This window comes from Asterias amurensis, chromosome 8, assembly GCF_032118995.1.
Source record: "Asterias amurensis chromosome 8, ASM3211899v1".
NCBI classification, from domain to species: Eukaryota; Metazoa; Echinodermata; class Asteroidea; order Forcipulatida; family Asteriidae; genus Asterias; species Asterias amurensis.
The window spans coordinates 22,523,043-22,786,073 of record NC_092655.1 but is presented as its reverse complement, the minus strand read 5'-3'; the positions used below and the strand labels follow the sequence as shown (position 1 = coordinate 22,786,073).

General features: G+C 37.7%; 17 protein-coding genes across 17 annotated transcripts; 7 read left to right on the top strand and 10 right to left on the bottom strand.

The window, feature by feature from the left end:
• Window positions 1-6,650: 6,650 nt before the first annotated feature.
• On the bottom strand, window positions 6,651-19,590 carry LOC139941221 (uncharacterized). The gene is made up of 2 exons (XM_071937682.1): window positions 17,347-19,590; window positions 6,651-6,787 (listed from the first exon to the last, which is right to left on the bottom strand). The coding sequence occupies exon 1, from the start codon at window positions 19,153-19,155 to the stop codon at window positions 17,356-17,358; it is 1,800 nt and encodes a 599-aa protein (XP_071793783.1). The 5' UTR covers window positions 19,156-19,590; the 3' UTR covers window positions 6,651-6,787; window positions 17,347-17,355.
• LOC139941222 (uncharacterized) lies at window positions 12,748-30,528 on the top strand. Its single transcript, XM_071937683.1, has 6 exons — window positions 12,748-12,876; window positions 23,213-23,328; window positions 24,106-24,310; window positions 26,605-26,676; window positions 27,578-27,667; window positions 28,227-30,528. The coding sequence occupies exons 2-6, from the start codon at window positions 23,216-23,218 to the stop codon at window positions 28,293-28,295; spliced, it is 549 nt and encodes a 182-aa protein (XP_071793784.1). The 5' UTR covers window positions 12,748-12,876; window positions 23,213-23,215; the 3' UTR covers window positions 28,296-30,528.
• Window positions 30,529-47,516: 16,988 nt separating this feature from the next.
• Window positions 47,517-53,764, bottom strand: LOC139940968 (uncharacterized). The gene is made up of 4 exons (XM_071937375.1): window positions 53,636-53,764; window positions 50,905-51,016; window positions 50,441-50,608; window positions 47,517-49,155 (listed from the first exon to the last, which is right to left on the bottom strand). Exons 2-4 carry the CDS (start codon window positions 50,993-50,995, stop codon window positions 48,971-48,973), a joined length of 444 nt encoding a protein of 147 aa, XP_071793476.1. The 5' UTR covers window positions 50,996-51,016; window positions 53,636-53,764; the 3' UTR covers window positions 47,517-48,970.
• Window positions 53,765-59,828: 6,064 nt separating this feature from the next.
• LOC139940977 (CD320 antigen-like) lies at window positions 59,829-63,957 on the bottom strand. Its single transcript, XM_071937384.1, has 4 exons — window positions 63,839-63,957; window positions 62,138-62,245; window positions 61,030-61,182; window positions 59,829-60,279 (listed from the first exon to the last, which is right to left on the bottom strand). The coding sequence occupies exons 2-4, from the start codon at window positions 62,223-62,225 to the stop codon at window positions 60,086-60,088; spliced, it is 435 nt and encodes a 144-aa protein (XP_071793485.1). The 5' UTR covers window positions 62,226-62,245; window positions 63,839-63,957; the 3' UTR covers window positions 59,829-60,085.
• Window positions 63,958-69,034: 5,077 nt separating this feature from the next.
• LOC139940772 (low-density lipoprotein receptor-related protein 12-like) lies at window positions 69,035-72,992 on the bottom strand. Its single transcript, XM_071937150.1, has 4 exons — window positions 72,840-72,992; window positions 71,643-71,750; window positions 70,741-70,893; window positions 69,035-70,100 (listed from the first exon to the last, which is right to left on the bottom strand). The coding sequence occupies exons 2-4, from the start codon at window positions 71,728-71,730 to the stop codon at window positions 69,919-69,921; spliced, it is 423 nt and encodes a 140-aa protein (XP_071793251.1). The 5' UTR covers window positions 71,731-71,750; window positions 72,840-72,992; the 3' UTR covers window positions 69,035-69,918.
• Window positions 72,993-78,624: 5,632 nt separating this feature from the next.
• LOC139940734 (low-density lipoprotein receptor-related protein 12-like) lies at window positions 78,625-82,861 on the bottom strand. The gene is made up of 4 exons (XM_071937102.1): window positions 82,738-82,861; window positions 81,233-81,340; window positions 80,341-80,493; window positions 78,625-79,713 (listed from the first exon to the last, which is right to left on the bottom strand). The coding sequence occupies exons 2-4, from the start codon at window positions 81,318-81,320 to the stop codon at window positions 79,532-79,534; spliced, it is 423 nt and encodes a 140-aa protein (XP_071793203.1). The 5' UTR covers window positions 81,321-81,340; window positions 82,738-82,861; the 3' UTR covers window positions 78,625-79,531.
• Window positions 82,862-89,518: 6,657 nt separating this feature from the next.
• LOC139940620 (CD320 antigen-like) lies at window positions 89,519-95,967 on the bottom strand. The gene is made up of 4 exons (XM_071936960.1): window positions 95,793-95,967; window positions 93,782-93,885; window positions 92,730-92,879; window positions 89,519-91,504 (listed from the first exon to the last, which is right to left on the bottom strand). Exons 2-4 carry the CDS (start codon window positions 93,861-93,863, stop codon window positions 91,323-91,325), a joined length of 414 nt encoding a protein of 137 aa, XP_071793061.1. The 5' UTR covers window positions 93,864-93,885; window positions 95,793-95,967; the 3' UTR covers window positions 89,519-91,322.
• Window positions 95,968-101,387: 5,420 nt separating this feature from the next.
• Window positions 101,388-117,574, top strand: LOC139941084 (cytosol aminopeptidase-like). The gene is made up of 13 exons (XM_071937506.1): window positions 101,388-101,503; window positions 104,356-104,480; window positions 106,332-106,386; window positions 107,086-107,263; window positions 108,081-108,186; window positions 108,483-108,644; window positions 109,837-109,992; window positions 110,750-110,963; window positions 112,009-112,114; window positions 113,335-113,414; window positions 114,120-114,232; window positions 114,483-114,613; window positions 115,671-117,574. The coding sequence occupies exons 1-13, from the start codon at window positions 101,396-101,398 to the stop codon at window positions 115,724-115,726; spliced, it is 1,590 nt and encodes a 529-aa protein (XP_071793607.1). The 5' UTR covers window positions 101,388-101,395; the 3' UTR covers window positions 115,727-117,574.
• Window positions 117,575-117,712: 138 nt separating this feature from the next.
• Window positions 117,713-121,366, bottom strand: LOC139941086 (mediator of RNA polymerase II transcription subunit 28-like). Its single transcript, XM_071937509.1, has 4 exons — window positions 121,212-121,366; window positions 119,768-119,834; window positions 119,111-119,223; window positions 117,713-118,556 (listed from the first exon to the last, which is right to left on the bottom strand). Exons 1-4 carry the CDS (start codon window positions 121,269-121,271, stop codon window positions 118,257-118,259), a joined length of 540 nt encoding a protein of 179 aa, XP_071793610.1. The 5' UTR covers window positions 121,272-121,366; the 3' UTR covers window positions 117,713-118,256.
• A 106-nt stretch (window positions 121,367-121,472) lies between these two features.
• Window positions 121,473-131,050, top strand: LOC139940934 (succinate--CoA ligase [ADP/GDP-forming] subunit alpha, mitochondrial-like). The gene is made up of 8 exons (XM_071937337.1): window positions 121,473-121,557; window positions 124,046-124,155; window positions 124,696-124,812; window positions 125,783-125,995; window positions 126,177-126,318; window positions 127,437-127,588; window positions 128,203-128,391; window positions 129,471-131,050. The coding sequence occupies exons 1-8, from the start codon at window positions 121,521-121,523 to the stop codon at window positions 129,495-129,497; spliced, it is 987 nt and encodes a 328-aa protein (XP_071793438.1). The 5' UTR covers window positions 121,473-121,520; the 3' UTR covers window positions 129,498-131,050.
• A 586-nt stretch (window positions 131,051-131,636) lies between these two features.
• On the bottom strand, window positions 131,637-142,457 carry LOC139940912 (uncharacterized). Its single transcript, XM_071937306.1, has 7 exons — window positions 142,256-142,457; window positions 141,111-141,325; window positions 140,384-140,556; window positions 139,226-139,352; window positions 137,696-137,826; window positions 136,860-136,979; window positions 131,637-135,645 (listed from the first exon to the last, which is right to left on the bottom strand). The coding sequence occupies exons 1-7, from the start codon at window positions 142,315-142,317 to the stop codon at window positions 135,448-135,450; spliced, it is 1,026 nt and encodes a 341-aa protein (XP_071793407.1). The 5' UTR covers window positions 142,318-142,457; the 3' UTR covers window positions 131,637-135,447.
• A 164-nt stretch (window positions 142,458-142,621) lies between these two features.
• On the top strand, window positions 142,622-204,668 carry LOC139941083 (RRP12-like protein). Its single transcript, XM_071937505.1, has 27 exons — window positions 142,622-142,893; window positions 144,256-144,452; window positions 145,028-145,111; window positions 146,102-146,178; window positions 147,346-147,568; window positions 148,416-148,554; window positions 150,265-150,392; window positions 150,712-150,902; window positions 151,459-151,570; window positions 152,626-152,796; window positions 153,398-153,576; window positions 154,476-154,597; window positions 156,590-156,817; window positions 158,073-158,221; window positions 158,846-158,998; window positions 159,678-159,836; window positions 160,404-160,593; window positions 161,402-161,509; window positions 194,787-194,944; window positions 196,284-196,375; window positions 196,746-196,922; window positions 197,872-198,074; window positions 198,692-198,909; window positions 199,553-199,625; window positions 200,637-200,716; window positions 201,316-201,398; window positions 202,010-204,668. Exons 1-27 carry the CDS (start codon window positions 142,716-142,718, stop codon window positions 202,101-202,103), a joined length of 3,966 nt encoding a protein of 1,321 aa, XP_071793606.1. The 5' UTR covers window positions 142,622-142,715; the 3' UTR covers window positions 202,104-204,668.
• LOC139941085 (uncharacterized) lies at window positions 168,368-188,822 on the bottom strand. The gene is made up of 2 exons (XM_071937507.1): window positions 188,146-188,822; window positions 168,368-170,467 (listed from the first exon to the last, which is right to left on the bottom strand). Exon 2 carries the CDS (start codon window positions 170,415-170,417, stop codon window positions 168,861-168,863), a length of 1,557 nt encoding a protein of 518 aa, XP_071793608.1. The 5' UTR covers window positions 170,418-170,467; window positions 188,146-188,822; the 3' UTR covers window positions 168,368-168,860.
• A 1,831-nt stretch (window positions 204,669-206,499) lies between the features above and the next one.
• Window positions 206,500-211,043, top strand: LOC139940829 (phospholipase A2 AP-PLA2-I-like). Its single transcript, XM_071937213.1, has 4 exons — window positions 206,500-206,754; window positions 207,945-208,080; window positions 208,705-208,835; window positions 210,177-211,043. Exons 1-4 carry the CDS (start codon window positions 206,712-206,714, stop codon window positions 210,326-210,328), a joined length of 462 nt encoding a protein of 153 aa, XP_071793314.1. The 5' UTR covers window positions 206,500-206,711; the 3' UTR covers window positions 210,329-211,043.
• Window positions 211,044-219,145: 8,102 nt separating this feature from the next.
• Window positions 219,146-233,709, bottom strand: LOC139940617 (endoplasmic reticulum-Golgi intermediate compartment protein 1-like). Its single transcript, XM_071936957.1, has 10 exons — window positions 233,494-233,709; window positions 228,308-228,369; window positions 227,475-227,547; window positions 225,109-225,197; window positions 224,334-224,458; window positions 223,413-223,520; window positions 222,456-222,522; window positions 221,600-221,700; window positions 220,753-220,875; window positions 219,146-220,013 (listed from the first exon to the last, which is right to left on the bottom strand). The coding sequence occupies exons 1-10, from the start codon at window positions 233,511-233,513 to the stop codon at window positions 219,906-219,908; spliced, it is 876 nt and encodes a 291-aa protein (XP_071793058.1). The 5' UTR covers window positions 233,514-233,709; the 3' UTR covers window positions 219,146-219,905.
• Window positions 233,710-236,645: 2,936 nt separating this feature from the next.
• Window positions 236,646-255,916, top strand: LOC139941166 (dual specificity protein phosphatase 1-like). The gene is made up of 3 exons (XM_071937625.1): window positions 236,646-237,288; window positions 253,274-253,738; window positions 254,204-255,916. Exons 1-3 carry the CDS (start codon window positions 236,895-236,897, stop codon window positions 254,674-254,676), a joined length of 1,332 nt encoding a protein of 443 aa, XP_071793726.1. The 5' UTR covers window positions 236,646-236,894; the 3' UTR covers window positions 254,677-255,916.
• Window positions 255,917-258,932: 3,016 nt separating this feature from the next.
• LOC139941095 (uncharacterized) lies at window positions 258,933-262,829 on the top strand. The gene is made up of 3 exons (XM_071937527.1): window positions 258,933-259,041; window positions 261,120-261,669; window positions 262,290-262,829. Exons 2-3 carry the CDS (start codon window positions 261,272-261,274, stop codon window positions 262,810-262,812), a joined length of 921 nt encoding a protein of 306 aa, XP_071793628.1. The 5' UTR covers window positions 258,933-259,041; window positions 261,120-261,271; the 3' UTR covers window positions 262,813-262,829.
• The last annotated feature ends 202 nt before the right edge of the window (window positions 262,830-263,031 follow it).

The following is a 263,031-nucleotide window of genomic DNA, read 5'->3' as shown; positions in this document are numbered from 1 at the left end:
ATATTGCCATTAGATGTATCAGTGATTACCAAACGTATACCTTTCCTTTACATATCCAATGATAATTGTCACTAGACAAATAAACCCAGTCTTTATTGATCGGCCAGTCTAGTGGAACTAATGTGTTTGGAGCGACCTTGCTGGTGATTGGAACGTGTTAAAGCTTGGATGTAGTCGTTGGTTACCATAGCAACTACTGATATCATGAGAATGATTAACCTGCCAATGTGTACGGAGTACAACGCAATGTTCATAGATGAATATGTAAACCTGTCGACTTGTTACCATCGGTTTTCCCCTAATAGTCAAAAGGTTAGAGTATTTATATCCAGGCCGTTTTGAACGACAGGTGTTTTTTGGATGTAGCAAACACCTCAAATTTGTAGCCAATGCCGAAATTAATTTGCTTTCATGAAGTTGTTCATTTGCTGTGGCAATAGGTATTTACACAACCGTGTAGTGCGCCTAGACCTCAGCAAATTGACGCAAAATTTAATGTGTAATATCCATGCAGCCTTCAAGAAAGACTCTGCGAGGGTCGAAACATTAGGCCGTAACATTATGTTTGCATTTAGTATGGTTCTTTTGGTTGGTAAGTTGTTTGCAACAGCTTATTTAGGTGAGAAGAGCTGGAGACCAGTTGGAGTACATGTATAATATAAACAATGGACTGGTTCCCACTGTTTCGGGGCGCAGCTTTACGATTCAGTACTCGGAGTTATTACCAATTGTATACAGACATTTGGTAATGACTACGTGGTAAGACTTTGATATTAAAGACAGTGGATACTATTGGTAATGGGGAGAGGTTGATAGTATAAAACTTTTTCGGAACTGGTTCCCTCTGGAGTAATGTAGTTTTCGAGAAAGAAGTAATTTTCCATGAATTTGATTTCGAGACCTCAAAATTAGATTTTGAGCTCTCGAAATCAAGCATCTGAAAGCAAACAACTTTGGGTGTTTTTTATTTCATTATTATTTAGCAACTTCAACAACAGCTTTCATTTTGAGAAACTTTCACTTCAAGGTACTGTGGTTATGGACAAATTATATATCCTCATCTTACATTTTCAAACAAAGTGCACTAAAAGTTTGGATGATAAACAAGGTTCAAGCTGTCACAATTGTTTCATAATTACTGCACTAGTTACACTATCTAGTCACATCATTCCTACATAAGACACTCAGAGTTATGAAATATTGCAGAGGATTCAAAAAAGATATTGTGATAAAAAAAAAACTTGTTACCCTATTTTGCTTTTTTACATGAAGGCCACATTGCTTTATAAATACTGATTTTCTGTTGTATATCAACCATTTAAACTTATTTCAATTTTATTTTATCAAAAAACCACCAATAAAAACTAGGTATCTACAAATCATGATGTTTGAAGGCACTTAAAGTCAAATCGTATCCACACACACACGCACATAAAATTTACCACAAGCCCAATTATTACACATTTTAAATACAGTAGAAAAAAAAACAAACTATTAGTTAAATTATCTTTTTTTAACACTTCTTTAAATTGCTTAATTCTGATCCATCCCTTGCAGATGAGGACACACACTATCCTGTCTTCTACCCTGGGCCCAATTTCATAAAGCTGTCTAGCAGAAACGTACTGCTTAGCAAATTAAATTCTTTGTTAAGCAGAATTTGTTGGGGCTCCATATGCAGCAGTGTAAACTTGCAGTGTTTTCACTTAGCAGCAATCCTTGGGTGGATTTCACAAAGAGTTAAAGCCAGTGGACACTATTAGTAATTGTCGAAGACTAGCCTTCATAGTTGGTGTATCCCAACATATGCATTAAATAACAAACCTGTGAAACTTTGAGCTCAATCGGTCTTCGGAGTTGCGAGATATTTAAAAAAACACCCTTGTCACATGAAGTTGTGTGCAGTTAGATAATTGATTTCGAGACCTCAAGTTCTAAACTTGAGGTCTCGGAATCAAGTTCGTGAAAAATTACTTCTCTCTTGAAACTGTGGCACTTCAGAGGGAGCTGTTTCTCACAGTATTTTTTACCATCAACCTCTCCCCATTACTCGTCACCAAGAAAGGTTTTATGCTTGTTTTGAGTAATTACCAATAGTGTCAACTGCCTTTAAGACTAGTTTTATCTCGTCCTAACTTAGGACTAGCCATACATTTTTAATATCTCATAGCAACTTAGGACTAGTCCAAACTTTTTGTGAAATCGACCCCTGTAGCTAGTAGGTCTAGTGCTTACAGGCTTTATCAAATTGGGGTCAGGTCACCAAGCATTTTTTTCCGGGAGTTATTCACACCCAGCAAATCTCATCTTGACAATTTAAGTTTTTTTAACGGCTACACATCAAGAAAAATAAAATTTTAATACTCATTAAAAAAGAAGAAATGTTCTTTGATAGATAATTTTTTTGTTTACATTTTTCTATTCTCATTATTATTGAGATATGGACGGATTCTCAATATTTCTGTTTTTGTTTTAGAATTTCAAGTATAAATATTTTTGTCCTGTACTTTTGGAACTGTCTGTTAACTTAATTAATTTATGATATAAACACCTCTTTGTTTTCCCTCAGATGAACAACAAGCACATGTATATGTTTTGTGGTGGATTGATGACTGTTAGTATTTATTTCCTTACATTTTTGTCTACTTGTGTTTCAAGTTTGTGGTTGACCAGAAACTTTTGTGTTTCAAGTTTCTGATAGGACCCACCTGAGATTTGAAATGTTCTTCAGTATATATTTTTTTCAGTTGTAATGGATTTGGTTTTAAATAGTACGTGCATTATATTGTTTTTATCACTGCTGTAGTCAATCCACCACTTATTTGACCCTTGACCTGTACCAAACAAATATTCTTAGGGATAGATCAATAATACTTGTTGTATCACTTCTATATGTTTATGTAACTGTCACATATTAACAAAGACAATTAAAAATACATATCAGCTCCAATAAATCCCCCCAAAAAGTCATTAATGCAGAATACCCATTCTAAAAAGGATGATTTAAAAATTTACAGAGTATTTCAGAGTAAGTGGTAACAGAAAGAATTTTCAAAACTACTCTATCACAACTTGTTTTCAATCATGGTCTTTTAAAACAACAATAATGTGAGTGCACAATTGGTGAAATTATTGTTATGGAGTGTATGTCGCACAAGTAAAAAACTATTATTTATATATAGTTCACATTTTATACATATTTGCGTTTGCTTTAAAATGTTTATAAAATAAGCATTTACACACATTACTTTAACTACCTTTTGTACCTATTCATCTCACCTGAAATTACAATTATTGCCTTTTTCTATTCACAAGTATGTAATCTATTTTTCAAACTTTTTTATTGCAGTCTGGACCAATAAAACTTTGAAAAGTTTTAAGTGGTCGTTGTTATTCTTATGACTTTTTAAAACTTACTAAATGTTTGAAAGAGATGATACAGTAGTCATTTCGAAAAAGTAAGTGCCATTCTAGAGTGTCATGGCCGAGTGTCATGGCCGAGTGTCATGGCCGAGTGTCATGGCCGAGTGTCATGGCCGAGTGTCATGGCCGAGTGTCATGGCCGAGTGGTTAAGAGCATCGAGTTCAAGTTCTGGTGCTAATTCACCGGAGTGTGGGTTCAAATCCCGGTCGTGACACTTGTGTCCTTGAGCAAGATACTTTACTATAATTGCTTCTCTTCACCCAGGGGTATAAATGTGTACCTGCGAGGGTAGAGATTGATATTGTGAATGAAAAGCTTTCGGAGCGCCACGGCAGCTCGGGGCTGTATACTCCCTAATGGGAGCTGAGAAAGATTAAAGGGATGTTTATTGGCCCAATGACCAGGGGACTAATGTAAAGCGCATTGATACAATTTATTGTGAAATGCGCTATATAAGAACTTATTCCCATTCTGCACCAAACAATTTCACAGGCAACAAGTTTCAGGCAATATTCATTAAGAAAAGGCACCCACATTTGAATGTCACATTTTGTTTCAGGGGAATTGAAAACTACACATGTGGTCCTGTGCCTTCACTGCAATAGGTTGCCTCCAAGTTGCCTGCAAAAGTTACCTCATGTGATCTGACCCTATAGCACTCTTTTCAATGAAACGTGTGGATAAATACCCTTTTTCAGACTAAATAAGGATTCTAGTAAATCTCTCTCCTGAGTGAGGAACATTTACTTGAAAATGAAAGTGTCGGGGATACCGTAAAAAACACATTCCAGAAAAGTTTGAATTATGAAATCAAGTTGCTGATTTTTATCTTTGAGCAAAATTGTGTTCACTGTTTTGCAGAAATGTTACAACCTTGGAGTTGTCACATTTTTGTCATTCATATCCCAGATGAGAGAACACAACATACGTTTATGTTTCCAAATGAATATTTCAACCCAATTACTTAACAGGAAAACAAATATTATCAATGATGTATCGTCCCTCCAAAGCTTGAGCTAAGTTATGTCAACACAAAATTAAATATTATGCAATTTGTTCTCTGTGTGGCTAAGAGTCCAAGTTAGTCTCAACCACGCATGTGCAAATTTACAACAATCATATCGGCACAGTTTATTAAATATTAAAAACTCAAATATAATACAGGCTTACTCTTTAGCGACCTTTTTTCAGCAATTCCCCTCCTCACCTCAGTGAAATCATAAATACTTCTAGGCCCCATGGCCCAACCACTCTATGCAAAATTTATTTGTATTGCAGACGATTTCAAACCCCAAAACTTCGTGTGAGTTCGTGCGTTTGGACGGATTTCAAAAGATTTTTTCCCCTCTTTTATTTTCTTTGGCATTGAACTTTTTTGTAAAGGTATTTCCATCAAAAAATCACTTTAGATTCAATATAGTTCAAGGATATGCATTTAAAATAATAATTATTAGTGCTAGTGATTTTAGTGTTGACGGCATTGAACATATAAATTATTAAAAAAGTAACACGGTGGCCTAATTTCAGAGAGAAATGTTGCTGTGAAAACCCCCAATAATTATATATTATATATATACATGTACACAGGGAAATCTGCTTCTTTTTATGACAAGGAAATTGCTTAAAGACATTGGACACTATTGGTAATTGTCAAAGACCAGTCTTCTCATTTGGTGTATCTCAACATATGCATAAGATAACAAACCTGTGAAAATTTGAGCTCAATCGGTCATCGAAGTTGCGAGATAATAACGAAAGAAAAAACACCCTTGTCACACGGAGTGCTTTCAGATGGTTGATTTCGAGAACCTCAGTTCTAAATCTGAGGTCTCGAAATCAAATTCGTGGGAAATTACTTCTTTCTCGAAAACTACTCCATTTCAGAGGGAGCCGTTTCTCACGATGTTTTATACTACCAACCTCTCCCCTTTACTCGTTACCAAGTAAGGTTTTATGCTTACTAATAATTGTTGTAATTACCAATAGTGTCCATTGCCTTTAAAAGGCAGGGTATGCTTTGTTTATTGTGAAAACCAGATATACTTATTTGGTGTATCCCAACATTTGCATTTAGAAACAGGCATGTGGAAATTTGCGAAAGAAAGAAAAACAAAACGTCCTTGTTGCATGTTGTGTGCTTTCAGATGCCTAAGAAAGGCTTCATGCTTGAAGGTTTCCTCATATTGTTCAAGTTTGTTGTTGAAATATTACTACTTGCTCTGAAAGACACATTCAAAGGGGTCGTTTCCTACAATGTTTTATAATATTTAGAGGTAATCAGTGCTCTTCTTACCAAAAGTTTACCCGCCATAAGCAGTTTTTATGAACTTAGTTGCCCAATGGTATAAGGTGCAACTGTATTCAATATAATTCTCCTGCATAAATAGGGGCATCCACGAAGGCGATTTGCCTCCATGCGCGACATGGATAGTCTGGTCTCTTTTTCATAAAGTGACAAGTGTAGGTTTATACAGGCAGGGCATCGGACCGCAGTATGGCAAAGGTGTTCAAAAGATTAAAAAAATTGTAAAGTTGGTGCCATTGAAATGCTTTATAAAAAAAAATAAAAAAAGCAGCATGCATGGACTTTACATCACAAAATTCTTTATCCAAACATAATTGCTAAACTCTTCTTAGGAATCAGCCAGTTATCAAGACAAAATTATCAAATTTGATCATAAGTTTGTTGTCCGATTGATTTTATAATGTAATCAATCATAGTTCACCTCAGATACACAGAGTGAAGTGCTACACTGACATTGGGGTTTACACTGTCTTTTCGACACTTCAAAGTTTAAAAACTGGGTTAACTTTTTTGAATTTCTCTTAGACTGAGGCACTTAATACAAACTTCCCCATACTGTACGTCAGAATGTTTTGGGGTTTCCCCCCCTTTTCCCAGTAAAACAGCTGCGCTGAAAAATGGTTAGTCTGGTATCTTTTTCGTAAAGTGACAAGTGTAGGTTTATGCAGGCAGGGCATCTGACGGCAGTATGGCAAAGGTGTTCAAAAGGTTAAAAACAAATTGTATGAAAATAACGCCCACAAAACCAACAAAAGAGATGCTTTATGCTAAAGTTACCTTTAGTTTTGGTTATTGAATAATATACCTTGCTTTTCTTTCGACAAAGAGTGCCTAATTTTTCCAATTTACCAACTTTGACAAAACCGTGCGAGTTTAATAGTGTACATTCATGTTATCCACAAAACATAATTTACATTAAAAAAACGGCTAACCCTTTCACACGGTGATCACGTAGACCTCTACCACAAGGTTTTGTCAACACGGCTGCACTCGACGGCTGTTGCATGTCTCATTTTCCTTGCTCGGGTTGGTGAAAAGGCGGGAAAAGATGGCGCTCTCTGTAAATCAAAATTAATGGAAAATACGTGGGTTAAGATTAAGATGGAAATTTGCCATGATTTTGTCTTTGAGGTGTCTAACCGACCCTTTCGTTTAGTAATACAGCACAGAGGAATTAAAGTGTAATATAGGGCTAATGCTGGGTCGTCCTTTTGGGTTTTTATTTGAGGGCACTGATCTATCTATTGTTTCTTTTCGTGGGGCATGGGGGGGGGGGGCAACTGGTGGAACACGATCTGTGACCAGCCCCCATCCGATTGGCTTCGCCGTAACAAACGCCGTAAACCAAATATCCTACATTTGTGGGTCTTCAACATCACAACAAGACAAGCTTTGATTGATATTGTATTAGGGAATATGTGCGGCGGGTTTAAGCGTTAATGTAAATAGGTCATTGTATGAATGAATGTACCCAAAAGTGCAAGCTCATCGACGCCGCGAAAACAAGATTTAAAGATTTTGTATCGGTTCAAATTGACTACCACATAGATACAGATAAAATATATCAAGTAACAGAAAACACACAAACACGCGTACCAAACGGTAGCTGAGAGTATGTTCGGCATTTCAAGTGTCGTAAAAACGTCCCTGTGATCCATTCTCTACACTGAACGCAGAATTATGCAGTAGGATAGGGTGATCAATAATGCAATTTCAGCGATGTTGTGATATGCAACTATCACTCAAGCTAACACAAGCTCGCCCCCAACAACATATTTGCATAATGCAAAATTAATAGCTATAGATTCGGTAGATTCGTCATTGAATTGATGTTGATAATAATTCAGAAAAGGGGATTGGCGCATGGTTCAAAACCTATATTAGCTCATAACAACCTCTAAAATTGTCCCATAAAAATAATATTCCAGGGTCCCTGATCGATCAACATCGCATTTAATGATTAATGTGGTATTATGCTCATTAATATGGCATGGCAAACCATTCAGAGGCTCTCGACTATCGTTCTGTGGTTAAGTATTATGATTGGCCTAGATGGACTTTCACCTTCATGTACTTCTCTCAACGTTTAAATAGTGAAAGTGATGTTTTAGCGTTGTTGACTTATTAGTTTGGTTTAGTGTACATGTAGGTTCAAAACGCGATAGAACTTTACATGGGTTCACCTGTTTTTATGTGCTAAAGAGTAATAATGAACTAAAATCTTGTTTTTCTTCATACAGTCCTTGGCTGCAGAACTGCATGTGTTTTTGTAGCAACAACTTCTCGCATCCGATGAAGTACTTGTTGCTAACGAAAGCTCATAATATGTAGTTTTTAAAAAGTGCAAACACTACCTTCCCAAGCACATACATAACATACATTACATGTACATAACTGCCCATTGTGTACATGCATGATGTAGGCAAATTTCAGCTAAGCATCTGGAAATTATTGATCCATTGGTGCCACCAATCACCACAGAGGAAGGGCAAAGGGGTGTGTATTGATTTGTGTCTTTCTGTGTTCTATAGAAAATGGTGGTAGAGGATGCACGGATGCACAGCCTATCAGTTTGTCAGTATAATTGTGCAGTGTATATTCAGTCTGATACTTCACTGGGACAACAAAGGCGATTGCCTTTAAGCTCCCTGTCATTGCCTTGGTGCCCTTGAAATGTTACAGTAGAAATTTACAAATTCCTCATAGGGTGCCCTTTACCAATAAGAAAATGCCTCGGTTCCCTTTCCCTTGCCAGAACGAAGCAAACATAAATGCAGTGGGCCTACAGCAACACTAGTCTTACTTCAACCTTACGATATTCCTCTAGCCACAATCGCAGAGCCCGTGGTAAAAATGTCCGTGAAATAACAATGGCATTTGCAAGACTACGGGATAAATTAAACAACATGGGCGTATCCTAAGTCTATAGTTTCCCTTGATTGGCCGAAGTTATTGCCAACAAATGGGGGGGGGGGGTATTTTGGCCCGCATGGCAAAGTTTTCATTATGCATTGTTTGTTAAATCATGCTTACAAAGCGACGAAGAAAATCTACAACAAGTTCGGTTGCTAAACAATGTTTGCAGCAAATTCCTCATTTTGCAGGAAATGGGTCTATTTAGACACCCATTCGTTCAAGGCTGATCTCATGCATCTGAAAGCACACAAATAATTTGTGCAAAGAGGGTGTATTTTCTTCCATTTTTTTTGCAACTTCGATGACCAATTAAGCCGAAATTTTCACAGTATTGTTATGTTATTCATGTATATTGGGATACAACAAGTGAGAAAACCGGCCTCCTACTACTACCGAACGTGTCCAGTGGCATTATTAAACAGAAATCGCTTGTAGCGATTCATGTTTGTTGTTGGAACGCACGATCCGTACGTAATAAATCATCATCTCTCGCGGATTACGTTATAAGCAACGACATTGACATTATGCTAATCACAGAAACATGGCTCAGAGATGATGACGATGTTCTCATTGGTGCGATGACCCCACCGGGTTACAGTTTCATCAATGTCCCACGGGCTAATGGACGTGGAGGAGGTGTGGGAGCAATGTTTAAATGCCACCTCAAACTTCGTCAACTCGATTCCCGTACCTATGAGACAATAGAGCATTGTATCATTACCGATCATCAAAGGACAATGAACTTAGTTGTGACCTATAGGCCTCCACCATCTAATCAGAACGGCCTTAAAACATCTACGTTCCTGGAGGAATGTGAACTTCTTCTTGATGCACTCAACGAGATTCCAGGAAAATTGCTAATTCTCGGCGATCTGAACATACACTTTGACAGCCCCACTCGCTATGATGTTGCACGCATCATGAACTTGCTCGGGACAGCAGGACTGATCCAGTATGTTTCATCTCCAACTCACAGAGGTGGTCATATTCTTGATGTAGCTATTGCCAGGGAGGATGAAAACCTACTCTGCTCTGTGCAGATTGATCCCTGCCTTCTATCCGATCACTACACAATCAGTTGCAGAATTCAATCAAAGAAACAAACTCTTCAATCCAAACCCACTTTGTTCCGCAAGTTTTGCAATCTAGACCACCAAAGGTTCTCCGCTGATCTCTCTTCTAAGCTAAGTGGGGTTCAAATGACTGACGACTTGAACAAGTTTATATCTGATGCTGATAACATCATCAAATGTGTTCTCGATGAGCATGCTCCAATTTGCTCAAGAAAATCAATGACTCGTCATCGCCCAAAATGGTATACCGATGATGTCGATGCTGCTAGGCGTGAGAAGAGGCGAGCTGAGAGGAAATGGCGGAAAGCCCTTAGACTAAACCCTGCAAGTGACCCACTACCCTATCATGAAGCAAAGACTTTAGTGGCATCGGCTGTATCTGATTCTAAACAGGCCTACTATCATGACATCTTCGAGCGCTCTTCACCGAAGGACATGTTTAAAGCAGTTAACGAACTCTTGAACAAGAACAAACGTGTGCTGCCCAACGCTGAATCATCTGTGGAACTTGCGTCTGCTTTCTGTTCCTTCTTTACTGATAAAGTGAGGAATATAAGGAAGTGCATCGATGATCTCAATGTCCATGCATCTGTTCTTGGTCTAGTTTCCGCTAAACCAAACACCAAGCTTTCATCATTCAATCGGGTAACATTCAGCGACCTTGAAGATATCATTAGGAAACTACCTGATAAAACCTGCTCCCTTGATCCTCTACCGACGTGGCTGTTAAAGAAACACATTCCTGTACTCATGCCCATCATCCTAGAGACCGTCAACTCTTCGCTGGAAAGTGGTACTTTCCCTTCCTGTCTTGGTCAAGCAACGGTTACACCTGTTCTGAAGAAACAATCATTGAACAAAGACAGCCTTTGTAACTACAGGCCAATCTCCAATATTCGCTTTCTCGCTAAGGTCTTGGAGAAAGTTGTTGCTCATCAACTGCACGAGTATATCGATCTGAATCATCTTGATAACCCGAGACAGTCTGCATATAAAAAGAACTACAGCACTGAAACAGCTCTACTATCTCTACAGAATGACATATCACGCGCCTTGGACGACAAGAAAGCTACATTCCTGTTGTCCCTTGACCTATCAGCAGCGTTTGATACACTGGACCATGCCATTCTAACAGAAAGACTTCACACTCATTTTGGACTCTCCGGATTCGCCTTACAGTGGTTCGTGTCCTATCTTCAGAACAGGACATGCTCCGTTGCCATTGACAATTCAGATTCTCCCCAGGTTAAACTTGAGTATGGAGTCCCACAGGGGTCAGTCCTAGGGCCCCTGCTGTTCACTTTGTACCTGCAACCGATTGCCAATATCTTCCAAGAACACAATATTAACTATCACATGTATGCTGACGACATACAAATATATCTCACATGTGATCCAGGCTCTCAAGACTCTATCCAAGGTGCACTCTCCAAGCTGACACATGTGGTCAGAGACATTCAAACCTGGATGACTGTCAATAAACTTAAACTCAACCAAGACAAAACCGAATTCCTGGTAGTCGCATCGCAAGCACATCATCGGAAGCTCACTGATGTCAAGTTGACACTTGGTGATGTTGTTCTTGAACCCTCACAATCCCTTCGGATCCTTGGTGTCATCTTTGATGATCGTCTTCTTCATGATGCTCAGGTGGCAAATATTTCAAGAACTGTTAAATTTCACCTCCGTAACCTGACTTTGATCAGGAAGTACCTTGATGCTAGTTGTACACATGCAGCGATTCGAGCACTAGTTCTTTCAAGGTTGGACTATTGCAATAGCCTTCTCTATGGAACATCAACAAAGAACTTGCACTCACTACAGCTCCTTCAAAATCAAGCCGCCCGTCTCATCTACAAGAAACCGAAATACACACATACATCACCTCTCATCCAGACCCTGCATTGGCTACCAGTTTTGCAACGGATTGAATATAAGAACGCAGTACTCACATATAAATCACTCTCTAACCAAGCTCCAACTTATCTGGGCAACCTTCTCCACACCCGCCAGTCTCTGTATAATTTAAGATCCACTTCAGCTGTTGTATTGAATGCCCCACGATCACGTACCAATGTAGGATCTAAAGCCTTTGCTGCAACTGGGCCAAAATGCTGGAATCGTCTCCCTCAATCTGTTCGTTTAGCCAATTCCCTGAGTTCCTTCAAATCCCAATTAAAAACCCACCTCTATCCTAAGTTACTCTAGATTGTATCATTGTTAATTGCATTGTTTTGTCTGTAAAGCGTGTAGTTTATCTTTTGTTTTTGTTGCCATTGTATTTCGTTAGCGCTTTGTATCGCTTTTGTAAAAAGCGCTTTATAAGTAAGGTTATTATTATTATTAGCAGGCCGTTTCCTAACATTCGCTGGCCGGTACATGCGCCATGTTCCAAAACGTGTGTGTACTTTGCTTTTTAACACCAACGTATTGACATAACGGTCTGGCACTCTCTTGCGAGATAGTACCTGCCAGCGCCAAGTCTTATTGTTCGGGTGATTGGTCATTGTTATTATGACGTCATTGAGTTAATCCCTCGACTGAAAGAGTAGGTGGATGCACACAGGTGTGTGCAGAAAATAAGTCAGCGTTCAATTTGTTCAAAAGGTTTGGACTGAATGCCTAAAAAGAGCACTGTGGTATCTGCTTAAGAGAAAAGGACTATTTTTGGACGGTCTATAATCACATGTGTATATACTGTGCTCTTATCATTTTGACAACCGGCACTTTCATACAATCCACCAATGCTGTGATCTTAGTTTTTATTCTTCATCATTAAACAGAAAAAGAAAAAGAGAAAGAAAAAAAAACAATGAATCTGTTTGTTATTGTTCATCAATTTACACGTGTAATACTAAATAATAAATATAAATAACTAAAATTATGTAAGATTATGTTGAAAGAGCCAGCCTTCTTTCCAAATTAGTCTGGTTCTGTCCATTGACGATGCACTATCATCAGATATAGGCGAAGTGCCAGACTTTCTAAAACATGTGCTTTAGTTTGTACACTCATGACATGACCTTGGCTGGATGTCGGAACTCTGTTATTGTTGATAACTTTCTTATTAATTAAAACACAATTAAAGCACACCAATTTTGCCTCACGACAATGCTGGATGTATAACAGCGAAGTGGTGTTTTCTTCTAAGGGTTGAGGTAAGCAAAGTTATCCAGCAAATAACACTTCTACTCTTTCTCCTTAATTGTTTCCAGCGTATAAAATTATTGTTAGTGTCGGCCCGATTGGATGAAGCTCAGCAGCTATAGTATGCTGCATTGCATGTTCGGCCTTTTTGCACATAGTTTAGAACAGTTGTTGTTCCAATCTTTGTCTATAAATAAGCATGTATGGGAAAAGTGTTTTAGCTGCTTTTGATGCTGTTAGTGCGTGCAATAAACGACATGTGAAGCAAGCGATATTAAAATGTATTAATGGTTTTTATAACAAAAAATCTTATTCTGCGTCAGCATGGTTTGGCCCATTTGGGGTAGTTTTTACACATATTATGTATTTCGTGTCACTTAAAGACACTGAACACCTTTGGTAATTGTCAAAGACCAGTCTTCCCACTTGGTGTATCTCAACATAACATGCATAAAATAACAAATCTGTAAAAACTTAAACTAAATTGGTCGTCGAAGATGCGAGATAATAATGAAAGAAAAAAAACCTTGTCACATGAAATTGTGTGCGGAAAAGTATCCGTATGGCGCCACCACTTTTTCATTCGATATGAAATAATTATATGCCTATAGTATCTTTGTAACCTCAATGAGATATCCCTTTTTGTGAAAAATGAGTGAAAAAGTTGTGGCGCCATGCGGAAAGTTATCCCCAATGATAGTGTTACGTGCCTTTAAAGGCAGTGGACACTATTGGTAATTGTCAAAGACTAGCCTTCACAGTTGGTGTATCTCAACATTTGCATAAAATAACAAACCTGAAATGTTCACATGTTACTTGTCTTGTGTGCATCTACATTTTTATAGAATTAAAGACACTGGACACTATTGGTAACTGTCAAAATCCAGTCTTCTCACTTGGTGTATCTCACATATGCATTAAATTAATAACAAACCTGTGAAAATTTGAGCTCAATCGGTCATCAAAGTTGCGAGATAATAATGAAAGAAAAAACACCCTTGTCACACGAAGTTGTGTGCTTTCTGATGCTTGATTTCGAGACCTCAAATTCTAAACTTGAGGTCTCGAAATCAAATTCGTGGAAAATTACCTCTTTCTCAAAAACTACGTCACTTCAGAGGGAGCTGTTTCTCACAATGTTTTATACCATCAACCTCTCCCCATTACTCGTAATCCAGAAAGGTTTTATGGTGATAAATATTTTGAGTTATTACCAATAGTGTCCACTGCCTTTAACATACAGAAAGTAAAAAAATACACTAATGTATGTGTTGTAAAAAAAAACACCCAGCTTCTTTGAGGGCCAAATCCTTGCTTTTAAGTAAGGCCCAACAAAAAATATTGTTCATGTCCGTATTTATATGACCCCTTGTTGCATCAGTGAGATATAGACAATTGCAGGCACACAATCTGAACATCGAGATAGGATATACCCTCATGGTATTTAGACCCAACAATCAAACAACACCCAACAAACTACGTAGACAAATAAGGGCTTTTTATGTAACGGAAAAGGGGAATCTTGTGCAATTTTGACATTTTTAATATTTAATATGTTGCTGTACAATTGGATTTTAAATTTCATGTATTTTTCATACTTGAATAAACAATTCAATTCAATTCAATTCAATTCAATTCAATTCAAAACCCAATTTCAATCTCAAGGGTTTTATTGCAGCTTGGTATCGATACTCACGAACCCCCCCCCCCCTCCTAAATGGAATGATTTTAATGTCTTAAACACAATCATCGAAACGGTTACTTGCTCGAATATGATGAATAGAAATCACCAAAACTTGTTTGGTTTGTAAAAAGAGTTGTTGTAAAAACGGTAAACTCATTTCCGATTTCACAGACGTTTTGGTATTGTATATAATTTTTTAATTCTCTTTTTTTCCCCCCTTTTTATTTCTAAAATTTATTTATTGATCGAACAATGAACCACAATGGAAACTGACTGGGTAAATATGGGGTCAAATTTGTGTTGAGAAAATAAAAATTTACTAAAACAATTGTAGAACATTTGTTTTGAGCCATACAATTAATATATTTGTGTACAAATTAACCACATTGATAAGTGATTAAGTGAACCGTTTCTCAAAATGCTTTATACTTGATTTGTTTTATAGTTGTCGCAGGCTTCTTATCAATAGTTTGTATTTGGCATACAATTTTAAGTCGGTAACCAAACGTATTATACCTTCCGTTTTAAAGGCAGTGGACACTATTGGTAATTTCTCAAAATAATTATACGCATAAAACCTTTCTTGGTATTAATAGTATAAAACATTGCGAGAAACGGCTCCCTCTGAAGTGACGTAGTTTTTGAGAAAGAAGTAATTTTCCACAAATTTGATTTTGAGATCTCAGAATTACATGCTTCTTCCATTGTTATCTCGCATCTTAGGCGACCAATAAACTCAAATTTTCACAGGTTTGTGTTTATGCATATAAAAATATGTTGAGTGAGATACACAAAGTGAGAAGACTAGTCTTTGACAATTACCAAATGTGTCCACTGTCGAATAAGGACGGTTAATAGGTTCAAGGTGTTTCCCCATATTGTATTTCATTTTTCTTTTTGAAACATAACAGTTGTTTTTATAAGATAGGTCTACGTTATTTTGTGAGTGTTTTGTTTTCCCTCTGCTAATGACCACATCATAATTGGATGTAATTTTACAGACTGGTTGCATGGCGAGTTTATTGACTTGAAACTTTAAGATATGAATAAATGCTTCGACTTTTTCACTAGCAAATTATGAATAAGTTACACTCAAAGTAAAACAACAATACACATTACACCAGAATTTCAATGTAAAGGTTTTATGCTTTTCATGAACTTTGAACAGGGATTGGCGCATTCCAAAAATTGACAATACTTCAGACCAAACAGAATATTTCTATTTGGTGTTTGATAGGTTTACTTTATGACGTTTTTCCCTATAAAGGTTTATCCCGACCCATAACCTAACAACCATTATGTTTGCATAGCAACGTTTACACCTCGATCGTTTCAGCCATGGCCACAGACAAAGGAAATACATTTACCTCGGTTTTTTCCTTTCTATTAGCTTAGAGACGTTCTTTGAGCTACCTCCATGGTGTACCATTCTATAGCTCCATGGTACTACCTCTATGGTGTTACGTTCTACATGATTTGGTATGCTTTTTTTTATAGGAACGTGCAGGACCCAATTTCATAGAGCTGCTAAGCACACAAATTTGCTTAGCATGACACTTCTTCCTTGACAATAACAGGATTTACCAACAAAATTTTCACGTGATTTTCAGGATGAGCAAACAACAGCTAAATACCAGTAACAAGCAATATGCTACAAACGGAAATTATAGGTCGGTAATCCATGAAGAAATTTCATGCTTAGCAAAATTTTGTGCTTAGCAGCTCTATGAAATTGGGCGCTGGTGACAATCAGTCTATTAGACCATGATTAGACTAGCAGGCTTTTTGAAAACGCAGTGATAATGCAGATTACTGTTTCCCGCTTTGAGACCAGACAAGTTACTGTCTACGTCGATTTGAATAATATCAATTACCAGGGAATGCTTCCATCGGGCAGTTTTGCATAATGAATAGCAACAAATTTGTCCTGAACTTATTTTGTGCACACTGAATGCTAACATTGAGTAGCGAATTGTGTTTTTTGAGTAGCATCTGACACATTTTGTATAGCATTTTGCTCCGCTTTATTGTACCCTGATCCATAATTTTTTTCTCATGAATTTTATCTTCACAAACACATTTCAAAATCCACTGTCAAATAAGTCCTTCCAAGTTTAATCAACGGACTATAGAGTCATCAAGGGGAAAAAAAAAAAAAAATGGCTTTCGAGTTCAGAATATGGTCTCCCTAAAGTTCATATTATTTTAACATTTTGTAGCTAACTACTACACAACCAATACACCATCCCTCCAAATAAAAAAGAGTACAGCACTTGAATGTAAATTAAATTGTCGCTTTCAAAGTAAAGTGAATGTCCCCATCATGGATTTGCACAAGAACAACAATATCACAATAAAAGTTGAACTTGTCAGAATCTTTAATTAAAGGGACTGGGCACTATTGGTAATTACTCAAAATAACAGTTAGCATAAAAACAACTTACTTGGTAACAAGCAATATTGAGAGCAGTTGATAGTATAAAACAGTGTGAGAAATGGCTCCCTCTTAAGTATATATTTTTTTAGAAAGAGGTAATTTCTTATTCAAAAATTATAAGAATTGAAGACGTTATTACTATTAGGCATCTGAAAGAACACACATTGTGCAACAAGGGTGGGTTTTCTTTCATCAATCTTTTGCAACTTCGATGACCAATTGAGTGAAAGTTTTCACAGATTTGTTATTTTTATGTTGGGATATACCAAGTGAGAGTATACTGTCTTTTAGACAATTACCAAAGGTGTCCAGTGCATTTAGGGGAGAACACTGTACTTTTACACACACATCCAAACTCACCTGTCAATACTACCGAGGTGTGCTGGATTCAGATGGTGGTATAGATCCAGGTGGGGTCTCTGCCAACACATTCCTTGGGCTACCAACAGGGCTTTTCGGTGAGGAACTACGGTGCATCTTCAGCTCCCGACTGGTCAACGAAAGCTGGAAACTAGACGAGGTACTTTGCGACCTGGTACGCTCAGGATCTGACGAGCTGATGGTAGAGACGAGTGTGGCCTCCTGGGCGACCTCTTCTGGTCCAGTGCGGAGGTCCCAACTTCCACCAGTCTCCTCATCACTGCCTTGAGGTACTGGGGTCAATGGTGGAGGGTAGCGGGACTTGGTGGGGTCGTATTTCATCCTTGGGTCTGGATGGAAACCATCTTGCCGGTAATCGGCTGCTCTGTCCACGTCATTGTCTCTCTTACTGTTGCCAATCTGAAGCCGAAGACCTCCCGATGTGGCAAACAGGACGGGGACCTGGAATGATCGACCTAGAGTTGATGGTCGGCTATTTGATGCATCGCTCGTCCAGGACGTCCGCACGCCTGGTTTGGCCAGCATCTCTTGCTTTCCCATCCCGGAGTTGACTGTGTTGTTTTTGTGGCAAACGGAGCTGACGAACTCTTCCCTGACCTCTGGGAAGCCTACGATGACCACGACGGAGACGATCCACGGATAGCAGAATCGCATCCACGTGAAGGCAGTCTTCAGATCAGATGAGAAAACATTATCAGTTTCACTTGGATAGCTGGAGTTACCGTAAAGGTAGACAGTCTGCAAGGCTAGGTAAGGACCTTGAAACACACACCAAAAGATTACAAGTGCCCCGATGACCTTAGCTCGTCTGAGTTCGCTCCAAAGCTTTGACCGACGACCTAGCCTGTTGGCGTAGTGCAGCTCGGCATTAAAGTTCTGCACTGTTGGCTTCTCGTCTACAGCCACCTTAACGATGACGCCATACATTGAAATGATGATGATCAGCGGGAGAATGTAGCAAAATAATGAAAAAAACACGACGTACACATAACCTGTCCCCGATGAAACTGAGCAGAGGTAGCAGTCTGGGAGGTATTCGGAAGGAATGACCCCAGCTAGGATAAAGAGTGTGAAGAGGGTACCGTGGAGCCATGCATACCCTGTGATGAAGCTGGCTTTGGCCCTGTTCATATTGCTGTAAGTTTCAGGCCATTTCACCGCTAGCAAGCGGTCAAGGGCGAGCAAAGTCAAAGCTAGAATGGATTCTGCGTTGAGTAGGTTTAAAATGAAGGCACTGAACTGGCACATGAAGATTCCAAACGGCCAGCCGCCACTGGAAGCAGCTCCAATGATCAGGCTCATGTTTAGGATACTATCACTGAACTGAACAGCACAGAGGTTGCCCAAGAAGGTATAGATCGCGACAGCTTTCTCTAAGGTTTTGTGTCTGAGAGCAATCAGGCAGCAAACATTTCCTGCTAGAGCAAGAAGAAGAAAAATGACCATAAATACGGCTGCTGCAATCGCAACTCCTGAAGCTGGAACTGGTTCTGACGTTGTCAAAGCAGCTGTTGAGCTACTGGTTACGGTAGAGGTAATCCAACTAGTGGCATTCACAAAACCAGTTGTGGAATTGGATTCGAGGGTTACGTCTGGGGTTAGATACCCTGAACTGTTGTTGAGGTCCATCGAGTTCGTGCTGCCGTTTATCCATGATGCTGCCGTAGAAAGTGTGATATTCTCCCACGCCATCTCGGTCGTAGACTCCATGGTGTCGTTCCACATATCCATTGGGGTACCGGAGGAAACCGTAGAACTGTCAACGGTTCCAAACCCCGAATCTGTCATGATGATACGAATGGAATTCCAAGCGTACAATTCGATATCAATGTATTCACGTTACCTGCTGTGTTTTGGCTCAGCGGCTCGCTATGTCTATACCACCATGACTATAGCGATGAGCAAATAATGGCCACCATTGTCGAACTGGCTGTTGGTGCTGTTGTTAATAATAGGCATTCCTGAATGTGGCTATCACGCAAGGCGCACACAGCCCGGTATTTTGCACTTGCACGACCCACAACAAGTACGGTTAACGATCCATCTTGACTTCACGTCTCACCATGTACAACATCCAGTCGTCCCCTTCCATTCCTGCCGTCAAATGATCTTCATTTCGGCATCAACTTACAAGGATATTGTCATTTATTTACCCACCAACATGTCATTCCTCGCAGATTGGTCTATTGATCGACCTGCAGTGTAATTATAATTGTATGCTCATGTATGTCGTCCACACGGAACCCCTATGCACCTGCAGCTGCAGAGTGGTTTCCTGTGCGTGTACACTGGTGCATAACGACGGTAGTTGCCTGTTGAAGCTAGACGGCTGTTGCATGTGTTGATTTATTGTTGGAGGGCCTGTGTGCCGGAGTGGACAATCACAATTCTTGAAGTTTAATTAATTCACAATGATCGGCAGCATATTGGCCACAGCACCGTATAAGAAAAAGTCATTAATCGAAAAAGGAGAAAAAATCAGAAAAAAAAGACACAAAGAAGAAAACAATATTCTAAAAGCACCAAGGAAGCTGTTATATTAGTTAAACTGGTATGATTGTTTTTTGTTATTGGTTATATTTATGTTCATGCATCTGAAAAAGATCCGGTTGGTTTGAACATTGGGGTAGAATGGGGTTCGAAAGCTAAGGCCATCCTCCCATATACGATTATATAATGATTTAACTTATTAATACGTATTTATATGGAAACGCTAGTTTACAAATTGCGTAGGACATGGTAGGACCTAAATAACTAGTTGATAATTAATATTAATTCCCGAAAACCGACATTGAATGTTTACATATAGCTGCACTTTGTCTCTTTAGATTGGGAGTGTCGTGTTCCTTGAAATCTCCAAAATTGACATAATAATGTTTTAAACAAACAAATGATGACAGTTTGTACCACAGAATAGTAACACTGAAATGTGTGGGAGCAAGTGAGCACGCCCTCTTGTGTTAATATTCGATTTTACGTAATATTACCAATAGTGTCTTGTGCTTATGTTTCGTAATCACTCTTAAGATTAATGGCATTAAAACTATTGATAAAAAGCCTTCAGCAGCTTTCGATAAAGCATTTTGAGAAACATTTTCCTTCGAAGTATAGTGTGGTTATGTACAAATACATAATATCAATTTTGTATGAATTCGAATCTGAGAATGCTTATCAGATTGTGAATTCCTAGCTATTAGGGATTATTCTTTCCGCATGGACATAATACTCGCTCCGGATTTTCAGCGATATCTCAAAAACGTGACCACCTTTTTGGGATGAAATGTTCACATGTTACTTGTCTTGTGTGCATCTACATTTTTTTAAAGGATTTATTTATTTATTCATTTCATTTATTTACCCAGGGTGAGCCAAATCAGTAAAACAAAACTGGTTTCCATTTGGGCCCTGCGAACAAACTAACATGTTAAAAGTAAACATAAAATCACAAGATAAAATTACGATATAAAAATTACGTAAAACATTTAAGAATGTCACGGAAATTTAAAAGCAATATAAACAAAAAATAAGAGTAAAAAAATAGTACAAGAGGATTAAACCAATAGAAGGATTCTAAAAACAAACACTTTGCCTTTACTTCAAGTTGCGCCCAACTTGAACAGCCACAGGCTTAGATTTTGTATAACGTTGGACACATAGTGCCTTTAACACTGGTACAAATTTGTTGACACTTTGTATCTGGCACCTTCGTAACCTTTCACAAAAACCTGTATTCTTATTTTTAGTCATCTAGCACCTTGTTGACTCCGGAGTCCTAAATGAGTTGTGTCTCTTTTCAGTGACAATGAAAAGATCAAGGAACGAAATCACCAAGGTCATCGTCATCATTGGCAAAGACTAGACTTGTTGATTAAAGTCCCAATCCCGTGCCATCGCCAGAAAACTATTTTTTGTGATGCTCTGCATTATCGGGACTGCAATAGCTGCATTTTGACGGCGGATTTGCTTTAGGGACCTCTCGCACGAGAAAGGGGCTTGAATCAAGTCTAGGCAAAGACCTGGTTTCGTGGCCGCCTCATCTTCTGGGGACGCACTCCTGGAGTCGCTGTTCACCTTCAATCGCTGCTCTTCTCAGCTTTCCTACACTTCTAAAGTCCACTTTGTCACAGAAACTTACTTACTTTGTCTAATGACAGCTGTATCGACGCGATAAGTACAAATACACCAAATTACTTTAACAAAATTACGTTAAGTGGCTGAATGCACAAGCCCGTAATAATGTAGTCAATTAGGATAACGGGAAATGCTTTTAAAATGCACCCGTTCCAGGAGTTAATTAAAAGGAATAATCATTCCTTAAATAAACTGGACTCTATTGGTAATTGTCTAAGACCAGTCTTCTCACTTGGTGTATCTCAACATATGCATAAAATAACAAGCCTGTGAAAGTTTGAGCTCAATATTGGTCGTCGAAGTTGCGAGATATCAATGAAAGAAAAAAACACCCTTGACACACGAAATTGTGTGCTTTCAGGTGCTTGATTTCGAGACCTCAAAATCTAAGTCTGACGTCTCGAAGTCAAATTCGTGATGGAAAGTTACTTCTTTTTTGAAAACTACGTTACTTCATGAGGGAGCCGTTTCTCACAATGTTTTATACTATCAACATCTCTCCATCATGTTACCAAGTAAGTTTTTATGCACACTAAATGTTGAGTAATTACCAATGCTGTCCAGTGCCTTTAAAGGAACACTCATCTCTTACGTCCACGTCCGGACACTTTGTAGCGTTGAGAAGCTTTTACATCCACATTTTGTTTAATAACCATTAGTTGTACTTAATAGGCTTGGAAAGCAAACACACTGTGGACAAACCATTATCTACAAGCGATTCTTTGAACAAAACATTACAGAAAGTGGCCGTTATTTTTTGGTACTATACCGAGTTTCTGCACAGTCATTGTTGGATAGACATTGTTCTACTTGATTCACATGGTGTTACCGCAAACCTCTCTTACTTAGACAAAGATCGGTGGAGATTCATTTCGTATTTGTGAGTCGAATAAGCATCATGTATTCAGCATCCAATCCAGTCGGCTCTCAGTGGGATGGTCAGACCAATAACACGGCCACCAGACCTAAACCGAACCCTCAAACCAAGATGGCGGTCAAGACAACTCATGGAGGTACCGAGGAGTTGGACGGGAAGGTCGAGGGTCCACATCCAAACCAGGTCGAGACAGACGCCATTGAGTCAGAACACCCAGACTCGAATCCTGCGATCAATTTAACCCGAGAGTTGCGACCAATCCTGATTACGATGACCGTGTATGGCCTGTACTACCCACCGATCGACGCCTCCAAGTCCCTCCCCGTGAGGTTGCTCGATCCACGGCGACTCTACTGCATCGTCATCAACGTCGTAGCCTGGGCCAACGCTCTTCGTTTCATTCTCCCAATGGCACAGAACATCGGGAATTTAAGCGTTTTCTTGACTATGATCGCCCCTGGAACGTGGCATTTTCAATGTGCCTTTGGGATTTCATGTTGGTTCTACCACTGCACCTTCTCACGGGGACGTTTCCAATCGTTCGTGGCACACCTGCACCGGGTTTACGGCGAGGTTCCTGGCTTGGGGGTCACAGGAGAAAGACGATGGGTGAAACGCGCCGTGTTCATCGCCATACTCATCCCTGTTGTGATAGACTGCTTCGACGGTTTTGTTTTCGTGTTTTTCACTTTCGGACCTATCGATGAAATTCGAAGTGCGATCGATTTTCTGTACGAACCGTTCCCCCCAGAAGGAAGACTGCCGATGGTTTTCGTCTACTTCGCCGGTTCATTTCCCTACATTTTCACAGTTAGTTTATGTTGCCTTTTCTCCAAGTTGATGTCCAGGATGTTCGACAATTTCAACGAGAAACTCCAAAATGGCATCTCTGAAGATGGAAAACTTCAGTTCAGCTTCGAAAAACTAAGATGCGAGCACCAACGCTTAGCGAAGTGAGTCTATGTAGGTCTAAAAGACACTTCTTGTTATATATTTAATATATTTTTATGTACAGTCACATGCAATTGGCCCTTGTGCCACGATTTGTGGTTTTACTAAAATAAAATAATTATAACTGTTGTTTGCTCTTCTTGAATAATGTCAAGAAGAATGCTGTTACATTGATTATTATAATAAACGCAATATAAATACAACAGTCGTCATCTATTCAACCTACATTGGTTTCCAATCCCTCAAAGAATCATCTTCAAAAGTATGATACTGATGTATAACGTGTACCATAAACAAGCTCCTGGATATGTCATGGACATGCTCAAATTGAGATCCCAACAAGACATATTCGTTAGTCTACCTTTTGCTCCCTTTAATTGTGACAAGAACTCGCTATTCAACTTCTGCAGAGAGATATTTCACTGTATGGCCCCAAAATGTGGAATAAGCTTCTTGGGGTCGATTTCACAAAGAGTTGGACTAGTCCTAAACCTAGGACTAGTCTTTTGGGGATTTTAAAAGCTTAAGGCTAGTCCTTACTAACTCGAGATAACACTAGTCTTAACTCTGTAAAAAAAAAAACTCGTAAAAAGGCAAGCTCACTTACCTCGTTCAAGACATTCCTTAAAGCTCACCTGTTCCAGCAGTCTTTACTATTAAACTTTGCCTACTCAGCGCCTTAGAGCAAACTTTTGATTTTGGCGCTTAATAAATGAATTTTGATTGATTTATATATTAAGTTATTATTATTTTAATTTGTTTAATTTTTTTTTTCATAGGGTTGTGGCGACGGGGAATGAAATCTTCTCGCCATTTTTAGGGTTTATCGTTGCGAGCTCTCTGGCCGAGATTGCAACCCTGCTCTACCAGATAACGCGTTACAGCAGCCAACCAGGGGTTGTCATAATCTGCGCAATTTGGTTTTTCATCTGCGGTGGTTCGATCGGGGTGTTGTTCTGGTTCGCTGTACATATTCACGAACAGGTAGGAAAATAATATTTTCATGGATCAAGGAAGAGACCAATTACTCAATTTCAATGAGGGAATCAATGTGTGGTGAAGAGGTTTTCAACTAGTGGTTTAATCCCAACAAGGCCTGGGGTCAATTTCATAGAGCTGCTTAAGCAAAAAATTTGCTTAAGCACGAAAATAGCTCGCTTATTTTACACATGTTACTGGCCAAAATTTCATGCCATATACATTGCTTATGACTAGTATTTAGCTGTTGTTTACTTAGCATAACAATTGAGTGGAGTCTTGGCCGGTAATCTGATTTTACTAAGCAAGGAATTTTTTGCTTAAGCAAAATTTTGTGCTTAAGCAGCTCTATGAAATTGGGCCCTGGTTCTTGATAATTTTACCGAGACGAAGTCGAGGTAAATTATCAAGAACCAGGCCTCAGCGGGTTTAAACTACTAGTTGAAAACGGATTCAACACACTTTGACCTATTCATAAATACCTTTTCGGTCAAAATCATCAACACTTATGGTCAAAAAGTAAAATAAATAAAAAAGTTTCAATGATTTCTTTCATCACAACACCCCTCCAGGTTTTACACCAACGGAGTCAACTTCAACTAGGACTATTTCTTTATATCATTCTTAATGGAATGTGTATTTGTGTTTGTTATCTTGTTATGTTTGTACGTTTGTGCACTGGACACCTTTTGGTAATTGTCAAAGACCAGTCTTCTCACTTGGTGTATCTCAACATATGCACAAAACAACAAACCTGTGAAAATGTGAACTCCATAGGTCGTCGAAGTTGCGAGAGAATAATGGAAGAAAAAACTTGTCGCACTTGTGTGCTTACATAATATGCTTGATTTCGAGATCTCTGCTGAAGCTAGGTCTCGCAATCAATTCAAATATCTGAGTGGTGGGAAATTACATCTTTCTCAAAAACTACGTTACTTCAGAGGGAGCCGTTTCTCACGATGTTTTATACTATCAACAGCTCTCCATTGCTCGTTACCAATAAAGTTGTATTGCTAATAATTGTTCTGAGTAATAACCAATAGTGTCCAGTTCTTTTTATAAGAGAAGAGACAGAGGACATTAAATGAGGATCCCTGGAAAAAATATTTCCTAAAAGCTTTTGTAAAGGTTGGGCCACACGTACCAAACTAGTTATAAAAAACGTCCGAACTCGTCCTTAACAAATCGTAAACTGGTTTGGTCGGCTGGTTAGGACGTCACAGCTTTGGCCGGAAAATTCACATGTTCTCCTAGTCGGTTAAATTCTGGGAATAAGGTTTATCGCGATTAGCAAAATATCAAGAGAGGGCGCTGTTGAACCCACACAAAGGTGTAGGCGTTGCGTGCGCGAGTCGTAGAAACTGCATAGAAACCGCCCCATATTCCTTTCCACATTGCATTGCGTTTCTAAATTGCGATAAACCTTATGAGTTGGGTCCAGAAGCTTTTCCATTTATTTAATATCAAAATATGTAGAATGTTGACAAATTTAGAGACAGAAACAACATTTTTCGTAACGCCCCGTTTAACAGTTTTTATTTTAATTTGTTACCTCAAAATGGTGTCCAACACAAGTAGAAATCATATATAAATCATGATTGGTAGCATACTTCGTCACAGCACCTTGTAAACACTTACATGGTGCTATATAGAAGGAGTAGATCTCATAATTCAAATGTAGTCCAACACTTGCAGCAAAATATTAAGGGAATAAAAGGGTAGCGACGAGTTCTTACACGGCCGTTTTAAGCCGGCAGGGTCGAGTTGCCGTGTGATAAAGGCCCGACCCGAAGGCGAGGGCCTTTAGCGCACGGCAACAACCCTGCAAGGTTTTAAACGGACGTTTACTACTCTTTTATTCCCATTCATAAATGCCCTTTTGTTAAAAAACGTTACAAAAATACAATTACAGACACTTCGACAGTTGAAAATTCGAGGTTTGAATTTTTTTTTCTCAAAAACTTTGTGAAGAGTCTGTTGCGCGTGGGCTGTGTGTACGCACGCGCGCTTAGAAATAGATTACGCGCGCGCTTAGAAGTAGGTTACGCGCTGTTACTAATAGCTATGAATTGCGTTCCGCGTGATAATCTTGCGTGCCTGACACGTGGAAGCCAGCCGGTTATAAACACTGGTCATTATCAACCGTTTAAACACCCCACGTGACGCGCTCTCACCAATAGGAGTAGAGAAACTGTCTGGGGTATTTATGAACGCTGATGATACTATCATCATCATCATGATTTGTTGAATATCCATTTTATCTGACCTTTATTTGGTTTATCATTTTTTAATCATTGCAGGCACATGATGCAGAAAACTACGTTCATGACATTTCTGTTTGGGATCAATCGGAGGAAGGAACCCCAATACAGGTACATGGATTACTAGACTTGTCTCAAGTCCCAATCCCGTGAGAGTCCTTTTTATTTTCAGTCCCATCGCCAAACGTCAGAAAACTGTTGTGCGGCCTGCATCATGTGACCTGTGTCGCGCATTCTCGGGACCACAGCTACATTTTTTTTGCTATTTGGATGAAGGGAGCTCTTGCACGAGAACGGGACTTGAAACAATTATTAGCCTGAACATCTGACGTCACACTTCGAGGCTCGTGAATAACGGGAGTGGCCCCCAGGGGCCAATTTCATAGAGTTGCTTAGCGGCCGATTTTGTGCTTACTGTGTGATTTCCATTTCATATCGCTGCTAACCGTAAGCACACGAAAAAGCATGCTAACCTTCCGGTGCTTACCGCACGAAAGTATGTGGCGTCACAATGCAAAGCAACGGTAAACGTGCAATATGGCCGTCCAATTATTATTCTGCTAACCTGTGAAATACGCCAAGGCTTAAGCTAATTTGTCTGCTTCAGTAAGCACGCAAATTTGCTTACCGTTAGTTAAGCAGCGCCATGAAACTGGGCCCAGCCTGCGCCAATACCTAGTCACAATCTAATTTATTTAGCAGTCAGACTGACTCATTAATGGGTCAGGTATTCTGTAAGGGTCTTGTGTTAGCAATTATGGAATGTGGTATTTCTTAAGTTCTAAAGAATTTGTTTATTTTGTGATTGTGTGCTGTTGTTACCATTTAAAATGGTGCATTTTGCTGTTGTTATTTATTTAATTGTTTCTAGATTCTTTTGTTATGCGCTTGTATTGTGTACATTTATGAAACGGGCGCAAAATAAATTAATCGTTAAAAATAGACAATAATACCTACAAAGAAATAGCTTTTCAAACATTGAATATTTTTCTTAAATTGAAACCGATTACAGGTGATGCTATTTTTTGCCAAACTTCACGGCAAACCAATCACTCTGACCGTCTGGAATTGGGCAGCGATAACAAGAGATTTCGTTCTTACGGTAAGACGAATTAAATGGACATGGTACTTCATGTAGGACCTTAATTCTTGTTTTTTTTTCACTTTTTAGATGAAAAGTACTTTCAAAGAATAAATAAGCTCTGCAAAGGGAACAAATGGGAACAATAATCATCTAGAATCCTCTATAAACTGATGCTCATTGTTTTCAAATCACTCAATGGGTAAGCACCTGCTTACATCATGGATGTGCTCGAAATCTACAACAATCTCGCCATCTTCGATCTGGAAACAAACATCTTCTTCAAGAAGTCAAATATCATCGTATCTGGGGGACAGATCTTCTACTATTGCAGCGTGTCATCTCTGGAATAAACTACCTCTTCATATCAAAACATCCACTTCTATTCACTCGTTCTAAACATCTCTCAAAACACACCTCATGTCTAAAGATCCATTTTATTTTATTCAAACTGTTTTTCTTTTCTTTTTTCTTTGTAATAGCGCCCTAATAGATAATGTGCGCTTTATAAAACTTCTTTATTATTACTATTAAATGTCAGTTGAAAGTAACAATTTACTTTTTCTCCTTTTGGTCCAAGGTATTCGGGATCTTGGTCTCGTACTTCGTCATCGTTGTCCAAACTTTCCCCTCTTATCCCGAACCATAAGGACTTGGGGAGAAATTCCAGGAGTGGACGGGTGGCCTAAACAATCCGGAAAGATTGACTCAACCCAAAACCCTGAAGTAAGCTATCGGATACAAAGGCATGCGCTAAACATCGCACTATGGCCGGCAAAAGTGCGACGTTTAGCACAGGCCTAAGTAACGGCACTTTTATATTTATTTCACTGGAGTGTTTTCTCTAAAGTATAATATCTTAAGGGGAATTCATAGTCATTGATTTCCTAGACTGGACCATGCCATTATATCTAGGGGGGGGGGGGTCGTCAGGCCCCAGAAAATGTGCAGGTTTTCTTTTGAGGGACTGACAAACATGTTCAGTATCAGGTAATCAACCACGAAGGAAACTGACTGCAGGGTGAGTTTTAACTTTGGGTATTAACATTTAGGACAAGTTTACTGGAGCGACCCAAATGCAATTTTATTCCAGTCATATTTTAGTGCGCAAAATTGTACTGACATCAACCTACCAAGATCAGACCCTCTGACTAATTGGAGTCATCTGGCAGCCGGTGCTAGGGTATGCTGTTTTCTATACCCGGTCCCTCTGTCAATAGACTTGTGGAGAAGTCAATGGTCTACTGCGGTGAGATAGTCGAGTTGTGGCGGTGCTCTCGCGAGATCACTGCTCTCGCGCGAAATGCTGGTTGCCGACTTCTACTCACCGTTAACATTGGACCGTAGTCGTGAGAGCAGTAGTCTCATGGGGCCAGCAGTCTCGCGAGAGTTTGTCCACTCCCTGTAAATGTTGAACAGTGAATGTGAGTGGTTTATGCCCGTTGTGATTCCAGAAGCGCAAACTAAACAAACGAATAAATTTTAATTAAATTCAAGAACCAGGTATACATGTACATGTATATAAACACGTAAAAGCTAACCTCACAGCACACACAGAAAATGACTGCAAAGATACCAGAGATGTACAAAAGAAAATATCAATGATTTATTCACCACTTCGGACCAGAAAGGTTGTCTTTACAGTTTTTGACCTTACGCCTAATTTTCTAAACTCAGTTGTTAGTAACGGTTCGTTTCGAAATTCGAAAGTTGTGTTACAGATCGGATTGAATTGGCGCACAAAATGGACCTATAGACTCGAGAGTGTATTGAAAAATCATTTCAAGATTTTACTAGAAATAAGTACATTTTGCATTTATACTGTCGTTCCATTTGGTTGGTAGATTGTTTGCAACAGCTAATGCTGTTTTCTTGTTCGCAATAAAATCTTATTGGGACGATCTAGTAGTCTACATTCGATACAAATAGTCAACGATGCATAGCTGATCTATGAACATGAAGTCTATCTATTTAATGAACAATGTATGCGTGTATCAAACATGATGTCTAAATCAGTAAGTTAACTGTATATCTGTCCTTATTATCGATGAACAATTATTGTAAACATATTTAGGCGAATACTCATGAACTACAGCGATACTTTTCATTAGAAAACGAACAATACATGTTATAAATAGTGTTAAATCTATAATAAGGAAGAAGTGAAAAGTTGATTATATAGTCAGGGGTCGATTTCACAAAGAGTTAGGACTAGTCCTAGGAGATATACAAATTGCATGGTTAGCCCCAAGTTAGGACGAGTAACTGGTCCTAACTCGAGATAAGACTAGTCCTAACTCTTTGTGAAATCCACCCCTGGTATCGAAAGTGATTTTTTTAGTAGGTCTTAGATGATTATACTAAAGACATAAATGCTTAAAGGCAGATCACTGACGTACTTTTACGCCAGTTGGATGATGTAGAAGGAACTTATGATTTCGAGATGGTATAGCGCTCTTGGCTTTTGCATGTTTGCACTTAATGTTAACTCAATCTAATGGCGGTCACTTAGCTCTATATGATTAAGTCTGGTTCCTACTTCCTGCGAATGAGATGCGATGATTAGTGACGCAATAATCAGCGCTGTTTTCCCTCTTGCGACTCAAGAAACTTCGCTTCGCTCAAAGCATTCGGAGGAAGTTTGTATCGGGCTTTAAAGGAAGTTGCCTTGGATCCGTCGAGTTGGTCTTTGAAAGGCGTTTGTAACCGTTTGTTTTAATAATGCATAAAAATATGGTTGGAAAGATGTTTTAAAAGTAGAATACAATGATCCACACAAACATGCCTGGAAGTTGCACGGTTTTCCTTTGACCTCGTCAACTAACACGGTCGGCCATTTATGGAGGTCAAATATTTGACTCACATAAAAAAAAAAAAAAAAAAAAAAAAAAAAAAAACGGTTACAAACGCTTTTTACAGACCAACTCGTCCGATCCAAGGCAACGTGTTCCTTTAATGTCACGAGAGTGGGGGAAAGGGATTTATTTGTTGTTTGGGCAGTTTGCTGGGTCCTCATCGTCGCGTTGAGGGCAGTCGAATTCACCGTCGCATAACTGCTGCGTGGAGATACACATTGAGTCACCCTCCGGGAATCCATCAGCCGTGCTGAATTCAAAACGGTGGAAAACCTCCAAGTCCTTGCCTTTGAAGCCACTGGCGCAGTAATCTAGTGTGGAGAAAAAACAGAAGAAAGGATTATACAAAATAACTGGAATCGAAAACACAATAAATGGGTATAATTGTTTACACCTCATTTAGCCTCTAGTTGGTAAGACGCTGCTCTAGAATTGCAAAGGTGTTTGGTTCGAATTCCACTCGAGAAATATGCCTGTGATTTGTTCCACAGAGTTCGTGCTAGTACTGATTACAGTGCTAACGTACATCGGTGTACATGTATACGGTAAGACCAAACTTAACATCGAGTAGATCTTTTATTGTTGATCAACAAACTGCCCTTGGTGGCATGGACGGCCAATTGAATTTACCAAAGTATGAGTTTGATCGCTAGCTAGCCCAGCATGCACCTCATCTCACGCCTAACACAAAGTAGAAATAAGATTCATGACTTCAGAATGTTCTCTTAATAGTGACAAAGAGAACATTCTACTTAGGTGCAATCTCCTTTTTACAATTATATGATTATATTTTTTCGTTTTTCCAATTTGGGCTCAATTGGTCATCGAAGTTGCGAGAAAATGATGAAAGAAAAAACACCCTTGTCGAACGAATTTGTGTGCTTTCAGATAGGAATAAAAGACTTCTAGCTAGAAGTATTTTATTATTTGAGTGAGAAATTACCTCTTTCTCAAAATTTGTGCTACTTCAGAGGGAGCCGTTTCTCACAATGGTTTATACTATCAACAGCTCTCCATTACTCATTACCAAGTAAGTTTTTAAGATAATATTTGTTTTGAGTAATTACCAAACGTGTACCTTCGCTTTAAGACTTGACCAGCCCCCGTAAACTTGTAACCATTGTGTATGTCTTAAGATTTTAAATAAATAAATAATCGTTTTATCTCTTGATTGTATAAGAATACCAAACCAAGCAGATAAAATTGGTAAAAGATAAAAACCGTGAAGATCACATATTATTTACATAAAAACCTGCACGGTCTTATTATGATGATAGAAGAAAACATCCCTTAAAATATTAATGTCTGAAATGTCATTCGATGAGAAAAAATAATATAATTTCGATTTTGATGTTTATTGCTCAGTGTTCGTTTTACTTGTATTCATTTTTGTTTGCATCGATGTCAAGCAAAATAGCTTATCGGCTTTTTAAATTTTCTCGATAGCCGCTCGATCTCAAACCTTTAACAGGTTTGCCATTATAGGCCTATGTATATGGTGGATTGCATGAATCGCTTACACTGCCAGCAACCGTAGCAAAAAAAAAAACAATTCAGTAATTTTCCTTCAAGAGTTGTAATCGTTATGAATAATTCACTTATACCCTCATGCTCCTTTTTGCAACCCTTCTCATCGGCAAAGTTTGGGCAGTCTTTTACGCTGTCGCACTTGACGTGGTCCTTTGTGTTGAGATAGCACAGTTTGTTGCCATTATCGTCCTGTACCCCGCAAGACGCATAGTCAGAAGTGTCGGTGTATTTGTCGCACAAATCTGTTGATGAACAAGACATTTTGTTAGATTTAACTAAAATGTAGATGTAACACTTAGAATAGAATAGAATAGAATAATGTTTTATTGTCACTTGTAAAAAAACAAATATTAGTACAGTGAAATTCGTTTTGGTTTTGCGTGTCTAAAAATATTATGTTATATACAAATACACTAAAATTTAACCATTTACAAAAATAGATGGAAATATAATATAAACAACTCTGAAAAGTATTACAATATACAGGCGAAATACGAAAGATAAAAATAGTACGATAGAATTAAAATCAGAAACAGACATTCATGATTAAAACCTGTCATTTAGAACACGAACAGCTGTGGGGTAAAAACTCTGCAAAGTACGGTTGGATCCAGATTTAGTTGAACGGAAACGATTCTTAGACCGCATGGGCTGAAAGAGGGAATGTGCTGGGTGAAACTGGTCATCTACTGTAGAGAGGGCTCGTTTTTTAACTCGAGAGAGATACAGTTCATCAAGTGATGGAAGTTGGCAACCTATGATTTTACTAGCGGTGCGAACGATCCGGCTGATACGCTTCCGGTTATCGGCTGTTCCATTGCCCCACCAAACGATCATTGACTGTGTCAAGACACTCTCAATCACCGCTCGGTAGAACTTCAACAGAAGTGGCTGACTGACATGGAAGCTTCTCAGCCGTCTCAAGAAAAATAATCTTTGCTGACCTTTCTTAACAATTGAATCTGCATTACATCCCCATTTCAAATCAGATGATAAATGTACACCTAGAAATTTAAAACATTTCACTATTTCCACTTCAGAACCATTAATGACCAAGGGAGCAATAGCTGCAGGGTTTTTGCGAAAATCAATAACAAATTCCTGTGTACATGTTTGGGGCTACATTTAGGTCCGGGCTACATTTAGGTACATGTTTTGGGCTACATTTAGGTCCGGGCTACATTTAGGTACATGTTTGGGGCTACATTTAGGTCCGGGCTACATTTAGGTACATGTTTTGGGCTACATTTAGGTCCGGCTACATTTAGGTACATGTTTGGGGCTACATTTATGTCAGGCTACATTTAGGTACATGATTTGGGCTACATTTAGGTCAGGCTACATTTAGGTCCGGGCTACATTTAGGTACATGTTTTGGGCTACATTTAGGTCCGGGCTACATTTAGGTACATGATTTGGGCTACATTTAGGTCAGGCTACATTTAGGTACATGTTTTGGGCTACATTTAGGTCCGGGCTACATTTAGGTACATGTTTTGGGCTACATTTAGGTCAGGCTACATTTAGGGCTCGGGCTACATTTAGGTGCCGCACAGACGTACCTTTTATTACAAGGTACTAAGTGACTTTGGACACTTATATTATGCCATGCACTTTCTTTACTTTGTACAAGTCTTTTAACTCCGGAGTTCTAAATGAATTGTGTCTCGTTTCAATATACTGAAACGATATAGAGGTAAGGTGCGAACTGACTCGGCTGACAATGAAAAGACCAAGAACGAAATCACCAAGGTCATCGTCATCATTCGGCAAAGACTAGACTTGATTCAAGTCCCAATCCCGTGCCATCGCCAGAAAACTATTTTTTGTGATGCTCTGCATTATCGGGACCACAATAGCTGCATTTTGACGGCGGATTTGCTTTTAGGGACCTCTCGCACGAGAAAGGGGCTTGAATCAAGTCTAGGCAAAGACCTGGTTTCGTGGCCGCCTCATCCTCCGGGGCCGCACTCCTGGAGTTGCTGTTCACTTTCAATCGCTGCTCTTCTCAGCTTTCCTACACTTCTAAAGTCCACTTTGTCACAGAAACTTACTTACTTTGTCTAATGACACCTGTATCGACGCGATAAGTACAAATACACCAAATTACTTTAACAAAATTACGTTAAGTGGCTGAATGCACAAGCCCGTAATAATGTAGTCAATTAGGATAACGGAAAATGCTCTTAAAATGCACCCGTTCCAGGAGTTAATTAAAAGGAATAATCTTTCCTTAAAGACACTGGACACTATTGGTAATTGTCTAAGACCAGTCTTCTCACTTGGTGTATCTCAACATATGCATAAAATAACAAGCCTGTGAAAATTTGAGCTCAATATTAGTCGTCGAAGTTGCGAGATATCAATGAAAGAAAAAAAAACACCCTTGTCACACGAAATTGTGTGCTTTCAGGTGCTTGATTTCGAGACCTCAAAATCTAAGTCTGACGTCTCGAAGTCAAATTCGTGATGGAAAGTTACTTCTTTCTCGAAAACTACGTTACTTCATGAGGGAGCCGTTTCTCACAATGTTTTATACTATCAACATCTCTCCATCATGTTACCAAGTAAGTTTTTATGCACACTCAATTTTGAGTAATTACCAATGCTGTCCAGTGCCTTTAAAGGATCACTCATCTCTTACGTCCACGTCCGGACACTTTGTAGCGTTGAGAAGCTTTTACATCCACATTTTGTTTAACAACCATTAGTTGTACTTAATAGGCTTGGAAAGCAAACACACTGTGGACAAACCATTATCTACAAGCGATTCTTTGAACAAAACATTACAGAAAGTGGCCGTTATTATTTGGTATTATACCGAGTTTCTGCACAGTCTTTGTTGGATAGACATTGTTCTACTTGATTCACATGGTGTTACCGCAAACCTCTCTTACTTAGACAAAGATCGGTGGAGATTCATTTCGTATTTGTGAGTCGAATAAGCATCATGTATTCAGCATCCAATCCAGTCGGCTCTCAGTGGGATGGTCAGACCAATAACACGGCCACCAGACCTAAACCGAACCCTCAAACCAAGATGGCGGTCAAGACAACTCATGGATGTACCGAGGAGTTGGACGGGAAGGTCGAGGGTCCACATCCAAACCAGGTCGAGACAGACGCCATTGAGTCAGAACACCCAGACTCGAATCCTGCGATCAATTTAACCCGAGAGTTGCGACCCATCCTGATTACGATGACCGTGTATGGCCTGTACTACCCACCGATCGACGCCTCCAAGTCCCTCCCCGTGAGGTTGCTCGATCCACGGCGACTGTATTGCATCTTTATTAACCTCGTAGCCTGGGCCAACGCTCTTCGTTTCATTCTCCCAATGGCACAGAACATCGGGAATTTAAGCGTTTTCTTGACTATGATCGGCCCTGGAACGTGGCATTTTCAATGTGCCTTTGGGATTTCATGTTGGTTCTACCACTGCACCTTCTCACGGGAACGTTTCCAATCGTTCGTGGCACACCTGCACCGGGTTTACGGCGAGGTTCCTGGCTTGGGGGTCACAGGAGAAAGACGATGGGTGAAACGCGCCGTGTTCATCGCCATACTCATCCCTGTTGTGATAGACTGCTTCGACGGTTCTGTTTTGGTCTTTTTCACTTTCGGACCTATCGATGAAATTCGGAGTGCGGTCGAGTTTCTGTACGAACCGTTCCCCCCAGAAGGAAGACTGCCGATGGTTTTCGTCTACTTCGCCGGTTCATTTCCCTACATTTTCACAGTTAGTTTATGTTGCCTTTTCTCCAAGTTGATGTCCAGGATGTTCGACAAGTTCAACGAGAAACTCCAAAATGGCATCTCTGAAGATGGAAAACTCCAGTTCAGCTTCGAAAAACTAAGATGCGAGCACCAACGCTTAGCGAAGTGAGTCTATGTAGGTCTAAAAGACACTTCTTGTTATATATTTAATATATTTTTGAGTACAGTCACATGCAATTGGCCCTTGTGCCACGATTTGTGGTTTTAATAAAATAAAATAATTATAACTGTTGTTTGCTCTTCTTGAAAAGAAGGTTTTATAATGTCAAGAAGAATGCTGTTACATTGATTATTATAATAAACGCAAATATAAATACAACAGTCGTCATCTATTCAACCTACATTAGTTTCCAATCCCTCAAAGAATCATCTTCAAAAGTATGATACTGATGTATAACGTGTACCATAAACAAGCTCCTGGATATGTCATGGACATGCTCAAATTCAGATCCCAACAAAGACATCTTCGTTAGTCTACCTCTTGCTCCCTTTAGTTGTGACAAGAACTCACTATTCAACTTCTGCAGATAGATCTTTCTCTTTATATGGCCCCAAAATGATTAGCCCTGAGTCGATTTCCCAAAAAGTTGGACTAGTCCTAAACTTAGGACTAGTCTTAAGAGATACTAACACTAGTCTTAACTCTTTTTGAAATCCACCCCCTGTAAAAAGGCCAGCACACTTAATGCCTCATTCACTACGCTTTAAAGACACTAGACACTATTGGTAATTGTCAAAGACCAGTCTTCTCACTTGGTGTATCTCAACATATTCATAAAATAACAAACCTGTGAAAATTTGAACTCAATCGAAGTTGCGAGAGAATAATGGAACAAAAAACACTCTTGTCGCAAAAGTTGTGTGCTTTCAGATGCTTGAATTCGAGACCCCAAAATCTAATTCTGAGGTCTCGTGATCAAATTCAAATAATTATTTAAGTGGAAATTACTTCTTTCACGAAAACTACGTTACTTAGCCGTTTCTTACAATGTTTTATACTACCAACAGCTCTCCATTGCTTGTTACCAAGTAAGTTTTTATGATATTAATTATTTTGAGTGATTACCAATAGTGCCATGTGCCTTTAAAGCTGTTCCAGCAGTCTTTGCGCCTTTAGAGCAAACTTTTAATATTGGCGCTTAATAAATTAATTTTGTGGGATTTGGAACTTTGCATGTTGATGGAAAGGTCTGCGGTAACATGTAATGACTATCTCTTAATGACTTGGGTGGTTCTGAAAAGAACCATTGGTTTCAACTCGACGTTTCGATTAGTATGCTCTGATCGTCTTCTGGAGAAAGGGAACATTAATCGACATTAATTTTGATTGATTTATGCTGTGTTACTATATTTCTTTAATATTTGTTTATCATAGAATTGTTGCTACGGGGAATGAAATCTTCTCGCCCTTTTTAGGGTTTGTTGTTGCGAGTTCTCTGGTCGAGATTGCAACCCAGCTTTATCAGATCACTCATTCCAGCAGCTCAGCAGGTGATGTCATACTCAGCGCAGTTTGGTGTGTCTTCTGCAGTGGTTTCGTCGGGGTGCTGTTCTGGTTCGCTGTACAGATTCACGAACAGGTAGGAAATTTAGAATTTCATGGATCAAGGAAGAGACCAATGGGAGAGTTTGGAACGCTAGGTGGCAGCACACTAATACCAGATACATTTCCATTGTTTACGTCTGCGCCATTGATCCTTTGTCTGCGCACATTACCGAGAACAATGGATGTTACCTGGTAAGTCTGCTGCCACCAAGTGTCCCAAAAGTACCCCTTTACTCAATTCAAATGGACAATAAAGTGTTTTAACCAATATTTATATCATAGTGGTTAATTTGATCTTGTTGAATGAATTGATGTGTATATTTAATTTGTATGAAATGAAAATAAACGGGAACCGCCCATCACTTTTAGTTTCTAAAAAAGTTGTGAAGAACTAGGCCTTTTGATGGAAAAATGTGCACAACGGAGTCATCAGAAGTTAGACCCTTTCTTGATACCAGGCTAAGGTTGACTTCCTTTCACCATTCTTTATGGAATGTGTGTATGTGTTTGATTATTTATATCGTTTGATCGTTTAAATGCACTGGGCACCTTTGGTAATTTGGTGTTGTCAAAGACCAGTCTTCTCACTTGGTGTATCTCAACATATGCGTGAAAATAACAAACCTGTGAAAATTTGAGCTCAATTTGGTCGTCGAAGTTTCATCAGAACAATGGAAGAAAAACCACCCTTGTCGCACAAGTTGTGTGCTTTCAGATGCTTGATTTCAAGACATCAGCTCTAATACCCCTTTCTCAAAACCTACGCTACTTCAGATGGAGCCGTTTCTCACAAATCAACAGCTATCTACTGCTCGTAAACAAGTAATTTTTTATGCTGACAATTGTTTTTAAGAACTGTGTCCAGATAAGACTCCAATGGAATCCTTGGAACACAAATCCTAAGCCTATGTAAAGGTTGGATCACACCAAACTAGTTCTTCACCTACACTCTGGAACAACTTACCGCACAACATCAGAACTGCTCCGAACGAGAACATTTTCAAACATCTGCTGAAAACGTACCTGTTTACTCATTAATTTTTGTAAAGCGCTTCGTGACTGATGTTGTGTAAAGCGCTATATAAGTGCTGTTCATTATTATTGCTCTTCACACAAGCTACATATATAACAAGTTATATTGGGTGAGAGTCAATCCGAAGATTTTGCCCGCATTGTCACTTTGATGTGGAAACAGAAGTCCATTTTCTTCTTGATTGCCCATTATACAACGAACTTAGGAATATTATGTTGGCTTATATTATTGATCATTATAAGGCTTTGAAACTCTTGGCAGGGAAGACAGGTTTAAGTTTTTGATGGACACTCCCGATAAAGCTATATTTGCGTTGCCAAGTACGTCTTTTTATTTACTACTCTAAAAGAAAATCAAACTGTGTGATTATTTGTTTTTGTTCAAAGTTAAATTCCTTTCCGTATGACTTATAAATTCAATGTATTATGTTTTTATTAAATTGTTACCATCCCTAGGGTTATGGGGTGTGTTCCAGTTTGGAATAAAACATAATACAATACAATTATTATTATTAAAACGTCTGAACTCGTCATTGTAATAACAAATCGTAAACTGGTTTGGTCTGGTTAGAAAATATAGCTTTGGTCGGAAAATTCCATTAATACATGAGGTAAATTCTGGTAATGAGTTCGTTCAAGAAGCAAATCCATTTTGGCAAGAAAATATGTAGAATTTTGAAGTTATAGAGACAGAAGCAACATGTTTCCATAACGCCCCGTTTAAAGACACTGGACGCTTTTGTTATTTGCAAAAGACCAGTCTTCTTGCTGTATCTCAACATAATATGCATAAAATAACAAACCTGTGGAAATTTGAGCTCAATTGGTCGTCGAAGTTGCGAGATAATAATGACAGAAAAACACCCTTGTCACACGGAGCTGTGCGCTGTCAGATGCTTGATTTTCAATTTTTTTATTCTGAGGTCTCGAAATTAAATTCGTTGAAAATAACTTCTTTCTCGAAAACTATTCTCCACTTCAGAGGAAGCCGTTTCTCACAATGTTTTATCCTATCAACCTCTCCCCATTACTCGTTACCAAGTACGGGTTTTGTGCTAATAACTATTTTGAGTTTTTACCAATAATGTCCACTGCTTTTAAAAGTTGTTGTTTTAATTAATTTGTTACCTCAAAATGGAGTCCAACACACGTAGAAAACATTTATAAAACATGATTGGTAGCATAATGCGCCGTTGTTAACCATTACATGGTGCTGTGTGAAAGGAGTAGGTCTCACAAATCAAACATAATCGAGTCCCGCACTTGCAGGGAACTATTAAATGTTAAAGGAAGGTACTGGACACTATTGGTAATCACTTAAATAATTATTAGCATAAAAACTTACTCGGTAACAAGCAATGGAGAGCTGTTGATAGTATAAAACATTGTGAGAAACGGCTCCTTCTGAAGTTTATAATGTAGTTTTCGAGAAAGAAGTAACTTTCCACTAAAAAATATTTTACTATGTTGATCCTTTCAATTTTAATGCTCGCCATTCTGACACTCTTAAGTTTCATCATACTTATGCTAGAACTGATGCTTTTAAATTTACTGTTTTTAACAGATTTCCTGTCTACTTTGACAATTTACCCTCCCATGTTAGGAACCAACTTTTAATTAGCCTTCCTGGTTTTGTTAGAGGAATCAAAAAGCATTTTAAAGAAATCAGCTGGCAGGTCCACATTTTTTTTTTTTTTATTATTTTATATTTTGTTTAAATTCTTGCTTGTCTTTTATATCTGAGTTGCCTGGCTTGGCTGGTGGGTAATACGTACTCCTCCTGTGGAGGGTGTGTCTTGTTAATTCTCGTTATTGTCTCGAACCAAAAGGTCAGCCACTTTGAAAGTGACTTTTTGTCGCTATTGGCTTTCCCTGCCAGGGTTCTTGTTTTTGGTTTTGTCTGTAGTGTTTTGTGTTCCACCCCCACTGGAAGTGTTTCCTACACAATCCTTATATCTGCCCGCGGCCAGGCCAGGTTTCTCAGTTATTTGCTAGTGGTTTTACATATTATAAAAAAAAAATTATTTCTCTTTTTATAACCATTGTATTTCTTTTTCTTGTAAATCTTTGATGTGCAATTTTTTAATACATGTGTGTGTTTTTTTTTATGTTTGCTGGCAAATAAAATGAAATGAAATGAAATGAAGGGTGTTTTTTCTTCCAACGACGACTAATTGAGTTCAAATTTTCACAGGTTTGTTATTTTATGCATGTTGAGTTACAGCAAGTGATGAAGACTGGTCTTTGACAATTTGTGTCCAGTGTCGCTTTAAAAAGCGTCTTGAACGTTGCTGCTGAGTGACTGATACGCACGCGAAGCCACATCACAGTATCACAATCATGATTTGTTGAAGGGAATCAACGTGGGAGTGATGATTTTACTGAGATGAAGTCGAGGTAAATTATGAAGAACCAGGCCTCTGCGGGTGTAAACCACTAGTTGAAAACCGATTCAACAAACTTTGATTCCCATTCATAAATACCTTTTCGGTAAAAAAAAACAGCAATACTTTTTGGAAAAAAAAGTTAAATAAATGCAAACATTTTAATTGCTCAATGATTTCTTTCGACACAACATCCCTCCAGCTATGAAATGGTAAGGCCTCGGTCCGATCAGGTAAACAACTCCTTATAAAGGAATGCAGCTGTGCGCGTCGCGCGTATCGCGAAATGTGGCACAAGTGTCCCGGCCGTTGCTCTCGACCAATAGGAATGAAGAAACTGTCTTATAAGCACTGGTGCAAGCTCGCGTGTCACGCCCGTGTTTCAACACTTTTTACTGGTCATAAACAAAGGTTTATACACACACACACACGTGACGCGCTCTCCACCAATGGGAATAGCGAAACTGTCTGAGGTATTTATGAAACCCAATAACCTGACCTTCTTCCATTAAAGTCACCTGGAAGTGGTATTTTTTCAAAATAAAGCTTTTGTCACTAATATATGTGTTTTGATGAGTGGAATGTGAATAAACAGTTAACTAAGGTTTAAAAAAATCAGTTCTTATGTTATTTACAAATTTAAGAGTAGACCCCGACCCGAGAGGGCGCTGTTTGTGACGTCAATCGAGGCAGACTTTAATTGTTAATCATTGCAGGCACATGATGCAGAAAACTACGCTCATGATATTTCGTTGCGGGATCAATCGGAGGAAGGAACCCCAATACAGGTACATTTATTACTAGACTGGTCTCAAGTCCTAATCCTGTGAGAGTCCTTTTAAGTTTCAGTTCCATCGCCAAACGTCAGAAAACTTTTGCGCAGCCGGCATGCAACCACAGTAGCTACATTGTTTGCTAGTTGGCGCAATATGCCTAGGGACCTCTTGCAAGAGAACGGGACTTGAATCAAGTTTAATTAATGAATATCTGACGTCACACTTGTGAATAACGAGAGTGGCATCCAGCCTGCGCCTACTTACAATCCAATTTATTGAGAGGTCAGCCTGACTCATTATGGGTCAGGTATGGGTCATAGTTCAAAAGTTGTGACCCGGAGTCAGTGCCAATTCCGACCCGAATGTTTTCAGAGTGAATTGAAAAGCGAGAACTTCTGTAAGGTCTTGTGTTATCAAATTATGGAATGTGGTATTTCTTAACTGCTTTAAAACAATCTGTTTATTTTGTGGTTATTTGCTTTTGTTACCATTTAAAATATTGTCATTTTGCTATTGTTATTTATTTAATTGTTTCTTGATTGTTTTGTTATGCGCTTGTATTGTGTACATTTATGAAATTGTCGCAATATAAAATAATCGTTTAAAATAGACAATAATACCTACAAAGAAATAGCTTTTCAAACATTGAATATTTTTCTCAAATTAAAACTGATTGCAGGTGATGGTGTTCCTGGCCAAACTTCACGGCAAACCAATCACTCTGACCGTCTGGAATTGGGCAGCGATAACGAGAGATTTTGTTCTTACGGTAATAGGACCTTAATTCTTGTTATTTATTTTCTTTTAGATGAAAAGTACTTCGACAGAATAAGTTAGCTGTGTATAGGGAGCACTCGGAACAATATAATCTAGAATCATCTATAAGTTGATGATCATTGTTTCACCTGCATTCTTACATCCTGGACATGCTCAAAATCTACAAACAATCTCGCCATCTTCGATCTGGAAACAAATATCTTCTTCAAGAAGTCAAACATCATCGTATCTGCGGGACATATCGTCTTATATTGCAGCATGTCATCTCTGGAATAAACTACCTCTTCATATCAAAACATCCACTTCTATTCACTCGTTCAAAACATCTCTCAAAACACACCTCATGTCTAAAGATCCGGGTTTTTTTTATTCAAACTGTTTTTCACTCTTTTTTCTTTGTAATAGCGCCCTGATAGACAATGTGCGCTTTATAAAACTTCTATATTATTACTGTTAAATGTCAGAACAATTTATTTTTTCTCCTTTTGGTCCAAGGTATTCGGGATCTTGGTCTCGTACTTCGTCATCGTGTTCCAAACTTTCCCCTCTTAGCCCGAACCATAAGGACTTGGGGGAGAAGTTCCAGGAGTGGACGGGTGGCCTAAACAATCCGGAAAGATTGACTCAACCAAAAACCCTGAAGTAAGCTATCGGATACAAAGGCATGCGCTAAACATCGCACTAAGGCCGGCAAAAGTGCGACGTTTAGCACAGGCCTAAGTAACGGCACTTTTATATTTATTTCACTGGGAGTGTTTTCTTTAAAGTATAATATCTTAAGGGGAGGTCATAGTCATTGGTTTCCTAGACTGGACCATGCCATTATATCTAAGGGGGGGGGGGGGGTCGCCAGGCCCCAGAAATGTGCAGGTTTTCTTTTTAGGGACTGACAAATATTTTCAGTATCAGGTAATCAGCCACGAAGGAAACTGACTGCTTGGTGAGTTTTAACTAGTTGTGAGATAGTAAAGTTGTGGCGGTGCTCTCGCGAGATCACTGCTCTCGCGCGAAATGCTGGTTGCCGACTTCTACTCACCGTTGGAACACGTTGCATTGGATCGGACGAGTTGGTCTATAAAACGCGCTTGTAACAGTTTTTTATAAAATGCATATGGTTGGAAAGATGTTTTAAAAGTAGAATACAATGATCCACACAAGTATGCTTCGAAATTGCGTGGTTTTCCTTTTACTGTGCGAACTAACACGGTCGGCCATTTATTGGAGTCAAATTTGACTCCCATAAATGGCCGAACGTGTTAGTCGACGAGGTAAAAGAAAAACTGTGCAATTTCGAGGCATGTTTGTGTGGATCATTGTATTCTACTTTTAAAAATCATCTTTCCAACCATATGCATTTTATAAAAAACGGTTACAAACGCTTTTCAAACACCAACTCGACCGATCCAAGGCAACGTGTTCCTTTAAAGCCATTATACACTTTCGGAACAGAAAAACAAAATTAAAGTTCACAGATTTACAAATAACTTACAGGGTTTACAGAAGGTGATGGTAAAAGACTTCTCTTGAAATATTATTCCATAAAATGCTTTTCTTTTTGAGAAAACATTTAAACAATATCAATTCTCGACAACGAGAATTACGGATTTATAGTAAACACATGTCATGACACGGCGAAACGTGCGGAAACAAGGGTGGGTTTTCCCGTTTTTTTTTCTCCCGACTCTGTAGACCGATTGAGCCTAAATTCCACAGGTTTGTTATTTTATATATAAGTTGTGATACACGAAGTGTGGGCCTTGGACAACACTGTTTACCGAAAGTGTCAAATGGCTTTAAATTGGACCGTAGTCGTGAGAGCAGTAGTCTCACGGGGCCAGCAGTCTCGTGAGAATACCGCGAGAACCGCGGAATTCGGAATGCTATCACCGCGACAGACATTTAACAATAATAATAATACTAATAATAATAAGACTTGTAATGCACACGTATCCACCCTGCTGGCTGTTCAAGGCGCAGTAAAACCACCAAACAAAACAAAAAACAAAGAAAACAGACACGACAAAGTTAATCCTTGAAAACTTGTGACATAGTGGTACAAAGACAAAATCTAAGATTTAGTGGTAGAGGTTTACAGATGCGTGGGGCAGCTGAAGAAAAAGACCTGTCACCCCATGAGTGTCGAGACTTGGGTTCAATGAGGAGAAGCATAGAACTTGATCGAAGATTCCTTGATGGAGTGTAAACTTGAAGCAGTTCAGATATATAGTGGGGAGCCTTGCCATTTAACGACTGTCCACAAGTCAACTCTTTTAATCGAACTTTGGGTCCAAAAAGTGTTTGAAACCGTTTGTTATGAAATGCATAGGCTATGGTAAGAAAGATGTTTTAAAAGTAGAATATAATGATCCACACAAGTATCACTCACAATTGCACGGTTTTCCTTTTATACGTCGCGAACAAACACGGTCGGCCATTTATGGGAGTAAAAAATTTGACTTCCATAAATGGCCGACCGTGTTAGTCGATGAGGTAAAAAGAAATTCACGCAATTTTGAGGCAAATTTGTGTGGATCATTGTATTCTACTTTTAAAACATCTTTCCAAGCATGTGTATTTCATAACAAACGGTTTCAAACGCTTTTGATAGACCAACTCGTCCAATCCAAGGCAACGTGTTCCTTTAGATATGGAATGTCCTGTGTCCGTCTTATGTACCATAGTTCGGAAACCGTTTCTTATTACAAAAAAAACCAAACAGAAAGTCATGAAAAAAATGTCGCACGCCGTTCTAATACAGTTGCCCGTATATCGACCAACTTATACTGAAACAAAACAACTCAGTCTCCCACTAAAATCAAAGCGCTGACATCTGTATACTATTTTGCTTTTCAAACTTAGGAAGTTTAAGTTATCCTCTAAATCCTTCTCCAGAGAAACACACAAACGCCCGAACAGAGCTGGCTAGACGGGGAAAGAGATCGCAGTTGTGTGGGCACAACAGGGCACTGTCTCACCCAAATACTTTTGTCGAAAATAGGGTTAAATAGAATAAATCATAAGTGTTGCATTTTTGCCTAAGTTTAGCTTGAATCCGAAAAACTCACATGGAGTAAAAGCCTGGCATTAGGCGAAAATTGACTTAGATCAGATACAATAATCACAAGGGCGCCCCCTACTGACACAGAAATCCGTTTGATGTACCCGAATGTACACGATGTACCCGTATTGTTTACAACATAATGTATTTATTTATATTACACTACATGTAATGATATTCTGGCGTGATATAGACTGTGCAAGTCTCGGGAGAAATTGAACTTCCGGGACCATTGTGGTCCCAACCTAATGGAGTTTTACGTTGGGGAGATTTTGTTCTGTCAATAATTTTAGTTTAACATAAGTTATGACTTTAAAAAGTGAATATGTTCTTGGGAATGTAAAAATAAGTAATTAAAAACAGAAAAGTAAAATCAGTTCAACAAATTAACGAAGAAAACTAAAGAAAAAAACTTAAACTCCAGTTTCCGGTTTACTCTAAACAATTAAGAATATTACCCAATTGACGTTCCCATTATCGCTGAACCTATGTGATGATCGCACCAATTGGACGTGATTCACAAACGGGGTTTATTAGAAAAACCATCCAGGTCGATGTCGAACAGCGATCCTCGTCCCGATAAATGTATATTTTTTACGTTGATTTAAACAAAACAATTATTATGTACACGAATTAAAATAATAATTATACAAAAAGTATGTTAAAAATAATAATCTTTAAGAATTTTTTAACAAATAGCAATTTCAATACAATTTGGTTTTGTACAAAAATATACTTTTTTTCGAATTAAGTTCTCGTTTTCGCTACGTGCGAGACTTGCACGGTCTATTTCCCCACTAATTTCCGCTTTATTTTTTTTAAACGTTAAACAATACATTTACTTATAGGTCAGCCCTTTTTGTCGTAAAAAACCTACCCCAAGAGCCAAATATCATGCCTAATAAATAAAGCTAACAACCAACAAGAGTTGACTTAAAGTCACCTGGAAATAGAACAAACAACTTTATATATTTTTTAAACATATAAATCGTGACAAACAATTACTAAAAAAATTGTTTTATTGTTCGTAAGCATAACCTCTTGTGTTTGAAAGAAAAAAAAATATATTTCCAGGTGACTTTAAAGGCAGTGGACACTATTGGTAACTACTCAAAATAATTATTGGCATAAGACCTTACTTGGTGCAAGTAATGGGGAGAGGTTGATGGTACAAAACATTGTGAGAAACAGCTCCCTCTGAAGTGATGTGGTTTTCAAGAAAGAAGTAATTTTCCACAAATTTGATTTCGAGACCTCAGATTTAGAATTTGAGGTCTCGAAATCAACCATCTTAACGTACACAACTTTGTGTGACAAGGGTGTTTTTTCTTTCAATATTATCTCGCAACTTCGATGACCGATTGAGCTAACATTTTCCCAGGTTTGTTATTTTATGCATATGTTGAGATACACCAACTGTGAAGACTATTCTTTGACAATTACCAAAAGTGTCCACCGCCTTTAAATTATTTACATTCCTATGAGGGTGAACATGTTTCTGAATTTTTGCGATATCTCAAAAGCCTTATGACACATGTTATTTCATTTCGGATTAAAACAAACAAAGGTCCAAAAGATGGATAGCTTTGCCTTTTAAGACACTGGACACCTTAGGTAATTGTAAAAGACCAGTCTTCTCACTTGGTGTATCTCAACATATGCACAAATCAACAAACCTGTGAAAATTTGAGCTCAATTGGTTGCGAGATAAAAACACCTTGTCACACTAATTTGTGTGCTTTCAGATGCTTGATTTCGGGACCTCAAAATCTAATTCTGAGGCCTCAAAATCAAATTTGTGGAAAATTAATTATTTCTCGAAAACTACGTTACTTGAGAGGGAGCCGTTTCTCACAATGTTTTATACTATCAACAGCTCACCATTGCTTGTTACCAACTTGGTTTTTATGCCGACAATTATTTTGAGTATTACCAACTGTGTCCACTGTCTTTAAATGTTGAACAGTGAAATGTGAGTGCATGATTTCTGCCCGTTGTGATTCCAGAAGCGCAAACTAAACAAACGAATAAATTTTAATTACATTCACGAACCAGGTACATTACATGGGTACATAAACACGTAAAAGCTAACCTCACAGCACACACAGAAAATGACTGCAAAGATACCAGAGATGTACAAAAGAAAATAGCAATGATTTATTCACCACTTCGGACCAGAAAGGTTGTCCTTACAGTTTTTGACCTTACGCCTAATTTTCTAAACACAGTTGTTAGTAACGGTTCGTTTCGAAATTCGAAAGTTGAGTTATACAGATCGGATTGAATTGGCGCACAAAATGGATCTAAAGACTCGAGAGGTATTGAAAATTTTTAATAGAAATAAGTACATTTTGCATTTATACCGTCGTTCCATTTGGTTGGTAATTTGGTTGCTGGTAATTTGTTTGCAACCACAGCTAATTCTATAATCTCATTAGAAATAAGTCCAGCACAAATGAGTTACCTTTCCATGCTTTAACATTGTAAAACAGATAGGCCTACTTGCTAAGGACTGAACATAGCCGTACAACCTCAATAAACATCTTCTTGGTAAGATCCTGTGAAGATCTCTAGTAGTCTACATTTGATAAAATAGTCTAAGATGCATAGCTGATCTTTTAACATGAAGCCTATCTAGTTTATGAATAATTGTAAGCATTACATGTATCAAACATGATGTTTAAATCAGTAAGTTTACTGTATATCTATCTGTATTATCGATGAACAATTGTAAATATATTTAGGCGAATACTCAGAAACTACAATTTATACTTTGCATTAGAAAAAGAACAATACAGGTTATAAATAGTGTTAAATCTATAGTAAGGAAGAAGTGAAAAGTTTATTACATAGTCTGGTATCGAAAGTGATTTTTTTTTAGTAGGTCTTAGATGATTATACTAAAGACATAAATGCTTAAAGGCAGATCACTGACGTACTTTTACGCCAGTTGGATGATGTAGAAGGAACTTATGATTTCGAGATGGTATAGCGCTCTTGGCTTTTGCATGTTTGCACTTAATGTTAACTCAATCTAATGGCGGTCACTTAGCTCTATTAAGATTAAGTCCGGTTCCTACTTCCTGCGAATGAGATGCGATGATTGGTGACGCAATAATCAGCGCTGTTTTCCTTCTTGCGACTCAAGAAACTTCGCTTCGCTCAAAGCATTCGGAGGAAGTTTGTATCGGGCTTTAAAGAAAGTTGCCTTGGATCCGTCGAGTTGGTCTTTGAAAGGCGTTTGTAACCGTTTGTTTTAAAATGCATAAAAAAAAAAAGTTGGAAAGATGTTTTAAAAGTAGAATACAATGATCCACACAAACATGCCTGGAAGTTGCACGGTTTTCCTTTGACCTCGTCAACTAACACGGGTCAAATATTTGACTCACATAAAATTAATGGCCGACCGTGTTTGTTCGCAAAGTAAAAGGAAAACCATGTTTGTGTGGATCATTGTATTCTACTTTTAAAACATCTTTCTAACCATATGCATTTTATAAAAAACGGTTACAAACGCTTTTTACAGACCAACTCGTCTGATCCAAGGCAACGTGTTCCTTTAATGTGACGACAGTGGGGGGAAAGGGATTTATTTTTTGTTTGGGCAGTTTGCTGGGTCCTCATCGTCGCGTTGAGGGCAGTCGAATTCACCGTCGCATAACTGCTCCGTGGAGATACACATCGAGTCGTTCTCCGGGAATCCATCAGCCGTGCTGAAGTCAGCACAGTGGAAAACCTCCAAGTCCTTGCCGTTGAAGCCACTGGCGCAGTAATCTAGTGTGGAGAAAAAACAGAAGAAAGGATTATACAAAATAACTGGGTATAATTGTTTACACATCATTTAGCCTCTAGTTGATAAGACGCTGCTCTAGAATTGCAAAGGTGTTGGGTTCGAATACCATTCGATAAATATGCCTGTGATTTGTTCCACAGAGTTCGTGCTAGTACTGATTACAGTATACGGTAAGACCAAAATTAACATCGAGCAGATCTTTTATTGTTGATCAACAAACTGCCCTTGGTGGCATGGACGGCAAATTGAATTTACCACAGATCAAGTTTGATCGCTAGCTAGCCCAGCATGCACCTCATTTCACGCCTAACGTGCCCGTACTGGGAAGGTCTATGAAAGACTCGGAAACACAAAGTAGAAATAAGATTCATGACTTCTATATGTTCTCTTTATATTGACAAAGAGAACATTCTCCTTAAGTGCAATCTCCTTTTTACAATTATATGATTATATTTTTTCGTTTTTCCAATTTGGGCTCAATTGGTCATCGAAGTTGCGAGAAAATGATGAAAGAAAAAACACCCTTGTCGAACGAATTTGTGTGCTTTCAGATAGGAATAAAAGACTTCTAGCTAAAAGTATTTTGTTATTTGAGTGATAAATTACCTCTTTCTCAAAATTTGTGCTACTTCAGAGGGAGCCGTTTCTCACAATGGTTTATACTATCAACAGCTCTCCATCACTCATTACCAAGTAAGTTTTTAAGATAATATTTGTTTTGAGTAATTACCAAACGTGTACCTTCCCTTTAAGACTTGACCAGCCCCCGTAAACTTGTAATCATTGTGTATGTCTTAAGATTTTAAATAAATAAATAATCGTTTTATCTCTTGATTGTATAAGAATACCAAACCAAGCAGATAAAATTGGTAAAAGATAAAAACCGTGAAGATCACATATTATTTACATAAAAACCTGCACGGTCTAATGATGATGATAGAAGAAAACATCCCTTAAAATATTAATGTCTGAAATGCCATTCGATGAGAAAAAAATAATATAATTTCGATTTTGATGTTTATTGCTCAGTGTTCGTTTTACTTGTATTCATTTTTGTTTGCATCGATGTCAAGCAAAATAGCTTATCGGCTTTCTATATTTTCTCGATGGCCGCTCGATCTCAAACTTTTACAGGTTTGCCATTATAGGCCTATGTATATGGTGGATTGCATGAATCGCTTACACTGCCAGCAACTGTTTTCTAGCAAAAAAACAATTCAGTAATTTTCCTTCAAGAGTTGTAATCGTTATGAATAATTCACTTACCCTCATGCTCCTTTTTGCAACCCTTCTCATCGGCAAAGTTTGGGCAGTCTTTTACGCTGTCGCACTTGACGTGGTCCTTTGTGTTGAGATAGCACAGTTCGTTGCCATTATCGTCCTGTACCCCGCAAGACGCATAGTCAGAAGTTTCGGTGTATTTTTCGCACAAATCTGTTGATGAACAAGACATATTTTGTTAGATATAACTAAAGTGTAGATGTAACACTTCTGGATAATGATTTAAGGTACTGTAGTGGTCGTCAAAGTTGCGAGATAACAATAGAAGAAAAAACACCCTTGTCACACGAAATTGTATGCTTTCAGATGCTTGATTTCGAGACCTCAAAATCAAATTCTGAGGTCTCAAAATCAAATTCAAATATTTTAGTGGAAATTACTTATTTCTCGAAACATACAAAAAACAATGAAATTAGCCTCAAACTGCAAATATTTGTCTTCAAACTTACCATTGTTCTTTACCGACATGCCTTTCTTCTGCCCTGCGTATACACAGACAACCAACATGGCGCAGATCAGCAACATCCGGGACATCTCCATCTTTGTAGATTAATTAGTAGTCTGTGTAGGTACAGAACATTACGAAATGTTTTAGTTATAATTATTGTTATGATTTATTTGACCAAGACACACAAAACATAATTACGAAGGACCATGAACCAAGTAGGCCCTCAAGAAGATGAATAATAAGACAATAAAATAAGATTTTGTTTTCCTTAAAAGCATTGACTATCGCCATTCACAATATATTATCGTTTTTAATATAAAAAATAACGCCCTTTAAAGGCAGTGGACACTATTGGTAATTACTCAAAATAATTATTAGCATAAAACCTTTCTTGGTGACGAGTAATGGGGAGAGGTTGACGGTATAAAACAATGTGAGAAACGGCTCCGTCTGAAGTGCCATAGTTTTCGAGAAATAAGTACTTTACCACGAATTTGGTTTCGAGACCTCAAGTTTAGAACTTGAGGTCTCGAAATCAACCATCCAAACGCACACAACTTCGTGTGACAAGGGTGTTTTTTTCTTTCATTATTATCTCGCAACTTCGATGACCGATTGAGCTCAAATTTTCACATGTTAGTTATTTTATGCATATGTTAAGATACACCAACTGTGAAGGCTATTCTTTGACAATTACCAATAGTGTCCACTGCCTTTAAGGCAAATCATTTGCAAAAAACACATTTTTAATGTTATAGTAAGACTTTTGACATATGTATATTGTTACAATGTAAATAACACCATTGAGTTTTGCATTACAGTAAAGGTTTTTTTGAAAAAAAGCGGACATAATTTGATGTCGTTTAATTTGGAGTTAAACAAAGAATAATTGACCCGATAGAATTATGATCGTTTCAATATACTCATGGCAGTTGACAACAAACAACGAAATCATGAAACTGGATACTCCCGAAAACAATTGAGTGTTCACCCTTGTTCAATCAGGGTTTGCGCAATGCTATCGAGAAAGTTCAAATGAATGATTCGATACATTAAATATCCCCTCACTCCTAATTATGGCTTTTGCTCCGGCTTGCACCCCAATTGAAAATGTCTGGGTGACGCCACGGGTACAATGGCAGTGCTTTCTTTACACATTGTAAACGTCCACGTTGTGCTTTGTATTTATATTGGGCTACACACCTTGCAGCCCAGTCTATACTACTACCAACGCATGCGTCAAGAAAGCATCCTTTCTTCAAGAAGCTGTTGTTACGTAATCCCCTCAAACCCAGGGGTTGGGAAACGCCCAGGTCATCACCAATGTGGATGCGCGTGCAAAAAACTGTCCATTCGTTGCCGTTCAATCGTTCGAATAGCATGTACAAGCATGGACCAATAATGCTCCATGGTACAAGTAAGGTTGCTTGCTCTCGTTCTTATTGTTAAACATAACTTTACAAAAGAATATGAAATAGTTCGGATACTTGTTGAATTTGTACTAAATCCGTTGGTAGAACTTCACAATTAAATTCATAATTTTGAGTTTCAGTTTGTAACATATTTCGGGTTGCGGCGCAATTTGCACATGTCTGAATAAGGTGAGGAAAGGTTTAGGAGGGGGCGGGGTGTGCAGGGGAAAGAATTGGTTACTTGTTTTTACAAGAAGTACGAAACAACAAAGGCCTGCTAACAAAATAGTATTCATGATTTTAGTTAATGTAACTGAATAAAATATGTGTCTCTGAACAGTCATAATATAGTCTACTGCTGGTTGTACACAAAACTTGCAAATTTAATGGTATTTAAATTGAGGATTTCTTTAATATTATTATCGGTACTTTTGTATACTAAACCCATTGGGGTGGAGGGCAACTCTCGCTACTCTTGGAATTACCCTAAACTTGAAACAAAAACTGGTAAAAGGTACATATATAAATACTTTCAATGTAAATTCTGAATACTCACTGACTGTGAATTCCAAAGTCAGCATTTTTAAATCGAGCGAATTTTTGGTATGAAATAAGGACCACCATGTACCCATCATGACCCCTTTGTTCATGATTTCAACTCTTTGGAACGGAATTTCTTTGTAATAGTTCAGAGTGCTCAAAATCGTGGACAGGTAGAAGGTCAAGGATATCGTTTGACCAAAATGATGGAGACCAGATTAAGTCAGATTACCGGATACGGCATTCTTTCACGATCGAACTTTACAAAAACTAGCATTGGCAGACCCAATTAAAATTCACTCTTTTTCGGTTGCTGTATTTATTAACAGAGTTAAAATATATAGACATTGGCATCATGGCCATGTACAAATGCAAAGCAAATCGGTTTGTAGTTAAGACCACACGAAACATGAACACCAACTTTGCTGAAACTTGGTGGTGTGTTTATTGACGAATTCTTTATTGAGATCGAGAAGGATAAATACATGAATGGTCACATAAAACAATGCAGTGGACGTTCTTATATATTGAAATTGATACTAACAAATATAGAACGAATTCAAATCAAAAGAGTGACAGATCATCAAAAAGTATGTTCATTAGTGACACTTGGTCGGATACCGAATCCGACTGCTATTCCTTTCACTATTTTGTTAAAAACCAAAACCATTAGTGGTTAAATGATACATTTATAGACTAGAAAGCGTGAAGTTAGTAGCAGTGAGATTCAACATTCCAAAAACACGTTATCTATTGATGAGAAAATAAAGCCATACATACCAACAGTCAAGTCGAGACGAAGGTCTTCAAATTGCTACGTCAGCTGGCTCTGTGTGTCTGCAAGTAGACTACCGTACCAGGTGGAAAAGTATACAGCAGTGAATGCCAAATCAAAACCGTGGTAAAATCACCCAGTGTTCCTTCGCCCACACCCTGACCCGAATTTGAATAACAAGAAACCTCGTCAATACTTATTCAGACTCACTTCTATTGTATTTGTGTTTGTCCTTGCATACCGTACCCACGAACAACAATCGCGGACCAGTCATTTTCCAAATCTTTTGTACTGTTGTTCGACACCAAGAGCTTTAACTCGAGGTTCGGGGTATTAGGGTCGTCCTGGTTTTCCTTGCCCCTGCATGAAACAGCCGTTGAATGCATCAGTCTACGGCTATTTTCTTTTCCGATTCAAGAAAGACATAGCATCCTGTTCATGTTTTCAAAATGAATATTGTTCTATTATATAGATCGAAACAACCCATAGAGGTTGTTATGTAATGTTTTGTTTATTTATGAGGGCGATGTTAATATGGAATTTATTATTATAACAAATCAATAATCGTGTATGTGTAAGTTGATTACCTTATTTCTCTCGTGTGTCCTTGTCAATAAAAAAGCTAAAACCAAAATTATCTTTGGCTTACAATTTTGTTATTTTCATGGACCAAAAGTGTAACAATTTCAACCCCCTGTAAGTTTTGTTTTAGTCCTTTATCTATGGTTTTACATGAATATGGCGTCACAAAAAAAACCGTAGTTATTTCTTGACCTTACATTTACAGTAAACTTTACAAAAGATTTCCTCACACCTTTTACGCTGACACACATGGGAAAGCAACAGAGAGTATTGTGACCTTGAACGACACAAACTACTTTGGTTTATTGTTTTGTGTTTGTGTGTGTTTATTATTTCATCAGACACCATTATTTTAGTATGATTTTCAGGTCAAGAATAATCATAAACATTACGTGGGTTTCTGCTGCCGTATTTTTTGCCACTGGTCTCCTTAAAGGCAGTGGACACTATTGGTAATTACTCAAAATAATTGTTAGCATCATAACCTCACTTGGTAACGAGTAATGGGGAGAGGTTGATAGTATAAACATTGTGAGAAACGGCTCCCTCTAAAGAAATGTAGTTTTCGAGAAAGAAGTAATTTTCGACGAATTTGATTTCGAGACCTCAGATTTAGAATTTGAGGTCTCGAAATCAAGCGTCTGAAAGCACACAACTTCGTGTGACAATGTGTTTTTTCTTTCATGATTATCTCGCAACTTCGACGACCAATTGAGCTCAAATTTACACAGGTTTGTTATTTTATTCATATGTTGAGATACACCAAGTGAGAAGACTGGTGTTTGATACTTACCAATGGTGTCTGGGTCCGTATACTTTTGGTAATGACTCTAAAAAGTAATGACAATCCAACTTATATGGTAAGAAGTACAGCATCTTTGGAAAGTACAATGAATTCTGAGAGAATACTTTGAAAAAAATAAACCCTTGAACTCAAGTCCAGTCACAACGGGTCCAGTTAATTATATTTTGGCAATGTGAATTAGTACGAGGTACGAAGTGTTTTGTGAGAAGGTACGAAGTGTCAAAGGTATACCAAGTGTCCTGACATCAATAATGTATCACTTTTTATCCCCCAACATTTGAATATAAGGAACGGTTACCGCGGTAATGCTTCTCAGATTTTACAGAATTCCTATTATATGGATTATTCTTCCTATCTCAAAAAACGAGTCCAGATTTTGAAATGAAATTTTCTTGAGTTAGTTTTACTTGTGTAGGTCTATATTCTATTTATATATGATTGTAACATTCGAACGGTTCCAAAAACCAAAGGTTGTGTGGGTTTTACATTATATTCCCGATAAGTTGGTTTTATTCAAAACTTTTATATATGATGGGTTTTGCTGTTCACATCTGATTTGTATAATGATACACATCCGTGCAGCCACCATTGCTTTTATGCTAATCCCAAAAGTAATCAGAACATACTGATCAAAACGTTGAGTTGTCCACCAACGGTTCTTCTTAAAAACCACCACTATACTCAAAATAGATTTACACATGGTGCTACCGCAAACCATATCTTGTTGACTTTCTGTCTTTAGCATTGCTGCATGAACGGCTTTAATCTTGAAGGATCATCCAATGGTCTCAATACAATCCATACTTCGGCCTAATTTCAATACAACACGGTACCACCAACCTGTCTTAAAAATAAATAAAAAAAGCAAGTCAAGTTTTCGAGGCACTTGGAAAGAAGTGAAATCATTTTGATGTTTTTGGTTTGATGTGTGCATTTTGAAATGAACCATTCCTTGTATAATGACAGTATTGTTTTAACTGTAAAGTCAGAACATGAATTTCCATAGTAAAACTCGTTGTTTGAGTTTCATGAGTTCACCCAATCTTATAAAAACTTTAAAGGCAGTGGACACTATTGGTAATTACTCAAAATAATTGTTAGCATAAAACCTTACTTGGTGTTGAGTAATAGGGAGAGATTGATGGTATAAAACATTGTGAGAAACGGCTCCCTCTGAAGTACCATAGTTTTTGAGAAAGAAGTAATTTTCCACGAATTTGATTTCGAGACCTCAGATTTAGAACTTGAGGTCTCGAAATCAACCATCTAAACGCACACAGTGACACACCTTCATGTGACAAGGGTGTTTTTTCTTTCATTCACATCTCGCAAGTTCGATGACCGATTAAGCTCAATTTTTCACAGGTTCGTTATTTTATATGCATGTTAAGATACACCAACTGTGAAGACTAGTCTCTGACAATTACCAATAGTGTCCACTGCCTTAAAAGGTTTTTTTCAGACATGAAACAGTCAACTATAGTCTACCGGGTATCCTTGCATGTAACAAAAAGCTTATTCATGTGCATGTACATGCGGCGAGTTGTTCTCATTATGACAATGAAGAGACCTTTAGGGTGTCACTCGACAGCTTGGGTGGTGGTTTTGCCGAAAACTAACCGAGCAGTGGGAGCTGATGTCAGCAAAAGCTAACATAATTTTAATATTTCCATTGTCTTCAAGGCACTGTACACTATTGGTAATTACTATTAAACAAAATTAGCATATAAACGAACTTGAACCAGCAAAGAAGGGCTGTGGATCATTGTGAGAACCAGATCCCTTTATTAAAAAGTAACGTAGTTTTTAATAAAGATGTAATTTTTCTCTCAAACCTATTACAGGTCCTAAATTCGTTTATAATGCAACTGAAAGCACACATAACACAGAATTGTGCAGCAAGAGTGTATTTTCGTTCAATATTCTCTTGCAACTTCGATGACAAATTGAGTCCAAACGTTCACCAGATCTGTTATGATGAATATGTTTAATGTATCCACCACATGGACACATAGTCTTTGACAATTACTAAACGTGTACAGTGCCTTTAAATGAACCAAGACACTACATGGACATGCTAACAATACACTTGATAAAATACATCGTTTAGAAATGCAAAACAAACACTCTGAACCTGATGAAAAAGCTTGTCCTGATAATGCGCACCACACAGGGGCATTTTAACCAGAAAGGACACTCACCGCTGGATTTTACAGGGAATGACACGTATAGCCACTCTTAAAATCAATGACACTACACACTTTTAGATAGAAACCTACAGCATCTTTCGATAGTCATAGCATTTTGAGAATCATTTCACTTTGAAGTAATGTGTTTATGTAAAAAAAAAAGTTAGTTTTTATCTGCCAAACTTGAATCTGAGAAGCGTTAGAGATGTAACCCTTCTCAGATTGTGTATTCCTCTTGGGAGTTTTCTCTCGGATTGGACATTGGTCGTTCCAGATTTACAAAGACGGCGATATCTCGAAAACACTACCACCTTTTGAAAAGGAAATTTACTATCGTACATCTACTACATTTATATAGGATTACAAAAATCGAATAAAGGTATATTTTGCTTTAAAAAAGGGGGTTTACGTTAATAATATCTAGATACTGACAAATCAATTAAAGTGGGGATTTGAAGGGCGTAGCAGTTTGGCGCGCCTCCTGTTTATTTTGTTTCTTGGTTCTTTTGTTAGCTAGTGCCTTTTTGTCTAAGTTCATCTCAGCATGCGGTATTTTTCAACGTTTTCTATTCATGTTAACGCCCTCTATTGAAACATTTAATATCATTTTTGTTTTAGGCAGAAGGGTCGAATGGGAGTTGCACTTATTCAAGTCTAATGACGAAGGAACAGCAAGAATGAAATGGGGAAAAGAATTGTTTGAAAAAGACTGGCCTTGGTTATTTTTGGTAAGTCTGTCTTATGGATCGTTATTGTGATTTTGTACAGTTTTAAATAATGTAACACACAGTGACCGAAAGTGGATTATCTGTTTGGTCAGGAGACGTGGTAAAAGCTGTTGCCAAAACTTTCATTACTTTTGTAGTTTAACGATCTAATTTTCTTTAAAAATTTGATACTTGTCTACTAAATACTTTACCCATGCTTTTTATTTTGCAACCTGACTCGGAGCACTTAAAGACAATCAACACTATTGGTAATTGTCAAAGACCAGTTTTCTCACTTGGTGTGTTTCAACATTTGCATAAAATAACAAACCTGTGAAAATTTGAGCTTGATTGGTCGTCGGATTCGCGAGATAACTATGAAAGGAAAAAACCACCCTTATCTCACGAAGTTGTGTGCTTTCAGATGCTTGATTTCGATACCTCAAATTCTAAATCTGAGGTCTCGAAATCAAATTCATGGAAAATTACTTCTTTCTTGAAAATACGTCACTTCAGAGAAGCCGTTTCTCACAATGTTTTATATTATCAACCTCTCCTCATTACTCGTTACCAAGAAAGGTTTTATGCTAATAATTATTTTGAGTAACTACCAATAGTGTCCACTGCCTTTAATAACACATAACAAAACTCTAACAAATATTGATCTATCTAATCTTTGCACTAAGAAATGTTTCTCGAAGATTTAAAATATTCTCACAATGTCAATAAGAGATTTTGGAACGCTAGGTGGCAGCAGACTTGCCAGGTGTAAATTTCCATTGTTTTTTGTTTAGTTCTGAGCATGCGCACTTTACCAAGAACAATGAAGTTACCTGGGCCCAATTTCATAGAGCTGCTTAAGCACAAAATTTTGCTTAAGCAAAAAATTCATTGCTTAGTAAAATCAGATTACCGGCCAAGACTCCACTCAATTGTTATGCTAAGTAAACAACAGCTAAATACTAGTCATAAGCAATGTATATGGCATGACATTTTGGCCAGTAACATGTGTAAAATAAGCGAGCTATTTTCGTGCTTAAGCAATTTTTTTGCTTAAGCAGCTCTATGAAATTGGCCCCAGGTAAGTCTGCTGCCACCTATCATCCCTAAAGTCCCCCATTGGTTACATTCTACTCGTAAGCGAATTGAAAATGACTTCCTTATGAATTATATTAACTTTTTCATACCAGGCCTACAAAAATTAATCGCAAATTAATAGAAACACAAAATATACACAAACAATTTTTGACAACAATCTTCATGTACTTAAAGAATAATTTATTTATCTATTCACATAACCATAATATAACTGGTCACTTAAAAACAAAACAGAATTTAAATATTCTTACGACACGCATAGATAAAAACATAAATAAAATAAAATACTGTGAACCTAGTATCTGCAAAACTAATACCTCGCGAAAAGAAAAGGGATACGAAACCATTTTTCAAAGATACCAGGAAAAAAAATCCAAAGTAAAGCTGTGTTTTGATTAGAGATAATTTTGTGTAATACTGTTTCCTTTAGCATATTATCGACATCAACCAATGGTTGTGTAATATATAACTAAAACCATCAATAGCGGTAAGAAATTACTTTTGATGTACACAGTGAATAGTAGACTGGTTCCCTGTCTTTATCCGCAAGGATTAAAGACTGGTACTTGCTTTTTAGAACCAGTGATTGAATTGGCTACAAATATTTCGTTGGATAAACCTGCAGTGACGTAAGCTTTCTGTGTTTTGATTGGTATCTGAGGTAGACTTGTGGACAAGTCGTTAAATCGGCCCCACGCGCTGAGATAGTGCTCTCGCGAGATCACTGCTCTCGCGCGAACTGATGGCTCCCCGATTCGCCATCAGGCCGCGCGTGAGCAGTGATCTCGCGAGAGCACTATCTCAGCGCGTAGGCCGATTTAACGACTTGTACACAAGTCTATATCAGAGGTAATGTGGTTAAGTTGCACTTTCGGTTGTGTATGCATATATGTAGGTGAAATGTGGTTATGGACGGGGATTGACCTAGGCACGAGGCCACTCTCATGGGTAATTCACGAGCCTGGAAGTGTGACTTCAGATGGCCAGGCTAGGGACCAGTCTACTTTTGATGTGTTACGGGGTTAGTTGTGTGTGACCTCCCATTCGGGGTCATCGTTGAGGGGGTAAACTTTCCTAATAACATGGCGGTCTAGCACTAGGTCTAATGTGGTTCTCGGTGCATCCACGTTCGTCCGATCCATCCACACAGTCTTGTATATTGTCACATTGGTAGCATCCTAAGATACACATACCATCATCGCAGCGGAAGCTCTGAAGAGGCTGGTTGTTTGATGCGGTCTTGCCTTTGAAATCGTTGATGCAGTTTGCTAAATGGTTGGAAAAGAATGAGCACATTATTAGAAAGAAACAGAGACATATATTAAACTGAAAAACAGGCAACTATAAACAACAAGCACTCCAACAAAAACAAACGCAACAACCCTTTGACGTATGACACTGCTCTAGAATTGCAAAGATCGTGGGTTCGAATCCCATCCGAGTAATATGCCTGTGATATTTTTTGTCACAGAACTCGGGTAAGTACTGAGTATACAGTGCTAAACATACATCGGTGTTTATGGGTTAAAAAACAAAAATGATTGTTTTAAGCCGCGATGCAAGTTTAACATATATTTAAAACAACAACCCATTGTTAAATTATGCACGATTTTGAGCAAGGTAGTTGATGATTTTTATGTAATTAATCGTGCTTAGGTAAATCTGTCCCCGAAAATTCTGTTTCCATAATGGGAAATTAACATAGGCTGAAGGAGGATGGTTAAAAGAGGGCGCTATCAGAATAAGTTTGTACAAAATGTTGCCACCTAGCGTTCTAAAAGTTTCCAATGGGCGCCCTCCCTTGGTAACTTTATCACGGACGACCACAAAACCGGTTTCAAACCATGAGTGCGTTTTGGCGACCCCAACCAGAAACATTGGTTATCGGTTGAGCGTTTTTGCGTGTTCGGTTGAGCGCGGTGTCAATGCTGTTCAGACCAACCGCTAACCGACTTGTTGAGTTGGTTGGGATTTGGTTTGGGTCGCCAAAACGCACCCAAGACTAGTAAAACACTAACCTGCATGCTGAATTACGCAATGGTCTTCATCCGAAAAGTCTGGGCAGTCAACAATGGAGTCACATTCGTACCGTGCATACGTGCATACGTCGGTCTGGGTTGCACAAGTGAAGAGCCTCGTGAAACCCCTTGTCCGGAGAGTTGAACATAAATCTGTAAAATAAAAGGAACATTAAAAAATTGGTCAGAAAAAAACCTCGTCTATAATCACAGATTTACACGAAACCTACACGGTCTAATGATGACAATGATGATAGTAGAAAATATCCCTTGAAATATTTTTGTATTACAATTAATGCCATGTTTGATGAGATATAAATAAAACTAAATTCCCGTTTGGAGTTTATCGCTCACTGAGCGTTTTATTCATTCTGTGAATCGATGTCATGCAAAATGATCGGTTTTTCACTATTTTCTCGTAACCCAGATGGCCGACTTGTGATCCACATCAAAAGTTGTGGAGTTGTTGACTTTCAGATCACTTGGAGCATTTTGGTCTAAAAATGCCCCATTTTGATATTGTTGTTCTCCCAAAATGGCGTATAAGGCCAGTTGACTTGTTCAGAGGGCGTTTTTACTTTTGGATGAGCCTAATTCAAAAGCTGAACGGCTTACCTACCAACAATTTAAAGGGAATAGGAAATTGAGTTGCAGAAATGTATTGATTTGTTGTCAATATAATGACATTTTTGCAATGAGTTGCGTGCTATAGACCTTATCGCAAATACCAATGCGCAAGCGCAGACTGTTGAATGAGGTGCATTGTGGGATAGATATGGATCAAATTTGGATACCAGCAAGACCACAATGCACCTAATTCCAAGCTTTACGCGCGCGCCCAGGTATTTGCGAAAAGGTCTATGTGTAGTTATTGCGTTTGATAGCGCCCTCTGTTGAACTAAACTTCCCAACTGTCATGTTTCGAATTTCAGTATGTGGGGTCCAAACTGGACTTTCTCCCAGTTTAGGGTAGCCGCAATCCAAAGTGACTGAAAGGTAAGACCACTCGCGCGAGTCGAGTGCCCCTCGGTGCGTGGTCTCACCTTCAAGTCGCTTGGGATAGCGGGTCTATGAAGCTGTTTTTGGGAGTCATAATTATTATAATTACCTGAATATCCATCGTTGGCGGCATCTGTTGCTACAAACAGCGTTGCGCATATGACAGCGATAGTCAGTGAAGCTGCGATCTTCATCATTTTGGATTTCGGTGGAGTTTCTGTTTGAAAAATAAACAACAAAGAAACACTTAACGTCACACTAGGGATTTTTGAAAGATAAAAACGCAGTCCATATATTTCCCACATAAATTGCAAAAACTCTTACATTGAAAGTTTGTGGTTGAAGGTATCCAAACAGATTGAGACCCACTTCATTACAATCAACACAACAAACGAAACAAACGAACACTATAATAATGATAGTGTATAGATAAACACAAAGAAACCACCAAATAGGCCTAACAAATTATTGACATCTTGATTTGGCATTTGTCTTTGTACTAGTATGGTGAGCTGCGAGATGCCAGTTTGAACCATTGAGAGAAATTAAAGAGTGGAACTGAGGGGGGAAAGGTTACAATTAAGTTCTATGAATCCAACCATGGCGAAATAGAAAGATCATGAATGTTTTGATAATTTCATTTCATTCATTTCATTTTATTGGAATCGCATGATCGCACGAACAAAACTTGCAACTTGTAAATTGTTTCATCCAGTTCTAAAACCATAAGCTATTGTAATGCATTTTCATAAAGGTTAAAATCTTGTCTGACTGAACACATAACATCCATTGTGTATCAATCAAGCTTGCAAAAGGTTATTTGTATATTACTATACCTCATACATATTCATGACAGAGAGTCGAGTTCTCATTGGTCCATTCATCGTCACGTGCAAGGTGTTAATTTTGCTAACTACCCAGTGCGTACGTGAGTATTTACGCAAGTGGTAAATGCGCATGACAAGTAATAGTTCCCCGGGCCGGGAGCTATTCTACTTGTCATGCGCACTACCATTGCGCGACGTCATCCCCGGGCGCTATTGATCGTGGCACCGTTTTGTATACACGCACGAACAGCGCTCTCTAAGCGACATCCAACACATGAACAAACTTATCATGTGCATTTTGTTTCACAGTAATCATTTTCTCGTGCTCAAAACTCATGTTCCGGTAACTGAATATGTATGCAGTATAGTAAAACAAATATAACATGGTTTATTTCGGGTGACTAGGCGATGAGCTCCCCTCGGTATTGGAAGTTGACAAACTAGTTCCCTCGGCTTCGCCTCGGGAACTATAGTTTGTCAACTTCTAACCTCGGGGAGCTAATATCGACTAGTCACCCTCAAACAATGTTATATTTTGTATATTAACACCAGAAGCTGTTTGGTGTTTGCAACTAGAAATGTTTAGAGTGTGCACGAGTTTTAAAAAGATTGTATTGCTTGTCATCAAAGTTGAAATCTTATGGTCACGGTGCATCAAACAAAAGCTTGCAAATGTTTCATTCAATTTTAAAACCAAAAGTTGTTTGGTGTTTGCTTTGTGCATTTTTTAAAGTTTAATGTACACGAGATAATGATTGTTCTTGTAGGCCTTGCAATCCAATGTGGAAGTTTTAAGTTTCTCTGACTACAACTAGAACTTAACTGTGTTTGAAGTGTATTTATTTAGTTCATTTCAAATTCACCCAAACAGTGACATGGATGACAGTTCAACGCCTTTGGCTCACATCGTTCATACACAGGCTAAGGTAAAGTATCAATAGTAATAAATAAATAATATAAATGAACAAACAAACAAGTCTTACCTCTCGTGGTGTATGGTAATGAAGTTAGGTTTGCAGAGTGAAGTTTGGTTTGTTGAGAGTCTCTGTTCGGCTTTGTGTTTTCAGACTTTGTCTCTCAGTTCAGCGAGGTTTAATGATGAGAGAGGAGATACCGTGACTGTATTTATAGAGAAATGTTCCACCCCCCGCCAAAACCAAGTTCCTTTGTAACTCCATAGAACCAGGAACTAAAATACTCATAGGATATTGGGGTAATACTTAACATTACCTCAACACTTCCGGTGTTCAAGCAAGGGGAACAAATTATTCCTCAAGTTACACAGTTTACTAGAACTGCAGTGATCGGGTAATGACAATGGTGACGTCATTTTGTTTGTATAGTCACTGTTGCAGTGGGGGGGGGGGTGTTTATTGAACTGTGTATGGATTTCTTTTTTTCGCGCGTTAACTTTTTTGTAGGTTTGCCTAATTTCGATAATGATACTTAAAATAAGCAGTGATGGTTTTTGGTGGTTTTCAAAACGCTATTTTCTCGACTTTGGAGGATTCTTGGTACTGAGATAACTATTGTAATAAGTACACACAAAAAATCTTCATGTTTCATGCGCCAGCAAACATTTAAAGGCAGTGGACACTATTGGTAATTACTCAAAATAATTACCAGCATTAAGCCTTAATTTGGTAACGAGTAATGGGGAGAGGTTGATAGTATAAAACATTGTGAGAAACGGCTCCCTCTGAAGTTATAGTTTACGAGAAAGAATAATTTTCCAGGAATTTGATTTCGAGACCTCAGATTTAGAATTTGAGGTCTCTAAATCAAGCATCTGAAAGCACACAACTTCGTGTGATAAGGGTGTTTTTTCTTTCATAATTATCTCGCAACTTCGACGACCAATATTGAGCTCAAATTTACACAGGTTTGTTATTTTATGCATATGTTGAGATACACCAACTGTGAAGATTAGTCTTTGACAATTACCAATAGTGTTCAGTGTCTTTAAGAACAACGACAACAACAACAACACACAAAAAGAATCTTTAAGAACATCAAAATACGATAGTTTGAAGAAGAATGCAGAAATGTAAAATATATTGAGGAACTCATGATACAGGAAACAAAATTAGCTTCCAGATAAAAGCGTAAACACCATTCCCCCATACGTTGCTGCAGGCCTATTATTATACATATTGTCTGTAAACTGGCGTAACTAGAAAGAGGGAGGGGACGCGTAGAAACCTTGCCACTCTCCAGTACCCCCAACCTACCCGGATGATCTTGAATAGAAACAATACATTTAATTTGTTTGGTGTTAGCACAAAATCTACAAAATGCATAACCATTAACTGATCATAAGACAGTGGTAGTGGGGGGGGAGCTGATGGTATCGTTGCGTCATCAATCTGTTCATTTAACCAAACGGTTGTAAAGATGAAACAGACAAAAAAAAAAAAAAAAAAAAAAAAAAAACTTGATCTCGCGTTTTAAAGCTGGAAAATCTGCGATTGGAATAATTCGCAAGGTTTATGTTGAATAGAACATCAGGGTGATATAAACTAGCTGGATTTTTTTTTTTGCTCGGGTTATCTGAGATTGTTAAACGAGTTAGTCCACAAGTTATCAAGTATTATAGTTATAGTGTTATTTCAATCAAATCAGAAGTTATAAACCAACCGCATTTTCCGCTAAAAGTGTTGAAGTAAATTAAGATGCCTATTTGGAAACTTTTAGCAACCGCATGAAAACTTTATGCGAAAAGTGCGGTTGGTTTATAACTACAATGAGGGCTTGCGTTTTGTCACAATTCTTTGTGACAATTTTTACAATAACAAGTCGAGTAGGATTTGGAGCTTTGCATGGTTGACATTCGATATAGTTAGGTTCGTGGTAACACCATGTAATGATAATCTTTAAACGAGTTGGGGTGGTTTTGAAAAGAATCGTAGGTTTCAACTCGATGTTTCGATCAGTATATGCTCTGATAGTCTTTTTACAAGTCGGTTATCCCCTGACGTTTGTTACAGTCGGCTTACCCTTATTTCTGTTATTAAAGGAATATACTCATATATCTTATCTCACCAAAAATACCGCAAAACATATCACTTGTTGAATCATAAAGGGTATTGAAATATAAATAAAATATTCTTGAACACCCCACCGCTAAAAAATTAAAAAATTAAAATTAAAACCAACAACGGTAACATTAACTTTTTTAATAATCGTGTGGGAAAAGTATATAAATCAACTCCATTGTAAAAGGTTATATTAATTTGTTGGTCTTAATTGGCCACAAATTACACATAAGGTGTAGCCTACGTTTTCACATTTCGCCAACTTTTTCGGGGGGATTTTTCAGCACCGAAGAATGTGTTTAAACTGTTGCAAACTGTGTCGTAAAAAATGAATCAGAATGAACTTGTTGTATTTCTCCATTTCAGTAGACATGTGTCATGATTACAAACAACTTTTTAAAAGCGTCATGATAAATGTATATCGTTTGACCTATCGTGACGTAAGCAATTGCAAACGTAAACAAACAAACAAACAAACAAACAAACAAACAAACACAAGTAAGTTCAATTTTTTATTAGTTTGTTTAAAGGTCATTTCATTGTAGGTCTACGGCTTTTGTTTCCCAAGGGAAAGAAAGACCCATACACACTCTCTTATAACGATTAGGCCTACATGCCTTATATGGATGTGCGCAAAACGCGGGCTAAACAGAGGATCAAATTGGTTGTTAGTGAGTTTTTTTGTGATGTAGTATTATAAAGTAATGTGTTGTAAATTATCTGTGAAAGACGTACAGTGGGTAAATATGTGTTAGACTCCGCTGTCAAATTATTTGTGAGGAAGAGAGGAAGAAGACTCACAGAAAAAGCAAAAGGGTAATCAAGAAACGAAACAAATTTTTTCACAATGAATCTATAGTAATATAAAACAACATTCTGTAATGGCTATATTACAAACCTTTATAACAATGCACATTGGTATCGGCAAAGTAACAGAAAACTAGTTTATTTTACTTCAAAGAACGCGCACATAAATCGCACAATTATTTTTCATTACTGACAAATTTAAAGATCAATAAAATCTTACTTGGTAAGAAGCGCTGCCGCTGTTGATTGTGTAATATTTGGAGAAACGGAGTGTAGTTTTAGAGAAAGAGATTCAGAAAGATTGTCAATCTGAGAAAGGTTCTGCATGAAACGTTTCTCACATTGTGTATTCCAGTTACTGAACATTCTTTCTGCATGGCATAACCGCCACAGATTTGCGGCGATATCTACAACAAATGTTTCCAAATTTTGAAACGAATTTGTTCACGGGTTATAGTTTAATTGTCAAGTCAAGCTTCAATAGGTCGACCCATCAATCACAGCGTGGGGCCCTTACATCGTAAACAACTTGTCTAGTTATGATCTTTTGTCATGAATGTTCTGGGAAAACCTCACAATATTATAGCCTACACTGTGAGTCCATATTTAAGTTGTTGTTGTTCGGATTGGTTGCAATAAAGTCAATATGGTGCCCCGTTTAATGACGCAGGGAAAAAACATATTGGGAAATTGTGAACTTCTATTTTGGTGAGCTGTTTGTCATGCCATGGAAAGGTTATTTCTGTTGAAAAGCATTTTGTGGATGTCAAGTTTTAAATAAGGCTGTATCGAGACGCAAAGAGTTCGCTTACACTGTGAGTAGGCTGAGCCTATATTTGTTGGAATAGAATGTGCTTGCCAAAGGTTGCGGTTAATGGTGTCCCCGTAAGACGTAGCCTTTCGGGCCTATTTTTTCTGCAAAAAATCTACATCCTCAACATAGAAAAATGCTTGGGGGTGGGGGGGGGGGGCTTGTGGAGACCTGTTTAATAGCAGTTTGAGTTCATGGATGTCAAATCTGAATGAGGCCTACACATTATAAAGACGCAACGCAATTTGTTAATTTCGGTTTGATGTATTTTTAACATAATTATTTGATCTTTGCATGTGCAGTTCATTTTTTTAACTGCAATACATGTTTAAAAAAAAACATTTCTGAATTTATTTTTTGAATTGAATAAAGAGTTGATGGGAACATGTACCCATGTACATGTGCGGTACAAATCATGGGCTATAAAAAAAAAACCTGCAAGAAACGACGCGATGACAGAGTGGTTGCCATGGTTATAGGAAAAGGGGTGAAGCATCGTTTTGAATGAAATATCAGCCCCGAAAACTTAAAACAAAATAATGAAAAATTGGGCATCACAAAATGGTTTAACTTTCAAAATCAGCACACGGATGTTGGGCGGGGGAACACAGAATCTCCCGCCACACCAGATCTGTAAACGGTTGTCGCTTAGGCCAACAGCTGTTGGCTTCACTTCCAAATTAAAAATGTAATTTATACCCCATATCAAATGTGTTAACGAAGTTACTCTTTTGCCGTAGCAAAATTTGGGGAAATGTTGATGGAAAAGTTGAAAGATAAAATTCGTTTTTTTTTTGCATCATCATCATAAAAGGCGTCCTATCAAGTTTTCTTTTCTTCGACTGTCTTTGCTCCCATTCATCTTGAAAGTGAGAGTTTGGAAGTTTGGGGAATTGGTTAAAGAAGTGTTTCTCGATGATTTGATTATTTTCACAATAAGGTTATCTTCCAATTAGCGAATTAGAAATGAGGGTACTAGACCTACCCAAAATAATCACAAGTTTATCCCATACCAAATGTGTTAACGAAATTACTTTTTAATCTTTTGCCACAGCAAATTTGGGGAAATGTTGATGTGTCTTAACTCGGAGCACCTTATCAAGTTTTGTTTTCTTCTACTATCTTTGCTCCCATTTATTTTGAGAGTGAGAGTTTTGAAGTTTTGGGAATAGTTAAAAACGTTAATCTGGTCTAAGAAATGTTTTTCGATGATTTGAAAAATTTCTCACAATATCAGTTGGTTATCTTCCAATGGGAGACTTTCCAACTTGCTAGGTGGCAGCAGAGTCACTGGCTAAATTTCCATTGTTTACGTAGTTCTGAATAGCGCATAATTCTAAGAACAATGGCTTTACCCGGTAAGTCTGCTGCCACCTATCGTCCCAGAAAGTCTCTTATTGGCGAAGTAGAAATGAATGTACTAGACCTACACAAAACAATCACAATGATAGATACACAAATACACACATAATTTTTGACAATAATATTCACGTATTTAAAAATAATTTTTGTATTTATTTACATAACGACACATGACACATTGATAAAACATAAATAAAATAAAATACTGTGAACCTCCATTTACAACTCCAATACCTCCACAAAAATAAAGGAAAACAATAATTGTGTTTTAAAGTTTCCACCGAAAAGCTTTTGATACCTTTTGTATATCAAGTTTTTGGCAATGACATAAATCCCTAATTACTCTGAATGAAGATGTAGTAATATAGTTCACCTGTAAGTTGAAGCTTCATTAATCATACATTTTTGTTGGGAAAAGGTGAAAATCACAGTGCAATGTTTACAGAGCGTCGCGTAAACCCGCTGTACATGCTAAAATCATTTTCACCTCACTGAGACGAACATTATTTTCGTGAAACTGTTTTACTCAGTGCTAAAAAACTACAGCACTTTAGCAAGTAATATTTTAAGGGAAGCTTTCTGCTATCATTTTCTTTAAACCGTGTAAGTTTAATATAAATCTGTGGACACTGTGTTTTGTTGTTTTGAAATTGGTAAAACTAACATTCATGTTGGCAGCGGCAAGGCTGGTGATGAACCACGTTATAAGTGCCCAACTGCATGTTTCTGCATTGAACAAAATCTTAAAGCATTTGACCAAGGTGTCCAGTAAGTGACTTTTGACGTGGCTGGAGCTTTTGACTGAATACAGCAATCTGGACACGTCATAAACATTGCCGAAACACGGCCTAAGATGTACAGGAAAAGACGGTATCTATTGGTCAAACGCAATATAAGCTCATTCACACGGATATAAACAAAGTTATATACCACACATGGGAAACTGACTGGGTAAATTAGATGACTGGTGACGTCAGATGTTCAGGCTACATTTAGTGTTATTTAGTGTAAAGTTTCATTCGGGGTTATCGTTGAGGGGGTAAATCTCCTAATAACATGGCGGTCTAATGTGGTTCTCGGTGCATCCACGTTCGTCCGATCCATCCACACAGTCTTGTGTATTGTCACATTGGTAGCATCCTAAGATACACATACCATCATCGCAGCGGAACATCTCAAGAGGCTGGTTGTTTGATGCGTTCTTGCCATTAAAATCGCTCATGCAGCTTGCTATAAGTGATTGAAATAGAATAAGCACATTATTAGAAAGAAACAGAGACATTATATTAAACTGAAAAACAGGCAACTATAAACAACAAGCACTCCAACAAAAACAACCGCAACAACTTTTTGACACTGCTCTAGAATTGCAAAGATCGTGGGTTCGAATCCCATCCGAGTAATATGCCTGTGATATTTTTTCACAGAACTCGGGTAAGTACTGAGTATACAGTGCTAAGCACACATCGATTGGTTAAAAAACAAAAATTAGTATTTTCTTATCCCCAATGCAAATTTAGCATCTATTTAAAACAACACCCCTTTGGTGAATTATGCACGATTGTGAGCAAGGTAGTTGAGTTTAGTGTAAACATATCGTGCTTGTGTATAATGTAGCCCATAGTTCTGGAGTGTAACACCATCTCTAACACCGGATTCTTAGGTAAATCTGTTCCCCAAAGATTCTGTTCCCTACATGGGAAATTAACATAGGCTGAATGAGGATGGTTACGAGAGGGCGTTATCAGAATAAGTTTGTACAAAAGTTGCCACCTTGCGTTCTAAAAGTCTCCAATCAGCGCCCTCTATTGGTAACTTTATCACGGACGACCAAAAACAGGCTTGAAACCAAGATTAGTAAAACACTTACCTGCATGCTGAACTACGCAATGGTCCTCATCCGAAAAGTCTGGGCAGTCAATAACGGAGTCACATTCGTACCGTGTATGCGTGCATACGTCGGTCTGGGTTGCACAAGTGAAGAGCCTCGTGAAACCCCTTGTCCGGAGAGTTGAACATAAATCTGTAAAATTAAAGGAACATTAAAGAATTGATCAGAAAAAATGACGATGATGATGATGATAGTGGAAAATATCCCTTGAAATATTTCTGTCTTAAAATTAATGTCATTAATGAGAAATAAAAAAACTAAATTCCCGTTTGGAGTTTTCGTTGATTTATTTTGTTGAATCGATGTCATGCAGAATGATCGTTTTTACACCATTTTGTCGTGACCCAGATGGCCGACTTGTGGTGCACATCACAAAGTGTGGTCATGACTTTAAGATGACTTGGAGCATTTTGGTCTAAAAATGCCCCATTTTGCTATAAACAAAATTGAGATAGTGCTGTTCTCCCAAGATGGAGTAAGGCCAGTCGACTTGCTCAGTGAACGTTTTTACTTTTGAATGAGCCTAATTCAAAAGCTGAACGGCTTACATACCAACAATTTAAAGGGAATAGGAAATTGAGTTACAGAAATTTATGGATTAGTTGTCAATAATGAAATTTTTGCAATGAGTTGCGTGCTATGTGTAGTTATTGCGTTTGATAGCACCCTCTGTTGAACTAAACTTCCCAACTTTCATGTTTCGAATTTCAGTATGTGGGGTCCAAACTGGAATTTTCTCCCAGTGTAGGGTAGCCGCAATCCAAAGTGACTGAAAGGTGAGACCACTCGCGCGAGTCGAGTGCCCCTCGGTGCGTGGTCTCACCTTCAAGTCGCTTGGGATAGCGGGTCTATGAAGCTGTTTTGTGGAGTCATATAATTACCTGAATATCCATCGTTGGCGGCATCTGTTGCTACAAACAGCGTTGCGCAAATGACAGCGATAGCCAGTGATGCTGCGATCTTCATCATTTTGGATTTCGGTGGAGTTTCTGTTTGAAAAATAAACAACAAAGAAACACTTGAAAGTGACGTCACACTGAGGATTAAAACGCAGTCCATATATTATTCCCCACATTCAAAATATTTTTGATAATTTTATTGCATTCATTTCATTTTATTGGAATCGCATGATCGCATGAACAAAACTTGCAAATTGCAAATTGTTTCATCCAGTTCTAAAACCAAAAGCTATTGTGTTTGCTTCAGGCAATTTTAGTGTACCCGGGTTAAATATTGTATAAGGCCTTTTCATAAAAGTTAAAATCTTGTCTGACTGAACACATAACATCCATTGTGTATAAATCAAGCTTACGAAAGGTTTTTGTAATTTTAACACCAGAAACTGTTTGGTGTTTGCAACTAGAAATGTTTAGAGTGTGCACGAGTTTTAAAAAGATTGTATTGCTTGTCATCAAAGTTGAAATCTTATGGTCACGGTGTATCAAACAAAAGCTTGCAAATGTTTCTTACAATTTAAAACCGAAAATTGTTGGTGTTTGCTTCAAGTATTTTCTTAGTTTAGTGTACACGAGATAGACCTTGCAGTCCAATTTGGAAGTTTTAAGCTTCTCTGACTACAACAGTAGAACTTAAAGCCATTTGACACTTTCAGAACAGGACAAAAAAGTTCGCAGATTTACAAATAACTTAAGGTAATGATGAAAGACTTCTCTTGAAATATTATTTAATGAAATGCTTTACTTTTTGAGAAAACATTAAAACAATTATCAATTCTCGATATCGAGAATCACGGATTTATTTTGAACACATGACACGGCGAAACGTGCGGAAACAAGGGTGGGTTTACCCGTTATATTCTCCCGACTCCGATGACCGATTGAGCCTAAATTTTCACAGGTTTGTTATTTTTATATATAAGTTGTGATACACGAAGTGTTGGCCTTTAGACAATACTGTTTACCGAAAGTGTCCAATGGCTTTAACAATTGTTCCATTCAAATTCACCTAAACAGAGGCTTAGATGGTTCAACGCCTTTGGCTCCCATCGGTAATTCACAGCCTGAGTTAAAGTACAAATAGTAATAAATAAATAGTATAAATAAATAAACAAGTCTTACCTCTCGTGTTGTATGGTAATGAAGTTAGGTTTGCAGAGTGGAGTTCAAGTTTGCAGAGAGTCTCTGTTCGGCTTTGTGTTTTCAGACGTTGTCTCTCAGTTCAGCGAGGTTTAATGATGAGGTAGAGGATACCATGGCTGTATTTATAGAGAAATGTTCCACCTCTCGCCAAACCAACATCCTTTGTTACTCCATAGAGAACCAGGAACTAATATTACTCATAGGATATTGGGGGTAATACTTAACATTACCTCATCACTTCCGGTGTTCAAGCAAAGGGGAACAAATTATTCCCCAAATCTTCCAGTTTACTAGAAAACTGCAGTGATCGGGTTATGACAACGGTGACGTCATTTTGTTTGTATAGTCACTGTTGTGGTGGGGGATGTTTATTGAACCGTGTGTGGATTTTTTATATAGTTGTGTTTCCACACGTTAACTTTGTAGGTTTTCTTAATATCGATAATAAGCAGCGATGGTTTTTGGTGGTTTACAAAACGAGGCTATTCTCGACTTCGGAGGATTGGTACTGATATAACTATGTTATAAGTATTAAAAAAAAGTTATTTTCTTCATATTTCATTCGCCAGCAAACAACACACAAAAAGGATCTTTAAGAACATTAAAATACGATAGTTTGAAATCCAGCCAGCCAGCCAGCCAGCCAGCCAGCCAGCCAGCCAGAAAACAAACAAACAAATAAACAAACAAACAAACAAATAAATAAACAAATGTGATCTCGCGTTTTTAAGCTGGAAAATCTGCGAATGGAATAATTGGCAAGGTTTATGTTAAAATTTATAAACAATGGAGACATAAACCAGCTTGACAAATTATGCTCGGGTTACTGTTTATCTGAGGTTTAAACGAGTGAGTCCACAACAATAACTTATCAAGTATTAGTTATAGTGTTATTTCAATCAAATCAAGTATAAACCAACCGCATTTTCCGCTAAAAGTTTCGAAATAAAGATGTTTATTTGGAAACTTTTAGCAACCGCATGAAAACTTTAAGCGGAAGATGTCGTTGGTTTATTACTATACAACGCGTGCTTGTCACAATGCTGCGTGATACTTTGATGTTATTACAGGAAAATACTCACAAATCTTAGTCACAAAAAATACCCGAAAACACATCCCTTGTTACTTCTCTGAGTCTTAAAGAGTATTTTAATATTTAAAAAAAAATATATATCAAGTATTCTTGAACACCCCACCAAAAAAAAAAAAAAAAAAAAAAAAAAACGATAACATAAACTCTTTTAATAATCGTGTTGGAAAAGTATACAAATAAATTTCATTTTTTTCAAAGGTTATACTAATTTGTTGGTCTTAATTGGCCACAAATTACACCCACAAAAAAGGTGTACGTTTTCACATCTCGACATCTTTTTTTTTAGGAGGGGGGGGGGGGGTTCAGCACCAACGTATGTGTTTAAACTGTTCCAAGCTGGGTCGTAAAAAAACCGAGAAAAAAAACCCGAGAATTAACTTGTTGCAAAATCTACATTTCAGTAGATATGTGTCATGATAAAAAACAACCTTTAAATAGCACCTTTTGGTATATCGTTCGACCTATCGTGACGTAAGCAATTATACGCGTTATACACAAAAACAACAAAACAGTTCAAATTTGTATTAGTTTTTGGTTCCTGTTAAGAAGGTCATTTCAATTTAGGTTTACGGTTTTTGTTGCCTGGAGTTGACATAAATCAGGTAGACTATTCTTAACTGGTTCCTTATTTGGTTTATTTTGCCAAATGTGTTGACTGCACGGTCATGGTTTTATACACACACACAAAATTACAAAAGAGCGGGAAACGAAGAAAGCGTTGGTCTGGTGTCCTCGATTTTCTTAACACTGTGATGTGGAAAGTATTTCAGGTTTGTTAGTTGGTTGTGGTATTTCTATGAGTCAATGTGTTGTAAATTTCTGCGCATTGTTTAAGTCAATGGGGTGATATTTAAAAGACCCACACTCTCTCAACGATTGCATGGCTTATATGGAAGTTCGCCAAACGCGGGCTAAAAGGAGGATGAATTGGTTGGGGTAAAAAAAAGCGTTTAGTTTTATTTAAAAGTTGCTTTCACAGTGCACGACAAATAACTATGTTTTCAGAAGGGTATAATATATTTAGTTTAATTGAAAAGCAAGTTTAAACCCGAAATCCAACCATTGAAAATTTCCGTGAAAATTGAAAGTGAAAATTACATTTCAAAAGGTGGTTGCGTTTTTGAGGTATCGCCGAAGTCTAGAGCGAACATTTTGTCACTCTAGAAGAATAATCTGTAATGTTATGGTAGCACTTTTCAGTTCAAATTTTGGGGCATAAAAACTGTTAACTTTTTTACAAAACCATATTACTTCAAAGTGAAATGTATCTAAAAATGTTTTTTTTTTTATATTACTAAACGCTGGGTTGTAAGCCAAATAAAGTTTGTATTGCCATTCATTGTGAGAGTGATTTCCAAACGTATACTTTTCCTTTAAAGGGAAGGTACACGTTTGGTAACTACTCAAAACAATTATTAACTTAAAAACTGACTTGGTAATGAGCTTTGGAGAGCTGTTGGTAGTATAAAACATTATGGGAAACGACTCCCTCTGAAGTAACGTAGTTTTTGAGAAAGAGGTAATTTGTCACTAAAATAATAAAAGACTTCTAGCTAGAAGTCCTTTATCCCTATCTGAAAGCACACAAATTCGTCCAACAAGGGTGTTTTTTCTGTCATCATTTTCTCGCAACTTCGATGACCAATTGAGCCCAAACTTTCACAGGCTTGTTATTTTATGCTTATGACGGGATACACCAAGTGAGAAGACTGGTCTTTGACAATTACCAAACGTGTACAGTGCCTTAAAGCCAAATTAATTGTGTGTATTGCCATTAACTTTAAGAGTAATTGCCAAACGTACAACTTTCCTTTAAGTGTTCATTATTTCGAAGAAGGTTACCGTCTCACCCGCAACTTACTTAATAGTATAAATATTTGAGAAAAGGAGAATAATTGACAACGCAACAAATAAACAATAGTCAAATGGAAAAACATTGTTTGGAAGGGAGAGAGGCAGAGGACACACAGAAAAAGCAAGGGGTAATCAAGAAATGAAACAAATATTTCCATTAGTAAAAAAAGTACACGATGAATTTATTTAGTAATATTTAACAACATTCTGTATAAGGCTATACAATATTACAAACCTTTATAACAATGCACCTTGGTATCGGCAAAGTACATAAAACTAGTTTATTTTACTTCCAAGAACGCGCACATAAATCGCACAATAAGTTTCCTTTAAAGGCAGTGGACACTATATTGGTAATTACTCAAAATAATTTTTAGCATAAAACCTTACTTGGTAACGAGTAATGGGGAGAGGTTGATAGTATAAAACATTTCGAGAAAGAAGTAATTTTCCACGAATTTGATTTTGATACCTCACATTTAGAACTTGAGGTATCGAAATCAAGCACCAGAAAGCACACAATTTCCTGTGACAAGGGTGTTTTTCCTTTCATTATTATTTCGCATTTTTGATGACCGATTGAGCTGAAATGTTCACAGGTTTGTTATTTTGTGCATATGTTGAGATACACCAAGTGCAAAGACTGGTCTTTGACAATTACCAATAGTGTCCACTGTCTTTAAAATGGAAGGTTATTACTTACAAATTTAAAGACCAATACCATCTTACTTGGTTGGAAGCGCTGCAGCTGCTCATAGTGTGTAATTTGAGAAAACGATTCCCACCAAAGGGAATGCAGTTTTAAGAGAGTGGATTCAGAAAGATTGTCAATTTGAGAAAGGTTCTGCATGAAACGTTTCTCACATTGTGTATTCCAGTTACTGAGCATTCTTCCTGCGTGGCATAACCGCCACAGATTTGCGGCGATATGGGATTACATCAGTTGCCTTTCAAGTCAAGCTTCAATAGGTAGACCCATCAATCACAGCGTAAGGCCCTTACATCATAAACAACTTTTCTAGATATGATCTTTTGTCACGAATGTTCTGGGAAAACCTCACAATATTATAGCCTACACTGTGAGTCCAGATTTAAGTTGTTGTTGTTCGGATTGGTTGCAATAAAGTCAATGATGCCCCGTTTAATGACGCAGGGGAAAATATATTTGGGAAATTGTGAACTTCTATTTTGGTGAGCTGTTTGTCATGACATGGAAAGGTTATTTCTGTTGAAAAGCAGTTTTTGGATGTCAAGTTTTAAATTAGGCTGTATCGAGACGCAAAGAGTTCGCTTACACTGTGAGTAGGCTATGCTTATAATTGTTGAAATAGAATGTGCTTGCAAAAAGTTGCGGTTAATGGTGTCCCCGTAAGACGCAGCCTTTCGGGCCAATTTTTTTTCTGCAAAAAAAATCTACATCCTTAACATAGAAAAAATTCTTTTCGGGTGGGGGGGGGGGGGGGGGGGGCTTGTGTGGACCTGTTTAATAGCAGTTTGAGTTCATGGATGTCAAATCTGAATGAGGCCTACACATTATAGAGACGCAATGCAATTTGTTAATTTCTGTTTGATGTATTTTTAACAGAACTATTTGGTTTTTGCATGTGCAATCCATTTTGTTTAACTGCAATACATGTTTTAATAAACCATTTTTAAATTTATTTTTTGAATTGAATAAAGAGTTGATGGGCATGTACATGTGCGTTACAAATCATGGGCTATAGAAACACCCTGCATGAAAATGACGCGATGACAGAGTGGTTGCCATGGTTACAAGGAAAGGGGTGAAGTTTCGTATTGAATGAAATATCAGCCCCGAAAACTTAAAATAAAAAAATGAAAACATTGGACATCACAAAATGGTTTAACTTTCAAAATCAGCACACAGGGGTTGGGCGGGGGGGGGGGACACAGAATCTCCCGCCACACCAGATCTGTAAACGGTTGTCGCTTAGGCCAACAGCTGTTGGCTTCACTTTCAAATTAAAAATGTAATTTATATCCCATATCAAATGTGTTAACGAAGTTACTCTTTAATCTTTTGCCATAACAAATTTGGGGAAATTTTGATGGAAAAGTTGAAAGATAAAATTCGTTTTTTTTTTGTATCATCATCCTGAAGGGCGTCCTATTAAGTTTTCTTTTCTTCTGCTGTCTTTGCTCCCATTTATCTTGAAAGTGAGAGTTTGGAAGTTTGGGGAATTGGTAAAAGAACTGTTTCTCGATGATTTGATTATTTTCACAATAAGGTTATCTTCCAATTAGCGAATTAGAAATGAGTGTACTAGACCTACCCAAAATAATCACAAGTTTATCCCATACCAAATGTGTTAACGAAATTACTTTTTAATCTTTTGCCACAGCAAATTTGGGGAAATGTTGATGTGTCTTAACTCGGAGCACCTTATCAAGTTTTGTTTTCTTCTACTATCTTTGCTCCCATTTATTTTGAGAGTGAGAGTTTTGAAGTTTTGGGAATAGTTAAAAATGTTAATCTGGTCTAAGAAATGTTTTTCGATGATTTGAAAAATTTCTCACAATATCAGTTGGTTATCTTCCAATGGGAGACTTTCCAACTTGCTAGGTGGCAGCAGAGTCACTGGCTAAATTTCCATTGTTTACGTAGTTCTGAATAGCGCATAATTCTAAGAACAATGGCTTTACCCGGTAAGTCTGCTGCCACCTATCGTCCCAGAAAGTCTCTTATTGGCGAAGTAGAAATGAATGTACTAGACCTACACAAAACAATCACAATGATAGATACACAAATACACACATAATTTTTGACAATAATATTCACGTATTTAAAAATAATTTTTGTATTTATTTACATAACGACACATGACACATTGATAAAACATAAATAAAATAAAATACTGTGAACCTCCATTTACAACTCCAATACCTCCACAAAAATAAAGGAAAACAATTGTGTTTTAAAGTTTCCACCGAAAAGCTTTTGATACCTTTTGTATATCAAGTTTTTGGCAATGACATAAATCCCTAATTACTCAGAATGAAGATGTAGTAATATAGTTCACCTGTAAGTTGAAGCTTCATTAATCATACATTTTTGTTGGGAAAAGGTGAAAATCAAAGTGCAATGTTTACAGAGAGTCGCGTAAATCCGCTGTACATGCTAAAATCATTTTCACCTCACTGAGACGAACATTATTTTCGTGAAACTGTTTTACTCAGTGCTAAAAAACTACAGCACTTTAGCAAGTAATATTTTAAGGGAAGCTTTCTGCTATCATTATCTTTAAACCGTGTAAGTTCAATGTAAATCTGTGGACACTGTGTTTTTTTTTGTTTTTTTTTAATTGGTAAAACTAACATTAATGTTAGCAGTGGTAAGGCTGGTGATAAACCACGTTAAAAGTGACCAACTGCTTGTTTTTGCATGCATTGGACAAAATCTTGAAGCATTTGACCAAGGTGTCCAGTAAGTGACTTTTGACTTGGCTGGAGCTTTTGACTGAATACAGCAATCTGGACACGTCATAAACATTGCCGAAACACGGCCTAAGATGTACAGGAAAAGACGGTATCTATTGTTGAAACGCAATATAAGCTCATACACACAGATGTAAACAAAGTTATAAACCACACAAGGGAAACTGACTGGGTAAATTAGATGACTGGTGACGTCAGATGTTCAGGCTACATTTAGTGATATTTTGTGTAAAGTTTCATTCGGGTTATCGTTGAGGGGGTAAATCTCCTAATAACATGGCGGTCTAATGTGGTTCTCGGTGCATCCACGTTCGTCCGATCCATCCACACAGTCTTGTGTATTGTCACATTGGTAGCATCCTAAGATACACATACCATCATCGCAGCGGAACATCTCAAGAGGCTGGTTGTTTGATGCGGTCTTGCCATCAAAATCGGTCATGCAGCTTGCTATAAGTGATTGAAATAGAATAAGCACATTATAGAAAGAAACAAAGACATTATATTTAACTGAAAAACAGGAAACTATAAACAACAAGCACTCCAACAAAAACAACCGCAACAACTTTTTGACACTGCTCTAGAACTGCAAAGATCGTGGGTTCGAATCCCATCCGAGTAATATGCCTGGGATATTACAGTACTGAATTTACAGTGCTAAGCACACATCGATTGGTTAAAAAAACAAAAATGAGTATTTTCTTATCCCCGATGCAAATTTAACATCCATTTAAAACAACAACAACCCTTTGTTGAAATACGCACGATTTTGAGCAAGGTAGTTGAGTTTTGTGTAAACATATCGTGCTTGTGTATAATGTAGCCCATAGTTCTGAAGTGTAACACCATCTCTAACATCGAATTCTTAGGTAAATCTGTTCCCCAAAGATTCTGTCCCCCGTAATGGGAAATTAACATAGGCTGAAAGAGGATGGTTCAGAGAGGGCGTTATCAGAATAAGTTTGTACAAATGTTGCCACCTTGCGTTCTAAAAGTCTCCAATCGGCGCCCTCTATTGGTAACTTTATCACGGACGACCAAACACAGGCTTGAAACCAAGACTAGTAAAACACTTACCTGCATGCTGAACTACGCAATGGTCCTCATCCGAAAAGTCTGGGCAGTCAATAACGGAGTCACATTCGTACCGTGTATGCGTGCATACGTCGGTCTGGGTTGCACAAGTGAAGAGCCTTGTGAAACCCTTTGTCCGGAGAGTTGAACATAAATCTGTAAAATTAAAGGAACATTAAAGAATTGATCAGAAAAAATGATGATGATGATGATAGTGGAAAATATCTCTTGAAATATTTCTGTCTTAAAATTAATGTCATTAATGAGAAACAAAAAAAAACTAAATTCCCGTTTGGAGTTTTCGTTGATTTATTTTGTTGAATGCAAAATTAGTGTTTTTACACCATTTTGTCGTGGCCCAGATGGCCGACTTGTGATGCACATCACAAAGTGTGGAGTTGACTTTCAGATGACTTGGAGCATTTTGGTCTAAAAATGCCCCATTTTGCTCAAAAAATGTAAGATATTGTTGTTCTCCCAAGATGGAGTAAGGCCAGTTGACTTGTTCAGTGGGCGTTTTTACTTTTGGATGAGCCTTATTCAAAAGCTGAACGGCTTACCTACTAACAATTTAAAGGGAATAGGAAATTGAGTTACAGAAATGTATTGATTTGTTGTCAATATAATGACATTTTTGCAATGAGTTGCGTGCTATGTGTAGTTATTGCGTTTGATAGCGCCCTCTGTTGAACTAAACTTCCAAACTTTCATGTTTCAAATTTCAGTATGTGGGGTCCAAACTAGAATTTTCTCCAAGTTTAGGGTAGCCGCAATCGAATGTGACTGAAAGGTGAGACCACTCGCGCGAGTCGAGTGCCCCTCGGTGCGTGGTCTCACCTTCAAGTCGCTTAGGATAGCGGGTCTATGAAGCTGTTTTGTGGAGTCATATAATTACCTGAATATCCATCGTTGGCGGCATCTGTTGCTACAAACAGCGTTGCGCAAATGACAGCGATAGCCAGTGATGCTGCGATCTTCATCATTTTGGATTTCGGTGGAGTTTCTGTTTGAAAAATAAACAACAAAGAAACACTTGAAAGTAACATCCAAACGCAGATATATTATTTCCCAAATAAATTGCAAAATCTCTCACATTGAAAGTTTGTGGTTCTAGGTATCCAACAAGAATAAGACCCACTTCAGGAAACACAACAAACGAAGCAAACAAACGAACACTGTAATAATGATAAAAAACTTCTTAATCATGCAACCCGTTGATTTAGTAGTGTATAGATAAACATAAAGAAACCACCAAATAGGCCTAACAAATTATTGACATTTTGATTTGGCATTTGTCTTTGTACTAGTGTGGTGAGCTGCGAGATGCCAGTTTGAACCATTGAGAGAAGTAATTAAAGATTGGAACAGAGAGGGGAAAGATTACAATTGAGTTCTGTGAATCCATCCATGGCGAAATAGAAAGATCATGAATTTGATGATCGCATGAAAAAAAACTTGCTAATTGTTTCATCCAGTTCTAAAACCAAAAGCTATTGGTGTTTGCTTCAGGCCTTTTTAAGTGTACCCGAGTTAAATATTGCATAAGGCCTTTTCATAAAAGTTAAAATATTGTCTGAGTGAACACATAACATCCATTGTGTATAAATCAAGCTTGCAAAAGTTTTTTTTTATTTTAACACCAGAAGCAGTTTGGTGTTTGCAACTAGAATAGTTTATATTGTGCACGAGTTTTAAAAAGATTGTATTGCTTGTCATCAAAGTTGAAATCTTGTCAGATGGTCACTGTATATCAACAAAAGCTTGCAAATGTTTCTTACAATTTTAAAACCGAAAATTGTTTGATATTTGCTTCAGGCATTTTCTTAGTTTAGTGTACACGAGATAGGCCTTGCAATCCAATTTGGAAGTTTTAAGCTACTCTGACTACAACATAGAACTTAAAGCCATTGGACACTTTCGGAACAGGAAATAAAAGTTCGCAGAATTACAAATAATTTACAGGGTTAACAGAAGGTAATGGTGAAAGACGTCTCTTAAAATATTATTCCATGAAATGCTTTACTTTTTAAGAAAACATTAAAACAATTATCAATTCTCGATGTCGAGAATAACGGATTTATTTTGAACACAGGACACGGCGAAACGTGCGGAAACAAGGGTGAGTTTTCCTGCTATTTTCTCCCGACTCCGATGACCGATTGAGCCTAAATTTTCACAGGTTTGTTATTTTATATATCATTTGTGATACACGAAGTGTGGGCCTTTAGACAATACTGTTTACCGAAAGTGTCCAATGGCTTTAACAATTGTTCCATTCAAATTCACCTAAACAGAGGCTTGAATGGTTCAACGCCTTTGGCTCACATCGATAACTCACAGGCTGAGGTAAAGTACAAATAGTAATAAATAAATAATATAAATAAATAAAAAAAGTCTTACCTCTCGTGGTGTATGGTAATGAAGTTAGGTTTGCGGAGTGAAGTTTGGTTTGCAGAGAGTCTCTGTTTGGCTTTGGGTTTTCAGACTTTGTCTCTCAGTTCAGCGAGGGTTAATGATGAGGTAGAGGATACCATGGCTGTATTTATAGAGAAATGTTCCACCTCTCGCCAAACCAACATCCTTTGTTACTCCATAGAGAACCAGGAACTAATATTACTCATAGGATATTGGGGGTAATACTTAACATTACATCATCACTTCCGGTGTTCAAGCAAAGGGGAACAAATTATTCCCCAAATCACCCAGTTTACTAGAAAACTGCAGTGATCGGGTTATGACAAAGGTGACGTCATTTTGTTTGTATAGTCACTGTTGTGGTGGGAGATGTTTATTGAACCGTGTGTGGATTTTTTATATAGTTGTGTTTTCACACGTTAACTTTGTAGGTTTTCTTAATATCGATAATAAGCAGCGATGGTTTTTGGTGATTTTCAAAACGAGGCTATTCTCGACTTTGGAGGATTGGTACTGATATAACTATGTTATAAGTATTAAAAAAAGTAATTTTCTTCATATTTCATTCGCCAGCAAACAACACACAAAAAGGATCTTTAAGAACATTAAAATACGATAGTTTGAAGAAGCATACAGATTAATGTAAAAAGTATTGAGGAACTCGTGGTACAGAAAACAACGGTATAAGTAGGAGAACGAGCTTCCAGATAAAAGCTTAAACACCTCAATACATTTGTGTAGGCCTATATACCTATTGTCTGTAACTACTGACGTTAAACCAGAAATAGGGAGTGGTCACGTAGATACCTTGCCACTATCTTACCCCAACCTCCCCGGATGACCTTGAAGAGAAACAATATAATGATTAATTTTGGTTTGGTGTTAGCACAAAATCTACAAAGTATAACCATTAACTGATCAAAGACGCGGGGGACTGGTGGCGTCGCGTGTCATCAATCTGTTTATTTATTCAAACGGATGTAAGCATTAAATAGACAAACAAACGAACAACAAACAAACAAACAAACATACAAACAAACAAATAAACAAACAAATAAATAAACAAACGTGATCTCGCAATTTCAAGCTGGAAAATCTGCGAGTGGAATAATTGGCAAGCTTTATGTTGAACAATGGAGACATAAACCAGCTTGACAAGTTTTGCTCGGGTTACTGTTTATCTGAGGTTTAAACGAGTGAGTCCACAACAATAACTTATCATGTATTAGTTATAGTATTATTTCAATCAAATAGTCAATCAAGTATAAACCAACCGCATTTTCCGCTAAAAGTTTCGAAATAAAGATGTTTATTTAGAAACTTTTAGCAACCGCATGAAAACTTTAAGCGGAAGATGTCGTTGGTTTATCACTATATACAACGCGTGCTTGTCACAATGCTGCGTGACACTTTGATGCCATTACAGGAAAATACTCACAAATCTTAGTCACAAAAAATACCCCAAAACACATCCCTTGTTACTTCTCTGAGTCTTAAAGAGTATTTTAATATTTAAAAAAATATATATATCAAGTATTATTGAACACCCCACGACCAAAATACAACAACTTAAAGCCATTGGACACTTTCGGTAAACAGCATTGTCCAAGTCCCACACTTCGTGTATCACAACTTATATAAAACAACAAACCTGTGAAAATTTTGGCTCAATCGGTCATCGGAGTCGGGAGAAAAAAACGGGAAAACCCACTCTTGTTTCCGCGCGTTTCGCCGTGTCATGACATGGTGTTTAAAATAAATCCGTAATTCGCGCTAACGAGAATTTATATTACCGTTTTCTCAAAAAGTAAAGCATTTCATGGACTAATATTTCAAGAGAAGTCTTTCACCATTACCTTCTGTAAACCCTGTAAATTATTTGTAAACCTGTGAACTTTTTTTGTTTTTTCTGTACCGAAAGGGTCCAATGGCTTTAAAAAAAAGAAAGAACCCCCACCCTCGATAACATAAACTATTTTAGTAATCGTGTGGGAAAAGTATACAAAAGAATTTCGTTTTTTTTAAGGTTATACTAATAATTGTTGGTCTTAATTGGCCACAAATTACACCCAACAAAAGGTGTTCGTTTTCACATTTCGACATCTTTTTTTTGAGGGGGGGGGGATTTTTCTGCACCAACGTAGGTGTTTAAACTGTTCCAAGCTGGGTCGTATAAAAAAATGTAAAAAAATGAGAATAAACTTGTTGCAAAATCTACATTTCAGTAGATATGTGTCATGATTTAAAACATCCTTTAGATAGCACCTTTTGGTATATCGTTCGACCTATCGTGACGTAAGCAATTATACGCGTTATACACAAAAACAACAAAACAGTTCAAACTTTTATTAGTTTTTGGTTCCTGTTTAGAAGGTCGTTTCATTTTTAGGTCTAAGGCTTTTGTTTTCTGGAGGTGACATAAATCAGGGAGGCCTACGCTACCCTTGACTGGTTTCTTACTTGGTTCTTTTTGCCAAATTGTTAATGTTTGCATGGTCATGGTTTTACACACACACAATAACAAAAGAGCGGGAAACGAAGAAAGCGTTGGTCTGGTGTCCTCGATTTTCTTAACACTGTGATGTGGAAAGTATTTCAGGTTTGTGAGTTGGTTGTGGTATTCCTATGAGTCAATGTGTTGTACATATCTGTGCATTGTTTAAGACAAAAGGGGTGATATTTAAAAGACCCACACTCTCTTGACGATTGCATGCCTTATATGGATTTTCGCCAAACGCGGGCTAAACAGAGGATAAATTGATTGGTTGTTTGTTGTGAAGTAATACAGTATGAGGTAATGTTCGCAAAAAACCGCGGGCTAAATATAGGATGAATTGGTTGTTTGTGAGTTTGTTGTGATGTAGTTATGGTGTAATCCGCTGTAAATATATGTGAATAACGAACAGTCAACTGTTCAAGTAAAGTATTTTGAAGACCCCGCTGGCTGTTTCTTATTACGATTGCCTTATATGGATGTTTAGGTATAACGTATTTCTGCCAAATGAATAAACAAAAACCCTGCCTTATACGTACACGATATATGACTTATTGGCATACCTTTTCTTTTTGGGGTTAAAAAAAGTTGCTTCCACAGTGCACAACAAATAAAAATGTTTTCAATATATTTATTTTTTCTTGAAAAGCAAGTTTAAACAAGAATTCCAAACATTAAAGTTTTCAATTGATATGTGAATGGTTTTAAAGGCACAGTATAACTCTGGTTTTTTAAAACGTTCCGCTGTTTTAGTAATATGTGGCCGACTTTTTGTTTTTCTAGAATGACAAAAAGTACTGAATTGATCTAGTATTAAAAACAACATTCTGTATAAGTCTCTACTGTATAACAACCTTTATAATAATGCGCCTTGGTATCTTAAAATAAGGCAAACAAAAACAGTTGACCATCCCCTCCCTCATACCTCTTTAAGGCTGCATCCTTTTTTTACCATTTGTGTTTTTCCTGTTTTTTTTTTCAAAAAGACAAATTTTCTGTGTTTTTCTCGATTAACTTATTAATCTTTTATGATTTTGAAACTACAAAGTGAGTGGTGACTTTAAAACTCAATGTTGGTGGCCAATTTGAATTAAAATGATTGGTGGCCAGTTTGATAGAAACAACAAATTAAAAATAAAAAGGCCCTCATCCTCCTCTTTTTTTGGAAAAACCCGGACCGTCGATCAAGTGATATTTTCTTTTATTTGGCCTAAAATAGAAACAATTTATATTACTTCCAAGAGCACGCACTGTAATCGCACAATTTTTTTTTCATTTAAAAGGAGGGTAAAGTACTCAAAATTTAGTGACCAATAAAATCTTACTTGGTAGGAAGCGCTACAGCTTTTGACTCTGTAATATTTTGAGAAAAGATTCCCACCGAGGGATGTGGTTTTAAGAGAGGGGATTCAGAAAGATTACCGATCAGAGAAAACGTTCTGCTAAAACGCCTCTGATCGTGTATTCCAGTTCTGCGAGGCATAACCGCTCCAGATTTGCGGCGCGGCACATCGAAATGAACATTTTATACTGCAGGTTTTATTGCGTATAATCGAACGGTTCCCAAAATTAAGGCATCCTTTGCCTTTAAAACAGCAACCCATCCATCACGGCTTGGGCCCTCAAATCGATAACACCTTTTGAGTAATGTTTTTTGTCATTAGTATTTTGGAAACCACAAAACGTTAAGCTTCCACCTGTGAGTACAGATTCATTGTTCGAATTACAATAAGACATTTCTATTGTGCTTGCCCGGTAGTTGCACTCAACGTTTTCTACCTCCCATGTTGGTAGACGTACACAATGCCAATTGAGTTCGTGGAAAAGGTATACAAAATATGAACATTTTACATAAATTCAGAAACATAGGGAAACATCTTGCATGAAATGGGTGGGTGCCTTCGTTAAAAGGGGTGGAGCTTCGTCGTGAAATAGCAGTTCTAAACTTTGAAAACCCCAAAATGGAACATCACAAGATGGGTTTATTCAAAATCAGCACATAATTTCAGCACAAGGTTTATTGTGGTGTTTGTTTTTCGTTCGTCTAGCAATTTAGGATTACCAACCAAACTTCCAAGTGGTTATCACGATTTGCAAACGACATCTGAATACTAGTAACAAGCGGTATACAATGCAACAAATTGGTTGGTAATCCTGTTTTTATAAATTAAAAAAGTCATGCTAAGCAAATATTTGTGCTTAGCAGCTCTTTGAAATTGAGCTCAGGTCTTGTGAAACATACAGTCTTATAAATGTTAGAAGAGGTCCTCAAGTGTAGTCGTTGGAGTTCGAAAAAGTTGCCACCTGTTGTATGCGCTAGGATTTAATTTGTATAGTTCAAGGTCATACATAGACTGCACAAAACCAGATGTTGTATTTGAATTCCTTATAACGGGAACCATCATGGGATTCCAATTATGAATCAGAAAGCACGGTCAGAATGTTTTCCGGGAAACTCGGAAATGACCGGTGAACACCGCTGCTGATACTCAGATAAAAGGTTCACAGTTTTACAAATAACTTACAGGGTTTACAGAAGGTAATGGTGAAAGACTTCCCTTGAAATATTATTCCATGAAATGCTGTACTTTTTGAGAAAATATTAAAACAATATAAGTTCTCGATAGAATTACGGATTTATTTTAAACACACGTCATGACACGGCGATACGTGCGGAAACAAGGGTGGGTTTTCCCGTTATTTTCTCCCGACTCCGATGACTGATTTAGCCTAAATTTTCACAGGCTTGTAATTTTGTATATAAGTTTATATACAAGTTGTGATACAAGTGTGGGCCTTGGATAATACTGTTTACCGAAAGTGTTCAATGGCTTTAACGAAATATTTTACTGCTCCTTTGAGGTAGTTAAACTTGAAAACGAAAATGAAGTCCACAAAAAGACCATATACCCCAAACTTATCCGATTATACTCCTTTAAATCTGATCTCATATAAATGATAAACCAACCGTATATTCTGCTTAAAGTTTCCAAATAAACAACGAAAGCTTGTAACAATACTTGAAGAAAAACGTTAATAACATTAAAGGAACACGGTGCCTTGGATCGGTCGAGTTGGTCTTTGAAAAGCATTTGTAACCGTTTGTTGTAAAATGCATATGATTAGAAAAATGTTTTAAAAGTATAATAATACTGAACTCGACATTGCGTGGTTTTCCCTCTAACTCGTCGGCCATTTATGAGAGTCAAGTTTTTGACTCCCATAAATGGCCGACCGTGTTAGTTTGCACAGTAAAAGGAACCCATGCAATTTCGAGTCATGTTTGTGTGGATCATTATATTCTACTTTTAAAATATATATCTAACCGTATGCATGTTATAACAAACGGTTACAAACGCTTTTCAAAGACCAACTTGTCCGATCCAAGGCAACGTGTTCCTATAAATCCAGTATTTTTAAGTGTGGAATCTAAATTCAAGTATTTGATTAATAATATTTCCACTGAGTCAAAATTGAGGAGGGTAGACAGGGTTGCAATTTAATTCTACATTGATTTGATCACAAATATGTTTATAGAAATATTATTCTAGGCAACGTGTTCCTTTAAATCCAGTATTTTTTGGTGTGAAATCTAAATTAAAGTATTTGATTAATAATATTTCCACTGAGTCAAAATTGAGGAGGGTAGGCAGGGTTGCAATTTAATTCTACATTGATTTGATCACAAATATGTTTATAGAATTAAAATGTAGAAATGAAAATGTATGTCGAGGTGACCGTAAAGCATGTAATGGGTGTGGGCATGGCACCCGTTGCCCCCCCCCCCGATCCGCCCTTTACTTAAAGGCAGTGAACACTATTGGTAATTACTCAAAATAATTATTAGCATAAAAACTTACTTATAATGAGTAATGGGGAGAGGTTGATAATATAAAACATTGTGAGAACGGCTCCCTCTTAAGTGACGTAGTTTTTGAGAAAGAAGTAATTTTCCACGAATTTGATTTCGAGACCTCAAGTTTAGAATTTGAGGTCTCGAAATCAAGCATCTGAAAGCACACAACTTCGTGTGACCAGGGTGTTTTTCGTTCATTGTTATCGCGCAACTTTGATGACCAATTGAGCACAGGTTTGTTATTTTATGCATATAGGGCCTATATGTTGAGATACACCAAGTGTATGAGAAGACTTGTCTTTGACAATTACCAATAGTGTTCAGTGTCTTTAAGCGTGGATTTAGATATAGATTTAGAATTATTCAGTAAAATAGTCAGTTTGGCTTAAAGGAATCAGCTCTCTGGAAGCATAATATTTCGTTTCAAATTTATTCATTTGTTATAAAACATATTCAATAAAACAAAATAAAAGAAAATCAGAAGAAAAGTTATGAATCCCCGTTTTCTTCACCACTTTATTTATACAATTTATCACTGAAACAAGATGGAGGTGATTGCTCGTGGCTAAATAAATAACTAAATAAATACATTATTAAATAATAGAATAAACATGAAGTGGTTTATCTTTGTGCTAAGAAATGTGTGCTAAAACAAACTTAGGAACTCTTTTGCAGGACCCTCTACAAAATGAAACATGATGAATACTAAACAAAATTAGCAAATAATAATTAAGAAGTAATTTTCCACGAATTTGATTTTGAGACCTCAAGTTTAGAATTTGAGGTCTCGAAATCAAGCATCTGAAAGCACACAAGTTCGTATGACAAGGGTGTTTTTTTCTTTCATAGTTATCTTGCAACTCTAATGACCAATCGAGCTCAAACTTTCACAGGTTTGTTATTTTATGCATATGTTGAGATACACCAATTGAGAAGACTGGTCTTTGACAATTACCAATAGTGTCCATTGTCTTCAATATATCATGTTTTCAGAATCGTAAAAAATAATTTCGATTCATTTTTTCATATTTAAAAAGATTTTCATGAACTAAACGGCTCAAAGTGGGAAATTGTTTACAATATCGTAATGCAAACAAATAGTTAGCGGTCTGGCGTTTTGACCGTTTAGCAGAGTCTTTCTCGAAACGGTTATTACTAAAAATATATACTTTTTTTGGTGCATTTTTAATGACATTTTGCCCATTTTGGTTGGTAACCAGTTTGCAACCGCTAATTCTATATTCCCAATAACGTAAACCCCTTAAAATTAAAAACCATTACGCAGAAAAATGTAGCATTCGTATTTTCCTTTCCTAGCTACTCAAAAAGTAATGAAATAGTAACAAAACAAGGGCAGTGTGAAATTCAAATATGGCATGGACAAATTATGAGAAAGTAGAAGTTTGATTCTCATTAATACACTCTGAAAGATGCTTGTTTCCTGTTTGGATAGTTCAATTTGTAGAATTGTGATACATTGGAACTATGTTTCAATGATAGGCCTAGTTCGATTTGTAAAAATGCGATCGTATCACCACATTTCTGATAATATTCAAATACAGGTCAACAAATCTAAGAAGAAAAATAATATCAATATAAACCACAAGGGAAACTGACTGGGTAAATTTTGAAAAATAATAAATTCATAAATTAAATTGTTTTCCTTAATCCCCAAAAGTTTAAAAAGTTGCTCTAATTACAAGGCGGTTTGGATAATTCGATTGTTAGAATGCGATGGTGCCACCAAATTTCTGATATAATAATCATCAGTTTTTGTATTATTATTATAATATACATGTCAAGAAATCTGTGTCAACAAATTATATTAACTCCAGAAATGAATGAAGCTGTTTTCTTAAATCCCCAAATTAGTAAACTGTTAATCTCAATATTTCAAGGAGGTTTGCATAATTCCACTGGTAGAATGCGATCGTGCCACATTGAATAATCATACAGTTAAACAAAATCTTAGAAGAAAACAAATTAACATCATAAAGGAAGTTGTTTGCTTAAGTCTCTGAAGTTGTAAAAAGTTGCTTTAACTACAACTTGTAGTAACAAGGCAGTTTGGATCATTTGATTTGTAGACTGCGATGGTGCCACTCAATTTCCGATATAATAATAATCACAATATACATGTCAAGAAATCTTAACAAATTATATAAAATTCATAAATGAATGACGCTGTTTTCTTACTCCCAAAAGTAGTAAACTGTTTCTCTAATTACAAGGCGGTTTAGGCTCGTTGGGTCCACACCCAATTTCATCCGAAGCATCTAAGCAGTCGACCGTAGTATCACATCGTTGACAGCCTAAGATGCACATACCGTCATTGCACTCAAACTTCTGAAGAGGCTCGCCATTCATGGTCTTCTTATTCAGGAAATCTGCAGTACAACTTTCTGTCGAGGAAACGAAAGAGGTTGTAGAATATTATAGAGATGAGTTAAAATGTCTCGTAGAGCGCCACATATCGGCAGGAGTAGGAAAGGCATGTACACTTATAAACAATGTGTGCAATAGCATCATAGTATTGTTCAAGCATTTGTTGATCCCTGTAGACAATTACAACGATACAGCAACGCAGATATCGCGTGATTTTTTGTTTAATTGATGGAAGAACAGATTTTGAAAATTTTGTCTTGTCCCGATTTGGTAAATCACATACTCTGTTATATGAATAATGACCCATGTTCAGAATGCCTCTTGTAATGGTGTAGTTTTTAAAACAATAGAAAGAGTATTGTTCTTTTGTATCTTGTGTTGTGAATATTTCTTTTCCATATTGTACTTGGTTGTTTTCCACTGTGAGTGTTACTACAGTTCTTTCTATTTTTCGTTTTTCTTTTAAAGCAATCACACAACATCGGTAAACAATATTGTCCAAAGAACCACACTTCGTGTATCACAACTTAGATAAAATAACAAACCTGTGGAAATTTAGGCTCAATCGGTCATCGGAGTCGGGAGAAAATAACGGGAAAACCCACCCTTGTTTCCGCACGTTTCGCCGTGTCATGACATGTGTTTAAAATAAATCCGTAATTCTCGATATCGAGAATTGATATTGTTTAATGTTCTCAGAAAGTAAAGCATTTCATGGAACAATATTTCGAGAGAAGTATTTCACCATTATTACTTTCTGTAAACCCTGTAAGTTGTTTGTAAATCTGTGAACTTGTATTTGTTTTGTGTATCGAAAGTGTCCAATGGCTATAACTGTTGTTTTTAACATCAGGACCATGGTGTTAAACAGTATCTGGACTGATTTTGGTATCCTGGATAAAACAAAAAAAATTATTTCGGTAACTGTGACCTCGTTTAGTCCTTGGCCTCGGGCAAGATACTGCACTGATGGTCATATTGGAAAGTTAACATTTTGAGTCATAATTTCCACATGAATCCAAGACTTATGTAACGGCAGAACACGTTTTGAGATGTGCCCATTTCACAGTGAAATCTCCATAAAATAATATAAGATGCTATTTTTTCTTTCATGGAGCTGTGTACAAATCATGCCAGCAGGAAGTCTAGGCTTGGTTGCTCTTTTGAAAAAAAATGTGATGTCATAGGTCACATCGTCTGTAGGGCAGAAATTAACGTCTCGAACTAAGACTAGCGGCTGACCTTTATGTTGCTCTGCGCAGTGATCCTCGTCCGACATGTCAGCGCAGTCAGGAACGGAGTCGCACTCGTACCTCTTTAGCGTGCAGGAATCCTCTCCGGTTTTACATTGGAAAGAAGGTTGCTCAAATATGTCAAGCACTAGACAGGACCCTGACGATCATAAGAAACAATACAAATACAGTCAAACATCATAAAGAGAGCATGTTGTATAAAGTTTGGTTCTCCAGAAGACGATCAGAGCATACTGACCGAAACGTTGAGTTGAAACCAACGAGTCTTTTCAGAACCACCCCAACTCATTAGAGATAGTCTTTACATGGTGTTACTGCAAACCTTTCCATATCGTCACTTTCCATCATGCAAAGTTTGGTTCTGCTTATAATGAGTCGTGTGGACAGATTGTTTTACCATCCTTTATAATTAACATTCCTGTTTAATAAATTATTTCACTTTCGTAATTTTAAGTATAAGAACTGAGCACCTCGGAAACTTCTTTTGCGCACCTTATTTTCGACAACAAAGTACCAACAAAGCCAACATTTTCAAACTCTATAGTTTGCAATAAAATCTCAATAAATCCAACCTTTGACTAACTTTGGTGGTGACTTTTTCCTGAATAAATCTGATCGAGTTTTTTTTTTACAGTGCTTCGTACAATCGTATGTCGATCGGTAAAATCAAAGTATAAGAACTTTTTGAGCACTTTAGAAACTTGTTTCTTGCACTCTTTTTTCAATCTCTTACGCAACCATGTACCAACATAGCATTATCAAAAAATTCAACTCATCAATTGTACTTCAAGGTTTTTCTTCTTCACAGTATCAACAAATAACAGAAATTATCACACAAGAGGCGATCCGTTTAAAAAATACAACTTGACAGTAAAGAATATCAAGAACTGTATGAAAACAAATGACACTGCAGAGGGATCCATTTTAGAAGCAGGTCTTATAGGCAGTGGTTATTAAGGCATCCACTTGCATCGAGAAAAAGAATAACAATTGTAATTTCTTCCTCTGTGAGAACTGAATTTGAGAAGTGATGGTACTTACATGTCATTGGCTCTGCTGATACCAACAATGGACAGCATAAGACTGCTATAAAGATGATTGCTGTAATTCCTGTAGGCTTCATTTTGACGGACTCAAGGGTAACTCTGGAAGGATATGAAGCAAGTTTCAAAACGTTTTAGAACATGAAATAAAAATGTTGCTACAGCCTTCTGCGTGTCGTACCGCTACAAACAATGGTCCGAAATCAACGCAGTTCGTCTTGAGCAAGTGAAGCAACTGAACCCTTTGTTTAGTCTGAAAGCGGTCAGTGTTTATTAATATCATGGAGGAAGGAAGCATTCCTCCAAGGTGATATATTAAACAATGTGTTTAAACAATGGATCAAGGAATTGGAACAAGGTTCAGTAAACACGCCCGGAATGCTCAAAATTACCTACGTGTATAAATCGCATGTCACATACCGACCTCTTGTTATTAGCAACTATTACCAATTAGTACACAATAGGTCACTTGTGTTGGCACAACACTATTATGTTTACTGATCTATTTTGCAAACACTTGATGTGCTATATTAAAATTGTTCCTTTTTTTGAATACACCATCAAGCAATGATTCCACGACGATGCATACTTAGATAATTACTTCCCAAGCTAAAAACCAAAAAGTACTTGAAGGTTAACGCGGAGGTTGTTCGGTTAATTAGACACACCATTGTTTTAATTAAAATTGTTGAAGTAGACCTCCTCGGGTTTAGGTTTTTAGGCACACTTAAAGGCGCTGGACACCTTTGGGAATTGTCAAAGACCATTCTGATCGCTTGGTGTATCTCAACCACAGATGCACAAAATAACAACATTTGAACTCAAGCGAGAATAAAAACACCCTTGTTACACGACGTTGTGTGCTTTCATGCTTGGTTTCGAGACCTCACGCGTGAGGTCTCGAAATGAAAATCAATTCAATTATTTTACTGATACTTCTTCCACAAAAACTACGTTACTTCAGAGGGAGCGGTTTCTCACAATCTTGTATAACTCTATGACTATACCAACCTCTCCCCATTACTCTTGACCAAGTAAGTTTTTATGCTAACAATTATTTTGAGTAAATACCAAAAGTGTCTAGATGCCTATGGTGACTACAAGAAGGACCTGTCAAAAACCACAAGTCTTCTATCTAAAATCAGACCAACTATAAAGCTTTGAAGCACTCAATCGAATCAATACAACACGGAACAGCTCTACGTGTTTGTTCACAATCCCATAATGCCTAGTTTTAATATAAACGGCTGAACTTAGACTAGACCTCCAAAAAATGTTTCAGCTTACCGACGAGGTAATAACATCAGCAATAGCCCAGAACACATTATTACTCAAAGCCTATCAAGTTTGCATTCCAAAATGGTTTAAATAAATGCGACATAGCAAAAGCATTGCACTAAAATTCAGGATCAAGTCTTACCTCGCTAAAAAAAAAATGGAAAGCTATATAAATTTTGCATTTCAAAACGTTATTAATACAGGCGGCGATAAACTGCTCTCAAATGTTATCTTTTTTCAACAAGTGTACTGTAATTAATTTCATGTAACTGTCTTGAGCGCCTTTGAATTGCTTTTGGCGCTATATAAATGTCTTCTGAGCAAGATTGACTACCATAGCAACAACATTGCATCACTGAAATTCAGATTTAAAATACCTCGCTAAAAATGCAAAACTATCAAGTTTGCATTCCAAAACGTTATCAATACAACAACAACTGCATAAAGTAAGTACATCATGAAATACAGGTTCAAGACTTTCGCTTATCTAATAAAGTTTGCATTCCCTATCTTCATCAACACAACTGCAGAATACACTGCAATACAGGTCAGTGAATGGTGCATAGCAGGGCAAAATGATGCAAAATGTGTCAGTTGCTACTAAAAAAATAGTCATAATTACGCTACTCAATATATCCATTCAGTGTGTACAAAGTATATTCAGTCAAAACATTTTGCTATGTCTAAGTGTTTGATGAAATTGTTCCCTGGCATGCAGGTTCAAAACTTACATGTTAAAACTGACTGAATCTGAAGTTCTCTCTGGTGTTCTACTCGTCTTCGGTTAAAGAGTTCTTCTTTTATTGTTTTTAGTACAGCTTACTTTGGTCATGGAAGGATGCGTTCAGTCCGGGTTGATGAAAAAGCTTTCTCTGCATGAGTTTTACAGAAACGGGGCAACACAGGATGTTTAGGAAGACCAGGGTTTAACCAATTGGTGACGTCATGCATTTCCGGTGATTGTCATAGAGTATTAAGGATTCGTTTTCATTGGTGGATCCGTTATGTTTTCTCAAAATGGTTGTGCAATAACTGAGTATGACTGACAGTTTGGTTTCCATCATTGTTTTTTTGGAACTCGACAAATAATTTGATTCAGAGAAAGAACACGAAATGTCAACTTATACGGAAGTGCGACGAATTTTCCCTGCACCAATTATTATTTGTTTCAAAGAATTTAATAAAAGAAGGATCGCAAAGTATCAAGCTACCACAGTTTTTTTTTTTCTTCAATAGAAATGCAAACGCGAAACAGCAGTTATTGGCCAGAAGATACCCCCTACCCCCACCCGAATTGTTGTTGTTGTACATGGCCTTGTCCGCCTAAAAGTTAATCCTACTGAGTTTCGGTACTCCTTGTAGCATGATATTCAGCAAATTGTTGGATTCTCGCTTGCAACTCCAACAGTCATTAGAAACTGTTATTATTTTCCAATTTATATACCGAGTACAAAGGAGCAATAACTGGAGAAAATCTGCCTTCTAACAAGGCAGAACTTTCATCATTGCTTTTTATATGATATTTACCAACACTTGTTTTATGCCTCTGAAGAAGGTCCAGATTGGATCGAAAGCTAAGGCCATCTACCCTATTCATTATATTTACCAACACATCACAAAGTTCATTTCCCGTGCTAAATTTGACCACAAACACCTTGAACCTAAAGTACTGTTGACGTGGGAGTTAATCCAGGGTTTATCCCGTTGACTTTTGACTTGGGCCGCCTCCTATAGATAGATCATAATCCTTAATTAGTCACACCATTCCACATCCACTGCCTTCCTCTATGGTCATTTCTCATCAAGACCACTACAGGCTTGAGTGAAGTGTCCGATAACTTTAAAGGCACTGGCCACTATTTTTAATTACTCTAAATAATTGTTAAAGCTCCTTTAGATTTAGTATCAAATACAATACCAGGTAATCACATGTCATATAGTTGTAATGTGTGTGTTTTATTGTAGCATAGACAATTTTTATTAACAAAACATCCGGGAACAGCTTTGTGATTGTTAACAATCACTATCTGTAGTTACTCTAAATAACTGCTAGCATAAAAATAACTTGGTAACGAGTAATGGAGAGCTGTTGATAGAATGAGAAATGGCTCCCTCTGAAACGTAGTTTTGTTTTAGAAAAAAAGTAATTTCTCACTACAAATAAAGTCTCCAGGCCTGAAGCCCTTTTTAGGGCTACTTAAAGCACACAAACGTGCAACTAGTCTGTTTTCTTTCATTATTCGCTTGTAACTTTTGTGTTTACTCAAAGCTGCTAAGCAGGAAGTAGTACAGGAACATACAGTTCTCGGCGAAGGGCAAGTCTGTTTCTTAAGCTTGCGAATTATGCTTATTATAAAAAACAAACCAGACACAGATATGCGAAAGCAAATATCTTTTAAAGCAAGAAATTATTACACCTATTAAGCCAGCAACATACTTGAAGCTGCTAGCAGTAAGCACAGGAAGCCGTCGCAATATACACTAGGCATACTGCGGCACTCGATATTTTATAAGCATGCAAATTATGCTAATTAAGCTTTACCAGTTGAATAAGCTGATACAGAAAGGCAACTTGTTTTTCTGCAAACGTGCAAAACGGACCATATCTCCTGCATGTGGCTTTTCTTTTTACAAATCTTGGTAATTAATTGTCACGTCACCATTGTCAAAAGAAATTAAATGAGTTTATGCTAATTTGAAAATACTATTCAACCCGAAAACTGTTGGATTTTCCCCCAAATTATGCAATTTTATTGTGACTTTAGTCACGTAAGATCGAGACTTATTTGAAATGAGTCATCTGGCTGGAAGTTTACCTCAAAATATTATTTTATTGAGTAAAAGTTTACCGCAAACAAACAGCAGTCTATTCCAAAAACGACTCAAATAAAATACTGGTTCCCTCACCACTACAAACAAGCCCGAATCACACAAAGCAAAATTCACAGTATTTATAACAAACATGATGACGTTATTTGACACCAGATCGAGACATATTTTGAATGGGTCGGAGTTTACCTCAAACATAAAACCAGTCATACCCAAATGACTCAAAAGAATTTGGTTCGCTCACCATCTATAAAGTCAGCCCGTATTCTCAGTATTGTAACAAATAATAATACAAATTATGCCATTTATTTTGACTTTTATTAGTGTCACACAGGATCGAGACTTATTTTGATGAGTCAGAGTTCACCTCAAACAAAATAACATTTACGCTTTGCCAATAAAAACTCAAAAGAAATTGGTTCCCTTACTAAGCCAACCAGGGCCCAATTTCATAGAGCTGCTAAGCACTAAAAAATTGCTTAGCATGAAATTTCTTCCTTGGTAAAAACAGGATTACCAACCAAATTTCCATTTGTTGTATGTTGCTTCTTACTGGTATTGCTGCTGTTTGCTTGTCCTGAAAATCACGTGGAAATTTGGTTGGGATTCCTGTTTTTATCAAGGGATAAGAGAAATGTCATGCTGAGCAAATTTGTGTGCTTAGCAGCACTATGAAATTTTCCCCTTTACAGTACAAAGCAAAATTCTCAGTATTAACTAACATTATGCCACATTTGACTCTTTTGTCACACAAGTTCGAGACATATTTTGATAAGGTCAGAGTTTACCTCAAACATAAAACAGTCTTTGCCCAAAAGACTTAAACGAATTTTGTTCGCTCACCATTTATAAAAGCCAACCCGTATTCTCAGTATTATTCCATTTATTTTGACTTTTTGTCACACAGAATCGAGACATATTTTGAATGAAGTCATAGTTTACCTCAAACAAACAAAAATCTTTGCCAAAACGACTCCAAAGAAATCGGTTCGCTTACCATAAGCCAACCCGTACACTACAAAGCAAAATTCCAAAATGCCCTACTTTGACTCTTTATGTCACACATGATCGATCCTTATTTCGATTGGGTCAGAGTTTATCTCAACAAACAACAATCTTAGCCAAAAACGACTCCAAAGAAATCGGTTCGCTTACCATAAGCCAAATTCTCAGTATTAACAAACATTATACCATGTTACATTATACCCGTACACTACAAAGCAAAATTCCAAAATGCCATACTTTGACTCTTTATGTCACACACGAGTGATCCTCATTTTGATTGTGTCAGAGTTTATTTCAAACATACAACAATCTACGTCAAAACGATTCAAGAGAAATTGGTACACCCCTCCCCCCCCCCCATAATAATGAAAGAAAAAAAAACACTTGTCGCATGAAGTTGTGTGCTTTCATATGCTTGATTTCGAGACCTCAAACTCTAAATCTGAGGTCTCGGAAATCAAATCCGTGGAAAATCACTTCTTTCTCGAAAACTACGTTACTTCAGAGGGATTCGTGTCTCAATGTTTTATATTATCAACCTCTCCTCATTACTCGTTACCAAGAAAGGTTTTATGCTAATAATTATTTTGAGTAACTACCAATAGTGTCCACTGCCTTTAAATATCCGAGTAAAAAATCAGCTCTTTCTGAAAAACTGCGTTAGGCCTACTTCAAAACAAAAATTCGTAAATTTACCATTACTACATGTGTGTGTATTAAAGATTTGTATACTGAAATATGTCTGTACCTTCCCGCCCGAGCTCTGTAAAAACATAAAATTCCTCTGTTGGGATTTGAGAATACACGCCCTTGTCAATTTTGTTGTACATGTTGACTATTTTGAGGGTCAACTAACACAGAAAAAGTGACCCGCATGTATTTACCTACGATCTTGTAGACAATCAAGGGCCACAATATTATGATGACCCAATAACAAAGTCATAGATACAAATAGGATTTGAGGCATTGCATGGTGAGGTATCAATATATATTTGGTTTGCGGTCGTGTATATCTTGCCAGGTAGATTTTGTTCTTTTAAAGAACTGTCTTGCTTTACTCTACCATGGAGGTAGAACTACTGCGGAGTATGTTCGAGACTTCTCAGTTCTGAAAAGAACTGTCCTGCTTATTAACTATATATTACCTGGGGATGGTCACAGAAATAGGCTGGGACTACTACTTGAGCTTACACAATCGTAATTAACTGTAATACCGCGGAGTCAGTTCTTGAAATGGTCTCGATGTCATAGATGTTTATGTCGTGGGTGTCGAGCAAATTAATAAGAGTGTGACTAAACTGATGCCTCACATACCAGATCGGTTTATTCCTTAATGATTAACTCTTAATCTTTAATTAATGTAAAGGCTTAATGTAAAGGTTCAAACCTGGTCAGTTATAACTGCCCAACCCTAACCACGTTAAAGGCCGGCAGTAGACACTATTGGTAATTACTCAAAATAATATTAGCATAAAACCTTACTTGGTAACGAGTTATGGGGAGAGGTTGACAGTATAAAACATTGTGAAAACGGCTCCCTCTGAAGTGCCATAATTTTCGAGGAAGAAGTATTAACTTTCCACGAATTTGATTTCGAGACCTCAGATTTAGAATTTGAGGTCTCGAAATCAACCATCTAAAAGCACACAACTTCGCGTGACAAGGGTAAAGATTTTGACTCCATAAAATGGCCGATCCAAGGCAACGTATCCCTTTACCTCCAGGACCTGTTTCAAGACACGATTTAAAACAGAACTTGTATTATGGTATGACCTTTTTTTTATTACCGGGTCTCAGAGGTTAGTATATTTATGTACTAACCTCCAGGACCTGTTTCTTGACATGGAGATGGACATAGGAATGTTAAAACAGAACTTGTGTTAGGCATAACTGTTTTTTAAATTTTGTATTACCAGGTCTTGGAGGTTAATATTCTGTGCACTAACCTCCAAGACCTGTTTCTTCTTGACATGGGATGGATATAAGGATTTTAAAACAAAACTTGTTTAGGACGTGAAAGTTTGTTATTAAATAATTTAATAAAAAACTTTCATGTCTTATTACCAGGTCTAATTAACCCATATAGGAATTTTAAAACAGATAAACTTGTATATGGCCAGAAAGTTTGTTTTTCCAATTAACGGGTCTCAGAGGTTAGTTTGTGCATGGTTTGTGCACTAACCTCCAGGACCTGTTCCTTGACATGGAGGTGGACAGAGGAATTTGAAAACAGAACCTGTAGTGTATTAGGCCTGAAAGTTTTTTTTTTAATTACCAGGTCTCGGAGGTTTGTATATTTATGTACTAACCTCCGGGACCTGTTTCTTGACATAAGGAATGGGTATAGGAACTTAAAAACAGAGCTTGTTTTAGGCATGCTACTTTTTCCAATTACCTGGTTTCGAAGGTTAGTAACCTCCAGAATAGAACCTGTTTCGTGTCTTTCTAGCGCCATAGGGCGCCCTCTGTAGTCCGTGTTGTATTTTCCTGGCTAAACAAGATGGCGGCGCCCGTCGGACAAGTTTGTGGGAGGTTCATTTTTCAAAGACTGTCTAAGATTAAGAATGTCGGGATATGCAGCCAGGCTTTTTGCACAGGACAGGAGAAAGTGAGTCTTTTCAATTGTACACTAAAAGTTTAAGTTTAATTGTATTGTCAGATACATTTTTCGTCTGATTTTCTTATGCTTGTGTTGGGCGCAAACTTCTGTCAATCCTCGCGCAAACTTCAGCCTCCGCCGAGCGCGCAAACTTGATGGCTCGATCTAAATGTGTGCACACTTAGCCTGCGCACCAGATATTCCACGCAAACTTTAAGCCTTGCGCAAATTTTGTGCTGTCAAAAACAGTTTTTTGGACCGGATTTTGCTGCATGCCCAAATAACTTATTAGGGTGTCGAACCACGAATCAAATATTACAGTCATTTGACCAGTTCGGGATCATTGACCGGTTCGGGATCACTTCAACTTTGCAATAACCAAGTAATTATATCACTTCTCATTATTACCAATTTCTGTTGATAATGGTGAAGATTAACACCCATTAAACCAACAAACCTAAAAATAAGGTGCCAAATATCATCAGCAAATAAATTATGACCGTTTTCCTGAAGGTTATCTGCGAAATTGATCATTTTTTTCGTTTAAAAATGTTGGTTGAAAAACACTGTTAAAACCTTTAAAACCTTAAAACCTTCTTACCTTTAGAATTGGAGTGCCGGGGCAAAAAATATTTATGTAAAATGATAAGAATGTGTATAAAAACATTCCTGTTAATACTGTGCAGTCATTTTGTTTTTTTGAGGAGACGAAGTTACCAAAATCTTCTTTGTGGGGGCAATTTACCCTTGACCAGTTCGGGATCACTCAACACCTCATTGCGTCAAATGGTGCTGAAATAACTTACTAAGTAAGGTAAAATCATACTACTGCAGTAGAAAGTTTATTTAGCTGCTTTTGAGAAACATTACTTCAACAAATTCTTGTAGAATTCTTTTTTTTTTAGAAAATTAAACTTGGAGGGGTCAATAATGCTTTTTAGGTTCGCTTCACTTTTTCATTTGCCTTTGCTGTTGTTTTGTGGTTTTGTCGCTGGGATTTTGCGCTGCTATTGAAGACACTTGCATGACATTCGCTAAAGAAAAGGAAGTCCAAGTCCATGCCAACACACCCCTGAGGTTTCGTGTCCTTGAGAGGCAGTTTTATGAATGGGAGTATGGGTTTGCAATAAAGGGCACTCTTCTGATTCAGAATAGATTCAACTGATCCTGAACTGGTCAAACAGGTGACGATACTTTTCTCAAAGCCTCTTCAAAAGAACTAATCTTTTTTTGTCAGTGAATACTTGGTGAGTTTTATGTCATGTTTAGGTAAACTGATAAACTTTTTTGTTTAAGATATCAAAGAGATTGCAACAAAAAACAATGTGAATTCAAAAAGTGATCCAGAACTGGTCAAACGACTGTATTCCTGAAACTTTATATTCCATAATAATATTCCTTGGTCTGGAGAGTTTATTTACAAGTTTTTTTAATTATTAATTAAAAAAACTGAAACTAAACTTAGTTCAAATGGCGATGTCCAGGAACTGGGCATACGCGGCACCCTATGGCCTATCTATATGTGTCATGTTATGCTGTGCAGTTCATGTTGCGCTTGGCGAAATGTAGCACCAAACTTCATCAGCACACACAAATTTGCCAAGCGCAAATTTCACTCCCAATAAAATAGCTTGAATGAAGTTGAAGTATGCGCTGCCCATCTTGAAGATTGCTCGCACGTGCTTCAAGCTAGCGCAGGCAGCTAGTTTGCGCGGGTTGTTCTAAAACCCCCTCGACCCCCACGACCCCCTCGACCACCCGACTTTATTGCAATTGTTTTTTCTGTACACCGAAATTGCTACAGTTCACAACCTCAGCCAATCATGCACACATTTGTATGCTGACGTCGACTACACACCATGCCTCGCACATCTAAACACAGCGTACGAGACAAACCATAAACACGTGGTATGCACGAAGCAAACTGTGCGTGATTGGCTGCTGAGATCGGTCCTGTGGCAATTGTGATGTACAGATAAAAAACCGCGGCATTTCCACGCGTATCTCTTGGCCGATCTGAGCCTGAATAAGATTATTATCCCAACTGGGAACCTGCATTTACCGCCCGAGTACGATTACGGCCAACTCATTACGTGATGATCAGGCAGACTCATTTCCAGCCGATCGCTCCCGTTCTGTGTACTACTACTTGCTCTATGCGCGGAGCTCGAGGTTTTAGACCCGACCGACCAAAATGGCCCACACGTGTTTTGGGGTACCCAATCGGTGTAGAGTAATACAACTGTGTGGCTGATGCAGATAAATAACCGCATGCATTCTCAGACTTGAAATCAAGTCTAGTCGTGGAAGGAAGTTGCGTCGCGGATCACACACACTGTGAATTCTAAATCGTTCATTCTTACTCGGCTGTAAAGCGACATTTTATGAATTCGGAATTTGGACATTCTTGGAACACGGGGCGGATGTCGAGGGGGCGAGGGTCGAGGGGGTTTTAGAACAACCCAGTTTGCGCCCAACACTTGGATTGGAAGTTTGAAGTTGGCCAGGCTGGCTGGACTTCCGAGTCCCTGATGGAGTGTAAAAGTAAAAAAAACAAAAAAAACAGGCATATTACTCAGCTGGGATTCAAACCCACGACCTTTGCCTTCTAGAGCAGGTTCCAATTTCATAAAACCGTTTAGATTTGGAATGTTGGCTGGTAACATGCTGTTTTTGCTTGTAGGCCTAGAGTCAATATTTTCCTGTGCTTACCCCCTATCAGCAAGTTTTTGTGCTTACCAGACCTAGTGTTTACTTACACACCAAAGATTGTATTACAGGCTTTATGAAATTGGGACCTTATTTTTTTCCAATTAGACCACAGGCATATTAGTGATCTCATGTGGTTTTTTATTTTACAGAAGCCTGGATTAGTTTTAGGTGTTTACAGCAAAGAAGACGACAAGGAAGAAGGTTTTATCTTCACAAAAGCTGCCGAAGAAGTCAACAACAGAACATCTGGAAGACTGCAGGATCTCCTCAACATGTAAGAACTTAGCCCCCATTTGGGTCTAATCCACTTTGTATCCCTGGCCCCAGCGCCAACGCAATCATACTCTAGCGTCTTGCTGAGTAAATCAGTCTAGTAACAACCCAGTTGTCTGGATGTAGCATTTGACCATATCGTTGTTGTGAAGTTGAAGAGGGAGGCAAACTGTAAAAGTGAGGATCACAAACTGTGGTTAAAGGTATTGGACACTGTTGGTAATTACTCAAAATAATTCTTAGCATAAAAACATACTTGGTAACGAGCAACGGCGAGCTGTTGATAGAATATAAACGTAGTGAGAACGTAGTTTGTGAGAAAGAGGTAATTTCTCACTCAAATAATAAAATACTTCAGGCCTGAAGCCTTTTATTATGCATCTGAAAGCACACAAATTTGTGCAACAATGGTTTTTATTTCTTCTCATTATTCTCTTGCAACTTCGATGACCAATTGAGCCCAAATGACCAAACATGTCCAGTGCCTTTAAAGGAACACGTTGCCTTGGATCGGACGAGTTGGTCTATGAAAAGCGTTTTAAACCGTTTGTTATAAAATGCATATGGTTGGAAAGATGTTTTTAAAGTAGAATATAATGATCCACACAAGTATCACTCAAAATTGCACGGTTTTCATTTTACGTCGTGAACTAACACGGTCGGCCATTTATGGGAGTCAAAACTTTGACTCCCATAAATGGCCGACCGTGTTTGTCGACGAGGTGAAACGAAAACCACGCAATTTCGAGGCATATTTGTGTAGATCATTGTATTCTACTTTTACAAGATCTTTCTAACCATATCGATTTTACAACAAACGGTTACAGGACGCTTTTCATAGACCAACTCGACCGATCCAAGGCAACGTGTTCCTTTAAAAAGTAATTTTGAGCACTGCTGATTCAACAATCTTCATGTGTCCCTGTGTATTTCTCTCATCTGTGTACATGTAGGTCAGAACTTCTATGGGTTATTTGGGGGTTAGTTCAAGGCACTGTACACGTTTGGTAATTGTCAAAGACAAGTGTTCTCACTTGGTGTATCCCATCATAAGCATAAAATAACAAGCCTGTGAAAATTTGGGCTCAATCGGTCATCGAAGTTGAAATAAAATGATGAAAGAAAAAACACCCTTGTTGGACGAATTTGTGTGCTTTCAGATAGGAATAAAAGACTTCTAGCTAGAAGTATTTTATTATTTTAGTGAGAAATTACCTCTTTCTCAAAAACTATGTTACTTCAAAGTTCACAGATTTACAAATAACCTACAGGGTTTACAGAAGGTAATGGTGAAAGACTTCTCTTGAAATATTATTCCATGAAATGCTTTACTTTTGAGAAAACATTAAAACAATTATCAGTTCTCGATATCATCATTATGAATTTATTTTAAACACATGTCATGATATGGCGAAACGTGCGTAAACAAGGGTGGGTTTTCCCGTTATTTTCTCTCGACTCCAATGACCTATTAAGCCTAAATTTTCACAGGTTTGTTATTTTATGACACACAAAATTTGGGCCTTTGGAAAATACTGTTTACCGAAAGTGTCCAATGGCTTTGAGGGAACAATATATTTATAGATACAGTGTTCAATGACCATCAAGAAATTATGAAATAACAAATGAATTACAAGGAAATTAGAAGAAATGTTCAGATTTAGATGTGGGAGGAAAACCCCTTTGCAATCAGGTAGGGACTGCAAACCCATTCCACATGCAAGGCTCCAGTCTGAGGTGGGATTCGAACCAGTGTTCACAGAGGTGAAAGGCAGGGATAAAAACCACTGAGTCAATCTGATCCCCATTCTATATCTGTACCACAGTACCTTTCAATTTTTTACTCCCACAGTGCTGGGCCAACTATCAAGCAAGGAAAAACCAAGATTCTCTATGACATCAAACAGGTTAGTACTAAAATCAAGTGAATGAAACTTAAGGCTGATTACATTTGATCAGTCAGAACTGACCCAGGCCCGTTTTCACAAAGCACAAAGACTCATCTTAAAGGCATTGGATACGTTTGGTAAATATACCTGTACTTTCACTTTGTGTGTCCCAACATACGCAAAGAATAACAATTCTGTGAAAATTTGGGCTAAACTGGTCATCGAAGTTGCTAGAAAAGAATGAAAGAAAAAACACCCTTGTTGCGCAAATTTGTGTGCCTTTAGATGTCCCAGAAAGGCTTCAGATCTGAAGTCTTTCTTGGATTCAAATATTTTAGTGAGATATTACCTCTTTTTCGAAAACTGTTACTTCAGAGGGAGCCGTTTCTCACAATGTTTACTATTCACCAGCTCTCCATTGCTCGTTACCAAGTCAGTTTTTATGGTAATATATACTTTGAGTAATTACGTATAGTGTGTCAGTGGTGCATTTAAGATGACAATGCTGCTGTCAAGGGGATTTTTTCCCAGAGAAGTATAAACTAGTACTGGAGCACTTAAAATGGCACAAAGGCAATGGCTAAGGGGCATGGATCGGAAGGGGTAACCCTGTTTCAACCCCAGAAGTAAGTGGCAATGTCAATACTTTTGTAGGAGTCCACCGAGGGTTTTACTGATCTTCTATTCCCTTCACCTTTCTCCGTTTCCGACTTCAAGGATGATTTTAGCAGTGTTGCAGTGGTAGGTCTCGGCAAGCAGTCGGCCGGACTTAGTGAATCTGAGCAAATAAATGAAGGAAAAGAAAACATCCGAGCGGCCGTCGCTGCTGGAGCTGCTCAGCTTAGGGAGGAGGGTGTGAGAAACATCAGCGTCGACCCATGCAGCAACGCTCAAGGTATGTCGTCTTAACTTTCTGTTTCTTTCGTTCATCGTTAGTCTTTAGAGTCATGACTAACTCATTTATGCCCCTGTTTCAAAGCTGACCAGTAGGCCTGTATAGTCAATGGTAAAGGCTGGTTTGTAGTTGGTCGCACGATGGTTGCGCGATGGAAGTCTTGACGCCCGATCCTTAAAAACACAGTTTATAGTCATTGCTGAGGAATATTAACTGTGTTTTGTATGTACAGTAGAGATTTCCGACTATAACCCGGCCTTAGGGAAGAGGGGGTAGGGTGCAGTCGACAAAAGTGCCCAATGCAACTGTTGAAGAATAACTAAGAGAGGTTTGCATTAACACCATGTGAAATCTCTTTGAGTAGTGATGGGTCTGAAAGAATCGGTGGTTTAAGGATTTGGGTACCTTTTCAAAATGTAGATTTACATTAAACTTACAGGGTTTGAAGATAACGATAGTGGAAAGCTTCCCTTCAGAAATGAGTAAAACAATGTCATGAAAATATGTTTGTAAATAATGATTAAAATAATTTTTGTCTCACGAGACGAAAATTATTTTCATGACATTGTTTTACTCATTTCCCAAAAACTACAGCACCTCAGCACAGAATATTTTCAGGGAAGCTTTCTACTATTATTATCTTCAAACTGTGGAAGTTTAGTGTAAATCTGTGGACATTGTGTTTTTTGTCCTACAAAAGTTACATGGACCCTTTAACAACTCAAAGTTTCGATCTGGGCCCAATTCTAAAAGCTGTTAATCTAATTAAACAACTTATTTTGACTTTTTGGTTTATGATTTGGTTTTGTTTTCACAGCTGCTGCGGAGGGTGCCAGCCTGACTCTCTTCAATTATGATGAACTGAAAGACCCTACCAAAAGGAAACCACATGTAGAGCTTGGCCTCTATGGCGATCAAGAAAGGTGGGCTAGTCCTAAAAGTAGAAAATTTCTTTTAAAATCCCCCTCCTGCAATCAAACTTTTTTGTGTTACCTTATAGTTCAGTGCAAAAAATAGTCAATGGCCTGACGATGCGACCCCAGCTGAGTCTTTTCTTTAAGGCTAAATGCTTATGTGTGTTGTCTTGTCATTTAGCCTTTGAGAAAGACTAGCTAGGGTCAAAACGTCATGTAATTAACTATTTGTTCGGCATTTATAGCATAGGTTCTTTTGGTTTGTAAGCAGTTTGCAACAGCTAATTCTGTTTCTTAATTAACAGTTCGGTAACGGACCTGTGGAATAAGGGCCTTACATTGGCGAGCAGTCAGAACTTTGCCAGGAGGTTGATGGAGATGCCGGCCAACAAGTGTACTCCGAGAAGGTTTGCAGAGATCACCGGAGAGCAGCTGAGAGTAACCAAGACGGTACTAACCAGGGCCCAGTAAGTTAACTACTACTAGGGGGCTTCTTATATAGCGCTCAAATCCTTCACGCATTGACTCTTGAGGCGCTTAAAGGAACACACTGCCTTGGATCGGTCGAGTTGGTCTTTGAAAAGCGTATGAAATCATTTGTTATGAAATGTACATGGGTAAAAAGATGTTGTAAAAGTAGAATACAATGATCCACACAAACATGCCTCGAAATTGCGTGGTTTTCCTTATACCTCGTCGACTAACACGGTTGGCCATTTTTGGGAGTCAAAATTTTGACTCCCAAAAATGGCCGACCGTGTTGGTTCGCACAGTTAAAGGCAAACCTCGCAATTTCGAGGCAAACTTGTGTGGATCATTGTATCTACTTTTAAAACATCTTTCTAACCATAATGCATTTTATAAAAAAATGGTGACAGACGCTTTTTATAGACCAACTCGTCCGATCCAAGGCAACGTGTTCCTTTAACGTTCAGTATTTTCCTTTAAGGTAATGTGCAGGGCCCCATTTCATAGAGCTGTTTAAGAACAACAAAGTAGCTAAGTGCAAAATAAGTATGCTTACCAGAACAAGGTTACCAGCCAAAACACAATGTCACATACATGTGACATGTACATGTACAATTTATGACTGGTATCCTGCTCCTTTTTGCTCGGCAATAAATTGTTAAGCAACATGTGCTGCCAAAAACAGTTTATGGCCTGACTTTTCGACCCTAGCAGAGTCTTTCTCCAAGACAATATTTGCTGCTCATATGAAAGTGGGCCCAGGCCTGCTAGAGTATCAGTGTATCAAACTGTAGCGTGTTGTGGCAGAGTGGATACATAAGAGCACCGAACTCAAGCTCTGGTGCTTCTGTGCAGCAGAGTGTGGGTTCGAATCCCGACGTGACACTTGTGTCCCTGAGCAAGACACAATTGCTCCTCTCCACCCAGGGGTAAATGGGTACCTGTGAGGGCAGAGATGGTTCTTGTGACTGATTTAGCCGAGTAGCGCATATGAATGTTGCACAGGCTGTATACTCCCCAAGGAGCTGAGATGGCTTAAGGAATGTATTATAAGGCCCAGTGACCAGGGGTAGTAATTTTGGAAGCGCTGCGGGTGTGAAAAGTGCTATATAAAAACTGGTTATTATTATTGTTATTATATTATCAGTCATGAGATGATTATCGTCTTGTTTCCATTTTCTCCTCTTTCAGCACTGTGCACTGGGCATTAGAAAAGAACATGGGTGGGTTCCTGGGTGTCTCTAAAGGTTCAGACCAGGCTCCAATCTTCCTTGAGATGTCATACACCGGCACCAATCCTGAAGTCCAACCTCTCGTCTTGGTTGGCAAGGGAGTCACATTTGACAGGTATGTCTCAATATTCTTTAAAACAAACACACCGATATGTGTAAGCACTGTACACTCAGTTCTTTCCCCGAGTCCTGTGAACAAAAATCACAGGCGTTTTACTCGGGTGGGATTCGATCCCACGACCTTTGTAATTCTAGAGCAGTGTCTTACCAACTAGACCACTGAGATTGCCCGGTAGCTAGAGGCAGTTCAAATCCCACATATTAGCAGCGGATACCACAAAGATTTAATAGATGTAGCGAAACTCAGAAATTCTTTGATGAGACTTCCTTGTAACAGAGGGCGGTTAAGTAAACACATTGTTTGTTTAGAAGTAAACAAAGGGCACATGATCTATACTGTGTCTTTGTCTAACCTCCCCCTCTTGTTTGTATGGCACGAAAAAGCATTGATTACAAAATACTCACATTAATGCTCTGAACGGCTTTAATATACATCATTGAGCTACTCTGCCATCATTACCCTCCTAGATCTATCTCCTCTTCCCAAAACTTCCTCACCACTAACACACCAAGGACTAAATCATATGGCCCTAAGGCTTTTTCATACACCTCGCCAAAGTTGTGGAATGCCCTACTATCTTCACTTAGAACAGCTGCTACCCTGGACAGTTTCAAATTCAACCTCAAAACACATCTATTCCAACTTGCATCCTCTCATTCTTTGCAATGTTCAGTTTTTGTAAAGCGCATCGAGACCTCTTCCAGCTATGTTTTTTTCGCTATATCAGATTGTTCTATTATTGTTATAACAGCGGTGGTATTTCCATCAAACCAGCCAAAGGTATGGATCTCATGCGAGGTGATATGGGCGGGGCAGCTGTGGTTGCCGGGGCGATGGATGCCATAGCGATGCTTCAGCTGCCAATCAATGTGGTTGCTCTGGCGCCGCTCTGTGAGAATCTCATCAATGGATCCGCCATGAAGCCTGGGGATGTTGTCACGGCGATGAATGGGAAGACGATACAGGTACTTTCATAAACCAATACTTGTGTCTTTCAGAATTTAATATCTTTCTCTTTCATCATAAGCTTAAAGGGAAGGTATACGTTTGGTAATCACCCTTAAAATTAACGGCAATAAAAGCCTTTGAAGTAATGTGTTTCTGTAAAAATATACAAGTTAATATGGCCCTTTAAGTCACCTGGAAGTGGTATTTTTTCAAAATAAAGCTTTTGTCACTAATATATGTGTTTTGATGAGTGGAATGTGAATAAACAGTCAACTAAGGTTTTCAAAAATCCGTTCTTATGTTATTTACAAATTTAAGAGTAGACCCCGACCCGAGAGGGCGCTGTTCGTGACGTCAATCGAGGCACACTTTGCCTGTAATGCGTAGAGTAAACACAATTGCAAAGTACATGTACGGACCAAGTCGTGAGTTTGTACGTTTTTGGGGGTTTTTTTTCGGGCAATGCCGACCATGTGTATTGCTGCTGAATGCAGAAAAACACTTTTTGAAATGTACCAACTCATGACTTGGACGTACATGTACTTTGCACGGTGTTTACTATACGCATTGCAGGCAAAGTCTGCCTCGATTTACGTCACAAAAGGGGTAGGCGGAGTCAGCCCCAAAAACAACTTTATATATTTTTTAAACATATAAATCGTGACAAACAATTACTAAAAAAATAGTTTTATTGGTCGTTAGCATATACTCTTATGTTTGAAAGAAAGAAAAAATTCCATTTCCAGGTGACTTTAATTTTAATTTGAGAAGCGTTATCTCATAACGCTTTTCAGATTGTATTCCTACAAAGGATTATTCTTCCTGCGTTAACACAAAATATTTGCTCCCAATTTTCGGCAGATCTCCAAACACTACCACTGTTTGAGTGAAATTTTCAGATATTTTTTTTTTTATCTACATTTATACAGGACTAAAGCAATCAAATGGTTCCAAAAAAACGAAATTATACTTTGTCTTTAAAGTTGGCTCGTAATAATATATTTTTACCTAGATTAGTATATTATTGATTATTATAAAATTCCTTCCGTCCCATATTTCCAGGTCGATAACACAGATGCTGAGGGGAGACTCATCCTCGCTGATGCTCTGAGCTATGCCTGCTCAGAGCTGAATCCAAAGGCAGTCATCAATCTTGCGACCCTAACAGGTGATTCACTACAATTAAATTAAATTAAATTCAATTCTTATATATCAGATCCCAAAAAGGGTAACTAAAATGCTCGCATACAGTAACAACATTGAAACATTAAAAACATTAGAAGTTCTAGAGCTATAGACAATTACAAAAGAAAACCACTAGAAAGATATACTACTATCAACTAGAAGAAAGTGACTGGGCGATACAATTTATAATTAATGACTAAAAGTGAGATTGTGGTGATGGTAATTTAGAGACACGGGATAGTCCTATATTTCAAAAGGGCGAGCATTCACTAAAATACTCGAAAAGACAAATTCAGACGAAGTCTTCTAAGATATAAATAGATCTCTCGCACTTGAACTGATTTGAACACTCCAATCTAAACTGTAGTATAGCACGAGCATGAGATCGTGACATGAACTGATAATTTACAACAAATTTTTGATAGATTTTCCAACATGCTTACGCTTTTCAACATACAGGGCATCTACATGTATAAATGGGAAATAAAAGAATGGTGACTCGGTCGTGGTGACTCGGTCGTGGCCTTGCAATGAAGGACCTCGTCTTTGGCTTGGTCCTTAACCGCCTGACATTGACCCTGCCTGTTTTACTCAAACATTCAATAATAATAATAAGCGTATTTATAACGCGCCTTTTGCCAAAGGATACAAAGCGCCAGGTATTATTACTGCAAGGAGTGGGGCGAATTTTGAGATATAAGACCTAATCCTTAAGCACCATGTAATGGTTTACAAGGTGCTGTGGCGCAATATGCTGCCAATCCAGCCAGGAACACTGGGGCGAACCCCTTATCTTTTTGATAAGTGCACTGGGTTCTTTTACATGCATTTACACAACACATCGGACCAACGGCTTTATGTCCCATCGGAAGGACGAAGCAATGGTTATGTGTCTTGCTTAAGGACACAAGTGTCACGGCTGGGGATTCGAACCCACCCTCTGCTGGTCAGAAACACCAAAGTTTGAATTCGGTGCTCTTAACCGCTCGGCCACAACACTCCCATAATAGGACTCATACCACTCTTTTATTCCCGTATTATCTTTCAAATGCTGGATCGAATCCCGGTTTTGTCATTTGTGTCTATGTTGGACACTTTACTTTGACACTTTACTATGTTGGTTTTTTTAAAGGTTTTTTAAAATTTTATTTTGAATAATTTTTTAGTATCTCAAGTAATGCTTTCTATTTGTTTGTGATGCAGGAGCCATCGGTGTTGCTCTTGGTTCAGCAGCTACGGGAACATTCACAACGTCAGAATCCCTTTGGTCCAGTCTTCATCAGGTGGGTATGATGTGGTTTCTCCATTTTAACCGGAAAAAAAAAAAAATTTAAACCCCAATCACAAAAAGAAAACAAAATTGTTATAACTTTTTAAACACTTTTTAAATATTTTATTACGGAGATCACATTCGTTAGAAAATGAGGATTAAACCGTATGGAAAACACCAAATTGCAAACGAAATAGTCCACACACGGTGTCCACACCTGTAATTTTCTATCTCTTGGCACGCACAGTATTTAGAATGGTTTCAAACAAAAACCTTCCCTTTAAAGACAATGGACACTATTGGTAATTGTCAATGACCAGTCTTCTCACTTGGTGTATCTCAACATATGCATAAAATAACAAACCTTCAAAAATTGGGACTCAATTCGTCGTCGAAGTTGCGAGAGAGTAATGGAAGATGAAACGCCCTGGTTGCACAAGTTGTGTGCTTTCAGATGCTTGCGAAATAAAATTCAAATATTTTAATGAGAAATTACTTCTTTCTCAAAACTACGTTACTTCAGAGGGAGCTGTTTCTCACAATGTTTTATACTATCAGTAGCTCTCCATTGCTCGTTACCAAGTAGGTTTCTATGCTCATAATTATTTTGAGTAATTACCGTTAGTGTCCACTGCCTTTAAGTATTGATGAAAGACTCTGGATGACTTTTTTATCTGATGAAAAAAAATAAAAAAATTCTTTTGATTGTGCTGTACAGGCCGGTATAGAGACTGGGGACAGACTGTGGCGGATGCCAATATTCCAACACTACAGCTCTCAGGTCAACGATTGTCATCTAGCGGACCTCAGCAACGTCGGCAAATATGAAAGGTCAGTAACATGGGTCTGGATTCAGCAGATTAGTTGGCAATACGCCTCTCATATCATTTAGGCATGAGTGCGTCACAATTCTAACCCAAAAGGAGGCTATAGGCGCAGCCACTCGGGGAAACTACTGAGTATACAGTGCTAACACACATCGGTGTATGGGTAAAAACCAAAAATTAATATTCTTTGTCCCCGATGCAAATTTAACATCTATTATATGTTGCTAATGTGTTGTTGTCCTTTGTTGTAATAGGGCTGGTTCAGCCTGCACGGCAGCAGCATTCTTAAAGGAGTTTGTGACTGTCCCTGCCTGGGCCCATTTAGACATAGCTGGTGTGATGGAAAATACAGATGAGATCCCATACCTTGGGAGAGGCATGACAGGTAAGGGAATCTCTCCATTAGGCTTTTGTGGTTAAAGTACAGCCATGTAGGGTGTCATGGCAGAGTAGTTTAGAGCATTAAATTCAAGTTCTGATGGTTAAAGGCAGTGGACACTATTGGTAATTGTCAAAGACTAGCCTTCACAGTTGGTGGATCTCAACATATGCATAAAATAACAAACCTGTGAAAATTTGAGCTCAATCGGTCATCAAAGTTGTGAGATAATAATGAAAGAAGAAAACACCCTTGTCACATGAAGTTGTGTGCGTTTAGATGGTTGATTTCGAGACCTCAAGTTCTAAACTTGAGGTCTCGAAATCAAATTCGTGGAAAATTACTTCTTTCTCCAAAACTATGGCACTTCAGAGGGAGCTGTTTCTCACAATGTTTTATACCACCAACCTCTCCCCATTACTTGTCACCAAGAAAGGTTTTATGCTAATAATTATTTTGAGTAATTACCAATAGTGTCCACTGCCTTTAAGTCATCAGAGTGTGGGTTAGAGTCCCGGTCGTGACACTTGTGTCTTTGGGCAAGATACTTTACTATAATTGCTTCTCTCCACCCAGAAGTATAAAATGGGTACCTGTGAGGGTAGAGGTTGATATTATGTATGAAAAAGCTTTTGGAGTGCTAAGGTTGCCCGGGGTTGTATACTTCCCAGTTGTATACTCCCCAGGAAGCTGAGAAAAATTGAAAAAACAGAAAATTATTAGCCCATTGACCAGTGTGAAGTTATACCACCTGAGCTTTGCCCACTCTCGCGAGATCACTGCTCTCGCGCGAAGCTGCTGGCTGCGGACTACTTATGAGTCTGCACTGCGTGAGAGCAGTAGTCTCACGGGGCCAGCAGTCACGCGAGAACATCGCCAGTATTGTGGGAATCGCGGAGAGAGTCGGACAGTATCACCTTGTCCACAAGTCCAACTTAAACTGGAAGATGCAAAATGTTTTTTTAAGTTTAACTATCGAAACCTCTTCTTTTTTTCCTGTACTGAAGATCCTATTGGATTTGTTGTGATGATTTGGTTTTTTCTTGCTTTCTAATTCTTACAGGTCGTCCGTTGAGAACGATTGTAGAGTTTGCTGAAAGAATGGCCCACCAGTCTTAGATCAAGTTCACCCACCCACACCAATTAAGTGATGAAATAGACTTAGAAAAGCAGCCTTCTCACGGTCTGTCAAATTTGTTTGACTTTAATTCAATATAACATTTATTTCCATCTTGTAAGCTTGATGCGTACATGAAAGAAATGCGAAAAGCCAATATTGTGGAGGACAAGGCTTGTAGTGCAGTGACTTTAGAAGAGGTAAAACACAAGACATATTTAATTACTGAAATAATTAATTAACTAGTTAATTAATTATAACAAGACAAATGATCTGATGGGGGCAATTGGTCGGACGAAAAAATTGAGATAAGAGAAGACTAAAACTGTTTTAACAGATTAAAATCTGCCTGGAGGAAGCAAACTGGGACAATAAACCCACAGGAAAGATCGTGCTACATATTGGGAGATAAGTTACTCTTTAAAGGCAGTGGACACTATTGGTAATTACTCAAAATAATTATTAGCATAAAACCTTACTTGGTAACGAGTAATGGGGAGAGGTGGATAGTATAAAACATTGTGAGAAACGGCTCCCTCTGAAGTGACGTAGTTTTCGAGAAAGAATTAATTTTCACGACTTTGATTTCGGGACCTCAAGTTTAGAACTGGAGATCTCGAAATCAAGCATCTGAAAGCACACAACTTAGTGTTACAAGGGTGTTTTTTATTTCATTCATATCTCGCAACTTCGAAGACCAATCGAGCTCAAATTTTCACAGGTTTGTTATTTTATGCATATGTTGAGATACACCAAGTGAGAAGACTGGTCCTTGACAATTCCCAAGGTGTCCACTGTCTTTAAAAGAGTTGGCTGCTTGCATACTCGATAGTGTATGCTCAGTTTATAATTGAGAAAATAAATAAGCTGTTGCAAACAACTTACCAACCTAAAGGACCGAGGTTATAAACGCATAAAAAAGTTAATGACCTGATGTTATGACCCTAGCCTGCTAGCAGAGTCTTTCTTGAAGGCTAAGTAAAAACAGTCTTCTCCACACCAAAATACGAATGAATACAACGGCGCACAAATGAAATCAGGCCTGTTGAAATGCTGTAACTCGTCACAATAAATCTGGAAGAATTATAAAGAATTTGGAGTTGAACAAAGAAAGCTAGACTAGAGCGGAATTGGAACCAATGTCCACCAGTTTCACATGCCGGTGCTCTACCAGACAAACTAATATGAAATGCACAATGTTTGTGACTGGTTCCCTGCTAATTTCTGCTCAGCGGAACAACATTGCTTAGCACAAATGTTTAGCTCAACAGCTTAACACTTGCTTCAGTTTATTAACTGGTGAACCATCAGTTTTTAAAAACCAACAACAAAACAATATTAGATCAGGAGACAATATAATTTATAGTAGCTTTATTTAATGTTATGTTTATTGAAACAGTTTTACACTTTAGTTTTGTATTCATGTATTATTATCATGATTACTATTTAAAAGATTTGCTACTACCAATAACATGATGATTTCTCAAAGGCATAGAAATTAATCAAAGTTTGCAAGACACGAGTTGTGTTGGCATCGCCCGAATCCCAAAAGGCCACGTTTGGGTTCAAGATAATTATTTGAAATATCTTAAATACCATTTGGAGTGAAATAGTTTTAATACGATATTGATAACAAAAGTAAGGATTATTCAAATTAAATGTACCATTGAAGCTACAATTCCAGCCTAAACAGATCCTCCCCCGTCAATACTGTTCACCCCTGCTGAAGCGCAGACCCCGCAATGGGTGCCACTATTGAAAGGGAGCCCGGGGCTCAATGATGTATGGCCGGGATTGTAGCTGGTGATGCGTGGTTTATTAAATAAACATGAACATTAATCATTAAATTATTTTATTTGCCCTTGTCATTTCAGTTTGTGATCTCCAAACTACCGGGCCCGATTTCAAAGAGCTGCTTTATGGCCCACTTTTGTGTCTGTGTGATTTCCACAAGCACAGAAAAAGGCACATCAACTCTCTTGCTCTTACTGTAAGCAATGCATATAACAACTATGCCAACTTATGGTAATCCCGCAAGCTGGCTGCATAACTTTCTTTTTGTCCTGTTAAAAAAACAGCTTGTGCCCTAGTTAAATTTTTCTGCTCAAATAAGCAAAGAATCATTTTTGCTTAAAGCAGCTCATTGAAATTGGCCTTCGATTTTTTACTAACTGGTCCCACTGACCAATCACTGAAAAAGTTTAGGCCAACCCTGTTGTACTGTCTGTAACCGGGCATTGATACTATGGTATGCCTTGCCCAGAAATGGGCTGTTCAGTTCTCTTTTAACTGAGAGTCGAGCACAGGGGCACGAGGTTTGGGCCGAGTAGAGATACTCGGATGCTTAGATGTTCTGACGATGTATCCAATTTCAGGCCCCAAAATAACCCATGGCACCCAGTGCTTTTGCAGTGATGCCATTTGTAAAGTTCCAATACAAATTGACATTTCCTCATAGGAAAATTACAATGTCCCTTCAATATCGAGGTCCAAGGCCTGCAATTATAGTTCAATCATGCCGCTTGTTCCTCCTCACCTCCGCTCAAAACTACCCCCGATACTCGATGCGGCATGTTCCAAATGCGCCAGGGGACCACTCAGGGGTGCAGGTGGGTGGGTGGTATATCCGGCACCCATACCCCTGGGTCCCATCTGTCTGGGGGATTGTTGCTGTGACTGCTGCTGCTGCTGTTGTTGCTGCTGCTGCTGCGATGCAACAGGCGGGACGTTGTCCGAGTGCTGAAGCATGTTGAGCCATTTCTGAACGTTGGTCTTGTGTTGCTCGACGAGGAGTTCCCTGCGCTGTAGTTCACCCTTCAGCTCGTCAATTTCCTGCCAAGAGGAAACCACAAATAATTGACTGACAGATGTGGGAAAGAGAAGCAAGTGCTAAGCATAATACAATTATGCTTACCAGAAAAAGGTTATCAGCCTAAGTAACAAGGCTAATGTGCCATGAATGATACCCAAGGCCTCAAGTTAACCCACCCACATCAATCGCTGTGGTGCCCTGTTATGGTGCCCTTTGCAAAGTTCCAAAACAAATTTACATTTTCCTCATCGAGAAGCCCCTAACCAGAGCAAAACTGCAGTGTTCATTCAAGAACGAAGTTCAAAGCCTGGATACTCTGTTTATTTTTGCTTACAAACTTCCACTTTGGAGGTGAAGCGACACCATTGATGCACGTTGACATGTTTTGAAGGAATATCGATTCCTACCTTCAGCTTTCCTTAGCTATTTTTCACATTTAATAATTCTTTTCTTGTACCCCTTATAATACCAGGAGTGGCTTTTAGCCTTGTTTGAGGCAAACTTGCATATAAATAATTTCTTTAAAAGGGAAATCAATCGATAGACATCTAGAAACTTTGGGTACCCAAATCACCTCTTTGATGGGAAGTTCCGGCCTTGTGACTGCTAACATCTGCTGCCGCTGCAGGAAATAATTCTCCAGTTCCTTCGCCGTGTCCAAGAATCGCTGAATGGAGTGCTCAACACCTGCAGACCAAAAACAATATTTTTTTTAAATCAAATCTGCTCAGCAAGTCAAGGCAAGTTTTATAACGCAGGGCCCAATTTCATAGAGCTGCTTGAGGGCACGGGACACCTTTGGTAATTGGTAAAGACCAGTACCCTCAATTGATGTATCCAAACATATAATATGCATAAAATAACAACAAAAATATGTCAAAATTTTGACTCAGTTGGTCATCTGAGTTGCAAGAGAATAATGAAAGAAAGAACACCCTTGTTGAACAAATTGATTTTAGTTGCCTAAAAAGGTAATGCAAGATGCAAGTTTTTAAAGTCTTAAGCCCAGTTCATACTTCCTTCAAATGTGATTTGATTTGTGACGTCAAAGGGCTGATTCACAGCGAATGTTGCGCAGGAGTTGAGCACAAGTCAACTGATTCGAATTATTTGTTGGGAAATTTGTATTGCATTTGACGCAGGAAGTTTGAACCAGGCTTCATCCTCAACTAGAGCGAGTCTGCACTTCAAAGAGGGAAGAAGAGAAGAAGAAACAAACTTAATCCCAAACCTGTTCTGATTTCCTGTTGATCCACAGCATTGAGGTGATCCTGAGCAACCAATGCCGAGAAACAACCCTGTTGGTAAATGTAGAAAAAACATTAACCGTGTAAAAAAAAAATTGTTTAGGGAAGAGCTCTCAGAAAAACATTATATTTGACTGTAGACCCAGTAACTGGGGCTGTGTCATAATTATTAACAATTATGACATTAGCATCTTCTAGTACGAAGATCATGCATTTTGTCAAAATTTAAAAAAAAGGCCCCAGTTCTTGGGTCTAATCTGACTGCTATTTTCTAAGGGATAAACAAATCAAAAAGTGTTACAAAGGGGCTCTATTTGTTGTAAAAAACATGTTTAATATTCCTCTTAAGAAATTTGTAGCTAGCTAAACTATGCAAATCAGCATAATGAGGGATTTGAACACAAATTGTGTTAGTTCATATAATTGCTGGAGCCAATCCACTGACCCAGCTACTAAGCAATTACCTAGTAACCGGGGCGCTGTACTACTTTTTTGTAAACATTTTTCAAAAGGAGTACAGCGCCCAAGTCACAGCAAGTTAACTGCCAGGTCTATGCAGCAGCTGTCAAAAAGGGCCCCAATCAACCCTAGCCCCAATAATTAATAAAGTTAATTAAATGTTTACTGTCAGCTACTATCTGACTATGGGTACACTACTAATGGGTAATACTAATCTAAGTCAAAGAGTTCGCTTACAATTTAATAAACCTTTAGCTGGTGCCGGTGTGGTAGGAGAATCTTGTAACCCCGCCCCCCCCTCCAATTCCCAACCTTACGGCATTTAGCAAAATGTGTGTACATAGCGCCCTCTTTTGTGTTGAATAGACCTTATGCACATGACGTCATTTCAGTACGGCGCCCCCGCATTGAGGTCAAAAGGAGGTTGTTCATTGGCCAATCTATGTGCGTTTTGATTGTATCGTCACCGTTTGACCTCAAAGATGGCGGCTGGATGACGCAATGCATAAGGTCTATTCTCCTCTTGATCCTCCAGCCAATGCCATCCCATTAATATAATAATGTTAATCTCCCGTAGGGCCGGAGAGTATCTCTGGCTGGGGACAGATTTGGATAACTTTCCGTATGGCGCCACCACCTTTTCACTCATTTTTACAAAAAGGGATATATCAATCAGGTAAATTAGATACTATATTATTTTATTTCGAATGAAAAAGTGGTGGCGCCATACGGAAACTTTTCCACAGATTTCCCTTCGTTACCAGCAAAATATCCACTACCTTACCAGGTATTTATAATTAAATTTACACTTACAATGTAAGTAATGTAAGTTACATTACAGTTGGTTACACTTTACATACAGATTGAGATTCAATTATTCATTACAAATTATAGTCAGCAGCAAATTGTTGAAATAATCATCATCATTTCGATTGAGAGTAAAATTACAAATCATCCAATCTAACTCACTTGGAATGTAGCCTCCAATTCATCGACTAAATTCTTCTCATTTGATGCAGGAGTGGCCATTTTTGTACTTAGAACAGCCAGCAGCTCGTCGGAAACGAGATTAAACACTGCTTTTTAAAGCTTGATTGCTTGCTTGTTTTCTCTGCTCTTGCTTGTTGTTCTATCTAATAAAACGATTCTGTCGATTGGTGGCGCTGTTTCCATTTCTAATTTAAAAGGATACGAAATACATTTAACACACTATTCTTCGTATCTTTTTAGAGGAGTCTTCGACCCGGTTCTTTTTCACACCAACTCTCAAAAGACATCATGGCTCTCGCTGGAAGGATATTGGCCCGAAATTGGGGTAAAAACATTGTGAAAATTTACTTTATTTTAAAACGTTATTGTATGTAAGACATTCCTCTTGTTTTTCGTTGAGATATTTTACTAGAAATACAAGCTTGCTCATAAAATAAACGAAAAGTTTCTGGTCAGTTTTTTATATTCGTTTACGTTGGCCGTGGTATTGTGTGTGCGTACGTCCGTGTGTGTGGGATGGGCGGGTAACGGTCACTTCGGCACCTTGCAAACTCGGCACCTACAACCTCGGCACCTTGCAAACTCGGCACCCACAAACTCGGCACATGTACAAATACAAACTCGGCACCCAGTTGAAAAAGTTCGATTTTCACACTGCGTGACGGATGTCGGACACTTCGTACCTTTGCAACTTCGTACCCTGGACTGGACACTTTGTACCTTCAGGACACTTCGTACCGTAACCAAATTGGTCACTTCGTACTGTGGATGGGGTACGAAGTGACCATCAGCTGAGTCACATCGTACCCTCAGTCGCGTCACTTCGTACCTTCATTAAAATGTGTATTCCTCAATAATTTAATGTTCGTTGAGATAAAAATTAATAATTACATAATGAATTATAAATTTTGTTTGAATATGTGAATGTCATTTTTAATGTGAAATTAATATTTTGTATAAGTTAATTACCGCCAAGGACAACATCTTCCGCCAATAATTTTTACAAATATTTTAAAGACAAAGTCAAACAATCACGCAATCGTCAATATGGCTCCTTGGTCCCAACAAAAAAACGGAAAAGTTTCCGTATGGCGCCACCACTTTTTCATTCGATATAAAATAATATAGTATCTAATTTACCTCAATGAGATATCTCTTTTTGTAAAAATGAGTGAAAAAGTGGTGGCGCCATACGGAAAGTTATCCAAAAAAACAGTTGGTTTGATTTGCTTTCATTTCATAATCATCCGATCACAAAGCACAAAATAATCATAAACGATGCAGAAATCCAGAATTAGTACGAAGGTAGGAAGTGTCTCGTGAGAAGGTACAAAGTGACTCGTGAGAAGGTACGAGGTGACTTGTAAGAAGGTACGAAGTGTCCAAGGTACGAAGTGTCCAAAGTCACTTTGTACCTTCAAAAGGTACAAAGTGTCCAGGGTACTAAGTGGCAGAGGTACGAAGTGTCCTGACACCTGCGTGACTGGTAGGCCTCATTTTTTATGTAAAAGTTCAGTCCCACCATAACCATTAAAAGCTTGATCCTGTTACAAAGTTATTAATATTAGTAATAACATTACAAATTGGAAAATTATTATTATTGGAATATAATTATCGTAAAATTTAGCGACGTTATAGCATGGGGACGAGATGGAACAAGGAGTGTGCACCAAACGATCTTTTGTGTGTGCACGCCATAGAGCTATCACGCACAGAACTATCACGCACAGAACTGTCGTGGAGCTGTCGGGAAATTAGTCCTCATCACGGCCGGTGCAATTTGACAAAAAAATAGAAAGCCTTCTCTTTGCGTAGTTCCATCCTCCTGATTTTATTGCTTAAAGGAACACGTTGCCTTGGATCGGACGAGTTGGTCAAAACAAAAGCGTTTGTAACCGTTTTTTATAAAAAGCATATGGTTGGAAAGATGTTTTAAAAGTAGAATACAATGATCCACACAAGTTTGCCTCGAAATTGCGTGGTTTTCCTTCTACTGTGCGAACTAACATGGTCGGCCATTTATGGGAGTCAAAATTTTGACCCCCATAAATGGCCGACATGTTAGTCGACAAGGTAAAAGGAAAACCACGCAATTTCGAGGCATGTTTGTGTGGATCATTGTATTCTACTTTTACAACATCTTTCTACCCATATGCATTTTATAAAAAACGGTTACAAACGCTTTTCAAAGACCAACTCGACCGATCCAAGGCAACGTGTTCCTTTAACTACATCATATTCATTTAATAACGCTTTCTGTTTTGTGAAATTTGTTCTTCTTGTAAATTGAAATGTTTTGTCGCAACATTTTTCTTTGTTTAAACATTGGAATTGCTTACATTGCTTTCTTTGTGACAGCTAGGGGGTCCGCACTCAACAAGCTCTGCTTTTTTTTGGGCCCCCTCAATCTCCATATACCATTTTTTTTTTTCTCTGTTATTGTACGATTGCTTTTGCTTGTAAATGTTTGTTTTTAACATATTGTAATTTGCATAATTTTCTTGTAATATATTCACTAACTTGCGTTTTGACAAGTTGATAGTATTAATAATTATTTATTAAAATACTATCAACAGCTGACAGTGTTTCTCCCCACCAAGTAAATTTGTATGTCATTATGTTTCCTTATTAATTATAAAAGAATGTAAATTGTTGGCCCTAATATATTACTTTTTCATCACTTATTAGTGAGAAATTACGGAAAACAAAATGAATGGTAGTTACATTTTCGATAAATCTTGTAGCAGTAGCTCTTGGTACATGAATATTCATAATACTAATGTTTCTTTTAAATACTTGCTTTTCTTTCACAGCTCAAAGCAGCCGTGTAGCCGGAACGAGAAACTGCTACACACACTCTAGAATGAACCTTCAACTTACCAGTGAAACAAGAGTTATATGTCAAGGCATCACTGGCAAGCAGGTAAATATATGAAATCCTGTTCGACAAGTCTGTCGATAATAACAATATTAATCAGAGATTTTAAATTTGAATTGGGATAAAGAATTTTTCACAGGACTTAGGACTTAGGAAAGTACTGAGTATACAGCACTTTATACACACATTAGTGTAAGAGTAAAACTAAAATGAATATTCTTTATCCCGATGCAAATTTAATAACTATTATCGCTAAAAACGTAGTATTCAAACTGCCTCTCGGTACCGGCAATCTTGGTTGTCTAATTGGTAAGACACTGCTCTAGAATTGGGTCGTGGGTTCGAACCCAACCTGAGTAAAATGCCTGTGACTTTTTTTCAGTACTCAGGGGAAAGTACTGAGTATACAGTGCTTCAACACATCGGTGTATATGCGTAAACCAAAATTAAAATTATTAATATTAGTATTAATCCTCAGAGGTTCTTATAATAAAGCGCTTTATCACACCTCTATAGGTCTTTATGTAATCCAAGTCATAGCACTAACACTGATTGGATTATCTACTGCTTTTTTCCTTCCTGCAGGGAGCCTTCCACACTGCACAGGCTTTGGAGTATGGCACCAATATGGTTGGAGGAGTAACACCAGGAAAGGCTGGCCAAACAGCCACAGGTCTACCAGTCTTCAATAACTGCAAAGAGGTCAGCTTAAATTTGTCATTATGTGTCAATTTCTTGTTGTCGGTGGGAGAGCTGTTGCTCTAGTACCTCTCTTGTCCCTAGGCCTGGGCGAATAATTTGAATATCCGGTAAATGGCGAATAGTTTTTTCCTAACCATAACGCGAGGTTATGGTTCCTAACCATAACCATAACCATAATTACAACCAAGAAACCGGATTCCTATTATATAATATTTGAATAGCTGGTTAATTTTGAATACTTGGCCAGCGGTTAACCAAAAAACAAATTTCACTATTTGCCCAGGACTTCTTGTCCCCTATCGATGATCAGGGTCGTGGTTGTGCGAAAAAGGCTCCTACCACCAAAGAGAGCCCGTGTTCACAACACCAGAAGTACTTGGCAAATCTTTGAACCTCGCTGTCGAACCAATATTTTACAACAGTCCTATTTCTCACTTGTTGGGTTTGCTGAACTTGAACTGCACAAAACAATCCTACAAGAGACACTTGAGAATCTTGTTTACCGGGGGATTGCTTTGGGGTTTTAAATTATACATACATGTATATACATTTTGCTTTAAAAACTCACAATTCTTATCATCTGTAGGTAGGATCTGTTTAGCTGTTTTTGTGTTGATGTTAATGGTTTAGCTACTTTCCTCCCTCTATTTTTAGTGTTTCTGGTTGATTGTACTTTTTAGCAGCTTTTGGTTTTACTGATTCTGTCGTGTTTAATCATGGTTTATATTTTGCTATCGTTTTATTGCCATTTTACCTATCTAGGTTTGATTTCTGATTTCTTTCGTTGTCATTTTTATAAATATGTATTTGTAAATATTCTTATCTGTAAAAATTTGTCTGAATTAAGCCTCTGGCTGCGATGAAATATTTATCATTCAACCATTTCAATTCAGTTCAATTATAAGTGAAATTTCAATTCAAATTTGAATTTTAAATCAAATTTGTGTATAATCTGTTTTTCTCCAACCAGGCCAAGGAGGCGACAGACTGCGATGCCACTGTCATCTACGTCCCACCTCCTTTTGCCGCTGCCGCAATCCTGGAGGCCATTGAGGCTGAGATCGGTCTGGTTGTCTGCATTACAGAAGGTATCCCACAGCAAGACATGGTGCGCATCAAACACCGTCTCACTAGGCAAAGCAAAACACGATTGATAGGGCCCAACTGTCCTGGAATTATTAAGGTGAGTTAAGTAAGGATAGTTATAAACTATTATTATGATAATAATAATAAAATCGAAGTCTTATATAGTGCATGTATCTACCAAACAAGGTACTCAAGGCGTTGAGTATATACAAACTTTCAGAAAGATGGTTATTGCAGTGATGAATTGTGAATGTATCCTTTTTCCTTTCTCAACACAGCCTGGTGCATGTAAGATTGGAATTATGCCGGGCCATATTCACAAACCGGGAAAGATCGGCATTGTGTCTAGATCGGGTACACTCACCTACGAAGCAGTTGCTCAGACCACAAATACAGGCCTAGGACAATCTCTGTGTATTGGTAAGTAATGTGGGAAGTACTTATTCAGCAAACCTTCATCTTATGCTGTTGGTCAATATCACTGAGTGCTTTGAATTGTTATTTTGTATTGTATTTCTGCAATCTGAGTTTACTTTAAAGCCATTGGACCCTTTCGGTAAACAGTATTGTCCAAGGCCCACACTTTGTGTTTCACAACTTCTATATAAAATAACAAACCTATGAAAATTTAGGCTCAATCGGTCATCGGAGTCAGGAGAAAATAACGGGAAAACCCACCCTTGTGTCCGCACGTTTCACCGTGTCATGACATGTGTTTAAAACAAATCTGTAATTCTTGATATCGAGAATTTATATTGTTTTACTGTTTTCTCAAAAAGTAAAGCATTTCATGGAATAATATTTCAAGAGAAGTCTTTCACCACTACCTTTTGTAAACCCTGTAAGTTATTTGTAAATCTGTGAACTTTTTTTCTTTTTTTTCTGTACCGAAAGTGTCCAATGGCTTTAAATCCTATCTGCTTAGAATGTGACTTTCAAACATTTCCCTTTCCAGATTATTTATTTATCTTTTGTATGCTATTTTTCTTCATGCATTGTTTTGTTTATATTAAGTAAGGTTCATGCCTATACTGCATATTAGGGTCTTGCCATGGACAATATGCTTTTATATAAAAATGTATTTTTTCTATGTATCTTTTTAGCTGGTTTTCTTGATGCCTTTTGTTTATAGTTGTGCCTTTTTTCTTTTGTTTTTTTTAGGTACTTGCTCCTCGAATTAATTTTTTGTTCATCCAATTTGTTATTTCTTGTTATTGTATTTTATGTTTCCATCTTGTATTAGACCTTTTTAATTTGTGTAACTTTTATATATATATATATATATATAAACAAAATTTTTTTTTTAAGTGTATTGTATTTCTGCGTTTTATGTGATTTTTGTTGACTGTGTAATTGATCTATATTTGCTTTTACTGTAAACTAAATTCAGTTCTTCTTTTGGCCAGACTGGTTGCATGAATATAATCCTTTATTTATTATGAATGATCAATGAGTGAATGAATAAATTGAATTGTCTTTTTTCTAATTTTTATGAAAAAAACGCAACAAACATTTTCTCTTCTGTTTTTCCACCAAAGGAATCGGCGGTGATCCTTTTAATGGAACCAACTTTGTGGACTGCCTGGATGTATTTCTTCAAGACCCTGCGACTGAAGGGATTGTTCTCATCGGAGAGATTGGAGGCGGGGCTGAGGAGAAAGCAGCAGACTTCCTCAAGGCCAATAATATGGCAAGTGTAGATACAATGTTACAGGGATAGGGGTGGATTTCACAAAGAAGTAAGACTAGTTTTATCTCGAGTTAGGACAAGCTACTCGTCTTAACTTAGGACTAGCCATACGTTTTTAATATCTCCTTGGACTAGTCCTAAGTTAGGACTAGTCTTAACTCTTTGTGAAATCGACCCCAGGGCTTACATTTTGGGAGAAAATCAACAAGACTGCAGGGCTTGTAGCTTGAAATTTCTGTAGCTTGGACCAGAATTTATTTTACAAGACCAGCCGTGGATTTCACCAAACTCTTCCTAACTTAGGATTTACCTTAGGACTTAGGACGAGTCCCAGCCTTGCACTGTAGCATGTCAAACTTAAGATTCGTCTTAAGTTAGGACAGTTTACTCGTCCTAACTCGAGATAGAATTAATCCTAGTGTTTTGTGAAATCGGCTACAGAATGAAAATGAGTTGAACAAGTGCTCAGAGAAGATCTATTTGTGTCTATGTGTATTGTGTACTTTGATACTCTTGAAAGAGAATTGAAAGATTATTATCACATTCGCAGTGTTTTTAAAAATGTGACAGCAAAGGGTATTTAGATTTCCCTCTCTGATTTGTGGTTTCTGTAGGGACCCAACCGTAAGCCCGTTGCATCATTCATCGCTGGTCTGACAGCACCACCAGGACGAAGGATGGGTCACGCCGGAGCCATCATAGCAGGAGGAAAAGGAGGAGCTGAACATAAGATAGAAGCTCTGAGGGACGCTGGAGTAGCAGTCACGATGTCACCGGCACAGATGGGTGTCACCATGCTCAAGGTTGGCTTTTTAGGGTCAAGGAGAATTGAACAAATGCTTTAACAAAACAACACCTCGTTTATAGTACACTTTACTGTCACATTACACTCCTCCACGATTTCTTCGTCCCACACTTGACATCACTCGCTTGAATATTCCCCACGCTAACAAAATTCTAGGTCAAAAGGCTTTCATGTGGCTTGTCCGATGATTTGGAACAATCTCCCAACTGCCATTAGGGAATCTAATACTCTGTCTGCTTTTCGTAAAGTCCTTAATACTCGCCTTTTTCCATGTCAATTTCTTTCTAGTGCGCTATGATCTTGATGAAATAGCGCCTTATAAATTTAAACTGTTATGTTATGTTATGTTAATGAGAAAGTTGTAATAAGCTGAGGTTTGCGTACTCTTTTGAGAAGTGTTGGTTCTAGAAGGCACTGGTAGAGTTGTCAACTACCGGTTCTTTTTAGAACCAACACCACTCAAATAGAGATATACACACGGTGCTACCACAAACCTACCCTGCTTATACTTCCCACCATGCAAAGCTTCAAATCCCTCTTAAGAAAGTTGTATGAATGATTCATATGCTGTGACTTAAACTATTTCTACATCCAAAACCATTGATTTTGTGTGTGTTCATGTGTGTTCTTTTGATGTGTTTTGTGAAATACTTTTGTGCGAATTTATTATTGTTCTTTTATACAGAGTGTGTTTTGTTAGCTTTGCAATGTGATGGGTTCAAATTTAAAAAAAAAATAAACCAATAATTAAACTGTATTATTGGTATGTGTTCATTTATGCCCTCTTGATATAGTTTGTAAAATACTTTCTGATTTATATTTATTCAGAAGGGATTGTTGTGTTCTTTGCAGTATAATTGGTTTACATTTCCCCCTAATTAAAATAAATAAATAAAAGAATAAATTTAAAAAATAAAAATAAAATTTCAACTGTATTTTTTAGTGTCAAATTGTCTTTTCAAATTGAAAAGTATACTGTAGAAAACAAGTTAACAGCGTAGTGTAGAAGAATAACAAATCCACAACAAATCACTACCTACAATAAATTAATTTTTTCTTTTCTTTGTTTATTTGTAGGAGATGGAAAAAGCTGGCAAAGTTTGAGGTTCATGTATGTGATTCAATGTCTGCAAGATGAAACCACACTACTACTACAAAAACAAAATAAACAACAAAAACCACCCACTGCAAAACACCCTCAACAAGTCAAAGGAAAATAAACGGACTGAAATTGGCATTTGGGGAAAATTTTCACCGAGGAGAGTTAACGTCTCATGAAAGAGATCAAGTAATGAAGTCATGGCTCAGGCTTGTGCTAAAGCTTTAGGCGCCTGCTTAAACTTGAAGTGCTGACCAAAAGTGTACGTTTTCAAAATACCTGTGCCCAGTTTCATAAAGCTGTTGGGCAGAAAATTCTGCTGAGCAAATTTCTTTGCTAAGCAAGAAATGAGTGGGCTACCAGTCGCAGCATTTGTAACTGTGTGGTATTCTGGATGGTAACCTGTTTTTGCTAAGCAAGATTTTCTTGTGCTTTTGTTTTTTGTGCTTACAGGCTTTGTGAAATTGGGCCCTGGCAAATACTAAGCTGGAGCCTAAGCTATAGTCTAAGCCAAAGTCATGGTTGCCAAAAGGGGCCTAGTCATAAAATTATTAAAACCATTAAGACATGTACATTTACTTGCAGAAGTCATTAAACTTTGGTTATCCCTTCAAGTCAATTCTGAAAATATATATGAGAGGAAAAAAACTCAGCTAAGCTCGCTCGGAACACAAATATATTTTGTGGAGAGTTCAATACCTCGTTGAGCTTCACTATAAGAATGAGATTTTATTTATCTTCTTTTTAAATTGGAAGTTAATACAAAAATCACTTTGATTGTTTGGGGGGAGTGTTTACTAGAATGAAATGTTACATTTTGATTGTTAAAAATGATTAAATTCCGAGGAATTTAAGTATAGGTGAGCTTCCAAACAATGCCACGGCAATAGTAAGTGTGATTATTTTAGAATTCCTGTGATTTTTTACATCGCTCCCTCTACATACCATAAAGTATGTATTGTGCCTACTTTGTATGGCATTGTACAATTGGACTTACTAATCGAATCCATTGTTCTTTGAAATGAGAACTCAAAACTATTTAAACAATGGAAATCTAGATGATTTTTCAGCTGCCACTGAGCATTCGTAAGTCTCCCAATAGAAATGTCTTGAATTCGTGGATGAGGGCATACATTACTTATTGCTGCACAGCCAAAAAGAGAACTTTACTTGATTTCAAAAAGCACCAAGATTCAATATCACACTTTGCTTATCAGTTAAGATTGATTCGCAGTTAATATCAATCTTAGCTCTTTGGGAAATTGATTCGTCAGGTCTTACAAATCACAAGAGAGTTGAAACTGAATTGAATAGGTTAACTTGTAAAAACTTTGCAGGGCTCAAATTTTAGACTGGACCACCAATTCATGTATCCTGCTGAATTTCACTCTTTCAGAAAGCAGCCATAACCAGGTCTCGTGCTTCAACTCGGTCCAAAAGTGAAGCTTTTATTCAGGTAATGATGTACAGTTTCTGCATAAAGCTGTTAGGATTTTAAAACCCTGTGTGGAGATTATATTATATTAAAATAATAAATCATATTGAATAGTTACTATCAGATGTGTGGACAGTTTTCCCGTGTGATTTGTATGCGTGATGTACCTCCATAGAGTTGTGTATGGCGTCGCCCTATATGCAAAATCTGGTCAACTAAAACTAGACCAGGCCTGAGATCTATCAGCAATATGCTTCATGTTCCTTGAACTTGCTTGGACAGCTATAGGGACGGGGTCTTTTCTAACATAGCCAGCAGCTTTGCAACATAGCGCGTGAGCAGTGATCTCGCAAGAGCAGTATTCGATCGCGGAAACCTCAATCGTTAACGTCACCACCATGACTCGACTATAATTCTCACCGCGACAGACTTGTCAACAAGTCTAAGTAATCAGTGGAGACATTGTTTGTGGGAAGAGGACGTGACTAAAGGCCGATCACGATGCAAAGAGAACGCAGTCTATTGGTTGAATGAGCGTGTGCGTATTCTGCGTGGAGCAATTCAACCAATTGAATGCGTTCTTTTTGCGTTGTGAGTGTTGTTTTCGTTAGCGCAGCAGTGTGACTCGGCCGTTACAGAAAAATTATATACCCCCGATAATTGTGAACACAAACACACAGGACACATGAAATAACACATCTCAAATTAATACCTTCTTGCAGAACTTAACTTGTTTTCTTTTCAAAGATAAGGCCATCTTGTACAAATACAAATCTCGTACAGTGAACAATTCGATTACAAAAAAAAATTAAATTGAAAAAAAAAACACTAGTAATTTTTGTCTACAAAATGAAAATGTTTTAAAATCTATGCCTTTTAAAACCTATGCAATTTTATCGGTTAAAATAAATTCACAATATAAATTTTCAACCAACGGTCAAGAAAAGTCAACTAGTCACAGCATTTTTTACAAAACAACTTGTTTAGTATACTAACCATTGTGAATACTCCCAACAAGTACTGATCAACAATTACTAACTAATTAAAATATCAAATAATAATCCACAAGATGATTTTGGGGTTGAACAAAAAAAAATTGACTAGAGTAGGACAAGACCCATCGACCTCCGGATTAATGTGCCGGCGCTCTACCAACTTATTCAGTCAGACGCAATACAACCGTCAACTGCTGTATAGCCAGGCTGCTGCTGCCCAGGTTGTATCGTAAACTTGGATGTGATCCCTGGCTACAGGACAGTTAAGAGTTGTACAACTTCTGACTGGCACTCCCGAACAAAGATATTGACAAAATAGGGAGACTGCCAACAAAGAGCTAGCTAGCTCAGTTGGTAGAGTGCCAGTGCGTTAATCCCATGGTTGTTGGTTCAAATCCTGCTCCAGTAAATTTGTCTCTGTTAAACCTCAAATCGAATCATAGACATTAAGCTAACCTTTTCCCCTCTCTCACAAAGTCAAACATAAATAAATTCAAGACACTTTTGAATGTAAAAAACTTAGGAGAACACTTCACTGCAGCAGTACCCTTGTGAAGTTATCATTTCAGTGGAATTCGCTGTTGTTAGGTCGTAGTTCAACGTCACTTCTTGTCAGGGCTTCATACTTTGTGAAGTACGATATTTAACACAGTTTTTCATAGCATAAACAAACTCAGTTCATACTTCCTGCAAAAGTGATACGAATTTCGACATCACCAATTTCCAACAACTAATTTGCAAGTTGAACTGAGTTCAACTCCTGCAAAACATTCGCTGTGAAACAGCTCTTCACATTCGCACAAAGTATGAACCGGGTTCAAAAATTTCCATTTAATAACAAAACTAAGCAGTTGTTATATAGCACTCTATCTCACTAGAGTCTCTGAAAGCACAATTAATTATCTGTACTAGGTATGTGTAGCTTTGTTTAAAATATAAAACCCATTTATTTACATAGCACCATGGTTTACAAGGTGCTGTTTGTGCAATCTGCAGCCAACCATACCAAAAAACACCGGGACGAACCCCTTCTCTTAACATTAAGTGTACTAGGTTCAACATCGGGGACCTATGTGTACGTCTTTTTGTCCCATCAGAAAGACAAAACAATCATGGTTAAGTGTCTTGCTGAAGGACCCAAGTGTCACGATCGGGACTCGAACCCACACTCTGCTGATTAGAATCACCAGAGACCGAGTCCAGCTTGAAAGCAACATGCAAAATTGCAAATAGTCATACATTTTGGGTTTCACTCGGTCCGATTTACTTTTTACTCGAAAAAGGGCTTTGTTTTCTTTTAAGAATTAGAAGCAAATCAACTTCAGAAAAACTATTAAAATTTGTTTTTACAATTTTGTTTTCTTCATAAATTTACTTTAACATCAAATAATTTTCTCCAGATATGAAGAAATAAATGTCTCTGATCTATTTTTCTAGTTCTGATGAAACTGTTCCCAAAAGCTCCTTGAAGTCTATAACTGCAGGGGCTTACCCAAAGACAATCTTTTCATTGAACTTCCTGAACTCAAGAGTCCAAGTTTCACATTTTATTTTCAATCAAAAACAATTCTCATTCCTGAAAATCCTTCAATCAGAACAGCCCATATCATTGGCTCAAAACTATAAGGTCGTTAGTGCAATTAGTATGTATTTCATGAAATTGCTTTTGCATATTTTGGAGCTCCTGTTAAATGGAGTTTATTGATGAAGGGTGGTTCCTAAAGTAATAGTTGGCAAAAAAAGGCTCTAAGGCTATTGGGCAAAATGCTGATCTATAAAGTAACAAACAGTTTGCAGTCGGTAAAAACTCAAGAAACTTATCTTGGTCCGAGAAAATACTGACAGCATTTTGTAACAAAACCATTACTAAACACAAAGGTTAAACATACTTTATAAATAATAAAAAATAAAATAAAACAATTTATACAAAAAAATTACAATGTAAACAACACAAAAAATGTTAAGTTGATAAAGTCGTTGGTATGCAAATTAGTACTATTCGTAATTCAGCTACAGCGTTGTGTAAAACACAAATAAAAACATAATTTTCAGTACTTCAATTTCTTTTTCAGCAGTGGCTTCTGAAGTATACTAACAAGTAATATGTACAAAACCATAACATTTAGTTCAGTATAAAACAAACCAGAGAAGAAATTTCTCAAAGAAGAAAAATAGTTTGGCCTAGTGACATGCTCAGTTCGCAAAACGAGTCATAGAAAAATAGAAACTTAAATAGCTAAAAACTAAAAATGTATCTACAGTTTTCTTCCAAGGCAAGTTTACTACTATAACTTAATCGTTTTCCCTAATTTAGCCTTTGACCGCAATGGAAAATGTATTTTAAAGGGTTTTAATAAACAAATAACAGACTAAATTAAAAGTTTAGTGAAGAAATGTCATGAAAATGAAGGGGTTGGGTCCAGGGACCTTGGACCCCCTTAGTTTTCCTGCTCTGAACCTTACCCTGCTCTCCAATCTTTTTTTAGGTCTTTTCGTTTTTTTATCAAATTAAAAAAGCAAAATTTCTTATTTACTGCCTGCTTGCGTCCTACCCATAACCATAACTATCGCCAAGTTACATTTAAATTTTATTTATTTATTTTTATTTTACCCTTCCCAGTAAAATCTGGTTAAATAGAGTTGAAAGTGGTTGGACTAGCATTTTAATGATGAACATTTGAACTGAGTCACTGGATACCTTTGGTTATTGTTAAAGACCAGTTTTCCAACACGTGCATAAAGTAACAAATCCGTGAAAATGTTGTGGCTCAATTGGTCATCGAAGTTGCAAAACAATAAAGAAAGAAAAAACACCCTTGTTGCACAAATTTGTGTGCTTTCAGATGCATAATAAAAGGCTTCAGGCCTGAAGTCTTTTATCCAAGTGAAAAATAACTGCTTTATCAAACACTATGTTACTTCAGAGGAAGCCGTTTCTCACAATGTTTGATACTATCAACTGTTGACAGCTCTCCATTGCTAGTTACCAAGTAAGTTGTTTGTTGTTATGGTAACAACTATTTTGAGTAATTACCAATAGTGTCCAGTGCCTTTAAAGTAAAGTTGTTTATTGAAACTACATCAGCATATTTTATTTCAGCGCTAATTTTAACCCCTTTTTTGTGTTATTTATCAGGAAGAAGTTGCCAATATAAAACAACATACTTTTTTTAAATTCGACCCCTGTTGGTCTGTTTTGGCTTACTTCTCCGTACTGATATTTTCAACAAAGATTCATTTAGCATGATCGCTCACATTATTATAATAGGGAGGTTTAGCTGCACGTTCTGTGTGAGCGTCAGAAAACTGAGTCTACAAAATCTCACGTTTGAAGCATACGTGAGGTTACCATTTGTCCAGCAGGTACGTGCGTGCGCGCAGACGTCATACGCGAGCATGCAATAAGCCCAAAGCGGTAACGTCACCCAGAAACAACACAATTTGTTGACGTCCACGTATTTGCTCGCGTATTACGTGCAGCTAAACCTCGCTAATGTTGATTTTCTGTATCGGTCCCCAAAGAAATTAATAGCTAAAGACATTATCATCGTCTTCGTTAGTGAGATCAGCGCTGACTCGACTGTAGGAGATCTGAAGCGGTCCATTGGCTCGTTTTCTCTTCCACCTCCGACACAAAACCATTACAAAGACTCCCATTAAACCACCAATCAGGAAGCCAGCCGCGATGAAAGTTATCAGCATCCAATTGGAATAGGTCTTGTTCTACAAGATAAAAAATTAAACAAATTTGGGAGCTGAGATTGAACCAAAAGGGGAGGGAAATACTGGCCCTCTGAAATAATAATAGACCTTTATCACTGTGCAGCCATCTTGAAATTCTCCCATTGATATCAGTGTTAGGCCGTGTCCGAAACGACGACTTCGGCTACAGCTACGTCTAGATCAGCGCGTCTACCAGTGTTGAAGAATAGGCAGACGCGCGCGATCTAGCCGTAGCTGTAGCCGAAGTCGCTGTTTCGGACACAGCCTTAACAAACTGTGGCTGGAAAAACAAAATAGTCTGGTTCCTATTTTAAAAATGATTGTTAGCATTTATTATATTTCGATACGAGGAACATGACCAAGAAGGAGGCAGCATGATAAAGATCTATAATCTGTAGTCCCGGGTGTTGTGTATAACACAGCATTTGTAAAGGTGGACTTTAATTGTTGAAATCATTCAAAGGTGCCAGTCAAGATGGAACAAGAGTGAATTCTCAAATGGTAGGGAGAGAAAGTGTAAACAGGTGTGTCTTCAGTTGATGCTGAAAAAGGGAGATGTGTATTTCCCTGAGATTTCAGGAAGTGAATTCCAGAGCCTTGGTGATGTGCTGATAAACCCCTGTCCCCGTAGCTGGCTAAACGAAACCGGGGAACAAGGAGCATGTTGCTGGTGTATCTTAGACTTGCTCTTATAGTTCGGAGAGTCAACAGGTTTCATGTAGAGTTGGGCTGAACCTTGGAGTGCCTTTAAAGTTAGAATGCCTATTTTAAAGTGGTTGCGTTGTTTTATGGGAACCCAGCATGGTGGATACGTGCGCATTACAAGTCTCATTATTATTACTATTACTATTATTAGTTTATAGATAGGTAGATTAAGATAGATAAATACGTTACTCAATGTTGCAAATAATACAGAGTAATATGGTCAAAATTATAGTAAATATATAAGAAATAATAAAATCTAGCTCGAGGGAGAAGCAAAGCTTTTGTTCCCCAGCTAATGAACGGAGAGACAAAAAAACAGAGAGACATTAAAATACAGGACAAAACAGGTGTAAGACAGAAAATAAAGCCGTTATTAATTATTTCCACAAACAAACATTACTTCGGCATCTTAGTATTAATTTAGAAAAAAAGTTTTTAGTTGATGGGAGTGATGTGGTCAAGCGCTATATTAGAACCTACAATTATTTTACCAAAAATATTCTACTTACCACAGTAACAAGACGAGACGTTGTTTGTAAAGGCACTATCGATGTTGGATGAACTAAGGCATTACGTGGTGAGCCGTTGCAATCGTTACTATCACAGCAACACACAGTAACATTACCGACCTATAGAAAGTGAACAGAAATACCTGCTGGTAATAAGCATGTAATAATTGTTCGCTATCGCGCGATCGTTATATTGCTTTCTTCTGAAGACGATCAGAGCATACTGATCGAAACATTGAGTTGTCAACCATTGGTTCTTTTTAGCACTCGAAAGAGATTTTTACGACTCGGGATTGCGGCTAGACCAATTATAGTGGTGGGCAATAAGTCTAAATCTTGTCAATGTCCAGGAGAGCTGATCAACAAAATTATTCATGTTTAGTTATGGGGGCCATTATTGCTGAAATGGTGCCAGGTTTCCAAACTTTTCGTGTTATAGGGCCGTGCAATAAGTTGAATGGCCTTTTGACCGTGTTCTTTCTCTCTGACATTTGATACTCCTTATCATTAGCTGTGTCTCAGCTATGCTCAGATCAATGCCCAGCGGACAAAATTGTTGAATCTGTGCTGGGTGGCACAACCTATCATTGCTCAGAGTGCTGGGCAAAATTTGTGAGTCCTGGCAGGCTCGCCGATCACTGCCCACTAAGGTTCTACAACACTGTCGCTACTACACTTTCAAGTAATTAAACTTCCACAATGCAAATCCTACTCACATTGGTTTTGATGATATAGTCTACATAGGATTGAGATTGACAAAAAATATGTTTGTTTCCTTTTTATAAAGAAATGGAACTCTGGATTTTTCACTTTTTAACACAACAAGTTCACTTCACCTCTGAGCAGGATGGGGAGCTGCTTTGACATGTCGTATCTAACGCACAGCCAAATGAAGTCTTGTGATCTTTGGTTAAGTTATAGCAGTGATGGCTCGCCCCTTGGCACTTTCTTGAGACAACCAAAGATCCTGTAAAATACACACGATTGTTTTTTAATCAGTACCTCACAAAACCGTACGTTAGTTTTTTTTTTTCATACCTAAATACTGAAGCAGTTTCTACAGTTCCCTACACAAGGACAAGGCAAGAGTGACAGCCAAAAGCAAAACTTTCTTAAAGCCATTGGACCCTTTCGGTACAGAAAAAAAAAAAAAAGTTCACAGATTTACAAATAACTTACAGGGTTTACAGAAGGTAGTGGTGAAATACTTCTCTTGAAATATTATTCCATGAAATGCTTTACTTTTTGAGAAAACAGTAAAACAATATCAATCCTCGTTAACGAGAATTACGGATTTATTTTAAACACATGTCATGACACAGCGAAACGCGCGGATACAAGGGTGGGTTTTCCCGTTATTTTCTCCCGACTCTGATGACCGATTAAGCCCAAATTTTCGCAGGTTTGTTATTTGATATAGAAGTTGTGATACACGAAGTGTGGGCCTTGTACAATACTGTTTACCGAAAGGGTCCAATGGCTTTAAGTCACTGATAGCAGTTCAGCTCAAGCCAAAAATCTAGGGGCACCAGTGTTGTGTTTTGTTTTGTTTTCTTTGGGGGGGGGGGCAGGATCCAAGATATCATTTGGGGGTCAATAAAATGGAAGGTCTATTTGGTAATCTCTTCAAGATCCCTAGCAATAAAAACTTGTGGTCAACAGCCTGCAGCAGCTTGTCCATACTCATTGTACCCGTCAAGCTTCCCACTATCACCTACCTTTTACTAGGACCTTTCTTTCTCACAATAGTATTAAATACCAAAGTCCTAAACTCTGGAACTCTTTGAACACTCCTCTCACTAATGCAACTTCTTTATTTATTGTATTTATTTATTTATTTTATTTTAAATCTTTAGACATACACAATAGTTACAAGTTGTACAGGGGCTGTCAAGGTTAAAACAAAAGTATAAAACTGTCATCAAAAGATGTGTAAAACCAGACCCCTGCCAACGATAAAAATATAATTTGAGTATGTTTAAAAGTAAGCTTAAGCAGTTCCTCCTTAATAATTATGCCTTCTGAAAACATTTCACTTTGAAGAAATGAGGAAATGTAAGGGTGTCTCAAAACCTTTTCTGGACCAGAGAATTCGTTACAAGACCTGAATCAAAATGAGAAGAACTCTAGACACACGTTTGAGCTGTTTTTGAACTAAGATTTATCTCATTTGTTTGTATGGGGTATCGTAATACTTCAAAACTCAATGGAATTGAAGGAAACAGTATATTATCAGTTTAAACTTAAGATGCAGTGAGGTGTTATTATTCAAAAACATAAGACGGCCAGACTTGTAAGGTAGTAAGTTTACTGGCCTATGCTAAAATCACTGGCCTTGGGCCAGTGTTGATTTTGAACCTCTGTACCTGTATCTGCGCTTGTTTGACTGCCAGTCAGACAGCTATCGACGGTGGCCATCGACATTCGACTAGTTTTCTGGAAGAACTGGAGACTATTACAATCTGGTCCTGAACAACAAAACTGTTTGCCGATCTGTACAAAAAAAAGAAAATAAGTACACATTAAATTAGAATTTTAAATGGAGTGTCCTGGCTGAGCTGATAAGAGCACCGCACTCAAGCTCTTGTGTTTCTGTTCAGTAGAGTGTGGGTTCGAGACCCGGTCACGACACTTGTGTCCGTGAGCAAGACACTTAACTAAAATTGCTTCTCCTGGGAAAAATGTGTCCCTTTGAGGGCAAGGATGGTTCTTGTGATTGATTTAGCTTAGTAGCGCATATTTATAGCACAGGCTGTACACTCCCCAGGGAGCTGAGATGGTTTATGGTTTAAGGAATGAATTGAATGACCCAGTTGGAAGCCCTTTGAGACGCCCTTTGGGTGTGAAAAGCGCGATTTAAAAACTGGTTGTTATTATTACGAATGTGCTAGATGTGGTGCGATCAGGCGACATTGGATGCACACAGACCAGGTCCGTTTGGAGCACGCTCATCTCCTTCACAGATAGACCCAACTCATTACCAGAATTCGATTGACTAGGGTCACACTATAGGCATTTTCCGGCCAAATCTATACGTTCTAACCAGACCAAACCTGTTTTATTACTTTTAGCACAAGTTTGGCAGTTTTGACAACTAGTTTGGTGTGGACCAGCCTTTAAAGGCAGTGGACACTATTGGTAATTGTCAAAGACTAGTCTTCTCACTTGGTGTATCTCAACATATGCATAAAAAAAAAACCTGTGAAAATTTGAGCTCAATCGATCGTTACAGTTGCGAGATATTAATGCCAGAAAAAAACAACCTTGTCGCACCATGGTCACACGAAGTTGTGTGCTTTCAGATGCTTGATTTCGAGACCTCAAATTCTAAATCTGAGGTCGCGAAATAAAATTCGTGGAAAATTACTTCTTTCTCAAAAACTATGTCACTTCAGAGGGAACCGTTCCTCACAGTGTATTATACTATCATCAGCTCCCCATTACTCTTTACCAAGTAATGTTTTATGCTAATAATTATTTTGAGTAATTACCAATAGTGTCCACTGCCTTTAACTACTACTTACTGTTTGTGGGCAATCCTCACTTGTCCCACACGTGAAGTTTACCGTCCATGTGACATCGGTCGTCACTTTTCCTTCATTGTTAAAATACAGGAGGGCTGTACATGATACATTTCTAGCCGTCGCTGGACCAACAGTTGTAACCACACTATCAGGATTTTGTTTTCCACTTCCAGCTGCAGGGGAAAAACAAATATTTAATACTTGAAAACAAAAATCCAAACAAATTTCCAAATTAAAGTATCCAACTCATGTTCTGGTGGCTAAATCATCAGGGTGTGGGTTCGAATCCCGGTCATGAAACTTGTGTCCTCGGGCAAGACACTTTAACTATAACTGCTCCTCATCACCTAGGGATCAAATAAGTACCTGTGGGGGCAGAGATGGAAAAAGCTTAGTGCACTTTGGTACCCCAGGCTGTATACTTCCCAGGGAGCTGAGATGGTTTCACAAATGAAATAAATGGCCCAGTGACCATGGGTAATATTGCGTGAAGAGCAATGGTCACTCTTTGGAATCTTGTGAATTTGAACTTTCACAAAGTTGGTAAGACACTGCTCTAGAATTGCAAGGGTCGTGGGTTCGAATCCACCCGAGTAACATGCCTGTGATTTTTTTTCACAGAACTCGGGTAAGTACCGAGTATACAGTGCTAACACACATCGGTGTATATGGGTAAAACCCCAAAATGATTATTCTTTATCCCGATGCAAATTTAACATATATTAACCTTGTGTTGTTGGAGCAACAGTCGTTGGAGCAACAGTTGTTGGAGCAACAGTCGTGGGTATTGGATCACATGGATGAGTCGTCAGTTTCCCTTCAGCATCTAGAGGTATTTGTCCCTTTAGGTTGCTTTCAATGGTTCCTTGATAACACGATGATTGTCCAATCGGGATTTGAGGAGCATCAGCGATGTCTGGTGTACATGAACTAAAACCAAATCTGTATCATCAGTGAGAAAAGTTATGGTGGAAAAAGTAGCATCTCAGATTTTATAAATTGTTAATGACCTGCTAATGTTAGTGTTACGGAACCCTACATGTTTTTTAAAGGCTTTTATTTGTTTGTTTGCTTGTTTACAGGATCTTCAAAACTTGGAAACTTGGCTAAGCTCCCACAACATCCTACTTCTCTAGAAACTATAAATAAAGCTCCCCCATGAGCCACTATAGTTTATAGAAGTAACAACATCCTATCTCTCATTAAATTTACAACAAATGGATTGCACAAAATTAGTTGTGCTAGCTACTTGTTCTTGTAATATAGGAAAAGTTTCCGTATGGCGCCACCACTTTTTCATTCGAAATAAAATAATATAGTATCTAATTTACCTGATTGATATATCCCTTTTTGTAAAAATGAGTGAAAAAGTGGTGGCGCCATACGGAAAGTTATCCGTAATATATCATTACTTCTTACTACATTACTTCTTAATCTTAGGGACTTACTACTACTAGACTATTATTGTGAAATCACGAGTTGGTGGAATTCAAACGAACAACAACTCTGTAAAATGTGTAAAGTTGTAGTTGCAATTTTGCAAGTCCCACATTTTTATTACTTTTTTCATTATAAATTAATATAATTTTTTTAATTATATAATTCATTAGCCTATTTATTTGAAGATAAATCATTACTTCATGAATAAATAGTTATTTTAGGCAATATACAATAATATACATTTACCACAAAAACAAATATAGGTCATAATGTTCCCAAACAGGCCAGTTGCAGTTCAGAATGCAGTTCAATTACTTCTGTGTTTCCTTTTTCTGTGAGTGTTATTTTTAAATTCAAGGTCAAGCAAGGAAGCAAGAAAAAAGAAAGAGGAAACATAAATTATAATACAAAGTGCAACATTATATGACTTACAAACAACACATGCAGAAGAAAGCCGTCCAAATTCCAAGGTGGTAAAATATATGAGGTATCATGATGCTAATGTGGTTAACTGTATCTTGCTTGTTACTTTGCGATCAGTGTATGCTTAGCAGGAATTTCATCTCAGTAGACTGTAGTTGACAATGACATGACATTGGCTATTTTGTGCACAAAAACACAAAAACACAATATGTAAATTGGTAAATCCTTACCACTTGAGGGCGCTACAACAGTAATAAATGATCAAAAAGTACCAGTCTGTTATTGGATTCCGCTCAGTACAAACTATTACTTTTAATCCTGACTTCATTCATTACGCGTAGGTTGACTATTGAGCAATGCGCCACATGTGTTTTCCGTGTGTTCGTGCTTCTTCGGTGAGCTAGGTGGACTTTAAACAACTTTTTAATTGTTTTTTTTCTCATCTAAATACTAATCCTGTGAAACAAACATGGTTAAGGGTCCAGGTCGTATGAAGAGTGGTTCCGCAAAGAAAGTCAAGAGATGGAAGAAGGGCCAGAGCTGTGTGAGCAACCCGGCGAAGATGAATCATCGCCAAGCGGCCGCCAACAACCGATTCCTACCGGGACCTGCGCGTCGATCACCCGGTGCTTTCGGAAGAGGAGACGGTGAGTCATGCTAGACGTTTGTAATGGGACGTTAACTTCAAGAATTTAGATAAAAGTTATGGATAACTTTCCGTATGGCGCCACCACTTTTTCACTCATTTTTACAAAAAGGGATATATCAATCAGGTAAATTAGATACTATATTATTTTATTTCGAATGAAAAAGTGGTGGTGCCATACGGAAACTTTTCCAAAGTTATAAATATTCACATAATTATTCTTAATAAATTGATGGTATCCAATTGTAAATTGTAGGCCTACATGTTTTATTTTATTTTTATTCCAAAGAAAAAGTTTCTGGGTATCACTGTTGGGCGCTATCGGTCAATCTGCGCGATCAACTGATCGCGCTGCGCTATCGACCGATCGCGCTGCGCTATTGAAATATCTATTGATTGCTCAGCAATCGGTCGATCGCGCAACAATCGGTAGATCGCGCAACAATCGGTCGATCACGCAACAATCAGTCGATCACGCAACATTCGGCAACGAACTTGCACGATCAACCGATCGTGCGGGAATGGCTTGGCGCGATCGACCGATTGTGCAGGAATGGTTTCGCGCGATCAGCCGATTGTGCAGGAATGGTTTTGCGTGATCTGCCGATTGTGCAGGAATGGTTTTGCACGATCGGCCGATTGTGCAGGAATTGTTTGGCGCCATCGGCCGATGTTTAGGGGCCGAATTCACAAAGATCTAAGAATGAACGTAACTGTAAATCAATCGTAGTTGCTAACTAAAGTGTGACGTCACAATTTAAATCACTTTGGTGATACTGAAAGTTTGTCTTGCAATTAATTTTATTGCTTTGAGAAATCACCCCTAGGAATGGTTTACCTGCACGATCGGTCAATCACGCAAAGATGTTCATTGCGCGATCGACCGATTGTTGCGCGATCGACCGATTGTTGCGCGATAGACCGATTGCTGCGTGACCAATTGATCTTAATTGATCTTTCAATAGCGCTGCGCGATCGACCAATCGCGCAGATTGACCAATCGCGCCCAACATCACCACCACTTTTTCATTTATGATTTGTTTTTTATTTATAATTAAATTAGGAAAAATCATAGGAAAAATTTACTCCCCCCCCCCACAGTCAACTAAAAAATGAGATGTTCTCTTTTAGTCAAAATGAGTGAAAACGTTCCCCCCCAAAAATGTGTTGTAATAAGTAAAACAAGTAAATAACCACGGATCCTATCACCCTGATTAGTAAAGAAATTATTTTTAAAGGATGTTGAAAAAAAAGAAAAAAAGGCCCGTTGTTATTTTTTCAAATTAAAAAGCAGGATGTTTTTTTTTTTTTTTTTTTTTTTTTTTTAACATAAGTGGATTTATCTTTCTTGCTCATATTTTAGGTGGAATGCAATTGACAGCGAAAGCTTTGGCCCATCACAATGACGAATCTACAGATTTCAGCCTCGGCGGAGACGATATGGAATCAACCGGTGGTGACACCATGAAGACCTTCTTGAGTGGTGTCAGTGATTGCTCCAATCCAGCTTTCTACAAAGTCAAACGTTACTGGGAATCCAACGCAGCGTCACACAAAGAGGTACGTGTAGAGGTTTACGCAAGCTTGCCGTCAACTCACTTGGTGCCGTCAACTCACTTGGTGCCGTCAACTCACTTGGTGCCGTCAACTCGCCGTCAACTTCTCCACTATACATTTAAAATTTTCACAAAAGAGGAATAGAACTGTAAAGTATGAGCTAAAAGATCATTTTCATTAGTTTTAGGTTACATTTCCATTAATTTTACTACATATAATTGAGGTTTTTTTCTTGTGAAAAATTTATCGCAAAGCAGCAAAGCTGTCGGGGCCATCTGGCTTTTTCACAGAGCTTGTTCAACATGGACAACAGAGGGCGCTTTCCTGAATATGGAATATACGTTACAGACGTTACAGTGTATTGTGTAACTTCGCTTCGTGTAAATTGATCGTTGACGTCTTAGGTCAAGACTAACGCATACCTGCCATCTGTGTAGTGGTCAATTTGAAGTGAGTTGGCGGCAAGTAGTTTGACCTTGCCCTGAAACTTTTCCAGTCGAGTCACTACCAGACCAGAGATGCCAACATACGTGATTTGGGCATAACAATTGTAATTTTTTGTTGTTTATGTACTCAAGGTTTGTGCCGTCTTGGCTGCAGTCACTGAGGTCATCAGAGAGCAAGGAGGCAAAGAAACAGAAACAGAATACTTCGGAGCTTTGGTGAGTCATAAAGATACAGTGTTCGCCACAGTCTTCTTTTGGTGGGGGGGGGGGGGGGCGTATAAAGTATTTGGGATTTGAAGCATTGCATGGTGAGGTATCAATGTATTTGGTTTGCAGTAACACCATGTATATATTACTTCCTGCGTAGATTGTGTTCTTTTGAGAACTTGCAATTTATTCTACTACCTCTTATCATTTACGGAATTAAGGACACTTCCCTACTCCCGTTGAGTAGTTTTGGGGGGGGGGGGAGTTTGGGAGACTTCTCAGTCCCGAAAGAACTGTCCTGCTTATTAATTACTACCTGAGTGGAAGATAGGAAGTCAGCCAGGACTACTCCTTTCGCTTAGTGGATCGGGGGGACTTCTCGTTGTTAACTTCACTACCACGGAGTGAGTTCTTAATTGGTCTCAACATTTTGACTATCTTGCTCAAGTCATCGTCAGGAGATGTAATCGAACAGGTGCCCAACAGTATGACGTTGACTTATGATGAACTCTGTCAATTTGGGGACCATCCCTCTATTGTTTCCCTCACCTTTGGTGGCTCGGTTGGCTGGTGCGTAAAGCGCTCGCCTCTCACCAAGGTGACCCCGGTTCGATTCCCGGTCTGGGCCATATGTGAGTTAAGTTGTGCGTTGGTTCTATGCTGTGCCACAAGGGTTTTCCAGACTATCCGGTTTTCCTCCCTCAGGAAAAAATCAAACACTTTCGATCTTGGCTGTGCTCCGTGGTCATAATGGGTTGATGTGGCTGGCAGCTGAATGCGCCCTTGCATGCCTGCTTCTCGAACACATTGTAGCCGCGTCCTTCACAATTCAGCTCTAGCTGCGAGTAAGGTCGATTAGCCCCCCAAATTATTATTATTAAATAGTGAAAATATGACAGTAGAAAAGCAATGCAAAACTTAATGGCTTTCATCAGCCATCTATATGAATTATTCATGTCTAAATGTTTTTTTTGTTTTTTTTAATGTTTTACTGAACAGATGACTGCTGTGGACAATGTAGATAGTGAAGAATCGCTGTCGGCAATTCTCTTTCTTATCAGCCTCGTCATTAAAAGGTCAGTATTGCCTCTTACATTATTATTATCTGTAAAATTAATGTGTCGAACACTCTGGATCTAATAGGTGTTAATTTTGCATCAGGAAAAAACACACAGTTTAATTAGTAATTTTGTTTTTAAAATGTATAATCGTTGTGATACCAGCTCCTAAAATATAGGATTCAAATTTTGGTGGTCTCGTTGGTAAGACACTGCTCTAGAATTGCAAGGGTCGGGGTTTGAATCCCACCTGAGTAATAACTCACTCACTCACTCACTCACTCACTCAGTCGACCCAAGTTGTCGCATTGCCACATGTTTGAGTCAGGCTCTATGTCTGACACGCCACACAACTCTATCCTGCAAACAGCTGATTAGCTCCTCCTTGTTGACTATTCCTGCATCCTCGATCAGGGTCTTGAGCATGGTGTTGGTGGGTCTTCTGGGGCCACGCCTGTCATGAGTGGGCTCCCACACTATGACTTTATTGGCTGGTAGCTCTGGGTGCCGTAGACAGTGACCAGCAAGGCGCAACCGGCGCTCCTTGATCTTCTCACTCAGTGGGGGATGTTGCCATAGAGCTCCAGGTTCCTGATGTGAAAACTTCAGACAAAGCACGGAGGTTGGAAGTCTGGAGTGGAAGAGATTAATAATAATATTAATAATAATAATAACAATAACAATAATATTTTAAATGTATAAGCCTGTGATTTTGTTCACAGAACTCTGGAAAGTACTGAGTTTACAGTGCTAACACACATCGATAGGCCTATGAGGGTAAAACTAAAATTAAAAGTGTATATTGTGTTCAGCATGCCCACCTAACGATCGCCATATAACGACAGGGCTCCCCACTATATCTCAGAACTACTTCAAGTTTTCACTCCATCAAGGAATCTTCGATCCAGTACTATGCGTTTCCTAAATGAACCCAAGTCTCGACACTCCGAGGCTGACAGGTCTTTTTCTTCAGCTGCACCACGCATCAAAACTTATCTTGTGTCACAGGTTTTCAAGGACTAATTTTGTTGTGACTGTTTTCTTTCGTATTGTTTTTGGTTTTACTGCGCCTTGAACACCCAGCAGGGTGGATATGTGCACATTACAAATCTTTATTTTTACTTAAAATATTATTGTTATTGTTATTATTATTAATATTATTATTATTAATCTCTTCCACTCCAGACTTCCAACCTCGGTGCTTCGTCTGAAGTTTTCACAGATCAGCAAATCTTTCTTAGATATCTTAGCGTCGCAAACGCACCAGAACGGGACTACATTACTGAGATCCTGCCTGGTATGCCTCAGTACGACACTAAGGCAGCAAGATTACAGTAGGTGGGGGGAGTCTTCCACCATGCATGTATACCAAGGTCTACTCAGCTATACCATCCACCAAAAACCAAAGGTAGGTTTGCGCTAAATGCAATCTTGTATTATGTAGTAGCCCTTGTCTAAATTACACAAACACTTAAAGGCAGTGGACACTATTGGTAATTACTCAAAATAACTACTAGCATAAAACCTTACTTGGTGACGAGTAATGGGGAGAGGTTGAAGTGACATAGTTTTCGAGAAACAGGTAATTTTCCACGAAACAGGTAATTTTCCACGAATTTGATTTCGAGATCCTCGAAATCAACCATCTAAACGCACACAACTTCGTGTGACAAGGGTGTTTTTTCTTTCATTATTATCTCATCAATGAGATACACCAAGTGAGGAGACTGGTCTTTGACAATTACTTATAGTGTCCAGTGTCTTTAAAGTTGATTTTAAGACGACCTTTGACCTCTTACAGGAAAACAAATGGATGTAGAGCGTGGGTACACATGTACATTAATCCGGAGGTCATTGGTTTAAGTCCTGCTCCAGTCAGGTTTTCCTTTTGTTCAAACCCAAAAAACTATTTAAAACTTACTAAATAAAAAAATACCATATTACACTTGACGTTTTTGAGCGGTTTTCTGTTAAGTTGTGTGCTCTTCAGTTCTTTTAAGGCAGTATGTGCCTTTACCCACCACCTTTAAAGATTAGTGGCTTACGAAAAGACTTAGTGCCTTGCTGTCCCTTGAGGAGCTCAAGAAGAAAATTGTGCAAAGAACAAAATTCTAAGTGCAAACAATTTCTGCTTTAAACAGCTCAATGGAATCGGACCCTACATGTAGTCTGAATAACTGATCAACTCACTCACTGTATGGGTGATTAGCCTCCCAAATTATTATTATTATTTTATTGTTTGATTATGTTGATAGGTGCGTAAGGCAGCTCACCATGCAGTCTGTGCCATTCTGAAAGGCAGTGGTTTCATGCTTGTAGACGATGCTCCCTCCCACCACCCTGCTGCTGGCCCAACAGCTAAGTTCTGCATAGAGGAAATACAAGCATGTGGAGGTAGGTAACCAACTACTAACCTTGGTTAGTTTCATTTTCATCATGCCAACCAGAATAGGGTTACCAGCAAATATACCATGTCATGTGTGCTATATGTGACTGGTATCCTTCACGGTTTTTTCTGCTTAAAGGAACGTTACAGAATTGGTAAGAAACAAAAATCGTGAAGATCACAGGTTTACATAAAACTTACACGGTCTAATGATGATGACAGTAGAAAACATCCCTTGAAATATTTCTGTCTGAAATTTCATATTTGATGAGAAATAAATAATCTAATTTCGCATTTGGACTTTATCGCTCACAGTGAGCGTTTTATTCATTTTTGTTTTGGCATCGATGCAATGCAAAACTTGTAATCGATTTTTCACTATTCTTTCGTGACCCAGATGGCCGATCGATCTCAAACTTCTACAGGTTTGTCAGTTTATGTAAATGTGGGATTAAATAAAGTGCTTTACTGCCAGCAACTGTTTTTCTAGCAAAACCAATTCTGTAATGTTCCTTTAAGCAGCTCTATGATTTTGGAGGCCTGATCAAATACTCTTCTTTACACTTGTGTCCTTAAAGGCAAAATATACCCTCAGTTTTTGTCACTGTTACTTTGGTAAAGCTTCTCGGATTCAAATTATAACCACATTACTTGGGAGCGAAATGTTTCTCAAAATGCTTTATTCGATAGAAAGCTGCTGTATGCTTCTGACCTGAAGTTTTTATTGCCATTTATATTAAGAGTGATTACCAAACGTGTACATTCCCTTAATATACATACATGTACTTCATTTATTGACTGATTGGTTGAGTGATTGATTGACTGATTGACTTTTTGGCTGAGTGACTGATTGACTGATTGGCTGAGTGATTGATTGACTGATTGGCTGAGTGATTGATTGACTGATTTACTTATTGACTGATTGACTGATTGACTGATTGGCTGAGTGATTGATTGACTGATTGACTGATTGGCTGATTGACTGATTGACTGATTGACTGATTGACTGATTGACTGATTGACTGATTGACTGATTGACTGATTGACTGATTGGCTGAGTGATTGATTGACTGATTGACTTATTGACTGATTGACTGATTGACTGATTGGCTGAGTGATTGATTGACTGATTGACTGATTGACTGATTGACTGATTGACTGATTGACTGATTGACTGATTGACTGATTGACTGATTGACTGATTGACTGATTGACTGATTGACTGATTGACTGAGTGATTGATTGACTTATTGACTGAGTGATTGATTGACTGATTGACTGAATGACTGATTGGCTAATTGATTGATGACTGATTGACTGATTGAGTGATGACTGATTGACTGATTGATTAATTGACTGATTGACTTATTGATTGATGACTGATTGACTGATTGACTGATTGACTGATTGACTTTTGACTTTTCAAAGCAAACACTTTATTCATACACAAAATATACAGAATTTACAAAAACATAGAAAACTAAAAAGTTACATCAGTAATAGACAAGGAAAACTGTTACAAAAAACAGGTCAGTAGCGTGGATTTTAAACAACACCCAAAGATAACACTTAAGCAAATACATTAGCATGGCATGGTAAACAAGGAGGAGAAACACAATAACAGAGTCAATTCAATATCATTGACTGATTGATCAATAGTTTGAATGTTGGATTAATTGATTGATTGTTATGATTGATTATTTGATTGACTTGACTAGGAACCGGTGAAGTGGCGACTACCATGCACGTCTTGGGTCTTCTGAAAGAGGTGATGTCATGTCTGCCGCAAAGCAGTTTGAAATTGGCCTGCGAGACAATCCTTCGACTGATGACATTAAGTAACGTGGTAAGTATTAAGCCTGGGCGACTAGTGTTATTTACTAGTCGGCCCTCAAATAGTTGTGATTTCAACACTCGTCACGACTAATGTTAAATTCCCAAGATTCATAGCAGCAGGTTTTCAGATTGCTCAATATGGTAAAGTTTGAGCTAAAAGGATTGAAGGAGTGTGTCAGTGATGTCTGTTTGTGTTTCGTAAGTAAACTATGTTGTCGCGAATAGTTGTGAGCGACACAATTGGTTCATCAAGCAAAACACAAACGTGCGAAAAGTACCCAAACCCTTTCTGGTTTATTATTCAAATCAACGTTGTTTTCCTCCTTCAGTTGATGACGTCGGTGTGTATGCAAGCCCTTCATGGGATGTTCATAGCCAAACCCAAGGCGTCTTACCTCCCAGCCAGTCTCAATGCTCAACTCATCAATGCATTATACGATTACCAACCGGGAGAGAATGATGTACAACCGATGCAGGCGTGGCTTGCTGTCATGGAAGCTGCTCACACTAACCTTGCAAGGTATGCAACGCAAATGCAGTATTCAGTTATGACGTTAATTCCATACTCCTGAGAATATCAGTACATAGAAAGTTAACAAAATACACTTAGTTACCTGTTCATGTTTGTTGTGTTGTCATTTAGCCTTCGAGAAAGACTCTGCTAGGGTCGAAGCGTCAGGCCATTAACTATTTTTTGCAAAATCGCATATAATTTATATGAGATTATTCATTTTGGTTTTACCATTACACGGATGTGTTTAAGCACTGTACACTTAGCACTTTCCCGAGTTCTTTTCAAAAAAACTTACACGCATGTTACTTGGGTGGGATTCGAACCCAAGACCTTTGCAATTCTAGAGCAGTATTTTACTAACTAGACCATTAAGACTGCCCGGTAGCTAGAGGCAGTTTGAATATAGGATCACGGAACTTGGGAAAGTCCTGAGTGAGTATACAGCTTTAGCAGTGGGTATCGCATTGATTTAATAGCCGTTAGATTTGAATCGGGGATAATGCTGGATAAAGAATCTGTTTGGGGATTGTTATTAAAGTTAATCTTTTGTTCCAACCTACAGACTTGACCAGAAGCTGTGTGTAAGTCATCTACCTCGAATAATGAACGCGGCAATGAACTGTTTTTTATCGAAACAGTCCGAAATCACTGTCAAGGCATCCAAGACAATCCAGGTGAGTGCAAGAAGTTTAAGGAATCAATTAGTGGAATACTTGTTACTCTTAACCCTCTTATTGTTTATAAAAGGATCAGCAACACGCTTCATTTTCACTGATTACCAAAGAGAAACCTCAATCACAGAGCTCATTAACAACTTGGGATGGGAGACACTGCATGTAAGACGCCTCATTGCACAGTCTAACATGTACTTCAAAATACACCATGGTCTCGTTAACATCCAAATGCCACCATCTATCAAGCCAGCTACATACATCGGCAGACAGGATCACATGCACCCTCAAGTATATATATACCATACCAGATGCCTCAATCGAACAATACAAATTCCCATTCGATCTATAAACAGTTCAGATCCGGAACCATCTACCCTCTACAGCAGTCTATGCGCCATCCATCTCAGCATTCCAACAGGTTGCCCTGCCAGCAATTAGAGTCCTCGATCTGGCTAGCTCTAGGATGCTGTAAACCCAGTCTGACTCTTGCAATGTGTAAATAGTGCCTTTTATAACACCCCTTACCAATATTCTACCTTTTCATTGGTTTAGAGCGCGTCATAGTATGTCTTAGTTTTACTAGACGACGGCCGTGTGATAGTGCATCGGTTTGCCGTGTGATAGTGCATCGGTTGGCCGTGCACTAGTCCGAAGACTATCACACGGCGTGCAGTACCCAGACGTCTGTGCGTGTACGAGGATGATAAATTAATAGTCTGTAACCATTTCGGTTTACATGACACCACTACATGCAGCACAGTAAAAGTTTACGCATTCTGTATTCGCGTCGTCCGTGGATTGTAGCATTCAGGTCTGTAACTTAATAGTATTTAGAAATGTTTGGGGTGTTATAAAACAAATATTGACTGCTTTTACTCGTGCAATGGTTAAAACTATGACTACCTCGGTGATCCCCGGAGCGTTCTATTTTCCTGAGGCGAAGCCCGGGGATGCTCCGGGGATCACCTCGGGAGTCATAGTTTTAACCATAGCACTCGAAGCAGTCAATATTTGTATACAACAACATTAATCCTTTGCATTGCTTGTTTCCGTAGACCCTGTTGTACGAGTGCGTTAAACCAGCCAGGGATTGGCTAGCTACAGAGCTGACTAAAAGCTCCTCCACACCGATACATAAGATGTTCCAAACTGCCGAGGGCGGACTATCCTACAAGTATCACTCCTCCTGGGGCCTGGTGCTTCAAATACTGAGATCCTTCTTTGAGGTAAGATGCAGTGAGTGGCTGTTATCCTTAAAGTGTCTGGGTACTTTATGTAGGACACAAAATACAAACAGATTAACATTAAACTTACACAGTTTGAAGACAATGATAGTAGAAAGCTTCCCTGAAAATAGTGCTTGCTGATGTGCTATAGTTTTTGAAAAATGAGTACAACAATTGCACCAAAAACAATTTGTTTCAGGAGACAAAAATTAATTTAGCATGTACACAGATTTACGGGACTCTCCTGAAAACATTGCTCTGTGATTTTCCCTTTTTTTCTCTCTCAAAAACTTGACGAGCTGAAATTTCTAAAGGTAAATTATGTTACATGCATTTTATTCTTGATGAGAATTCATTTTTGCTAACAACTTGATCTACAAAAGGTACTAAACCATTTAATGGTAGCTGCAGGGAAGGTATTGAACAGTCTGCCACATTCCATCAGAGACAGCCAGACAATAGACATTTTCATTCCATAAACATTGGATTTTTTTATATTTCTTGATCTTATTACAGTAAGCGCCATAATCATCCTTTTGGATACCGGCGCTATGGAAGACATCAGTATTATTATTAATGTGTTGGAGTTTCCATTCAACAGGTTATTGGTAAGGAAGGTTGCCATTTCATGAAGAAGTGTCTTCAGTCAATGTGCGATCTGAGAACTACGCATCACTTTTCCTACACCCAAGAGCTTGATCGCGCAGTAGGGATGGCTGTCCGTACCATGGAACCATCGTTTGTTCTGGCTGCTGTACCTCTGCAGATTACTGGGGACGAGTGAGTACATATATTATTATTATCATTATTATTATTATTCAACATTTATATAGCGCCTCCCCAAAGGATCAAAGTGTTATACAATAAATATTGAAAAGCACAAACAAAATGTTATATTAAACAGTGAATAAAAATACTCTGCACAGTGGCAAAGACTTTTAAAAAATATGAAGATAGACAAAATATGTTACAAGATGGCAAAAGTTCAAAAATAATTAAGTTACTAATAATGTTGATACAAGCAAAGCACAATGTCAGGGCCCAATTTCATGGCTCTGCTTACCGTAAGCAATGAATCGGTTAGCTGGCAGGTTTTGCTTGTCCGGGTGCCATACTCCACTTTATTAGGCATTTGTCTCTTACACAACTAGCTCAGAACTCTGGGGCTTGCTTGTAAGTGGAGAATGTTGATCATAAGCTCAGATATCGGCAGGTAAGCAGAGCCATGACATTTGGCTCAGGTGTTTTTTTGCCATTTCAAGTGTATCTTCTTTAAAAGGCACTGGGGTCGATTTCACAAAGAGTTAGGACTAGTCCTAACTTAGGACTAGTCCTAGGAGATATACAAATTGCATGGCTATTCCTAAGTTAGGACGAGTAACTGGTCCTAACTCGATCCCCAGTAGGTGATAGCTGTCGCTTCCCAGGTTGTATTGTAGACCTGGGTGTGATTCTTGGTTACATAGCTTCTTATTGACAACCCTGAGACAAAGATAATGACTTATAAGATCGCCGACATGAAAAATGCGCATATAAATGAATAAATTATTAAATTATTATAACATAGGGCTATATTGCTCAGTAGGTGGAGTGCCAGTATGTTAATCAAGATATCGCTAGTTCCAGTCCCGCTCCAGTATATTTGTCTTTGTTCAAATACATTTTTTTTTTTTTTTCAGAGATAACTATAACTTTCCTCGGAGCTGGCTTCTGCCTGTCATCAGAGACAATGTCTGTAACACCAAGCTGCAGTTCTTCACCAAGTATTTCCTACCCCTGGCTGCGAGGCTTAAAGCAAAAGGTTTGTTTGAAGAAAGTAAAATGGATCCACTAGATTATTGATGTATATCAATTGACCCAATTCACCTGACGTCATCATCAGAATAATATTGGATGCGCCATTTTGGTGGTCAATGTCAACGTGTGTTTTTCAGTGAAGTGCACGTTTTAGGCGACGCCGCGTTTACACGTAAACCTATTGACCACCAACATGGTGAGCGTGGCAACAGTCGCCGCGTGTGACGCGCGTGAGGGATCAATATCTGCCGCTAAAATATAAGTTTTAAACTGCCTCTAGCTACTGGGCCATCTTTTTTTTTTCAACACAGAGCTCGGGAAAGTACTAAGTATACAGTGCTAACACACATATGTGTATATTGGTAAAACCAAAATTAATATTCTTTATCCCCGATGCAAATTTCCATCTATTAGATGTATATGTGGTTTGCAATAACACCATGTGCATATGTATGTGCTGGGTAGATTATTTAGTCTACTACTGCAGAGAGTTTTGGAATTCAGGAGACTTTTCTACTGACGAGGACTAGAGAAAGCCAGTTGAAATGCTCAGACCAATTAAGAACACACGTGGCAGTGAAGTTACAGATGCTATGTCAGATTTTTGGCCGATTTGACCCAAAAATTTTGATTTAAAATTCAATAGGTATTTTGATGGGGGTGGAGAAAGTTACAAGCTTTCATTTGAGCCATTGCTCGAAAAAGTCCGCCAATTATAAGTAGCAGTAAAATAAAGTGCTCAACATTAGTTTTTGTCGGGATCCCGACGATATATCACGTCACCAATTCTTATGTGTTTTATAAGAATTTTTTTAAATTTTTGTCATGGTTCCTGACCATTAAAAGTAAAAGTTAAACTTTTTTTTTCGTTAGAGTGGGTGATACTCTTTGAAAGACCATTCACTCAAGAAAAATTATTTTGTTAATGTTTGGGGCCAAACATCTGACATAGCATCTTTAATAGCGAGAAGTCCCCTCGATCCACTAAGCAAAAATAGTTTCCCTACGGATTTCCTACCTTCCGCCCAGGTAGTAGTTAGAAAGCAGGACTGAGTCTCCTGGAATCCGAAAGTAGAGAGCGGTAGTAGAGAAGTCTCCCGATTTCCAAGAAATTCTACTTCTTGGTAGTAGAGTGAAAAGCAAGACAAGCTCTCCAAAAGAGCATAATCTACCAGGCATGCAACTCTTCCGCGTTTCCGCGGAATTCCGCGTTTTTTTGGTTTTTTTTAACGTGGAAAAAAAAAAAAAAAAAAATCTTTTTTGGGGGGGGGGATTTTTTTTCGGATTTGTTTTTTTTAGCCTAATATATGCCTGGCATTAACAGTGTACAACTACAATCATGTAAAATAAGCCTAGTACATGCTAACAATGCACCTAAGAGCATAATAAACCTCAACATTTTCTAGGGTACAATTTTGGGTATCATGTCCCGTGGCGTTTCGGCTGCCTCGCTCCGCACTTGCAATGTGCCTTTGAAAATGTTCCTCTTTTTTTTCAACGGGAAGTTGCATGCCTGATCTACACAGCAAGTAGATACACATGGTGTTACCGCAAACCAAATATATATTGAAACCTCACCATGCAATGTCTCAAATTCAGTATAAGATCATTGATGTTAGGTTGAGAGGGGGACTGAATGTGTTTGGACAACACTAAAAACATTGTGACTAAAATGATTGGTTGAGCCTAACTTTTCACAAGTTTGTTATTAAAATTATTTTTCAAAAAGTACTTGATGGCTTGACATTTCGACCCTAGCAGAGTCTTCTTTTTTTGTTTTGCCTTTGAGAAAGACGCCGCTAGGGTTGTCAAAAACCGCTGTGATCTAGATGAAATGGCGGTATATAAAACATGTTTGTAAACATTGTAAACATTGTTGAAACGCCAGGCCATTAAAATTTTTGCATTTTTACCATAGGTCCTTTTGGTTGGGAAGCAGTTTACAACAGCTAATTCTATTTCTCATTATTATTTTTCGTTACTCTTTTCTCATCAGCCATGGACTGCAGTCAGCAAGGTCGTAAGGTCGAGGGTAAAACCTACGATATTCTAGAGGCCCAAATATGGTCCCTACTACCTGGATTCTGTAAAGACCCTGTAGATATCAGTCCTGCCTTCAAGGGGATTGCTCGAATCCTTGGATCGGCCCTCAGCGACAGACCTGAGCTACGATATGATGTATGTGCTGCCATCCGACATCTTGTCACAAGAAATTTGGATAAAGGTATGACTTGAAAGCAAAGTATACTTTTTTCAGCCGTTGGATTGATTTCATCCTATAGAAATGTAAATACGCAATATAACTGACATCTGTAAGTTTCATTTCAAAAGGTGGTCGCATTTTTTAAATATCGTGGCGTGTCATGGCCATGCGGTTAAGAGCACCGGATTTAAGCTCTGGTGTTTGATCAGCAGAGTGTGGGTTCGAATCCCGCTCGTGACACTTGCTACGTAAAATTGGGGAGGTAGTGCTTTCTGCTCTACCGGCCAGGCTTCGGATTGATGATACCCAAGTACATCCATATGGACTGTAAAAGGGGTAACCCTGATCAGCCCTAGGAGTACGTGGCTACGGCCTCTGGAAAATAATAATTGTAGCCCACAACTTGAAGTGGCCTTCAGGCCTTGTGTGTCTGGCGACTTGCATAGAATAATTTTAAAAAATTGCTGAAAATTTGGAGCGAATATGTCCATTTATGAATAATAATCCCTAATAGAAATATACAATCCGAGAAGCTTTACGCGATTATGTTTCTGTAGATTCCAATTTTGGTGCATAGTATGGAAATATTGACTGCTATGAGGGGCACAGTTAAAATTATAGGCCCAAGGTGATGTCAAAACCATGACTATGCCCAAAGCGAAGCGGAGGGCATAGCCATGGTTTTGACATCACTGAGGGCCTATTATTTTAACTGTTCCCCGATTATTAAGCAGTCAATATTTCTTTTATATACCAAATAAAGATTCTTCTAATCAACAGTACTCTGACTATACGGTGAAAGGTCGTCTGCGAAGAACGGTCGTGCCGCGCCGTGACACGGAACGCTAGTCGTACATTATACCATATCATAGTTGCGTTGTTTTCAGAGCGGGCATAGTCAAATTACTATGCCCCGGGCATAGTCACTATGACGTCATCTTGATAGAAAAAGGGGGCATAGCTATTTCCATGACTCCATTTTTAAACAATCAGATTAGAGGATTCTATACATGAGGTATAAAAACACTGATATATTTGTATATAACCACATTACTTCAAAGTGAAATGTTTCTCGATATACTTTTTACTACCAAACGGTACTGTAGGCTTCCAACCAATAATTTTTTGTAGGTTATAGGTTTTTGTAGTTGTCTTTTAGAAAAATAATAGCATATTGAACAAAACAATTTTTCTTGAGTAGAGAAAATCAGCTTACTGGGAAATAATCAATGCTGTTTCGTTTATGTTTTTTAAATGGTTATTTTTTTTCCTGTAGAAGAGAATCGTGCAGAGGTGGCTCGCTTCGCCAAGAATTTCCTGCCCATTTTCTTCAACATCTACACCAGTGGAAACTCAAGGGAAGACACTACGCTGGCTGCTGTTCTTGAGACTGCTAAAGTGTACTTCAAGATTGCCGACCCAGAGGTTGGTTTTTTGTACTTTACGGGAAAGATTTTCTGAGTTTCGCCACAAAGAGTCCAAAACTATACATCCTTTCCACTTGGGGGTTTGTTTAAATTGAGTTACCTGGGTCATTACACTAAACGGATGCACAGTTAATCTTTTTGTTGGGCAGCTCATATGGTAGTATATGCCAAGAGGTGTGATCATGCCACACCAATCCTGAAGAGTCTTCACTGGCTACCAATTGATTCACGCTCTCGATTAAAGATCCTCCTACTTATGTTCTGTTGCCTCAATGCCTCAGCCTCTTCATTTCTCACTGACCTATTGTCCTTCAAAGAACTTGTAAGAAATCTACGTTCCTGTTCCCAAACTTCAATATTTCGCATTCAAAGAACCAAGCACAGTTGGGGGGATCATGCCTTATCTATCGCAGCACCAAGGATGTGGAATCATCTTCCTCAGAACAATCTACTTCAGAGGGCACTTTCAAACTTTGCTTAAATCTCACCCTTTTTTTTGAAAGCCTTCTGTACGGCGCTATGAACAATGACTGTTGGATTGGCGCCATATAAAAAAACCAATAAATTTATTGATTGGTTGGTAAGCAGTTTGTAATTGTGTTTTCTCTGTTACTCTTTTCAGCTGATAATTGGCTTATTTGAGAAGCTTTCCGCTAAGCTATCAGTCGAGACAGCAGATCATCATCCTCTTATGGACCTGGCCATTGCTCTGACTCCCCATCTCGATGAGGAACATATGAAGAAGATGTTTGAGATCGTCAACAAACTTCTCACGGTAAGAACTTGTGACCTTTGGATGTGATTTCACAAAGAGTAAGAGTCCTACATGTAGTAAAAACTTAACGCTATTCCTAAGTTAGGACTAGCAACTTGTCCTAACTGGAGATAAGACTAGTCTTAACTTTGTGTGAAATCTACCCCAGTGATGTGATTTTCTCCGTTTTTAACCCCCCCCCCAAAAAAAAAAAAAAAAAAAAAAACACCAACATGAAGATAAAATTCATAAAGAACGCCCCAGATTGCAGAGTAGGGTTTTTTAAACCAATAATAAATGGACGGAAGCGACTTCGTGCTCGCAAGCTTTCCTGCTCTTTACATTTTGCGCTCACAGGTTTTTTTTTACAGCCTGTCACATTCCTGTTCTTGACAAAACATGGTTATACAAAGACTTTTTCCAATTCTGCTTGGATTCCGTCTTTTGTTTTGAAGTAGTGTGCATTTTCAATAGTGCTTCAACAGAGTCAAATGGTAATCGGGGAAAAAAAGTTAGCAGAACCCAGAAATATGGCATGTCATGGCTGAGTGGATAAGAGCACCGAACTCGAGCACTTGTGTTTAAGGGGATCTTTTAGGGGGGCGGAGTTGTACTTCAGGAAACAGCAGGTGCTATAATAATTACATTTTTTTATACAATAATTGTTGCAAATAATCTGTTGTGTATTTTTTCATAACAGAGCACCCACCGCACAATGCAGAAGAAAGCATATCGCATAATGGAACACCTGTGCGATGGTTCCACGGAGGCAGGGCGCCAGTTTGTATCGTCACACCTACTGGAGCTTCAAGAGACGCTCGTCACTTCGCTCTCCAGTTCATCACCGGCCTCCAAAGGGGTATGGATACAATCTGGAAATTATTCAAATTTATTCGTGAATATTCAGTGAATATTGCATTGCAGCTTATCCTGTTCAATGAAAGAGGAAAAAAAGTCTTAAAGTCTTTGTCAGAAATATTAGTTTCTGTCGTAAGAAAAGGCTTTGAATGATGAATTGAGTGACAACAAAAAATGGGTTTAACAAGAGCAAAGTTTACAGTGCGGAATTTAATACAACCTTTGGATTAACGTGAGCTATCTAGCTCTATATAGAAATCAAAATGTTTATTTTGAACATCAAGTAATAAGCTGCAAGGGAAACTGACTGCCTTGATAGCTTAATTAGTAAAGTGCTGCCACATTTATCTAGTCAATTTGTCTGTGTTTAACTTTAAATTATTTCAAATTTACCCCCGCAGTTTCCCTTCTGGTATATTTTGTTGTGTTGTCATTTAGCCTTCGAGAAAAACTTTGCTAGGGGCAAAACGTAAGGCCGTTAATTATTCTTTTTTCATTTGAAAAAAGTTTCAACAATATGAAAATGTTTTACCACGATGAATAATTTTCTTCCTTTTCCCACCTTCAGCCCCGCATGAAATGTCTGATTCACATTATTCACGTCCTTCCCTCGGAAAACCTGGACTTCCTTGAAACGATCATACCAGAGATTATTCTGTGCACCAAGGAGGTCAACTCTAAGACAAGGGGCACAGCCTTTGAGCTCTTGGTTGACCTTGGCAAGGCAATGATGAGATGGTCAGAGGAACCAAAAGAAGGTATAATAATATTAGGTTCTTATATTATAAGTTATCACACAAGCGCGAGTGGAATACGGAAAAATATAGCGCTTCGAGGCCGCAGGCCAAGTTGGATATGGGCTGCAGACGCGCTATATTTTCCGTATTTCCACGAGCGCGTGTGATAACGTATTTATCTTCAAGCAAAGTTGGGGCGTGACATAGAACACACAATACGCAGGTAGTGATATTAGCCGTGCAATATAGGTTTTTATCACCACCCCGTTCTGCGAATCTGATTGGAGGATTAGTACTTGAAGATAAAGCGCTTTATCGCACCCCTAAGGGGCGAATCAAAGGCCTAAGTATCTTGTCCTGCAGGTATAAGTTATGAAATCTGTAGTTATTTTCAGATGCCGATGTCAAAGTTTGTTGAAAGTATGCCATTGACATGGACTAAAGGATTGTTCTGTTAACATGCAGTAAAAACATGCGACTTGGTGATGACTTCATTTTGTCTTTTAAATTATATAAAACGATCTCACAATTTGAATGTAAGGTATATGCCAGTAGCTGCCACATGAAATTTTGCCTTTATTTTTATTCTTAGATCACAGATTTTAAAGTGTAAGTGCTTGTGAGTTTTTACAAAAAAAATAGTTTGTGGCCTGACGTTTCGACCCTGGCAGAGTCTTTCTCGAAGGCTAAAATGTCATTCTCGAATTACTCTGCTAGGGTCGAAACTTCAGGCAATTTTTGGTGGGTCAGCAGTTTACAACAATCTCATTTTGGTTTTGAACTTTGGGCGGACTATTCTTCAATTTTTCTTTTGTATTCCTATTCGCAGCTTGTGTGGGCCGCTATATTGGTATGCTGTCAGCTGGTTTAGCTGGTTCCCCGCAGATGATTAGTGCTACGGTGCAAGCTCTTACACGAGTTGTGTATGAGTTTAAAGGTAAGTTTTTCCTCTTCCATTTTTTTTTGTTTCTTCTTGTTTTTCTTCGCAAATGTCTCTTGATTATCTGTTTTACTGCACTTGACAACTTTGGTAATTGTCAAAGACCGGTATTCTCACTTGGTGCATCCCAATATATGCATTTAATAACAAACCTGTGAAAATTTGGGCTCTGTTGGTAAATCGAGAATAAGTTGCAAGAGAATAATGAAAGAAAAAATACCCTTGTTGCACAAATTTGTCTGCTTTCAGATGCCTCATAGAAGGCTCCAGACCTGAAGCCTTTTAATATTTGGGTGAGAAATTACCTCTTTCTCAAAAACTATGTTACTGCAGAGGGAGCTGTTTCTCACAATGGTTTATACCACCAACATCACTCCATTGCTAGTTATCAAGTTTTTATGCTAACAATTATTTTGACTATTTACCATTAGTGTCCAGTGCCTTTAATGTTTTTTTGGTAATGTTTCGATCTCAAAATTTTTCAATGAAAATATTTGACGAGCAATCTATCTTAGTACAAGCATCAATCAATCTGATGAGTTTTTTTGTGTATTTTTTTTACAGTGTACAACTTTAATGTTTTATTTTGCCAAATTGTGCATTTTTGTTTCAAACAGTTCAGCAAGTAACTCTTCCTTAAATTTGAAATTTATAAGGGTTTGCAAAGATATCATGACATAATCTCTCGCTATGAGTTGTGGTGGTTGAACTGGTGGTTTATCAACTCAAAGTTTTGATCAGTATGGTCTAGTTGTCTTCAGAAGAATTTTGCACTTTGATTTTTATCCATCTTTACTCAAAACATGGAGTTGTGGGGCCGATTTGTTACTTCTTGAAAATGGTTATGCTTATTCCATTTGATAGATATGGCCAAATAAATCCCTCTGTTTAACCATCATTCAACCTAATGTGCGCAATAGATCCTTTGCATACCAAACTACATGCTAAAACAGTGACCTCACTGTGGTCAACGAAGACCTATAACATAACACAACAATTTAAAGCCAGTGGACACTATTGGTAATTACTCAAAATAATTATTGCCATAAAACCTTTTTTGGTGACGAGTAATGGGGAGAGGTTGGTGGTATAAAACATTGTGAGAAACGGCTCCCTCTGAAGTAACATAGTTTTCGAGAAAGAAGTAATTTTCCACGAATTTGATTTCGAGACCTCAGGTTTAGAACTTGAGGTCTCGTAATCAACCATCTAAACGCACACAACTTCGTGTGACACAGGGTTATTTTTCTTTCATTATTATCTCGCAACTTTGATGACCGATTGAGCTCAAATTTTCACAGGTTTGTTATTGTATGCATATGTTGAGATACACTAACTGTGAAGGCTAGTCTTTGAAAATTACCAATAGTGTTCACTGCCTTTAACTTTAAAAAGGCGCTATTTCATCAAGATCATAGCGCACTAGAAAGCAATTAACATGGAAAAAGTGAGTCTTAAGAACGTGTACTCAGACTTGTACTTGATCCCATAACCTTGTTGAAAGTCATAGGGGCACCACAGCTGGCTTATTGACGATTGTGCGCCATCCAGTGCGGTCTTCCGCTAATTAGAACTACGAAATGTAGATAAAGTAACAGATTCACTAATGGCAGTAGGGAGATTGTTCCAAATCATTGGCCCACCAACAATGAAACTTTGTTTGCTCGGGGAGCATTCAGGCGAGTGATGACAAGTGTCATCCGTAGAAATCGTGGAGGAGTGTAGTGTGACAGAAAAGTGGATATAGATCGAAGAGTAGTTTTGTTCAAGCATTAAACATTGAAATGGATTCGTTCTCTAATCGGTAGCCAATGAAGTTCCCTATTGGATAGGGTAATATGTTCTATCAAGGTCGTGTTAATAAACAAGTTGCACTTTTTAAATCATCTATCAGTGAATGTAATAACTAAGTCCAACAGGAGACATGAATAGTGTTTTAAATTTTGCCCAAAACTGTGCTTCTTATAAAAATAAATCCTGAATCTCATTATATGTCAATCAGAAACAAGTAACAATTTCAAGAACTGAATTCCAAGGTTGATAGATACATAGCAAAAGTGATATCCCCCTACCTCACTCACATTTTAAATAGAGCCTACATGTAGCTGTTTTTGTTTTTATCGTTTCCAGTTTTGGCTGGTGCATTCTCATGCAGTTGCTTTCCGTCCTTTTATTACTGTAAATGCCGCGTTTTCTCTTGTTTATGTTTTTATTGCATATAATAAAAATGTATTTCTTCTCAATGTTCACTGATTTTGGAGTAGGTTTAGACATGCTTTTTGGGAGGTAGTGCCAGTAATAAAATATACCGACGTAGGTCATAATGAAAGAATAAACCATTAAGCGAAATCAGAAATGGTCCTAAATGTTTTTGATGAAAGTACAGGTACCATGCAGCAGTACAAACATATATGCAGCTGAATGAGCGTACATATCATTTAAAATAATTATTAGTCGTTGGACTGGATTCATCACAATCTATGCACCCTTGGGAAGCGAGTGTAGAAGAACAGCTGATCTGCAGTGGTCCCCAATATCACCATTGGCTCAAGATCCCTTGTGGTCATCTGGACATCAATAATTTCGCCCATTTTATGTTAATAGTCCACAATAGTCCACATTTGTTTGAAAACACGACCTGTACGTACTGTACAAAATACACACTGCTCACCTTGTGTTGTCTTAAACAAATTTATATTAAAAAATATCTTTATCTGTCAAACACTTTAAATTTTTCCACAGTACTTTTCAAGTTTAATTGAAAATAAACAAATACTATAAAATGAAAACAATTAGAGGATGCCTTTTAAAATCATGTAAACCCATACTGTACATACATGTAAACATTAAAGCCCCAAATAGACTTTGTCTTCCAAACTAAGTAAATTTTGTTTTTATGTACACATACATTGCCTTTTAAAGCCATTGGACACTTTCGGTAAACAGTATTGTCCAAGGCCCACACTTCGTGTATCACAACTTCTATATCAATTAACAAACCTGTGAAAATTTAGGCTCAATCGGTCATCGGAGTCGGGAGAAAATAACGGGAAAACCCACCCTTGTTTCTGCACGTTTCGCCGTGTCATGACATGTGTTTAAAATAAATCCGTAATTCTCGATATCGAGAATTGATATTGTTTTAATGTTTTCTCAAAAAGTATAAAAAAAAAAATTTAAAAAAAAAAATTAATAAAAAGTAAAGCATTTCATGGAATAATATTTCAAGAGAAGTCTTTTACCATTATCTTCTGTAAACCCTGTAAGTTATTTGTAAATCTGTGATTTTTTTATTTTTTGCTGTTCCAAAAGTGTATAATGGCTTTAAGTAAAACATGATATACATAATTCTATTTGTACAAAAGTAAATGAAAATGGTTCACAATTTGGAAACCCACATGATCGCAGGACCTGTAGCTCAAAACTTTTATCGGACCAGAATTTTGTTTATTTGAACAAGCGCAAAGAGAATGTCTTATTTTGTCAGATATTGGAAAAGTATATTTTGTTTCTCAAGAGAATTAACAGATGTTTGTCAGACTCAAAGTTTTTAAGGTTTATGTGTATTAAAGATTTTACACAGTGAATTTTTTTTTACTCAACTGGAAAAACAAAAGACTGTCAAACTTGTCTGGTCATTAGTGTACTGGGTTGCCCAAAGCCAAAACCACTTGCCTCGAGAGTGTGGTCCAGCGTTTACTTTCGAGACCTTGATGGAAATAAAAATGTTATGAGCTTGGCCACCTCTACCTGCCTGAAGCAAATAATTGCAACCATTGAAGTATTAAGAGTATCGTGGTAGAGCTGACAAAATAGACAAGGACAGTGTTTGTGTTTTGTGCGGTCAGCCATGAAATATCAAACATGTGAAAATTCTGGCCTTAATCCGTTGTGCGAGTCGGGAGAATTAAGTTAAAGCCATTGGACCCTTTTGGTAAACAGTGTTGTCCAAGGCCCACACTTTGTGTACCACAACTTCTATATAAAATAACAAACCTGTGAAAGTTTAGGCTCAATCGGTCATCGGAGTCGGGAGAAAACATTGGAAAAACCCACCCATGTTTCCTCGCGTTTCGCCGTGTCATGACATGTGTTTAAAATAAATCCGTAATTCTCGTTAACGAGAATTTATATTGTTTTACCGTTTTCTCAAAAAGTAAAGCATTTCATGGACTAATATTTCAAGAGAAGTCTTTCACCATTACCTTCTGTAAACCCTGTAAATTATTTGTAAATCTGTGAACTTTTTTTTTTTTTTTCTGTACCGAAAGGGTCCAATGGCTTTAAAGGAACATTACAGAATTGGTTTTTGCTAACAAATCAGTTGCTGGCAGTGTAAGCACTTATTCCACCATATACATAAACTGACAAACCTCTAGAAACTTGAGATCGATCGGCCATCTCGGTCACAAGAAAATAGTGAAAAACCGATTACACATTTTTGCATGACATCGCTGCAAAAACTAAAATGAAGAAAACGTTCAGTGAGCGATAAACTCCAAACGGGGAATTAGTTTAATTTATTTCTCATCAATTTTAACATTTCAGACAGATATGTTTCAAGGGATGTTTTCTACTATGTAAATCTGTGATCTTCACGTTTTTTTGTTCTTACCAATTCTGTAACGTTCCTTCAAGTTAGACCACTTTGTTAAGTTCTGCTGAACAAAAATCATGCTTTCATACCATAGCCTTTATATTCATAGAATATCAATGTTTTATTGCTTTCTGGGTGGGATTATTATCAATAAGAATCATTTCGTAACGTTTACCCACTTCAGAAAAATGTGATTTCTAGAAGATTTGGATGGAATTACACACAAGTCTAATACACCCCTAGGTACCAACATTACAGCCCCACACATTCTTTATACACATATTATTACCCTTTATTAAAGTACTGCATTTAATCAGGGACTATTGGAACGCTTGGTGGCAGCAGACTTACCAGGTAAATCCATTGTTCTTGGTGAAGTGCGCATAATCAGAATTACGCAAACAATTGAAATTTATCCTGTAAGTCTGCTGCCACCTATCGTTCCAAAGTCTCTTATTGGTACAAATAGATTGAAATTGTACATATTATTTTTGAGAAAGTCCTTTAAAAAAATATGAATACCAAGTTTTAAAATATAGTTTCAAACTAGACCTAAAATCAATCTTTAAAAAAAATTAACATCCATATTGGCAATTACACGTATGCTGAGTTGCCTACGAAACGTTAAGGTACTGCGATATCCTCTAACTACCCACTCAAAAGTCAAAAAGTTGCATGTTGCATGGTGAAAAGTACTGAAGCTGGTGATAGTATATTAAACTATTTTTGGATACTTTGGATTCTGAGAAACAATTCATGCGTGAAAACATTTATAGGTCGGTGTTTGTTTGTGAATGCTGGGGCTAAGGATGCCGTTGGTACCAGTTGTCTTGCCTACTGGTGGATGGATTTAACATTGTTTTGAAAAAAATGTGATGTGCTCTTAGGTTGTTTTTTCGCTGAAACTTTCACATGTGACTTGTATTATATCCTTTCTTTTTATATATTTTTTGCCTATAAATCAGTATTCCAGTAAACAAAAACCAATCTTTGACACAGCTTTCAAATTAAGTGCAAAATGAGTCACCCTTATTCCTCCAAGCTACTTAAGTCTGACGCCACCTAGCGTTCCAAAATCTCTGATTAGTACAAATAGATTGGAGTGTTTTTTAGGTGTTCACAGCAAGAGAAATTTTGGGTTTGATTTCTTTGCAATTTGCAATTTGACGAGCTATTAACGACACTCTTTTCATTGAAACAAACACTGACCACACGAAAGCCGAACACCTAGTGTTTGCTCAAAATTTAGAAGAAGGAAAAAACTGAACAAAAAATCATTTAATTTCCCAATTACACCAAAATTGTTCGAGTTTGGACTACTATTCTATTTTTTTATTTAAAGTCATGAAGTAAAATCTGAATACAAAGTTGATAAAAAATAATTTCAATAAGAATTTAACATCATGGACCTTCTCAACTCTGTAACCCGTTATACCCCCCCCCCCCCATCACACCGAATTCGTCCTCACTACATTCTTGGTAGTCCTGGTGCAAGACGTCATCCACTATCGTAGTCCCCGGCACGTTCCCTCCTAGCTGCGCACATCACTATCATCTTGCAACAAGACTACATTTTTCAAGAATCTAGTGAGAATGAGTTCTGTGTGATGGGCCACAAACGATCGCAAGATTTTACCTACTTCCATTCACGCGTTAATAAAGACACATTCTTCATTTGGACCCGTACTGTTTGTGAAGAAACTTCTGAGAAACTTAAAACACAAAAGCCTGACACAGAAGTGTGGAATGACTCTTAAAACGTTAACAAACAACACTACATGTATAGACTGACTTAGTATAAACCCTTACCTCAAGTACACTGTATAGGCCAAACTCATAAAACTGCAAAACAAAAAATGTCTTGATTGATTGTCCAAGGACGAAATAAAATGCAGGTATATGCTTGCCCGTAAACATAGAACACAGAGAAGGCTGAGCTTGACTGTGACATGTATGTGTCTGATGCACACTTATTCTGTGTCAGCTATGGACATTAATATCATGTGACAATCCTGTAGCAAAAATTAGAAAGCTCAACCAATGGAAAATCTAAAATTGGCGGCACATTACATGTATGCATTAATAACTTTAACCCTTTAAAAAAAAATTAAATTCAACTTATTTAAAGAAAAATTAATTTAATATAGAACATGATGCTTTTACAGCATGTAGAACTTGTTCAAAATATACAAATTTGGAACTTTAAAAAATACAAGTTAACAAATGATAAAAATTCTAGATGGAAGTACTTAATTTAAAATTGTGCAAGTTGGCAAATATTGAAAGAATTTAAAATATTTAGAATTTTACCTTAACCTTTTTTATAAAAATGAAAACTTTGTAAAAAAACACTTTATATACATATATTCATTCAAAAATAAACACATGACATTCAAATTGTGAAAACATTTCTATCAACTCTTTCATCTAGAAGAACTTTTTAATTGGCTCGATGAATTTTAAAAGGCCTTTGAAAACTTGATAGATTCACAAGGTTTTGCTGTAAAACAGCAGATATTGGAACCCTGTGTTAAAACAGTTTAAAAAAGGTTGTAGGAAGTTATAAAAGACACTGTGCAACCATTGGCTTCATAGATACATGTGCCTAATTCCATGGCTTTGCTTATCGCAGAATTCCCCACTTATGCTCTCGAGAATCATGCACTTTATAGATTGATGTTAGCACCGAATTCCGTTGTACACAGTTTTCTGAAATTTGAGCCTCGGTGTCGAAAATACTTTAAAATACTCCTACAACGGATCTTTCAAGTATTTTGAGCAAACACTTTCACTTAACCCTTTCACCGCGTCTTTCACGATTTGAGTGGATACTTTAGTCGCTTTCATCCTCCTGTCTTCGTTTTTCTCGACGTTGTTTTGCCAGGATTTATAATAAAGCCGGTTGCGTCTGGCAAGATACTCCATGTGCCAATTTCCTTGATCACCCTTTGGCCACATCTCAAGAACTCCCGATCCCTCTTGCATGAAGACGACAAAGCCAAAAGCTGCCCCATGCATGCTGACCATAATGTCCACATTACCCATCACCTCAAGCTGTCTCTTCACAGGGTACTTATCCAGTTGTTCACCGACGACGCTGTATTTTGGGAAGTTGCGTCTTGTAATGTTCAAAAGTTCGTCTTCATTGGAAATTTTTCTTGCAACGACGCCTGCTGGGTTTCGTGGATGCGCAACGTAATTCCTGCGCCAGATAAAGAGCACGTTGAGTGTGTTCTCTACGCAACGCCTTTTTCGATCTGCCAGTGGATGAAGTTCGATGTTCATTGCCAACATAACTTGACTTCTGAATTCATTCACAAGGGGTAAAGGCTGAAGAATTTTCCTCAGAACCGGGCTTTTTCCACGATGGAAACACTGGACTAAGTTTCTGAAGCGAGTGGGCTGGGTCAAGTCTTTAGGACGGATCACCCGCCTGAACACTCCATCGAAAATCTCGTCAAGTTTCGTCAGTGGGTGAGCGTCGAAGAGCAAGAGGTCGGTTGAGTTGAATGTTCTATTGTAGAATCGCATCATGAGGAAAGCATCATAGAGATCAATGACAGTCCAGTAAACATTGGCGTACTCATAGCGGGTCATCATAATGACAAAGTCTCCATCATATCGGTGAGTGACGTCAACGACATTTGTTGAAATTTCAACCGCCTTATTAAATTCCTTGATGTGGTCGCTCTTACCCCCATCAATTTGTACATTCTTAGGGGCCGGTACATCGGAGCAGTCATCAACTTCAAGGTATCCCTTCTTAAGGTGGTAAAACTCCAGTAATTCCTTCTGCAGAAGAACATCTTTGACATTGGCTCTGCTTTGTGCCTGGGCGCTGCCAAGCGAAGGGTCGATAACTGCATTCCTGAACAATGCAGCGACGTCCTCTATCATTTCAATCTTGCCATTACAGTAAGACTTGCTCTCTGAAAACAAATGAAGCAGCCATTTACTCCCCGACACTTGAACTTTACTGACCTGGTGCTTCTTGGTGACATTCGCAAGATTCTCACTTTGAAGTTTACTTTTGGGAGATGTCTTTAGATGAGAACTGTTGTCCTTTGCTCCAAGAGTTGTTGTCAAGTTGGTTTGAAGCAGAGGAACACCTGTGGTTGCTGTCTTACCACCATTCTGCGTGGAGAATGCGACGGCCAAGTCCTGGCGTTTAAGTTTGCCCGGATAACTGTCGTAATTCTTGCTATCGAGAGCCACCCATACACCAACATAGGTCAGAAGGACCTGCATCAGGAGTAGAAGCATCAGGGCAGATATGTTGCGCTTGCTTGCGAGTTTTTTCCGTGCCATTTTGGAAATGCTTTACGTGCCGAAGACACTCACAAAGTTTGAGATCCTCACTGAAGGAAAAAGAAAAGAAAAGAGAAACACATTTAGAATAAGAAGTTCAAGTTTCTGTCAACTATTGTTGTGTACAAATACTTTACAAGTGCGTCTATAGATGATGTGAACTCTGACATCACTTGAGATCCATAACCTGATTCGCGCTCATACCGCCGGGCAAAACCTTTGTGTTTTGGCAGCCAGCTAGAAAGTGTATGCAATCTTACCTTGACTACGCCTCTTTTTGCCTGGCGAAACATGACGTATACAGTGTTTTTTTTAACAGAGGGCGGTTTGGATGTAAACATGGGTCACATCGTCTATACGAATAAAATATAAATGATAGTAAACTTGCAGGTGCAGCCATGAATTACTTCTCTTTTGAGGAAATGTTGGCTCTGAAAAGAGCCGGTTTGGTCTTGATGATTCGAACTCTGCTCGTCTTCAGGAGAAAGACCTGATACATGGTTGTACCCACAAGTTTAGTATTATTTATAGCTTATTCTTCTTATTCACACCATGCAATTGCAAAGCTTCTCGTCCGGTCACTGAAGTTAAACAAATCGGGCCCTGTCAATATTTGAATGGGAGACCACTTGGCGTCCAAAATTTGTATTAATTATTTTTGTATTACAAAAAATTTTCCCCTATAAATAGCTTCGTTTTAGTCTGTTTTCAAGGCGTTTTCAACAAAGATTTCCCTCCCGGTTAGTTACATATAGTCTCTTCTCCAGTCGTCATTATGCATAAGATCCTATATCCTCAACCACAAAAGCTGTTTGGACAATCTATACAGCATATGAAAGGGCTTTACGTACGTAGTCTGTTTTCAAGGTGTTTTCAACAAACATTTCCCTTTCGGTTAGTTAGTCTCTTCTCCAGTCGTCATTATGCATAAGTTCATATGTCCTCAAACACATAAGCTATTTTGACAATCAACACTGTACATCATATGAAAGGGCTTTACGTACGTAGTCTGTTTTCAAGGCGTTTTCAAAAAACATTTCCCTTCCGTTTAGTTAGTCTCTACTCCAGTCGTCAGTATTCATCAGTTCACATTTCCTCAACCACTAAAGCAATTTTGACAATCTATACATCATATGAAAGTGCCTTACGTACTTCACAAAAATGGGTATGTTGGTGACCTTCTCTTGCCCTTTTGACCTTTCTAAACCAAACATTCATGCTTTACCATATCACACATCGAGAAAACATTTTCGTTTGATTTCTTTGAACTTTGACGAGCTATTAACAACACTTTTTTATTGATTCAAACACTGATCCAACAATAGCCGAACACCTAGTGTTTGTTTCTACAAACACTAAATTCTATTTTTTTTCTTTTTTTCTTCCTCCATAGTTTTTCGATAAACAGTGTTTATTGAGATAAACAATGTTTATCACGTGATAAACATAGTTTTTTCTCGAAAAACAATGTTAATCGGTCGAAAAACATAGTTTATCGGCGATAAACAGTGTTTATCGGCGATAAACAGTGTTTATCGAATTATTGGGCATATGGCTTGCCACGCTCCAGTGCTCATCCATAAAGCGCCCCAGCTTCGTGTATAGTCTGCGTTCAAGGCGTTTTCAAAATACATTTTCCCCCTTTCAATAAGTTAGTCTCTTCTACAGTCATCAGTATTTAATAAGTTCATGTTTTCCTCAACCACATAAGCTATTTTGACAATCTTTACATCATATGAAAGAGCTTTACGTACTTCATAAAAATGGATATGTTGGTTACCTTTTGACATGTCTTAAGCGAGGTTATGAAATGAAAAGTTTGCTAGTTGCGCCCAATAAGCACAAAATCGACCGTTAGGCAGCTCTATGGGGCCCTGCTCTAGCAGCGGTTAGAGATCTGCTCCAGCATGGAAACCTTGTAGGTTCGAATCCCACCCATTTTATAAAACACATTGGGTTAGGATTAAAGGGGTTAAGTTCTGATTTAAAAAATTAGATGTGTACACCGAACAATTAGTGTTTGTAAATATACAACCACTACATGTAAAGTTTTTCTTTATAAATCTTTTTCGAAAGAACCATATACCTGAAGATACTCGTGTAGTGGTTAAGAAATTTCAGTTTTAGATGTGGTATAGGCAACCATTAAAGAGGAAAACCCCAAACAATCACGTAGGGTCTGAACAATCAATCCACACGATTCAAGCCTTCGTCCCTAGATTTTAACTGGGGTGCACTAAAAGTTCACATGCTAAAATGTTCACCTTAGTTTGTATTTGTGAATTATTCATGTTTTGAGCATTATTAAGGGTTCCAACAGCCGGTGTGGAAGTTGTTTTTTGTCATTTATGAGCTAGCAACTATTAGTGCAATTTTTAACATAACAAATAATTTTAGCTCCCCATTATACTGTTTGCATCTGTTTTCATAAACATAAAAGTCATTTAAAAAAACTTAATAAGTCAACTCATTGATTTTGTTCGTTTTTTTTTAGGTGTTCGGGCAACAGCCCGAACAATTCTTTGATTTTGTTCGTTTTTTTTTTTAGGTGTTCGGGTAACAGCCCGAAAAACACATAAACTTGAAACTTCACACATAGTTAGATATTCATTAGTAGATGAAACCGTTTTAGTTTTGTCATGATGACGTCATCAGGTGTCGAATTACAAGGTTTTTATGTTCAAAAAGTGACCATTTGCTTTTCGCTATATGTCTTCGAATTTTACAGTTATGATATTCATAATTACGCAACTGATAGATCAAGACTGGGACTACATTTGAAAAGTTAACGTCAAAATCGTATGACCCCTCCTTCCGTTCGTACCGGAAGGTCAAAGTTTGCAATTGTATATTTTTCTTCAAAAATACATCTCCGTCCCTTGCCCTCTAACAAAAGCACACTTCCCAAACCTGTATGAACTTCTAACTTCACACATAGTTAGATATTTATCAGGAGAAGAAACCGTTTGAGTTACGTCACGATGACGTCATCAATTCTTATTTCGATGGGAGACCACGTGGCGACCAAAATTTGTACTATTTATTTTTGTATTTAATTTTTTTTTCTCCTATAAATAGCTTCGTTTTAAGTCTGTTTTCAAGGCGTTTTCAACATACATTTCCCTTCCGGTTAGTTAGTCTCTTCTCCAGTCGTCATTATGCATTAAGCTCCTATATCCTCAACCACAAAAGCTAATTTGACAATCTATACATCATATGAAAGGGCTTTACGTATGTAGTCTGTTTTCAAGGTGTTTTCAACAAACACTTCCCTTCCGGTTAGTTAGTCTCTTCTCCAGTCGTCATTATGCATTAAGCTCCTATATCCTCAACCACAAAAGCTAATTTGACAATCTATACATCATATGAAAGGGCTTTACGTATGTAGTCTGTTTTCAAGGTGTTTTCAACAAACACTTCCCTTCCGGTTAGTTAGTCTCTTCTCCAGTCGTCATTATGCATAGTTCCTATGTCCTAAACCACAAAAGCTATTTTGACAATCTGTACATGAAATGAAAGGGCTCTACGTACGTAGTCTGTTTTCAAGGCTTTTCAACAAACATTTCCCTTCCGGTTAGTTAGTCTCTTCTCCAGTCGTCATTACTCATCAGTTCACATTTCCTCAACCACAAAAGCTATTTTGACAATTTATACATCATATGAAAGGGCTTTACGTACGTAGTCTGTTTTCAAGGCGTTTTCAACAAACGTTTCCCTTCTGGTTAGTTAGTCTCTTCTCCAGTCGCCATTATTCATCAGTTCACGTTTCCTCAAATACAAAAGCTATTTTGACAATCTATACATCATATGAAAGGCCTCACGTATTCCACAAAAAAGGGTATGTTGGTGACCTTCTCTTGACTTTTTGACCTTTTTAAACTGGAAGAGCCTGTAAAATGCTTTGAAAAGGCAGTATTTAAAGGCTTTTAGGTTTAAATGTACACTTTTTGATGCTTTTTCCATAAAATTATTACACATCGAGAAAACTGTTTGGTTTTGATTTCTTTGTAATTTGACGAGCTATTAACAATACTTGTTTCATTTATTCAAACACTGACCCAACAATAGCAGAACACCTAGTGTTTGTTTCTACAAACACTATATCTAGTTATAGCTTATTCTTCTTATTCACACCATGCAATTGCAAAGCTTCAAACATCACTTCATGCATCTATGTTGAAACAGAAAAGTCAATATATTGTAATTACACATAATTACACCTTAGTGAACTATTAAGGAAAGTAAATACAGGGTGACCTTAACCTTTTCAAAAAGTACCTTTAAAAGTATGTTTTATAATTGTTAATATTTATTTTGCCTTAAAAAAAAAAATTATAATTAAATCTGCGAGCTTACTTTTTATAACCTTGATGCAAGTACCACTTTTCTAAAGAGTTTCTGTCTGAAATTATTTTTATTTTGTCGAACATAAACACACATGCTTTGTACTTGTCTAAACATGTACAACATCGGTGTATGGGTAAAAACCAAAATTAATGTACAACATCGCTGTATTAATTTGAAATTTTACTTGACACTTGAATCCTTGAGCTTCCTCCTTAAATTGGGACATTAATAATAATAATAATAATAATAAACAAGACTTATAAAGCGCATTTTACAATATTCAAAGTAAGATTATGAGCGAGAAGAGAATAGATGTGTTTTTAATGTACTCTTCAAAGAGTGTGTTGGTGTTTCGAATATGACGCTGTTTTTGTTTTGTTTTGATGCATGTAAGAGAACCCAGTACAGTTGTTTTCATTAGAAGGTGTCCGTCCTGGTGTTTTCTGGTATGGTTGGCTGTTTATGTAAATAAATGTCTGATAAGTACGCTTACTATTTAAATAAAATGTTTAACTGAGTGTTTTAATATGCCCTCGGGTGTTATAAAGTGCTATATAATTATGAGTATTATTATTATAAAACTATTTTTTTCTAAAAATTTTGTAGAACTTCGGAGATAAGTCTATTGAAAATGAGACTGTTGGTTTGATTTTGTGGGGTTTTTTTTTCATTAAAAAACCCCAAGGTTTATATTTGTTTTATGACATATCTGCGGGCCTTGAAGTTCATTCTTAAAGGGCCACAGCAATTTTTCTCTGAAAAGGGGCATTTCTATGAGGAGAATTAAAAGTTTGTAATGGAACTTTGCAAAAGGCACCTCAGCAAAAGCACACAATACCACTGCAATTGCAGTGTGCTATATAGGTTATGCTTGGGGCGAATCAGGTTAAAGATTATAAGGTCGAACATTAATTTGTCAACGTAATGCCAGTTTACAGGCACAATTATAAAGACAGATACATCAACAGTCACATAAAAGTTTCAGCTGATTAAAGGGTTCTGCAAAGACGGCAAAAAAATAAAGTATCTATTCACAAGAAAATAAAATCCATCCATGTTAAGCAAGGTGACAGCAGGTACAAACCAAATCTCAGAAAAAAAAATTCTCAGATGCAATTGTTTTGGGTGGCAATCTTTTCAAAACTATAACTTTAAAAAAAAAGGCTCAAAATAGTTCATGAAATCAACAGCTGCATAGCTTACCACTAAGTAAGTTTTTAATTGTCATTCATTTTGGAGAACTTATCAGTTACCTACCTTTCAAACAAAAGAATTTTGTACACATATTGTACATTTGTGTCAAAATTTGTCAACCCAGCACTTTAATTATACATGTCTACAGTGTATGTCAAGATTTGTTTGTACTCACTCGTCACATTGTCTGTAAAGACAGTCTCTAAGCCATCAAAATTAAAACAAGTTGGAATTCCACCAGCACCAAACAAATCAAACACTCTCAGAGAATTGATATTATCCATTGTTATAAACTCATCAAAATAGCGACCACTTTCTGCTAACTCAAGAGTGTTGGTGGTGTGTCCCTGTCCATGGTTGGTGTGTACTGTGAATGCCATTTGTACTACTGCTGCTGGTTTAGTTCATGGTCATAAATCAGCACTTCAGCCTATTCATTGAAAAGCATGTGTATGAGAAAACCAGCTGTAACATATTGGGGCGGGGGGGGGGGGGGGGGGGTGTTGAGGGTAGCAATACTCAAGGTACATGCAGCCCATGGAGGAACTGAAACAGTAGTTCCCCCAATGAAATACCAAATGAACTACTACTGACTTTAGTGTAGAAGTCTTTGTTTTCACAGTGAAACTTTGTACATGTATATCACCCTCTCAGCTGGCGAGAAGGCTAGTGTTGTAGTTTGAGTTTTAATCCGTCTTATCAGGCCAGGAATTTCATCTTTGAAATGGCAAGGCCAGTTCCATCTTGCAAAGGGCACTTCTATTGGAAAATCTTTAAGTCAATGGAAAACCTTTAAAGGGGCACCAGGGCCAAGACCAGGGGCACCGAAGCCATGAACTTCCTGGTCTGCATGTACTTTCTGGCCTGTCTTGTTCTGTTGATTTTTTAGCAGATTGAATTTTTACTAATTTTGATAACTAGATTTTGCTAATGACCACCCTAAAGAACCTGCCCTAAAGTGTGGGGTTTCTCTTAAAAAATGGCTTATTTCTTCTTGCCAATCCAAAAAGAACCCACATTTATAAAGAAAAGGAAAAAAATAAACTTTCTTTAAAGTTGAAGCAGAGAACCTCAGGGTGTGATCGCAGATCATATTTGCACAACCCCTCAATTATATGACCAAACAAAACTATAAGGCTATCCAACAAGTTATGAGGCAATCCAACAAGTTATAAGGCCATCCAAAATGTTATAAGGCTATTCAAAAAGTTATAAGGCTATCCAAAAAGTTATTAGAGTACCAACAAAATTACTAGGCATGCTTTCCAAAATGTTATAAGGCTATTCAAAATGTTATAAGGCTATTCAAAATGTTATAAGGCTATTCAAAATGTTATAAGGCTATTCAAAAACTTATAAGGCTATTCAAAAACTTATCAGGCTATCCAAAAAATTATTAGGCTATCCAAAAAATTATTAGGCAATTCTAAAAGTAATGAGGCAATCCAAAAAGTTATAAGGCTATCCAAAAAGTTATGAGGCTATCCAAAACGTTACTGCTATCCATATAAGGTTATCAAAAAGGTTATAACTATATACAAAAAGTTATCAGGCTATCCATAAAAATATTAGGCTATCACAAAAATTTAATAGACTATCGAAAAAGTTATTAGGCTATCCAAAATATAATCAGACTATCTAAAAAGTGATTAGGCTATTCAACAAGATATGAAGCTTTGATCTTAATCTTAAAAAATTCAAAAAAAGTTGCATGTTGACAATTTACAGACACATCAATGACAAAATACAATAAACATATATCAATGAAACAAAAATTAATTGTTTGTTTTATCATTAACTGATATTTGTACACATACGCTCTCTCACAGTCAACAAACATACGGCAAATTAAAATGTGGGGTGGGGGATAAAATAAATACAACTACTTACTTTATTGGACTGAACTAGATGTCATTTGAAAGATGTTTTTCTCATCTATTTGATAAGCAAATATAAACCCAGTTTTAGCAGAAAGTTGCTGGTTTCAGCATGGACCATTACATTTTGTTTCAGATGACCAGTATAATTATTGTTTAGACTTACAGTTATTACCAACGTTGCTGTGCATATACTACTATACCGTCAAGTATTACATAATAATAATAATAATAATAATAATAATAATAATAATGCATTTATATTGCGCCATCTATCTAGTGTACAAGACCCTATTCTGAGGCTCAGAGCAAAAAACAAAACATACACAACAAAGAAGAAATATAGAATACAATACCAACAAAATTATGCAATGAATAATCTAAGTCAGACATGTATCAAGCTAAGTGTATGAGGATTTAAATAAATGAGTTTTCTGCAAGTTTTTAAACAATGTAAGAGAACTAAACATCTGATTTTATTAGGAAAAGCGTTCCAAAGTTCCACATGTATGTGGTGAGATTTTGTTTAGTAAGTAACAAACCAGTTGGAAAATTCACTGGGTGAATAATATAAGTAGATATTTAAAGTTTTGGTAATTAAAAAAAGAAAAGACTATTTGATTTTTACGCATTTGTTTTTGTTTTTAATAAACCTGCATAAAAATACATGTACACTGTACATGCATACAGTGGTTTAATAACAAAACACTAGGAAAATTGACTGGGTGAAAAAGATTACATAACATCATTTTACAGTTATGGTAATTAAAATGGGAAAATATTTACTATGCACATTTGGTTTTGTTACTGTATAACAATACATGTATTATGCATGCTTCTAATCGTAATTACTCGTTCGATGCGTCCTTGAGTTAAGATAGGAGCAAAGCTGTGTTTCTACTTTCACACAACTTTTGAACAAAATGTGGTATCAGAATGGGGTTTCATTAATATTAACGCAAAGATTACGCTCTTTTCAAATGTACACAAAGTTACCTGGGACATCAAACCATTCGTTTTGCTTGATTGCATCACGCATTGTCACGATTTAGGGCACCTGCTGAATGCTAGACAAACTGTCTAGTCTGTCAGCAGGGTTTGCACTGTGTTGAAATGTGGCTGGCCTGTATGCTTTGTTTTTTAAAGGGCAAGGGCACCAAGGCATTATTTCCTAGGTAAAGGGGTACCCTGTGATGCTATGATGAAATTGTAAGTTTCTACTGGAGCATTAATTTTTATGGGCACCAAGGCAATGACCTGGGGGCATGGAGGCAATCGCCTTTGTTGCCTCCAGGAAGTATCAAGTCGGATGTTGCCTTATCTCCCAATATGCATAGCTTCCCCTCTGAAGTAATGCAAAGTAATGCGCTCAATTCACCTCTTAATCCCATTTAACTTGTTTATTATAATCTTTTGCTAGTCTTGAATGTTGTTGTATCACCTCTGATGTGTCATGTGTCAGTGTAGCTGTTGTCATATTCCATGTTTGTCTATATCTTTACGTCTGCATGTCTGTTTGTTTGTTAGTCTGGTGTTTTGGGGCGTATTTTGTTGTTGCTGTTTCCACAAGCTTAGAACTGCTTCAAAACAGCACCATTTGATACTTAATCTATCTTTTCCATCATTATAACATCTTGTAATTTGGCCAGTGAATGTCAAGTTTCTATGTTTTTAACATGGACAATAAAATTATTCTATTCTATTCTATAAAAAAAATTAAAAATTACATGTATATGTATTTGTCAATATTTATTCCTAGAAGTATGGAAATAAATGTTTATCTGAGTTCAATTTTCATGGTGATGGAGTAACACAAATCTCGTTTAATTACGAACAGCGTACATGCATAAAGCTACAGCTCTATGGTACTGTACATGTACATGTATGTCTCCCCTGGTAGTTCGATCACTTTTTAAGCACAATTCATTTTTAACAATATCGTCGTGATTATTTACTGCTTTGTTTTGATTTGGACCTTGAGCGGTTGATTATTAAAATAATAATAATAATAAAAATGCAAATTTATACCGCACTTAATACTACGTTTCTAAGCGCATGGTGCCATGTCTATGTCTGGCCTATTTTTGAAAACCCATATAAGTGTACCATCGGCAATTTTGGAATTGTTTAAAAGCCCAAATTTGTGTAAACTTTTATGTGAAATGCAAAGCAGTTATAACACTGTCATCGTTATTAAGAAAGAAGTTAGATAAGCAGAAGTGTTTAGCGTCTTGTCAACATGTGTAGCGTCTTGTCTTTTTGGAAGGGGGGGGGCCTTTTTTTAGGGTGGAATTCCACAAGACTGTAGGGCTTGTAGCTCACCTTTTTTACGTTCCAGAAATAATGTTAAAGGGTGTATGTACTTTTTGTAGGTGAAAAAACACAATGTCCACAGATTTACATTAAACTTGTTTGAAGATAATTATAGTAAAAAGCTTCCCTGAAAAATGTTACTTGCTGAGGTGCTGTATGATTTGAGATACGAGTAAAACAATGTCATGAAAATAATTTTCGTCTCAGTGATCATGAGACGAAAATTAGTTTAGCATGTAAAAACGTATTTTTATGACATTGTTTTACTCATTTCTCAAAAACTACAACACCTCAGCAACTAATATTTTAAGGACGCTTTCTACAGTCTTTATCTTCAAACATTGTAAGTTTAATGTGAATCTTTAAAAGACCAGAATCTTGTTGAAAAAGAACTTTCTACAATCTTTTACGTGAAAATAGTTTTTGATCTGAAAAAGCTTGAAGAGAGAATTGATTTCACTATTCCTTTGATTAAGAAATATAGGCCCTTTATTTTGATACTCAACAGAATTGAAAGATATTTACCAGTCTCAAAAGTCAACATTTGAACTTCCTCCATGGTTTATTGTTACTAAAGATACAACAAAACGCTTGACTCGTCTGGTCATGAATTTACTTGCCCAATGCTTAAAGGAACACGTTGCCTTGGATCGGTCGAGTTGGTCTTTGAAAAGCGTTTAAAACCGTTTGTTATGAAATCCATATGATTAGAAAGATACTTTAAAAGTAGAATATAATGATCCACATAAGTATCACTCGAAATTGCACGGTTTTCCTTTTTACGTCGCGAACTAACATGGTTGGCCCATTTATGGAGTCAAAATTTTGACTCCAACAAATGGCGGACTGTGTTTCTTCAACGAGGTAAAAGGAAAACCTCGCAATATTGAGGCATGCTTGTATGGATCATTATATTCTACTTTTCAATTATCTATCTAACCAATGCATTTGATAACAAACAAGTTCAAAAGCTTTTCAAAGACCAACTCGTGACGACCGATCCAAGGCCACTTGTTCCTTTAAATCACTTGCCTTAGGCCTGTGGTCTAGTGTAAAATTTGAGCTCTTTGTATAACACTTTTGTTCCATATGTAGAACTAAACCCATGGTTTAGTTGAATTTTACACTTTTGAATAACACATAATAAAAACAAAACAATGCTGTCCCTCAGCAACCCTACATACAGAGAATACAACAAAAAAAACACAAAACAGAGCTATTTTTTTTTTTCAAGGTTTCTTCCTTATAAAGGTGTGTGTATTGTTGCCAAAGGTTAATCGACCGTTTCAAATGACTTTCATGAATTTCATGCCCTTAAAATGACTGAACTTAAAAGTATCGACTAAAGCCATTGGACACTTTCGGTCATCGGAGTCGGGAGAAAATAACGGGGAAAACCCACCCTTGTTTCTGCACGTTTCGCCGTGTCATGACATGTGTTTAAAATAAATCCATAAAACTCGATATCGATATTGTTTTAATGTTTTCTCAAAAAGTAAAGCATTTCATGGAATAATATTTCAAGGGAAGTCTTTCACCATTACCTTCTGCAATAGGAGACTTTTGAGACGCTGGCGGCAGCAGACATAACGGTCCTTTTTTGCGGCTCTGAGCGTGCGTGCGCAGCAGGCTCAGTATTGCGCCCAAAGGTCTGAGCACGCGCACTACTTTGAAAAAAAGGACCGTCTAAAACTCATCAGGTTAATTATCATTTCATCTGGAATTACATGGACATGCATGCATCAAAGAGTTTTGATTCACTTTTGTAATTGAATACACAATGCAGCCGCAATTTCCCCTTTTTTTCAGTGATCAAGCCCTCGGGGAATATTTAGAAATATCGGTTTGAAGAAGACAAAAGGCTTTCCAGGTGAATCATGCTCATTGAGACAAAATATCCTGTTTAAAAACAGGTGTGATGTATAATTGTATGTACCGCAGAAAAGTCATCAGGAAGTGTTTACAGTTTATAATAATAATAATAATAATAATAATAATAATAATAATAATAATAATAATAATAATAATAATAATAATAATAATAATAATAATAATAATAATAATAATAATAATAATAATAATAATAATAATAATAATAATAATAATAATAATAATAATAATAATAATAATAATAATAACAAAGACCTTTAATGCGCACATATTCACCCTGCTGGGTGTTTAGGGCGCAGTAAAACCAAAAACAAAACGGAAGAAAACAGACACAACAGAATTAGTCTTTGTAAACCTGTGACATAAAGATAAGTTTTAAGAAGAGATTAAATTTTGCGGTACAAAGACAAGATCTCAGATTAAGTGGTCGAGAACTTCAGATGCATGGCGCAGCATGAGGCATTGCATGGTGAGGTACACTGTACATGTATCAATGTATCTCGTGGTCTAGCGGATAAGAGCACCGAACTCAAGCTCTAATCAGCAGACTGGGTCCGAATCCTAGTCATGACACTTGTGTCCTTGAGCAAGAAACTTAACCATAAGCTTCTCTCCACCCAGGGGTAAATGGGTACCTGTGAGGGCAGAGATGGTTCTTGTGATTGATTAGCTTAATGGAACACGTTGCCTTGGATCGGTCGAGTTGGTCGTTGAAAAGCGTATGCAACTGTTTGTTATAGAATGCATATGATTAGAAAGATATTTTAAAAGTAGAACATAATGATCCACACAAGTATCACTCGAAATTGCGTGGTTTTCCTTTTACCTCGTCGACAAACACGGTCGGCCATTTATGGGAGTCAAATTTTTGACTCCCATAAATGGCCGACCGTGTTAGTTCGCAAAGTAAAAAAAAAACCGTTATTTCGAGGCAAATGTGTGTGGATCATTGTATTCTACTGTTGAACATCTTTCTAACCATATGCATTTTATAACAAACGGTTACAAACGCTTTTCAAAGACCAACTGGACCGATCCAAGGCAACGTGTTCCTTTAATGCGCTACATATTTGGCAGCACAGGCTGTATACTCCCAGGGAGCTGAGATGGTTTAAAGAATGATATGAGGCATCTGAAAGCACACACATTTGTGCAACAGTGGTGTTTTTTCTTTCATTATTTTCTTGCAACTTTGATGACCAATTTGAGTCAAACTTTCACAACATTGTGTTTTTAATGCATTATGTTTGGATACACCTAGTGAGAATAAGGGTCTTTGAAATTTACCCAAGGTGTCCAGTGCCTTTAATATCACAATTAACAGTGTTATTAAAAACAACAGGTCTGCCATAAGTACTGAGTATAAAGCACTAACATACATCGGTGTATATGTTGGGCGCGATCGGTCAATCTGCGCGATCAACCGATCGCGCTGCGCTATTGAACGATCAAATTAAGATCAATTGGTCGCGCAGCAATCGGTCGATCGTGCAACAATCGGTCGATCGCGCATCAATCAGTCGATCGCGCAATGACATCTTTGCGCGATTGATCGATTGCGCTACGAGTATTTTTTCCCGTTATCAGCGGATCGCGCAGGAAAGGCTTTGCGCGATCTACCGATCGTGCAGGAATGGGTTTGCGCGATCGACCGATAGTGCAGGAAAGGTTTTGCGCGATCAACCCATCGTGCAGGAAAAGTTTTGCGCGATCTACCGATCGTGCAGGAATGGGTTTGCGCGATCGACTGATCGTGCAGGTAAACTATTCCTTAGGGCGATTTCTCAAAGCAATAAAATTCATAGCAGGACAAATTTTCAGTATCACCATAGTGATTTATATAGTGACGTCACACTACGATTGATTTGCAGTTACAATCAATGTTACATCTTTGTGAATTCGGCCCCTGAACATCAGCCGATCGCGCCAAACAATTCCTGCACAATCGGCCGATCGCGCAAAACCATTCCTGCACAATCGGCCGATCACTCATAACCATTCCTGCACAATCGGCCGATCGCGCAAAATCATTCCTGCACAATCGGCCGATCGCGCCGAGCCATTCCCGCACGATCGGTTGATCGCGCATGTTCGTTGCCGAATGTTGCGCGATCGACCGATTGTTGCGCGATCGACCGATTGATGCGCGATCGACCGATTGCTGCGCGATCGACCGATTGCTGCGCGACCAATAGATATTTCAATAGCGCAGCGCGATCGGTCGATAGCGCAGCGCGATCGGTTGATCGCGCAGATTGACCGATCGCGCCCAACATATACAGTCATTTGACCAGTTCGGGATCATTGACCAGTTCGGGATCACTTCAACTTTGCAATAACCAAATAGTTATATCACTTCTCATTATTACCAATTTCTGTTGATAAATGTGAAGATTAACACCCATTAAACCAACAAACCCAAAATAAGGTGCCAAACATCATCAGCAAATAAATTATAGCTGTTTTCCTGAAGGTTGTCTGCGAAATTTATCATTTTTTTGTGTAAAAATGTTGGTTGAAAAACACTGTTAAAACTTCTTACCTTTAGAATTGGAGTGCCGGGGCAAAAAATATTTATGTAAAATGATAAAAATGTGTAAAAAACATTCCTGTAAATACTGTGCAGACACCTTGTTTTTTTGAGGAGACGAAGTTACCAAAATCTTCTTTAGGGGGGCAACTTACCCTTGACCAGTTCGGGATCACTCAACATCTCATTGCGTCAAATGGTGCCGCACTAACTTACTAAGTATGGTAAAATCATACTACTGCAGTAGAAAGTTTATTCAGATGATTTTGAGAAACATTACTTCAACAAATTCTTTTAGATTTTTTTTTTTTTGAGAAATTTTAACTTGGAGGGGTCGATAATGCTTTTTAGGTTCGCTTCACTTTTTCATTTGCCTTTGCTGTTGTTTTGTGGTTTTGTCACTGGGTTTTTGCGCTGCTATTGAGGACACTTGCATGACATTCACTAAACAAATGAAGTCCAAGTCCATGCCAACACACCTCTGAAGTTTTGTGTCCTTGAGAGACAGTTTTATGAATGGGAGTATGGGTTTGCAATAAAGGGCACTCTACTGATTCAGAATAGATTCAACTGATCCTGAACTGGTCAAACAGGTGACAATACTTTTCTTAAAGCCTCTTCAAAAGAACTAACCTTTTTTTGTCAGTGAATACTTGGTGAGTTTTATGTCATGTTTAGGTAAACTGATAAACTGTTTTGTTTAAGATATCAAAGAGATTGCAACAAAAAACAATGTGAATTCAAAAAGTGATCCAGAACTGGTCAAACGACTGTATATGTATATATTTGGTTTGCGGTAACACCATGTGTGTATCTACTTGCCAGGTAGAGTTGTTCTTAGGGAACTGTCTTGCTTTGTTCTACTGCCGTGGAGTAGATAATCGGAGGTTCAGAAGACTTCTCAGTTCTGAAAAGAACTTATCTACTCCACGGCAGTAGTATAAAGCAAGACAGTTCCCTAAGAACAACTCTACCTGGCAAGTAGATACACACATGGTGTTACCGCAAACCAATATATATTGATACCCCACCATGCAATGCCTCAAATCCTATAGGTGTATATATGAGTACCTGTAAAACCAAAATTCTTTGTTCTGATGCAAATTTCCATCTATAAAAGGTCTTCAAGGGCCATTGCCTTTTATTGAGCAGGTATTTTTAGGTTGTTTGTGTTGGTTGAGCAAAGAAAAAATGAGAGTCTGTTGTAATTTACATGTATGCAACTTTTTTTAGGATCAGCTGAATTCTTCTTTTTATATTCTCATTTGTGGCATTCAAACTAGAAAAAATACTGTATGAAACCATTGGGATTTTGTAAGTTACAGTTCATGCCTAAATTTACACCATACAAAATATTTATTTAATCTATTGTACTCAACACTTAAAGACACTGGACACTATTGGTAATTGTCAAAGGCTAGTCTTCCCACTTGGTGTATCTCAACATATGCATAACATAACAAACCTGTGAAAATATGAGCTCAATTGGTCTTCGAAGTTGAGAGATAATAATGAAAGAAAAAACACTCCTGTCACACAAAGTTGTGTCCGTTTTATAGATTTAACTTTTAATCCGAGGCATAAACATATAATGATAATAATACTAATACTAGTAATAATTAAAATAAAGGATTAATCAATTAAGCATTTATATAGCGCCTTTTCCAAGGCCTCAGAGTGTTTCACAAAACCTGCAACAATACACACACAAAAACAAAATAAATTCAAGCCTGGAAGCAACAGAGGCGATTGCCTCCATGCCCCCTGGTCATTGCCTTGGTGCCCTTGAAATGCTTCAGTACAAATGTACAATTGCCTCATAGGGTGCCCTTTACCAAGCAGAAAATGTCTTTACGCCCTTGCCCTTTAAAAACCAGGCATACAGGCCTGAAAATTAAATCAATGCGCAGACAAAATAATAAAAATGTATGAATCAATAAAATTACAAGATTAGTAAAAAAAATCAATAGAATCATAACAGATGTTTATCTAAACAAATTCTATTTTAAAGTATGTTTACTATAACTGATAAATGTTTTAAAGAATTTTTCACTCCCGTTGTTGTAATTCTGTATTTTCTTATTTTTTAGTTTGTCTATTTTTCCATGTTCAGTGCCCTAGAGCATGTTTACATGATTAGGGAGCTATATAAGTTTTGGTATTATTATTATTATTTATTATATGGTATCATATTTTGTGTCTCTTCTTGTAGAAGAGAATAAAATATAAATACACAATTGTACTGGTGGGAAAAGTTTGTATGTGAAAAGTTTATATAAACATATTTTTTTAAATACATAAAAAACACACTACGACACACCACTCTACAAATAAACTGCTCACTATACAAAAAAGGACCAATGGTTTAAAGACACTGGACACTATTGGTAATTGTCAAAGACCAGTCTTCTCACTTGGTGTTGCTCAACATTATGCACAAAATAACAAACCTGTAAACATTTGAGCTCAATTGGTCGTCAAAGTTGCGAGATAATAATGAAAGAAAATAAACCCCTGTTACACGAAGTTGTGTGCTTTCAGATGCTTGACTTCGAGACCTCAAATTCTAAATCTGAGGTCTCAAAATCAAATTCGTGGAAAATTACTTCTTTCACGAAAACTACATTACTTCAGAGGGAGCTGTTTCTCACAATGTTTTATACCAACCTCTCCCCATTGCTCGTAATCAAGTAAGGTTTTATGGTAATAATTATTTTGAGTAATTACCAATAGTGTCCACTGCCTTTAATTGAAAGACCCAGTTAGAAAGTCTTTTTCTCAAATACTGAATTACAACACAACACATATAAATAAACAGGTATACCAGTTTAGTGTGTAGTGTTTTCATTTAGCATTCGAGTTAGACTCTGCTTAGGTCGAAATCTCAGGCCATTCACCAACTATTTTTTGCTTTCATCTTTAAGAGAGAGAAAACAAATAATAATACTGACTTCACATGGAGTATACACCACCTGATTATAAAACATTTTCAAACTTTGAGGATATTTTCTAATGGTCATTTGGTTGTTTCTGGCGAAACCTTGCAAAGTCTGGTCGGTGTACAGTGGTGTCTTGCCTCACCTTCCACCTATGGGACCCCGGTTCAAATCCTACCGGGGGAGCACTATGTGTATTGGGTTTTTCAGTCCCTACTTGACTTCGTGGGTTTTCCCTGGAACAATTCTCTGGGGTTTTCCTCCCACTTCTTAAACTGAAATTTCCTCATTGTCTTCTCACCTTGTCTAGATGCTGAAAAGGCTTTGACAAGTATTATCATAGATGTAGGTCGAGATGTAGAAGTTTGCCCAAATTTCAAACGAATTTCCTTTCAAACCACCCCGTAAAATCACAGACCGTAAAGACTTTATACTTTTAATACAAATATTTGGCAGAGAGTTTTCTGTTTCTGCCTCCACTTTCTCATTCATTTTTACAAAACGGAATATCTCATTTGATTAAATTAGATACTGTGTTATTTCATAACCCATGAAAAAGTGGTGAAAGGATACAGAAACTGTTCCTATTTTGTTAAAAAAAAAAAAAAAAAAAAAGTGTTGAGAATCATTCAACTACAAACCTTAAATCCAAATGTCACCAGTCATCTAGTAATCAATGTTGCTTTCTTTGATTGAGACGAGCCCAAGTTGGACTTCTCCGTTGCAGTGGCACTGGATGTCCTACCAGGGTTAGCCGAAGATCAGTCCCATCAATGGTTGTGAACTGACTTCACGATAGAACAGTGATTTATTGGCAAGTCCAGTTGAAAGCAACAGGTGTCTCCGTTCACACTACTTCAAAATCTGACTCCAATCTCATTTACCTGTCCACTAAGTCCAGTTTAAGTTGCTCTCCACCTTGGTTTATAGATTAACGAAATGAGGAGTAAAAACTCTTCCGCTGTAAAGGTCCCAGCATTCAGCCTTTTTTTTCTTTCTTAAAAACACCCTCACTACAATCTCTGCTGTTTTTATAATAGTCTAAAGCTGACCCGTTCTAAACAGTTCAGTGATTTCTCATTTGTGTGGACTACAATGCCAGGTGAATGGGTAACAAACTATGAATAGCTGCTGGCCCATGTTACTGCAGGATCAAGAGAGCTGGAATTTTGTTGCACTAGTACCACAAAGTGTAATGGGAATCCATGGACGGATGGACAGCTAAAGAGTGGACTCCCAATGAAATTGAAAGAAAACTGGTGGTCTTTTCCAAGGCTGCCATTACATTTGTTATTACGGGTGAAAGACTAGATATTCATGCGTGGTAACCAAACAATTATATTTTTTTTCTTATACACTTTCATTTTAACAGTACCTATGGTTCTTCAGTTCAGCTCTGTAAGACTAAAGGGTGTTTCACTAATGTCTCCAAATCAAATTATATCAAAACCTTCATTCTCTCTGTATCTTTTTTCATTTTTTGTTGCTTTTTTAACTTTTGTCCTTGTCGTCCAAGTCCTTGTCTGTCTCAGGGAAAGATACAAAAGCATTATGCTTAAACTGTTTTCCCTGCATGTTGACTAGAGCGTTAATTTCCGTAGTTATTCAAATTTTGTATACATTGCATCCGTCCTTCATTATTGTACTTATTGATATTTGTTTTCTAGTGTATGCTAATTGTTGACATGAAAAATAAATGTACATCAATTGATTGATTTATTGTACGCTTTCTTGTGTTTGGATTCGGAAATAAAGTTCAATTGTTTCAGAGTATGAAAATGCAAAAAAACATAGAAATCTGAACTTGATGTTTTTAATTTGCATCAGAGATTTGAACTGGTCTTTTGACCCCAGCAGGCGAGCTCTGTTTACAAGCTATTACAATGTCTTCTCCTTAGGTTCACTGTTATTAATTCTAGCTATCCTCGTTGGATTGCAGAGGTGTTTCTAATTGCCTTTCTGTTACTGTTCCACTCTCTAAATGTAAAAGAGTGAAAAACACCACCGTTTGTCCCTCATATGGCTCTTTAAAAGAGTGGTGATTATTTCACTCTTTTAGAAGGGTTTCACTCCAGGACAGAGTGAAAAATCACTCATAAAGATGCAAACTTCAATCTAAAAGAGTGGAAGACCACCCGGAAAAGAGTTGTCCCTCATATAACTCTTCAAAATTTAGAGAGCACGTAATTAGTAATAACAAACATTAGTTTCTTGTATTGTAATTTAAAGGCAGTGGACACTATTGGTAATTACTCAAAATAATTATCAGCATAAAACCTCACTTGGTAACGAGTAAAGGGAAGAGATTGATAATATAAAACATTGTGAGAAACGGCTCCCTCTGAAGTGACGTAGTTTTCGAGAAAGAAGTAATTTTCGACTTATTTGATTTCGATACCTCAAGTTTAGAAATTGAGGTCTCGAAATCAAGCATCTGAAAGCGAAATCAAGCATCTGAAAGCACACAAATTCGTGTGACAAGGGTGTTTTTTTTTTCTTTCATAGTTATCTCGCAACTCCGACAACATATCGAGCTCAAATTTTCACAGGTTTGTTATTTTGTGCATATGTTGAGATACACCAAGTGAGAAGACTGGTCTTTGACAATTACGAACAGTGTCCAGATTCTTTAACAATAATGAGTAAATAATTGTATCATAATTAAAGACCTGCTTGAACGAAAATGTCAAGTAGTGAACTTTGCTGAATTCCACTTAAAATGTTTTCGATGAATAAGGAAATCGAGTCATATGATTATAAATAGGTTCCAATTGTGTAAAAAAAACAATCATTTTGTATGCCCTTGTCCAGAGCTTTTCTGCGAGATTTGCGAAAAACCCCGTTACATAATCACTCTCAAAACATCATAAGTAGATAAAGCTGCTTTGTTGCAGCGTGGATGTATAACAAAGTAAACTCCCACAAATGACATCAGCGGCATTGTCCTTTGACGCCCGCTTTCAACGGCAGAATCGTTTTAGTTTTTCAAAAAACCTTTAGGTAGGGGCCTGATTTTTTAATCGATAATTACGAAAAGTTCAGAAGTGTACACATATCAAAATTACATTAAAATGGTGAACAAGTGCATTATAAACAAGTAAAAATACCATTTCTGTTGAAAACATTCCGCTCAGGTAGCTGTTTAAAGTAACCACCCAGTCTGGAATGTAGATTGTACAATGAGAACCTACTTTGGGAGTGGGCCTAACAAGGTTATGACCAATGCTTAAAGGGTGGCTGCAGTGTTTTTTTTATTCATTTAAACGATTAAACATGACTTTTTAAACCTGAAATATTTGTTTATATTTTTTATTAAATGCTCAAGTATTTTAAAAATGGTTTTCAAGAGATTAGGGGAACCCACCCCACCCCTAAAAGGGAGCCTTCATTTGCATAAACATGACGTCATGTCGGTAACCCGAGCCGTCGGGCCCCCTGGCTGTGTGCATATAGAGACGTGTGCACTGTGTGGCCTGGTACCTAGGCGCGTATAGTTAGGGACCAGACTCTTTTTGCCGATGATAATGTTTAAATTCCCGACGTGACGTCGATGGTAGGGGGGTGGTAACAATCCACAAAAGGGGGGGCATGACTTATTCGCTAATTACGCAAGTCAGATATGTCGGGAATAAACAAAACACATTTTGTTGATGTTCAATACATATATCAGAAATAAATGACAGCAAAATTAACTGTTTTATTTGTATTCACTGCAGCATCCCTTTACGCAGGATTTATTTCTTAACAATTGGCTGCCAAGCAGAAGTTAGCAGGATACCAGTCATAAATTGTACGTTTGACATGGCAGTTTAGCTGGTAACCTTATTTTGGATAGCATAATTTGTTATGCTTAGCAAATTTTTTGTGCTTGAGCAGCTCTGTGAAATTGGGCCAAGGATTTTAGGTAAATACTATTTCCTTTGTTGACGGTACATAACAGAAACTTTGTTCTGAAAAAAAGTGTGACTGATTTTTTGTGTGTTTTTCTATTACATATTGACTGGGGAAAATCTTGTGGATTACTCAAAAGATAGTTTCATTATAGCCTGGTCGAAGTGAATTTAGGGACGAGCCAAGTCAGGGGAATAAAAACAACATACAAATATTACTTCGTTTACAATTTATTGTCAGAACAGAACACAGCTGTAAGAGATGTTAAATTTGCAACAAGTACAAAGAATATCAATTTTGGTTTTTACCCATACACCGATTTGTGTTAGCACTGTATACTCAGTACTTTCCCGAGTCCTGTGAACAAATATCACAGGCATGTTACTCTGGTGGGATTCGAACCCACGACCCTAGCAATTCTAGAGCAGTGTCTTACCAACTAGACTACCGAGTTTGCCCGGTAGCTAGAGGCAGTTCGAATCCTATGTTTTGGCAGTGGGTACTACACCGATATAAGAGATGTTAAATTTGCATCGAGGGATAAAGAACACAGTTGGACAAACTTAAGATTATACCAGAAAGCAGAATCCTTGAAAATGATGTCAACTTTAATCACCACGGTCCGTCCCTTATGAGAGAAATCTCCACTTACCATAAATGTAGGCCAAAACTACGTCACCGGGTTGATGTTTTTGGGGGCTGCTAGCCACTAAGCCCTGAAGAAACATTGGAAAAAGTTCTTGAAATGCTAGTCGTTTGATGCTGAAAATTATCAGTCAAAGTTACAAATTAGGAACGAAAAAGTCACATCAGTAACTTTATTCTGTATGTTGTCCTGTTGTGGTTGTCCATACTGCTTTTAGACAACCACTTTTGTTTTGGTTTTCCTTCTGAACTTGTTAACTTCCGAGTGGAAGACAAAAAGGAAGTTCTAATGCCATCAATGTAGTTGTTTTGAACCATCGGACGGCCTTTCCTGCGGCACTTCCTTTATAATAATCATAATAAATTTTATAAAGACTTATTAAAGCCAAATAAAAAAAATACCAGTTGATCTTCCCCTCCCTCATCCATGTTTTACTATTTTTTATTTTACACTTGTTTGTCAAAAGCAAGAAAACAATTTTGTGTGTTTCTAGATTAACTTTATAATCTGTTAAGAACTCTAACTCATTTAAAGACAGTGGACACTATTGGTAATTGTCAAAGACCAGTCTTCTCACTTGGTGTATCTCATCATATACACGAAATAACAAGTTGCGAGATAATAATGAAAGAAAAAAACACCCTTGTCACACAAAGTTGTGTGTGTTTAGATGGTTGATTTCAAGACCTCAAGTTCTAAATCTGAGGTCTCGAAATCAAAATCATGGAAAATTACTTCTTTCTCGAAAACTATGGCATTTCAGAGGGAGCCGTTTCTCACAATGTTTTATACCATCAACCTCTCCCCATTATTCGTAATCAAGAAAGGTTTTATGCTAATAATTATTTTGAGTAATTACCAATAGTGTCCACTGCCTTTAAGCAAGTGGTGACTTTAAATTGCAGAATTGTTGGCCAGTTTGAATTTAAATACTTTGCGGCCACCTTTGAAAGAAATAAAAAATAGAAAATAAAAAGGCCCTCATCCTCCTGTTTTTAGAAAACCCGGACGATCAACTGGTATTTTTTTACTTGGCCTAATAAAGACTGTATACAGAGATATCTTCTGAGTTACATCTTTCAATACCAATGATTTTTTTTATAAATTGTTCATTATCTTTGTTGCACAAATTTGTGTGATTTTATATGCCTGAGAAAGGCTTAATTAAGGCCAAAAATCTTTCTCAGATTCAAATATTTTAGTAAGCAATTACCTATATATGTTTGGTTTGCGGTAAACACCATTATGTATCTTCTTGCCATGTTGAGTTTGTTCCTTAGAACTGTTCCTTTCTGTATTCTACTACCTCTTTCTCAAAAAACTATGTTACTTCTCTGTTGTTCATTACCAAGTCAGTTTTTATGCTTTATAAAATATTTTGAGTAATTACCAAAGGTGTCCAGTGCCTTTAAATGCACCGAACACCTTTGTTAATTGTCAAAGACCAGTATGCTCACTTGGTTTATCCCAACATATGCCTAAAATAACAAATCGAAGATGCAAGAGAATTATGGAAGAAAAAGAAAGAAAAATAAAACTCACAATTTGTGTGTTTTCAGATTATGAATAAAAGGCTTCAGGCCTGAAGTTTGTATTCTTTGAGAGAGAAATTCACCCCTTTTTTTTAAATCATGTTACTTAAAGGGAAGGTACACGTTTGGTAATTGTCAAAGACCAGTCTTCTCACTTGGTGTATCCCATCATAAGCAAAAAATAAAACAAGCCTGTGAAAATTTGGGCTCAATCGGTCATCAAAGTTGCGAGAAAATGATGAATGAAAAAACACCCTTGTTGGACAAATTTGTGTGCTTTCAGATAGGAATAAAAGACATCTAGCGAGAAGTCTTTTATTAATTTAGTGAGAAATTACCTCTTTCTCAAAAACTACGTTACTTCAGAGGGAGTCGTTTCCCACAATGTTTTATACTATCAACAGCTCTCCAATGCTCGTTACCAACAGTCAGTTTTTAAGTTAGTATTTGTTTTGAGTAATTACCAAACGTGTACCTTCCCTTTAAGGGGGTGTTGTTTCTCACATTATAATAATAATAATAATAATAATAACTTTCGATTTATATAGCGCCTAATAACTAACACTTAATTCTCTAAGCGCTTTACATTAGTGCCCTGGTCATAGGGCCAATAACATCCCTTTTTAATGTTTCTCAGCTCCCTTGGGAGTATACAACCTGGGCAACAGTTTATATCGCTCCAAAGGCTTTTTCATTCACAATATCAACCTCTACCCTCGCAGGTACCCATTTATTCCCCTGGGTGAAGAGAAGCAATTATAGTAAAGTATCTTGCTCAAGGACACAAGTGTCACGACCGGGATTCGAACCCACACTCCAGTGAAAACGCACCAGAACTTGAATTCCATGCTCTTAACCACTCGGCCATGACACTCTACATAATACACTTTCAACAATTGTTTTGACTATTTACCAATTATGTGTCCAGTGCTTTTCAAACCAACCAACATTTATTTCCATACAAACACAATATACAAATACAAAGAATATTATTTTACAAAAACTGAAAACTGTATGGAGGCATGGCCCATTAAAGCAAAAGCTTGTATGCTGGGATAGTAATAAGATCATTGAAATAATAACACAATGCACAAACAAACAAACAAACAAACAAACAAACAAACACAACAGCACCCCAACAAAACAACCCAACAGAAAAACCAACACCTCCAACAAACTTGATGTTTTTGTTTTATTGTTTTTTTTTTTATAGATGTTGTACAAGGGTCCTTCATGAGTCAGATGATGGAGGGAGTATGTAGTCTACTCCAGTCCAATGCAAGAGAAGTTCTTAGCGCCACCCTGGGTCTCGTTAAGGTCCTTGTTGCTATCTTGGAGGACGTCACTCTGGCGCAGTATGTGGAACCACTGGTAAGTGCAACTTCAGCTCTTTATAAATTTGTCTCCACTATGTTTATATTTATATTTATTTCGTTTCTTGGGTAGATTAAATGTATTTTACAGGGATGTGATTTCTCAGTTTTTAACCGGAAATCTGTTTTTTTTAAACCCCCACCGAAAAAGAAATAACAATTACCTTACACAATTAATTTTAAATCAAATTCATAAGAAAATGAAGACCATTGGAAACACCCCAGAATGCAGAGTAGGGCTTTCAAAACAAAGATAAATGTACATATACGATAAATGTATAAGTTTGCGCATCGCAAGCGTTCATGCTTTGCCCTCAAAAGCTTGTATACTTTGCGCTCATAGTTTAGGTTTTTGTCAACAGCCTATCACATCTCTGAATTAAAATACAAAGGAAAGAAAATGAAAAAGCTGGAGCCCGAAGGATTGCCTAAAAGGAACAGAGTTCCTGTCTAAAGGCTCTCCTCTCCAGCTGGTCCTAAAGAGCACTTTATATTGAAATATGAAAATATATAAATATATAAATATTCTAACAGCAATACAAAATATTACAACATTTGTAATATGCAAAAGAAATACACAGACAAGGACATACAAGAAAGGTTAAAACATAAATTAAAAATCAAAAAATAAATATAAGCAGTCACAAGGTAAGATAAAAGTTTCTGCAATTATGGCTGTAATGAAATGAGTGGTCGGTATTAGGAAAGTTTCACATAATGAGTTTTTTTTTACTCTATCAGAAATAAATACATATTGATGTTACAGTGTAAACTTTTGATACTTTTTATTATTGAGATAAGTGTAAAATGTGTAAATTTTCCCTTCATGATACTCATCAGAAAGCTATTTGTACCCTGTGCCTGTCATAGATCTAATTATAACACACCTCTTGCTCGTTCTGTATTCTGGTTGGCTGAAACACGGTCACGTGGGATGAACTAATATAGGCTAGTGATCGCGCGCGTGTTTTGTGGGAATAGTACCATAGCGGGCAATAGTCTTTGCAAATAGTGCCCGCGATAACAGCGCCCTCTCTTGACTTGAACCGTGAACAAACTACAAAATTCCTTTTTCTGTTCTTGTTTGACATTTCAAGACCGAGCTGTGTTATAAAACACATATTAACTGGTATAATTCGGTAACTAGTGTACGTCTATTCCCCCTCGGGCCTGTGAGTGACCAGAAGAGGGGCCTATAGGTCGCTCTTCTGGTCACTCAAAGTTCCTCGTGGGAATAGACATATACTAGTTACCTCGTTGCCAGTCAATATGTGTATACTTGTGTTTTTATTTCTGAGTTGACATTTTCTTTTTGTAATATTTATTTCTTTCTGCAGATATTGAACCTTGGGAAGATGGGCAATGCCAACCAGAGGAATCTACGTGTACCAGTTCGCTCAATATACACCAAGTTTGTCAGAAAGTTTGGGTGAGTCTCATCTTCTTAAAGGCACTAGTCACTATTGGTAAATACTCAAAATAATTGTTAGCTTAAAACTTACTTACTTGGTAACGAGTAATGGGAAGCTGTTGATACATTTAGTATAAAACATTGTAAGAAACAGCTCCCTCTGAAGTAACATAGTTTTTGAGAAAGAGGAAATTTCTCACTCAAATAATAAAAGACTCACTGGCCTGAAGCCTTATTGGCATCTAAAAGCATACAAATTTGTGCAAGAAGGTTTTTTTCTTCTTTAAATATTCTTTTGCAACTTCAATGACCAACTGAGTTAAAAAATTATAAAAAATAAATTTAATAATTATAAATTATAAATACTTTCCATCGTCCAACTCAACAGGTACGAGATGATCTACAAACTTGTCCCTGACGCTCAGCAGAAGATGTTACATAACATTCAAAAGCGGCAGGAGCGGACCAAGAGACATCGAGCCTTGAAGGAGAGTCAGCAAGCTGAACTTGATGAAGAAGAGGAGGAGAATACAGCCCTCGCACCTCATAAACCAAAACCTAAAAGGTATGGACTCTGGGGTGGATTTCAAAAAGAGGACTCGGACATGAGGGGTCAGTTGGTAAAGCTCTAGGGTGTTAAGCAAAATCAACAAATGTGATGACATCAACCAATATAAGCTTGTTTGAAAAGAGCATAATCTATGCTTTAGTGCTGTTAAAACCCCATGTTGATACCAACTTTGGTTCAACACTTGTGAGACACAAAGAAATGCAAAAGAATAAAACTGGGTGAAAAAAAAAAAGTTTTTTAAAGTTGAGTTATTAATTTTGTTTTTTTTACCCATACACCGATGTGTGTAAGCCCAGTATACTCAGTACTTCCCCCGGGTCCTGTTAAAAAAATATCACCGGCATATTACTCGGGTGGGATTCGAACCCACTACGGCCCTTGCAATTCTAGAGCAGTGTCTTACCAACTAGGCTACCGAGGTTGCCCGGCAGCTAGAGGCAGTTCGACTCCTATGTTTTGGCAGCGGGTACCGCATCGACATACGAGATGTTAAATTTGCATCGGGATAAGACACTACTCTTCATGCCTGTGATATTTTTTCACAGGACTCGGGAAAGTACTGAGTATACATTGCTAACACACATCGGTGTATGGGTAAAAACCAAAATTAATATTCTTTATCCCCGATGCAAATTTAACATCTCGTATAAAGTTGAGTTGTTCGTTGAAAATATATCAGCACATTTTGATATCAATGTTAGTTTGGACCTCTTTTTTATGTTATTTTTCAGGAAGTAACTTGCCAAAAAAATTAATAGCATTTGTTTTGGCATTTAAATTTACAGGAAAAATATTTTTTGAAATTGTCAATCCTGTTGGTCTGTTTTGGCTGATCTTTCCATACTAATAGTTCCAACTCATTTAGCTTGATGGCATCACAAATAAAGAAAAATATTAAAAATTCCTGAAAATGAATTGAGCTTCATACTTGTTTCACCTTCAGTATTGAAGAGCTCCTGCAAGATTCTGAGTCTGAAACTGACGAGGAGGATGATGACAAAGCCAAGGGTAAAGGTCAGAAGGTCAAAGGTCGTAAGAGCAAGAAGCACCAAGCCAGGGAGCAGGGAGCAGCATGGCTGAAGGAGGGGCAAAGTGAAGATGCGCCACTAGACTTCCTTGATCCAAGTGTCTCCAGAAGAGTTCTGGGTGAGTCAAAGACTATGTTCAGGCTCTCCAAGACAAGAATTTTTCAAGACTCATGTTTGTGACTAGAATTAACCCATTTGTGAGAATTGGCTGGAATGATATTAAATTGATCAAATTGTTTGGCATTATGATCTCTATTTAATAACATCACATCGGATAAAGGTGAACGGTCATGTTCTGAAACCTGGATAGTATGAGAAATTACCTCGCATCAGGTAACTAGTTATCCACCAAATTTGTGTCTACACTGGCTTGCGGTTGACAGTTTTGGGCGACCAGCCGTCGATTTCACCAAACTCTTCCTACCTTAGGAATCATCTTAGGACTTACGACCAGTTCAGTTCCGTATCCAAGTACGTAGGACGAATTGAACCCATCCTAAGTTAGGACGGGTTGCTCGTCCTAACTCGAGTTAGGATTAATCCTAGCATTTCGTGAAATCGGCCGCAGGACAACTTGGGGTCTAATTTCTTCCTTAAACCTTAAAAATCCTGATAAATTGTTTGTTTGCTCTGGGAGTAAGTGGGAGTAATTTTATTTAGCTGTTCTCCACCAATTGTACGAAATGAAAGAAAATTTAATTGATCAGAATGTCTTTGTTCTTCTCTGAAATAAAGCCACAAAGCCTGAAGAAAAGACAGAGAAATCGTACACAGGGGTCAAACACAACTTCAAGACAATGCCAGACGGTCGTCTTATCATCACCGAGCCGAACGACGACGAGGATGGGCAGGAGGGGAAGAAGTCTGGGCCAGGGAAGAAGAGGAAAGGGAAGGCTTCGGAGGAGGCAGATGAGTTAGATGAGATGATGGACGAGGAACTAGCTGCAAGGAAGGTTAGTTGAGGACCTGGGCCATTATTTCATAAACCCTGTAAGCACAAAAAAACTTACTAGGCACAGAAAAGTATTGTTTGACAGAAACAGGTTACCAGCCAAAGTTCCATTTAAGTTTACATTGTGGCAACTGGTGCCTCACTCAATGTTTGCTTAGCAAAGAAGTTTGTCTAACGGTATTTTCTGCTGAACAGCTTTATGAAATGGGGGCCAGGGCCCATTTTAATAAACCATGTAAGCACAAAAACTTGCTTAACACAAGTTGACCTTGTTGCGATGGGTACGCGTTAAGAAAGAAATTTGCTAGGTAGTATTTTCTGCTAAACAGATTTTTGAAATTGGGTCTTGGGCCCAATTTCATATAGCTGCCTAAGCACAAAAAATATGATTACCAGATTAAGGTAACCAGCAAAACTAGCCTATAGAATCACCTTTTACAGGGGTAAGCAAAGAATGAACAAAACCTGGTCTTTGTTTTTGTTTTGCTGTTATGGTAACCTCAATCTAGTTTTGAGTATCTAATTGGTTGTATTTTATTTGGACTGTTTGTGACAAACTGTTTTTGGTTTAAGGATAATAAAAAAAAAGTAGTTTTGTAGGCATTCTTTTTTTCTAAACTAATTTTTTATTTTATTTCTTGCAGACAAATCGGAAAAGAAAGATGGAAGATTTCAGCATCAGTGATGATGAAGACGAGACACCCAACAAATACCAAGGTAGGTCGCTCCTTTTTTATCCGCCATTTAACTTCCACAAACTACCAGGGCTATACTTGGGCGATATTGATTTATTTTATTCACGATATATCGCCGACAATATATCGCGATATTCGATATAATCGCGATTAATGAAATTTGACATCATCAGTCTTAAAACTCCAAGTGAAAGTTGTAGAAGAGACAGTCCTAGCATAAGAGAGGTGTTCTAATGACCTATTCTTCTGGTTTTACTCCAAACCTATGGGGTGCAAGATGTCTTAGCTAGTAAATACATCGCGATATTTAATCGATATAATATCGCGATTATATAGATATTTCGATTAAAACCAAATCCATCCGATATCGAAATCGTGTCCAAATTAATATCGCAATATTTGATAATATCGTGATATTGCCCAAGCTTAACCAGGGCCCAGTTTCATGGCTCTGCTTACCGCTGTATTCTGCGCTTACTGTGTAAGCGGAGAATGCCTAGTGTGTTTGCCTGAGCTAGACAATTTGAATCAGAGCTAGCAGTGCGTCTGTGCAACATTTGCCTCCATGAGGCTCGATCTCCGGCCTGCTCCTCCCAAGATGCAGTGTTGATGACACTTCTTGAGCAATGCCTTTAAAGCCATTGGACACTTTCGGTAAACAATATTGTCCAAGGCTCACACTTCGTGTACCACAACTTATATATAAAATATAAAATAACAAACCTGTGAAAAGTTAACCAATCGGTCATCGGAGTCGGGAGAAAACCCACCCTTGTTTCCGCACGTTTCGCCGTGTCATGACATGTGTTTAAAATAAATCTGTAATTCTTGCTATCGAGAATTGATAATTGTTTTAATGTTTTCTCAAAAAGTAAAGCATTTCATGGAATAATGTTTCAAGATAAGTCTTTCACCATTACCTTCTGTAAACCCTGTAAAATATTTGTAAATCTGTGAACTTTTATAATTTTTTCTGGACCGTAAGTGTTTAATGGCTTTAATTGGCGAATGGTGTTTTTGTTTTCTATCGTAGCTGGTGGGAGTGGAATCCACAGACCGATTGCTGTTGCTAAGCGGACATTAAAAGAGCCTGGAGCGGAGTACAAGGCAAAGGTATGTTTCAATCAGATATTCTCACTAGTTCTGCTTTTATTTCTTCAGCTGACTACAATCCTGGCCATATCATGACATTTTATAATGGAACGTCTCATAAATGGGAATGGTAGAAACGTTCTAACTAGATCGGACAAGTTTCTAGCGTGTGCTCATGGACGGCTCTTTTGGACTGCTGGAATGTTCCATTTGAAGATTTAATATATAACAATGTGCGCATGCACTCATTTATGATTGCTCCTGTACTTCGGCAAAATGATGTCGTCTAGCAAAAAATTCTGACGGTCCATGGGAACGTTCCTTTTCGCCGTAAAGGGCACCTGACTTTTGGGACGCTCCCTAAGTAAACAAGATCAAGGGACGACAACTCTCAAGTAACTAAGAGAGGTTTGCTCGAACAACATGTGAATATCTCTTTCGACTATGTTGGTTCTTTTAGAAAGAACCTGTCGTTGGGTTGGTAACCAACACTACTCGAATGAGGTATTCACATGGTTTACCGCAAACCTCTCTTAGTTATTCTAGCAAAGTTTTCAAATCCTATGCATTGGTAGATTTCAACAAAGTCTTTTCCGATCTGTGTTTCTAACCTCTTGTAGAAAGCAAAAGGTGACATCAAGAAGAAGAATAAAGATGATCCTTACGCCTATCTGCCTCTCAACAGACAACAGCTCAATCGAAGGTGAGATTTCTTCAACTGTCAGGGATTTGAAATTACAGACGTTTTTGTTTTACTTTTTATTTATTTGATGACACATCCAGCAGCACAATCAGTGTTCTGTTACGTTCTACAATCGTGCCTCTATCTGGCCCATGATTGCACCACAGAGCATCTAGAATGCAAAAGGCTTCACGCTGGCATGCTCCATCTTTGACATAATTACCCCCTCGCCCCCCCGCCCCCCCCCCCCCCCCGCCCCCCCCCCCCAGCCACCATTGATGATGCTGGCAATCCATAAGTCCCAAATTCTGTGGCTCAGGGTTTGAAGGCTCTATCTTCTGTTTCGTTCATCAATTATGCCTCTAATTGGCCAAAGATTGCCCCACATTTCAAGATAAGCTCTCTGTATTCAATCAACAAAATCTTCCCAAAGGCTAAACATTGTGCTTGAATATGTGACTCCCTTGGAATTGATAGGATTGCATTAGCTGACTGCTACAAGTTTGTCCAGTCACATCCATCGTAAGTTTTGCAAGACATCACATTCAGCATCACAACACAGTGCTCGAACAACTCTCAAAAATTGATTTGTTACTACTTTTCTCACATTTTTCTCCTTCCTTTTTTTGCAGAATTAAGGCAAAGTCCGGAGGCCTTTGGAAGAAAGTTGCTCCAAAGGGGAAGAGGGGTACAAAGCAGGCTCAAAAGGGTCACAAGAAAAGATGAGGCGCATTCCGATAAGTCCATTGACATTGTAATACTAAAGTTTTCATTAACACATTGTTAGAGTTTGAGCTTTTTATCCATTAAATGTTTACGTTGGGAATGCTCCATTAAAGGAAGAGGCTTAAAAGACTCATTCTTTTCGTCTGGCAATTAACAACGGTTATCTGCATGTAATTGGTATTCCAAACAGTGGATTTATTGGCGGACTTTTTGGATGCTAGGTGGCATCAGGCTTACCAGGTAAATCCATCGTTCTCAGAACTACGTAAAAAATGGAAATTTACCTGGTTAAGCCCGTTTCATACTTTGTGTAAATACAAATGTGTTACGGACTTTGACGACACAAATTTTCAACAAATAGTTTGCAGTAGTTGACTTGTGCTCAGCTTCAAAAGAAAACAGCCATGTGACGTCAAAACTCGTCTCGCATTCGCATTCGCAGGAATTATAAACCGGGCTTTAGTCTGCTGCCATCTATTGTTCCAAAGTCTCCCGTTGGATCATGCAAAATCCAGTAGCGCTGCTGAATGTCCCAGGCAAATGTACCTGCTCGTTATGTAAACACACTCACTTACTGAAAAGGATGTATACGTTCCCAAGTTTTCGTTGCAAAACTCTGAAATTCTTTGATGGGGCTTTCCCGTAATGACGTTTAAGTTCCTTTTCACTACCTCTGGTTTGTGTCTTTAAAATATTCACATGACCATTGATAACTAACATTTAACACATGTACATGAAAAAAATGACACTTATATCATTAGTTATTATTTCTTAGCACCTTTTCTCTCAACGTCCTGATCTATTTTTAAATTAATTTACTATCTTATATTATATGAAGATGTTTTGTGTATACATGGTTGATTGTCAATGCACATCGTGGTTGCAACGGTTGCATGTTTTATCAAAGCAGAGATGCTGCATAGCATTTCAGATTGACTTTTAGCGCCATTTTGAGATATCGCCGAGAGAACGTGTCTTATCAGTTTTATATTTAAAGATACTGGACATGTTTGGAAGCGACTTAGATATAAGCATTAAACCTTACTTGGTAGAAGCAAGGGAGAGCTGTTGATGATATAAAAAAAAGGGTGAGAAACGGCTCCCTCGGAAGTAACAGAGTTTATGAGAAAAAGGTAATTTCCAATACAAAAATTTAATTTGAGAAAGACTTCAGGCGTGAAAGCCTTTTTTAGGCATCTAAAAGGACACAAATTTGTGCTACAAGGGTGGTGTTTTTTCCTTCATTTTTCTCTTGCAACTTCGATGACCGATTGAGCCCAAATTTTTACATAGTTGTTATTTTATGCATATGTTGGGATACATCAAGTTAGAAACTGGGCCCATTTAAATAGAGCTGCTTAAGCACGAAATGTTGCTAAGCGAAACAAAATTATGTGTACCAGAATAAGGTTAAGCTGAACAAAGTTACCAGCTAATTTGCTACGCCACAAGCACAACATGTGACTGGTATCCTGCTCAGTTTTGCTTAGCAGACAATCGTTAAGCACATTTTTTTCTTAAGCAGCTTTGTGATATAATATTGGGCAATGGTCTTTGACAATAAATAAAACGTATCCAGTGCTCGTACTGACACTGTTGATCGCACAGAATGCACTTCATGGCAATGTTTTATCTCATTCTAATCTTTTTTTTCCCGGTTATTTAATTGATAACTGTCCATTTATCTAATTGACCTCATGCTGCCAGTATTGGTTTTTTTTTGCTGTTTTTGTACATAAGCAATAAACACTAACTCCTGTTTTACCTAACAGTGTCAACAATTATTGTTTTCACCTACAGCCAAAAGCTGTGTCCAAATGAGCCATGAGCTCGTTTTGAATAAAGTCTGAGTTAATTACTTGTTTTTGAGTCACTTCAAATTGGTCCGAGTTTTAGTTATTCAAATTAGAACTTAATTATTACTATTATTATTAATTGTCTTATTTTCTAACTCTTTGAGTTGCGTGTGCATTAAAGGGTTATTGAGAACAGTTAAAACCATGATAAAACTCTTTATATCATAATCTTGACTTGTAACTAAGCCATATTTTATGAGTTCTAATTTATGACTTGTACTAAGTCATAAATATGAGATATATAAGTCTTAACTTGAACAACGCTTAATTATGACTTAAATTGTTTTTCTCTCTCAATGTCCTTTAAAACTTCTATAATGAGTTTGGCCTAAATGACCCCCTCTTGTAGTTAAGCATGAATGTATTTTTTTCTTTTCAGATGAAAGTAAATTTAAATCAATACTGAGTGTCAAATTTCAATAAATTCAAATTATTTCAGTAACAAAGAAAGAAAGTAATGCAATGTCGTTTTCTTTATGATTTAACGTAGACACCGTGTACTTGGTTGTCCCAAAAGAAAATAATAGGGTTAAATTTCAGAATTGAATCAGCATTGGTACTATTCCCAAAGTTCAGGAATGATCGGCTCTATTAAGAGTGGTCGGATAAGAACCAGTGGTTTGATATTGGTGTACAGTTAAAAATAAAGATCTGTCATACTCTGTGAAGTTGGCACACGTTCCAGTCCGCAGACAATATTTTTTCTGTTTGGGTTTTATTCAGGAGTGCGTTTTGCCCACCCCAACCAAAAACTGTTTCGGTTGTTGGTCGTTGGTTCTGCTGTTCAACCTGAATGATAACCGAGTTGTTACTCAGTTACCGTTTTGGTTATGACGTCAGAAACAATGATTGGTTACAGCCGCCAAAACGCACTCCAGATCACAGCAGTTTTTGTGAACCAACTTCGTATGACAATATTGCATTCTTAAGCTTACTTACTGATATCAAAGCCAACACATCTTGTGTAACAAAACTACTATATTATTTGTAAAGTTTAATGAACATTTTGTTGGCGGTCATTTTGAATTTTGGCTGTAAAATGCCTGTGTTATACAATTACTGTGAGTTGTTTGCTGATAGTCCTGACGGACAGCTGTCTGGTACTCTTACAGCTGCAATAATCTCAAAAACTCTGTTTGGAATAAGTGTCAGTCCTGCTGAAAATAGTTTGTTATCACCACACATGTGCTCTGCGGAAAAGATACACGCGTTCTTTGAACTCTTTATATATATAATAATTTAAAGTATGTAATAATTTAAAGTATTTTATAGCACTCACATGTACCGATAAGGAAACTAAGGAGCTTCAACAGACAGAAACATTCTAATACAGGTTTTTTTTTGTTATTTTTTATTTTTTATTATGAGAATTTTTTTTATAGTTTTCATGATGGAAGACATCATTAATTAATATTTTTGTTGTAATACGGGCGCCTGTTTTCCAGAAAAACACGAGACACATGTAGCTTTTGTTACTCAATGTTCTGCTTAGTTCCCTTTTTGTAGTGTACCTGCATCATGCCAGTTCTTCTGTACGGTTTTGACACATTGACACTCCTCCAGATTGACTAGACTAGAGGCCTTGTACCAACGATGCAGAAATTGCCACCATTAACTTCCTAGTTCATAACCGCATTGCCCGCCTTGACGACAACACCCTGTGGGAAAGAAAGCGCTAAACACGGCCCTAAAGTGCAGAGGCAGAATCCCACTGGCATCTGTTTGCTCAAGAACTAGAGGCAGCCCGACGGCATCTTGGATCGAGCAACTGGGTTCACCAAGTAAGGTTGACTAACTCTGGAACCTAGCTACTAACCGTGGATATAGGAGATCAGCGTGACGGACCCCTGTGGTAGAGTGAGGGAGTATGGAACTTTTAAACCTGCTTCCCCCCTAAATGGTGGTAATTCAGTTGATACCTTTTGGCCAAAGGAGAGGCACAAAAATCCTTGGTTAACATTTACCCTGATCCGGACTCTATGTGGCTTATAATTATACCCCTTTCTGGGTCAGAATTACTTGCAATCTGTGACTAAATAACCCCAAAATAATGTAAAACTGACCCAGAATCTGAGTCAAAATTCCATTCTTCAACCAGTTTACAGGTCAGTCTGACCCTGAAAAGGTTCATGCCCCTAGAATATGCCCCCAGGATAAATTCTAACTCTGCAGTTTTTAGAATGAAGTGTCAATCTAAGCAAAGAGGAAAAAATGAGCAATACTGATGACAATTTTTTTTTTTTGAGGGGGTTGGGGGGGTGACAAGTTTTATTAATGTTTAAGATTGATTTTTACTTTTTATATTATTTAAAGATAATATTTAGGTCTTTATGAAAAAAAATCAATTATCTTTGTTTAATGGAAGATATTTTGTACTGTGGCAGCTTTTCAGCTTTTAAAGACCTCGGCCAAATAATTTCTGTCAATTACAGTCATTTATTGGTATCAACATTTCAACCGTTATCTAAATAATATATCAAACTTATTCCAGTGGTCACTCTGTATAATCGCTGATAAATATTTACTCAAACTTACTGTATATTTTTCTGTTTTTTTTGTTTTGTTTTGTTTGTCGCTCAAAAATTGTTATCTTTTGTTTTGTCATAATTGATTTGCTGAACTACGTCATAAGCAGTTGTATAAATAACACGACACGCATCATACTTAGTACCACTTCTCTCAGGGCATCAGTCTGACACCAGTACGCCTTGTAATTCTCTGTATAATTGAATCAGGGACATCTTTCTTCAACATGAAGTTGTTGTTACTCCTCACACTTGTCGCAGCTGGCTCAGGTAGGCTTTAGTCTTGGGTAGGGGGTAGAAGGGGTCGCATGCTGAGACATGGTGATGTCATGGTCCTGGACCCAATTTCAAAGAGCTGCTTAAGCACAAACAGGGCCTAACCTCATTGAGCTGCTTAACAGTCGATTTTGTGCTTAACGGACGTGTCTAGCAAATTTTTCATTTCATAGTAATTGCTTGAGCAAGGTTTTTTGCTTAAAGGAACACGTTGCCTTGGATCGGTCGAGTTGGTCTTTGAAAAGCGTTTGTAACCGTTTGTTATAAAACTGATATGGTTAGAAAACTGTTGTAAAAGTAGAATACAATGATCTACACAAATATGCCTCAAAATTGCATGGTTTACGTTTAACCTCGTCGACTAACACGGTCGGCCATTTATGGGAGTCAAAAAGTTGACTCCCATAAATGGCCGACCGTGTTGATTTGCGACGTAAAATGAAAATCGTGCAATTTTGAGTGATACTTGTGTGGATCATTATATTCTACTTTGAAAACATCTTTCCAACCATAGACATTTCATAACAAACGGTTTCAAACGCTTTTTTATAGACCAACTCGTCCGATCCAAGGCAACGTGTTCCTTTAAAGCGGTAAGTAAGCAAAAAGGGTTCTTAAAGCCTCTATTTTTTTGCTTAAGCACCCTGGTTAAGCACAGCGCATAGTGCAAACATCATTGCAATACGTAGTTTGTGTGGCGGCGCAGCAGTGTGTAATTTACTTGTGTGTGTGTGCAGTTGGTGCAGCGAAGTAAACGAGTGTCTTAAATGTTTCAGAAATGTTGTACATGTATCTTCTTCTTGTTTACTCTCAAGTTATCGCTAAACTTTTCAAGGGGCGGTTTGAACCAATACAAATAATACATAACAGATGGAGAAGGTGATGGTTTGTTTTATCTCCACTCCATTTATTTCGCCCGCCATTTTGTCAGTACCTTTAAAATGTTGGGTGCGCAGTTTGTTTACGTACTCAAACTAGCAACCGCTCGTGAAATAGGTTTAGGCTTTTAGGCTTAAGCAATTATTTTTGCTCTGTTAAGCAAAAAGTTGCTAACCGTTAAGCAGCTCTATGAAACTGGGCTCAGCTGCTAAGCACAACAAAATTATGCCAACCAGAACAAGGGTACCAGCCAAACAATTTTTTTAGCAAAATAAAATACCTCTTATTTTCATTTTGACTTGCAGCAAGTTTACCGCAATTCAATGAAATGACAATGTGCACCGTTGGTCTCAGCTTCTCGGATGCAATGTCTGATTATATGGGTTATGGTTGTCACTGTGGATTCGGCGGGAAAGGTAATCCAAAGGATGCAACGGACAAGTAAGTTTCAAGCTACAATTTAGTTGTTTTAAAAAGGTGTCGAAATATCTTGGCATTAAAGGCGGACATGTTTGGAAATTGTCAAAGACCAGTATTCTCAAGGCATTAAATTTGTCATCGAAATACTGAGAGAATAATGAGAGAAAAAACACCCTTGTTGCACAAATTTGTGTGTTTTCAGACATATAATAAGAGACTTCAACTGAAGTCTTTTGTTATTTGAGTGAAAAATAACCTCTTACTCCAAAAGCTATGTTACCTCAGAGGGAGCCGTTTCTCACAATTGTTTTTCAACGGCTCTCCATGATTGCAGAGGAGGGCTTTTTAAGCCAAAGATAAATTCATGTAAGTAGGCTTCGCACTAGTTTTTGTAAGCTTTTGCCCTCTAAAGCTTTCACTCTTTCGTTCACACAGTTTAAGTTTTTTTCAACAGCCTATCACATCCTTTTCGCACTCATTGTAATATGATAATTATTTTCCATGTATAATTTTTTGTTGTTGTGAGTTTGTATTGTACTATTGTAGGTGCCTGGGGCACTCTATCGATGGATATGTGCGCATTATAAAGTTTGCTATTGTTTTTATCCCTGATATACATAATGGTTTAATTTGTAATTCATTCAGATGCTGTGGTTATCACGACGCTTGCTACAGAGAGGCTATGAACAACGGGTGCAGTATGTCGGATAGATACTTGATCACCTATGACTATCAAGAGACTAAGGCTGCAGATGGTACCTGTTCAGTCACATGCAGTGAGTACATCATCCTTTAGAACCCAGTCCTGAAATCACACGCAGGCCACGGGGTCATGGCCTCCTTTGCCCCTGGGGTCGATTTCACAAGGAACTTAGGACTGGTCCTAACACTAGTCCTAACTTAGGACTAGTCCTAGGAGGTATTAAAAACTTAAGGCTAGTCCTAAAGCTAGACAATTAACTTGTTCTATACTGTATAAGAATTATGTCTTATCTCCTTGTCAAATCCACCCCAGGTCTTGGCCCTGGTGCCCCTCTAAAGGTTTTCCATTGACTTTAAGATTTTCCAATGGAACTGCCCTTTGGAAAATGAAACTGGCCTTGCCCTGTCAAAGATGAAATTCCAGGCCTGAAGAACCAATACACCCTTTCCACTGACGCCACATTTTTTATGGTTATGCAAACCTAGGGTTGGGCTCCATTATGGGCTCTGTCGTCCGCTTTCAGGTAGTGTTCATATTACATGCGCTTCACAGTCAGTGGGGCTGAAGCCTTTGACGAGGTTTGGAAAAAGCTACAGTTTACAAACAACAGTCTTGTATGTATCTACTATTAAGTGTTGGAATACCCGCTGCTTTTACATAAGTTGAACCCTGCCTCCTGGTAAACTCGGTGGCCTAGTAGTTAAACATCTGCTCTAATAATGCAAAGGTTTTTGGTTTGAATCCCACCCGAGTGATTTGCCTGTGGATTCTTTTTCACAGAACTCGGGAAAGTACTGATGCTAAATACAGATTAGTCTAAGGGTAAAAACAAATAGTAGCCTTGTATAAAATTCCCCTTATAGAAGAAGTGGTGACAAACCAGTGGTGAGCTACATATCGACACTTCAACCCATAATAAGAGAATAAATGAGTGGTGATGAGTTCTTAAACGGCTGTTTAAAACCGGCAGGGTCGAGGCCATGCGATAAAGACCTGAGCCGAAGGCGAGGGCCTCTAACCCAAGGCCACGACCTGGCAAGGTTTTTAACGGCCGTTTTTGAAAGGGTCACTACTCTTTTATTTCCATTCATAAATGCCATTTTGGTTAAAAGGTGTAATAAAGTAGGAAACACTTTAGGGCGTTTTCGGACGTTCTTGAGCTCTGTTACGTGTGATGCATTTTTTTAAGAGACGGTTCTTGGATAGCATTTGCAAGCGCAGTTATGCATCCTCGCATCCATGGGCTTACCCGCACAAATGCTATCCGTAAACAACCGGTTATAAACAGCTCCAGCTATCAACTGTTTAAACATCCCCAAGTGACACCCTTTCCACCAAAAGCGAAACTGTCTGGGGTATTTATGAATGGTGTTTAACTTCACTGACCACCTGGCTTTGTATGGTTGGTTTATAGGTACAGAGGACCAGTACCCAGCATCTGATAAGAAAGCACAATGCAAGGCCTTCATGTGTGGATGCGACAGCACCGGCTCCAACTGCTTTGCAACAAACCGTGACACCTTCAGCCAAAAGTACAAGAATTTTCCACAGTTGTTCTGCTTCTAAGTCTAGTTGTCTGCTGCCTCTTACGAAAGTATTTTATTGGGAGAGCTTAAAACAAATATGCACAAAGTAATGAACTCATAGTGGTCCATAATTTCCTCAATAATTTAGTTCTATTAATTCATTTGTTGTTTAAACTCTTTGCATCTCGAAATGTGACAAAATTTTCCGGAAAGAACTAATGTCTTTTTTCCAGGGAAAACCCACACAATCAGGTATGCACTGAAAACCCAATCCACATATAGCGCCCCCAGTGGGATTCGAACCAGGGTCCTTGAGGTGGAAGGTGAGGCAAGACACCACTGCACCAACCTGACCCCCTTGGCACTAGGAAACATCAAGGCATTGAGATCGGTTAGGTTAAAGAATGTTTGCGTAGTTTTTGTTTTTATCTCTTGTTCTCAAGTATTCACGTTATCTTGTTGATTGACATATGATGTGAAACCTGGGCCCAGTTTTATAGAGCAGCCAAGCGCCACAAAATTATGGTTAATACTAGAATAAGCTTACCAGCACAACTTCCATGTCACATGTACTATTTTCTGACTCATCATTTCTGTCTCAGCAGCCTTATGAAATTGGGCCCTGGTGGGGGGGGGGGGTCAGTTCCAAGCCACACAGGGCTAAATGTGTCACAGGTAAGATGCTTAATCATTTCTGCCCTCTTGTGTTGATAAAGGTAAAAAATGCGTATTCCAACTCTTGTATCTGAGCAATAAACCAGACAATAAATTTGACAAAAAATGATGGACTTGCCCCTTGTGATTGTTTTCACTTTTTGGCCTAAATTCTGAAAAATGCTGGACTTACCCCCTTGTGTTTATTCACTTTTTGGCCAAAAATGCTGAACTTACCCCTTGCAATTTTTTCGATTTTGACACAAATTTGACATAACTGCTTGACTTGCCCCTTGTGATTTTTTCTCTTTTTGGCTTAAATGTGGAAAAAATGCTGAACTTATCCCTTGTGATTTTTTCACATTTTGGCCTTAATTAAACAAAAATGCTGAACTTACCCCTTGTGATTTTTCACTTTTTGGCCAAAAATGCAGAACTTACCCCTTGCGATTTTTTCATTTTTGACACAAATTTGACAAAACCTGTGTGATTTGTTCTCTTTTTGGCCTAAATGCGGAAAAAGTTATGAACTTACCCCTTGCGATTATTTTATTTTTGACACAAATTTGACAAAACTGCTGATTTTTGGCCTAAATATTGCAGAAATGCTTGACTTACCCCTTGTGATTTTTTCTCTTTTTTGCCTAATGCGGAAAAAAATGATGGACTTACCCCTTGTGATTTTTTCATATATATTTTTTTCTGAAATTTGACAATAAATGCTTGACTTACCCCTTGTGATTTTTTCACTTTTTGGCCTCAATTTGATTAAAATGCTGGACTTACCCCTTGTGATTATTTCACTTTTTGGCACAAATTTGACAAAAATTACTTTTTGGCCTTAATTAAACAAAAATGCTGGACTTACCCCTTGTGATTTTTTCTCTTTTTGGCCTAAATGCGGAAAAAATGCTGGACTTACCCCCCTTGTGATTTTTTCACTTTTTGGCCAAAAATGCTGAACTTACATCTTGCAATTTTTTCATTTTTGACACAAATTTGACAAAGCTGCTGGACTTACCCCTTGTGATTTTTTCTCTTTTTGGCTTAAATGTGGAAAAAATGCTGAACTTACCCCTTGTGATTTTTTTCTCTTTTTGGCCTTAACTAAAAAAAAATGCTGAACTTACCCCTTGTGTTTATTTTCTCTTTTTGGCTTAAATTTGGAAAAAATGCTGAACTTACCCCTTGTGATTTTTTCTCTTTTTGGCCTTAATTAAAAAAAATGCTGAACTTACCCCTTGTGATTTTTTCTCTTTTTGGCCTAAATGCGGGAAAAATGCTGGACTTACCCCCTTGTGATTTTTTCTCTTTTTGGCCTTAACTAAACAAAAATGCTGAACTTACCCCTTGTTATTTTTCACTTTTTGGCCAAAAATGCAGAACTTGCCCCTTGCGATTTTTTCTTTTTTGACACAAATTTGACAAAACTGCTGGACTTACCACTTGTGATTTTTTCACTTTTTGGCCTTAATTAAACAAAAAAACTGAACTTGCCCCTTGTGATTTTAGAAAAAATGCTGAACTTGCCCCTTGCGATTTTTTCATTTTTGACACAAATTTGACAAAACTGCTGGACTTACCTCCTTGTGATTTTTTCTCTATTTGGTCTAATTTGATTAAACTGCTGAACTTACCCCTTGTGATTTTTTCACTTTTTTTCCTTAATTAAAAAAAATGCTGAACTTACCCCTTGTGATTTTTTCTCTTTTTGGCCTAAATGCGGGAAAAATGCTGGACTTACCCCCTTGTGATTTTTTCTCTTTTTGGCCTTAACTAAACAAAAATGCTGAACTTACCCCTTGTGATTTTTCACTTTTTGGCCAAAAATGCAGAACTTGCCCCTTGCGATTTTTTCATTTTTGACACAAATTTGACAAAAATGCTGGACTTACCCCTTGTGATTTTTCACTTTTTGGCCAAAAATGCAGAACTTACCCCTTGCGATTTTTTCTTTTTTGACACAAATTTGACAAAACTGCTGGACTTACCACTTGTGATTTTTTCACTTTTTGGCCTTAATTAAACAAAAAAACTGAACTTGCCCCTTGTGATTTTAGAAAAAATGCTGAACTTGCCCCTTGCGATTTTTTCATTTTTGACACAAATTTGACAAAACTGCTGGACTTACCTCCTTGTGATTTTTTCTCTATTTGGTCTAATTTGATTAAACTGCTGAACTTACCCCTTGTGATTTTTTCACTTTTTGTCCTTAATTAAACAAAAATGCTGAACTTGCCCTTTGTGATTTTTTCATTTTTTGGCCAAAAATGCTGAACTTACCCCTTGCGATTTTTTCATTTTTGACTCAAATTTGACAAAACATCCAGACTAACCCTCTTGTGCTTGTGATTTTTTATGCCTAGATGAAACAAAAATGCTGTACTTACCCCTTATGACGTTTTCTCAATTTGGCCTAAATGCGGGAAAAAATGCTGGACCAACCCTTTGTTTTTGTTTTTTTCACTTTTTGGCCCAAATTAAACAAAAAATAATGCTGAACCTTTTTTCCGACATTTGACCGAAATGCTGGCCTTTTACCCATTGTAGTTATTTTTTTTCAATTTTTGACTCAAATGTGACAAAAATCCTTGTGATTTTTTCACCTTTTGGCATTAATTAAACAAAAATGCTGTACTTACCCCTTGCGATTTTTTCTCTTTTTGGCCTAAATGCGGAAAAAATGCTGGAGTTACCCCATGTGATTTTTTCTCTTTTTGGCCTAAATGCTGGAGTTACCCCTTGTGATTTGTTCTCTTTTTGGCCTTAATGCCGGAAAAATGCTGGACTTACCACTTGTGGTTTTTTCACTCTTTGGCCTTAATTAAACAAAAATGCTGAACTTACTCCTTGTGATTTTTTTACTTTTTGGGATAAATTTGACAAAAATGCTAGACTTGTAAATATTTCACATTTTGGCCTAAATTTTGATTAAAATGCTTGTATCGTGAGGGTGCAAGGATAAGGGTGAGAGACTCTCATCCTTACTCATGGGTAAGGAGGCTAGGGTTAGGCTGCCAGGGTTAGGGTGCCAGGATTTGAGCGAGGGTGCTTGGGTTAGCGCGAGGGTGGTGGCCCGGGGTTAGGGTGAGGGTGCTGGGATTAGGGCGCGGGTGCCGGGATTAGTGTTCTGGGGCTAGGGTGCCGAGGTGAGGGTGAGAGTGCCAGGATTAGGGTGCCGAGGTGAGGGTGCTTAGGTTAGGTTGAGGGTTCCAGAGTTGGGGTGAGGGTGCTGGGGATAGGGTGCTTGGGTTAGGGTGAGGGTGCTGGGATTAGGGCGCGGGTGCCGGGATTAGGGTGCTTGGGTTGGGGTGAGGGTGCTGGGTTTGGGGCGCGGGTGCCGGGATTAGTGTTCTGGGGCTAGGGTGCCGGGGTTAGGGTTCTGGGGCGAGGGTGCCGGGGTTATGGTGCCTGGTTAGAGTGAGGGTGCCAGGACTAGGTGCCGGGCCAGGGGTGCTTAGGTTGAGGGTTTCAGAATTAGGGTGAGGGTGCTTGGGTTAGATCGAAGGTGCTGGGGCTAGGGTGATGGGTCTAGGGTGCTGAGGTTAGGGTGCTGGGTTTAGAAAGAAGGTGGTTGGATTAGGGTGAGGGTGTGGGATTAGGGCGAGGGTGCCAGTAGGGTGCTGAGGTTAGGGTGCCTTTCTTTCTGGAGATTGTCTGGAGCTGTGTTGCCTACATGTTGCCTGGTGTGACATGAAGCTAAGTTAAACCAAGCAGGACGTTATCAACACCAACCAAAGGAAAGTGACGAAAGGAAACAAACACAAATGGTTAACTGCATTTCATGTTTCTTTTATATTTACCAAGCAAACTTATTGGAAGAAAAGAGTTCGCCTGCAATTGGAAAAGTAATACTAAAGTCAACCAAATCACTAAAGATTTTAATTAACAAGAGTTATTCTGCAGTCGTTTTGTGAGGCACTTTTATGTCAATGATAAAGGCTTTCTTTTTAAACAAAGCGTAACCTTTATGATGACGTTCTCAGTAGTGTTCTGTAATCATTGTTCTTACAAACTAAGAAAATGATTTAATAAAACGTTATGCGATTCCTTCAAATCAAAGACGAAATATTAAAGAGTACATTTCAACATTTCAACCCCTTTATACGGGGAGGTTGGCTTAATTTTCTCTCGTTCGGGACATCAAGCAAGGAGTTGTTAAACAACAATACTCAAAGGCATGGACAAGTAATATCCTATTGGTATTTACTCAAAATAATTGTTGGCATAAAAACTTACTACGAGGAATGGAGAGCTGTTGATAGTTTGTATAAAACATTGGGAAAAACGGTTCCCTCTGAAGGAACATAGTTTTTAGAAAGAGGTAATTTCTCACTCAAATAATAAAAGACTTCAGCCGAAACCCTTTTTTATGCATCTGAAACCACAAAGTAATGCAAGGGTGTTTTTCTTTCATTATTCTTGTGCAACTTCGATGACCAATTAAGCCCAAATGTTCACAGGTTTGTTGTTATATGCATATGTTGGAATACACCAAGTAAAAATACTGGTCTTTGACAGTTATATCCAAAGATGTCCAGTGCCTTTAAACTGTAACCAATCCTCATGTAAATAAGTTCATCTCGATTGTTGATAATCATGAATAAAAGGCAGTGGACACCATTGACAATTGTCAAAGACTAGCATTCACAGTTGGTGTATCTCAACATATGCATAAAATAACTAACCTGTGAAAATTTGAGCTTAATTGGTTGTCGAAGTTGCGAGATAATAAAAGGAAAAAAAACACCCATGTCACACGAAGTTGTGTGCGTTGAGATGGTTAGACCTCAAGTTCTATATCTGAGGTCTCGAAATCAAATTCGTGGAATATTACTTCTTTTTCGAAAACTATGTCACTTCACAGAGGGAGCCGTTTCTCACAAGGTTATATACTATCAACCTCTCCCCATTACTCGTCACCAAGTAAGGTTTTATGCCAACAATTATTTTGAGTAATTGCCAATAGTGTCCACTGCCTTTAAAAGATTAGTTTTTACAAATCCAAAATTATGCATACGGCACTTCCAAAGGAAAATTTTAAAGTCTACATAATTTTGGTTTTGTAAAAACAAATCTTTTAATTCATGTAATCAATCCTTATACAGAATTCAATTGACATTATTTCATTTCATGTCAAAAACATTACTTTAATCTGAAAATATAATTAAAATACAGTAACCCCTTGTGGCCTTCATGTATATAATGACAGTTATTTTAATGTATTCCCAAAAATTGATGTGAATCGAACTTAGTTTTATGAAATACATGCTCAATAGTAAGGGTAAAGACTAAATGTCAGTCTAAGAAAGTTAAGTTTAAATATAAATACAATATTGAATATAAAGTTTTGAGTGGCATCATGACGTTATTGACATCATGCGAATCATAACACAAACCACAATGTAGCCTTGTCAAAGGCTCTACGCAATCACCGGTCCGCTCTGAATTCACCAGGTAGCATTGGTTGACATACTGCATAGATACATATACTGGCCACGATGGGCTCAAAAATATCCAACCTGGAAATCAAGCTGTCAGAAGTCTCGCATGTCGTCTCCAATCATGATCAAGAAATCAGCGACTTGAAATCCAACATGGACATGATCAACGACAAGAACCTATCCCTCACCCGTCTGATCAACACCCGTTCAGATGCCAACCACTCTTACTCCTATAAGCTTGAGAAGCACATAGAAGATCTGGAAAACAGAGGCTGAAGAAACAACATCGTCCTGCATGGCAAGATTCTCAATCTGGTTACTGTGGAGTCGAAGCATGGTTTTTCGAGGTTTTCCATGATACGTGCAGTATATCAAATATGCAGTACCATGCCAGTATATGTATCAGATGCAGTTCGTCGTCCAACGCTACGTGGTGAATTCAGAGCAGGCTGGTGCTTGCGTAAAGAGCCTTGGGCAAGGCTAGCCAAAATGTTGCCAGCTAAAATATAAAAAAAACAGTGTAGTTATAGATTCTTCAAAAAATTAGGAATGTATCTACAAGTCCGTTAAGACTATAACCAGTAACCACTAAGCAGCTAGCTCTAGGTAGAGCATGGAGGATTATAACCAGTAACCATTAAGCAGCTAGCTCTAGGTAGAGCATGGAGGATTCCTACCTCCATGCTTTAACCATACACTGATACCCGAGTTGAAATAACAAACATGCTACCCTTAAAGACATTGGACACTATTGGTAATGGTCAAAGACTAGCCTTAAAAGTTGGTGTATCTCAACATATGCATAAAATAACAAATCTGTGAAAATTTGAGCTCAATTGGTCGTCGAAGTTGCGAGATAATATTGAAAGAAAAAACACCCTTGTCACAAGAAGTTGTGTGCTTTCAGATGCTTGATTTCGAGACCTAAAATTCTAAATCTGAGGTCTCGAAATCAAATTTGTGGAAAATTACTTCTTTCTCGCAGACTACTCCACTTCAGAAGGAGCCGTTTCTCAAAATGTTTTATACTATCAACCTCTCCCCATTGCTCGTTACCAAGAGAGGTTTTAGGCTAATAATTATTTTGAGTAATTACCAATAGTGTCCACTGCCTTTAAATAAACGTTCTTCTATTTCCAGCGTGTTACAAAGCTTTGGTTTTTAAACTACAAAATGCTTTCCAAAAAAATATATATATAAATCATGCACCAAGAAGAGAAAATAAAGTACACCTTTGTATTTATACAATTGCAAGGCTTTTACATTGTTTATTGGAGTCAAGAATGCTGTGGTTGGTAACATGTTACACAACTGAGTGAGCTGCAGGCTGTAGACCTCACTGGTGTCAAATGAAGACAAAACTATGGTTATTTTGAAGACAAATTAGTTGATCGATTTTGGTCAATACTCAACTTGAATTACAGTCAGTAAAGTTTGGTGCTTTTACCTATTGGAAACACAAATTAGTTGATCGATTTTGGTCAATACTCAACTTGAATTACAGTCAATAAAGTTTGGTGCTTTTACCTATTGCAAACAACTGAGTAGGATTAAGACCTCATTGGTTTCAAACCCAGACACAGTGATGGTCATTTTGAAAATGACAGTCAAACACTTGATCTGATCTACAGTCAACAAGGTTTGTTTGGATTGTACATGTGGCTTTGTTTTAAGATGTTGACTTCCCAACGATCAGCCTACTCTAATCAGCCAAGATTAGAAAAAGAAATTAGCAAGTCATTCATGCACTATACAATAATGGCCTATAGAGGGCGCTGCAGCTCACTTGTCTTAAAATGTCATTTACGAAGTTATGACAAGGGACAATGACTTGTGTTTAAGCCTTCTAAAAAGAAGAAAAAAATGAAAGACAACGAACACAAAAACTGCCTGCAGACAAATCTTTGTCAATGTAAAAAAAAAAGAAAAAAAAAAGCTATCTACAAAAATAGGTTTTAAATATTTAAATTCAGGGGTGGATTTCAACGAGTTAGGACTAGTCTTATCTAGTCTTAACTAGTCTTATCTAGAACTATCCATGCAATTTGTTTATCACCTAGGACTAGTCCTAACTCTTTGTGAAATCCACCCCTGGAAAACAAATACAAGTTCATCTGCATTAAAAGTTAAATTATAGACCTTAATTTCATTCTATACGGAAGACAAATGAGGAGAAAATAGAGAAATGGTAATATGAGAAACAAATGGATCCTAAACAAATATAATTTTAACCTGACATAAAATGTGAGCCATTTACTTCAAGATATAAGCAAGTGAACAACAAACTTGAACCAAGATATGAATGCAACTGATTTAACAAGCTCAGTGTAGCCCAATGTAATATGACGTATGTTGCTCAAGCTAAAAAAAAGTTTTTGCCCTAAATTAATAACATCTACCACGAAGGTACTGAACAAGTTTTAAATATAACTTTTTTTAAGACACTTTACTCATATTGAAATGAGAGGCAGAGCACCGTTTGTAATTCTAAAAAACGATATCACATCTGAGAAGCTTAGTCTAGTCTAGTCTACACACAAGGTCATGTGTCAAAGGTCATATCTGACAGCTCAGAGCAAGTTCGAGTGTGTACCATGGTTAACTAAAGGTTGACCATTCTGACTTGAACCCAGGCTGGTCGACCATTGGCTGACTACTGTGGTCAACCATTTAAAGGAACACGTTGCCTTGGATCGGACGAGTTGGTCAAAACAAAAGCGTTTGTAACCGTTTTTTATATAATGCATATAGTTGGAAAGATGTTTTAAAAGTAGAATACAATGATCCACACAAGTTTGCTTCGAAATTGCGTGGTTTTCCTTCTACTGTGCGAACTAACACGGTCGGCCATTTATGGGAGTCAAAATTTTGACCCCCATAAATGGCCGACGTGCTAGTCGACGAGGTAAATGGAAAACCACGCAATTTCGAGTCATGTTTGTGTGGATCTTTGTATTCTACTTTTACAACATCTTTCTACCCATATGCATTTTATAAAAAACGGTTACAAACGCTTTTCAAAGACCAACTCGACCGATCCAAGGCAACGTGTTCCTTTAAAACCAGCCTCATGACCACTGTTTCTTCACTGGTCCTGATAACCTGATCCATGCTAACAAGTGTAAAGCGCAGAGGGGAACCAGTGACACTATAGCGAACACGCAAAAGGCAACTGAGTGTTGAATACCATGGTACCGGTAGTTGACTTCCAATCGAGTTGTTCGATTAAATAAGTCACTGCACATGTACAGTGCTAGTCAGTGGTCAACCACAGGTCAACTAGTTTGCACCTGAACTGGCTCAAACAAGACCTTAAACACATTTTGTGGATAGTAACAAAGTTGCAGCATCTAAAAACACACCAACAATTTCTCTGCCATACTTTCCCTTACCTTAACGTCAACAAATACTTGTGTGGAAAATACTTCTCCGCTAATAAAAAATGTCATAATATTTTCTGGTTTTCTACGTCGCTAAAAGTTGCTGAAATCTCCCGACTGACTGGAGAGATGAACCTGATCAGTGGAGTTTCCCAAGCTCAGCTTTTCTGAAGACTTCAGCCGCTGTGAATATTAATGCATCGATGATACCCGCAACAGTAAAAGTTCCTCCAACAATCGCACATATCTGGAAAGGAGACAACAGTGTTAATGTTTTGGTTTTCACCCATACAACACTGTGTTTTAGCAATATATACTCGGTACTTTCCCAAGTCCTGTCTGCCTGTGAAAAAATAGGTGGGATTCGAACCCACGACCCTTGCCATCCTAGAGCAGTGTCTTACCAACTAGACTACCAAACTGCCTGGTAGCTAGAGGCAATTAGAATCCTACATTATGTATGTTTCGGCTTTGGGTACCGCAACTATACAATAGATGTTAAATTTGCATCGGGATAAAGAAATTTAATTTTTGGTTTTCACCAATACACATGTGTGTTACCACTGTATACTTTCCAGAGTCCGTTTGAAAAAAATATCACAGGCATATTTACTTGGGTGGGATTCGAACCCACGACCCTTGCAATTCTAGAGCAGTGTCTTACCAACTAGACTACCGAGATTACCCGGTAGGGAGAAAACAGTGAGTGAATACGGGTTAGACATGAACACTTTGATGAACAAATGTTGTTACAAAGCAGTGAACGATTTATCTTGTAAAGCAGAGCAAAGTGCTTTAGAAGTTGTATCAGTTGCTACCCAAAAATCATCAACTTCTACTCAATATTGGCGCACAGAATCTACAAATTTTATTCTGTCAAAATATTTTGCTATTTAGAAGTACTGGACGAAATCGATCTCTGAAAGAAATTCATTCACATGGTTGTCAGCCATTTTTCTACTCAAAATTAAAAATGGTTTACTTACTGTTGTAATAAAGGTGTAAAATGGCGCCCTCTTTTCATGATATTTGACTGTTATTGGACTGATGTCGTAACGGAACCAAATTGCTGGCAGAACTCGATGACCATGCCCGTGATTCTGATACTCCTGAATAAAAATAGATTTTCCACAATCAAATGGTTTAATAAAAACAAATTCTTGAATTTATATTGCGCTCTCTCCAGGACTTTCCCCCGAGTTCTAGGAATAAAGTCACAGGCATATTACTCAGGACCTTTGCAATTCTTGAGCAGTTCCATATCATACAAACTACACCCCCGAGATTGCCGGTAGCTAGAGGCAGTTTGATTTAATGGATGTTAAATTTGCACCCGGGATCAAGAATATCAACTTTGTTTTTACTACTTAACCAACGTGTGTTAGCAGAACAACGGGAGACTTTTGGGACGCTTGGTGGCAGCAGACTTACCAGGTTAATTCCATTGTTCTCGGTAATGTGCGCATGCTCAGAACCACGTAAACAATGGAAATTTACCTGGTAGGTCTGCTGCCACCTAGCGTTCAAAAGTCTCTCATTCTCCACACAATGTGCGTCTGCCTTTCCCACCAAATTTGGAGTCAATTTCTTTGTGTATATTTTGACTCCCAAAATGGCAGACAGGATAGGCGCACCTAGTGTGCTGCGCGTTATGCCCAATTTTTTTAAAGCTAGGTGGCAGCATACTAACCAGGTAAATTTCCATTGTTTACGTCGTTCTGAGCATGCTCACATTTCCAAGACCAATGTATTTACTGGTAAGTCTGATGCCTAGTAGAGTTGTAAAAAGTCTCCCATTGCAAAATGTATTAAATAGGTCAAAGGTCAACTTACCTTATAAGCAAATGTATATTGATATGAAATGTTCTGGTTTCCCCAAAGATCTTCATAAACAGTTGGGACAATCTTTATGTAATAATCATGTGACGATTCCGCTAAAACAACAGAAAAACAAGGAGGATTGATTAGAATAAACAGTCTCAACCCTCCTACAGTTTGATCATTCAATATATCCACTGTGGTTTTGAAAGCAATAGTTATATGTTGATTGCATCTTCACATTACCCATGTACCACAGTTGTGCCACCATACACAACACACGACGTCGAATCAAACAGTTGGTCAACATACAAGAGATAAGTTAAAAGAACCCAACACTAGGTACATGTCTATTTGCTTCCAGAAATATCAAATTGAACACACTATTCACTATAATGGCAAATCAAATCCATCCTTGCCGGATTCTGATGCCTTGAACCATGCTGAATGAATCAAGCAAAACACTAAATTGGTTGTGATGTGATGGATTTGCAGTGTCATGGTATATGAATAAAGGTTCAGTAAGCAGGGATGAAGGGTTTGGAAAAGCAGGGGTAAATAATTGTAGGATTTAGAATAGCAAGGGGGAAAGAATAGCCCTTTTCACACTGCATCTGTTATCCCCGTGAAATACAGCCCTGAGGAGGCCCTGGGAGTTTTTTACCCAAAGGTTACCCCGGCACAATTTCACACTGTCTTGGCCTAGGTCCCTATTCCACAGGATTCCAGTTTCAAAAATACCCAAGTGAAGGGTTAAGAAGAGCAGGGGAAAAAAGGAAGTTTTAGAATTATAGCGCAACAAAACGAATCTTTCCACTACAAAAAACTTTTGAGTTTGTAAAAATGATGGCTGAAATTTTTGAATTCTCACCTTTTGCATTTAATCTGTCCTTGTTTAAAAGTGGATTAAATGCTGCTCTTTCACCAACAGACGAATTCTAAAAAGTTAAATATAAGCAAAGTTTAGTCTCATGTGAAACTGAAATATAGGAAATAATACTGATTCATCTGGTATCAAAAGCTTGTCTCTAACAGTTAGTCTGGTTTAGTTTCAATGGACTATCAAAATAACATTACAAATATTTAAAGGGCTTCAGGGTACTTTTTGTACGACACAAAACACAAACGCCCACAGATTTACATCAAACTTACATTGATAAAGGTGACAGAAATCTTAGCTGTTTAAATACTACTTGCTGAGGTGCTGTAGTTTTTGAGTAAAACAATTTCACCAAAATAATTTTTGTCACAGCGAGATGAAAATTATTTTAGAATGTGACTCTCCTAAAAACATTGCTCTGTGATTTTCACTTTTTTTTCCTCTCCAAAACTTGGTGACTAATGAAGATTCATGTCATGATCAAAAAACATGATCTACAAAAGGTATCAAAACCCTTTAATGGCCTGATATTTTGACTTTAGCAGAGCCTTTCTCTCATTGTAACCTTTGAAAAAGACTGTTAGGGTCAAAGCACCAGGACATTAACTATTTTTTAAATTTATACCATAGGTCCTTTTGGTTGGTAAGCAGCTATCAACAGCCAATTCTATTTTATAAATTACATTACGCTACAAAGTTAGCTTTGTATGATGCTAGGAATAAATGCTGTTAGGGTCGAAGCGTCAGATTTTTTTTTTTTTTTTTTGCATTTCTACCATAGTTCAAAAAGGACCACTTGGTCGATTAGCAGTTTGCAACAGCCATTTTCTAAATTAAATTACACTCAAATTTAGGAAAGTATGATGCAAATTTAAAGGGGAAAAATGCTGTATAATTTCTGAACAATAATGATATTGATTGTTTGTGATTGAAACTTGCCACACTCACCGAAAGATCATCACCAAAGGACACATGATCAATAAAATGAGCAAAGTCCGGTTTCAGTGGCTGGTTCATACCGGCTGCATGTGTTGAGACGTGGAAATTACCAGGAACCTTTGAGAGAAAATAAAGAAGGATATCAAAGGTTGAACTGAGACCGATTCTACAAAGAGATGAGATTGATCTTAAAGGCATTGGAGCCATTTCGTAATTATCAAAGACCAGTGTTCTCAGTTGGTAAAACCCAACGTTATATGCACAAAATAAAAACAATTGTGAAATCGCGACCCAACTTGTCATGGAAGTTGTAAGAGAAAATTTATACACAAAAAACTTGCACAAACTTGTTTGCTTTCAGATGCCTAAATATTAATATAATAGACTTCATGCCTGAAGCTCTTTAATATTTAAGTAAGAAATAACCTCTTTCTCAAAAACTAGGTCACAAGAGGGAGCTGTTTCCCACAATGTTTTATACTATCAACAGCTCTCGTTACCAAGTAAGCTTTTTACACTACCCTGTTAAATCGTTTGCAGTACCCGCTGCTAAACATAGGACTCAAACTGCCTCTAGCTACCAGGCAATCTCGGTAGTCTAGTTGATATGAACCTGCTCTAGATTTGCAATGGTCGTGGGTTCGAATCCCACCCGAGTAATATGCCCTTGATTTTTTTTTCACAGAACTCGGGTAAGTACCCAGTACACAGTGCTAACACACATCGGTGTATATTGGTAAATATATTACCAATAGTGTCCAGTCCTTTAAGAACAATCTTAGTTCTTTGTGAAATTGAGCTATTGAATCATCTATAAACCCATAGCTAGATTCCACAAAGATGGGGTTAGAGGTCATAAGAGGTCACTAGAGGTCGTTAGAGGTCACAAGAGGTCGTTAGAAATCTTGAACATGTGCTTATTTGATTTACCTTATTTACAGAGAAGCCCGTTTCAAACAAACATCCTTTGTTATCATTGATAGGTATCTTCTTGGTGTTGTCTACGTATCCGACCTCATGGCGGCCCATGTCATCTTGTATATCCAATCCAAGTACTAAGACAAATTAAACCAATCATTAAACCATCAATTTGCATGCTTGATATCTTTACTACCAGGGGTCCAATTTCATAAAGCTGTTAAGCAGAAAATACTGCTTAGCACAGAAAATACTGCTTAGTAAACTTCTTTGCCAATCAAGAAACGAGTGGGGCACCAGTTGCAACAATGCAAACTTTGTGGAATTTCGGCTGGTGACTAGTTTCTGTTTTATGCTTACATGCTTTATGAAATTAGGCCCTGGCAACAGTCCAGCATTTGGGAACTACAGGGTACCTGACTAAGGCAGTCACAACAGGGCCAAGTTTAATTTTTCATTTTTTAATTGATAACAAAGGCATTTTACAGGGTTGTATGCTTCGGTTTTGAAAGGGCAAGGGCACCAAGGCATTTTCTTCTTGGTAAAGGGCACCCTATGAGGGAATTGCAAATTTGTACTGGAGCATTTCAAGGGCACCAGGGCAATGACCAGGGGACACGGAGGCAATCGTGAAGTATCAGGCCTGATTTTAGTTACAAGTAGCTATGCTGCTGGTACCGTAACCATTTTTTAAACAAAAATATTTCTCAACAAACATAACCCAACAAGAGTGTCCAGTCTAGAGCCATGGGTGTTTTTATTGATACTTTATTTCAATTTGTCTTACCTGTGCATGCTAAACGAGGTAGGGTAATATTCAGTCGTACTTCAAGGCGTGCAATGGTCCCTGGATTGTCCACATACAACTCACTCACTCTGTTAAGAAAAAAATATCATATAGAAGTTTAATAACTATTTAATTCAATTTAAGTATGCAATTATTTACTCTTTGGTATTGTTATCCAAAGTATCAACAGAGACAAAAATTTGAAAGGAATTGAAAAATGTAAAAGCTAAAAAATGCTTGTTAAGATATTGCCAACATGTCATTGTCTAGAATTTGGGCAAGGAGATGGGGCCTCAGCGCCCACACTCTGTGTGAAACGCAACTGGCAGTAGACTTTGGTAGGAAATTGTCGGATGCGAATTTGTGAAAATCTGCTTCAAACATTCAAACTTTCATTGGCATTAAGTATGAACCACGCTTTAGCAGAAGTTCTCTTTAGTTTTTCAAAGCATTTACATACTTTTTGCAAAAGTGTAAATGCCACGGTAACACCAACAAATGGCATACAGCCTAAAAGGCCAGGGGTGGATTTCACAAAGAGTTAAGACTAGTCTTATGACAAGTTAGGACAAGTTACTCGTCCTAACTTAGGACTAGTCGTATGTTTTTCATATGTCCTACAACTCTTTGTGAAATCGACCCCAGTAGAATTACACTAAACCTCAACAAAAATCAAAATTTCAAATCAATAAAACCAGGAGTCTGTGATGTATTATTTGCTAAATAAGCCAGGTGTATATAACCAGGCCTGGAATGACACACAAGCCACGCAGACCATGGCCTCTCGGTTGCCCTTGATCTTGGCCTGACACACAAGCCACGCAGACCATGGCCACTCGGTTGCCCTTGATCTTGGCCTGACACACAAGCCACGCAGACCATGGCCTCTCTGTTGCCCTTGATCTTGGCCCGACACACAAGCCACGCAGACCATGGCCTCTCGGTTGCCCTTGATCTTGGCCTGACACACAAGCCACGCAGACCATAGCCTCTCTGTTGCCCTTGATCTTGGCCTGACACACAAGCCACGCAGACCATGGCTTCTCTGTTGCCCTTGATCTTGGCCTGACACACAAGCCACGCATACCATGGCTTCTTTGTTGCCCTTGATCTTGGCCCGACACACAAGCCACGCAGACCATGGCCTCTCGGTTGCCCTTGATCTTGGCCTGACACACAAGCCACGCAGACCATGGCCTCTCGGTTGCCCTTGATCTTGGCCTGACACACAAGCCACGCAGACCATGGCCACTCGGTTGCCCTTGATTTTGGCCTGACACACAAGCCACGCAGACCATGGCCTCTCTGTTGCCCTTGATCTTGGCCCGACACACAAGACACGCAAAAGTGCCCTTTGATAAATGATGAAATTCCAGACCTTGATAAAAAGTTGAGATAACAATGAAGAATGCTGATGGTCATTAATTCATCTTCAACTTATCAAGGCACTAAGACAATGTCTTCTCTTTCCTTGTAACAGGGAGCTATCGTTTTGGACGACCGATGGTTCTGCAACGGTAGGTAGTTTTCAGCCAAACGTTGTCGTTTTCAGCACAACGCAGATTCATCCCAAACCGTCGTAGAAATTGAGGGACGACTATTCTCAAAGCCGATGCATGCGTAGATGACGCCAAACGTCATCATTACTGGCATAGAACCATCCATCGTCCAAAACGAAAGCTCCCTAATATACTGTTTTGATAATTTACAACAATCTACAAATTATAATTGAACTAATTTAATGCCTCATTTGGATGCCCTGTCTTTATAAAATATTTGCAAATTGGAATATGGACTTTTCCCTGTGGGCATTTAGACCATATGGTCTAACACAGCCTGTATCCATACAGCACATTATGCATAACATAACTCAGGGCTGTATGCTTCGTTTTTGAAAGGGCAAGGGCACCAAGGCATTTTCTTCTTGGTAAAGGGCAGCCTTATGATGAAATTGCAAATTTGTACTGGATCATTTCAAGGGCACCAAGGCAATGACCAGGGGACATGGAGGCAATCGCCTTCGTTGCCTCCGTGAAGTATCAGGCCTGATAACTTCACTACGATACGTGAATATTCATAGCACAAAGTATTGCAGAATAACTACCCACCAGTATTTTAGAGATGCACGCACAATTGCCCCCAATGATGAATTAGTTTACTCCATTTCATTAGGGTGTCTAGTAAAAATTGTTCTACTTTTTATTCTGACTGTAAGTGTTTTAAGAGTATATTTTTTAATAATGTTTTTCCTTATACTCATTTTTAAAGAACACAGGTCCACAATGTAAAACAGCAGTTGTGCTTATGTTTGTATCTTGTATAAAGATCTTGAAATAAATAAATAGTTTTCAGAGTAAAATACTTACACATCTGGTTTGATGAAAGTAGTGAACTCTGACAGCAGCAAGAAAACAATGAACAAAATACTGCATACCGACACTGAAAATAATGAAAATCCCAGAAAATATTGGTTGGTTTGTTAACTTTTCATATCTTGCCAGGCCTTATCTTGGTGTTAAGCAGCCAACCGGGCTAATAAACTCTGTTTAACTTGCCCCCAGGATGTTTTAGTAGCCCTGATTTTAAGCATGTGTTGTCACAATCTTTCTGATGCATTAATGGTAGCAATACCAACAAGTAAAAAAGCAAATAACTCAGGGAAATACATAACATCTCCATCTTTCAACAGCAACTTAAGACACACCTGTTCACACTTGCTTTCCCTACCACTTGAGAGTTCCCTCTTTTCCATCTTGACCGGCGCCTTTGAATGGTTTTACAACAGATTTAGTGCACCTTTTAAATGCTGTGTAATTATTATTATTATTATTATTAAGCCCATGAATTTGATGCTTGAACAGTAAGCAGAGAATGGTGATCAGAAGCACAAAATTTGGCGGTAAAGCAGAGCCATAAAATTTAATATGGCTTGTAATTTGTCTAGGGGCTGTGGGGGCCTACTAGCTGAATTATCAACCAACACAAAACAGGACAAAAAAACATTTATGAAAAATAAAAATTGCACTCTACATTTATGAAAAATAAAAATTGCACTCTACACAATTTTGTATTAATGCTCAAGTGTAATCAAATTACATTTCTCTGGTAAAAAATTTAATATTTTATTGATTTTTTCTTGAAAAAATTAAAACAAAACCAAGGATAAATTTCCCTTTGATTAAGAAAAGTGGCAATGTACCTGCTGCCCCAGCTAGTGTCGGCTGCGTCAAATCCTTAGGAACTTTCCTGTATACGTCAAGTCTAGAGCAAAAACCAGAAAATTAAAAAACACTTTAAGTAACAATTTCAGAGTGTGGCTATTTTTCTGTTTACCAAACCTCGCCTTTTTGAATATTATTTGTATCCATTTTTAATTTACTATGATTATGAATGATGTTAATGATAATAATAATATTAAGTAACATTTGTATAGCGTTTTCCACAGGCATTTCAAAGTGCGGAAAAGTTTCCGTATGGCGCCACCACTTTTTCATTCGATATGAAATAATATAGTATCTAATTTACCTCAATGAGATATTCCTTTTTTTTTTTTAAATGGTGAAAAAGTGGTGGCGCCATACGAAAAGTTATCCCAAAGCGCTTTTTAGCATTGTCTGAAACGATGTGTTTTTAACCGAGTCTTGAATGAGCTGATTGAGGATGAGTCACGGATGTGAAGAGGGAGCTTGTTCCAGCAAGTTGGTGCAGCTACTGAGAATAGGATTACCAATAGTTGCGATAATCGTAACCCTCCTCCCGACGGCCGCCCAGGCCGGAGGGTTACGAGACTCGTTCGAGCGTAAACGGTTGATCTGGTCCAACACGTACAATTTGGACAGCTAGTCACCAGATTTGCCCCATTTTTACCACTTTTAAAAATCATGACACAAATTCTGAGGGTACTACCTTAATCCGCAATGTCTAATGCAGCCTGCCATAATACTCAAAACACCATTGAGGAAATATTTCGAAGAAAAATGGACAAAAACTTACCAGAATCGGAGCGAATTCACAGGTTCAAATGTCGAACCTGCGTGGGGCGGAGCTTCGGCTGTATGTGTGGGATGTGTGGTTCAAAAGGTCGTGGCAGTGCGTGGGGTGCTTTGTGTAGCCCGGCAAAACTGTGCACATAATGTGCGGTCCGAGGCTATTCCCGCTTGCGGACTCACATCACTACACGGGCGGACGGGATGTTATACTTATCAGCAACAACACAGTACACGTGTATGTACATATACATGGTGTACAGTACTGTGGTGCATATCATGTACATGTACAGTGCATTGTCCTATTATTTTTATATACGGGCCCTGATGACATGTCTTTTGGTTTCCTTTTTTTTTCATCTGTATTTTCATCAATTATTTATTCGTTTGTCCAGTTCCATTTGTAATCTTTTTGGATTTTATATAGTGTCGTTTTTTATTTAAGAAAGTGTTGTGAATACACCATGAATAGACCGATTGCGATACCAATGTTTACGTATGATCACGTGACCTACATGCCTTTCGATTTCATAATTTTTTTTCTCATTTGTATTTTCATTAATATTTCTGCTTCGTTTGTCCAGTTCAATTTGTTCTTTTTGTAATTTATATAGTGCCCCTTTTTTATATAATATTTTTTAAAGAAAGTGTTGTGAACTGCCTGTTTGTTTATTTCTAATCGAGGCCTACTTTTGTAAATGTAAAGCGCCGTGAGCACGTGAGTAATAATAATACAATGTAAAAAGTACATCGGAAGAATAAATTTCGATGTGGACTTTCTGTTTGGCTGGTGTACTAGTTTCTATCACTGATGAGGTTGAGGGGCCTGGAGTATGTGGAGAAGACATCCGCCGTTTCCTTGACATACGTCTTGTGAATGTGCTTACGTACCCTGTGAGTGGAAACAGTTTGAATTAAGAAATACAAATGATAGTGTTAATTAATTATAATTAAAAAAAGGCGCCCATATGTTGTCAACGATAAAAAAAAAATCTTTATATCGAATTATTTTGCACTATAGCAAAGACTGACGACAACTTGATATAAATGCCCTTAAAACGATGTCACAACATAAGTATGGAACTTTCGGTACTTTCACCACGAAGTTGTTCAAACTGTTATGATTCAGTTTTTTTTTGACGATATTACCGGTCGAAACCGACAACTCACGACCCCTTCACGACACTGACGACCACACACTTTAAATATACTTTAAAAGAAATTTGAATGTAAGTGAAGTGTAGAAGAGTCATATTTAAAACAAAAAGTATTTTAAATGTGCAAACAATTTCGTTACTCCGAATTATATCGCCGCTAGTCCGGCTTTTTGTCTTTCGACGTACCTTGACGAAACCATTATACTGCAGTTCTAGAAGGGCAGAGTTGTATTTTTTTTTTCTTCTTTTGGTATAAGTTGTTCTGTTGTTTTTTTAAAGTTGTTTTTTAAGTTACCCGCACACTGGAATTTGAAGTTACAAGGGAAGATTGAAATATGATCTTTTCAACTCTATCAAAGGCACGTAACCCATGATGATCGTCCTGCATTTTGTATTACCCCTGCAGTATAATAGTTTCGTCCAGGTCCGTCGAAAGACAACATGGTGAATAATACCTTCCGTCATTTATAACTAAATACAAACTTTTTATTTTATTTTACTTTTTACAGTTTAAGACACTGGTAAATTATTTTAATTTTCAAAGGTCTTATCAGTTTGGTCGTCGAAGTTACGATATAATAAATAGTGGAAGAAAAAACATCCTGGTATCACGAAGTTGTCTGTTTTCAGACGCTTGATTTCGAGACCTGAAAATTTAATTCTGATGAGGTCTCAAAATCAATTTTGTGGAAAATTACTTCTTTCTCGCAAGCTACATTACTTCAGAGACAGCCGTTTCTCACAATTTTATATACAATCTTCAGCTCCACATTGCTAGTTACCAAGTAAATTGTTTATGCTATGTCAGTAATTTTCAGTAATTACCGGGAGTTAACCTTTTAGCTTTAAAACAGTTTGGGCTGATTGAAAAGCATATTAATTTAATAATTACTATTTTACACAAATTAAACGGTCGACTATATGTTAGGACAAATTATTTTTTCCAACATGATCAAGTGGTTACACATTCATGTGGCCTTATACATGTGTTTTTTTCACTTACTGGCGTTGCATGTGCACCCTTTTTCATACAAAATATTGGTCTGTAAAAGCTAAGTATTTTCGAACTATTTTGTTCTTTAATAATAACGAAGGATACAGATTTATGCAATGCAGTTATATTTTGATCTTGATTAAATAATTGTAAAGCTGGAATTAAACAACACTCCAGGCATGTATCATAATAGCTATCTCGTTAATTTATTACTTTAAAAAATAATATTAATGTGTGCATAACACCGTTGAATAAATATATGGAATTCTGGCTTTCCTTCCCTCCTTAGTTTTTGAAATAATCTTCCAATAGGGAATGTGCGACCGGCCTTACGGATAATGTATGCAAAACAGGATACGCGATGTTGTCCAAAACCCTGGCCGTGGTGTAAAAACAATTCCGCCCGCTTGTTGTTAGTTGTACAACGAAGATAATTAATACTGGTAGGACACTTATTTCGCGCACAGTCCCCTGTGCTCAAGGCGCTTTACAAAATAGGCCTAAATTATAAATAGAGAACCAATAATATAGACCAATTGCGCGCAACGTCACGTGACCTGTAAGAAAGTGTAATTTCTTAAAATCACTGAAGCTGCCAATCCCTTTATTTTAATCCTCATTTTTTTTTTTTTTAGAAGGGATAGCTTTCATCTAGAGTCGGACAACTTCGCTCACGGCACAGCCCGACTTCAGCCGTGCACAGCGCAAAATCTACGGCGCGTGAGCTTGCTCAAACATCAGTAGCTCACGTAGTTTATAATCTCAAAAGAAACCTATTTTTTAATAGAATACTGGAAATATAAAACAGCAAGTGTGATTTAAATTTATGTTACAACATTCAACTTTACAAAAAGGGTTTCGTTTTTAGCTAGACAAAGTTATATACGGCCGATTTCTTGTCCATTGGTACGAGTCTTCCCATCCTCCCGTGTCTTTGCTGTGTATCTGTCCTTTTCTTTGGGTACTGTAGGTCACGTGATCATACGTAAACATTGGTATCGCAATCGGTCTGTTCATGGTGTATTCACAACACTTTCTTAAATAAAAAACGACACTATATAAAATCCAAAAAGATTAAAAATGGAACTGGACAAACGAATAAATAATTGATGAAAATACAGATGAAAAAAAAAGGAAATCAAAAGACATGTCATCAGGGCCCGTATATAAAATAGGACAATGCACTGTACATGTACATGCACCACAGTACTGTACACCATGTATATGTACATACACGTGTAACATCCCGTCCGCCCGTGTAGTGATGTGAGTCCGCAAGCGGGAATAGCCTCGGACCGCACATATTATGTGCACAGTTGCCGGGCTACACAATGCACCCCACGCACTGCCACGACCTTTTGAACCACACATCCCACACGTACAGCCGAAGCTCCGCCCCACGCAGGTTCGACATTTGAACCTGTGAATTCGCTCCGATTCTGGTAAGTTTTTGTCCATTTTTCTTCGAAATATTTCCTCAATGGTGTTTTGAGTATTATGGCAGGCTGCATTAGACATTGCGGATTAAGGTAGTACCCTCAGAATTTGTGTCATGATTTTTAAAAGTGGTAAAAAAGGGGCAAATCTGGTGACTAGCTGTCCAAATTGTACGTGTTGGACCAGATCAACCGTTTACGCTCGAACGAGTCTCGTAACCCTCCGGCCTGGGCGGCCGTCGGGAGGAGGGTTACGATTATCGCAACTAGATTACCAAATGATTTATTTGTCCCCATATGTTTTGTAAATGACAAATATAAAACCCAAAGTTCTGAAAATTGCATTCAAATACGTTGTGACTGGAGAGCCATACAGCTCCTCCCCCCCCCCCCCCTCTCCATTTGCTTTTAAATCTCTTTATTTATTTAACGGAATTTATTCGATTTAGCTCCATTTTAAATAATCTTCATACATACTTTCGGCATAACTTTCCATATCCTGCCACCACTTTTTCACTCATTTTTTTACACCATAAAAAATTTAATGAGATGTAAACTAACTTAACTAGCTAGACAACAATGCAGCATTGGATGCTGATACTATTTATTTCATATCGAATGAAAAAGTGGTGGCGTGATACAGAATCTTTTCTTCCTTTCATACTTCATCAAATGATGCTGTGGAAAAAAAATTAAATAAGTTGTTGTTTCCTTCCTCCATGTTTACAAGTTTTAAATGTAATTAATGGAATGATGATGCAAACACCTGTTTGTTTTTAATCCCGTCCGGAAACTGGACGCAAGTATCTTACCTCCGTATGTCAAATCCCATGATTGCAAATACGTCAGCTGCAGCTTACCATCAATAAATCTAAGGAAACTATATTTACTTCACCCTCCTCAATCCGAAAGTAATTAAGTGTTTAGAAACCTCAAAAATCAAACAAAAACACTGGTAAAAACACACACAGCCGGCTGCAGTAGCAGAAGGAAATCGCTACATGTTGAAGTGATCTGGTTTCGGCCGCTTACAGCTCTCGCGTGTGTACACAGACAGACGATGAAGTACAGTAGTTACGCTATACAAAATTGAACCAGACTACATGTGAGAATATGACACGTCCACATGGTTGCTTGTGATTGGCCAATCAGCATTCTTGTTGATGATTCTCGACTTAGATCTACATAAGTGTACCATCACAATAATTTAGAATTATTTTATCAAAAAGACCCATTAAACTGTTGTCATCAATCAAAATGGACTTTAAAAGACAATTAGATTCACCCTTATTTGAACTTCTTATTTCGTTTCAGCATGGAGGTAGCAGTGATAAGTGTGGGTGTTTCCCCGTCCGGCGGCGTGCCATCCCACCCAACCAGCCCCCGGTCGCGCCCCCCGGCCCGACGCCCCATCAATGGGGGAGGATGGGAATGAGATGACCCAAAACATTGAGAAATCTTTCGAGAAATAACATCACAATGACACACTCATTCATACACTTTCTCAAACACATATTTGTTGAATGACTTTTACTTCGGTAAAAGAAAGCGATGTCAAAATGTCACATAAAAATGTACTCAGAGTGACCTTTGACCCGTCGTGCGTTACCACTCCTCCGTAGGGGATAGGCTACACCGCCGGCCTCTAACGTTGTTTCTCTTACTACACAATAAATTGTCAAAAACTTCCAAACCTTTAGATCCCAAAGGAAAGATTCGTTTAAAAAATACAGTCCAATCTGATCTTGTAAAAGACACATTTTTTCTTCTCGGCGTATTTCGAGACAATCTTTTTAGATTTCCGGAGTTGTGAAACAGCCATCTCTCTGTGGCCTCGTCCACTCCCATCAGGGATGCCATTTGGTGGTTTAAACAAATTCATAAAAATAGTGATAACATCACTTTGATTATTTAATTATTGTTCCACAAAGCACATGTGTATTTATCATCATTTAAATGTTTTGTTAAAGACAATGTTTGGGGCGTTTAAACCATTCGATTTTTTAATCCTCTATAAAAGTAGTTGAATAATTAACCTGTAAATTTTCATTTCCAAAAGGTTGTCGCGGTTTTGAGATTTCGCCGAAACTCCGGAGAGAATAATAAATAGAGTCCAGGCGCATGAAGACTAATCTATAGGAAAACGCTATCTGAGAAGCGTTAATGCAGCAACGTTTCTCATATTTTGGGGATATGGTCCTTTTTCCACGTTTCTCAAAATGCGTGTTTCTATCCAAAGCTGCTGTGGGCTGCTTCTTACCAATTAAATTGTATTGCCATTAATTTTCAGAATCGTTATACCAACACTGAAACCCTTTAAGTTATTTAACTTCCGGAGGTAAGGGGGTAACATACGATTAAACACACTTACTATACTAAGACAACAGACAGTATTCAGTGAGAAAGAAAGCAAAAGGTGTCTCAATTTTAATTTTAATTTCATGACAGGTAATTATAGTGAAAATTTATCTCAAAAAGAAAGCGAAACCACATCTGCTGGAAGTGCTGATTATAATCAGTAACTTTTTTTCCGCATGAAGTCAATTTAATTTCCTGGTTTCGAAGACATTTTCGTATATTTTTGGAAAACGATTATCTTGTAGTGGTTTCCGTGTTTTGCTTTAATTAGACTAGACCTAAGAATAGACCATAAGCAATTCTTTAGACTCAATGAGGGTAATAATAATATTCATTTTTGAGTTCAAGTAAACAGCTTTTTAGCAACAACATTTTCCGAGAATACTGTTTACGAATACTAATGCCGCGAGAGAAAATTTTTGTAAGAGATAATTTTAAAAGGCATTACCTTCGGTAATTGTCAATTATCTCAATGTTGTTTACAATCAACAGCTCTCAAGTGTCCAGTATAGATACACATGATCGTTAACAAATTGGGGTAATGAGACAGGCCGCAACACAGAAAAAAAACCATAATTTTAAAAACATTTTAACTCTAAAGGCCCTCGCGGGCATCCTCTTTCTGGCCATCGATGTTTGGGTTTTCCCTTTTTGTCTTTTTATTTTACGGAATACCTGGTGGGCCATACGCATTTTATTTTCTGTAGTATTTAGACTGCCATCCTAAAAAAAAACTCTCCCGATTTTTTGTTAGAAGGTTTTCTTTTTTTAAATCGATTTAGAAAGAAAGAAATTTCAAAAGCACCAAGACAGTGGCAATTTCGGAGTGCAGAACAAACCACGTTTGAAACTTAAAAGCACTGGCCACGTGTCAAAGACATTCTCACTTGGTATATCCAAATATCTGCATAAAATAACAAATCTTTGAACATTTTGACTCATTGGTCATCGAAGTTGGAAGAAAATAATGAAACAGAAACAAAACCTTTTTGCACAAAATGTTTGTGCTCTTAGATGCATTAAAAGACTTCACGTCTGAAGCCTATAACAACTAAGTAAGAAATAAACAATATGCCAGCAACTATTTTGAATAATTGACATTAGTGTCCAGTGCCTTTAATCTTACATGGTTATATTCATTTACTTATTAAATTAATAACCCACAACTAAAACTGTGTCGATACGACCTCATTTTAATATCCAATCAGCGTTGCTGAACAAAGACTCTTTGCATGGGGAAAACCCTGTACTTGTGACGTCAAGGTTCATGAGTCACTGCGGAGTCTTTCATTATTCGGCATCGGTCGGAACTATTTCATGCCATGTTTTGTTCAATTCCTAACAATTTTGAGTATAAACTGTTTCGATCAAAACGGTTTTGTATGATATATTAATGTCTTTGAGATATTATTATATTTTTAAATGCGAATTAGTTATGAGCTATGATTTTTGACGTTTGTTATGAGGATTACTTTCTTCTGCGGAGGCGGAAGTTATAGCAAGTGCTGCGGTATATTTTATGAATGGAAGTCGCGAGGCGTATCAAGCCATGATTGGTTGGGCAATTGAGCTGCGGTTTTAGTAGCAGAACGGGTCATTCCTCACCGCCACATTTCTATATAAAGAGATTGGGTATGTTCGTTCGCGCCCAAACGTCAATAATAATCAACAGAACGTGGACGGTGAAAACACATGGACCACAGAGGAACCTCTGGCACTCTTGTTGTAGTACATTCTATCACGACGATCCCAGCACGACCTACCGTTCTATTGTGGTTGTAGTGTTTATGTGAAGACCAAACTCATAATTCACATCGAACTGTACTGTAATACACTTAAATCTACACGAGCAACAATGACGGTGTCCGTGCAAGTCCGGCCAATCTCTACCGTGGAATTGAGGCATTTCCTGGCAGGTGAAGCCGGTGAGTCTCGCGTCTTGCTCGTGGACTCTCGGCCATTATTGCAGTTCAACGAGAACCACATCACCGGCGCTCATAACATTCACTGCCCTACGATTCTCCGGCGTCGATCGAAAGGCCCACTGGCAATGGACTTCATTGTGACCTGCCCTGAAACAAAAGCTGAATTATTGGCAGGTTTATTCTCGACTGTTGTTGTGTACGATGACATGACAATTGAGGTAGACCCAACAGCGGAGAGAAACAACAATGATTTGATGTTGGTTTTAGAATCTCTTTTGCACGCACCTTTTAGCCATCTTACTACAGAAATTACGTTTCTTCAAGGTAAGAATAATAATATTAATATTTACATTTGTAACCGTTGACATGTACCTGACTTTTCGTGAATACTAAATTGGTGGTATTAAAATATATTCGAGCAAACCACAGAGATCAATAAAAAACAGGAAGATTGACCTTAAATATTGAAATTGTGAACCTTATTATATTACTTATACGGTGATTAAATTGTTCAAATTTAGGGGTTTTTTTTCTCAAAATAAATTCCATCATGAGATTGGCTTGTGATTCCATCGATCTGATGTTTGTATAAAATAAAAATATAAAATAAAATATTAATAACAACATATTTACAAAGCCTTAAAACTAATAGAAACAATATAAACAAATAATGCTCATAATAAATTAATTAATACTACATAAAAAAAAAATGAATCAATAAAAGTGAAAAAAGTAATAAGACAATAATAAGAATAATAATTTAGGGCCTTTGTATTTTACCCCACTTGCCCCTTCTCCCCACAAATATTGCTTAAAGGCACTGTACACGTTTGGTAAATGTCAAAGACCAGTGTTCTCACTTGGTGTATCCCATCATAAGCATAAAATAACAAGCCTGTGAACATTTCGGCTAAATTGGTCATCGAAGTTGCGAGAAAATGATGAAAGAAAAAACACCATTGTCGGACGAATTTGTGTGCTTTCAGATAGGAATAAAAGACTTCTCGCTAGAAGTCATGTATTATTTTAGTAAGAAATTACCTCTTTCTAAAAAATTACATTACTTCAGAGGGAGTCGTTTCTCACAATGTAACATCTCTCCAATGCTCGTTACCAAGTCAGTTTTTAAGTTAATATTTGTTTTGAGTAATTACCAAATGTGTACCCTCCCTTTAAAACCGGATCCTTTCCACTCTCTGAAATTTCTAGTTGTTTTTATCATCTCTAGCAGGAAACGTATACAGAATGTAAAGCATCGACTGGTTCCTTTTTCACATCCAATCAGTTCTGTTGCCTTGATAAATGTTCTAATCCAGAAACCGATAATTAGGTCGACTTGTTCTGTTATATTTATAGCACTCTCTGGAGAAAAAGTTGGAAAGAGTGATGTATTTATTAATTGTTCTAAAAATTGCAAGTGTTGGTGCAGTGACGCACGCTGTTTGCTTTGTTTTGTTTTCTTTCTTTTTTTCCTCCTTAAAACAAGGACACTAGCTTCACTTCCTATTGTGTTTACTCTGACAGTCAATGATGTCCAAAACTAACAATAACATCCGATCTGGGAAACGTAGAGAATGTTTAGTTCGGTCTGTCCTCTTTTTGCCTTTTTAACCTTACCATATTTACAGGACTGTGAAAAGGTGATTTTGCCAGCTTGATTTTGTTGATATTGACGTAATAGTGTTAACATAATGGACAATAATGAACAAACAATGGTTTGAACAAGGCTTTTAAATAACAAATAGCCAGACAAACAAATTATTGTTGTTTTTATAAAACTCCGTACAAAATGTTTCATACCTTCTTCTAGAAGAAATAAGTGTTTATATTTACGTAAATACTTCAACTGTAATTTTGAATTTGTCTACAATTCCTCATCTTCCTTTTTAACCTGCGCAATATGTACAAACAAAAAGTGATGTTTTTTCTCAATTTCGCTCTTATGATCTGTGTAAGTGGAGCCACAACTCCTACCTATAGGAAATATAAATACATCGCAAAAAGGGTTTGGATTTATTGGACAGACCAAAATAAATATGTTGGGATATAAGGCAGACTTTAATCTCAGTAGGCCATACAACGTGATGTTGTTTAATCTTTAATCTTTATTCTTAAGCAGTCATTTATATCAATTGATTTGAAGTTTGTTGACATGTTTACGCAATGACAAAGTTTCATCAAACCACATCAGCCTATCAAACTTTGTACGCCCGTTGTGACGTCACGTGTTGGGTCTGTTAATCACCCATGCGTAAGTCCCGAATCCACACTGAGTTGTTTACAAAGCGGAAAAAATGTCAATATTTACTCACCTTCTGATGATCCCTGGTTATTTTTAGGCATTACGTAATGTTTCTCCATAATCACTAAGAATAGAGCGATGTCATAAATGAGTCGTTGCTTTTGAACACACGAATTAAGTTATGACGTATTCAGATCTAGAAATTGAGTCCAAAAAAACTTTGGTAAACCTGACTGGGGAATATGAAATACTCATTGGTTTTAAAATGCAAGCATTGCATATGTTCACAAAGAGGTGATTTTTTTTAACAACCACTTAAAGGATTTGAGTACTTTTTCAAAATGTCCATAGATTTACATTAAACTTACAGGGTTTGAAGAAAACTACAGCACCTCAGCACGTAATATTTTCATGGAAGCTTTCTACTATCATTATCTTCAAACTGTGTAAGTTTAGTGTAAATCTGTGGACATTGTGTTTTTTGTCCTACAAAAAGTACATACCCTTTAAACAAACAATAAAATACAGACTTATCGCTCAATATGAAAGATATCAAAGGGGCCATACGGGTCTGAATCATCATTGAGTCGGTCAACGAAAGCTTCATGGTGAAAGGAAGGCACTCATTTTTTCTCTGGCCTGATAATCGTTTGATCTGGTCCTTGCTGTATGTATAATGGTTTGATCCAGCAGTCACGAGACAAGGAGCTTTTATTGGGTTGTATATAAACAAGTACTTATTATTTTGTCATTAGGCTGCCCACATTGTTTGGGAACTTTTGGGGGACAATATTATAACTGGTAGATACGTGTATTTTCATCTCCTGAGACGAATTCTTTCGTGACATTGTTTCACTCATTTCTCAAAATCGACAGCGCCTCGGCAAGTAGCATTTTAAGTGAAGCTTTCTATACCATCATTATCTTCAAACCGTGTATGTTTAATTGAGTCTGTGGACATTGTAATTTGTGTCGATGTCATACAAAAAGTACCCAAACCCTTTAGCTGAATGTGGCATGCAGTCTAAAGTGTGTACATTACAGAAATTACAGAAACACGATAATTGCATGCCATGTTCTCAATCGTTCAAATCAAACATTCCTGCGGTTTCTGCCCTATGCAGTCTAACGGAAATTACTCTTTCTAATAATTCTCACTAACAAGGAAAACAAAAACACTGAGATTAAATTAAACATTTGATCAAGGACAGCTGATAAGAAGATGTTTCACAGCATAAAGGTAGATTTTGCGTTAAAGTGTGTTCCCTTTGCGCGGGAAATGACCGTAATCCGAGTGATCACGCGGGAATCTGCCGGATATACCTGCTTCAACTTCACCTCATTAAGTCCAATTTGAAAACGCTGTGTCTTGGCATGGAAAGGTCGAAGCAATGACTTTATTGGAACATCCTCGTAGTGTTTTCGTTTAGTTTGATGTGCTTGTATTATATACAGATCCCTTCAACAATTTGGCACTATTTGACTTCTCATGATTGTGTGTTTGTTGTTGTTGTTGTTTTTCTATTCTGTTTTTTTTTTTTTTTTTTTTTTTTTTTTCTGGGGGGGGGGGGGGGTCGTTGCATAATATTGTAATATTGCATACACATCCCTTCCAAAAATTGGCACTACTCATGAATTGGTTTATTTTATTATTATTTTTTTTTTATCTTAAGTTTTTGTTTCTTTTATAGGTTTTCCTTTTCAAGTTTTTGTATTTCAACACGTCACAATAACATCGAACAGACGCCGAATGTATTCGAAGTTCATTTATAGGCAACGACTTAATTACCACACACACAGGATCTTGTGAATTTTAACACCTTATACGGCGTGTGTTTGTTGATATACTGTCTATATAGGCCTCAGCTTGAAGTCAATAAACGTATCTGTGTCAAACTGTATGAAGAGAAACTGGCAAGCCGATTCACAGTGGAGGAAGCGGGCTAAAGACTCTCAGACCTCGTGGTGGAAATAGAAAACCCACGGCCATTGATTGGTGTTTTATTCAATCAATAGGTTGCCACATCAGCGGAAGTCGTGTACATTACAACCGGAGGAACTTGAGCCTGTATTGAGCGACCCAGAGTTATCAAATAGAAGGCCTCTATGTTTGCTCAAACCCTCGGTGCAAAGGGAAACCCGAGCCAGGGCTGTGTCCAGACAAAACGCCATTCCAATTCCTTGTGCTTTGAGCGGGATGGAAATTTAATATAGAATCCATTGGATGTTATTAATATCTCAAACTAAAAATGGACAGATTGTATCCCCGTCCGTTCTTTCCGGATATGTACTTTTTTTCAATTCATGGCTTGTTTTTTAGTAGAAAGCTGTCTGGATGTTGACGAGTTTTTTAAAGAAGAGACTATTGTGTGTCAGTGTGAAGGGCTTTGATAAGGTTTATCAAAGGATGATATTTCCGAGTTCTGTTTAAGTGTTACAAATTATTTTCACTTTCATTTTAAACATGATTTTTTTTTTAGTCTGTTTCCGTCCTCCAAAACTCTTCGGTGTTCTGTTAATTATTTGATTACAGACACAAACGGTTTTTGAGATTTGCTCCACCACGTTTTGCATTTGGGTTTTTTATACTGTTTTTTTTTTGGGGGGGGGAAACAACACATTAAAGGTACGCGCAATTATCAAGATAAAAACTTAGTTATTCCGCCAAAACAGAAATAGTTGTTTCTTGTTTCCTTTGTCTTTCAAAATACTTTTGTAAGAACAAAATGATGAATTATTTTTTGAGAGGGAGTGTTCTTATGGCGGCCAATGTTCACGTTTTTTATACGAAGGGGTCAACTTATATATTCAAATGGCATAATACGATAATAAAGTTAAGTGATGTAAGAAAAATGCAATGCAATTGCGGATATTCCAGAGGTAAATGTTTATAGTTATAAGTTATCAATAATATTACATAAGTAATGTTTTAAAAATTGCATCGTAAGTGTGGATAATTCAGAGGTAAATATTTATAGAACGATTGGAAATAATAATGAATGGCGACGGTAATAATTCATATGAGCGAAACATCCGGTCTTCCCTCATTACGCTGGTTCAATTGATTGGTTGACTTAATTACCGGATGTCCTTCATCTGCTGTTTGATTTAGCCTGTTCTTATGTCTCATCCATACGGTATTAGGCAATGAATGAAGGTAATTCCCAGTCCAGGCTAGCTTGACGGAAATGTTATACAATACAATTACAAAGCAAAAACAAAACAAACAAAAACACTTGAAAATAAATATTCGTTTTGCGGATCTTGGGTTCACGAATTTCTGCCCGTTATTTCATTGTTTTGTTGTGAAACAAATTGTCCTTGAACAGTGTACAACCATTCCTCCATGGTGGAGCAGAGTCATTTGGGAGTAAGGAAAAGTAATTCCAGTGTTTCAATTAATTAGTCGTTACGTTCCCGTCCATAAAGCATTATTACTCAATAAATCATGCCATTTTGCTCTATCCCTTTCCCATATTAATTTTTGTACTTGCAGGAAAATAAATTACCCTCTTCAATTTTCATGGCCGGAAGTAAAATGTAAATGAGATTACGAAAGACAGTATGCTGACTGACTATAATTCCCGCCATTCTGTTATTTCAGTGATAACGTGTGCTCAACTGGTATTAATTTTCTGTTTAGGCTTTATCCTTTACCATATAATTATGATCAGCCCCTGTGAGCTGTAGGATATGATCGCTATACACTCATGATTGACTGCTTGTTGGTTTATGAATATTCATTTTCGTCTGTACATCATTTAGAATCATGATTTTTACAGAATATTAACGCAATGTCCGAACTGATGGCTTCGCGTATAGTGGCTATGGCTGCAACATTGTCCAGCAGTGTCGTTGCAAGTAACAACTATATAGCCGTTTTAGCCAAGTTATTCAGACATCGTCTTATACATACATTATGTCGTTATGTATTGGCGAATAAAATTTACAACCAATTTCACGGTTCATGAATTGAAAAGGTGACGTCATGTATGACATCATCGGACCTTTGCGCAGCGAGCCAAAAAAATGAAAAAATAAGTTGAAGTTTATACGTATAGGCTATACTAATACGCGACAATGGACACGTTTTCCTATTATGGAGTTATAGATGTTGAAGTCACCTTGTTCAAAACTAATATCTTTATTTATAAGAAAGCACATTGTATGAATGTACCACATGTAACAATACATGATTAATTACCACATAACAAGAGGTGATCATTTCATTGTATGACGTCATCCTTGGGCGTTTGCCTTGTGTTAAGAATTCTGACCACTGGGACTATATCTCATTGGTGATCTATTTGTGGTTGGTGCGGTTGGATGACAGTCGATGACAGTCGATGACAGTCGTCACACGACATTGATATAACATAATACCTTCATAGCGATAAGGTATTGCTGTTCTGTTATTCGGTACATTCCGTAGACCAGGACAAAACAAAAAGGGGGAAATAAAAGGATTCCATTTATAGGGACATTCTAAAGTGGGTGCTCCATGAAGGAATTTGTGTACAAAGTCTATGGGAAAATATTGAGTATAATTATGACAATGGAAAGAACAAAAGATTTCTCCACATGGATGCATACAGGGATGCATATTTGAGAATGTGTGGACGGAAAGTGATACCAATTTGAAACTGGAAGAGCAATCTTATGTTGTTTTTTGGTTTGTTTTTTGGTTTTTTTTTTTTACATTACAATGAATAAAATTTGATCAGGGGCTATCAAGGAAATACAATTAATGTATACAAACTGTCATGTCCTTAAATACATGATTCAAATGGATTCACTGATGAACAATTTTACGAGTTATGTTGTTTTAAATAATATTACCAAAACAACATGAGAAATAGAATAAACATTACAAAGATCCAATTGTGTTTTACTTCAAACTTTAAATATATTTAACTTATTCATTTCATACAAGGTTATTTCTCTCTTATTCGGTCCTTATAGTAGCAATGGGAAATGGTTTGTAATGATAAAAATACCTTGATTGTGATGTGGAAATGAGGTACTTTGGAATGTATTATGCAATGACACTGTGGTATAGTTTACAGAAAACCCAACAATTTTCCTGGAAAACAATGTCACGAGTCTGTGCGGTTACGTTAACAATTTTGTGGTATGTTTGGAGGTTACGAATTGGAGGGCCACGTGAATTCTACCACACTCGATAATTGTCAGGGTTTGTTGATACGTGTCAACAATCAGAAGTGAAATTTGGTGTCCGTTTCTACAAATCAATATTCAAAATATGTTTTTGTTTTGGGATGTCTTCATATTGATTTCAGTTCATGTAAATTGAATACCTGTTTTGTTTTTACATATTGTAATTATATACTCGATTATTTCTTGTGTTACGACATTTTAGTTTTCCTTGTTTTGATAATGGGCTTTGACACAATCTACTTTTTACCAGCAACCCGCCCTTTTGCGTGACATACCACTACAGGATCGCAATAACATTCCAATCCTACAAAACATTTGTACTTGTTTTTAGTTTTTCCATAAAATCCAAATCGAAACTGGACTCGTGTATCTTCACAATCTCCCACGTGAATAGTTCAAGTGAAGTTTTTTGTTTTTCAATCCTTAGGGAGATTTTGTTTTGTTTCAATAATCAGAATCGGAACCGGAACTAAAGATGAGAGACCTTTTTAAACGGAACGCCAAAACTTCCGCATTGGGCCGTGTTGATTGCCTCCCATGACACTCCTGCGTGTTCCTGCAGGATCACGTATACCACTGGGTCAATGATGGATCCGTTTGAAACATAAATCACGATCCCTTATTTTCCAAACGTCACAAGTTTAAGAGCTTGGACTGTTCGGAATCTCAGTAATGCAGTTGATAAATGTGCCCACGCGTCCGTGCGACCCCACTGGTATTTTATAACTGCCATAAAAATGGCTATGATATGAATGGAACATGAACATGCACTCTGACTCTGAGAACCTGTGTAGGGATTGTTGTAGGCCTTTTATACTCTGTTTCAATTCTTGTAGTAACACTTGGTTTGATTATCGTCAAAACAACCAGGTTTTTAGACGAGACATCAAGAAGCAAGTTATAAATGTTGACATCAATTAGGAAAAACTAATAAATGAATGGTACAATCTTTGTTTTGTTTTTAAATATTTTGGGCAAATCTTTTTTTTTTGGTACAATTATCAGACATTAAGAATCAGCATTTTAAAGATTGTTATGTAAACAAATAAATGAAATGTCAATATAGGATGATCGTATTGAGAAACATAGATGTACCGAACGTGTTGGCTTAAATGAAAGTATCAATTTGTTATCACGTACCATGTGGACTCTTCATTATTTAGAACAAAATAATCCAAAGTAAATAATATTATGTATAAGCAAAGCTTCAAATGTTAGTTCAACGACAACTTTAAAGAAACTTAGATCTTAAATCCATCTGAATGTCTGAGATATTTAATTGTTTTCAATGTTATTTGCAATATCTTATACACAAAAACAACGCATTCCAATTCACATTTTTTAGCTTTCTCTGTGTTGATTTGTTCTAAACACATTCCCTTCACAGTTCGCATTATTATTCAGCACGAGTACAAGCCTGGTATAAAGTAATGTGATCGTACGATCGGAAGCCATTTTCTTCCCTAGAGCTGTCAAATCTCGCGAGATTACCCTTACAATTGATACATATATAATTACTTCCGTCGTGTATTGAGTTACAGAGCTCCCCTGTATACATCGCATCTGTCAAATCGAATACACAACATGCCCCGACACAGTGTTATCAGGATGACGGAACGTTAATGCATGAATAATGAGATCCGGCTACAGGATCGATTAGTACTATTCGAATATTTATGTTGTCGAGTCTCAATAAATTGTAAACCAGATAAATGTGTGTGAACACCAATTTGTATTTTTGTTTAAAGACATTGGAAATTGTCAAAGACCAGTCTTCTCACTTGGTGTATCTCAACATATGCATAAAATAACAAACCTGTGAAAATTTGAGCTCAATGGTCGTCGAAGTTGCGAGATAATAACGAAAGAAAAAACACCCTTGTCACACAAAGTTGTGTGCTTTTAGATGCTTGATTTCGAGACCTCAAGTTCTAAACTTGAGGTCTCGAAATCAAATTCGTGGAAAATTACTTCTTTCTCGAAAACTACGTCACTTCAGAGGTAGCCGTTTCTCACAATGTTTTATACTATCAACCTCTCCCCATTACGTGCACCAAGTAAGGTTTTATGCTAATAATTATTTTGAGTAATTACCAATAAGTGTCTTCTGCCTTTAAAGCACTGATGGACATGTTTGGTAATATTGTCAAAGACTAGTATTCTCACTTGGTTTATCACAGCATTAAACATTTGGGCTCAATTTTGGACATCGAAGTTGCAACTGGAAAAAAAGGAAAGAAAAAACCCTGTGGCACATACAGTTTTGCTTTCACGCCTGAGAAAGTCTTCAGACCTGTTCTCAGATTCAACTAATTAGTGCTAAATGCATCTTTTTAAAAACTAGACGTTATTATAAGTAAGTGTTTATGCTTATGTTCTGTGAGTAATTACCAAACGTGTAAAATACTTTTCAGTTTTAATTAGCTTTATGGGAAGAATGGAATTTAGGAGATGCAAGACAAAAGTGTCATTATATCGACATTTTTATTATAATTTGAGTTTCGCAATGCTCATGTGTTGTGGAGGTATTTTTTTTTTACTGTGAGACAAGTTCAACACCACCAAGAGAAACCTTTTTCAAATTAAAAAATTGCCAATAATATTTGAGAGTAAATATTATCCAGCTGTGATGTGAATGTAAAGAATTGCGTCCTGTGGTTAGGTCGACATCCGTTTGACATTAAGACGGAAATCCTAAGTAAATAAATACATTTGTTATAGTGTATTAATTATCCCCGAGGGCAAATATTGGTGTGATGGGGTTTTAATTGTTGAGCATGTTGACACAGGGGAAAACCTATGCAGTGGCACACCAACAATGTCACCTCACGGTGGGGTACTTTTTTCAAAATGTCCATAGATTAACATTAAACTAACATGGTTTGAAGATAATGATAGTAGAAAACTCCCCTTCAAATATTACTTACTGAGGTGCTGTAGTTTTTGAGACATGAGTATATAAAACAATGTCATGAAAATACGTTTGTAAATGTTAAAAATAATTATTTTCATGACATTGTTTACTCATTTCCCCAAAACTACAGCACCTCAGCACGTAATAATTTCAGGGAAGCTTTCTACTATCATTATCTTCAAACTGTGTAAGTTTAGTGTAAATCTGTGGACATTGTGTTTTTTGTCCTACAAAAAGTACATACACCCTTTAAATGCACAGGGCCGATTACACAAAGAACTTAGGACGAGTTTTAAGTTAGGACGCCGAGTAACTCGTCCTAACTTGAGATGAGACTATAGTCTGAACTCGTTGTGAAATCCACCCCTGGACACTTTTGGTAATTGTCAAAGACCAGTATTCTCACTTGGTGTTTCCCAACATATGCATACAAATCTGTGAAAATTTGGACCCAATTCATAAACTAACAAATCTGTGAATGAAAGAGAAAACACCATTGTTGCCCAAATTTGTGTGCTTTCAGATGCATAAAACAGGCTATTTTAATATTTGAGTGAGAAATTACCTCTTTCTCAAAAACTACGTTCCTTCAGAGGGAGCCATTTATCACAATGTTTTATACTATCAACAGCTCGCCATTGCTCGTTACCAAGTAAGTTTTTATGCTTAAAATTATTTTGAGTAATTACCAAAAATGTCCAGTGTCTTTATATAACTGATCGTTCCTATATTTGGTGGGATCTGATGATTATAACCACAATGTATTTCCAATCACATGTTGGTAAATCACCCTATACGTTTTACTGGGAATTTGACTTAAGTCTGTGGTTAAAAGCAATCAGTTTTATTTTCCGTGATTCTTTCCTCGGAAATGCGGTCAGACTCAATTTTTTCATGTAATCTTAAACAAAATGGTCAAATTACCACAAGCCTCACTCGTAATGCCAACATTCATCCACAACTTAAAAGTGGAATTTACTTTTTATTTCCAGTATTCAAGGTTTGTTCGTAAAAAAAACCACAAAAACACAAAAACACCTTAATACAAGGACACGCTACCGATACCCTGCTCTATTATAATTATTTTCTTCTCTGAAAAAGAAAACGCCAAAAGGGAACAACAAACCCATCAATTCCCCCCCCCCCCCTTTCCTGGTTGCATTTTTTTCTGCACTCCGAAATTGCCCCTGTCGTAGTGCTTCTGAATGTTTAAATTTGATGTTTTCTACATCGATCCAGAAAAGGGAATCCTTAGAAATGAATCAAATCAGGAAACATTTTTAGGATGGCAATTCTAAACTGCAGAAAATAAAAAAATTCCTCCCGATCTGGGCCCAATTTCATCGAGCTTAAAATTTGTCTGCTAAGCAGAAATGAGCAGAATACCAGTCACAAGGTGTACATGTGATATAGCAGTTTGGCTGATAACCTTATTCTGGTAAGCGTAATCTTGTTGTGCTTAAGCAGCTCTTTGAAATTTGGCCCTTCTCTTTAGTGCCCCTGTTCTAATCATTCCTAAACCTTCCTAAACCACAGCTGAGTGTGAATTGCACCCTGTAGGCACAACACTACAATAATGTACGTGTGGTTTGTGAAGGCAATGAACAAAGGAGTTCAATGATATTATTAGAAGTGTATAGGCCTACACCCAACCTTGGGGGTACCACACGTCATCAGTCATGCCCCGGGGGAAGGGAAAATTTATCACTCACGGTACAAGGTTTTGACAATTTTCTTTACAGTTTAGTTAAAAATAATGTCAACTTTAACTTGTTGTTATTGATGTTTTTGTTAATTATCAAGTAAGGTTTGCGGTAACACCATACTGTAATAATGATAATCTCTAATTGCGTTGGGGTGGTTCTGAGAAGAACCATAGGTTCCAAATGTTGTTGTTGATGTATTTAGTCATTTATTTGACAACATCTTGACAAATATTTATAGGGATATAAGTGACTTGTTCCAAGACGTTTTTGTTGAAACTTTCATCCAGTTGCACGCACATTTTGAATCGGGTCAATTATAACGTTTGTTCCAATACGACGTTTGTTTTACAAAAGTTTAAAGTTTGTGCTCTTCAAAGCTAAAAGCAAAACAAACTTGTTCTGTTGGAAACCTGCGGTTTTCGTCACTCAAAGAAAAACTGTCGAAAAGATATTCCATGTAAATTTTGAATAGGCCATAATATAGGGCCAATTAAAACGTTTGTTCACATCAAGTGATATATACACGTTTAAAGTTTGTGGTCTTCAAAGCTAATATAAAAGCAAAACAAACTTGTTCTTTTGAACCCCTGCGGTTTTCGTTCAAAAGAAAAAAACTGTGAAAAGATTTGATGCTTGAACTAGTTCTCTTCAAAGTTGAACCAGTGGGTTTTAAAGGGTGCTATTTTGTTCTCGAATCTGCTACGTCACAGAGGTATATTTGTCATAAAGGATCCATGTGCTAAGGAAACTGCACACGGCCAATGTCAAGGTGAATGCTGCGGTTAGAGAGCCTTGATGATTGAAGTGTAACACTTAACCTGATAACCTACAACAACATGACGTTTAAAGGCATTGGACACCTTTGGCAACTGTCAGGACCAGTATTTCTCACTTGATGTATCAAAACATAATTTATAAAATAACAAATCTGTGAAAAATTTGACTCATTGGTCATCGACTCGTTGCAAGAGAATAAGGAAAGAAAAACACCCCGTTGCTACACTTTGTGTGCCTTCAGATGCAAAGTAAAAGGTTCCATCAGGCATATAGAAAGTATTTTATCAGATTCAAATATATTTAAAATATCAAATTCATAATATTTGAGTGAGAAATTACCTCGTTCTTAAAAACTGCTTTAGGGGCCTAATAAAGATAATGATATTAAGCGCTGTACAATTTAGCAGGGTTCGTTTCTCACAATGTTTTATACTGTCTATTTATACTATCAGTCTACATTAACAATTATTTTGAGTAATTACCAATTGTGTCCAGTGTCTTTAAGACAAAGCTCAGCCTACCAAGCTACGTGTGTTTACACGTGTCACTATCATTAGTGGATCAAGTGTCATAAACAATAAAGTAGAAGCTTCAATTTACCACGTTAGTGGAACGGAACAAACTATACGGGTAAAGGTTATTTTTGAAAAGCATTTGGTTATGGGTTTTTATTTTGGCGGCATGGTCAAGGATGATATGGGTCGTTGACGGGTTCAAGAAGGGGTCATGATCGAGTGTGGGGTCGTTATTAATCAGAAGTAAATTAATATTTAGGCTGATGTACGACTATGATTAATATGGATTGGATGCCACGTTTTTTTTATTTAGGGAAATAATTATAACTTGAGAAAAAGGAAGTTGAAATTATAATGGTGTTTACTTCAAACTACCCCATGCGCTGCAAGGAAGTATCTTGTGAAGGTATAAATAAAAAATAAATTGTCCCAACGGCCCCCATTAAAATTGTTGGTGAAACATTCCTTTAACATTTTTTTATTACAAATATTTGTTATGTCTTCGTAAAAGAAAAGCAACATTTTTTTTCAGAGTAATGAGCCTGTCAAACAGAAGGTGCTGAAAAGAAACAACTTCCACATTAAAGGGTTTGGGTATACACAAAACACAATATCCACAGATTTACATTTAGAGTTACACGGTTTGGAGATAATGATGGTAGAAAGCTTGCCCTAAAATTTTCCTTGCTGAGGTGCTGTAGTTTTTTATAAATGAGGTAAACAATGTCACGAAAATAATTTTAGTGACAGTCACATAAATAATTTTCGTCTCACGAGACGAACATTATTTTAGCATGTTCAACTTATTTACCAGTATAGGCCTACTGGTAAAAACTTAAGTATTTTTTTTTGTAACCGTATGTATATTATACGCAACTCCACTAAAAACATCGTTCTGCGATTTTCAGTTTTTTCTCACAAACTTGACGACTAATAAAGCTAACACGTCCATAGGAAATTACAAACATCTTTAAATTTACAGCTAGTATGGATTAATGTCATGGCAAACAAATTGATCTACATAAGGTATCACAACCCTTTAAAGAAATGATGTATAGTGTTTTAACAACTACGAAAGGTTTGTGGTTACATCATGTCAATATCTCTTTTGGGTATAGTGTTGGTTCTGAAAAGAACCAGTGGTTAACGACTCAACATTTCGATCTGTAATCTATGATCATCTTCCGGAGAAAAAGAAATGTTGTAGTGCCCCCTTTAAGATCTGTGAATAACAAACTAGTAGATGATCCCATCAGACCCCTCCGGGAACCGGTCACTCAGGTCCTCATTAGATTACTTCCGCGAATCAATCCGGAACGTTCCAGTTTCTCGGAGTCCAGCGGAACTCTCACTGATTTCCCTCAGTGTTCTACCTTTGGTCTCTTAACTCGAAGTCATTATAATTCACTGTGTAGATTTTAGGATTGTGTTGTCTGTAAAATCTTTCGTTTTATTTTGTGATTTCATAATAATCAAGTAATACTGCAGCATCATGTTTGTTAAATCTCTCTCAAAAGATTTCTTTCTGTGATCAGCCAGACTGTTCTGCCAGGCTTCTGTACATGTTCCCCTTACATTCGTTGTACGTTATCGTACATGTTGTAAATTAACTTGAACTTCAGAAAAACGAAACTCTGACTACCTTTTATCGTGTCACATCCTGAGTAGCCCAAACATTTCCTTCAAGAGGTCGTTCATTTGTATGGCTGCTGGACTATGTTTAACTGTAGTTTCAATGAGGGCGCTATAACAGTCAATAAAAATACATCCCACAAAATTCACCCGAGGTCAGATCAATTATTGAATTTATAGCATGATGCCCTTTTGGTGCTACAGTATTATTTTTGAATAGATTTGGTATTCATAATCAGTTCAACCTGTTTTTACGAGTTATGTAAGGCGCGAGTGGATGAGTTTTGGTTTACAAACGGAAAATGTCAATTTTCCTCTAATTTGATAATTTGACAGTTCCTTTGTTTTCATGTTGCATGGTAATTCACCTTCCTGATGTATGTACAGCAACAAGTTCACTTATGATAATTACATCTGTCCTCTATAGATGTTAAATATGTTTATCATAGTCAAATTAGAAATCTTGAGTTGGTTAGTCAGTATATTATAGTGTATTCTTATATCCCTAAAGATGATACCAATAGTGTTTTGTTACAACCATTGTTATTGTTACAATCTTCTTAATGATTGTAACTATGGTAATGACAGGTGCTTTCGGTTTCAGATGATTGTCATTATATTATCATGGTTTGTTACAACACTACAAAAGATGATAACAATAGTGTAATGTTTGTTATACAACCATTGTCATTGTTACATCCCTCTATTGGATAACAACAATGGTAATGACAGGCACTTTCTAGTTCGAGGATTGTTTAGAAGTTCTAGATCTGGATTATTGTTCTCGACGCCCTTAGAACCAAACAAGAAGAGAAGATGATTAAGAAAGTTTTAGATGTGGGAGGAAAACCCCAGAGACTGATTCAGTCAGGGAAAACCCACGCAGTCGAAAATTAAAGATTACTAAAGCCACAGATACTCATCTACTTAAATAATTATTACCTAATACACTGATACACAAGACGCTTGATTGTTGTCCATGACCACGCCCTGGTCTATGCAGCAGGAAGTATAAGTCACTCTCTTATTGACTTGGGGATAGAATGACAATGGGCAGTGTTGATTCAAACATTTTCATCTTTCGAACTGCCTCTATTAGCTACCGGGTAATCTCGGTGGTCTAGTTTGTAAGACACTGCTCAAGAGTTCCAAAGGTCGTGGGTTCGACTCCCACCCGAGTAATATGCCTGTGATTTTGTTCACATAGCTCGGGGAAGTAGATACTGAGTATACAGTGCTAGCAGACATCGGTGTATTTGGGTAAAACCTAAATTAATATTCTTTATCCCCGATGTAAATTTCGATCTATTTTCATCTTTATTATTCATTTTGTGTGTCATTTCAGGTGGCTTCAACAAATTCAGCTCGGAGTATTCCTCGTTGTGCACAGCATCTTCAATCCAGTCTAAGCCACCCACAGAAGCAGCAGCAGCAGCAACAGCGGCACCAGTAGAACCTCCCGCCGCCGTGGTGCCACCCTCACTACGCCTACAGCGCCTCACGAGGTGCGCCACTGTACCTCTCGTACCAACCTCAGCTAATGAAACCTCAATACCAGCCCGTACCATCCCGATCCACACTGAAGGTGAACCGGTCCAGATCCTCCCTCATCTGTTTCTTGGGAACGCCTTTCACGCAGCTCGACGAGATCTCCTTGAAGTCCATGGGATCACGGCTGTGCTGAACGTCTCTCGATGTGTGCCGAACTACTTCATGAATGATGGCGCGATCACATACAAGAGCATACCTGTGGATGATGATAACGAAGCTGATCTGTTGTCATGGTTTCCTGATGCCATTGATTTCATAAGTAAGTTTGTCCACTAAAGCTAAAAGCAGGACAGTTCTTTTCAGGACTGAGAAGTCTCCCGAACTGAAAATCTACTCCGCGGTAGTAGAATGTAAAGCAAGACAAGTTGTCAAGAGAACAAAATCCACTTTGCATGCAAAATCTACTCCGCAGTAGTAGAAAAGCAAGTAGTCTCATCAAAAGAACACACTCTACCTGGCAAGTAGATACACACATGGTGTAACCACAAACCAAAATATTAATACCTCACCATGCAATTCCTCAAATTTCATTCATTATTATCTGGGGGTTTTCAACCAAGAATGCAACGAAAAAAAGCTTGTCAGACATTTTCTGATCGGTACCATCCCCAAGAGTTCATCTAATACATTTTGGTACAACAACCCACTGTATCGTCACACTAACCATGAATACTGGAAGACAAATTCTTATTATTGGTTCTGTTTTGTTTATTTATTTGTTTAGATGCTGTCCAACTTGCTGGTGGCTCCGTCCTGATTCATTGTCGAGCTGGTATAAGTCGCTCAGCCACCGTCTGTCTCGCCTATCTCATGAAGGTTCAATCCATGCGGCTAGAGGAAGCCTTTGAGTTCGTTCGCAGTCTCCGCAAAGTCATCTCTCCAAACTTCTCATTCATGCTACAACTTCTGAAGTACGAGGCCGAACTGAAACAGCAGCGGGACAACCCCCTCCAGCTGCCGGGCAGAGACTGTCAGACGCCCCATGACTTTAGGAAGTCACTGCCGGTGCTTTTCCCCGGTGCCAGGAGGACCCGGAGTGCATCCCTCCCGTGTCTGGTCCCAGCCTCTGATAAACCACGACACCAAGTGCCGCAGCCAAAATGTCCGTCCGTATTTAATTTTGCAATAGCGCCCTCTTGTGGTTGGCAACACCCTGACCGTGGACAGGGCGCCAAACCAATTTGTTCGCCATCTTAGGAACAGAGAGAGACAACCATTATAAGTAAACTGTATATTTTGTATATTGTATAAAAATTGATGTGTTTAACTCAAGAGATAACTTATTCATGATATTTTTCACATTTTAAAGTCAGAGTAAAGTGTTTTGTATAAAAAAGACCCAGTGTGATTGATAAAGTCAAAATCCAGTATTATAAGATTAACTATAAGCTATTGTCACAAACAAGCTATTTTTATTTCATACACATGGTGTAAAGTGGGCGATTGTTAACAAATTTTGAAGTTTTTACAGTAAATGTTATTATGTGATTGTTTTTTAAGCTAGTTTTTTAATTTTTCACAATATACACCCACCCAAGTTCACATTCAGATCTGAGCCAATGATAGTATATACTGTTTCCATCGACTATGCCATCGACACTTCAAAATGTATCATAATTATAATATGTATTCCTGACAACTCGGACCAATCAGACAGTCCCTGCTGCACTTATTTACAATGTGGAAATGTCAGTTTACACCAATCAATCAGCATTTTTTTCAAACCGCCGTGTTGTTCTGTGAACTTTACACTAAGTTCACTCATTTTCCCTGTCATAAAAACAGGGGGTCTATATACATGTAGTAGATTATTCGGGTCATATAATGACATAAAAAAGATAGGTTTTTTTCACAGCGAGTTTTCGAACAGTTTCGAACAGATGACAAGCAGGATACTATTTAGTCACAATGGTATGAAATGATATCTTGGATGGTTACCGTATTATAATAAGCTCCTTAAAATCAATTTACCCGTAAGCACCTCTTGTAACAGAGAGTGGCATTTTGAAGTAGAATATAACTTTATAACTTAATAATTGGGGAAGAAGGGGAAGACAATTTGGGCGGGCGCTTTGTTTACATCTCATTTCAATATTAATTACATCTTTGTTCCGTCGTGTATTTTTACAGTGAAAGTATTACCCTTTATTTATTCAAACCTAATATAATTTTGTTGTTAATGTTTTGTATGTATTTTGTGCAATTTTGTACACATTTATTATACATTTGTACACTATTTGTAAGAAACCAAGTCGACTTGCCACTTTTGCTATATATGCCGTTTTTATGCACGTTGTGACGTCATCAAAGTGGAGTGTTCCGGAGCTCCTGTTTTGTTAATTTTTTTGTGTTTATTAATTAGAAAAATATTCGTTTAATTTAAGCTGAAAAGTGAGATTGTATTTTGATGTCGGCGGCTTTTTGATGCCGGCGACTGTTTCATGTTCCATTCAAAATAAACATCGAATGTTGAAGTATTATTAACCATTTGACTCAATGGCCATTATTTCATGTCAATTACTTTTGAAAGACACTGGACACTATTGGTAACTGTCAAAGACCAGTCTTCTCACTTGGTGTATCTCAACATGCAATCACAAACCTGTTATAATTTGAGCTCAATCGGTCGTCGAAGTTGCGAGATAATGATGAAAGAAAAAACACCCTTGTCACACGAAGTTGTGTGCTTTCAGATGCTTGATTTCGAGACCTCAAATTCTAAATCTGAGGTCTCGTTATCTAATTCGTGGAAAATAACTTCTTTCTCGAAAACTACGCTACTTCAGAGGGAGCCGTTTCTCACAATGTTTTATACTATCAACTGCTCTCCTTTAGGCCTACTCGTTACAAAGTAAGGTTTTATGTTAATAATTATTTTGAGTAATTACCAATAGTGTCCAGTGTCTTTAAGTGTCTCCTATATTATTTATGCTCGACCAATAGTTCTCTGAACAAGTTATTAACTGGGGGAGGGGGGAGGGTATATATCTCCAGTTAAATTTAGAATGACCCTGCGTTGTTAACATTTTTCTGGCGGTTTACTGGTTAACAGTGCGTGGTAGCCATTTTGCAGCCAACTTGAATTTCTTCCATTGGTATCAATATTACCAAACCGAGGCTGGAAGAACAAATTAGTCTGGTTCCTATTTGCAAAATGGTTATTAGCATTCATTGTTGGTATTCGATACGATCGAGGAGTATGACCAATATGGAGGCAGCATGATAAAGGTCAATAGTGGTTAGAATGCAGGAATTGCATTTACAAAGATGTGGGCTCGAATGACACAAGCTAACTGCTGATCATCCAACGACTAGAATAAGTATTGGGCCCTACTGAATCACAATTTCTTGATTTGTACAATTCATAATCATAGAGATTGGCTGATGCCAGCTTGGTGTTAATATCCCTCGCAGGAGTTTACCGAGTGGTTCCTTCGACAGGTGAAGATTTTCAACAAACAAACGAACGTTCGTGCAAAATTTCAAATGACACACAATAATTACGACTCGTGGTCACGAGAGGGCGCAATATGAAAGCCACTACTTCGGTCAAACCATGGAGGAATAAATCTATTTTATTCCTCCATGGTCAAACAATGGAGTTCTTACTCCATGGTCAAACAAAAAAAAAGTATTTTGGGTTGTGCATAGGACATGACATGCGCCTTGTGTAACGTTTGGACAGAAATGTAGCACATTTCATGTCAAGGTATTTTCAGCAAACTGCTGTAAGAAAAAACAAGGTTTGAACTTGCCCTTAACAAACAGGGAATAATCAAACAACTACAATCGAGAACTAGTGACGTTTGAGTATTCGTATCACATGCACGAGTAGACATACGTGTTGTCTTTTGTATACACCCCCCCCCCACCCCCGTCCACTCCCGCAACCATATATCCGACCTAATCGCCCTCTATGCCCCTACCATAGAGCTATATAAAAGTTATTTTATAATAACTCTATGGCCCCTACTCACAGCCGTTTGTCACACTTCTATATTCAACTCAAATTCTGATTATGGATATGGCTTTGTAGCCTGCACATCTGACGTCACGCTCAGTCGAGGCTCATGAGTTGCCAGAAACCTTTCCCGCGGGCCTATAAATGCACCAGCAATTTCAAATTGAGATTCCCAAGTAATTTATCAAACAACATTACATGTACAAACATTACAGTGCATGCATCATGCAGACGACCGAAAATGCAGCAAGCAAAATAACATCGGTCCAATCAAAACACATGGAAAGCTTATACGTCATTTTACGTTTATCCAATGAAATCATTGTAAAACCGGGGCCCAATTTCATAGAGCTGCTAAGCACACAAATTTGCTTAGCATGAAATTTTTGCCTTGAAAAAATCAGGTTTACCAACCACATTTCCACGTGATTTTCAGGATCAGCAAACAACAGTTATAGAAGAGTTTGCGGTAACACCATGTAATAACAATCTCTAAATGAGTTGGGGTGGTTCTGAAAAAGAACCGTTGGGTTAACTCGACGTTTCGATCAGTATGCTCTGATCGTCTTCTGGAGAAGACGATCAGAGCATACTGATCGAAACGTCGAGTTAACCCAACGGTTCTTTTTCAGAACCACCCCAACTCATTTAGAGATTGTTATTACATGGTGTTACCGCAAACTCTTCTATATCTTATCTCCACCATGCAAAGTTTCAAATCCTACCAAACAACAGTTGAATACCAGTATCAAGCAATATGCAACAGATGGAAATTTGGTTGGTTGAGTATCCTGTTTTTTATCAAGGAAGAAATGTCATGCTAAGCAAATTTTTGTGCTTAGCAGCTCTATGAAATTGGGCCCAGGGGACCGATTACGGAGTCCGATAGAAATCTATAGAGGGCGCTATTTCATTTCGCTAATGTCGGAAGGAACTCTAACTCATTACTTATGAAGAAAATGTCCCGATTATTTGACTATGGGTTTTACAGTTACAACGAACCAGAGTATGTGTCTCAACGGCTTCCGTACCACCATCAACAAGTAAGAATTCAAAAACTTTGGTACACACGTGGAAGTTTTTTTGTATCTACTCGCCTATCTACGGAAGCGTATTGATGCCCTGACATGAATAAAAAAAAACCCTCTCTTATTGTGTACGTACACTTCATCTTATCGTGCACGTTCACGATTCAATTTTTACTTACTTTTTACTTATTGTGTACGTACACAAAGAGAGGTTGTTTTTTTATTCATGTGGCGGCAGTATGCTCCCGTACCTTACCTATCAATTGCTGCGATAACAAAAACAAGCATGGTTTCATTTTAACTAACGGATTGGTGTTCTGTCGAAATATAGGTCCATCACAACAACTGCATCATGGATTGTGTGAAAACGCCACCTATTGACTCTTCATTTTGGGTCAAACTGTTGGATTCCGATACTGAAAGTACGAATCCATCACCAGGAACTTACTCATTATTGTGGATGATGGTAGCGAAGTGTTAACACCGTGTCCCGTCGATTTAAACAGTTAAAGCAAGAATAAATAACACCACAGAGACGCGGAATGGAACAAGACCAACATAACTCCAACTACAGTAAGTTGAACTAAAAATAAGCAAACTAATAAACCTAACAAGTCTACAATTTTTTTTCATTTTCTGCCTTCCTAAATCCGGATTTTTATCATCGTAAGTGAACAACGCAGTTCAAAATGTCTAAGCTTACTAGCACAACATAGGAAAGAACGTTCAGACCAAACCCAATTCTCAGTTTTTTTTTACCATAAAGCAAAACAAATTTCAGCCCAAACCTAACAACATTTCAAAGTTTCTACTGGCAGAATATTTGAATGATGAACGTTTCGGTTTAAACCAAAATATCAAAATTTCTACTAACAAATTTCAGCCCAAACCTAACAACATTTCAAAATGTATACTGGCAGAGTATTAGAATGATGAACGTTTCGGTTTAAACCAAAATATCAAAATTTCTACTAGCATAACATTTGAATGAACGTTACAGACCGAACCAATGGGTTGCCCACTTTTGGTTCTCCATAAAGTCACCGGTATTACGGAACTCACTAGATGGGTAACTGTTGCATGGAAACAATTAAATGATTACAACAACTAAGAAAATTGAGTTCCTTATTGCAAAAACGTGGTTGGGTTCTTTGCTAACATAATGCAGGTTCATTTAGTGCCGGTTTTGCGACTCAGTTTGGGAGTAGCGACTCCGGCTTAGCACTCGTCAGAATGTGGACGGGACAGCCATTGGACCCTTTCGGTAAACAGTATTGTCCAAGGCCCACACTTCGTGTATCACAACTTATATATAAAATAACGAACCTGTGAAAATTTGGGCCTAATCGGTCATAGGAGTCGGGAGAAAATAAAACCCACCCTTGTTTCCGCACGTTTCGCCGTGTCATGACATGTGTTTAAAATAAATCCGTAATTCTCGTTAACGAGAATTGATATTGTTTTACTGTTTTCTCAAAAAGTAAAGCATTTCATGGAATAATATTTCGAGAGAAGTATTTCACCATTACCTTCTGTCAACCCTGTAAGTTATTTATAAATCTGTGAACTTTTTGTTTTTTACTTTTTCTGTATCGAAAGGGTCCAATGGCTTTAATGGCAAAGTATACGGGGAGCGATTTCGTCCTAATATTTATTTTGTTTGCGTAGGAAAACTGTTGTGCATTTTTTTCTCTAACAAATCACACTTTTGTTAACTAGCAGTCCATACATTTTGCAATGGCAAGTTAAGAAAAAAAACTTAAATATTGCAGGTAATGTAAACCCGCGAACAGTATGGTTTCCACGCGGAAATTGCTGTGGTTGCGAATGATGCCGTGTATTGTTCATTAGTAAAATAAAACTCCAAAAGTCACATCTTCCGGCATAAATCTGCCAATTGAAACCGTTCGATTGGGTTAAATCATAAATGAACATGATATATATCAGAAACTAACTGTGGAAGTTTCATTTCAAAAGGTGGAAGCATTTTCGATATATCGCCGACAATTCTGGAGCGGTTATTTTCATTCGGGAAGAATATAGTCCGTAATATTGTAACACATAATCTGGGGAATTTTCTGAGAAACTTTAATCAAGACGGAAATGGAACCAGACCACATGCAATAGATATCGGATGATCGAGGCAGGACCAGACTATTCTCTATGACGACATTTTCAGAGAATGTTAAAGGCATGGACACTATCGGTATTTACTAAAAAATAATTGTTTTCATGAAAACTTGCAGCAATTTAGAGCTATTAACGAACAATATTGGATAGAAATATATTGATAGAAAATGTTGTGAGAAACGGCTCCCTACTGAGAAGTAACGTTTGGGAAAGAGGTAATTTCTCACTCCTGCCTGAAGTCTTTTATAGGAATCTGAAAGCTCAAAACTGCAACAAGGGTGTGCGCTTTCTTTCATTATTCTCTTGTAACTTCGATGACCAGTTGAGTCCGAATTTTCACAGTTTTTTATTCATGTTGAGATACACCAAGTGAGAATACTGGTCTTTGACAACCCAAAGGTGTCCAGTGCCTTTTTTATCTCTTTCATTCCATGTCAAGCCAACTTTGATGTACTCAAACTTCAAGTGCATAATGCAAGATCATCACCATGCAACTGTTTTCTCACCCCCCCCCCCTCCAGATTGTTAGCTAAGACTGATCCCATCTACCAGAAGATGATCCATTGAGAACATCTCAAGGAAGATGCTTTGAAACTCCAAGAGCATCCGGAAACAGAGGATGGCAAGAACCCAAACTCTTTAGCTACATGTAGACCAGAACACACCAACAAACATGGCTGCTGAAACAACAGATTCAACTCGGGTGAAACGTCATGATGTTTCACATTCCACCAGCATGAACCAAACTTCGGAATACATGTCTGGAACTACACTTTCGGAGCAGCCGGATTTCTCCTCCTATAATACTACATCAATAATGAACACTACGTCCGGATTTTTGAATACCACAAGCAACACGTCCGGACTTTTTAATTTCACAAGCAACGCGTCCGGATTTGTTAGTTCCACAAGCAACACTTCTTCTGGGGTTTTGGAACCCACTGCTAGTGTATCTTCGTGGGTGCCTCGAGAGCCTAGCATTGATCTTCAGTTGATCATACCTCTTTGTGTTGCCACTGGAATTGTTTCTTGTATTATCATTGGTCTTTGCTGCTTCATGAAGATAAACGAGTATGTCAACTTTCTTTACTTTGGGGTTTTATTTCCTAACAAAATAAAGTGCAGATCGTTTTCCAGATGGGTAAAACATTCCATAAGAGATAATATTGTTACAATGGGATATCTTAAAGTTGTAATAAGTTATAATATTTATCATCATTATTATTATTATGATAAATACTTTAATTGGTTCAAAACCTAATGAATTGTTCTTCAATTTACTTTTCTATCATGTTCTATTACAACTCCTGAAAACTGTAAGTCTTTTGGTAACATACTCATTGCCAGAAAACGACTCATGAACCTTAAATCTCAAATTAGCAATCGTGGCTGGAGTCCCATCTCAAAACAGTTTGCTAATGATCTTGGCGGTTAAGGTGCACAAGACTATTCTCACAGTAGACCACATAGAGACAACAAATTAAGAATGTATAGGCCTATCTAAAAACTATATTAAATCACTGGTATTAATAGATGGAACTTTGCATCGGGGATAAAGAATATTAATTTGGTTTTACCCATATACCTATATACACCCACCGATGACTGTGTGCTAGCACCGTATAATCAGTAGGGCCTACTTTTCCGAGCTCTGTAAAAAAAAACGTATTTTTCTCATTTTTCTTTGCCAGTTTGATGCCGAGTTTCAGCCGTAGTAAAAGACGTTCTATGAATGTAAGAAGAAGACCAAATCTAACATCACAACCCAGACAAGAGGCTCCTGGTGACCCAGTCTTACTGCACAAACGACACTCAGTATCAGCACCCAATCTATCCATGGTCCCATCCCACTCCTACCCAGCCTTTATCACCACAAACCAGAGAGTAATACAAATCCGACCTCCAGCCGAACGTGTCCCGAACACCACCGAACACTCAGTCGATGACATTCATGTAGACACTCGATTGACCCAGAATAAGACATTTACTCAGAAGGGTCGAGTAGACGCTTACATGCTTGGACAAGAACTCAACATGGTGCCAACCAAACCAAACTCGATAGCGAGCAAAATATCAGACCCTCATATCTATCAGAGTGTTAAGGCGGCTCAGAAGTCCTCTGATCATGGTCAATTTGCTTCGATTGGTAAACGGCGCTTAGCGCAGGGAAGAGTAGGTCAGGTACAGTTGACCCAACTGTGGAATCAAAACTAAGTGTTTTCAGATTGAATTCATGAGAAAATAGATTTAGCTATTGCAAACAGCTTATCAACCAAAAGGACCGATGGTATAAAGCTTTGTTTTTAAAATAGTTAATGGCCTGACGTTTCGACCCTATCAAAGTCTCGAAGGCTAAAGATGCCTTCGAAAAAGCTTCCGAGAAAAACTGTGTAGGGTTGAAACGTCAAGCCATTGTCTATTTTTCGCAGATTG

What these genes read in the sequence shown, in the direction of transcription:
- LOC139941221 (XM_071937682.1), bottom strand. Translation starts at nt 19,155, where the DNA reads ATGACAGATTCGGGGTTTGGAACCGTTGACAGTTCTACGGTTTCCTCC.
- LOC139941222 (XM_071937683.1), top strand. Translation starts at nt 23,216, where the DNA reads ATGTCCAGGATGTTCGACAATTTCAACGAGAAACTCCAAAATGGCATC. An exon ending in GAGCACCAACGCTTAGCGAA is followed by an intron (nt 23,329 to 24,105) that starts GTGAGTCTATGT and finishes TTTTTTTCATAG; the next exon opens with GGTTGTGGCGACGGGGAATG. An exon ending in AGGAAGGAACCCCAATACAG is followed by an intron (nt 26,677 to 27,577) that starts GTACATGGATTA and finishes AACCGATTACAG; the next exon opens with GTGATGCTATTTTTTGCCAA.
- LOC139940968 (XM_071937375.1), bottom strand. Translation starts at nt 50,995, where the DNA reads ATGGAGATGTCCCGGATGTTGCTGATCTGCGCCATGTTGGTTGTCTGT. An exon ending in CATGTCGGTAAAGAACAATG is followed by an intron (nt 50,609 to 50,904) that starts GTAAGTTTGAAG and finishes GTTCATCAACAG; the next exon opens with ATTTGTGCGAAAAATACACC. An exon ending in TTGCAAAAAGGAGCATGAGG is followed by an intron (nt 49,156 to 50,440) that starts GTAAGTGAATTA and finishes TCTCCACACTAG; the next exon opens with ATTACTGCGCCAGTGGCTTC.
- LOC139940977 (XM_071937384.1), bottom strand. Translation starts at nt 62,225, where the DNA reads ATGATGAAGATCGCAGCTTCACTGACTATCGCTGTCATATGCGCAACG. An exon ending in CGCCAACGATGGATATTCAG is followed by an intron (nt 61,183 to 62,137) that starts GTAATTATAATA and finishes TTTATTTTACAG; the next exon opens with ATTTATGTTCAACTCTCCGG. An exon ending in TTGCGTAATTCAGCATGCAG is followed by an intron (nt 60,280 to 61,029) that starts GTTAGTGTTTTA and finishes CCAACCATTTAG; the next exon opens with CAAACTGCATCAACGATTTC.
- LOC139940772 (XM_071937150.1), bottom strand. Translation starts at nt 71,730, where the DNA reads ATGATGAAGATCGCAGCATCACTGGCTATCGCTGTCATTTGCGCAACG. An exon ending in CGCCAACGATGGATATTCAG is followed by an intron (nt 70,894 to 71,642) that starts GTAATTATATGA and finishes TTAATTTTACAG; the next exon opens with ATTTATGTTCAACTCTCCGG. An exon ending in TTGCGTAGTTCAGCATGCAG is followed by an intron (nt 70,101 to 70,740) that starts GTAAGTGTTTTA and finishes AATCACTTATAG; the next exon opens with CAAGCTGCATGAGCGATTTT.
- LOC139940734 (XM_071937102.1), bottom strand. Translation starts at nt 81,320, where the DNA reads ATGATGAAGATCGCAGCATCACTGGCTATCGCTGTCATTTGCGCAACG. An exon ending in CGCCAACGATGGATATTCAG is followed by an intron (nt 80,494 to 81,232) that starts GTAATTATATGA and finishes TTAATTTTACAG; the next exon opens with ATTTATGTTCAACTCTCCGG. An exon ending in TTGCGTAGTTCAGCATGCAG is followed by an intron (nt 79,714 to 80,340) that starts GTAAGTGTTTTA and finishes AATCACTTATAG; the next exon opens with CAAGCTGCATGACCGATTTT.
- LOC139940620 (XM_071936960.1), bottom strand. Translation starts at nt 93,863, where the DNA reads ATGAAGCCTACAGGAATTACAGCAATCATCTTTATAGCAGTCTTATGC. An exon ending in ATCAGCAGAGCCAATGACAT is followed by an intron (nt 92,880 to 93,781) that starts GTAAGTACCATC and finishes TATGATCGTCAG; the next exon opens with GGTCCTGTCTAGTGCTTGAC. An exon ending in CTGCGCAGAGCAACATAAAG is followed by an intron (nt 91,505 to 92,729) that starts GTCAGCCGCTAG and finishes TTTCCTCGACAG; the next exon opens with AAAGTTGTACTGCAGATTTC.
- LOC139941084 (XM_071937506.1), top strand. Translation starts at nt 101,396, where the DNA reads ATGGCGGCGCCCGTCGGACAAGTTTGTGGGAGGTTCATTTTTCAAAGA. An exon ending in AACGTCGGCAAATATGAAAG is followed by an intron (nt 114,233 to 114,482) that starts GTCAGTAACATG and finishes TTGTTGTAATAG; the next exon opens with GGCTGGTTCAGCCTGCACGG. An exon ending in CCTTGGGAGAGGCATGACAG is followed by an intron (nt 114,614 to 115,670) that starts GTAAGGGAATCT and finishes TAATTCTTACAG; the next exon opens with GTCGTCCGTTGAGAACGATT.
- LOC139941086 (XM_071937509.1), bottom strand. Translation starts at nt 121,271, where the DNA reads ATGGCCACTCCTGCATCAAATGAGAAGAATTTAGTCGATGAATTGGAG. An exon ending in AATTGGAGGCTACATTCCAA is followed by an intron (nt 119,835 to 121,211) that starts GTGAGTTAGATT and finishes ATTTACCAACAG; the next exon opens with GGTTGTTTCTCGGCATTGGT. An exon ending in CGGAACTTCCCATCAAAGAG is followed by an intron (nt 118,557 to 119,110) that starts GTGATTTGGGTA and finishes TCCTCTTGGCAG; the next exon opens with GAAATTGACGAGCTGAAGGG.
- LOC139940934 (XM_071937337.1), top strand. Translation starts at nt 121,521, where the DNA reads ATGGCTCTCGCTGGAAGGATATTGGCCCGAAATTGGG. An exon ending in ACTGTCCTGGAATTATTAAG is followed by an intron (nt 125,996 to 126,176) that starts GTGAGTTAAGTA and finishes TTCTCAACACAG; the next exon opens with CCTGGTGCATGTAAGATTGG. An exon ending in TCCTCAAGGCCAATAATATG is followed by an intron (nt 127,589 to 128,202) that starts GCAAGTGTAGAT and finishes TGGTTTCTGTAG; the next exon opens with GGACCCAACCGTAAGCCCGT.
- LOC139940912 (XM_071937306.1), bottom strand. Translation starts at nt 142,317, where the DNA reads ATGATACCTCATATATTTTACCACCTTGGAATTTGGACGGCTTTCTTC. An exon ending in GTGAGGATTGCCCACAAACA is followed by an intron (nt 139,353 to 140,383) that starts GTAAGTAGTAGT and finishes TTTTTTGTACAG; the next exon opens with ATCGGCAAACAGTTTTGTTG. An exon ending in GCTCCCCATCCTGCTCAGAG is followed by an intron (nt 136,980 to 137,695) that starts GTGAAGTGAACT and finishes CACTTTCTATAG; the next exon opens with GTCGGTAATGTTACTGTGTG.
- LOC139941083 (XM_071937505.1), top strand. Translation starts at nt 142,716, where the DNA reads ATGGTTAAGGGTCCAGGTCGTATGAAGAGTGGTTCCGCAAAGAAAGTC. An exon ending in AGGAACTAGCTGCAAGGAAG is followed by an intron (nt 198,910 to 199,552) that starts GTTAGTTGAGGA and finishes TATTTCTTGCAG; the next exon opens with ACAAATCGGAAAAGAAAGAT. An exon ending in GACACCCAACAAATACCAAG is followed by an intron (nt 199,626 to 200,636) that starts GTAGGTCGCTCC and finishes TTTCTATCGTAG; the next exon opens with CTGGTGGGAGTGGAATCCAC.
- LOC139941085 (XM_071937507.1), bottom strand. Translation starts at nt 170,417, where the DNA reads ATGGCACGGAAAAAACTCGCAAGCAAGCGCAACATATCTGCCCTGATG.
- LOC139940829 (XM_071937213.1), top strand. Translation starts at nt 206,712, where the DNA reads ATGAAGTTGTTGTTACTCCTCACACTTGTCGCAGCTGGCTCAG. An exon ending in ACTTGTCGCAGCTGGCTCAG is followed by an intron (nt 206,755 to 207,944) that starts GTAGGCTTTAGT and finishes TTTGACTTGCAG; the next exon opens with CAAGTTTACCGCAATTCAAT. An exon ending in TACCTGTTCAGTCACATGCA is followed by an intron (nt 208,836 to 210,176) that starts GTGAGTACATCA and finishes GTTGGTTTATAG; the next exon opens with GTACAGAGGACCAGTACCCA.
- LOC139940617 (XM_071936957.1), bottom strand. Translation starts at nt 233,513, where the DNA reads ATGGGATTTGACATACGGAG. An exon ending in CGGGCTTCTCTGTAAATAAG is followed by an intron (nt 223,521 to 224,333) that starts GTAAATCAAATA and finishes TTTCTCTCAAAG; the next exon opens with GTTCCTGGTAATTTCCACGT. An exon ending in CCTTTGGTGATGATCTTTCG is followed by an intron (nt 222,523 to 223,412) that starts GTGAGTGTGGCA and finishes TTAACTTTTTAG; the next exon opens with AATTCGTCTGTTGGTGAAAG.
- LOC139941166 (XM_071937625.1), top strand. Translation starts at nt 236,895, where the DNA reads ATGACGGTGTCCGTGCAAGTCCGGCCAATCTCTACCGTGGAATTGAGG. An exon ending in AGAAATTACGTTTCTTCAAG is followed by an intron (nt 237,289 to 253,273) that starts GTAAGAATAATA and finishes GTGTCATTTCAG; the next exon opens with GTGGCTTCAACAAATTCAGC. An exon ending in TGATGCCATTGATTTCATAA is followed by an intron (nt 253,739 to 254,203) that starts GTAAGTTTGTCC and finishes TTATTTGTTTAG; the next exon opens with ATGCTGTCCAACTTGCTGGT.
- LOC139941095 (XM_071937527.1), top strand. Translation starts at nt 261,272, where the DNA reads ATGGCTGCTGAAACAACAGATTCAACTCGGGTGAAACGTCATGATGTT. An exon ending in TGCTTCATGAAGATAAACGA is followed by an intron (nt 261,670 to 262,289) that starts GTATGTCAACTT and finishes TTTCTTTGCCAG; the next exon opens with TTTGATGCCGAGTTTCAGCC.